Here is a 288,358-nt window from a genome sequence, read left to right as displayed (position 1 = left end):
GACTATCCAGGTAAGTCTTAAACGATGTCAGCGTGCCTGCCTCCACCACCCTACTTGGCAGCGCATTCCAGGCCCCCACCACCCTCTGTGTAAAAAACGTCCCTCTGATGTCTGAGTTACACTTCGCCCCTCTCAGCTTGAGCCCGTGACCCCTCGTGATCGTCACCTCCGACCTGGGAAAAAGCTTCCCACTGTTCACCCTATCTATACCCTTCATAATCTTGTATACCTCTATTAGATCTCCCCTCATTCTCCGTCTTTCCAAGGAGAACAACCCCAGTCTACCCAATCTCTCCTCATAGCTAAGACCCTCCATACCAGGCAACATCCTGGTAAACCTTCTCTGCACTCTCTCCAATGCCTCCACGTCCTTCTGGTAGTGCGGCGACCAGAACTGGACGCAGTACTCCAAATGTGGCCTAACCAGCGTTCTATACAGCTGCATCATCAGACTCCAGCTTTTATACTCTATACCCCGTCCTATAAAGGCAAGCATACCATATGCCTTCTTCACCACCTTCTCCACCTATAACAGCGCCTGATAGCTGATAAAACTCAGCTCCTTAGAGTGCGATATTTACAGTAACCGGACTGTGACAAATATTGAATAACGAGATTTTAATTGATCTGTCTGGAGGAATAATTAATTAGTTGATTTAGCAGAGAGAGCGGAATCATTTTCATCCCTTCATTTTAGATTACTTTGGAATATGACAGATTTGTATTTATATAGCACCTTTCGCAACCTCAGGACATTCCAACACACTTTACAGCCAATTAAACACACTAGAAAGGCAGTCAGTGTTGGAAAGTAGGAAATGCGTCAAGCAATGTGCGCACAGCAAGCTCCCACAGACAGCAATGTGATCATGACCAGAAAATCTGTTCTGATGTTGGTTAAAGGATAATCATTGGACAGGATACTGGGGTGAACTCCCCAACTCCTCTGTAAGATAGTGCCATGAGATCCTTTACAGCTGTTGACACTGGTGGGACTGGAGGATCTCACTGCTGGCCAACGGTGGGCCACCTCTGCTGCCAACAAAACATGGCGTGGAGGGTGTGCCATGTGGGGGTGGACCATGTTGGGGGAGCAGAAAATTCCACCCTTAATTTCTGGTCAACTTTCTTAATGTCTCCTTTGGCTAAATGCCAATATTATGCCGGATCATGGTTCCTGGGTGAAGTGCCTTGCCTTTCGCTGCATTGAAGGTGCTATATCATCGCAAGTTTTTGTTGCTGACCATTCTGCTGTCAGACATTCTTCAATGGTCAGGGTGGTGGTAGGGGAGGAGGCGGGGGAAGGGGGAAGGGAGATGCAGGCAATGCGAGCTGGGCACTGCCGTTCAGTCAAAGCAAGGGGCATAATCAGGGTCACTGGACAACGATTGGGTGAGAGGGAGCGGAGGTTATTTCTTCCCCGAGCGATCCGTGCGAAGTGGCACTGTCCTCACGGAGACATCTTGTTAAGTCAGCAGTTAAAGCTGACCAAGTGTACGTCTTTGCCTCTTCACTTCCACGGGCTGGTGTTGGAAAATGTAAAACAAGTCGAGTGTTTTCACGGTTCAAGTGGTCTAATCATTACTGCGAGGTCAGTCGGGAACCATGCTGCTTCACTCAATGTCTTTAACATGTGGCAAAGCAGGAAAACAGCTCAGTATTTAACTCCGTGACCCCTGGTGCCCTGGGACAGTTGATGGCAGGAGGGGGAGATGTTTGGAATGCCGGGCTGTTCCTGTGTGCACTTTTGTGCCTGGAATTCCACTTTTGCAAATTTGCTGTCCTCTAACTGAGACAATCAGGCCTCGCTGTTAGAAAGCTTCCAGTTACTGTGCACGCACATTCAAAGCAGATTCAGTCCTTCGCTCTTGATGATGTGCATTATAAGGACAAGCAAATATCCAGACACACACACACGCACGCATGCACTACACTTCCCACTGCCTCGGCAAAGCAGCCAGCATAATTAAGGGCCCCACGCACCCCGGACATTCTCTCTTTCACCTTCTTCGGTCGGGAAAAAGATACTAAAGTCAAACAATCAAGAACAGCTTCTTCCCTGTTGCTGTCAGACTTTTGAATGGACTTACCTTGCATTAAGTGGATCTTTCTCTATACTCTAGCTATGACTGTAACACTACATTCTGCACTCTCTCCTTTCCTTCTCTATGAACAGTATGCTTTGTCCATATAGCGCGCAAGAAACAATACTTTTCACTGTATGTTAATACATGTGACAATAATAAATCCAATCAAACAAACACACACACACACACACACACACACACGCATGCACGCACGCACACGCATGCACGCACACACACGCATCCAGACAGCCAGGCTCACATACATATCGACATGTTTGTGCATTGTTATTGTGAGCCAGAAATTATCATGGCAAATTTCCGACACCGAGCTGCATTAGAATACAGAGCACGATCGACACCGGAAAACTGGTTGAAAAGCTCAGGAATAAAATTGCAATTCTGGCCTCAGTCACTGTCTGTGTGGAGTCTGCACGTTCCCCCCGTGTCTGCGTGGGTTTCCTCCGGGTGCTCCGGTTTCCTCCCACAGTCCAAAGATGTGCAAGTTTGGTTGATTGGCCACGTTAAATTGACCTTAGTGTCATGGGGATTAGCAGGGTGAATGTGTGGGGTTACGGGAATAGGACCTGGTTGGGATTGCGATCAGTACTGACTCAATGGGCCAAATGGCCTCCTTCTGTACTGTAGGGATTCTTTGAAATTCTATGAAAAGATTGGACAGGGAATTAATGAATAGGAAATCTCTGTTTCGAGCCAATAAAAATATATCTAGGGTGGAATTTTCCCGTCCTGCCCACAACAGGCATCGTAGCCGGTGCATCATGCAAAGGTCTGTCAACCTCAGGTGGGATTTTTTTCCAGCTTTGGGGTGAGCGAGGCTGGAAAATCCTGCCCCGAGTGTTGGGAGTTGGTTTAGCTCAGTTGACTGGATGGCTGGTTGGTGATGCAGAGCGATGCCAACAGAGTGGGTTCAATTCCCGTACTGGCTGAGGTTATTCATGAAGGCCCTGCCTTCTCAACCTTGCCCCGCACTTGAGGTGTGGTGATCCTCAGGTTTAAATCACCACCAGTCACCTCTCCCCCGAGGGGCAAGTAGCCTATTTTCATCTGGGACTAAGGTGATTTTACCTTATATCTGATGCGGACCAGGGACATAAGAACAACATGAAAAATAGGAGCAGGAGCAGGCCTTTTGGCCCCTTGAGCCTGTTCTGTCTTTTAATAAGATCATGTTCTCCATAACCTTTGACTCTCCTATAGTCCAAGGTTCTGTCTACCTCAGTAAGAAGTCTCACAACACCAGGTTAAAGTCCAACAGGTTTATTTGGAATCACAAAATTTGGGAGCGCTGCCCCTTCATCAGGTGAGTGGAGAGGCACGTTTCACAAACAAGGCATATATAGACAAAGACACAATTGCAAGATAATGGTTGGAATGTGAGTCTTTACAGGTAATCAAGTCTTTACAGGTACAGACAATGCGAGTGGAGAGAGGGATAATCACAGGTTAAAGAGGTGTGAATTGTCCCAAGCCAGGACAGTTAGTAGGATTTTGCAAGCCCAGGCCAAATGGTGACATATAGTGTGACATGAACCCAAGATCCCAGTTGAGGCCTTCATCATGCGTATGGAACTTGGCTATCAGTTTCTGCTCAGCGACTCTGCGTTGCCAGGTGTGTTGAAGGCCACCTTGGAGAATGCCTGTCCTTTTTGATTTGATTTATTATTGTCACATGTATTAACATACAATGAAAAGTATTGTTTCTTGCGCACTATACAGACAAAGCGTACCATTCATAGAGAAGGAAAGGAGAGAGTGCAGAATGTAGTGTTACAGTCATAACTAGGGTGTAGAGAAAGATCAACTTAATGCAAGGTAGGTCCATTCAAAAGTCTGATGGCAGCAGGGAAGAAGCTGTTCTTGAGTCGGTTGGTACGTGACCTCAGACATTTGTATCTTTATCCCGATGGAAGAAGGTGGAAGAGAGAATGTTCGGGGTGCGTTGGGTCCTTAACTATGCTGGCTGCTTTGCTGAGGCAACAGGATATCTAGAGAGAGTCAATGAATGGAAGGCTGGTTTACATGATGGGTTGGGCTACATTCACAACCTACATTCCCGTCTACCTCAGACTTGATTATGTTCAAAACTCAACTCCCACACCTCTCAGAGCTGGAGAATTCCAAAGACTGCCTGAGAGACAAATTCCTCCTCGTCTCTGTCTTAATTCGGTGGTGAGCACTGATTCTGAAATTTTGCCTTTCTAGATTCCCCCACAAGAGGAAACAATCCCTCAGCACCTATCCTGTCAAGCCCCCTCATACTTTTATGTCTCCAGAGAACCAGGTCTCATTCTTCTAAACTCTGAGGAGTATAGACTCAACTTAAACATAGAAACATAGAAGATAGGAGCAGGAGGAGGCCATTTGGCCCTTCGAGCCTGTTCCGCCATTCATTACGATCATGGCTGATCATCCAACTTAATAGCCTAATCCTGCTTTCTCCCCATAACCTTTGATCCCATTCGCCCCAAGTGCCAAATCTAGCCATCTCTTGAATACATTCAATACATTCACATTGCACAACTTTTTCACAGAAGACAACTCGTTCATCCTGGAATCAACCTAGTGAACCTTTCTGTATTGCCTCCAATGCAAGTATATCCCTCCTAAGTACACAGTGCTTTGGAAGGAGGAATGGAGGCATAGACTATTTTCTAAATGGGAAAATGCTTCGGAAATCAGAAACACAATCATAGAATCATAGAAACCCTACAGTGCAGAAAGAGGCCATTTGGCTACACCGACCACAATCCCACCCAAGCCCTACCCCCATTTCCCTACATATTTACCCGCTAATCCCTCTAACCTACGCATCTCAGGACACTAAGGGGCAATTTTAGCATGGCCAATCAACCTAACCCGCACATCTTTGGACAGTGGGAGGAAACCGGAGCACCCGGAGGAAACCCACGCAGACACGAGGAGAATGTGCAAACTCCACACAGACAGTGACCCAAGCCGGGAATCGAACCCAGGTCCCTGGAGCTGTGAAGCAGCAATACCCACTGTGCTACCGTGCCGCCCAAAGGGACTTGGGAATCATTGTTCAAGATTCTCTTAAGGTTAATGTGCAGGTTCAGTCGGCAGTTAGGAAGTCAAATGCAATGTTAACATTCATGTCGAGAGGGCTAGAATACAAGAGCAGAGATGCACTTCTGAGGCTGTATAAGGCTCTAGTCAGGCCCCATTTGAAATATTGTGAGCAGTTCTGGGCCCCATATCTAAGGAAGGATGTGTTGGCTTTGGAAAGGGTCCAGGGGAGGTTCACAAATGAAGAGCTTGTTGTATGAGGAACGGTTGAGGACTCTGAGTCTGTACTCGTTGGAGTTTACAAGGATGAGGGGGGATCTTATTGAAACTTACAGGATACTGCAAGGCCTGGATAGAATGGACGTGGAGAGGATGTTTCCACTAGTAGGAAAAACTAGAACCAGAGGGCACAACCTCAGGCTAAAGGAACGATCCTTAAAACAGAGGTGAGAAGGAATTTCTTCAGCCAGAGAGTGGTGAAAATGTGGAACTCTTTGCCGCAGAAAGTTGTGGAGGCCAGGTCATTGAGTGTCTTTAAGACAGAGGTAGATAGGTTCTTGATTGATATGGGGATCAGGGGTAATGGGGAAAAGGCAGGAGAATGGGGATGAGAAAAAATATCAGCCATGATTGAATAATGGAGCAGACTTGATGGGCCGAGTGGCCTAATTCTGCTCCTATGTCTTATGGTCTTATGGTCTTTCGATGTGGGACGGGGTTCTCTCGCCTCCCCACAACATATTTCTCATGGCTGAGATGGCGCGCCATTGGCCGGTGGCAGGATCTTCTGGTGCAGCCGCCATCAATGGGATTTCCCATTTACTCCATCCCATCTTCCCGGGAAACCCGCGGCAGGTGTCTGCCATCAGCAGGACTGGAAGTTCTCACCGGCATGAACAGCCAGAAACATCCAGCCGTGGTCTCGCCAATTCCGTTTGTAACGGGACTTCTGTATTTTTATATTCCATTTGAAGGGCCGAATGGCCTCCTCCTGCTTCTAGTTTCTATGTTTCTACATCACAGAAAGTGATCGAGGCCAAAACATTGTGTGACTTCAAGAAGAAATTAGATCTAGCTCTTGGGACTAAAGGGATCGAGGGATATGGGGGGGGGGGGGGGGGGAAAGGGGGGGATCAGGATATTGAGTTGGATGATCAGCCATGATCAAAATGAATGGCGGAGCAGGCTCGAAGGGCTGAATGGTCTACTCCTGCTTCTAGTTTTTATGTTTATTCCCCTTTACAATAAAGACCAATGTTGTTTGCCTTCCTAATTACTTGCCTTATGGGATGAATGTTTAACAAGACCTTATCACATCACTCTGATGCTTTTTAATTGGTCTATTTAGCTTCAGTAAGCAGGAAAAGTATTGTGATTTGGAACGTACTGCACTTTGACATTCTGACATTGCACCCTGGGTTAATGTGTGTGTGCCACATGGTGTAATAATAAACACTCGCTGTGCCAGTCTTTTGGGGTAGGGCATGAACTGATACCCAGAGTGATGGAATGCTATACTTCAAAGGTGCTCTTAACATGAGGAGAGGAAGCAAGTGGAGCAAACTCCAGAGAAGTTTATTTATTTAATAGTGTCACAAAGTAGGCTTACCTTAACACAGCAATGAAGTTACTGTGAAACATCCCCTAGTCGCCACACTCCGGCGCCTGTTCGGGTTACACTGAGGGAGAATTTAGCACGGCCAATGCACCCTAACCAGCACGTCTTTCAGACTGTGGGAGGAAACCGGAGCACCCGGAGGAAACCCACGCAGACACGGGGAGGATGTGCAAACTCCACACAGACAGCGACCCGAGGCCGGAATTGAACCCGGATCCCTGGAGCTGTGAGGTAGCAGTGCTAACCACTGTGCCACCGTGCGAAGGAAACAAATGTCAAGTCATTTGTTGCAGAGAAACACACAGAGTGGTGAGAATGGGGATCTTGCTACTGCATGGAGTGGCGGGGCATTGGGGCAGCAAGATAAATACAGGGAGGAGAAAAGAATGGAAGGATATATTGAGATAAAGTCAGTGGGAGGAAGCTCATGTGCAGCATAAACACCAGCATGGATCGATTCTGTGCGCTACGATTCTACATAATTCTATGATATGTCTCCTTCATTGAACTGGTGCCAACTTTTGTTTGGTTCTGCTCCTTATATCCACATTAAAGGCACCATAACCAATGTCAGTTGTTGCCATTGTTGTCCACAGTAAAGCCCGACTCTGTGTCCACTCGATGTTCAAGTCCAGGAACACTCCAGCAGGGTCACTGGTTAGTTATGAGGAGGAGGGACTCTGGCTGCTAGAGTGTCTTGTTCCCCTCTGTGATAACCCCCAGAACTTGCTGATTGACCTCCCTGTAGGACTCATAGAATACGAACTCCCCGGTGATTCGTAATTACCTTACCAGGTGAAGCTCGTATACCGACCCTTGTATAAAGCAGGACCCTGAGTGGGTCCATTGTTGTACTGTTCCGGTTGGGACCTGTTTGTGTTCATCACAGGCTTGTGAGTTTGCTTTACTTTATTTTGTGCAATAAAGCGCTGTTCCTTTACAGCTGATTCCTGGATACCTTCCCAACCTCAGGGCACTGAGGTAATTCATAGCACCTCATCAGCTGACTCGGCACAGCCTAGGATTTGCATCTTTCTGTCGATGAACTAGTTCTGCAAGTTGAGCGACTGCCTCAATCAGACCTGATAGATCTTCGGAAACGCATCGTTTGAGCAACCTGAATGTTACATACATCTGTGAAACTTGAGGGGAGAAAATGAGCGTAAGTTACCTCAACTGATTCTCGTCTTCAGTCATCCTCGTCCACAAATCCACAAATGGGTGGCACGGTGGCACAGTGGTTAGCACTGCTGCCACACAGCGCCAGGGACCCGGGTCCAATTCCCGGCTTGGGTTACTGTCTGTGTGGAGTCTGCACGTTCTCCCCGTGTCTGTGTGGGTTTCCTCTGGGTGCTCCGATTTCCTCCCACAGTCTGAAAGACGTGCTGGTTAGGTGCATTGCCCATGCTAAATTCTCCCTCAGTGTACCTGAACAGGCACCGGAGTATGGCGACTAGGGGATTTTCACAGTAACTTCATTGCAGTGTTAATGTAAGCCTACTTGTGACACTAATAAATAAACTTTAACTTTAAACTTTATTCCCCCGATCCATTCCGACTAACACCCCCAACCAGACCTGACCATCTACCACCACCTGACCACCCTCCTGATCTGACCTGACCATGCCCCTGATCCAAGCCCACCTACCCACTTGCCACCCGACCCAGCTGCCACCCTACCCAAGTGTCATCCTACCCACCTGCCAGTATACCCACTGACCCACTTACATCACCCACCCTACCCACCCATTCACCCATTCAGTAACATTCATACTAGACATTATGGCTGGAATTTTACCGACCCGCCTGCCACGGGAATCGGAGCGGGCGAGGCGGCGGACCATGGAAAAGTCCGTTGACCTCGGGCGTGATTTTATGGTTTCGGGACGAGCGAGGATGGAACGTCCCGCCCTTAAACTCTCTTTACAGCAGCTAGTGTGATAACAAAGGGGCGCTGTCCAGTTTATCCCCAGATGGTACAGATAAATCTCTTGGGATGAAGGAGCATCTGTCTTTCTCACAAAGCTGGTCTCAGGAAACCCGGCCAGAAATGCGGAATAGTGCCAGGGCAGGTAAAAATGGGAACAGGATATGAATCTGACAAAGGTGGCCACTTCTAGCAAGATCCTTGATTTTGATTTGATTTATTATTGTCACATGTATTAATATACAGTGAAAAGTATTGTTTCTTGCACGCGATACAGACAGAGCATACCGTTCATAGAGAAGGAAAGGAGAGAGTGCAGAATGTAGTGTTACAGTCATAGCTAGCATGTAGAGAAAGATCAACTTAATGCAAGGTAAGTCCATTCAAAAGTCTGACAGCTGCAGGGAAGAAGCTGCTCTTGAGTTCGTTGGTACGTGACCTCAGACTTTTGTATCTTTTTCCTGATGAAAGAAGGTGGAAGAGAGAATGTCCGGGGTCCTTGATTATGCTGGCTGCTTTGCCGAGGCAGCGGGAAGTGTAGACAGAGTGGGATGGGAGGCTGGTTTGCGTGATGGACTGGGCTTCGTTCACAACCTTTTGTAGTTTCTTGCTCAGCTATAATCTCTTTATTTAGCTCCTGTGAGGAATCCTGGGATGTTTTACTATGTTGAAGCTGTTATAAAAATATAAGTTATTTTGATTTTGAACTGTAGTCACTGTTGTAAAGTAGGAAACACAGCAGCCAATCAGCACACAACAACCCACCCCCCACCCTCCCCCTCACAAATGGTAACGACCAGTTCTTTATTTAGGTGATTTTGCTTAAAGGTAAGACTGTTAACTCCCCTACTCTTCTTTGTGAAATGGTGCCATTGGATCTTTTATGTCCAATTGTGAAGGCTGATGTGGCCTCAGTTTAACATCTCATCCAGAAGACGGCACCACTGACAGTGCAGCCCTCCCTGGGTACTGCACTGGAGTGTCAGCCAAGATTTCTGGGCTCATATCTCAGGAACAGATGCTTCAACACACAACCTTTGAGGCAAAGGAAAGAATGACACCCCCTAAACCACAGCTGATAAAATTATAGAATCCCTACAGCACAGAAGGAGGTCATTTGGCCCATCGAGTATGTACTGACCACAATCCCACCCAGGCCCTATTCCCATAACCCCATTTGGTCTCATTCCACACATTCACTACCCTCTGGGTGAAGACATTTCTCCTCACCTCAGTTCTAAAAGGTTTACCCCTTATCCTCAAACTATGACCCCTAGTTCCCCCACCATTGGGAACATTCTTTCTGAATCTACCCTGTCTAACCCTGTTAGAATTTTAAAAGTTTCTATGAGATCCCCTCTTCTAAACTTCAGTGAATATAATCATAACCAACTCTGCTCATATGACAGACCTGCCATCCCAGGAATCAGCCTGGTAAACTTTCACTGTACTCCCTCTATAGCAAGGACATCCTTCCTCAGATAAGGATATCAAAACTGCACACAATACTCCAGATGTGGCCTCACCAACACCCTATACAATTGCAGTAAAACATCTCTACCCCTATACTCAAATCCTCTCACTATGAAGGCCAACATACCATTTGCCTTCTTTACTGCCGGCTGTACCTGCACGCTTACTTTCACAAATATTGGGAGTGTAGCAGTAAATCCTGACATTGCTTGTGTGGGCAAGCAAGAGAACACTATGAAGGTAGGCCTCTGTCCTAATGTTCAGCGCACCAGTGCAAGGCCAATATTAAAATTGGACAAACTGTCTCTTTGGAGGAAGTCTTGTGGAGCGGCGAGCAGTGGCCCTGCCTCTGGGTCAGAAGCCCTAGGTTCTCATGCCATCGCAAGACTTAGTAACCAAGGAAGGTTCATAACATGACCAAACAGGTTGCGGATCAACCTGCAAATCCTTCCAACACACGCCAATGGCGGACAGTAAGAATGGAAGAATGGAATTGGAGTCGCTCCCATAGTCCCAGATGACAACATGCGTGTGAAAGTGCCACAGTTGTTGCCACAGCAACTTGGCCTCCCTGTGTGCAACACATCACCATCCAAACTGTTGTTACAAAACAGCTGTTGCAGCAGTTTGGGGTTCACACTGCCGTGGTCAGAACATTGAATACAGGAGTTGGGACGTCTTGTTGAAGTACGAGACATTGGTAAGGCCACACTTGGAATACTGTGTGCAATTCTGGTCACCCTATTATAGAAAGGATATTATTAAACTAGAAAGGGTGCAGAAAAGATTTACTAGGATGCTACCGAGACTTGATGGTTTGAGTTATAAGGAGAGGCTGGATAGACTGGGACTTTTTTCTCTGGAGCGTAGGGGGCTGAGGGGTGATCTTATAGAGGTCTATAAAATAATGAAGGGCATAGATCAGCTAAATAGTCAATATCTTTTCCCAAAGGTAGGGGAGTCTAAAACTAGAGGGCATAGGTTTAAGGTGAGAGGGGAGAGACACAAAAGTGTCCAGAGGGGCAATTTTTTCACAGAGGGTGGTGAGTGTCTGGAACAAGCTGCCAGAGGTAGTAGTAGAGGCGGGTACAATTTTGTCTTTTAAAAAGCATTTTGATAGTTACATGGGTACGATGGGTATAGAGGGATATGGGCCAAAAACGGGCAATTGGGATTAGCTTAGGGGTTTTAAAAAAAAGGGCAGCATGGACAAGTTGGGCCGAAGGGTCTGTTTCCATGTTGTAAACCTCTATGACTCTATGACTCTACAAAGGCTTCTGTTCATTTGACATCAAAATGGAGTTATTGCATAAAATTCTCCGGTAGAAATACAGCCCATTTGTGTGGAACAAGAACACAAAACTTCTGACCCAAAGGACCCACTACCCACTGAGTCACAAGGGTGGCACGGTGGCACAATGGTTAGCACTGCTGCCTCACAGCACCAGGGATCTGGGTACAATTCCCGGCTTGTGTCACTGTCTGTGTGGAGTTTTCACATTCTCCCCGTGTCTGCGTGGATTTCCTTCGGGTGCTCCGGTTTCCTCCCACACTCCAAAGATGTGATTAGGTTGATTGGCCATGCTAAATTGCCCCTTTGTGTCCCTGGATGTGTAAGTCAGAGAGATTAAAGAGCTAAGTATGTGGGGTTGTGGGATAGGGCCTGGATGGGATTGTTGTCGGTGCAGACTCGATGGGCTGAATGGCCTCATTCTGCACTGTAGGGATTCTATGATTTCATCTTTTCCAAAGTGGCAGTCTGTCCGGTTTCAATACAGGCCTTTCACTGGTGAGCTAAACTTTGCCTTCATAGCATTCTCTTACTTGCCCACATATAGTAAAAGTTTCTTTAAATACATTAAAAACAAACGGGAGGCAAAAGTAGACATTGGGCCGCTCCAAAATGACGCTGGTAATCTAGTGATGGGAGACAAGGAAATAGCTGAGGAACTTAATAAGTACTTTGCGTCAGTCTTCACAGTAGAAGACATGAGTAATATCCCAACAATTCAGGAAAGTCAGGGGGCAGAGTTGAATATGGTTGCCATCACAAAGGAGAAAGTGCTAGAGAAACTAAAAGGTCTGAAAATTGATAAATCTCCGGGCCCAGATGGGCTACATCCTAGAGTTCTAAAGGAGATAGCTGAAGAAATAGTGGAGGCGTTAGTTATGATCTTTCAAAAGTCACTGGAGTCAGGGAAAGTCCCAGAGGATTGGAAAATCGCTGTTGTAACCCCACTGTTCAAGAAGGGAACAAGAAAAAAGATGGAAAATTATAGGCCAATTAGCCTAACCTCAGTTGTTGGCAAAATTCTAGAATCCATCGTTAAGGATGAGATTTCTAAATTCTTGGAAGTGCAGGGTCGGATTAAGACAAGTCAGCATGGATTTAGTAAGGGGAGGTCGTGCCTGACAAACCTGTTAGAGTTCTTTGAAGAGATAACAAATAGGTTAGACCAAGGAGAGCCAATGGATGTTATCTATCTTGACTTCCAAAAGGCCTTTGACAAGGTGCCTCACGGGAGACTGCTGAGTAAAATAAGGGCCCATGGTATTCGAGGCAAGGTACTAACATGGATTGACGATTGGCTGTCAGACAGAAGGCAGAGAGTTGGGATAAAAGGTTCTTTCTCAGAATGGCAACCGGTGACAAGTGGTGTCCCGCAGGGTTCAGTGTTGGGGCCACAGCTGTTCTCTTTATATATTAACGATCTAGATGACGGGACTGGGAGCATTCTGGCCAAGTTTGCCGATGATACAAAGATAGGTGGAGGGGCAGGTAGTATTGAGGAGGTGGGGAGGCTGCAGAAAGATTTAGACAGTTTAGGAGTGTGGTCCAAGAAGTGGCTGATGAAATTCAACGTGGGCAAGTGCGAGGTCGTACACTTTGGAAAAAAGAATAGAGGCATGGACTATTTTCTAAACGGTGACAAAATTCATAATGCTAAAGTGCAAAGGGACTTGGGAGTCCTAGTCCAGGATTCTCTAAAGGTAAACTTGCAGGTTGAGTCCGTAATTAAGAAAGCAAATGTAATGTTGTCATTTATCTCAAGAGGCTTGGAATACAAAAGCAGGGATGTACTTCTGAGGCTTTATAAAGCACTGGTTAGGCCCCATTTGGAGTACTGTGAGCAATTTTGGGCCCCACACCTCAGGAAGGACATACTGGCACTGGAGCGGGTCCAGCGAAGATTCACACGGATGATCCCAGGAATGGTAGGCCTGACATACGATGAACGTCTGAGGATCGTGGGATTATATTCATTGGAGTTTAGGAGGTTGAGGGGAGATCTGATAGAAACTTACAAGATAATGAACGGCTTAGATAGGATGGACGTAGGGAAGTTGTTTCCATTAACAGGGGAGACTAGGACGCGGGGGCACAGCCTTAGAATAAAAGGGAGTCACTTTAGAACAGAGATGAGGAGAAATTTCTTCAGCCAGAGAGTGGTGGGTCTGTGGAATTCATTGCCACAGAGGGCTGTGGAGGCCGAGACGTTGAGCGTCTTCAAGACAGAAATTGATAAATTCTTGATTTCTCGAGGAATTAAGGGCTATGGGGAGAGAGCGGGTAAATGGAGTTGAAATCAACCATGATTGAATGGTGGAGTGGACTCGATGGGCCGAATGGCCTTACTTCCGCTCCTATGTCTTATGGTCTTATGGTCTTATATATTCCAGTACAAGCACATCAGGATTTACTGTCACGGTCTAAAACATTTGGGAAATCAATGGAAATGCGAGATCCATCCCTATGGGACTATTCTGGAGAGTGCAGGAGGGCTAAACCACAGGGCTGCATGGTGGCACAGTGGTTAGCACTGCTGCCTCACAGCACCCAGAGTCCCAGGTTTGATGCTGGCCTTGGGTGACTGTCTGTGTGGAGTCTGCACGTTCTCCCCGTGTCTGCGTGGGTTGCCTCTGGGTGCTCCGGTTTCCTCCCACACTCGAAAGATGTGCGGTTTAGGTGGATTGGCCATGGTAAAATGCGCGGGGTTCCGGGGATTGGGTGCAGGCAAGGCCTGGGTTAGATGCCCTTTCGGAGAGTCAGTGTAGATTCGATGGGCCGGACGGCCTCTTTCTGCACTGCAGAGATTCTATGGTTCTAAACTTGACTCTAGGAAAGAATCAAATAAATATTAGAGAGAGAGGCAACTGTCTTTACCCCTGTTGTTCCCCTGCTCCACACAAGCCTCTCCTCACTAAGAGAATCTTATCTTTCAACATCTATTCTTTATATAGAAAAAATCAACACCTATTTTTCTCTCTCGTGTTTATCTAGCTACCATTAAATTTTAGAGAAATTATGATGATGAGAGAGTAGAGAAGAGTGATCCAAAGTATAAATGGATTGAATTATAATGATGAGGGGTGAATGTTGGCCCAGACACTGGGATCTCTCCCCTTCCTTTCTTAAAGTGCGATGAGATCATTTACACTGACTGTAAACTTTGAATGAGGGCCTCAGTTCAATGTTCCACCCAACAATGGAGCATCTCCAACAGTGTTCCACTGAAATTCAGCTAAAAATATATATACGAAGTGGCCCAGTATCCTAATATTTTGAATATTAATTCAACATAAACCAGTTTGAAAATAATAAAATAAACCAGGATAAAAATTAAAATGAGTGAAAAACTAGATTTTAAAAAAAGCAAGAACGTCTTTTTTCGGACTGAGATTAATGTTTGGAACAATCTTCCTGACCGGAATTCTGGACATGAAGGGCGGAATTCTCCCATCCCGCCTGCTACAGGAATCATAGCGGGCGGACCATGCAAAGGTTCGTTGACCTTGGGAGGAAATGTCTGGCCTTGGGGCGAGCGCGGCCAGAAAATCCCGCCAGCAATGCTGGAGAGATTCAAACCCACTTGGTGCAATGATGGAACCAAAAGAGAAAATACTGGAAAATCTCAGCAGATCTGGTAGCATCTGTAAAGAGAGAAAAGAGCTGACGTTTTGAGTCCAGATGACCTTTTGTCAAAGCTAAAAGGCATAGAAAGTGGGAGATAGTTATACTGCAGGGGTGAAAGATGAGTCATAGCCACAGAAACCAGGGGAAATGCTGCTAATGGCAGCCCATAGAGAGAATAGAAGGTGTGAATGGCCAAACGGCAGAGAAGCTGAAATCAGGGATAAAGGTGACTGCTCCCAACCCCCGTGCCTCAGTCGCCGGACCAGTTCATCAGCATGGGTGTGCTCCAAGTCTTTTGCGAATAAAAGCCTATTTGTTCTTCCATACAAACTAGTCTTTGCTTGATTGATAGTGCATCAATTTTATTCGCAAAAGACTTGGAGCACACCCATGCTGATGAACTGGTCCGGCGACTGAGGCATGAGGGTTGGGAGCAGTCACCTTTATACCTGGACCATGGGGGAAGAGTCTCAGGTAGGGCCGGCAGGGGCATGCCCAGGCATGTCACACACACACAGGCAATAAGCTTAACAGTGGTTTACCACAGAGGGTAAGTTGGGACACATGAAGATGTTGGGGGAGGGGGAGATGGGAGGGAGAGAGATAAAATGGAGAAAAAGTGGTTCAATTCAATGGTGCAATGATAGAAGTCAGCTACAACTCTCACCAACCTTTACAGATGCACCATAGAAACCATCCTTTCCAGTTGTATCCTGCTCTGACCAAGACCCCAAGGAACTACAAAAAGTCGTGAATGTGGCCCAAATCATCAGGCAAACCAGCCTCCCATCCATTGACTCTGTCTACACTTCCCACTGCCTCGGCAAAGCAGCCAGCATAGTTAAGGACCCCACGTACCCCGGACATTCTCTCTTCCAACTTCTTCCGTCGGGATAAAGATACAAAAGTCTGAGGTCACATACCAACCGACTCAAGAACAGCTTCTTCCCTGCTGCCATCAGACTTTTGAATGGACTTACCTTGCACTAAGTTGATCTTTCGCTACACCCTAGCTATGACTGTAACACTCTGCACTCTTTCGTTTCCTTCTCTATGAGCGGTATGCTTTGTCTGTTTAGCGCGCAAAAAACAATACTTTTCACTGTATACTAATACATGTGACAATCATAAATCAAATCAAAAGATTTGGGAAAAAAATATAAAGAATGATCATTAACCTGACATTATAGCAGTGACTAACAATTTAGAAGCTGTAAAATGCTTTGGGACTTCCCGAGGTTGTGAAAGGCGTTATAGAAATGCTATCTTCTTTCTCTTTTAACATATGGAATGGATTTGAGCAGAGAGGCGGAAAGTAAGTGATTGATTCCATTCATTTGGATGGGTGCAACATTCCGTGTTGACTTTTGACATTGACAGATTGACCATTCTGTTCGATAGTTATCCGCCAGAACTCCACCACCTCATCTCCACAGAGTAGGAACAGGCGAGGGTCCAACAATGGAAATCTCCATTGACCTCGGGTGGGAATTTCCGGTCTCGTCCGAGTGAGGCCGTAAAATCCCGCCCATTGTGTGCTCTCCTAAATGTGATTTAATGGGCCGAATGGTCTTTCTCATTCTTGACTCGTTGGTTCAGTATTAGTGTCCACTTGATGGATGCAACCTGTCTCTTGTTTGCAACATCTGCAATTGGTGTTTGTCAGTGTCTTAAGCAGATGGTTCCTGATCACAGATCTCAGGGTTGATTCGATCATTGACTGCTGCACCCAGAGACCGTTCAAACTACCGCTGATGCAGAGAGCAAAACAATCCACCCTGCAGGCTCAGTAAGTAAGTGTCTGGGCCCTGACTACGCTGAACACAATGTAAGCACAACTCAAGGGGTTCTTTACCCGAATCAGATTCTTGTGTCTTGATGGAGCCTCATTGTCCAAAGGCAGGCGATTGTCAGGAGCAAGGTTTTATGAGGTGTAAACTTTGCAAACTTAGTGGAGTAAATGGAGCTGTGTTTAACGTACAAAAAAAGGTTATACTTTCTCAGACTATAATCTCTCCTCCTTCATCCTTCTCCTTCTGCTCCAATCCTAAATCTCCTCCTTTCTGTTTGTTCCCTCCCTTGTCCTTTCCATTCTCCTCTTCCTTTTCCAGGCCCCTTCTCCTCCCTCTTTTTTTCCTTCCCAGTTTCTCCCTTTACTTCTCCTCTCTCCTTCTTCCCCTGTCACTTCTCCATCCTTTCTTCCCTCTCCCTCTCCCATTGCTTCCTGCCCTGAAGGGATACATCCCGATGGCCACTGGTCACCCGAATGTTTCTTGGCCTCCCCGGTGTCCACTCTTCACATATCAGAGCAGACAGTGAGTGTTGACGTCCAAACCTAACCTTGTCCCACATTAACTGACACACATCCTCTAACATGGGTTATTGGATGGTGATCAGGAGTGAGAACCCAGGCTGAAATTCCCCTTTAACTTAGGCATGATGCAAACTGTAATACCCATTCAGCATCCCTTACTCAGCACAGACCTAGATATAAGGATTATCATAGAATCCCTACAGTGCAGAAGGAGTCTGCACCGACAACAATCCCACCCAGGCCCTATCCCTGTAACCCCACATATTTACCCTGCTAATATCCCTGACAAGGGACAATTTTAGCATGGCCAATCCACCTAACCAGCCTAACTCGCATATCGTTGGACTGTAGGAGGAAACTGGAGCACCTGGAGGAAACCCACACAGACACGTGCAAACTCCGCACAGACAGTGACACAGGGCCGGAATTGAACCAAGATCCCTGGCGCTGTGAGGCGACAGTGCTAACCACTGTGCCGCCTTGTTTGTAACAAAATCAGTGATTCACCTCCACAGGGTGAGTGCAGCTCCATCAACACTCAAGAAGCTCAACACCATCCAGGATGAAGCAGTCCGCTTGATCAGCACCCCATTCACCACCTTAAACATTCACTTCATCCACTGCCAGTGGCATGCACTGGCTATAAGCATGCCCTGCAGCAACTCACCGAGGTTCCCTTGACAGCACCTTCCAAACCCACATTACCTACTGCCTAAAAGGACAAGAGCAGCCCTTAAAAGAAGCGCCTCTAAGATCACCTCCAAGCCACATGCCACCCTGAATTTGGAAAGATATCACAGTTCCTTCATCGTCATTAGGTCAAAATCCTAGAACTTCCTACACACCGGAACTGCGGGAGCACGTCACAGGGTCATAGAGGTTTACAGCATGGAAACAGGCCCTTCAGCCCAACTTGTCCAAGCTGCCCTTTTTTTTAACCACTAAACTAGTCCCAATTGCCAGCGTTTGGCCCATATCCCTCTATACCCATCCTACCCGTGTAACTGTCTAAATGCTTTTTAAAAGACAAAATTGTACCCCCCTCTACTACTACCTCTGGCAGCTTGTTCCAGACACTCACCACCCACTGTGTGAAAAAAATTATCCCTCTGGACCCTTTTGTATCTCTCCCCTCTCACCTTAAACCTATGCCCTTTAGTTTTAGACTCCCCTACCTTCGGGAAAAGGTGTTGACTATCTAGCTGATCTATGTCCCTCATTATTTTATAGACCTCTATAAGATCATCCTTAAGCTTCCTACACTCCAGGGAAAAAAGGTCCCAGTCTATCCAGCCTCTCCTTATAACTCAAACCATCAAGTCCTGGTAGCATCCTAGTAGATATTTTCTGCACTCTTTCTAGTTTAATAATATCCTTTCTATAAGACGGTGACCAGAACTGTACACAGTATTCCAAGTGTGGCCTTACCAATGTCTTGCACAACTTCAACAAGACGTCCCAACTCCTGTATTCAATGTTCTGACCAATTAAACCAAGCATGCTGAATGCCTTCTTCACCACTCTGTCCACCTGTGACTCCACTTTCAAGGAGCTATGAACCTCTACCCCATTACCGGGACTGTGATAATTCAAGAACGCGGCTCCTCACTGTCTTCTCAAGGGCAATTAGGGATGGGCAACAAATGTCAGGCTTATTGTCAACCACGTCCTGTGAATGAATACATGTTAAAAATGTATTTAATGAGGATTGTGTGGAGCCCCCTACAGGTGTCAGTGTTACGGAGCTGAGAAAGCAGCCAGGGTTTCCACTCCTCATCCTTATCCAGGGTCTCATTCTGGAGCATGATCAGGCGTTGGACAAAGTCAAGAGCAATGTTGGGTTGTGAGCCTCCTGTTTGTGCGGCAATTCTTTGACGCTGTCCAGCCCACACACTCGCACCAGGGGTAGCAGCACAACATAAATCAGAACCTCCCACATGTTTCCGTGACGATGCGGAATGATGACTGGGCCTCAAGGGCCGAGTGATAAGAGCTGTCTTCACACAAGCTCTTGTCAGGTAAAGCAAGCTAACTGAGCAGCCTTGATAGTTTACCCTGCACAGCGATGACAGAGAGATCGGATGAAGTTCTCTGAGGACTAATTATTCTCACAGCATCAGCCTGAGAATGAGATGCCACAGATGGTGAGGATGTGTGTGGGTGCGACAGAGAAGGGGTAAAACCAGTTTGTGCCTTTATTCAGGGAGTTTAACAAGCTGAGTTGTGGAGGGTTACTGTGTATGGAGGTAGCATTCACAAAGAAACCACTCAGAGAGGACGCTTCCATTGCTTGTCCAGCCACCCTACGCTCACTCTCCTACATTGGTGTCTGGTCCAGTGCTGCCTTGTTTTTAACATTCTCATCCTTGTTTTCAAAACTTTCCACAATCTCACCACTCCCTATCTGTGCGACTTCTTCCATCCCTACAATCTCTGGGGAATTTGCAATCCGCCAAATCTCTTGCACATCCCTAATTTCCATTGCCCTGCAATTGATGGCTGTTCCTTCATTTATCTTGATCGGGGCGGCATGGCGGCACAGTGGGTTAGCCCTGCTGCCTCACAGCACCAGGGACCCAGGTTCGATTCCCGGCTTGGGTCACTGTCTGTGTGGAGTTTGCACGTTCTCCCCGTGTCTGCGTGGGTTTCCTCCGGGTGCTCCGGTTTCCTCCCACAGTCCAAGGATGCGCGGGTTAGGTGGATTGGCCATACTAAATTGCCCCTTAGTGTCAAGGGGACTAGATAGGGTAAATGCATGGGGTTATGGGGATAGGGCCTGAGGGGGATTATTGTCGGTGTGGACTCAATGAGCCGAATGGCCTCCTTCTGCGCTGTAGGGATTCAATGATTTTAAACTGTGGATTTATCTCCCTAAACCGCTCTGCCTTGCTTTCTCCCTTTATGTACCTTCTTAAATACTAACTCTTTATTGCGCTTTTGATCACCTGTCTTAAAATTTCCTTAAGAGGTACAGTGTTGAATTGTGTTCCATTACTTTCCTGTGAAGAGTCTTGAGACATATTGACGACGTTACATTTGAGCATATGGCAGGACTGATCCCTTGGGAAGAAATATGGCCTCCGCCTGGTACAGTCCAAACCATTATTGCCAGGAGCCATTGCCTTGGGCTATAAGTAGGAATGAAGTCAGCGAGGTTGGTGACTGCCAATCTTCGGCGATTTTGGTGATAGAAGATTTTGGGTGAATCACCAATCACCACGACTCAAGAACAGCTTCTTCCTTGCTGCCATCACACATCTGAATGGACCTACCTTTTCTTAAGTTGCTCTTTCTCTACACCCTAGCTATGACTGTAACACTACATTCTGCACCCTCTCCTTTCCTTCTCTATGTACGGTATGCTTTGCCTGTATAGCGCGCAAGAAACAATATTTTTTACTGTATACTAATACATGGGACACTAATAAAATCAGAAATCAAAATCATTGGTTGAGTTTGGTGATTAAAGATCATATTTAAATCGCCATTGAACGAGTTTAGCAATTGAAGATGTTGGGGGAATCGCCATTGGAAGAGTTTAGAAACATAGAAACATAGAAAAACTACAGCACAAACAGGCCCTTCGACCCACAAGTTGTGCCGAACACATCCCTACCTCCTAGACCTACCTATAACCCTCCATCCTATTAAGCTCCATGTACTCATCCAGGAGTCTCTTAAAAGACCCTATTGAGTTCGCCTCCACCACCATTGACGGCAGCCGATTCCACTCGCCCACCACCCTCTGTGTGAAAAACCTACCCCTAACATCTCCCCTGTACCTACCCCCCAGCACCTTAAACCTGTGTCCTCTCGTAGCAGACATTTCCACCCTGGGAAAAAGCCTCTGAGAGTCCACCCGATCTATGCCTCTCAACATCTTATATACCTCGATTAGGTCTCCTCTCATCCTACGTCTCTCCAAGGAGAAAAGACCGAGCTCCCTCAGCCTATCCTCATAAGGCATGCCACTCAATCCAGGCAACATCCTTGTAAATCTCCTCTGCACCCTTTCAATCTTTTCCACATCCTTCCTATAGTGAGGTGACCAGAACTGAGCACAGTACTCCAAGTGGGGTCTGACCAGGGTCTTATATAGCTGCATCATTATCCCCAGACTCCTAAACTCAATCCCTCGATTGATAAAGGCCAGCACATCATACGCCTTCTTAACCACCTCCTCCACCTGCGGGGCCGATTTTAGAGTCCTATGGACCCGGACCCCAAGGTCCTTCTGATCCTCTACAGTACTAAGAGTCTTTCCCTTTATATTGTACTCCTTCATCCCATTTGACCTACCAAAATGGACCACGACCCATTTATCTGGGTTGAAGTCCATCTGCCACTTCTCCGCCCAGTCTTGCATCCTATCTATGTCCCTCTGTAACTTCTGACATCCCTCCAGACTATCCACAACCCCACCAACCTTCGTGTCATCGGCAAACTTACCAACCCATCCCTCCGCTTCCTCATCCAGGTCATTTATGAAAATGACAAACAGCAAGGGTCCCAGAACAGATCCCTGGGGCACACCACTGGTGACCGAACTCCATTTCGAAAAAGACCTATCTATACCCACTCTCTGCCTCCTTTGGGAAAGCCAGTTCTGGATCCACCGGCAGCAGCCCCTTGGATCCCATGCCCTTTCACTTTTTTTAGAAGCCTTGCATGGGGGACCTTATCAAATGCCTTGCTAAAATCCATATAAACCACATCTACCGCCTTCCCTTCGTCAATGTGTTGAGTCACTTTTTTGAAGAACTCCACCAGGCTCGTAAGGCACGATCTGCCCTTGACAAAGCCATGCTGAGTATTCTTGAGCATACTAAACCTCTCTAAATGCTCATATATCCTGTCCCTCAGGATCTTCTCCATCAGTTTACCATCAGTTTGATTGAAGATCTTGCGTGAATCGCCATTGAATGAGTTTGGTGAGTGAGGATAAATCGCCATAAATCTCTTAATTTTAGTGTTAATTCAGGGGGCAAGGGGAATTTAATATGATCATGTCTGACCATACTGCTCTGCATCATCTGCCCACAATTAGGTCCCAAGGAGACTTTTGGGGGGACATAGGTTTTGTAGATTGAGATCCTAATGGACCAACATAAAAAAGACCCCCAGCGGATATAAGGATTGATTTGTAAATGACAGATTACCTGAAGGTTTATGAGGGTTTTGATGAAGTAGTTTGGGAGCTATCACTCCCGCTGGTAAGGGGCTCCCTTGATAAAGGACACGGATTCCAAATAATTGGCAGAAAAACACAGAAGGAGTGTAGAATCATAGAATCCCCTCAGTGCAGAAAGAGACCATTCGGGGGGGGGATCAGCGTTGGCGATCGGGGGTGGGGGGGAAGATGGGGGCTGGCCAGGGGGCGTGGAAGGGGCGTTCGGGCCTGGCCAACGGTGTGAGGGTGTCAGGGTTGGCGATCAGGGGTGGGGGGGGAAGAGAGATTGGGGCTGGCCCAGGTGGGACGAGATCGGGGGTAGCACAGGTGTTCCGGTAGGCCAGCGATCAGCCAGTGGAGGGGTGGGGTGCTTCGGGAAGGCCAACGATCGGGGGTTTCTGGGGAAGGCTAGCAATGGGAGGACAGGGATTGGGAGGCTGGCGATAGGGGGGGGGGGGGGCGGGAGGTGCAGTGGTGGTGGGGGAGCAGGGAGGGGGGGTGCAGTGCGCATGCACCGATCTCTGCACTGTCACAGTGACACAGTCAGCACTATGCTGCTGGCCTCACCAGTGGGATGATGCCCTGCCCCCCACTTACCAGCGTGAATCTCTCTGCAGCACTCTGTGTCGGAGATTCACTCAGATAAGAATGTCCAAAAAAACAGTCAGGGAATTCTCCCATTTTCTCGCCCATTGGGCACTTAGTTTTGTTTTGGGAGAATCCCAGCTTCAATATTTAAAGTTCTGAGTTTGTTTATTATGGTCACAAGTAAGGCCTACATTAACATTGCAATGAAGTTACTGTGAAAATTCCCTAGTCGCCACACTCAGGCACCTGTTCGGGTACACTGAGGGAGAATTTAGCACGGCCAATCCACCTAATCAGCACATCTTTTGGACTGTGGGAGGAAACCGGAGGAAACCCACACAGACCGGGGTGGGGGAACGTGTAAATTCCACACAGATAGTGATCCAAGCCCAGAATCGAACCCGGGTCCCTGGCATTGTGAGGCAGCAGTGCTAACCACTGTGCCATCGTGCCACCCTTACGCCACCACAAATATTTGTGTTAGTTGTTGATCCTCTGGGTGTTTTAATTCGTGTCTTTTTGCAGTCCAAAGATGTGCAGGTTAGGTGGATTAACCATGCTAAATTGCCCCTTCGTGTCAGGGGGACTAGCTAGGGTAAATGTCTGGGGTTATGGGAATAGGGCCTGGGCGGGATGTGGTCAGTGCTGACTCGATGGTCTGAATGGCCTCCTTCCGCATTGTAGAGATACTATGATTCACTCTGAATTGTGAGCCTGAACTAGGGAGGTCCACTTCAAAGCATCAACCTGCCTTTCCCTCTCTAAATCTCTCCCTCCTCTCTTCTGATGCTGCTGACTGATAGGGCAGCACAGTTTCAGGCATCCCCCACTCCAAAGAGATTCATTCTTTACACGCAGGTCAAGGGAGAGAAAGATTGACCCTCCTTTGCCTGCATCCCTGATCTTTGACCCTTGACCTCTAACTCTGGCCCACTTTCTATTTAGACATTAAGATCCATTTATGGTGCCACTGGGTTGAGGGGGAGAGAGGTGGGGTGGGAAGTTGGTGAAGTTCTTTGCCATTGTACATCATGGCGCACAATGGGCAGTGTTGATCTTTTCTTTATAGTTTCCAGTTAGTAAAGCTCTCACTTTGAATCAACACCTTAGTCAAAGTGCTCATTTAAATTTTAAGTATGTAGCAGAACCAGATGCCGGAACACATTGGCTTTCCCGCTGTTGCTAGGGGACAGATGACAGGAAAAAAGATGTTGCTATGCTACTTGCTCATTTGCATCTCATTATAACATTCCGTGTGTCCGGGTCGATGTGATGCACCAAGTGTGTGGGAGAAGAGAGTGAGTATGCTTTTCAGTTCTGCTACTCAATCGATCTGACGCTCTCTGGAATTCTCTCGGCACAAGGGAAGGCTGGATAGTTTCCGGTTTTGCTATCTTTGACATTTCCTCTGCATCTCTTGATGGGCATGATGTGGAGATGCCGGCGTTGGACTGGGGTGAACACAGTAAGAGTTTTAACAACACCAGGTTAAAGTCCAACAGGTTTATTTGGTAGCAAATATCATTAGCTTTCGGAGCGCTGCTCCTTCGTCAGATGGAGTGGAAATCTGCTCTCAAACAGGGCACAGAGACACAAAATCAAGGTACAGAATACTGATTAGAATGCGAATCTCTACAACCAACCAGGTCTTAAAGATACAGACAATGTGGGTGGAGGGAGCATTAAGCACAGGTTAAAGAGATGTGGGATTCGCATTCTAATCAGTATTCTGTAACTTGATTTTGTGTCTCTGTGCCCTGTTTGAGAACAGATTTCCACTCCATCTGACGAAGGAGCAGCGCTCCGAAAGCTAATGGTATTTGCTACCAAATAAACCTGTTGGATTTTAATCTGGTGTTGTTAAAACTCTTACTCTCTTGGTGGGACCAGGTCACATCTCCACGGCCCTGGAGTGTGCTAATACCATCATTGTACACTCATTGCTAACCTAACGACCCCCGCACTGCTCTACCTCATTCATCGGATTGGTGATGGTCCCATACCCACAGACCTTCCTCATGGCGAACTGGCCACTGGGCATCCATACCTCCATTACAAGGAGACCTGCAGGCAAGCTTTGAAGGCCAGCTTGACTGGCATTTGGGGCTGTTGGTGGGAAATAGGGGGTACCTCCAATACAGCTCCACTGGTACCAATGGAAGCCCCCCACAAGGTTGAGCCCCCTGGTATCACGCCCCCACGCACCTCGGACATTCTCTTTCACCTTATTCTGTTGGGAAAAAGACACAGTAATCTGAGGTCCTGTACCAACCGACTCAAGAACAGCTTCTTTCCTGCTGCCATCAGACTTTTGAATTGACTACCATATATTATGGGCAGCATAGTGGCACAGTGGTTAGCACCGCTGCCTTACAGTGCCAAGGACCCGGGTTCGATTCCCAACTTGGGTCACTGTTTGTGTGGAGACTGCACATTCTCCCCGTGTCTGCGTGGGTTTCCTCCGGATGCTCCAATTTCCTCCCACAGTCCAAAGATGTGTGGGTTAAGTGGATTGGCCATGCTAAATTGCCCCTTAGTGTCAGGGGGACTAGCTAGGGTAAATGCATGGGGATATGGGGACAGGGCCTGGGTGGGATTGTGGTCGGTGCAGACTCGATGGGCCAAATGGCCTCCTTCCGCGCTGTAGGGATTCTATGATATTAAGCGGCACCCTAGCTATGACTATATGCTGCACCTTCCCCTTTCTTTCTCCCCTATATACTCTATGAATGGTATGCTTTGTCTGTATAGCACGCGAGAAACAATACTTTTCATTGTATCCTGGCACATTTGACAACAATAAATCAAATTAAACTCCAGGCTCAACTTGCAAAGAAGAAAATTCACATGTGAACGAAGAGGAAGAGACGTGAAGATAATGTGAGAGTGTGGCAGGCATATGGAACAGAGAACTCAAATTCAATCACAGCGCCCACCCCCACCTCAACCCCACTCCCACCCTCACCTCCACCCCCTCAGCACTCACTCTCACGACCACCAGTGGGCTTAATAAATAAACCAGGTGCGTGAAACCTGCCAGAAAGACCCTCTCGGGCATCGCTGGTGTTTTCTCAGGTCGAACTAGCAAGGAGAAAAACATGGCAGAGTTTAAACGGCAGGAAGTCAGCTGAATAAAACAGGCCAAAGTTTGGGGAGGAAAATAAAAAATCATTTTTTGAAAGGAACCTGGATTAGTCAGCTCAAGAACTCTTAAGTGGTAGAACACGTGTTAACAGACATCTTTATCAATACAGCAAATTGCACAGGCCTGAAGGTACCATTCAAAGCAGTTTTAGGTCATTTGAAGTAATTATTGCTTTCTGCAAAATAAAAGAAATCCACGGATAGCACCGGTCAATTTGCTAATTCTGAATAATCATCCTTCCCTAACACAACAATGCAAGTGTTCATTCTGCCATTGCCCAGGGGCCTTGCACAGAGACTTGATGGATTGCATTATTACTAACTCTCTATTCAGGGCCGACTTGTCAAAAGTACCAGCTATTGGTTTGACACACAGGGTGTGAGAGACAGCTTTTTCCTAAACATCGGGTACGAGCAGCTAGTACAGCAGCGAAACCACACAAAGTGGATGCAGAGACAGGAAGATGTGGTGGCTTGTGTACCAGAATCTTTGAACTGGGAGGAAACGTTGAGAATGGTGTTATTAAAAAGGCAGAAGGTGTCCAAGGCGGGCTTTATGAAGAGAGGACCAGAGTACAGAAGCAAGGGAGTCGGGACTAAACCTTTTATAAAACACTGTTTAGGCTTCATATGGAGCATGGAAATATAGAAACATAGGGCAGAATTTTATTGGCACGTCTGCCCAAGGTTCGTAAGATCCCGCCCGAGGCCAACGGAGGCTGCCGTTCTCTGAGCCTCGCCCGCCCCCGGAATCGGGGCAGGCGTGCCAGTAAAATTCCGGCCACAGAAACTAGAAGCAGGAGGCGGCCATTCGGCCCTTCGAGCCTGCTCCGCCATTCATCTTGATCATAGCTGATCATCGAATTCAATATCCTGATCCCCCCCCTTCCTCCCAAGAATCCAAGATGGCGCTGGAGCGAGGCAACTTCTTGCAAACTGTGCCCAGCATACATTCTAATTCTATCTTTTACTCTCGTTCTATCCTTCTAAAACTTCATTCTAACTCTCTTCTTCCCTGCTGCTTTTTAAATTTGATTTATTGTTGTCAAATGTGCCAGGATGCAATGAAAAGTATTGTTTCTCGCGTGCTATCCAGCCAAAGCATACCATTCATAGAGTATATAGGGGAGAAGGGAAAGAGAAGATGCAGCATATAGTCATAGCTAGGGTGCCGCTTAATATCATAGAATCCCTAGAATCCCTACAGCGCAGAAGGAGGCCATTTGGCCCATCGAGTCTGCACCGACCACAATCCCACCCAGGCCCTATCCCCATAACCTTCTTCCATGCCAGCCCTAGGACACCCAGGTGCCCTTTCTAATCCTACCTTCTTACACCCACCCCATTGCCCTGCAGTTTGCAGCACTTAAGGTGCAGCTCCAGGTACTTTTTAAAAGAGTTTAAAAAGTTCATTCTAACTCTCTTCTTTCCTGCTGCCCGGCCTCTCCCTCTCACTGCCCTCGCCTCGCGCTGCCACTCCACTCGCTCACCACCCTCCCGCCCTGATGTCACCCGTCAATCACTTTCACCGACTTTTGAATGGACCTACCTTGCATTAAGTTGATCTTTCTCTACACCCTAGCTATGACTGTGACATTACATTTTGCACTCTCTCCTTTCCTTCTCAATGAACGGTATGTTTTGTCTGTATAGCGCGTAAGAAACAATACTTTTCACGGTATGTTAATACATGTGACAATAATAAATCAAATCAAATCAAATCAAATCCCTTGATCCCTTTAGCCCCAAGAGCTATATCTAATTTCTTCTTGAAATCAGACAACGTTTTGGCCTCAACCACATTCTGTGGGATGAATTCCACACATTCACCACCCTCTGGGTGAAGAAATTTCTCCTCACTTCAGTTCTAAAAGGTTTACCTCTTATCCTCAAACTATGACCCCTAGTTCTGGATTTGTCTTGTGGAGTGCATTGAAGAATGAGAAAGGTGGAAAGGTGGAAAGGGGCTGAGGGAAGGAATTCCAGAGGTTAGGGCACAGGCAGCAGAAGGTTCAGCCGTGAATGGTGGAGCAGTGCAAATGGCCACAGGGCATTGCATCACCGTCAATGACTGAATTTTGAAATGCTGTCATTGTTATGTTGACAATGTCAATTTAAGCCCAGTAAGCTCCCATGAATTGTAATGAGATAAATGGCCAAATGATCTGTTTTTGTAGCATTGGTTGAGGGGTGAATGTTGGCAGCGACGCTATTCTGTTCTCCTTTCAATAGAATCATAGGAAAGTTACAGCACAGAAGGAGGCTATTCGGGCCATCTTGTCCATGCCAGCCCTAGGACACCCAGGTGCCCTTTCTAATCCTACCTTCTTGCACCCACCCCATTGCCCTGCAGTTTGCAGCACTTAAGGTACAGCTCCAGGTACCTTTTAAAAGAGTTTAGGGTCTCTGCCTCCACCGTCAAGTCGGGCAGCGAATTCCAGACACCCACCACCCTCTGCATAAAAAAGTTCTTCCTCATGTCCCCTCGACATCTGCTGCCACTCATTTTGAATCTATGTCCCCTGGTTCCTGAATTCTCCACTGTGGTGAACCATTGTTGGTTCCCACCAGGTAGTGCTGAGCCATGGTCTGGCCAGTACTATGAGTCTGTAGATATGTTTCTGTTGGGGTTAGGGTTGGGCTGTTCTACCTGTTAATATAGTCCTTATGGTACATCCCAGTCGGCTCTGCCTCCTGGGAGAGGTATAAAGGTCACTGCTCTGCCTGGTGACCCTTTAGTCTGGGATCGTATACTGTATATGGTAGCTCTGTTATTGTTGGCAATAAAAGCCTTTATTTCCCGAGTACATCCAGCCTCTCGTGTGTTATATCGCGCATCATCCACCAAGGCAAATAATTTTATCCTGTTCATTCTACCTCTTCCCCTCATAATTTTGACGACCTCTATCAAGTTATCCCTCAGCCTTTTTTGTTCCAAGGAAAATAAACCCAACCTATCTAATCTCATACATTCCCTTACATTCGTTTGATGGGACCTTGGTTTCACATCTCAACTCAAAGATAAAGCACCAAACATTTTCGCCCTGGAAGAACAAAGTCACTGCCTTTATTACTGTGGAATTGGCTTGGACACAAGTGGGTGTCATGAATCCTTTCGTTGTCCCTATTTCCCAGTGATTACTGAGACAGGGAAGTGTTACATACTTCAGTATGGTGTTCGTTCTAACATGAATGCCTCACATCGATCTTTGGAATGCTAATGTTGCTATCAGTTTCAATTGGAATGTTTATACATTTCTAGAGGAATATCAGACACAAAAGATTAGCTGTGGTTATTTTAATTATTAAGGTTGTTAAGGATTTACATTTCATTATGAATAAAATAGATGCCTGAACCTGAACCTTGATCTCAACCACCACTCCACCACCTTCCTATTTGTCTTAGATTTGGCAAGAGAGGGAGATTCCGAAGAGACACTAAGTGCTTCCAGAGCTTTGTCGCAGAGGTGTCAAATGGCTCAGTACCAGTTATACCAATTCTATGCCACATAGGCCATTTCTTTAACTCATTCTGGGGATATGGGTGTCAAGGCCAGCATTTATTGCCCATTCCTCAAGGAAGTGCAGGTGGGCCTTCTCCTTAAACCATTGCACTCCAAGTGGTGAAGGGACTCTGGCAGTGCTGTTGGGTAAGGAATTCCAAGATTTTACCCACCAATCATGAAGGATCAGACAGTGGGTGAGCTAGGTCTTAACATGGCTCATCAAGCACAGTGAGGACATGTCCCTGTCTACATCAATGGGGATGAAGTAGAAATGGTTGAGTGTTTCAAGTTTTTAGGTGTCCAGATCACCAACAACCTGTCCTGGTACCCCCTGCCAGCACTATATATGAGAAAGCCCACCAACGCCTCTACTTTCTCAGGAGATTAAGGAAATTTGGCACGTCTGATACAACTCTCACCAACTTTTCAGATGCACCATAGAAAGCACTTTTTCTGGTTGTATCACAGCTTGGTATGGCTCCTGCTCTGTCCAGGACCGCAAGAAATTACAAAGGGGTGTGAATGAAGCCCAATCCAGCACACAAACCAACCTTCCATCCACTGACTCTGTCTACACTTCCCGCTGCCTCGGCAAAGCAGCCAGCATAATTAATGACCCCACGCACCCAGACATTCTCTTTTCCACCTTCTTCCATCGGGAAAAAGTTACAAAAGTCTGAGGTCACGTACCAACTGACTCAAGAACAGCTTCTTCCCTTCTGCCATCAGACTTTTGAATAGACCTATCTCTCATTAAGTTGCTCTTTCTCTGCACCTTAGTTATGACTGTAACACTACATTCTGCACTTGCTCCTTTCCTTCTCTATGAACAGTATGCTTTGTCTGTATGGTGTGCAAGAAACAATACTTCTTACTGTATACTAATAAATCAAATCAAATCACAAGTCAGACAACATCTATATCACACAAGCCTTAGAAGTGTTTTCTCCCCAGCCCAACTTCACCTCCAACCTCACCCCCACCCCCCTTTGGTCTATTTGTGGAAATGTCATTCAAGTCTCATTGAAGTCTAGCTTCACTATGGCTTGTGCTCCACTTTTCCACTCTCATCATGGCCTGGTGGTAATGCAGCCATAACTGTGACATATAACTCTCCTTGCTTACTAGGAGTGGTCCAACTCCAACCATGGTTGTTCCGTGCCAACCATGTCTGTGGTCTGGCAGTGGTACCACTTCTATCTCCCATGGGCTCCTGTCTCCTTGACTAGGAAGACAAGCAATAGCGTGCCAACTCTTAGAGCAAAACAAACCATCTTAGACATTCTGCCTTCTTGCCATTCTTGAACTAAGAAGGTTGCTGCTTGGTTGACCTTCACCTACCTGTTTAGCCAAGAAACGATGATTGTGGTAAGGTTGGCAAGTCAGTAGCCACAGTCACAAAGCATCTGGAGATACCTTTACAGCCCATTAAAATTTTCAACACATGTTCCTCAGAACTTCCATTTCAGCAGAGCTGTGTTCATAGAATCATTTTTTAAAATTCATCCATGGGACATGGGCATCGCTGGCTGGTCAGCATTTATTGCCCATCCCTGCGACGCCCATGTCTCAGGAATGAATAAAATAAATGTAAGTTTGCCTTGATGAGGGTCTTCTGGTCTTTTTCTGTCATTTTCACATGGTTGCCTGTAAGTAGAGATGAATGATTGAGGCGGCCTGACCAGGGTTGTTCACATCTGGTACAATCCCTGAAAAGACCGATAACTTTTAAAAAGAAATGAATTCCCCAGCAACCAAATGGGGATGCAATAGCGTAGTGGTATTGTCACTGGGCTAGTAATCCAGAGACCCAGGGCAAGATCTGCAGACCCTGGTTCAAATCCCACTATGGCAGATGATGAAATTTGAACTCAATTAAAAAATCTGGAATTAAAAGTTTAATAATGGCCATGAAACCAATGACAATTATTGTAAAAACCCATCTCGGTCACCAATGTACTTTAGGGAAGGAAATCTGCTGTCCTGACCTGGTCTGGCCTACATGTGACTCCAGATCCACAGCGATGTAGTTGGCTCTGAAATGCATGGACAATAAATGTTGGCCCAGCCAGTGTCACTCACATCCCATAAATGAATTTTTAAAAATGACCAAAGGATTTTTACTGTAACACACAAATTAAAATTGACTACAACAAAACATTACCTTATAAGCAACCATTGCATATAACTAAAGAAAAGGTGCTTCCCCATGAACTAATTAACACAACTGTAATATACTTTATGATATTTTCACTTTATGTCACAATACCAGCAAATATGCAGCCCTAAAGGTTAAGTTCCAAATCCCTTCCGGCTTTTTGATTTGATTTGATTTATTATTGTCACATGTGAAAAGTATTGTTTCTTGCGCGCTGTACAGACTAAAGCATAACACTCATTGAGAAGGAAAGGAGAGAGAATGTAGTGTTACAGTCATAGCGAGGGTGTAGAGAAAGATCAACTTAGTGCGAGGTAAGTCCATTCAAAAGTCTGACGGCAGCAGTGAAGAAGCTGTTCTTGAGTCGGTTGGTACGTGACCTCAGACTCTTGTATCTTTTTCCCGACGGAAGAAGGTGGAAAAGAGTATGTCCGGGGTGCGTGGGGTCTGTCGGACTGCTACAGAGATCACAACTCAAAAGCAAAACTCCTCATTCCCATTCCCCCATTCTCCAGTTAATATAAGCCTACTTGTGACACAATAAAATAAAATTAAGGATGTCAGAAACAACAAATAAAGCCTCATACCCAGAACACCAAATAAATAGATGTCATAAACTTGTAAATTTAAGTTTATTTATTAGTTACAAGTAGGCTTACATTAACACTGAAATGAAGTTACTGTGAAAATCCCCTAATTGTTACACTCCGGCGCCTGTTTGGGTACACTGAGGGAGAATTTAGCATGGTCAATGCACCTAACCAGCACATCTTTCAGACTGTGGGAGGAAACCGGAGCACCCAGAGGAAACCCACGCGGACACGAGGAGAATGTGCAGACTCCGCACAGACAGTAACCCAAGCCAGGGATTGAACCCGGGTCGCTGGCGCTGTGAGGCAGCAGTGCTAACCACTGTGCCGTGGGGTAGATCCTCGCCGGTGCAGCAGTTGGTCTGGAGTGTGGCAACTAGGGGCTTTTCACAGTAGCCTCATTGCAGTGTTAATAATGTAAACCTACTTGTGACATTAATAAATAAAAACAAAACTTCAAATATCACAGCTCTCTCCTAAATGTGAATGCTAAGCTATCAAGATAAGGGTGGCACGGTGGCGCAGTGGTTAGCACTGCTGCCTCACAGCGCCAGGGACCGGGTTCGATTCCTGGCTTGGGTCACTGCCTGTGTGTCGGTTGCAAATTCTCCCCGTGTCTGCGTGGGTTTCCTCCGGGAGCTCCGGTTTCCTCCCACAGTCTAAAGATGTGTGGGTTAGGTTGATTGGCCATGCTAAATTGACCCTAGTGTCGGGGGGATTAGCAGGGAAAATGAGGGTTATGGGAATAGGGCCTGGGTGGGATTGTGGTCAGTACAGACCCGAAGGGCTGAATGGCCTCCTCCTGCACTGTAGGGATTCTATGAAATGCATGGTTACATTTACAAGGATGTAAAACAGGATGTGTTGGGGGGAGTGGGGATAAGAGAGAATGTTCTTTTTCTTGCCTGAGTCCTGGGGGCGGGGTGGGGGTGGGGGGGGGGGGGGGAGGCACAAAAATGGAGGTGTGCACAATATCTCTCAATTCCCTACTGACTCAGTCCTAATTTAATTGAATGGAGGAAGGGGCTTGATGGGCTCAATAGCCTCCTGTGTTTCTCTAAAAAGGAGGAAATATTAACGGTTCAATTTAGATAATGCCACACACACACACACACTCACATGCACACTGAGAAAATCTATAAGAAGGGCCTGTGAACAACTGGCCTCAGTTTTAGTCAGATGTAGGGTTGGGCAGTACTTCACAGCCTTACCCTCTCTGCTGATGTTGATTCCCCAGAGATGCGTTGGAAACGCTGAGGCTCAAAGGAATTGTACCACCACAGCCTTCAAATGTGATTGAGTTGGATTTTTGTTTTCCTTCCAGGCACAATCTGCCTCTCTGCAAACCTTTGAACACATGCCTATTCAGCAAGTAAATCTGTCGTGCCGGTCGACTTCCATGTTGCTTCCACTTTTAACCTCTGCGAAAAAGACCGACACTTTCGCCAACCCCTCGATGTAGGATTTCTCAGACAATCTCAACAGTCCTTTGTATTAAAAAGTTCAGCAATCTCACAAACAGTGATCGAAACCCAGGACGATAAAAATATTTCATAGGCTTGAGTCGAATGCATGAGTCTTCAGCGAAAGGGTGAACCAGTTGTTTCCGTCAGGGGAACAGTACGGTTAATTAAATCAAGAAAACAATCCAAATTGATCTTTTAGACACCCTCTGATCTTTTAAGTAAGCAAAACAAGCTTTCCCAACTTTCCTACATGTTTCCACAGGGTTTGACAGATGTGTGGATGCCTCAGGGGCAATTCCATTACGTGCTTTCTGTAAACTGAATGAATGGCAACATGGTCGAGGAGATCATGTTAAAAGGAAGAGAATTCGAATTAATAATTGAGAAGTCAGCCAAACTATTTTAGGTCTCAGCTGCGATACAAATTGCGACACCAACTATAGAACGACCATGTGTATACCCCAGGCCTTTGCCTCCCTCCACTGTACACCAACACTTTTTATTTTAAATTTTCTTCCTTTTGCTCACAGAGTCATAGAGGTTTACAGCATGGAAATAGGCCCTTCAGCCCAACTTGTCCATGCTGCCCTTTTTTTAAACTCCTAAGCTAGCCCCAGTTGCCCGCGTTTGGCCTATATCCCTCTATACCCATCTTACCCATGTAACTGTTTAAATGCTTTTTAGAAGACAAAATTATACCCGCCCCTACTACTACCTCTGGCAGCTTGTTCCAGATACTCATCATCCTCTGTGTGAAACAATTGCCCCCCCTGGATCCTTTTGTATCTCTCCCCTCTCACCTTAAACCTATGCCCTCTAGTTTTAGACTCCCGTACCTTTGGGAAAAGATATTGACTATCTAGCTGATCTGTGCCCCTCATTATTTTATATCCCTCTATAAGGTCACCCCTCAGCCTCCTACGGTCCACAGAAAAAAGTCCCAGTCTATCCAGCCTCTTCTTATAACTCAAACTCAATTCCCTCGACTATAGTCTCACCCCTCCCCATCTCTGGAACCTTCTCCAACCTTATGTCCATCCAAGAATTTTGTGTTCCTCCACTTCTGACCTCTTCTGCATCCCTGAATTCTTTAACCGCACCATCAGCAGCTGTGCCAATAGTTGAGTCCTGGCATTCCTTTCTCTAAACCTATCCACCTCTCTCCCTCACACTCTCACTATCTTTCTCTCCCCTCCTTCGCCACGCTCCTTAAAATCTAACTCTTTAACCAAGCTTTTGGTTGCCTGCATCAATAGGGTGGCAAGGTGCCTCACAGCGCCAGGGACCCAGGTTCAATTCCAACCTTGGGTGACTGTCTGTGTGGAGTTTGCACATTCTCCCCGTGGGTTTCCTCCAGGTGCTCCGGTTTCCTCCCACAGACTGAGAGACATGCTGGTTAGGTAAATTGGCCATGCAAAATTCTCCCTCAGTGTAGCCAGACAGACAACTGAGGGATTTTCACAGTAAACTACATTGCAGTGTTAACATAAGCCTACTTGTGACACCAATAAATAAACTTTAATATCTCTTTAGCTTGGTGTCAGTTTTTTTGCCAGGTTCTGTGAAGTTACTTGGGGCGATTCACTACACTAAAGGCACCATGTAAATGGAGTTGTTGCAGTTCCCTGTCCCTGGTTACTGGTTACTGACGCTTGAATGTAGGATACGGTTGAATGAGGGTTGGCTAACACTCCAGTGGTCGTTTTTCACATGCAAACCCAAAAAGCGAATGTTTAACCAGAGTGGGATTAATAATTGAGTTCACACAGAGCCAGATTCCCGGTTAACTTCTAGCTGCTTTTCATCTCCTTAGTGCAGGAGATCCAGCATCAACCATGCTCAGCCATCTCAGGCTGAATTCATGCAATTGGGTATGTCTTCATGTAGAACAATCTTAAAGGTAGCACGGTGGCACAGTGGTTAGCACTGCTAACCACCCGGGTCAAATTCCGGCCTCAGGTCACTGTCTGTGTGGAGTTTGTACGTTCTCCCTGTGTCCACGTGGGTTTCCTCCGGGTGCTCCAGTTTCCTCCCACAGTCCAAAGATGCGTGGGTTAGGTGGATTGGCCATGCTAAATTGCCCCTTAGTGTGCCAGGATGTGCCGGTTAGATGGATTGGCCATGGGAAATTGCCCCTTACTGTCCCAGGATGTGTGGGTTAGGTGGATTGGCCATGTGAAATTGCCCCTTAGTATCAGGGGGCTAGCTAAGGTAAATATGCAAGGTTATGGAGATAGGAATTGGGTGGAATCATTAGTACAGGCTAAATGGCCTCCTTCTGCACTGTAGGGAATCTATGATTCTATGAATACAATGGCGGAAGAGGCCATTCAGCCCTTTGTATCAATGCCGGCTTTTTATATTTGCACCCCTCCTCCCTACTGCTTAGCAAATTATTCTCTCTCCGGTATTTATCCTTTTCCCCTATTACTGAATCTGCTTCCAGCAGTCTTTCAGGCAATGTATTCCAGATTCCAACTTGCACTGACCGGCTGCCCAGTGTGTCGAACCACACTGTCAGCTTGAACGGACTCTTCCTGAACCCAGTTCCTAATGCATTCCCCGTGGATGCGAAACGCCGGTTTTGGTCGGATGTTCAAGAGGGACACGGTTCAGAAAAAAAAAATCAAAACCTACTTCAAAGGGCCCCTTTTGTCTTAGAACACAGGCATATTTTACATATCTATCTTCTCACATGAAAGAGACACTCTTGTGGAAGCTTGCAGCACCTGCGAATATTTAAAAATGCAAAGTCAAGCTCTGAAGAGTATTGATCATTATTAGCCAAACCTAACAGGAAGCAAGGCTTCAGGCATCCACTCTTTGAGGGCCGCAGCTGTGGGAAGCTTTAATACCAAAAAACAATGAACCACAAGTGGCTCTCTCTCTCTCTACGAACCTCTGACCTCACCCTTCTCACATCCTGTCACAGCAGCCTGGGTCAGAGCCTCGAACAAAGACTTTGACTGCTCCAGAATACTCGAGTTTACAGCTCAGTCCTTGCCGATTAATGACTTTGGAATTCTGAAATTTATTTTTGACGGTTTCCACGGTCTCTCGCAATAATGAAAGCTTCTCTGTTGGAACCTTTCAGCGTGACGCACCGGCAAAGAAGGTGGCTGAAGCGTGAGGCATGTTGCCAAATGTGGCTCGCACTCATCAGGACAAACACGAGAATTCCTCATTTCCAATGCACAATTGATACTACAGGAGGAAAGGTGGCAGGGTGGGGGCTGTGGGGGGGGGGGGGGGGGGCGGTGGAGGGGGTGGTGGCAGCGGAGGGCTGCTAATTGGTTAGCAGTGAGTTCATTTTTCGATAAAATTTGCTTGCCTGGACTGACGGCTCTTGTATCAGGTGTGGGTTCAGTTGGGAGCACTTTTGTCTCAGAAGGTTCTGGGTTCAAATGTCACTCCAGGACTTGAGCACAAAAGCCAAAGTTGACATCCCAGTGCAGAATCGAGGGAGTGTAGCTCAGTTGGAGATACCTCAGTTGGAGGACCTTCTGTCCTCAGGTGCATGTGGCACCCATGACATTACTTTGAAGAAGAGTGGGGGGGGGGAGTTATCTTCAGGGCCCTGACCAATATTTAGCCCTCAACCATAGAATCACTACAATGCAGAAGGAGGCCAGTCGGCCCATCGAGTCCGCACTGACTACAATCTCACCCAGGCCCTATCCTCGTAACCCCACATATTTACCCTGCTAATCCCAACGAATCATCTTTAAAAAAAGATTATCTCATCAGCAGCACATTGCTGCTTATGGGAGTTTGCTGTGCGCTAATTGGCTGCTGCATTTTCCACAGTACAGGAGTGACTACACTTCCAAAGTATTCCACTGGTGGTAAATCGCTTGTCCTGTGCTTGTGAAAAGTGCTCCAAAAATGCAAGTCTTACTCATGTCTTTGCTTTCACTAGTCAGCCCGTGTAGGATACAGGTGACAATATACCTGTTGGCACTTCTTAACTTTTGTTTTGTTTTTACGCAGTTTAGGGTTTGCCTCCTCCCCATACCCTTCTCATTTGTAAATGCTGAAGTGAAGGTGTTTTATTTGAAGTTTTCCTGTTGATTTTTCTGCTGAACCTCTACATAATCTCTTTCACTGATGTTTGCACAATATTTTACTGTTAATATTTGGGGATTCGGCCTTTGTATCGGACACGGTCTCTAAATGACGGCACGGTGGCAACTTTTGCAAGACGTGCCGGATCATCAACACGGATGCCATCATCACACGCGAGAACACCATCCACCAGGTACACGGTACATACTCATGCGACTCAGCCAATGTTGTCTACCTGATACGCTGCAGGAAAAGATGTCCCGAGGCATGGTACATTGGGGAGACCATGCAGACGCTACAACAATGGATGAATGAACACCGCTCGACAGTCACCAGGCAGGAGTGTTCCCTTCCTGCCGGGGAACATTTCTGCAGTCAAGGGCATTCAACCTCTGATCTTCGGGTAAGCGTTCTCCAAGGCGGCCTTCAAGACATACGACAAGCAGAGTCGCCGAGCAGAAACACATGGTTCCGCACACATGAGAACGGCCTCAACTGGGATCTTGGGTTCATGTCACACTATGCGTAACCCCCACCATTTGGCCTGGGTTTGCAAAATCCTACTAACTGTCCTGGCTTGAGACAATTCACACCTCTTTAACCTGTGATTATCCCTCTCTCCAGGCGCATTGTTTGTACCTGTAAAGACTTGATTACCTGTAAAGACTCTCATTCCAACCATTATCTTGCAACTGAGTCTGTATTTATATATGCCCTGTTTGTGAACCCAACTCTCCACTCACCTGATGCAGGAGCAGTGCTCTGAAAGTTCGTGATACCAAATAAATCTGTTGAACTTTAACCTGGTGTTGTGAGACTTCTTACTGTGTTCACCCCAGTCCAACGCCGGCACCTCCACAGCAAAATTATTAGTAGCTTCCTTTTTGAAATTTTCACTCCAAGTTCCAGATTTCCATTTCCCGCTATGTAAAAAAGTGTACAGTTCTAATTTTAAGGTCATCTCCTCATGTCCCCAAACCAGTGGAAACAGTCTCTCTCCCTCTCTTTCTACCCTTTCAACTTCTTTAATAACCTTAAACACCTCTATTAGCTTGCTCCTTTGTCTTCTCTGCTCATGTATTAAATATATATATAATATCTAAACTATTTCTTCCAGCAAATCTCTTGGCTGAGAGATAACATCTATCATCTGGAAGGAAGTTTAGTAAATTCTTCAGCCTTCATTGGCCGGGACATTGACTGTAAAAGTTGACAAGTTATGTTACAGCTGTCTAAAACTTTAGTTAGGCCGCATTTGGAATATTGCGTGCAGTTCTGGTCGGCACACTGCCAGAAGGATGTGGATGCTTTGGAGAGACTGCATAGAAGGCTCACCAGGATGCTGCCTGATCTGGAGGGTTTTAGGTATGAGGAGAGATTGGATAAACTTGGATTGTTTTCACTGAAAAGACGGAGGCTGAGGGGCAATCTACAAAATTATGAGAGGCATAGACAGAGTGGATAGTCAGAGGCTTTTTCCCCAGAGTAGGTCGACCTCAAGAGGGCACAGGTTTAAGGTGAGGTGGGCAAGTTTAGGGGAGACGTGCGGGGAAAGTTTTTCACACAGAGGGTGGTGGGTGCCTGGAATGCCCTGCCAGTGGAGGTGGTGGAAGCAGGCACGGTGGCACAGTGGTTAGCACTGCTGCCTCACAGTGCCGGGGACCCGGGGTTCAATTTCCGGCTTGGGTGACTATCTGTGCGGAGGCTGCACGTTCTCCCCGATGTCTGCATGGGTTTCCTCCGGGTGCTCTGGTTTCCTCCCACATTCCGAAAGACGTGCTGGTTAGGTGCATCGGCCATGCTAAATTCTCCCTCGGTGTACCCGAACAGGAGCCGGAGTGTGGCGACTCGGGGATTTTCACAGTAACTACATTGCAGTGTTAATGTAACTTGTGACTGATAAATAAACTTTACTTTAGCAATGTTTAAGGTGTATCTTGATAAACACATGAACGGGAGGCAAACAGTGGGATAGTAACCACTTATCGGCGCAAGCTTGGTGGGCCGAAGGGCCTGTTCCTGTGCTGTATTGTTCTTTGTTCAAACCCAAATATCTAAGAAAAACATTTCTTAAATGACCATTCATCACACGGCTGTTTGGGGGAACCAATTGGAACTGCTGCAGAAATATCTATTTAAAATGGCCACTCCAATCCAAAAGGTTACTTTTTTTGTGAGGCTGTTTCAATGTTATAATGAGGCTATATGCAATTGTCATGTTTAGACAAATCTGGTGTGCCATATGATCTTATGCCTCATTTCAAGGGTATTTAGGGCTACATTTTCCGCAGGAACAATAAAAGCCGTTTGTATTTTGAAAGAAGAGCTGGTTTTCGAGCGTTTGAGTCCCACTGGGAGCACCTTCTGCAGGTTCGAGGAACTCATCTGGAAACACACTGACTGACAGTATATGGCCCTTGAAAGGCGCGTGCTTACATCCCCGACCTCTTGCTCATCCATGGACGCTGTGAGGGGAAGCCATTCTCACCGGAGAGGTGCTCGCAACCTCTTGGTCTGCTTGGTTTGCTTCCCTGTTTCTGCTGTGTTTGTACAGCTGTCCAACTATCACTGATCCATCCAGAGAGCTGTACAATGGAGCAGATGTCTGTCATGGCTGAGCCAAGGCAGGATCTGATCAGTAAGTTGCACCACTGTGATACTGTGGTTGTTTTTCTTTCACTTCAGTTTGCTGCTGGAGCCTGTCGTATAACCCGAATATTCAGGATCGAGGCCAGATTGCCTGTGTAGCCACCAAAAGAACTAACAAGAGGGTAAGTATCCTGCAGCTCAGATAGAACGACTTCAATCGATGTTCAGCAAACCAAGGGCGGGTTTCTTTCCCTCAAAATATTTATCTGGGCATTGCAACTTTCACCCCTGGGCTCCAAGAAAGCTTGACACCAGTCTAAGCTGATGGGATGAAAGCTTACTTCTGTGAGCAGTTCCCACTTGGGCGGCACGGTCGCACAGTGGTTAGCACCGCTGCCTCACCCGAGTTCGATTCCCGACTTGGGTGACTGTCTGTGTGGAGCCTAATCTCGCCGGTGAAGCCGGCTGCTGAGCTCGTGGGGCACCATTACGCAGGTGCCCCGATTTCCCAGTGCACTGGGAGATCTCCTGCCGGCCCCCCCACACCCCCCACAGACATTGGGACCCACCACTGATTGCTCCCGGTGCTCGCCCCACCACCCCACCCCCCCTCCGCCACCCCCGGACATCGCCCCCCCCCCCCCCCCCCCCCACCACCGATTACCACCGCAGCAACAATCCCCGCACTCTCCCAATCACCTCCACTGCAGAGGCGTGATCCGGATTTTTCACCTCTCGTCCTATCTTACCAGCTCACCTTGCTGACTGGCCAGTAGAATGAGCCGGTAAAATCGTAGCCCGGGGATAGGAGCAGGAGGAGGCCATTCGACCCTCCGAACCCGCTCCGCCATTCATTATGATCATGGCTGACCCTTTATCTCAATGCCATACTTCCGGGCTCCCCCATACCTCTTGAAGCTTTCAGAGACTAGGGATGGGATTTTCCAGCCTTGCTCAGCCCCCAGGGCCGGAAAATCCCACCTGACGTCAACGGACCTTTGCATTGCCCGTGTCCCATCTGCCACCATTCCCATGGCGGATGGGATGGGAAAATACCACCCTAGAAATCTATCTATTCTATGGGTGGCACTGTGAGACAGCAGTGCGAACCACTGTGCCACAGCGCCAGGGACCCAGGTTCAATCCCACCCATGCGTCACTGTCAGTGCGGAGTCTGCACGTTCTCTCTGTGTCAGCGTGGGTTTCCTCTGGGTGCTCCGATTTCCTTCCACAGTCCAAAGTTGTGTAGGTTAGGAGGATTAGTGGGGTAAATACGTGGGGTTACGGGGATCATAGGATCCCTACAGTGCAGAAGGAGCCCATTCAGCCCATCAAGTCTGTACTGACCACAATCCCACCCAGGCCCTATTCCCGTAACCCCACTCATTTACCCTGCAAATCCCTTTGATGTTCCGGTCAATTTAACATGTCCAATCAACCTAACCCGCACATCTTTGGACTGTGGGAGGAAACCGGAGCACCCGGAGAAAACCCACGCAGACACAGGGAGAATGTGCAAACTCCACACAGACACTGACCCAAGGCTGGAATCGAACTTGGGTCCCTGGCGCTGTGAGGCAGCAATGCTAACCACTGTGCCACTATGCTGCCCTAGGACCTGGCTAATTTAATAAGATGGGTCGGTGCAAACTCAATGGGCCAAATGACCTCCTTCAGCACTGTAGGGATTCTATGATTCTAGGATTCTATGATTCAAAATGCGGTGGATATGGGAAATTTGTGTGGAGTTTACATGTTCGCCCCGTGTCTGTGTGGGTTTCCTCCAGGTGCACACAGGTTTCCTCCTACAGTCCAGAGATGTGTAGGTTAGGTTGATTGACCATGCTAAATTGCCCCTTAGTGTAGGTTGGGGTATTAGTGGGGTAAATATATGGGGCTATGGTGATAGAGTAGGGTGGGGGTGGGGGCGGGGTGGAGCCTGAGTGGGATATTCTGTTGGAGAGTAGGTGCAGGCGCAATGGGCCGAATGGCCTCCCTCTGCACTAAGGGATTCTATGATTTCCTTTTTAAATATATTCAGTGATTTGGGCATTCTGTGGCGGAGAATTCCACAGGTGCACCACCCTCCGAGTGAAGAGGTTTCTCCTGATCTGAGTCCTAAACGGCCTACCCTGTATCCTGACCCTTTGTTCTAGATGCTCCCCAGTCAGAGGACGCATCATCCAGAGTGGTCTGACTTGCAAGGGCACATTGTCGATACCAAGTGCCTGAGGTAGTGAGAAGCTCCAACTATCCATCAGCTCATTGGGCAGAGAATATCAGCAAACCTCTTTGAGCGGGCGTGCAAAGTGAGGTTGCATCACTTACTGCATCAGAGTGGGAGAGGTGTGCCTCCCCCAGCCCCAACCCCCTCGCCCCCCCCTCCTTGATCACCCAAGTATTCTTGACAATCACATCATTGCCTCAACAACCAAGCGTCTAGCCCTGAGACAGTATTTATGCAAAGAAATATGTTTGTCTCCTGCAAGAGTATCTTTAAGCTGAGATCTATTTATGTGCGGTATGTTGTGAGCAAACAGTTTGGGGTTTTAAAGAAAAGAAGAATTGGCAGGGTCGTAACGGAAAACAAACCGCCCCGGGGCTGAGTGAGCGAGGTACAGGTGTCAGCAATCACCCAGCCAAACTCAGGAACACAGAGGCCATTTTTCTTTGGGAGGTCTTTTTAAAAAATATTTGGCCAACCAGTCCCTCCTTCCGTCTTCCTCCTCCGTCCCTCCGACAACTATCCCCCCCCTCACCCCCCCACCATCTCCTACTTTATTCCTGACTGTGCATGCGTGTGTGTGGTCCTTCCACCCTCCCTGCGTAGAACTCACATCTGCTAACGTCAGCTGCCTTACATAACACGCCCGACTATTTTGTTTTCACAATCAATGGTCTGTGCCTAAGCTAAACGCTCGCTCACAGCTCACAGTCCGTGCCCGGGACAGCTGGAGCATCACAGTTGGAAAATCGAAAGTCTATCCGATCTGGGGCCACGCCAACTTGGGGGGGGTGGGGGGGGGAGGTCGGATCTCACTCACTTTCAAGTGTCGGGAGGCTGTTAAGGAGGTGTGTGGGTGGGAGCGGTTGTGGGGGGGGGCGGGGGAATCTTTCTGAGAAGGGAACAAACAATGCAGAGGAAAGGAAAAATGATGAAAGAGGAGATAATAAAGAAATGAGAAGTGGGGAGGGAAACTTTAAATCTTGTGTTCCCCGAAACCAGCCATTGTAAGGGTCAAAGCTTGGAGAGACCCAGTCATATTTGCACTGAGGCTTTTCCCCGCTCGATGATCCCGTTTGAATGGCATGATTCAGGACATTTGGAAGACCAAACGATCATAAGATATAGGAAGAAGTCTCACAACACCAGGTTAAAGTCCAATAGGTCCAACACTCACCTGATGAAGGGGCAGCGCTCCGAAAGCTCGTGATACCAAATAGACCTGTTGGATTTTAACCTGGTGTTGTGAGACTTCTTACTGTGCCCACCCCAGTCCAACGCCGGCATCTCCGCATCATAAGATATAGGAGCAGAATTAGGCCATTCGGCCCATTGAGTTTGCTCTGCCATTCGATCATGGTTGATAAGTTTCTCAATCCCATTCTCCCGTCTTTTCCCCGTAACCTTTGATCCCCTTACCAATCAAGAAACTATCTATCTATTATTAAACAGTGTTATTATTAAACAGGAAATGTGCATTTTGGGCCATTTCAGAGCACAGTTAAAATCGCCGTGGCAAGGTGGCACTGTGGTTAGCTCTGCTGCCTCACAGCAGCAGGGACCCGGGTTTGATTCCATCATTGGGTGACCATCTGTGTGGAGTTTGTACGTTTGCCCCATGCCTGCGAGGGTTTCCTCCGGGTGCTCTGGTTTCGTCACACACTCCAAAGATGTGTGGGTTAGGTGGATTGCCCCTTAGTGTCAGGGAGACTAGCAGGGTAAATACATGGGGTCACGGCGATAGGGCTTGGGTGGGACTGTGGTTGGTGTTGGCGCGATGGGTCGAATGGCCTATTTCTGCATTGTAGGGATTCTCTGAATCAATCAGCCACATCGAGGTGGGTCTGGAGTCACATAGAAACTAGATCAGGTAAGAATGATAATAAAAACAGAAAATGCTCAACTCAGCAGGTCTGGCAGCATCTGTGGAGAGAAACAGAGTGAATGTTTCAAGTCTAAATATCCCTTCTACAGAAAAATAGTAGAATAGTAGGGGTGGCACAGTGGCTAGCGCCGCTGCCTCACAGCTAAAGGAGCTCGGGTTCAATTCCCAGCCTTGGGTCACTGTCTGTGTGGAGTTTGCACATTCTCCCCCCGTGTCTGGTGGGTTTCCTCCGGGTGCTCCGGTTTCCTCCCACAGTCCAAAAATGTGCGAATTAGGTGGATTAGCCATGCTAAATTGCCACATAGTGTCAGGGGGACCAGCAGGGTAAATATGTGGGGTAACGGGGATAGGGCCTGGGTGGGATTGGGATCGGTGCAGACTTGATGGGCCGAATGGCCTCCTTCTGCACTGTAGGGATTCTATGATTGTATGATTTCTTTCCCTAAAGGGAATTAGTGAATCGGATGCATTTTTCACGATCTGGTCAACACTCGCTTTTTTATTGCAGATTTATTAAATTCCTCGCTGGTGGGATCTGAGTCCATTTTCTGTGGATTGTTAGCCCAGGCCTCTGGATTTTACTAATCCAGTAAAGAACCACAGTACTACCCTGGTCCTTGTAAATGTAAACCCTCTGAGTGCAAGTTGTTGTTGTTTAAGCGGATCAGAGAAAAGGGAGACACAAACTCATTGGTAATTAGAAACTGCGGAATGTCTATTGGCATCACTGTGTCAGCCAATGAGTTGGAGGCAGGAGAGGACTCCAAATAGACTCACAAGCAGACAGGTGCAGAATCTACTTCAAAGAGTCTCCAGGATCCGCAACAAACAGAAACTATAAATTTTGTGTGGTAAATCAATCTCAGTGATTTATGGGGTGAGATTCTCCGGCCTCCCAGCATGTGTTTCCCGTTGGCGGGAGCTGGCGCATTGTTTGCTAGTGGCGGGATTCTCTGATCCGGCCGCTGTCAATGGGAATTCCCATTGGTGTCACCCCATGCCGGCGGGAAACCCGTGAGCAGAGGTGCGCTGCCGGCGGGACAGGAGAACCCCGCCGGCATGAACGGCCGGAGAATTCTGGCCATGGTCTGCACACATGATTGACAGGGACATTATCCAATCATCTCCATTTTGACCAGGAACAGCAGCCATTAAGACAAGGGTTGAGGAAATAATTATTGAGAGGCACAGTCAGCAGAAAGGACTGGGATGTGACAGGAATTGAAAGCATCAGATCCGGCCTTAAAACAGAAAACGCTTGAAAAACAAAGGTGGGTCTGCCAGTCAGGCCAGAAAAGAAGCAGGCCGGCACCAAGGATGATCCCATATGTTCTAGAAGGTTCTCCACCTCTTATGTCAATCCACTACCCTGAATGCAGTAACATCAACTCCACAATCCAGCACAGTTAAGAGTTGGCTAGATGTAGATCACTTCACCCATGTGTCTCAAGCTCTGTGTCATCACTACAGTCATGATGTGGAGATGCTGGCTACCAAATTTGCTACCAAATAAACCTGTTGGATTTTAACCTGGTGTTGTGAGACTTCTTACCGTCATCACTACAGTCACATTGTGCAGTGATATCAATCACTGCCAAGATTCTCCACCTCACATTTTCAAAGGTCTCCGCACAACTAACCTTATTGAGCATGCGGTCAGTTCCCTCACCCCCACCCACTCACAATTACTCCCTCATACTGGATAGAGTTGGCAATCCTCCAGGATATTCCCCGAGAATTAAAGATTGATCTTCCGAACACTTCGGAATAAAACACCCGCCCCTGCGCCAAACTAACCCACATTTGTTTTTTCCTATTTCTGTCAACTTTTTTATCTATTAGTTGCACAGATATTGGAAATGGGGAATAAACGGCTATTTGATTGGGTAGGTCAGTTGGAGGTGGAGGTCATGTGATGAGATGTTCATCCAGGAATATGATGGTCTGAGTTATAAGGAAAAGGTGGATAGACTGGGGACTTTTTCCCTTGGAACGTAGGAGGCTTAGGGATGATCTTATAGAGGCTTATAAAATAATGAGGGGCATCGATAAGGTTCTGGTCACCCTATTATAGAAAGGATATTAATAAACTAGAAAAAGTGCAGAAAAGATTTACCAGGATGCTACTGGGACTTGATAGGTTGCGTTATAAGGAGAGGGTGAATAGACTGGGATATTTTTTTCCCCTGGAGCGTAAGAGGTTGAGGGGTGATCTTATAGAGGTCTATAAAATAATGAGGGGCATCGATCAGCTAGACAGTCAACATTTTTTCCCAAAGGTAGGGGAGTCTAAAACTAGAGGGCTCGGTTTAAGGTGAGAGGGGAGAGATACAAAAGGGTCCAGAGGGGCAATTCTTCCACACATGAGTGTCTGGAACGAGCTACCAGAGGTAGTAGTAGAGACGAGTGCAATTTTGTCTTTTGAAAAGCATTGAGACAGTTTCATGGGTAAGATGGGTATAGAGGGATATGGGCCAAACGTGGGCAATTGGGACTGGCTTAACGGTAAAATCTGGGCGGCATAGACAATAGGGCCAAAGGGCTTGTTTCCATGCTGTAAACCACTATGACTCTGTAAGACAAGACCTGGGCTAATACTCCAATGCAGTACTGAGAGAATGCTGCAGCATCACATTGAACACCTACAGTGCAGAAGAGGGCCATTCAGTCCATTGCGTCTGCACCGACTCTCCGAGAGAGCTGCCTCCACCCTATCCCCATAACCCAATGCATTTATCACAGCCAGTCTACCTAACTTACACATCTTTGGAGAGCGGGAGGAAACCGGAGGAAACCCACTCAGGCACGGGGAGAACGCACAAACTCCACACAGACAGTCACCCAAGGCTGGAATCGAACCCAGGACCCTGGCACTGTAAGGCAGCACTGCTAACCACTGTGCTACCATGCCGCCCTGCTTATCAGAGGCATTAGAGATGCCATCTTGGATGAGACACTAAATCGAATTCAGCCTTCTTCGGGTGGACATCAGGCATGGTGGTACAGTGGTTAGCACTGCTGCCTTACAGCGCCAGGGACCTGGGTTCGATTCCCGGCTTGGGTCACTGGCCGTATGGCGTTTGCACATTGCCCCCCCATGTCTGCGTGGGTTTCCTCCAGGTGCTCCGGTTTCCTCCCACAGTCCAAAGATGTGCAGGTTAGGTGCATTGGCCAAGGTAAATTGCTCTTTAGTGTCCTGGGATGTGTAGGTTAGAGGGATTAGCAGAGTAAATGTGTGCGGTTATGGGGATAGGGCGTGGGTGGGATTGTTGTCGGTGCAGACTCGATGGGCCGAATGGCCTCCTTCTGCACCGTAGGGATTCTATGGATTCTATCTCACGGCACTCTTTGAAGAAGTTCAGTAAATTTCTGCCCAAGTTAATATTTGTCCAGTAATCAAAAATGAGAAAATTAGTTATCTGCGCATTATCACATCGCAGTTTGTGGGAGCTTGCTGTGCACAAATTGGCTGCCTCGTTTCCTACAAGTCCTTTGCTGTGACCCTCCTATTGGTGGACATATACGTGGAAGGGCCCGTTCCCTATTGCCCATTGCTCTATGACGAAGTTCGGTCCCCTTTGGCTGGAGTTGGCTCTCAAAGTCACAGAGGATAACTCGGCTTCCTGCAGGGAGGTGAGCAGTTGTTTGACAGGAAGAGTGAGGAACATCAAAGCAGAGGAAAGACAAATGCAGAGGACACCGCCATGGGCAGCACTAGTCACACAAGACATACTGCTTCATTGAGGCAAAGAATTCCTTAACCACCCCCCCCGCCCCGCTCCCTCCAGTCCCCACCTTTCCAAACGAAGGAACTTAATTTGAAACATGTGAAGGAATTCAGGGCAACGTGAATCATAGTTTCCAGGTTTGTGACATTGGTCACTGTGTCAATTTGCAATGATGTGGAGATGCCGCTTTATAAACCTGTTGGACTTTAACCTGGTGTTGTTAAACTTCTTACTCAATTTGCAAGGTCAATGAGACTATTTAAGTCACCCCTTCCCACCCACCCACCCACCCCTCCCTCCTAACACACTTCCCCCACCCCCCTCCCCACCCACCCACCCACCCACCCATCCCTCCCTCCTAACACACTTCCCCCACCCCCCCTTCCCACCCACCAGTATCTTTTTATAATAACTCAAAGAGAGAAATGCTAACAATTTCTGCAGGAAGCGGGAATCAAAGCGGCCTTGTGACTGGAGACAGGGCTTTGAATGTTCCCACGGATGATAAATCCAGGCAGGCCTCGGCACTAGGCTATCTGTCCGATTGCTAAAGTAAAGACAGGTGGAGATGAATCCACTCAACTGAGCAACGAGAGCAGCTGAAACAGCAAACCTTCCCTGCCCTCTCTCTTTAGGCTGTTTGTAGAGGCATCGCTTCTCTCAGCGGTGGTGCTGGGCCCCCACTGGGGGCGGTGGGGGGTGGGGGGAGGAGAGGAAGGAGGGAGAGAGGGGGCCACTGGAACCTTTAAAGTGACAGCCACCCGAAATTCGCTGCTCTTGATCCACCAGGGGAAAAAAAAACCACCTTCGGATTTTGCAACTGAAGCGTCGGCCGTGACTGAGTCAGGAAGTTGGGAGTTCCAGGCCCCAGTTCAGGGACTTGAGTAAGTTATCCAGGACGACACTGACGAAGGTGCCTCCTTCAGGCTCCTTCCTGGGCGGCACGGTAGCACAGTGGTTGGCACGGCTGCTTCACAGCTCCAGGGACCCGGGTTCGATTCCGGCTTGGGTCACTGTCTGTGCGGAGTTTGCACATTCTCCCCGTATCTGCGTGGGTTTCCTCCGGGTGCTCCGGTTTCCTCCCACAGTCTAAAGATGTGCGGGTTAGGTTGATTGGCCATGCTAAAATTGCCCCTTAGTGTCCCGGGATGCATAGATTAGAGGGATTAGTGGGTAAATGTGAGGGTTAGAGGGATTAGCAGGTAAATACGTAGGGATACGGGGATAGGGCCTGGGTGGGATTGTTGTCAGTGCAGACTCGATGGGCCGAATGGCCTCTTTCTGCACTGTAGGGTTTCTATGGTTTCTATGGATGTGAAACCAGGGCCCCGTATGTTACGGTAGGCGGGTGCGAAGGATTCCGTGGCACTGCTTGGCAGAAAGGCGAAGGAGATCTTCCCAATGTCCAATACTGATCCCGTGATCAACATCACTCAAAAACAGATAATCCGCTGATTCTCACATGGCTGTTTGTGGGATCTTGCTGTGCGCAAATTGGCTGCTCCGTCTCCTACATTACAACAGTGACTACACTTCAAGAAGCACTTCATTGGCTGCAGAGCGCTTTGAAACATTCTGAATGACTCTGACCTTTCTGTCCTCGACCTGCTGCAGTGTTCCAATGAAGTTCAGAGAGCGGCACGGTGGCCTCTCATTCTTCTAAACTCTAATGAGTCCAGGCCCAACCTACTCAACCTCTCCTCATTTTCTGGGCGGCACGGTGGCACGGTGGTGAGCACTGCTGCCTCACAGCGCCAGGGACCCAGGTTTGATTCCCGGCTTGGGTCACTGTCTGTGCGAAGTCTGCACGTTCTCCCCGTGTCTGCATGGGTTTCCTCTGAGTGCTCCGGTTTTCTCCAAAAGACGTCCTGGCTAGGTGCATTGGCCATGCTAAATTCTCCCTTGGTGTACCCGAACAGGCGCCGGAGTGTGGCGACTAGGGGATTTTCACAGTAACTTCATTACTGTGTTAATGTAAGCCTACTTGTGACACTTATAAATAAACTTAACTTAAGTTTAACCCAAGCTCCAGGAACCTCACCATTCAACTCCATTCAACTCCATTCAACTGCTTCACAGCTCCAGGAACCTGGGTTCGATTCCCGGCTTGGGTCACTGTCTGTGTGGAGTTCGCACATTCTCCTCGTGTCTGCATGGGTTTCCTCCAGGTGCTCCGGTTTCCTCCCACAGTCCAAAGATGTGCGGGTTAGGTCGATTGGCCATGCTAAAAATTGCCCTTAGTGTCCTGAGATGCGTAGGTTAGAGGGATTAGTGGGTAAAATATGTCGGGATATGGGGGTAGGGCCTGGGTAGGATTGTGGTCGGTGCAGACTCGATGGGCCGAATGGCCTCTTTCTGTACTGTAGGGTTTCTATGATTTCTATGATGATTTGATTGCAACTGAGGCACTATCAGTCTTCTAGACTCAACAGCGAGTTCCACACTGAAAAAATATGACAAGATTCCGCCCTACAATTAAAAGTGTCATCCTCAGATTGAAAATCAACTCAGTTTCTCTCCAGATCAAAAACCTCTCTGAGGGAACAAAATGAGTGGGTGGGGTTAACACCATCACTCTGGCAGGGCAGAGCCTGACAGAGCAGGCTCCATACAAATTGGGGTGTCATCATTAAAGGACAGCCTCCTCCCCCACCCCCGCACACCTCATGTTCCCACCACGGAGGAAATGGGGACTTCCCCACCACCACCACCAGCGACCCCTCCCCACCCCCATTGCACACCCCCCCTGCATCCCATGCCTGCCAGCTCCCTTCTCACTTCTCCCTCTCATCCACCTTCCACCACACGTAACTGGAAACCTTCCCCCTCTCCATGAGGCTCCTATGAGGGTCACCCCCTGGCATTGGCCCCTGGCACTGCCCCTTGGCACAGGTCAACACTTTCCGCTGCCTTGGAAAAGCAGCCAGCATAATTAAGGACCCCATGCACCCCGGACATTCTCTCTTCCACCTTCTTCCTTCAGGAAAAAGATACAAAAGTCTGAGATCATGTACCAACCAACTCAAGAAAAGCTTCTTCCCTGCTGCTGTCAGACTTTTGAATGGACCTACCTTGCATTAAATTGACCTTTCTCTACACCCTATCAGTAACTGTAACACTATATTCTGCACCCTCGCCTTTCCTTCACCCCTATAAACTCTATGAATAGTATGCTTTACCCCTATAGCGCAAGGAACAATACATTTCACTGTATACTAATATATGTGACAATAATAAATCAAATCAAGTCAAATCAAAGATTGGGCACTGCCAATTTGGCACTGCCAGCTCACCTGGCAGCATCAACCTGTGCTGGGATAGAGCCAGGACACTGCCTGGGCATGTCCCTCTCTCCGGGGGGCTTTCTTACCTTTGCGACTCCGGCCGGGTGGGGTGTCGTCAGGTCCCGTCGGTGGGGTTTGAACGTTCAGTGAGGGGGTTGTCATGTGGTGGGGCAGCTGGGTAATTAATTTACAATACATGGAAATCCATTCAAATGAGGTTCCCGCGATACACGGGTGTGACTCTCATGACGTGGCTGTCGAGGGATGAGGAAAGTCGGGAAATGCAACCTCTCCGGAGAGAAGCTCGTTTCCCTACATACTACGGATTCTCCACCCTTGTCAACAATCCTGCGGACTGCTAAAGTGGTCTGAAAATCATCCTCGGAGACTGCCTCCATTTTGTTTCCTCTCTCTGTGCTGGCTTGGTCTTTTGTCTCCAATTCTTTCCAACTTTCTTTGCTTTTGAATGCTGGTTTTCAGATCTGGCCATTCACGCCTCCTCTACTGACATTGACACATAAGAAAAATGGTGGTCTGGTTGCACAGTGCGGGATTATGGGTATAGGGCGGAGGAAGGGCCTGGTTGGGATAGTCTTTCGGAGAGTTGGTGCAGACCCGATGGACTGAATGGCCTCGTTCTGCTCTCGAGGGATTCTATGGATCTTTTGTTTCTTGTTCCATTAACATTCTCTTTGGTCTTGCACCCTGAAACCTTTTGTCACTTAATCCCTCCTGCCATCCCCCCTCTCACAGATCTCCCCTTTTGTTCTTTTTCCCAGTTCTGATAAAAAGTCACTGATACGTTGAGTTGATACCTGAAGGCACCTTGGCTGGGGTGCACATCCGAGGTTTGAAAAGAAGGGATATGAACTGGTATTGGGCTGGATCATAGAATCCCTACAGTGCGGAAGGAGACCATTCGGCCCATCGAGTCTGCACCGACTACAATCTCACCCAGGTCCTATTCCTGTAACCCCACATATTTACCCTGCTAATCCCCCGATACTAGGGTCAATTTAGCATGGCCAATCAACCTAGCCCGCACATCTTTGGACTGTGGGAGGAAACGGGAACACTTGGAGGAAACCCACGCAGACACGGGGAGAATGTGCAAACTCCACACAGACAGTGACCCAAACCGGGAATTGAATCCGGCTCCCTGGCGTTGTGAGGCAGCAGTGCTAACCACTATGCCACCGTGCCGCCCCTGGAGTATTGGCTTTAAGTGGGCTGGAGGGGAAATCCTTCAGATGAAGCTGTGGCCTTTAATGAACATAGCCCCTTCTCAGGGGCACAGAGCCTTGGGTTCTGATGCCACGCCAATGCCAACCCCAGCATTGGCAGAGCTGTTAGCCTCCACAAACAACTGTTCCGGCATCGATGAAGGCCATCAAGACAGCAAAATCACTCCTAATTTGCCTTTTACTCTGAATAATGTTCACTTGTTGCCTGTTTCCCTGGAACAGGGGCTGATCTGCCTCCCGCCCCAACCCTTGGAAAGCTCCCTGGCAGCAGGGAATGCATTGAGTACCTGTCCTTACATTTCCCTCCCCCTTCCATACCCCAACATCGCACCCACCCTGCCCCCCATCCCAAAGTCTGTTACCCTGGCGCCAGGAAAAGTCAAGCTCACAAACCCTGTTTCTCTTTCCAGATGACCTGCAGACTGTTGGCAATTTCCAGTGTTTCTATCTGAAACTTCAAGAAGTTATGAAAGGTGGATGGCACGGTGGCACAGTGGTTAGCACTGCTGCCTCACGGTGCCAGGGACCTGGGTTTGATTCCTGATTGGGCTCACGATCTGTGGGAATCTGCATGTTCTCCCCTGTTCTGCGTGGGTTTCCTCCGGGTGCTCTGGTTTCATCCCACTGTCCAAAAGATGTGCAGGTTAGGTGCATTGGCCATGCTAAATTCTCCCTCAGTGTACCTGAGATGCCAGAGTGTGGCGACTACGGGATTTTTACAGTAACTTCATTGCAGTGTGAATATAAGCCAACTTGTGACACTAATAAATAAACTTTAAAAGGTGTGATATAAATGCCAGCTTATTTTTCTTCCTAAGAATTAGAAAGTTTACCCATTCCCAATGTCTTTCCTTCACAGTGTAGCTCATTCTGGAGCACAGAAAGATGTCACTCATTGACAAGGTGCCTGGATGAGGTTAGTGAGACTAAACGGTGAATATAGGGACAACCCAAGTATTACCCTTAGGACCTTCCAGTGAGCAGTGCTCAGTATTATATCATACAGTACCCAGGAAGCAATTGTGCTATGATACTACCTCTTCTCTGGATTCACAGCTGGAATACTGTGAACAGTTTTGGTCCATTTATCTAAGGAAAGATATACTGGCATTGGAGGCAGTCAAGAAAAGGTTCACTAGGTCCATCTTAAAGTTTATTTATTGCTGTCACAAGTAGGCTCACATTAACACTGCAATGAAGTTACTGTGAAAATCCCCTAGTCGCCACACTCCGACGCTTGTTCAGGTACGCTGAGGGAGAATTTAGCATGGCCAATACATCTAACCAACATGTCTTTTGGACTGTGGGAGGAAACCAGAGAACCCGGAGGAAACCTATGCAGACACAGGGAGAATGTGCAGCTTCCCCACAGAGAATGACCCAAGCCGGGATCGAACCCCAGTCCCTGGCGCTGTGAGGCAGCAGTGCTAACTACTGTGCCACAGTGTCGCCCAGAAAATGAGGAGAGGTTGAGTACGTTGGGCCTGTACTCATATAGTTTAGAAGAATGAGGGGCGACCTTATTGAGACATATCGAATTCTCGGGGAGGGCGGGGGGGGTTGAGAGGTTGTTTCCCTTTGTGGGAGAGTCTAGGACCAGAGGATAGAATCTCAGAGTAAGGGGTCGTTCATTTAAGACAGAGATAAGGAGGAATTTCTTCTCTCAGAGGGTAGCGAATCTGGGGAATTCTTTACTGTAGAGGGCTCTAGAGGCTGGGCCGTTAAGTATGTTCAAGATTGAGATGGACAGATTTTTAATCAATGAGGGAATCGGGGGTGGTGAGGATAAGATGGGTAAGTGGAGCTGAGGATTATCTCATCAGATCAATCATGATCCCATTGATTGGCAGTGCAGACTCGATGGGCCGAACGGCCTACTGCTGCACCTATGTCTTATGGTCTGATTCCCAGAATGGACCTCAATGACATTCAATGGTGTAACCGTCACTGAATCCCCCACTGTCAACATCCTCGGGGTTACCGTTGACCAGAAACTCAACTGGACTCACCACATAAACACAGTGGTTACAAGAGCAGGTCAGAGGCTGGGAATACTGCGGCGAGTAACTCACCACCTGACTCCCCAAAATCTATCCACCATCTACAAGGCACAAGTCAGGAGTGTGATGGAATATTCCCCACTTGCCTGGATGGCTGCAGCTCCAACAACACTCAAGAGGCTCAACACCATCCAGGACAAAGTAACCCACTTGATTGGCACCACATCCACCAACATCCACTCCCTCCACCACCGACGCTCAGTAGCAGCAGTGTGTACTATCTACAAGATGCATTGCAGCAATTCACCAAAGATCCTTGGACAGCACCTTCCAAACCCATGACCACTTCCATCTAGAAAGACAAGGGCAGCAGATACCACCACCTGCAACTTCCCCTCCAAGTCACTCACCATCCTGACTTGGAAATATATCACCGTTCCTTCACAGTCGCTGGGTCAAAATCCTGGAATTCCCTCCCTAACGAGATTGTGGGTCAACCCACAGAACATGGACTGCAGCAATTCAAGAAGGCAGCTCACCACCAGCTTCTTAAGGGCAACTAGGGATGGGCAATAAATGCTGTCCCAGCCAGCGACGCCCATGTCCCATGAATGAATTTTTTTAAAATTGGCACAGACAGTCGGGCCTTCCTTGGAGCTCAAGAAACCCAAAGATTTCCTGCCCCCCCCCCCCCCCGCCCCCTCAGCACCACCCCCTCCCCCTCCCCCCCTCTGCCATGTAGACCTGACTCACCACATTCAAGCATCTCCTGCCACATCTGGGAAGCATCTTAGATTCGCACAGTTACTCTAAACATAGTATGTAGCCGTTTTTAATGCGAACATCCTTTCCAGCTTTCAAAACAAAGAACCTTCTACCACACAACGTCAGTGAGATGTCCATTTCCTGTTCAACAAACGGTGATAATTATCAAGTCGAGTTTCTATCTCTGCTGCAGTTTCTGAGTGAGTTTTGTCAAATTCGCCCCGACCCACCAACGCTTTTTCATTTGCTGATCCACACGCAATTTTACTCCATGTCTGAAGCACAGAACCAAAGGCGGGAAATGTAACCATCGTGGCAAATCGAGGAACACAGGATCACAGGGTGTTTGCTCAGTTACTGTAACCCACAGCTCAGAGGCCGGATCTGAGGGAAGGATTGGCCATTCCCACCACTATTTCCCTCGTTGGGAATGTATTCACTTTGGCATCGCACTTTCACCAAATAGAGTTTCACGTTTGGCTCGCAACTCATCACGTCTCTCGGAACGACTGAACGGATCAGCACGGCAGCCATTGTACTCTTCGCCAGATCGCAACAGGTATACAACAACAACTTGCATTTGCACAGCATCCTGAGTGGGGTAGGAAGCCCCGAGGCACCTCACGGTAGTGGTATCGCACAAGATTATAGAATCCCTACAGTGCGGAAGGAGGCCATTCAGCCCATCAAGCCTGCACTGACAACAATCCCTCCCAGGCCCTATCCCGTGCATTTACCCTGCCAGTCACCCTGACACTAAGGGGCAATTTAGCATGGCCAATCCACCTGACCCGCACATTTTTGGGAGGTAACCGGAGCACCTGGAGGAAACCCACGCAGGCATGGGGAGAACGTGCAGACTCTGCACAAGCAGTGACCTGAGGCCAGAGTTGAACCTGGTTCCCTGGTGCTACATGGCAGCTGTGCTAACCGCTGCACCACTGTGCCGCCCAGATCAATCATAATCTCTGCCGCACAAAGAGATATTGGCCTGGATTTTCTGAGGAACAGCAATCATCGTCAGGTTGCCATCCCGCTCGCGCTTTTCCATGCCACGATGCTGCTCTGCATTTCTTGTAGGGGTTTCTGAATCCAGCTTTAGCAGAAATGCTGAGTGCAGCGACCCTCTGGGAACTCCATCTGTCACACAGTACCGCCAGGAGTAAGACATGACATACCCCCCTTTTACAGCACGAGCTGCCATTAGGTAAGGTTAAAGGTCCAGTGTGGATATTAACGATTGGGTGAGTGGGTGAATGCCAAGGGTGGTAGGATGGGTAAGGTGGGTAGGGTGAGTAGGGTGGTAGATGGGTGATGTGGCAGGTTGGTGGATGAATTGGCAGATGCGGAGGCGATGGCCTAGTGGTATTATCGCTAGACTATTAATCCAGAAACTCAGTTAATGTCCTGGGAACCTGGATTCAAATCCCACCGCGGCAGATGGTGGAATTTGAGTTCAATAAAAAAAATCTGGAATTAAGAATCTACTGATGACCATGAAACCATTGTCGATTGTCGGAAAAACCCATCTGGTTCACTAATGTCCTTTAGGGAAGAAAATCTGTCATCCTTACCCAGTCTGGCCTACATGTGACTCCAGAGCCAAAGCAATGTGGTTGACTCTCAACTGCCCTCGGGCAACTTGGGATGGGCAATAAATGCTGGCCATGTGTCCCACAAATTAATAAAAAAATGGTGGGTGAGGTGGCAAGTGGGTAGGTTGGAAGCTGGGTAAGATGGCAAATCCACATGTTTCCCAACCGGAAACCATAGATGAACAGGGATATCCACTGCTTGCTGAAGTCCAGGTCTGAGGCATTCCAGACAGGCGACCCTGACCTATACAAGAAAGCCAGATATGATCTAAGGAGATCCATCAAAGATGCCAAAAGACAGTACCGGACCAAGCTAGAGTCCCAGGCTAGCCACACCACCCCCGCCAACTATGGCAAGGTCTGCAAGACATAACAGGCTACAAGATGAAGGCATGTAAAACTGCCGGCTCCAACGCACCCCTCCCTGATGAGCTCAATGCATTCTACGCCCGTTTTGAGCAAGAGGTCAGCGAGAGCACGCCCTCCACCCTGGAAGCCCTGGATGAACCTGTGTCTGGGGTCACCATTGCAGATGTCAGAGCAGGTTTCTCGAAGGTCAACCCACGGAAAGCGACTGGCCCGAATGGGGTATCCGGACAAGCACTCAGATCCTGCACGGATCAGCTGGCGGGGGTATTCACAGACATCTTCAACCTCTCTTTACAACAATCTGAGCTCCCTATCTGCTTCAAGAAGATGACTGTCATCCCGGTACCTAAGAAAAAGCAAGCAACGTGCCTTAATGACTATCAACCGGTGGCTCTGATATCCATCATTATGAAGTGCTTCGAATTGCTAGTCACGGCACAAATCAGTTCCAGCCTCCCGGACTGCCTGGATCCACTACAAATCACCTACCGCTGCAACAGGCCCACAATAAATGCCATCTCCCTGGCCCTGCACTCAACCCTGGAACACCTAGATAACAAGGACACCTATGTCAGACTCCGATTTATTGACTACAGCTCAGCCTTCATTATTCCTACAAAACTCATCTCCAAACTCCATGGCCTGGGCCTCGGCATCTCCCTCTGCGACTGGATCCTGACCTTCTTAACCCACCGACCGCAGTCAGTAAGGATAGGCAACAACACCTCCTCCATGATCACCCTCAACACCGGTGCCCCACAAGGCTGTGTCCTCAGCACCCTAATATACCCCTTATACACCTATGACTGTGTGGCCAAATTCCTCTCCAACTCGATTTTCAAGTTTGCTGACGACACCACCGTAGTGGGTCGGATCTCAAACAATGACGAGACAGAGTGCAGGAATGAGATAGAATCTGGGTGAACTGGTGTGGCAACAATAATCTCTCCCTCAATGTCAACAAAACGAAGGAGATTGTCATCGACTTCAGGAAGCATAAAGGAGAACATGCCTCTGTCTACATCAATGGGGATGAAGTAGAAAGGGTCGAGAGCTTCAAGTTTTTAGGTGTCCAGATCACCAACAACCTGCCCTGGTCCCCCCCATGCTGACATTATAGTTAAGAAAGCCCACCAACGCCTCTACTTTCTCAGAAGACTAAGGAAATTTGGCATGTCAGCTACGACTCTCACAACTTTGACAGATACACCATAGAAAGCATTCTTTCTGGTTGTATCACAACTTGGTATGCCTCCTGCTCTGCCCAAGGCCGCAAGGAACTACAAAAAGTGGTCAATGTAGCCCACGCAATGTATGCAAATGTAGCATCACGCAAACCAGCCTCCCATCCATTGACTCTGTCTACACTTCCCGCTGCCTCAGCAAAGCAGCCGGCATAATTCAGGACCCCACGCACCCCGGACATTCTCTTTTCCATCTTCTTCCATCGGGAAAAAGATACAAAAGTCTGAGGTCATGTACCAACCGACTCAAGAACAGCTTCTTTCCTGCTGCCATCAGACTTTTGAGTGGTCCTACTTTGCATTAAGTTGATCTTTCTCCACACCCTAGTTATGACTGTGACACTACATTCTGCACTCTCTCATTTCCTTCTCTATGAAAGGTGTGCTTTTTCAGTATAGCGCGCAAGAAACAATACTTTTCACTGTATACTAATACATGTGACAATAATAATGAATCTAATCAAAGTGGGTAGGGTGGCAAGTTAGGGATGTGGTTAAGTGGATGAGTGGGTAGGTGAGTCATGGATAGTTGAGTCAGGAAGATGGTCAGGGTAGGAGCCAGGAGGCCAAGAACTAGTCATGTCTGAGGTTAGTCAGGTGATCAGGGGCTGGTTGAGGGGTCAGGAGGCAGTCGGGCGATTGAGTGGGGGACCGGGGGTCAGTGTGAATGATGGGGGGGGGGAGGCGGGGGTGGTGCGGTCAGCTGTGTAGTTAACCAGAAGTTAGATGAGGTTTTAACCTGTCTAACATTTTCTGGGTCACTATCCAGGTAAGTACCATGGATGTCCAAAGTGTCCGACTCTCACTCAGAGTTAGAGGATAGCGTCGTGAAGAACAGGGGAATTGCCTATCGGAAGTTGATACTTCCCAGGGAAGTTCCATGGAGGTTGGAGTGCCAGGACTTGCGTGCACTCCCGATGTGCATTTTGTGTTACATGTCTTAACGAGGAAAGCAAGGCAGAGAGGAGGAGAGGTCTGAGGAAGGAATTCCTGAACTTGGGACCTTGAAAATTGAAGGCATGACCATTACTGGTGAGGAAGCTCTCTGTTGTAATTAAGAAATGTGGAAATGTGGAAACCAATTTTTCACAAAACAAAGGTTTTCAATCATCAATGAGATAATGACAATAAGGTAAGGAACACTTGCACTTATATAGCACCTTTCACAGCTCCATGACTTTAACAAAGTACTTTATTCATGCTGAAGCATTTTTGAAGTGTAGTCACTGTTGTGACTGCGGAAAATGTGGCAGCAAATTTGCCCACAGAAATCCCCACAAACCACAATGTGATAATGATCAGATTATATGGGTTTGAGTGATGTTAGTTGAGGGATAAATATTGGCTAGGATACTAAGGATGGTGTCCTGGTTTCTTTTAGAATGATAGAATCCCTACAGTGCAGAAGGAGGCCTTTTGGCCCATCGAGCCTGCACCGACTCTCTGACAGGGCATGCCGCCCAGGCCCTATCTCCGTAACCGCACGTATTTACCCTACTAATCCCCTTAATCTACACATTTTGGGGGCAATTTAGCACGGCCAATCCACCTAATCTGCACAGTTTTGGATGGTGGAGGAAACCGGAGCACCCAGAGGAAACCCACGCAGACAGCTTCTTCCCTGCTGCCGTCAGATGTTTGACTGGACTTACCTTGCATTAAGTTGATCTTTCTCTACACCCAAGCTATGACTGTAACACTACATTCTGCACTCTCTCATTTCCTTCTCTATGAACGGTCTGCTTTGTCTGTATAGCGCGCAAGAAACAATACTTTTCACTGTATGCTAATATATGTAACAATAATAAATCAAATCAAAAATCCAGCAGCTAGCAAACAATGCGCCAGCTTCCCCCAGCGGCTGGAGAATCGCGCCCAGAGTGTATGGCCGGGTATCCTGCAAGGTCGACCTTTAATAAATATATAGATTTAATTCTGTTTAATGGGGAGGCACCTATTTGAACGCTCAATATTCTCCTTGGCCATTCCTTCCCTTTGAAAGGAGGATCAGTTCAGAAATCACCGGGGTCTGGGGCAGTTGATCACCTTTCTGCTGGTGAGTGTGTTAAATGAATTCAGATGCGCTAAATTAATTCTTCACACCCGTCTTCAAGTGAGGACCATGGACAGGTTCCAGCTCCAGTTAAACAGGCCGAGGAATCTAAAACAAATGTCGAGGTCAGCAAAACATGTGCTGCCAGGAACCTCAAAGCTTCCGTGCTGGGATTATTCATTGTAGGTTCTTTTTCTAGCTCCGAGTCTCCACCTGTACATCACGTTCTGCTTCAGCTCCTTTGTCTGGCTCCCGACATACCAAGGCTTTGATTTAAAATTCTCTGGATGCTTCCCTCCATCCCTATCTGCGCGGCCTGCTCCAGCCCTTTGGGATCTCTTGGCTTTCTCCAATGCCAGCTGTGGACCGAGTGGTCATGTGATGACGTGGGGGGGGGGGGGCGGTCACGTTTCAGGAGCGCTGGAGTTCTCCCCGGAGCGCGGGGCAGGGCAGCAGCATTGAGTCGCTGCTCAGCTGGTGAATAAAGTATTGTTGGTTACCAGTCCTTGGTGTCAGTGTTTGGGGACCCAGAACGTCTCAACCAGTCTCTTGTGCTCCTTCTATTATTAAAGAATCCCTACAGTACAGAAGGAGGCCATTCAGCCCATTGAGTCTGCACCAACTCTCTGACAGAGCATCTTACCCAGGCCCTCTCCCCACCCTATGCCTGTAGCCTCACATAGTTAATCCATAGTGGTAGCACAGTGGTGAGCACTGCTGCTTCACAGCGCCAGGAACCTGGGTTCGATTCCTGGCTTGGGTCACTGTCTGTGTGGAATTTGCACGTTCTCCCCGTGTCTACATGGGTTTCCTCCGGGTGCTCCGGTTTCCTCCCACATTCTGAAAGATGTGCTGGTTAGGGTGCATTGACCTGAACAGGCGCTGGAGTGTGGCGACGAGGGGAATTTCACAGTAACTTCATTGCAGTGTTAATGTAAGCCTTACTTGTGACTAATAAATAAACGTTAACTTTATCTAACCTACACATCTTTGGACACTAAGCGTCAATTGAGCATGGCCAATCCACCTAACCTGCACATCTTTGGACTGTGGGAGGAAACCGGAGAACCTGGAGGAACCCACCCAGACATGGGGAGAATGTGCAAACTCCACACAGTCACCCAAGGCCAGAATTGAACCCAGGTCCCTGTCGCTGTGAGGCAGCAGTGCTAACCACTGTGCCACCTTCCCCCTTCCCCGAACACTCCCCCATCATTGCCTATAATCTCATCAGCTATTTGGCCACAGACTCTGCAATTCCCTCCCCAAAACTTTCTCAACTGTGTACAGTTCTGGTCACCCAATTATAGAAAGGATATTATTAAACTAGAAAGAGCGCAGAAAAGATTTACTCGGATGCTACCGGACTTGATTGTCTGAGTTATAAAGAGAGGATGGATAGACTGGGACTTTTTTCCCTGGAATGTAGGAGGTTGAGGGGTGATCTTATAGATGTCTATAAAATAATGAGGGGCATAGATCAGCTAGATAGTCAATATCTTTTCCCAAAGGTAGGGGAGTCTAAACTAGAGGGCATAGGTTTAAGATGAGAGGGGAGAGATACAAAAGTGTTCAGAGGGGCAATTTTTTCACACAGAGGGTGGTGAGTGTCTGGAACGAGCTGCCAGAGGCAGTAGTAGAGGCGGGTACAACTTTGTCTTTTATAAATCATTTAGATAGTTACATGGGTAAGATGGGTATAGAGGGATATGGGCCAAATGCGGGCAATTGGGACTAGCTTAGGGGTTTAAAAAAGGGACGGCATAGACAAGTTGGGCCGAAGGGCCTGTTTCCATGCTGTAAACCTCTATGACTCCATGACTCCATGACCTCCTACTTAACTTGTGGGTGAATTAATTGATGTTGTTATCTGACTGTACCTGCTGTTGGCTCATGTCAATTTTTGTCTGATTTTGACCCTGATTGATTTATTATTGTTGCATGTATTGGGATACAGTGAAAAGTATTGTTTCTTGCGCACTATACAGACAAAACATACCGTTCATAGAGAAGGAAAGGAGAGGGTGCAGGATGTGGTGTTACGGTCATAGCTAGGGTGAAGAGAAAGATCAACTTAATACAAGGTAGGCCCATTCAAAAGCCTGGTGGCGGCAGGGAAGAAGCTGTTCTTGAGAAGGTTGGTATATGACTTCAGACTTTTAAAGTAAAGTTTTAAAGTTTATCTATTAGTCACAAGTAGGCTTACATTAACACTGCAATGTGACAATCCCCTAGTCGCCACACTCTGGCGCCTGTTCGGGTATACTGAGGGAGAATTTAGCATGGCCAATGCACCTAACCATATCCTAACTATATCTTTTTTCCCAACGGAAGAAGATACCAAGCTGTGATATAACCAGAAAGAATGCTTTCTGTGGTGCATCTGTAAAGGTTTGTGAGAGTTGTAGTGGACACGCCAAATTTCCTTAGCCTCCTTAGGAAGTAGAAGCGTTGGTGAGCTTTCTTAACGATACCATCGACATGGAGGGACCAAGACAAGTTTTTGGTGATCTGGACACCTAAAAACTTGAAGCTCCCACCCATTTCCACTTCATCACCATTGATGTAGACAGGGGCATGTTGCCCACTAAGCTTCCTGAATTTGATGACTATCTCCTTCATTTTGCTGACATTGAGGGAGAGATTATTTCATTGTACCAGTTCACCAGATTCTCTATCTCATTCCTGTACTCCGTCACGTCATTGTTTGAGATCCAACCCACTACAATGGTGTCATCAGCAAACTTGAAAATCGAGTTGGAGGGGAATTTGGCCGCATATTCATAGGTGTATAAGGAATATATTAAGTGGCAGAGAACACAGCCTTATGGGGCACCAGTGTTGAGAATGATTGTGGAGGAGGTGTTGCTGCCTATCCTTCCTGATTGTGGTCTGTGGGTTAGGAAGTTCAGGATCCAGCTGCAGAGGAAGGAGCCGAGGCCCAGGCCACAGAGTTTGGAGATGAATTTTGTAGGAATAATGGTGTTGAAGGCTGAGCTGTAGTAAATAAATAGGAGTCAGACATAAGTGTCCTTGTTATCTAGGTGTTCCAAGGTTGAGAGTAGGGCCAGGGAGATGGCATCTGCTGTGGACCTGTTGCGGCGATAGACAAACTGTCTTGGATCCAGTCAATCAGGGAGGCTGGAATTGATTCGTGCCACGACTAACCTTTCGAAGCACTTCATAATGATGGATATCAGAGCCTCCGGACGATAGTCATTAAGGCACGCTGCTTGGCCTTTCTTTGGTACTGGGATGATGATTGCCTTCTTGAAGCAGATCAGGACCTCAGATTGTTGTAAAGAGAGGTTGAAGATTTCTGCGAATACCCCTGTCAGCTGGTCCGCGTAGGCTCTGAGTGCTTGTCCAGGTACCCCATCCGTACCAGTCGCTTTCCATGGGTTGACTTTCGAGAAGGTTGATCTGACATCTGATGGTGACCTCAAATGCCGGTTGGGCCGAGGCTTTCGGGGTAGAGGATGTGCACTCGCTGACCTATTGCTCAAAATGGGCATAGAATGCATTGAGCTCATTAGGGAGGGGGGCATTGGTGCCGGTGATTCTACATGCCTTCATCTTGTAGCCTCTTACGTCTTGCAGGCTTTACCATAGTCGGTGGGGGTTGGTGTGGCTAACCTGTGACTCTAGCTTGGTCCGGTATTATCTTTTGGCATCTTTGATGGATCTCTGTAGATCATATCTGGCTTTCTTGTACAGGTCAGGGTCGCCTGACTTGAACGCCTCAGACCTGGACTTTGGCAAGCAATGGATTTCCCCGTTCATCCATGGTTTCCGGTTGGGAAACACACAGATTTACTTCTTGGCCTAGGGAATTCTTACTGCATCCAAGGTGCTTTATAAATGCAGTTTGTTATTGTGTCCACCAAGATTCCAGCCTCGGGTGACTGTGTGGAGTTTGCACATTCTCCCTGTGTCTGCATGTGTTTCCTCCGGGTGCTCCGGATTCCTCCCACACTCCAAAGATGTGCGGGCTAGGTGGATTGGCCATGCTAAATTGACCCTAATGTCAGGGGGATGAGCAGGGTAAATATGTGGGGTTACGGGAATAGGCCCTGGGTGGGATTGTGGTCGGGTGCGGACTCGAAGGGCCGAATGGCCTCCTTCTGCACTGTAGGGATTCTATTCTATGACTCCTAATATTGTTGTAGTCTACAAGTGGCTTATTAAAGTATTTCAGGTACGTCAAAGGATTTAAGTTACTTTAGAAATGGACTTCACATTTTAAGGCACATTGCTTATTCACTTCAACATTGAAATTATATTTGAAATACAATCTCTGTTGTTTCGTGGGCAAGCGTGGCAACCAATCTGTGCAAAGCAAGATCCCACAGTCAGCAATGGAATATTGAGCAGTTTGTGCATCTTGGTGACGTGGTGGAGGGATGAATGTTGGCTAGAGCACTAGGAGAACCCTGTTCTTTTTCTAATCCACATGTACATGGAAACAAGTTTGCCTTGTCTGCTGTGAGAGGAGCTTGTCAGAATCCGCTTCGTCCCTTAATGGCCAAAAAAAAATCCGATGCTAAATTTCTTACAACCATCATGTCTCTGCATCGTGTTGCTCAGGGAGGCTTAAGCCCTGGAGAATTCAATTGTGAGCTTTGAATGGGTTTTTTATTTCATCTCAGTTACCTTGGCTGAGTTGAATATGTCATTCAAAGTACAGTACTTCTGATGGGCCTGAACTCCCTCAGTCCTGTGCTCAGCTCCTCCCCATGTCTGCAACCGAAGATGAGGGGTTTGTCGTATGAAGAGAGATTAAACAGCTTAGGCCGATACTCCCTGGAATTTGGAAGAATGAGGGGAGATCAAATTGAGGTAGACAAGATAATAAAAGGTATGGATAAAGTAGACGCGGAGCAGATGCTTCCTCTTGTGGGGCATTCTAGGACGAGAGGTCACAGTCTTAGGATAAGGGGTAGCAAATTGAAAACAGAGTTGAGGAGAAACTACTTCTCCCAAAGAGTTGTGAATCTGTGGAATTCGCTACCCCAAAGTGTAGTGGATGCTGGTACAGTGAGTAACTTAAAGGAGGAGTTAGACAGATTTTTAATTGGTAATGGGTTGAAGGGTTATGGGGAGAAGGCAGGAAAATGGGGATGAGGAGCATATCAGCCATGATCGAATGGCGGAGCGGACTCGATGGGCCAAATGGCCTAATTCTGCTCCTGTATCTTATGAACTTATGAACCTTCTCTAATCCTACAGTCCCCCAAGATCTGCATGGCCTCCTGCAAAGCTTGGATTTTCCATTATTGCCACCGTTATTCAGCTGCTTGCAGGGTAAGCTCTGGAATTCCTTCACAAATCCACTTAACCTTAAACACACTTTAAAACTTACCTCTGACCTAATGGCAAGCATCTTGTTGTATATTTTACGTCTCGGATCTAAGCAGGGATGACATAGTTTCTATGTGTGTAGTAGGTTTCATTCACAGTGCCTTAGAGTGTCTGCTCCATGCCCCAGCTCCAACTTCTAGCTCTTTCTACAGCTTTGATTACTTTGCTCTGAGTCCACACCCAGGCATAACTAATCGAGTATAGTGAACAAAGATCAGTCAACAGATACACATACTCAATTACTGAAAGGTTGATGACTACTCTTCTTATGTGGTTCAATGTCAAATTCTGTTAATATTGCTCCCGTGAAACACTCTGGAGATTTGACTTTGCATGGTGGCACAGTGATTTACACTGCTGCCTGACATCACCAGGGACCTAGGTTCAATTCCAGCCTTGGGTCACTGTCTGTGTGGAGTTTGCACATCCTCTCCGTGTCTGCCTGGGTTTCCATTGGGTGAACTAGTTCCCTCCCATAGTCCAGAGATATGTTGGTTAGGTGGATTGGCCATGCTAAATTGTCCTTTAGTGTCCAAAGATGTGCAGGCTAGGTGGATTGGCCATGCTAAATTACTCCTTAGTGTCCAAAGACGTGCAGGTTAAGTGGATTGGCCATGCTAAATTGCTCTTTAGTGTCCAAAGATGTGCAGGTTAGGTGGATTGACCATGCTAAATTGCCCCTTAGTGTCCAAAGACGTGCAGAATAGGTGGATTGGCCATGCTAATTTGCTCTTTAGTGTCCAAAGATGTGCAGGTTAGGTGGATTGGCCATGCTAAATTGCCCCTTAGTGTCCAAAGACGTGCAGGTTAAGTGGATTGGCCATGCTAAATTGCTCTTTAGTGTCCAAAGATGTGCAGGTTAGGTGGATTGGCCATGCTAAATTGCCGCTTAGTGTCCAAAGATGTGCAGGTTAGATGGATTGGCCTTGCAAAATTGTCTCTTAGTGTCAGGGAGACTAGTGTTGTAAATATGCGTGGTTACAGGGATAGGGCCTGGGTGGGATAGTGGTTGGTGGAGGCCCGATGGGCCGAATGGCCTCCTTCTGCACTGCAGGGATTCTATGATACTATGAAATGCAAGTTGCTGTTCTTTTTAAATGTCAGCGTTGATTATGAGCCCTACTTGGAGTGGAGTTTGAAGTTCACAGCCTACTCAGTTAATATGAGGCTCACAGGTACGCATCAAAATAGCCGTTGTATAGCCGGTGTCAGATTATGGATGGAGGACTCATGATTTGAGCCAATCTTCTTCATCAACCAGACCTCCTGGAAATTAAAACAAATCTGTAGGCTTTGCACAAAGGGCACCATCACCGCCTGAAAGAAAAGATGAGTTAACCTGAGCCTTTCCACACAGAGCCTGAAGAACGGACTGTCTGAAATGATTACAAGCTGCGTTTCCACGGTTGCCATGGCAAGTATCTCTGGATGCTGCCCGTGTCTTCAGCCACAAGACGGATAACTCCTTTGGGAGCGTCAGGCATCTTGTGTGTAATTGCTGTTTCGATGTATGGAGGTAGGGAAGGTTTGCCACTCGTGTGGGAGAGCTTCCTCAGAATCTGGTTTGCCCCTCGACTGTCCAGAAAAGACACTCGGCACCAGATTCCGCAAAGCCGCCATGTTTCTGTTTGTTGTTCTGTTCTGGGACACTTAAGCCTGGTACAAGTCACTTGTGAGCTTTAACTGGATTTTTTTTTCATCTCACTCCCCTTCATTTCTTGAAGTTGTTGTTTCATGATATTGGCAGCTCTCCAGCCTTCCACTCACTCACTCTTCATGTGTGAACTTAAACAGTGCATGTTGACAGGGTTATCTAACATTGAGTTATCATATCTGCATTTAACTGTACATCCCTACCCCCCACCGCACACCCCCGTTCCCCCCCACCCACATCCACCTTGCCCAGCTACCCCTCCCTCCAATCTCGATCAACCCTGGGGCAAGCCCTGACCAGCACGATGGTTAGCACTGCTGCCTCACAGCGCCAGGGACCCAGGTTCAATTCCTTGGGTCACTGTCTGTGTGGAGTTTGCACCTTCTCCCCATGTCTGCGTGGGTTTCCTCTGGGTGTCCCAGTTTCCTCCCACAGACCAAAGTTGTGCAGATTAGGTGGATTGGCCATGCTAAATTGCCCCTTAGTGTCCCAAAATGTGCAGGTTATGTGGATTGGCCATGCTAAATTGTCCCTTAGTGTCAGGGGGATTAGCAGGGTAAATACATGGGGTTATGGGGATAGGGCCTCGGTGTGATTGGGTCGGTGCAGACTCAATGGGCTGAATGGCCTCCTTCTGCACTGCAGGGATTCTATGATGATATTCCAAACAACCTAACATCTCAAAACAGACTAAATGATGAATCTTAAATTAAATTATTGCTGCTGCTTGTAGCTACTCCTTCCAGGAGATCTGCTGTCATAGTACGCCATGCTTGTCTGTCTTGTACAATCCTCATACACCCAGTGTAACCTGTCTGCAACTTCTCTGTGATGTTTGTCATCCAAGTAGGCCTAGCTGAGCCCTACTTCAGCTGCTCAACACTTTGTCCTTTAGACGAGATCTCTGTAGCTTTTCAGCTCTGGTCAAAGAGTCGAAATACTGAAACTCTTTTCTGGAGGTCACTTTAAGGGTTCTTGTTGCTTTTGCTATTTAAAGCACCTATTCATAGAATCCCTACAGTCCAGAAGCAGGCCATTCAGCCCATCGGGTCTGCACCGAATCTTCAGCAGAGCATCCCACACCGCATATTTATCTCGCTCATCCCCCTAACCTACACATCTTTGGATACTAAGGGGCAAGTTAGCATGGCCAATCCACCTAACCCACACACCTTTGGACTGTGGGAGGAAACCGGAGTACCTGGAGCAAACACACGGAGACACGGGGAGAACGTGCCAACTCCACACAGATGGTCATCCAAGGCTGGGATCGAACCTGGGTCCCTGGCGCTGTGAGGCAGCAGTGCTACCTACTGTGCCCCCATGCTGCCTTAACCATTGTGCCACCAATTCATTTGTCTTACGGTCTGTATGTGGAGTTCTTAGTGTACACCTTAGCATCTACATTTCAAAGACCTGTATCTTCTTCCGCAGATCTTTCCAAGGTAGACAGGCGAGTAAGTAGATTGTTGCATCTTAAGAGTTTTTTTCCTTCTCACAAGCTTGCGTTTTCTTGCTGTTAATACATGCTTCACCGTAACAAAATTACAAGTCAATTATCGACAGATTTAAACTCTTCCTGAACAAGATTAGAATGTTCTGCCTTCCATTTGAGAGTGTTGAGACTATTGGAACATCAGCGTGACAGCTTGTGTGTGTGTGAGAGAGAGAGAGAGAGAGAGAGCGAGAGAGGAACTCAAACAGAGAGACATTCCATCCTATGCACGATACTGTAAATCAACTTCACTGGCAGTCCGGTCCCAGTTTAGCGATGCAGGCACCTCAAGCATCAGCACAATGAGGAAACAAAAACCCCTGGTGACTCACTTCACTCACTGAGGCTTCACATTTAGTCGGGCGTAGGCCACAAGAAGAATGGCTTCAGAGGGGCTTGGTATTTCTGCGGTGCTTTAATGTTGGCAGCGATACCTACCACGAAAATAAATTTTACTAGCAACAAATTTATATAGATCAAATAGAAACCCTCGGAAGAATGATGAAGACAGATGTTCACAGTCCGGTGTCCCAGAATGGCATGTAACAGATACATTGCATTAGCAACCTGGATAAAACACAAAAGGTCTCCGAGTTATGTCGAAAGACTCGCTGACACCAACAATGTCTTTCATGAGTGCGAAGTGCAGCTGGCAAGGGAATTACTGGGGGAAAAAACTTTGGGATTCCTGGTGCTCTTTGATCTTTGACTTTTTTCCAAGGACTTGATCTCTTTTGCTAATTAAAGAGATTGGAAGGATACTGTTTTTAGTCGTCAGCTGGATTTAGCCTTCGTGTTGAGAGCCTGGTTTGACCTTCCCGAATCTGAAACGCAATTTCACCCCAATTTTAATTCCCAAATCGCCGCCCAATTAGTACGTTTGGGCCAACTCGTTCCTGAAGGCTAAACTTCACACGAACAGCCGACCTTATCGCAACAAGCCTCAATATTTAATCGATTTAAGCCAGTAAGTCAAGCCAGCGAGAATGAAGGGCCACAGTTGAGGGCAATCAGTTGGATGCACAAATTGTAGAGTCTGTGGATGATTCAAATTTCATCTGTGGTTGATCTTATACAATGTGAGAACTGTGTTAACACAACTACTTCCCCACACATGGGGGTTCTATCTGCAATCCAGCAGCCACAGCTAACACCATTGAGGCGATGGCCTCGTGGTATTATTGCCAGGCTATTAATCCAGAAATTCAGCTAATGTTCTGGGGACCCGGGTTCATAGAGCATAGAATTCTACAGTGCAGCAGGAGGCCATTGGGCCCATCGAGCCTGCACCGACCCACAATCCCACCCAGGCCCTATCCCCATAACCCCATGCATTTACCTGGCTAGTCCCCCTGACACTAAGGGGCAATTTAACATGGCCAATCCATCTAACTCGCACATCTTTGGACTGTGGGGGGAAACCGGTGCACCCAGAGGATAACCACGCAGACACGGGGAGAATGTGCAAACTCCACACAAACAGCGACCCAAGCCAGGAATCGAATCCAGGTCTCTGGCGCTGTGAGGTAGCAGTGCTAACCACTGTGCCACTATGCCGCCCATTCAAACCCTGCCACGGCAGGTGGTGGAATTTGAATTCACTTTTTAAAAAATCTGGAATTAAAAATCTACTGACGACCATGAAACCATTTTCAATTGTCGTAAAAACCCATCTGGTTCACTAATGTCCTTTAGGGAAGAAAATCTGCTGTCCTTACCTGGTCTGGCCTACATGTGACTCCAGAGCCACAGCAATGTGGTTGATTCTCAACTGCCCTTGGGCAACTAGGGATGGGTAATAAATGCTGGCCAGACAGCGACCCTCTCAGAAGGTCATTGTTCTGCGGAATTCTCATCCCAGATAGCAGTGGGTGCTGGGTCATTGAATTTGTTCAAGGCTGAGTTAGGCAGATTTCTGGCAAGCAATGGAGTCAAGGCTTATGGAGGGGGAAACAGACTGGAAAGTAGAGTTGAGACCACAGTCAGATCAGCCGTGACCTTAGAGTCATCAAACAATACAGTACGGAAACAGGCCCTTTGGCTCAACTAGTCCATGCCGACCATGGTGCCCTCCTAGCTTGTCTGAGTTGCCCGCATTTGGCCCATATTCTTCTAATCCTTTCCCATCCAAATGCAATAAATCAAATCAAATTAATGTAGCATGGCCAATCCACCTAACCTGCACATCTTGGGACACTAAGGGACAATTGAGCACGGCCAATCCACCTAACCTGAACATCCTTGGACTATGGGAGGAAACCAGAGCAGAACCATAGAAACCCTGAGGTGCAGAAGGAGGCCATCTGACCCATCGAGTCTGCACTTAGACCATAAGACCATAAGACGTAGGAGCAAAATTAGGCCACTCGGCCCATCGAGTTTGACTCTCTGAAAGAGCATCCCACCCAAGCCTTTCCCTTCACCCTATCCCCATAACCCTGCGCATTTACCATGGTTAATCCCCCTAACCTACACATCTTGTGACACTAAGGGGCAATTTAGCATGGCCAATCCACCTAACCCGCACATCTTTGGACTTTGGGAGGAAACCGGAGCACCCGGAGGAAACCCACACAGACACGGGGAGAAGGTGCAAACTGCAGACAGACAGTGACTCAAGGCCAGAATCAAAGCCAGGTCCTTGGTGCAGTGAGGCAGCAGGGTGACCTCATGTTACAGGAGGGTTGTTACTTCATTGCAGTTTGCGAAAATTTGCTGAATGGAAATGCAGTTCTGACATTACAAGGGTGACGACACTTTAAATACTTTATTGGTTGTTAAATGCTTTGAGAGGTCCAGTGGTCATGAAAAGTGGTATATAAATGCAAACCTTTCTACACATCAACAAAGTCGCTGTACAATGTCTCTCACATTCCTCAAGTGTCTAAGCAACTGAGCACACCTCTTACACGTCTGCTTAGTTTATCTTATTTATTTTTTGTTACCCTCACCTTACGTTTGACAGGTAGATTTGGGGGTGTTTCTGGAACTGCTGAGAGAGTGTGAAATGTACTTTTTCTGGTGTTAATTATCTGTCATTTTGGCACTTTTCATTTTTTCATCTGTCGCATGTTGTGTAGTATTTCCAGGTGGAATGACGTATCCAGGTGGTATCCAGGTGGAATGGCGCATCTGCCTTTTGTAGCAACCAGCGCATATAACTCTTTGTTTTATTCCCGATACTATCTGAACAGGCTTTATAATCTGGAATTCAATTGCTAAACCTTTCTGTCTTGCCCCCTGTATCTCTTCCTGGAAACTCGATTAGTCTAAGATTTTGTACTTTGACTTGCTTAGGCTTCAGTGAAGCATCTTGGGAAAAATTGCCTTTTTTCCATATTAAAAGTGCAAAAAAATAAATCCGACAAGTTACTGATTCTATTTTCTCTACTTCTCTGTACTGGTGAACAATGAATCATAGAATCCTACAGTGCTGAAGGAGGCCATTCGGCCCATCGAGTCTGCACCGACCACAATTCCATCCAGGCCCTATCCCCACAACCCCATGCATCAACTCTAGCTAGTCCCCCCTGACACCAAGGGGCGATTTAGCATGGCCAATCCATCCAACCCACACCACCTTTGGACTGTGGGAGGAAACCGGAGCAGCCGGAGGAAACCCACGCAGGCACAGGAAGAACGTGCAGCCTTCGCGCAGATAGTGACTCGAGGCCAGGAATCGAACCCAGGTCCCTGGCGCTCTGAGGCAGCAGTGCTAACATTGGTTAATACCAACCCTTCATATTTATGTGTGTTGAGGGTGAGTATATTTCGCTAATCTCTTTATGAGTGTCTGATAGCTCCTCTCATAGATCTAGTTGTTGTTGGAGTGTTTTTGCAAATTGTCTTCAGTCCCGGGAGACTGGAATTTCATAGTTGCCCATTTGATTTGAGCCTTATCGTGCCTCTCGAGAACATCATTGCCATTTGAGAAGATCCAAAGGAAAATTAGTTTCATCAGCCTCAACATCAACTCTCAGATCGAGTGATGTCTGGGATTGATACCCAGCACAGCGACTGCGGTTATGTAGGTAAGTTTGGCAGGGATTTTCCTCAAGCTCTTTGTGCTAGTGGGTTCCATGGGTGATGACGGCACTTTTCTACCCACTCCTTGCCCATTGTTCATGTGCGAACCTTGAATTACTTGAGTGTACAGTCATTTGACCTGACAAGTTTTTGCCGACTCCACACAAGTCCCTTTTCTATCCCCTTTTCTCTCCTGTAGTCGTCTAATTTCCTTATGAAAGCAGCCAAGGATATTATTAGTTTAGAAAGAGTGCAGCAAAGGTTTACTAGGATGCTGCCAGGACTTGATGGTTTGAGTTATAAGGAGAGGCTGGATAGACTGCGACTTTTTTCCCTGGAGCGTAGGAGGCTGAGGGGTGACCTTATAGAGGTCTATAAAATAATGAGGGGCATAGACAAGGTAGATAGTCAATATCTTTTCCCAAAGGTAGGGGAGTGTAAAACTAAAAGGTTTAAGGTGAGAGGGAAGAGATACAAAAGGGTCCAGAGGGGCAATTTGTTCACTCAGAGGATGGTGAATGTCTGGAACAAGCTGTCAGAGGCAGTTGTAGATGTTGGTACAATTTTGTCTTTTAAAAAGCATTTAGACAGTTACATGGGCTAGATGGGTATAGAGGGATATGGGCTAAATGCGGGCAATTGGAATTAGCTTACTAGTAAAAACTGGGCAGCATGGACAAGTTGGGCTGAAGGGCCTGTTTCCGTGCTGTAAACTTTTATGACTAAGTTATTTGCCTCAACCATTTTCTGTGTTAGTGAGATTCACTTTTTAAGCACTCTATGAATAGAGAAACAGCGAGGGTTGAATCCTCCACGCCACATGGGCTGAGTTTGGGGGGAGGGGTGGGCTGCACCACATATTAGCCTCACTGGACACCATGCTGGTTCTCTGGCTCCATCCCATCTCTGAGCCATTTTTATGGAGGTGGAACCAAGCAAGGTGACCTGCCTAGAAGCAGCAGATTTATATTCATTCACCAGATGTGGGTGTCGCTGGCTAGATCACCATTTATTTCCCACCCCTAGCTTTCCTTGAGAAGGTGGTGGTGAGCTGCCTTCTTGAACCGCTGCAGTCCCTGAGGTGTAGGTACACTCACAGTGCTGTTGGAGAGGGAGTTCCATGATCTTGACCCAATGACAGTGAAGAATCAGGACGGTGAGTGACTTGGAGGGGATTCTCCAGATGCTGGTGTTCCCATATGTCTGCTGACCCTTGTAATTCCAGGTGGGAGTGGTCGTGGGTTTGGAAGGTACTGTCTAAGGAGCCTTGGTGAGTTCCTGCAGTGCATCTTGAGGATGGTACACATTGCTGCCACTGTGCGTCAATGGTGGAGGGAGTAGATAATTGTGGATGGGATGCCAATCAAATGCTTCGTCTTTAGCTTCTTGGAGTTGCATCCATCCAGGCAAGTGGAGAGTATTCCATCACACTCCTGATTTGTGCCTTGTGGATGGTGGACAGGCTTTGGGAAGTCAGGAGGTGAGTTACTGCAGAATTCCTCTCCTTGTAGCCACAGTATTTATATATCTAGTCCAGTTCAGTTTCTGGTCAATGGTAACCCCTTGTATGTTGACAGTAGGGGATTCAGCGATGGTAATGCCATTGAATTTCATGGGGAGATGGTTATATTCTCTCTTGCTGAGGATTATCATTGCCTGGCACTTGTGCGGCGCCCAGTGTTACTTGCCACTTGTTAGCAGAAGTCTGGATATTGTCCAAGTCTTGCTGGGTTTGAACAAGGACTGGTTCAGTAGCTAGCCTGTCAAGCTCATTAAGAGCATCATTCAGGACAACTAAAGGAGACCACCAGGAATTTAGTTTATTTATTATTGTCACAAGTAAGCTTACATTAACACTGCAATGAAGTTACTGTGAAAATCCCCTAGTCGCCACACTCTGACACCTGTTCGGGTACACTGAGGGAGAATTTAGCACGGCCAATGCACCCTAACCAGCACGTCTTTCAGACTGTGGGAGGAAACCGGAGCACCCGGAGGAAACCCACGCAGACACGTGGAGAACGTGCGAACTCCACACAGACAGTGACCCAACCCGGGAATCAAACACACGTCCCTGGCGCTGTGAGACAGCAGTGCTAACCACTGTGCCATCCTGAACATGGCGGGGGGGGGCACTGCGAATATTGTCCAGAAATAGAGGACTGTTCGACAAAACAAACTCACGCATAGAGAAAATGCATCTGTAAGGATTAAGGAAAGGGAAATCTTGCCATTAAGAGGCCTGCCTGAGCCAGATTCAGAGGCTCATTGTGAGTCCAGCCTGGGACCCAAAGCATCCAATGTAATCAGGGCTAACTCTACTGGGTGTATGGTGGAGTAATGGTTGTGTTACTGGACTGATAACCCTGACAACCAGATTAATGATCCAGGAGATTATGGGCGGGATTTTCCAGCTGCGCTCGCTCCAAGGCCAGAAATTCCTGCCCAAGGTCAATGGATCTTTGCATGGTCTGTGTCCGGCCCATTATAATTCCCGTGGCGGATGGGATGGGAAAATTCCAATTGAAAGAAACAAAGGGAGCATATTTTTTTAAAGTTTAAGTTTATTTATTAGTGTCACAAGTAGGCTTACATTAACACCGCAATAAAATTACGGTGAAAATCCCCTAGGTCGCCACACTCTGGCGCCAGTTTGGCTACATTCAGGGAGAATATAGCACGGCCAATCCACCTAACCAGCACACCTTTGGCCTGTGGGAGGACACCGGAGCACCCGGAGGAAACCCACGCAGACACAGGGAGAACGTGCAGACTCCGCACAGACAGTGACCCAAGCCGGGAATCGAACCCAGGTCCCTGGCGTTTGAGGCAGCAATGCTAACCACTGCGCCACCATGCCGCCCCCTGGTAGTGAGCAAACAGCATTTTAAAAGTTAAAACTTGGAGATACTGTAAACAAGTGAAGGCATGCCACAGTTTTAAGGTCCTGCAATAGTTTGAGGACTTCACAACGAGATGCACTTTCCCCTGTGGCTCAGTCTAAAGCACAGTTACATCAGAGTACAAGGTTGTGGGTGCAAGTTACCCTCCAGAGCACAAAACTGACACTCCGGTGCTGAGGGTTCTGACTTTTCGATGAGGTGTTATATTGAGGCCTTGTCCACGTTCTCTAAGCTGTTTGGAAAAGATCTTATGTTGCCATTTTGTAGATGAACAGAGGAATTTTCCCCACTTTTATTCTCCAGTCACCTACAAGGTCCCCAAGGAGGGGAAAGCAACATCTACGAAACTCAAAGTCGTTGATGAGGTGAAGCTTGCCATTGGCAAGTCGCTTGTATACAGTTGAGAATGAGACAGTTGTGAATTCTGGATGCTGGGGTATTTGATTTGGAGGGGGGAACATAATTCCAGTGAGTAGGTCTATAAATGAGCAGTCGCCATTTCCCTGCTGCCATCAGACTTTTGAATGGACCTACCTCACACTAAGTTGACCTTTCTCTACACTATGACTACATTCTGCACTCTCTCCTTTCCTTCTCTATGAACGGTATGCTTTGTCTGTATAGTGCGCAAGAAACAATACTTTTCACTGTATACTAATACATGTGACAATAATAAATCAAATCAAATCAAAAAAGATGCAAACCATTAGTTCCCAACATAGAGCAGAGGGAAACCTGACCCGCCTTTAACGCACCCTCAAGGTTGGGGTTGGTGGGGGGTTGGGGGGGGGGGGGGTGGGTAACAAAGTTCCAAACTAAATTCCCAGTGGTGGGAAAGTGACTTTTTTCATCGCGCCAGCTTTAGTGCCTTGCCCCCGCCAGGATCCTCACCACCGGCAGGAGTGGAAAATCCCACCCTGTGTCTCATTGGTCATTCCGTGGGACTCACAGAAATAGAAACGAAGGAAAGAATTTGCCCTCACGTGGGGCAATTCCTGACTGCTGGACATCCCAAAGAGCTTTGCAGCCAATGAAATACTTTCGAAAGCGTCGACACCGTTGCGCTTTAGGAAACGCAGCGGCCAATCTGCAGACGGCAAATGGGTTTTGGACAGATCAGCAGCGACAAACTGAAGCTTTGAACAGGTCGAAGGTAAAGAATTCACGCAGCGGCTGCTGCATTGTCATGTCTTTGACATTCATTCTTCCCATTCCTGTGCTTTGCCCAAAGATCTTTTTTTATTGCCCCTTTAACTGCGTGGGCGGCTGACAGGCGACAGGAGTAAATCTGCAGCCGTCCCCTCAGTGGGGACCACGGAGCGGGTCCCCTCCAGTTGTCCTTGTAGCGCTCGCCTGTCAGCAGGTGCAGACTCTGCTAAACAAATCCAGTCGGCAGAGGCTGTGTGCAGCCCTTGTCCCTTCAATGTGAGCAGCTTCGGAAAGCCCTAATGCGCGAGGATAATTCTCCGAGTGACACATGTTCAATTTTTAATTTCCATCGCTTGAGCCTGGGCACCAGGGAACAGTGTAATTTGTAAACCCACCCTGCACTTCCCCACCTCACCCACCCATCCCCCACCACATGCCCCCTCCCTTTCTCCCTCCCTCCCTCCCTCCCACCCCCAAGTCAAGCCCCAGCTTCTTAAAAAGACAACTGTTGCCATTTGCTCTCTTCAGAGCTACCTCGCTTTCCTCTCGTCGCTGGACTAACATAGCACCGAGTTCCCTCCGCCGGCCCTCAGGCTTTGGTCGAGTTTGTGTTTCTCGGTTCACTCCTGGTCTCAGGACAAAGCGACTCTGAGATTTTGATTGAGGTAAGGCTGTTTCTTCTTCTCTCAATGCCATCTGGGACCTCACAATTTTCCATCTCAACTCCATCAAGAATGACCTTGAGTTTGAGAACTTGTTAAAGAAAAGGGGTGGCACGGTGGCACAGTGGTTAGCACTGCTACCTCACAGCGCCAGGGGCCCGGGTTCAATTCCTGGCTTGGGTCACTGTCAGTGTGGAGTTTGCACGTTCTCCCCGTGTCCGCATGGGGTTGCTCTGGTTTCCTCCCACAGTCCAAAGGTGTGCAGGTTAGGTGGATTGGCCATGCTAAATTGTCCATTAGTGTCGGGGGGTTAGCAGGGTAAATACGTGGCGTTGCAAGAATAGGGCCTATGTGGGATTGTTGTCGGCGCAGGCTCGATGGGTGAATGGCCTCTTTCTGCACTGCAGGGATTCTATGATACTATTCTAAAAGAAAATGTATATATATATTTGAAGTTTGATAATTCTGAGGTCGGATTATGTTTTGGTTCTTTTACACGATTACTGGTGGCCCCTTTTCTCCTCAGTTCAGGACTCCACCTCCACCCCCCTACCCAGTTCAGGACCTTAGCACAGATACTAGGCTGGCCCCAAGGCAAAGGGTTACATAGTTGGAAGTTGCAAAGGAGATGTCTGGCCAAGGCTGCCTGTTGAAATACAATTCAAAGACGCCAAAGGTTCTACCCAAAGAAAGGCAATGGAGTCCCTTCAATGTCCCGGCCAACAATCTCTCCTTAAACTGTCACCACTGAAAAATACGCTTCCACCCACTTAGGAGTGGCATGTTGGCACAGTTGTTAGCACTGCTGCCTCACAGCGCCAGATACCCGGGTTCAATTCCAGCCTCGGATGGCTGTCTGTGTGGAGTCTGCACGTTCTCCCCATGTCTCCCCGTCCTCCTGTTTCCTCCCACATTCCAAAGGTGTGCGGGTCAGGTTTATTGGCCATGCTCAATTGCCCCTTAGTGTCAGGGGGACTAGCTAGGGTAAATACGTGGGAATACGGGGCTAGGGAATGGGTGGGATGGTTGTCAGTGCAGGCTCGATTGGACGAATGGCCTCTTTTTGCACTGTAGGTATTCTATGGATTCTGTGATTCTCAATGTCTTGACGTGTTCAGAAGAATGATCGGATTTCACCAAGTAATTCATTAATTGCATTGGGCTGAAGGTGCAACAAGAAACTCAATAAATGCGTGTCCTTTTTTCTCTATAATCAAGGACAATGATTTTTAGTGTTCAGGGACAAAAACGAATGGAATCACAAAATCGATACCTCAACATTCCATCAAAAGTGCTCAAATCCCAAGTTGATTTAGGCGTTGATTTATTCAGTCACTTTAACCCGATATCCCTGATTATTGACAATAACAGTCACTCTGTATATTAAAGGTAAGGCACCGGTTGTCTACTTTCCACTTTCAATTGAGTGTCTTAAAGAGAGAGGTAGATAGGTTCTTGATTAATAAGGGGATCCGGGGTTGTGGGGAAAAGGCAGGGGAATGAGGATGAGAAAAATATCAGCCATGATTGAATGGCGGAGCAGACTCGATGGGCCGAGTGGCCTAATTCTGCTCCTATGTCTTATGGTCTTATGGACTTCCAGTCTTCACCGATGAACGTGATTGTTGAAGGTCCGTTGAAAATCCCATGTTAAATAAAAACAAGTTTTGTCTTTTGCAATCACAAAGTGTTTAAAGACTCGCAGAGGCTGGATTTAGAGCACACCAGCAACTGCAAAGGAGATGTAAAGCCTCAGTGACGAAAGACTTGAATAAAGTATCATTTAACAGCAGCGCAGAGATTGCCTTTTCCTTTTCCTGTTACTGCCCGGAGACCAGCTTTATTTCTGGGTATGTAAATATAACTTTGCACATTCCCAGTGCGAAGCGACGAGTTAAAATAGGGCTGCAAAATAACTAACCAGGTTAATCTGAGTTGGGGGATCAGTAATCCTTGGCCGCCTTTTGGATTCTGACAAGGGATGTGTACCCTGAACTGTTTGCTTGTTATAGTGCCGTCCCCTCTTTAAATTATCCACCTGTAAGGTGACCCGTACGCATGACAGGAGGGCGTGGAGGTTAGGGGAACAGTCACTCACCTCACCTCATCCAGCAGTGGCTTCTACTCTACTCTTTCCAACATCTGGTCTTTGGTTAACATTAGTGGGTAATTGGCACAAAACAACAACAACTTGTATTTATATAGCACCTTTAATATAATTAAATGTGCCCAAGGTACCTCATAAATCTGTCTGTGCGGAGTTTGCACGTTCTCCCCGTGTCTGCGTGGGTTTCCTCCGGGTGCTCCGGCTTCCCTCCCACAGTCCAAAGATGTGCGGGTTAGGTTGATTGGCCATGCTAAATTGCCCCGTATTGTCAGGGGGATCAGCAGGGTAAATACGTGGGGTTATGGGAATAGGGCCTAGGTGGGACCGTTGTCAGTGCAGGACCGATGGGCCGAATGGCCTCTTTCTACACCGTGAGGGAAGGCAAGAGCCTAGTGGTATCATTGCCAGACTGTTAATCCAGAAACTCAGCTTATGTTCTAGGGACCCGGGTTCGAATCCCGGCACAGCAGATAGTGGCATTTGAAATTCAATTTTAAAAATCCGGAATGAAGAATCTACTGATGACCATGAAACCATTGTCGATTGTCGGAAAAATTCATCTGGTTCACTAATGTCCTTTAGGGAAGGAAATCAGCTGTCCTTACCCAGTCTGGCCTACATGTGACTCCAGATCCACAGCAATGTGGTTGACTCTCTGCTGCCCTTGGGCAACTAGGGATGGGCAATAAATACTGGCCAGCCAGCAACGCCCATGTCCCACAAATGAATAAATAAAGCAAACACTTTATAAAACAAAGTTTGACATTAAGCCACATAAGGAGATATTAATGTTAAAAGCTTGGTTAAAGAGCTGGTTGTGTGTATTACAGTTGACTCATGGGGGGGAAGTTTTCCCATCCCACCCGCCATGGGAAATGTAGCGGGAGGGACGCGGACCATGCAAAGATCCGTTGACCTCGGGTGGGATTTTCTGATTTTGGGGCGAGCATGATTGGAAAATCCCACCCAGGGAGTTGGAGATGCTGTAGCATTTTAAACTTTTTGCATACATATTGTGGCCTGGATAGTGATGGGAGAGGCTCTAGCATTCTTTCCACTACATGGCTCAACCAGGAAATTCCTCATTCTTACTATCTGCCATTGGTCTACTGGAGAGGGTTGATTGAAACATGGAAGATCCTTTGATTTGATTGGATACATTATTATTGTCACATTAGTATACAGTGAAGAGTATTGTTTCTTGCGCGCTATACAGTCAAAGCCCGTTCATAGAGAAGGAACAAAGAGAGTGCAGAATGTAGTGTTACAGTCATAGAATCCTAAAGTGCAGAAGGAGGCCATTTGGCCCATCGAGTCTGCACCGACCATAATCCCACCCAGGTCCTATCCCCATAACCCCATGCATTTACCCTAGCTAGTCCCCCTAAGGGACACTAAGGGGCAATGTAGCATGACCAATCCACCGAACCTGCATATCTTTGGACTGTGGGAAGAAACCCATGCAGATACGGGAGTAATGTGCAAACTCCACACAGGCAGTGACCCAAGCCGGGAATCGAACCCAGGTCCCTGGCGCTGTGAGGCAGTTGTGCTAACTACTATGCCACTGTGCCGCCCATTCCAAATGAGTTTGAGTGTAGAGAAAGATCAACTTAATGTGAGGAAGATACATTCAAAAGTCTGATGGCAGCAGGGAAGAAGCTGTTCTTGAGTCAGTTGGTACGTGATCTCAGATTTTTGTATCTTTCTCCCAATGGAAGAAGGTGGAAGAGAGAATGTCCTGGGTGCGCGAGGTCCTTGATTATGCTGGCTGCTTTGCTGAGGCAGCGGGAAGTGTAGACAGAGTCAATGGATGAGAGGCTGGTTTGTGTGATGGATTGGGCTTCATTCATGATCGTTTGTAGTTTCTTGCGGTCTTGCAGAGCAGGAGCCATACCAAGCTGTGATACAACCAGAAAGAACGTTTTCTATGGTGCATCTGTAAAAGGGTCTTGACAGGGTGGAGGTGGAGAGGATGTTTCCTCTTCTGGGAGAATCTCGAGCAGAGGGAGGTCACTGTTTAAAAATGAGGGGGCGCCCATTCAAAATGAAGATGAGGCGAAATTTTTATCACTCAGAGGGTCGTGCATCTTTGAAACTGACTTCTTCAAAGGGCAGTGGAAGGAAAGTCTTTGAATATTTCTAAGGCAGAGGTGGATCGATTCTTGGGAAGCAAGGGGGTGAAAGGTTATCAACATATTTACCTCTAAATCACAAGTTTCTGGATTCAAGTCCTTCTCTCGGGCCTGAGTGCAGATTTGAGTTTGATATCAGTTCAGCCATGAATTTATTGGCAGAGCAGGCTCGAGGGGCTGAATGGCCTACTCGAGCTCCTTGTTCGTATGACTGTGTTAATTTGGTATTAAAGAAAGAAAGTTATATTTTCCAAGGGAAGAAATGATAGAGTCTTAAGTTCCACTGCTGTTAATTGTCAGCCATCTATGTAAAGAGCATTTTGAACTGTTGCATTACATTTGTTATTCATGAAAGATGGATACTTGGGTATGGTGCCAGAAGCCAACCAATGATGTGGGATTGCACTGAACGAGGATGTTGATGGTGGCTTCAGGAACAAATGGAAAATGGTGGGTGGATGATGGGACATATTCCATAGAATCTCTACAGTGCAGAAGGAGGCCATTTGGCCCATCAAGTCTGCATAGACCTTCCGAAAGAACACTCTACCTTTGTCTACATCCCTGTCCTATCTCTGTAACCCCGTGCATTGATAATGGCCAATCCAACTAATGTACACATCTTTGGACATTAAAGGGCAATTTAGCATTGCCAATTCACATAACATACGCACCTTTGGACACTAAGGGGCAATTTAGCATGGCCAATCCACCTAACCTACGCATCTTGAGACACTAAGGGGCAATTTACCATGGCCAATCCACCTAACCTACACATCTTTGGAGGAAACCGGAACACCTGGAGGAAACCCACGCAGACATGGGGAGAACGTGCAAACTCCACACAGACAGTCACCCAAGGCTGGAATTGAACCCAAGTCCCTGGCGCTGTGAGGCAGCAGTGCTAACCATTGTACTGGCCAGGGTTTGCCCCAGGGTTGATCGGGGTTGGGTGAGGGGGGAGGGGGGTGAGGGTGGGGACGGTGGGGGGGTAGGGATGTACAGTTAAAGATAAATGCAGATATGATAACTCAATGTTAGATAACACTGTCAACACGCGCTGTTTAAGTTCACACATGAAGAGTGAGCGAATGGAAGGCTGGAGAGCTGCCAATATCATGAATCAACAACTTCAAGAGATGAAGGGGAGTGAGATGAAAAAAAAATCCAGTTAAAGCTCACAAGTGACTGGTACCAGGCTTAAGTGTCCCAGAGCAGAACAACAAACAGAAACATGGCGGCTTTGCGGAATCTGGTGCCGGGTGTTTTTTCTCAACTGTTGAGAGGCAAACCAGATTCGGAGGAGATTCTCCCACAGGAGAGGCAAACCTTCCCCACCTCCGTACACCATGCCTGAATATGCAAACTCCACACAGACAGTCATCCAAGGATGGAATCAAACCAGGTTCCTGGCGCTGTGAGGCAGCAGTGCTAACCTCTGTGCCACCATAATTATTAAACCAGTAAATGCTTTTCTCTACCAGAGAGATAAATGTTTTTGACAGTGAGGGGAGCAATTCATTTTGCCCTGACAGCATGTAGAACCCATGCCTGTTGTGTTTTATGCCTCGGAGATATAACGATTCGAGTCCCTTGATGACCCTTTGTCAAAGCTCTGACAAAGCTTTGACAAAGGTTCATCAGGACTCAAAATGTCAGCTCTTTTCTCTCCTTACAGATGCTGCCAGACCTGCTGAGATTTTCCAGCATTTTCTCTTTTGGTTTCAGATTCCAGCATCCACAGTAATTTGCTTTTATCCTGAATACTATACCAGTGTTGCCAGTTTCCCAATGCACAGGGTCCACAAAGCTTGGTTTAACCATGGTAATTGTGGGTCAGTTGGTTGCACATTTACCTCTAAATCACAAGTTTCTGGGTTCAAGTCCAGAGACTGAGTGCAAAGAGCAAGGGTGAAACTTCAGTGCGGTACTGAGGGAGTGCTTTCCTGTCAGAGATGCTGTCTCTCAGGTGGGATATTAAACTGAGATCCCATCTGCTTGCTTGGGTGGGTGCATAAGGTCGCAATGGCACTATTATGAAAGGGGAGTGGAGGTATCCCTGGTGTCCTGATCAAAAGGTATCCCACAGTCGACATAAAAAAAAACAGATGATCAAATCATTATCACATTGCTGTCTGTGGGGTCTGTGCACAAATGTTCTGCAGAGTTTCCTACATTACAACAATGATTAAACTTGGCGGAATGACAGAACTTTACGGTACTATTGCAATGGGTGTGGGGAGGGGGGGGAGGTGTCATTAGATGCGGTGAACCAATTAAGACTCCTCTAACTCCGGAGGGAACGAAACAGGGTGAGTCGCAAAATTTGATCCCAAAAGTATTTCACTGGTTGTAAAGTGCTTGGAGGTGTCCGATGTTTGTGAAAAGCACTGTATAAATGCAAATCTTTCTTTCAATTTTTCTAGCCAAATATCTTGGCAGACATTCAACTCAGTGCCCAGGAAGGTTAATAACCATAAGGAGCAGTTAGCAGGCCAGACTCAGCCTCCATCACAAGAAAGATGCCAGAAATTGGACAACTGACACCACGTTACAGTTCTTCACTGTGTGAATTCCTGATCAGTGACTAACACTTTATTCCACATTGGTTACTCACTCAGTAGGAATTTACTGGGAAATCGGGCGGTGGAGTGGTTTCATCCTTTCAACTCGAGAAGCTTTTCTTTAAATCAAGGCCAGATGCACACATTTCCCCACCTACTTCCTCCCTCCTCTCAATCACTCCTTTACACCCTTTTCTTCTGTCCCCTTCACTCCCCAATACTTTTTGCCCCTTCTTCCCTTCGTCAGGGGCAGTGGAGACCACCCAATATTCCTCACTGACACATCCAAACTCTAACAGACCCATTGGACAGAAGAAGGGATTGAGTGGTCCTAGGCCATAGGCCATGGTGCAGGCACGTCTTGAATGATCGGGGGACAGGGCATCTGGATACAATTGGAGGAGGAACTTGGGACAAGGGAAAAAAAAGGAAATCTTATGTTTATAAAAACGTCGTGTATCCTTTATCCGGAGATCCGAAAATCCAACACATTTCAAAAACTGCACCTTTTTTGAACTTCATCAAGAATTAGTGCACGAAATTCCTGACCAGAGAGATCGTGACCTGCGCCAACACGAGACTCGCTGACCGCACCCAACCTTTAACGTAGGAATTCCCTGACCCGTGCCAACGCAACTCAAGCCAATACAAAACTCGCTGACCACACCCAACCTTTAGCATGGGAACTCTGTGACCCGTGCTGACAGCTTCCAACCTTTAGCGCGGGACCTGTGGCACGTTGGCACAGTGGTTAGCACTGCTGCCTCACAGCGCCAGGGCCCCAGGTTCAATTTTGGCCTCAGGTACTGTCTGTGTGGAGTTTGTACGTTCTCCTCGTGTCTGCATGGATTTCCTCCGGGTGCTCAGGTTTCCTCCCACAGTCTGAAAAATGTGCGGGTTGGCTTGGTTGGTCAACCTAAATTGTCCCTTAGTGTCATGGGGATTAGCAGGGTGGGGTTATTGGGACCGGACATGGGTGGGATTGCTGTCAGTGCAGCTTCGATGGGCCAAATGGCCTCCTTCCACGCTGTAGGGATCCTATGATTCTATGAACCCCCGAGCCGTGCAACGCAACCCCAGTCAACACAGAACCTGCTGACCACACCCAATCTTTCGTGTGGAATGCCTAGTTGGTTGTCTGCATATCCTGACCCCTCACTCATTAGCAAAGTCAAAGATGGCACCATGGCTGGGTACTTATTACAGGTACCCTGTACTTATTATTCAGTGATACATCTTACTTTTCTAGCTATTTTATTTACTTCAGAATATAGTTAGCCTCATCTTTGACTGTTGTAATGTAAGGAGACCTAGTCCTTTATACAATATCTGAATCCTGAGACGATCTGAAATCCAAAATGCGATCGATCGCACAGATTTTGGATAACGGACACTCTACCTGCATAGTGTCTTTCACAACCTCAGCACCTCCCAATGCACTTTGCAACCAAATCAGTGCTTCTGAAGAGTGATCACCTTTGTAATTTAAGAAAAACAGCCCGAGTGTACACAACACACTCCCTCAATGTCGCGAGCAATTTAATAAAGGCCAGGTAACCAGTTTTAATGATATCATTTGAGAGATAGTAAGAAGTCTCACCACACCAGGTTAATGTCCAACAGGTTTATTTGGAATCACGAGCTTTCGGAGCGCTGCCCCTTCATCAGGTGAGTGGCATTCACTCACCTGATGAAGGGGCAGCGCTCCGAAAGCTCGTGATTCCAAATAAACCTGCTGGACTTTAACCTGGTGTTGTGAGACCTCTTACTGTGCCCACCCCAATCCAACGCTGGCATCTCCACATCATGGTTGAGAGATAAATATTGGCCGCGACATTGGGACGAACTTTGGGAAGAAGGTGGTAGAGGCAGGTACAAAGGTGTGCGGATTAGGTGGATTGACCATGCTCAATTGTCCCTTAGTGTCGGGGGGCTCACTAAGGTAAATGCATGGGGTTATGGGGATAGGGCCTGGGTGGGATTGTGGTTGGTGCAGACTCGATGGGCCAAATGGCCTCCTTCTGCACGGTAGGGATTCTATGATTCTATGAACTGCCCTGCTCATTTTAAAAATGGGACCTTTAACATCCAGCTGGGAGGACAGATGGGGCCTCAGTTTACCATTCCACCTGAAAGATAGCACCTCTGACAATGCAGCACCCTCTCAGTTCTGCACTGGAGAGTTAGCCTGAGCAGTAATGGTAACATTCAAATGAGAATTGGATAAACCTTTGATGGGAAGATTTTTGCAGGGCTATGGGGAAAGAGCATTGAAGTGAGATCGATTGGATGACTATCCCAAAACTGCAGTACAAGTATATTGGACCACATTGCCTACTTCTGTGTAATATTGTTCTATGATTTCCATGAAGAATGAGGGGTGACCTTAAGGAGGTGTATAAAATCATGAGGGGCATTGATAGGATGAACGCACATAGTCTTTTTTTTCCAAGGGAAGGGAAATTGAAAACTAAAGGGTATTGGTTTAAGGTGAGAGGGGAAAGATTTCAAAGCGACCTGAGGGGCAACTCCTTTGCGCAGAGGGTGCTACATATGTGGAATGAGCTGCCAGAGGAAGTGGCTGAGGCAGGTACAATAGCAACATTTAAAAAGCATTTGGATAAGTACATGGATGGGAAAGGATTAGAGGGATTTGGGCCAAATGCGAGTAATTGGGACTTGCTGGGAGGGCACCATGATTAACATGGACCGGTTGGGCTGAAGGGCCTGTGTCCATGCTATATTGTTCTATGATTCTATGACTCTAGGATCAGGTTGTGGTACAAGGGTGATGAGATCAGAGAGGTGGGGATGTAATTGTCCACATCTTAACTGCCCACACCTCCACCCTATCCTGTACCGAGGAATAGGGTAACATAGGAACATAGGAATTAGGAGCAGGAGGAGACAATTCAGCCCTTTGAGCCTGTTCTGCCATTCAATAGGATCATGATTGATCTCTCCCTGGTCTCAAATCCACCTCCCTGTCTGTTCCCATATCCCTTTATCCCGTTTTTAAAATCAGAAATATAACTATCTCCCATTGAAACGATTCAACAATTCAGACTCCACCGCACTATGGGGCAACGAGTTCCACAAATTCACCGCCCTCTGCGAGAAGTAGTTCCTCCTCATCTCAGTTTTAAATCTACCGCCTCTCAACCTATACCCTGTGACCTCTTGTTCGAGATTGCCCCACAAGGGGAAACAGTTGGGGCGGAATTTTACTGGCACGTCCGCCCGAGGTTCATATGACCCCGCCCAAGGCCAACTGCGAATGCCGTTCTCCTAACCTCAGAACTGGGGCGGACGTGCCAGTAAAATTCCAGCCTTGGTCTGCATTTACTTTATCAATCCCTTTTAGTGTCTTATATACCTCGATCAGATCCCCTCTCATCTTTCTAAACTCCAGTGAGCGTAAGCCCAAACTGTTTAATCTCTGTACGTGCCAGGTAGTCAGAATTAAAATGGAGGCCCACGATCCAGTGTTAAGTCAACGGCTTTTGGAGAGGAAGGCAAGGAAAGGTTTCTCAAAGAAAAGAAAGCCATTGGGTTGGAAGATCTGTAACTTTGACAAAACTTTGGAGAGAGAAAAAAAAAGAGGTGAATTCCCTTGGGAGTTCTCCTGATCTCTCGCCACAGATTAAGCGGCAGATCGGTCAAGGCCTGACAGAAGTGAAGCAAACTGCTCCTTGCACCGTTCCTCCAGCTTACTGTCGATTTTAGGTGGGTCGGGAAATTCCCACGGAAATTCTAGCCCAACCTTTTTGTTTCTTTTCGAAAAAGAGAGCTGAGGATAAAAGCACATTTCTCAAAGCAAGAGACCTCCCCCAACCCCCAGCTCGACACCTGTCTCTCTCTCTCATCCTCTCTCTCTCTCTCTTTCTCCCCCTCCCCCAGACTGTTCGGTTTACAAAATACCCACATCCCTTTTTCTGCCTTTGAAGTTTGAGTATAAATCACTCAAAGTTGTTTTAAGACACAATTGAGAAATGCACGAGCCAAGGGAATATTTTAATTTATGGACAGGCCTTTGAACATATCTATGAAAGAAAAGTTAGTTTGGTGGCAAAATTGTGCCCACTTCTGGGCAACTCACTCCATAAAGAAAGTGAATGGAATGTTGGCATTTATAGCTAAAGGAATAGAATATAAAGATAAGGAAGTATTGTTGCAACTATACAAGGCATTGGTGAGGCCGCATCTGGAGTATTGTACACAGTTTTAGTCCCCTTATTTGAGGAAAGATGCAGTGGCATTGGAGGCAGTTCAGAGGAGGTTCACTAGATTGATTCCAGAGATGAGGGGTTTGTCGTATGAAGAGAGATTGAACAGTTTAGGCCGATACTCTCTGGAATTTAGAAGAATGAGGGGAGATCAAATTGAGGTATACAAGATGATAAAAGGTCTGGATAAAGTAGACGTGGAGCGGATGCTTCCTCTTGTGGGGCATTCTAGGACAAGAGGTCATAGTCTCAGGATAAGGGGCAGCAAATTTAAAACAGAGTTGAGGAGAAACTACTTTTCCCAAAGGGTTGTGAATCTGTGGAATTCACTACCCCAAAGTGCGGTGGATGCTGGGACAGTGAGTAAATTTAAGGGGGAGTTAGACAGATTTTTAATTGGTAATGGGTTGAAAGATTATGGGGGAAAGGCAGAAAAATGGAGATGAGGAGCATATCAGCCATGATCAAATGGCGGAGTGGACGTGATGGGCTGAATGGCCTAATTGTGCTTCAATATCTTATGAACTTAAGAACTCCAGGAAGGATTTGGAGAGGTGCGGGTGGGCTGCACAGTGGTTAGCACTGCTGCCTCACAGCGCCAGGGACCTGAGTTCGATTCTCAGCTTGGGTCACTGTCTGTGTGGCGTCTGCACGTTCTCCCCGTGGCTGTGTGAGTTTCCTCCGGGTGCTCCAGGTTCCTCCCACAGTCCGAAAGACGTGCTGGTTAGGGTGCATCGGCCATGCTAAATTCTCCCTCAGAGTGTGGTGATTCGGGGATTTTCACAGTAACTTCACTGCAGTGTTAATATAAGCCTACTTGTGACACTAATAAATAAGAGACTTACTCGAACGGTTCCAAGGTTGAGGGGTTACAGTTATGCAGATAGACTGGGAAAACGGGTTCATTTCCTTCGAACAGAGAAGGTTAAGAGGAGATTTGATCATATTCAAAATTATGAGGATTCTAGTGAGATAGGCAGATTTTTAATCAGTAAGGGAATCAAGGGTTATGGAGAAAAGGCGGGAAAGTGGATTTGAGGATCAGTCATGATCTCATTGAATAGCAGAGCAGGCTCAATGGGCCGAATGGCCTACATCTGCTCCTTTGTCTCATGGTCTTTTAAATAGGGTAAATAAAAGTGTATCTAACAGCTTGGGCAGCACGGTTAGCACTGTTGCCTCACAGTGCCAGGGACCTGGGTTCGATTCCCTGTTTGGGTCACTATCTGTGTGGAGTTTGCATGTTCCCCCTGTGTCTGTGTGGGTTTCCTCCGGGTGAATCATAGGATCATAGAAACCCTACAGTGCAGGAAGAGGCCATTCGGCCCATCGAGTCTGCACCAACGACAATCCCACCCAGGCCCTACCCCCATATCCCTACATACTTTACCTGCTAATCCCTCGAACTTACACATCTCAGGACACTAAGGGGCAATTGTGGCATGGCCAATCAACCTAACCTGCACATCTTTGGACTGTGGGAGGAAACTGGAGCACCCGGAGGAAACCCACGCAGACACGAGGACAATGTGCAAACTCCACACAGACAGTGACCCGAGCCGGGAATTGAACCTAGGTCCCTGGAGCTGTGAAGCAGCAGTGCTAACCACTGTGCTACCGTGTCGCCCACAGGTGCTCCAGTTTCCTCCCATAATCCAAAGATGTGCGGGTTAGGTGCATTGGCCATGCTAAATTGCCCCTCAGTGTCAGGGGGACCAGTTGTGGTAAATGGGGTTGCAGGGGGTGGGACCTGGATGGGGATTATGATCAGTGCAGACTCGATGGGCCAAGTGGCCTCCTTCTGCATTGTAGGGATTCTATAATTGCTAAGCCAACAGCATAGATTTAAGGGGCGGAATTTTCCCATCCCGCCCGCCACGGGAATCGGAGCGGGCGGGACACGAGCCATGCAAAGGTCCATTGACCTTGGGCAGGAATTTCTGACTTTGGGCGGAGAGCGGCCGGAAAATCCCACCCAAGGTGTTTGGCAGTGCAGGAGACACAAGGTAGAGCTTTTTGATGTAGTAAGTGGTTCGAGTTGGGAACACACTGACCGATAGGGTGGTGGATACAGATTGCATTGTAACTTTCAAATGGGATTGGAGAAATGACTGAAGGAGAATTGTAGAGCAGGTGATTGGGATAACTGGGTTGGTCTTTGAAATAGCTAGCACACTCTCATTGGGCCAAATGGCCTCCTGCTATGCTGTAACATCAGAAATTATTTGGGGAAAAAAATCATCTGTAGCTTTGGAGGGACTGGAGCTGCCAGATTGCCTTCTCTACTGGTTTCCAGGCAACAGTGATTTGATTCTGGTTAGGATTCACACATACTGAGGACTCTTCTGATTGGCTGAGTTCCTCAGCATTGAGCTTCAGCGAGAATGTGACTCGAAATCGAAGTGAGGTGAAACGACACATGGAATAAATTCTCAAATGACTCTGTGGCCTCAGCCCTCCCTATCTCTGTTACCTCCTGCTCCAAGATTTCTGCACTCCTCCAAACCTGGCCTCTGACGTGGTCAACACCCCTCCAATGGCAGCCATCCCTTCAGCTGACTAACCTGCGCGCTTTCGAATTTGCTGCCTCAATCTCTCCATCCCTCTCCCTCTCCGCTCCATCCAGACAATGCTTAAAGCCTATCTCTATATTTGAGCTCTATGCGCCTAAGCCTAGGCAATATTAGCAAGCAATTTGGCCATGGCAGGCATCACACTGATCCTGTTCTCATCAGTCAAACATGTCGATTTTGGGAAATCACTCGGTTTTGGGAGTGTGGGAAAGGGGGGGGGGGGGGGGGGGGGTGGTGCCTCACACTCATTCACTCACTCTTGCGTGCACACTCGCACTCACTTTCGCACTCATTCTCACACTCACTCATTCTCACATTCATTCTCACACTCGTATTCTCACACTCACTCACATTCATTCACTCATCCTCACACTCATTCTCACATTCATTCTCACACATTCATTCACTCATTCTCACACTCATCCTCACACTCATTCTCACACTCATTCTCACACCCATTTTCACACTCATTCCCTCAATCCCTCACTCATGCACTCCCCCTGGATGTTTAGAGACTTTATTACTGAGGAGGAGTTCAGAACAGCTGTGAAGGTGGCAGGGAGTGAGTGTTTCCTCTCCACCCCAGCTGACACTCCAGATACCCTGGTTCTCACTGTTGCTGCAACTGTTGCATCTCAAGGCCCCACCCGCCCAGCCCCCTCCACCATCTCAACCCCCTCATTTAGTGCAGCAGCGCCCGTGTGGGAGGTGAGAGCGCAGCTAAGGGTGGGTCACATTACCCAGAATGCACCCTGGCTGTTAAAATGGCCATGTGGTCTGAGGCCCTTGCTTCAATAACCGAATAACTGCCCATGCTGCTGAACCTTGTCCCTGAGCGCAGTTCACACATTTACATGTGAGCACATTGAGGATGAGGTGGTCACTTGAGCAAGGTGCTCTCCAAACCTGGAACCCTCCCCCCCCCCACCACCACCTCTCTAGAAGCATGTGCCCCAATAATTAGCACTGTGCGCAACCCACTCCCCCAGATCCTGCATCAGCCAACATAACTCTTAGCAAATTCTTGGTCATTGTCAATATTGTGTGAGCTTGTTGTGTGCAATTTGGCCACTACTTTTCCGACATTACAACAGTGATCATATTTCACATGTACTCAATTGTCTGTAAAGTGCTTTGAGAAAGAACAGAATAAAACCGTACAGTGCAGAAGGAGGCCATTTGGCCCATCGAGCCTGCACCGACAACAATCCCACCCAGGCTTTATCCCTGTACCCCCACATATTTACCCTGCTAAAGGGTAAGTTAGCATGGCCATCCACCTAAGCAGCACATCTCTGGAGTGTGGGAGGAAACCAGAGCACCCGGAGGAAACCCACACAGACACGGGGAGAATGTGCAAACTCCACACAGACAGTGACCCGAGGCTGGAATCGTACCCAGTTCCCTGACACTGTGAAGCAGCAGTGCTAACCATTGTGCCACTGTGCCACCCTCTGTCTTCTCTTGTGGTTGTGAATGGTGCCATATAAATGCACATTTTCTTCTGGTCATTATGGATGGAAAGATGGCACAGTAGTTAGCATGGCTGCCTCACAGCACCAGGGACCCGGGTTCGATTCCGGCCTTGTGTGACTGACTGTGTGGAGTTTGCACATTATCCCCGTGTCTGTGGGGGTTTTGTCCGGGTGCTCCAGTTCCCTCCCATGCTCCAAAGATGTGCTGGTTAGGTGGATTGGCCATGCTAAATTGCCTCTGAGTGTCAGGGGGCTGACAGGATAAATACATCTGATTAAGGGGATAATGCCTAGGTGGGATTGTTGTTGGTGCGTGTTCGATGGGCTGAATGGCCTCCTTCTGCACTGTAGGGGTTCTATACATTTCTCTCTCTTTCTCTTCAACTTGTGAAGACATTACTTCGTGTTAATGTGTGATCGGTACTGTTGCTATCGCGGTTCCAATGGACCCACCATGGACCCAACTCATCCGGTTCACTAATGTATTTTAGGGAAGGAAATCTGCCATCCATACTTGGTCTGGCCTACATGTGACACAGTAAGAAGTTTAACAACACCAGATTAAAGTCCAACAGGTTTATTTGGTAGCAAAAGCCACACAAGCTTTCGGAGCTCCAAGCCCCTTCTTCAGGTGAGAACCACTCACCTGAAGAAGGGGCTTGGAGCTCCGAAAGCTTGTGTGGCTTTTGCTACCAAATAAACCTGTTGGACTTTAATCTGGTGTTGTTAAACTTCTTACTGTGTTTACCTCAGTCCAACGCCGGCATCTCCACATCATGATTACATGTGACTCCAGAGCACTGCAATGTGGTTGACTCTCAACTGCCCTCGGGCAACTAGGGATGGGCAATAAATGCTGGCCAGCCAGCGACGCCCATGTCCCAGGAACAAATGCTGGTCATTACATTTACCAAGTGAACATTCTGAGCACCCATGAAATGACAAACTCAAAATTGGCATTAGGAAGAGGCCTGAATTTTATTGTCATCCTCCTGAATGTGTTGCCTCCAAGCACCTTGACTAACACTTTCATTATGGTGCTAATCGCAGTCAGTTAGCACTTAGTCACACAGGCCAGTGAGATTTCAAAACCTTTTGTGAAACTTTGCAATGATGAACTAGCCCACAGAACGTGCCCCAGCATTTAGTGGATAGTTTGTACCATCCCTAGATTCACATATTCCCTTCCTCGATGAAAGGTGCACAATCAGAGGTTAGTAATCAGTGGTTAGCACTGCTGCCTCATGGATCCAGGGACCCGGGTTTGATTCTCGGCTTGGGTCACTGTCTGTGCGGAGTCTGCACGTTCTCTGCGTGGGTTTCCTCCGGGTGCTCCGATTTCCCCCCACAGTCCGAAAGACGTGGTGGTTAGGCGCGTCGGCCGTGCTAAATTCTCCCTCAGTGTTACCCGAACAGGCACCGGAGTGTGACGACTCGGGGATTTTCACAGTAACGTCATTTCAGTGTTAATGTAAGCCTACTTGTGACACTAATAAATAAACTTTAATTAATTGGAATGAACCAAATGTAAAAGTGTCAGCATTTGTGCTTTTTTAAAAACATTTTAACTTTATTTCATTTTTTTTCAACAAGACCAGTTTTGACACAAATGAAAATTCATCTGATTTCTGGGACAAAATGAAAGCAGCTGTTGGGGTCTGAGCGGACTTACATGTGTTCACCCATATTTTATGGCTGACTTTTTTTCACTGTTCTTTGTGAAAATCTAACCAGCAGACTGATATAAATAATACCTAAAGCGTGACATGGAAAACTTTTTTTCTAAATGAAATCAAAAGGTTCTGACTGCCAAAACCTTTAACCCTTGAATAGCTCCATGCGTTGCTTAGAAACCAATAAACAACAACAACTTGCATTTACGTGGCGCCCTCACACACAATGGAACATCCCAAGGTTGCTTCCTGAGGGGCATCATTAAAAAACTATGACACTGGGACAAATAAGGACAGGTAATCAAAGGCTTGGTCAAAGAGGTAGGTGGGCGGCACGGTAGCACAGTGGTTAGCACGGCTGCTTCACAGCTCCAGGGACCTGGGTTCGAATCCCGGCTCGGTTCGCTGTCTGTGTGGAGTTTGCACATTCTCCCTGTGCCTGCGTGGGTTTCCTCCGGGTGCTCTGGTTTCCTCCCACAGTCCAAGGTTGTGCGGGCGAGGTTGATTGGCCATTCTAAATTGCCCCTAAGTGTCCCGGGATGCATATGTTAGAGGAATCCCTACATATTGTAGGGATATGTGGACAGGGCCTGGGTGGGATTGTGGTTGGTGCAGACTCGATGGGCCGAATGGCCTCTTTCTGCACTGTAGGATTCTATGATTCTAATAAATAAATTTTAAACTTATTTCCCTCACACACAATGAAACATCCCAAGGCACTTCCAGAGAAGCATCATTAAAAAAACTAAGACAAATAAGGATAGGTAATCAAAGGCTTGGTCAAAGAGGTAGGTTCTAAAGAGAGGAGAGGAGGTGTAGGGAGGGTTTTCCAGAGCTTGGAGCTTAGATCAGTGGTTCATTCGTGCGATGGGACGGTTTACTGCAATTGTATAGGGCACTGATGAGGCCACACCTGGAGTATTTTGTGCAGTTTTGGTGTCCTTATCTGAGGAAGGATGTCCTTGCTATTGAGGGAGTACAGCGAAGGTTTACCAGGCTGATTCCTGGGATGGCAGGTCTGTCATATGAGGAGAGACGAAGTCGGTTAGGATTGTTTTCATTGGTATTAGAAGAGTGAGAGGGGATCTCATAGAATTCTAACAGGGTTAGACAGGGGTCAATTCAGAAAGAATGTTCCCGATGGTGGGGGAGTCCAGATCTAGGGGTCATAGTTTGAGGATCAGGGGTAAACCTTTTAGGACTGAGGTGAGAAGAAATTTCTTCACACAGAGAGTGGTGAGTGTGTCCGTGTGGAGTTTGCACGTTCTCCCCGTGTCTGCGTGGGTTTCCTCCGGGTGCTCCGGTTTCCTCCCACAGTCCAAAGATGTGCGGGTTAGGTGGATTGGCCATGCTAAATTGCCCCTTCACATCAGGGGATGTAGCAGGATAAATACATAGGGTTGTGGGGAAAGGCCTGGGTGGGATTGTTGTTGGTGCAGGCTCAATGGGCAGAATGGCCTCATTCTGCACTGTACGGATTCTACAAAAAACCTGGTTGTAAAACACTGTCCTGTGTTTCAGATTTGTACTATCCCATGTCTGACTTGCCTGATCTGACTCCTAAACAACTTAGCTCTAATTTTAAGTTTGTTAGGTCCCTTTAGTCTGTAATCCACAAACACGCCCCCCCACCCTGCCCCCTCCCTAAACCTGAGAAAACAGTTTCCACCTACCTTATTAAATCCTTGAAGCATCTGAAACACCTCAGTGAGATCATCCCTAATCTTCTCTACTCAAACGACACAAGCTCAGTCCATGCAACCTGTTGTCATCTTTGAACCATGAGCCCAGTACCTTTCTGCCGAAAGTGCACTGCCGATTTTCTGAGGCCAATATCCTTACTGAGGTGCAGTGTGTAGTGAACCATCGTTGGTTCCCACCAGGTAGTACTGAGCCAGGGTCTGGCCAGTACTATGAGTCTGTATATATGTTACTGTTGGGGTTAGGGTTGGGCTGTTCTACATGTTACTGGTGGGGTTAGGGTTGGGCTGTTCTACATGTTACTGGTGGGGTTAGGGTTGGGCTGTTCTACATGTTACTGGTGGGGTTAGGGTTGGGCTGTTCTACCTGTAATATAGTTATTATGGTACATCCCAGTCGGGCTCCGCCTCCTGGGAGAGGTATAAAGGTCACTGCTCTGTCTGGGACCCTTCAGTCTGGGATTGTGTATTATATATGGTAGCTCTATTGTAGTAGTCAATAAAAGCCTTTATTTCCTCGAGCATCTCTAGCCTCGTGAGTTATATCGCGCATCACAGTGTGTAGAATCAAACACTGTACCTCAGAAGATGCCTCAGCAGAGCTTTATATAAGACCATAAAACATTGGAGCAGAATTAGGCTACTCGGCCCATCGAATCTCCTTCGCCATTCAATCATGGCTGATCTTTTTCTCATCCCCATTCTCCTGCCTTTTTCCCATAACCCCTGACCCCCTTATTAATCAAGAACCTATCTATCTCTGTCTTAAAGACACTCAATGACCCGGCCTCCACAGCCTTCTGCGGCAAGAGTTCCACAGATTCACCACTCTCTGGCTGAAGAAATTCCTCCTCATCTCTGTTTTAAAGGATCGTCCCTTTAGTTTGAGGTTGTGCCCTCTGGTTCTAGTTTTTCCTACCAGTGGAAACACCCTTGCCACATCCACCCCAACCAGGCCTCGCAGTATCCTGTAAGTTTCAATAAGATCCTCCCTCATCCTTCTAAACTCCAATGAGTACAGACCCAAAGCCCTCAACCGTTCCTCATACGACAAGCTCTTCATTCCAGGGATCATTCTTGTGAACCTCCTCTGGACCCTTTCCAAGGCCAGCACATCCTTCCTTAGATTATGGGGCCAAAAACTGCTCACAATACTCCAAATGGGGTCTGACCACAACCGTATACAGCCTCAGAAGTACATCCCTGCTCTTGTATTCTAGCCCTCTCAACATGAATGCTAACATTGCATTTGCCTTCCTAACTGCTGACTGAACCTGCACGTTAACCTTAAGAGAATCTTGAACAATGACTCCCAAGTCCCTTTGTGTTTCCAATTTCCTAAGCATTTTCCCATTTAGAAAACTGTGTCAATATTTTTATTTCTTGGACATTGCTAGCATACAAAGCCGCCATTAAGAATCAACTCCAAAGCTCCCTCTAAATTGTATTTGTTGTGCAGAGTCTGTCGGTTTCAAAGTTCAGTACCTCCAATCTTTGTAACATTGCCACATGCGTAGTCTTTTCAAAGTCAGTTTGGGATCGGCCTGTGCAGTTGCTGCATAAGTTTAAGGTTTATTTATTAGTGTCACAAGTAAACTTGCGTTAACACTGCAATGAAGTTACTGTGAAAATCCCCTAGTCGCCACACTCCGGCACCTGTTCGGGTACACAGAGGAAGAATTTAGCAAAGTCAATGCACCTAACCAGCACATCCTTGGACTGTGGGAGGAAACTAGAGTACCCGGAGTTCTGATATTCCCGACATTGACCTCTCTACCCATCCCTCTTCCTTTAAGATGCTCTTTAACACTTTCACCAAGCTTTTGGTTACCTGTCCTTAATATCTAATACAGTAAGAAGTCTCACAACACCAGGTTAAAGTCCAATAGGTTTATTTGGTAGCAAATACCATAAGCTTTCGGAGTGCTGCTCCTTCGTCAGATGGAGTGGAAATGTGCTCTCAAACAGTGCACAGCGACACAAAATCAAGTTACAGAATACTAATTAGAATGCGAATCCCTACAGCCAGCCAGGTCTTAAAGGCACAGACAATGTGGGTGGAGGGAGCATTAAACACAGGTTAAAGAGATGTGTATTGTCTCCAGACAGAACAGCTAGTGAGATTCTGCAAGTCCAGGGGGCAAGCTGTGGGGGTTACTGATAATGTGACATAAATCCAACATCCCGGTTGAGGCCGTCCTCATGTGTGCGGAACTTGGCTATCAGTTTCTGCTCAGCGACTCTGCGCTGTCGTGTGTCGTGAAGGCCGCCTTGGAGAACGCTTACCTGAAGATCCAAGGCTGAATGCCCGTGACTGCTGAAGTGCTCCCCCACAGGAAGAGAACAGTCTTGCCTGGTGATTGTCGAGCGGTGTTCATTCATCCGTTGTCGTAGCGTCTGCATGGTTTCCCCAATGTACCATGCCTCGGGACATCCTTTCCTGCAGCGTATCAGGTAGACAATGTTGGCTGAGTTGCAAGAGTAGGTACCGTGTACCTGGTAGATGGTGTTCTCACGTGAGATGATGGCATCCGTGTCGATGATCCGGCACGTCTTGCAGACAGAGAGATCCACAGTGCAACCGAAGAGGAAAGAGTCGAATTGGACTCCTCCGGAAGGCCGCTGCCCTCGACTTGACATGTATGCCCAAGCCATCAGGAGGTGCGTCAACACCAAATTCATCAGCCGCACTCACAAGACAGCACCGAACATGACCCAAGCACAATGCAATGCCATCTGCGCTCTCAAGACCAACCGCAACATTGTCATCAAACCAGCAGACAAAGGAGGGGCTATCGTCATACTGAACAGAACGGATTACTGCAAAGAAGTGTACCGACAACTGAACAACGAGGAACACTACAGACAGTTACCCACAGATCCGACCAAAGAACACACCCGTCAACTCAACACTCTGATCAAAACCTTTGATCCGGACCTTCAAAACACCCTCCGTGCTCTCATCCCACATACTCCACGCGTTGGAGATCTCTACTGCCTCCCAAAGATACACAAGGCAAACACACCCGGCCATCCCATCGTTTCAGGCAATGGAACCCTGTGCGAGAACCTCTCTGGCTATGTCGAGGGCATCTTGAAACCCATTGTACAAAGAACCCCCAGCTTTTGTCGTGACACTATGGACTTCCTACAGAAACTCAGCGCACATGGAGCAGTTGAACCAGGAGCACTCCTCGTCACAATGGATGTCTCGGCACTCTACACCAGCATCCCCCACGATGATGGCATTGCTGCAACGGCCTCAGTACTCAATGCCGTCAACTGCCAGTTTCCAGATGCAATTTTACAACTCATCCGCTTCATCCTGGACCACAATGTCTTCACCTTCAACAACCAGTTCTTCATCTAGACACACGGAACAGCCATGGGGACCAAATTCGCACCTCAATATGCCAACATCTTCATGCACAGGTTCGAACAAGACTTCTTCACCGCACAGGACCATCAACCGATGCTATACACTAGATACATCGATGACATTTTCTTCCTTTGGAGTCATGGTGAACAATCACTGAAACAACTATATGATGACATCAACAAGTTCCATCCCACCATCAGACTCACCATGGACTACTTTCCGGAATCGTTTGCATTCTTGGACACACGCATCTCCATTAAGGACGGTCACCTCAGCACCTCACTGTACCGCAAGCCCACGGATAACCTCATGATGCTCCACTTCTCCAGCTTCCACCCGAAACACGTTAAAGAAGCCATCCCCTATGGACAAGCCCTCCGAATACACAGGATCTGCTCGGATGAGGAGGATCGCAACAGACACCTCCAGACGCTGAAAGATGTCCTCATAAGAACAGGATATGGCGCTCGACTCATCGATCAACAGTTCCGACGCACCACAGCGAAAAACTGCACCGACCTCCTCAGAAGACAAACACGGGACACGGTGGACAGAGTACCCTTCGTCGTCCAGTACTTCCCCAGAGCGGAGAAGCTACGGCATCTCCTCCGGAGCCTTCAACATGTCATTGATGAAGATGAACATCTCGCCAAGGCCATCCCCACACCCCCACTTCTTGCCTTCAAACAAAAAGCAACCTCAAACAGACCATTGTCCACAGCAAACTACCCAGCCTTCAGGAGAACAGTGACCACGACACCACACAACCCTGCCACAGCAACCTCTGCAAGACGTGCCGGATCATCGACACGGATGCCATCATCTCACGTGAGAACACCATCTACCAGGTACACGGTACATACTCTTGCAACTCGGCCAACGTTGTCTACCTGATACGCTGCAGGCAAGGATGTCCCGAGGCATGGTACATTGGGGAAACCATGCAGACGCTACGACAACGGATGAATGAACACCGCTCGACAATCACCAGGCAAGACTGTTCTCTTCCTGTGGGGGAGCACTTCAGCAGCCACGGGCATTCAGCCTTGGATCTTCAGGTAAGCGTTCTCCAAGGCGGCCTTCACGACACACGACAGCGCAGAGTCGCTGAGCAGAAACTGATAGCCAAGTTCCGCACACATGAGGACGGCCTCAACCGGGATGTTGGATTTATGTCACATTATCAGTAACCCCCACAGCTTGCCCCCTGGACTTGCAGAATCTCACTAGCTGTTCTGTCTGGAGACAATACACATCTCTTTAACCTGTGTTTAATGCTCCCTCCACCCACATTGTCTGTATCTTTAAGACCTGGCTGGCTGTAGGGATTCGCATTCTAATTAGTATTCTGTAATTTGATTTTGTGTCGCTGTGCACTGTTTGAGAGCACATTTCCACTCCATCTGACGAAGGAGCAGCACTCCGAAAGCTTATGGTATTTGCTACCAAATAAACCTGTTGGACTTTAACCTGGTGTTGTGAGACTTCTTACTGTGTTCACCCCAGTCCAACGCCGGCATCTCCACATCTTAATATCTAGTACCAGCACGTCTTTCGGACTGTGGGAGGAAACCAGAGCACATGGAGGAAGCCCATACAGACACAGGGGAGAACATGCAGACTCCACACAGACAGTGACCCAAGCTGGGAATCGAACCCGGGTCCCTGGGTCTGTGAGGCAGCAGTGCTAACCGCTGTGCCACCATGCCACCAACATTGTGCATAGTCACGCAAGTATGCAGCTTAAAGGGAACATTGATCACCAGACTTCCGACCACACTCCTGTGCATTATATGAGGTGCTTTGAAAACTCCCAATGTGCAAGGGGATGATTACGCATGGATTATATTAGTGGACCTCTTGAAGAGAAATAAAAATGACTTTCGAAACAAAAGTAGCAGCCCACAATCTAAGATATAAATTTGCTGTAGTATTCAGCTGTGTTGAATGTTAGATGTGATTCCGTGATTGGACAGCACCTGCTGACCAACCCCAAATGTGCTAAGAATTACACCAACAATCATTTCAATGTTATCAGTCGAGCTCAGAATGTGACTCACTTACGTTTGCTGGAAGCTACCTTTATTCGTACACAGGAACCTGTCCTTTGCAGGTGAAAGGAATGAGTTCAGGCACTGCACCATTTGGAATTAAGGAAAAGACTGAAGAACAATTGTATCTTGGTGCATTCTCCATGACAACACCTCAACCAATCAAAGGCAACTTGCCAGCCAATCAGCACCCTTTTCTCACGCAGTATAAATTGTTGCTCCCTTTGAAATTTGGCATTCTTGCAGCTGTCCTGATGAGTGCAAGAGGAAAAGCTTTGGTCAAATGTTTCTTTTTCAGCAACACTCTAATTTTATATATTTTCAATCCTTTTAAATGGGGACATCTGAAGTGTGAGAGATATACACTGCAACAACAGTAACTTGCTTCAATATACCACTTGAATACGTAAAGCACCCCAAATCACTTCACAAGACCATGTATCAAACATGTTTTGGCACCAAGCCACATAATGGGATATTAGGACAGGTAACGAAATCCTTGGTGAAAGTGTTAAAGAATATCTTAAAGGAAGAAGGACTGGTAGAGAGATCAATGTGGGGAATATCCGAGCTCCGGATACTCCAGATTCCTCCCACAGTCCGAAAGGTGTGCTGGTTAGGTGGATTGGCCACGCTAAATTCTCCCTCAGTGTAGCCGAACAGGCGCCGGAGTGTGGCGACTAGGGGATTTTCACAATAACTTTATTGCAGTGTTAATGTAAGCCTACTTGTGACACTAATAAATAAACTTAAATAAACTTAAACTTAAATCTGCCATCCTTACCCGCTCTGGCCTACATGTGACGCCAGAGCCACAGCAATGTGGTTGATTCTTAACTGCCCTCTGAAATGGCCAAGCAAGCCACTCAGTTGTGTCAGCGTTGCAAGAAGGCAGCTCACCACCACCTTCTCAAGGGTAACTAGGGTAATAAATGCAGGCCTGCCAGCGATGCCCATCTCCCACGAAAGAATAAAATAAAAATGGCCAAAAATGTTGGGGGGAAAGTCAGGATGTGCTCGAAGCTAGATTTGGAGGATGCTACTGGGACTTGATGGTTTGAGTTATAAGGAGAGGCTGGATAGACTGGGACTTTTTTCCCTGGAGCGTAGGAGATTTAGGGGTGATCTTATAGAGGTCTATAAAATAATGAGGGACATAGATCAGCGAGATAATCAACATCTTTTCCCAAAGGTAGGGTAGTCTAAGACTAGAGGGCATGGGTTTAAGATGAGAGGGGAGAGATACAAAAGGGTCCAGAGGGGCAATATTTTCACACAGAGGGTGGTGAGTGCCTGGAACAAGCTGCCAGAGGTAGTAGTAGAGTCGGGTGCAATTTTGTCTTTTAAAGAACATTTAGACAGTTACATGGGTACGATGGGTATAGAGGGATATGGGCCAAGTGTGGGCAATTGGGACTAGGTTAAAAAAAGGGCGGCATTGGCAAGTTGGGCCAAAGGGCCTGTTGCCGTGCTGTAAACCTCTATGACTCTAGGAGTGCAGAGATCTCTGAGGGTTACAGATCTGGAGAACATTTGAGAGGCAGGGAGGGGGCAAGAACATGGAGAGAATCTATAAATTGAGACATTGTCAAACGGAGAGCCAGCAAGGCCAGCGAGCGAACACACATATATATAATTATTATCCTGGGCAAAATAGCACTGCCTTGCAATGAGAGGCAAGTGTGTTAAGAAGCTCTGCCTGCCACCGGATCCTACTGTAAGCAGGTAAGTCGGTGTCAAATTCGGAAGCAATCAAACCTAGAGAAAACTCTCACACGTCATATAGAAGGGCACAGAGCAAAGTCGACTGGTGCACTGAAAGCTACGTAAAACATTCAGCACTTTGGGGGTTAATAGGTCTGTGGAAATCGTGTTTAATATTTAATTTCAAAAATATTATGAGGAATTTACTGCCGCTGCTATCACCAGGCGTGAGATTTTACAAGCACGCAGGATAACTCAGCTTTGTTGACACAGAAAGCTGTACTTATTTTTTGAAGGCGCCTCAGAAGCTAGCTGCCTTCGTTAACCACTTAACCCAAAATAACTAAACTTAATTAACCAGTATCGGCGACAGAAGCAATGAGGTTGCTAGATTGTTGGTAAGTTTTTAAAACTACTGGTTACCATTCAGTGATTTGAGTTGATTTATTATTGTCACATGTATTAATATACAGTGAAAAGTATTGTTTCTTGCGCGCTATACAGACAAAGCATACCGTCCATAGAGAAGAAAGCGAGAGGCTGCGGAATGTAGTGTTACAGTCATAGCTAGGGCATAGAGAAAGATCAACTTAATGCAAGGTAAGTCCATTCAAAAGTTTGATGGCAGCAGGGAAGAAGCTGTTCTTGAGTCAGTTGGTGCGTGACCTCAGACTTTGTATCTTTTTCCCGACGGAAGAAGGTGGAAGAAAGAATGTCTGGGGTGGGTGGGGTCCTTGAATATACTGGCTGTTTTGCCGAGGCAGCGGGAAGTGTAGACAGAGCCACTGGATAAGAGGCTAGTTTGCGTGGTGGACAGGGTTTCATTCACAACCCTTTGTAGTTTCTTGCAATCCATAGTGGTTTTTCCATGGATTGGCCATTGAGAAGGCTGTTTTGACATCTGCAATGGTGACCTTAGGTACAGGTGGGTGAATGAAACAGCTGTGATGGAAATATGTTAAAGAAATTACAGAGATCCTGACACAGCCCCCAGCCCCCACCAGCGAGAACACAACCAGGTTGGGGAAACCCCCCCAGACCAACCCTCTTCAGTTGGCAAATTTTTCCCCCACAACACTCACTGCAGTTGTCTTAGGTGAGCCACCGAGAGGAACAGGTACCTTAGGCGCCATAGCAATGGACCAAAGAGCAAAGAAAATTACAGCACAGGAACAGGCCCTTCGGCCCTCCAAGCCTGCACCGACCATGTTGCCCGACTTAACTAAAACCCCCTAAGAGGGACGGCGCAATGTGTGGCGAGATCTTGCGGGGGGGGGGGGGCACAGAATCTGTATGTTGTAAACAGTTAAAGTTTAAGTTTATTTATTAGTGTCACAAGTAGGCTTACATTAACACTACAATGAAGTTACTATGAAAATCCCCTAGTTGCCACACTCCAGCGCCTGTTCGAGTACACTGAGGGAGAATTTAGCATGGCCAATCTACCTAACCAACACGTCTTTCGGACTGTGGGAGGAAACCGGAGCACCTGGAGGAAACCCACGCGGACATGGCGAGAACGTGAAAACTCCACGCAGCCAGTGACCCAAACTGGGAATCGAACCGGGGTCCCTGGCGCTGTGAGGCAGCAATGCTAAACACTGTGCCAACAGTGTGCATGAAAAACAAGAGTGTGGACAAGCCTGCAGAAGTAGAACTGTTCAATGTGAAGCATAATGCGGGAGAAACAACTAGGTGTTTTAGTGCAGCTTGCCATCCCTACAATTATCCTTTATTGTCTAATAAAGTCTTTAAAGATCCACAGTCAGATTTGGCAGCTGGGTCGAGCAATAACTCAGTAGTCATTACAGAACAATTTGTTTGCTATCTGTTGTTTCCTTCTTGCCTCTAGGCTGCTGTCCGTGGCGAGAGGTTGGGCCTCTTTCTGTATCCCTTTGACAAACAAGCCCATAATTGCCGCTTGTGAAGCTCTTGAAAGAGAGGCGATAGCTGAGATCGGCGCGCACACTGCAAGCCTCTGATTCAGGCTTGTCCAGAGTAACTGATCCCTTTGTAGGCTGCGCAGGCCCGATCGTGAGAGAGAGAGAGAAACCATAATTGGAGGGTTGCGATTGTGTAGAAAGTTAAAAGGTTTTGCTTGTTGAGGTTACATTAATCACAACCCGCTCTGATCTGGCAGAGGCAGACTTGTGGGAAATGATCTTTGGTTAAATCCCTGCAGCTTGCTTGCGCTGAGTAACTGGGCTGTCATTCATTGCAATCAGCCAACCTACTCACCACACTCTCTTAACAGCTCTTCATACATTCAGGGTCAGCCTGTAGCTTGTACCTCACTGGCACATGGGTTAAGGCCTAGATTTACATCGAGTCGCGTTGACCTGGGCGGCACGGTGTCACAATGGTTAGCACTGCCGCCTCACAGCGCCAGGGGCCCGGGTTCGATTCCAGCCTCGGGTCACTGTCCGTGTGGAGTTTGTACGTTCTCCCTGTGTCTGCGTGGGTTTCCTCCGGGTGCTCCGATTTCCTCCCAAAGTCCAAAGATGTGTGGGTTAGGTGGATTGGCCATGGTTAATATGCATGGTTGGAGAGATAGGGTGGGAGATAGGGCCGAGGCAAGATGCTCTGTCAGAGTTGGTGCAGACTTGATGGACCAAATGGCATCTTCTGCACTGTAGGGATTCTGTGACTCTCAAGCCATAGAATCATAGAATCCCTGCAGTGCAGAAGGAGGCCATTCAGCCCATATTGTGCACCAACCACAATCCCACCCAGGCTCTATTCCCATAACCCCATATATTTACCCTGATAATCCCCCTGACACTAGGGTCAATTTAGCATGGCTAATCCATCCAACCCACACATCCTTGGAGTGCAGGAGCAAACCGGAGCACCCAGAGCACCAGATGTGAGGCTCACTGGCCTGTAGTTCCCAGGCTTTTCCCTGCAGCCCTTTTTAAACAAAGGCACAACATTTGCCACCCGGACACAGGGAGAATGTGCAAACTCCACACAGACAGTGACCTGAGGCCGGAATCGAACCCGGGTCCCTGGCACTGTGAGGCAGCAGTGCTAACCACTGAGCCACCATGCAGACACTGAGCCCTTTGTAAATAGCTGACAGATCCCATTTCCAGGATTCCCGACTCCATTCCTGGGTTAATTCCTGACAAAAGCCTGTATCTGATACCCTTTATGTCATAGAGTCATAGAGATTTACAGCATGGAAACAGGCCCTTCAGCCCAACTTGTCCATGCCGCCCTTTTGTTTTTAAAACCTCTAAGCTAATCCCAATTGCCCGCATTTGGCCCATATCCCTCCATACCCAGAGTGCCCATGTAACTATCTAAATGCTTTTTAAAAGATAAAATTGTACCCACCTCTTTTACTACCTCTGGCAGCTTGTTCCAGACACTCACCACCCTCTGTGTGAAACAATTGCCCCTCTGGACACTTTTGTATCTCTCCCCTCTCACCTTAAACCTATGCCCTCTAGTTTTAGGCTCCCCTACCTTTGGGAAAAGATATTGCCTATCTACCTTGTCTATGCCCCTCATTATTTTATAGACCTCTATAAGGTCACCCTTCAGCCTCCTACGCGCCAGAGAAAAAAGTCCCAGTCTATTCAGCCTCTCCTTATAACTCAATCCATCAAGTCCCGGTAGCATCCTAGTAAATCTTTTCTGCACTCTTTCTAGTTTAATAATATCCTTTCTATAATAGGGTGACCAGAATTGCACACAGTATTCCAAGTGTGGCCTTACCAAATGTCTTGTACAACTTCAACAAGACGTCCCAACTCCTGTATTCAATGTTCTAACCAATGAAACCAAGCATGTTGAATGCCTTCTTCACCACTCTGTCCACCTGTGACTCCACTTTCAAGGAGCTATGAACATGTACCCCGAGATCTCTTTGTTCTGTAACTCTCCCCAACGCCCTACCGTTAACTGAATAAGTCCTGCCCTGGTTCAATCTACCAAAATGCATCACCTCGCATTTGTCTAAATTAAACTCCATCTGCCATTCGCCAGCCCACTGGCCCAATTGATCAAGATTCCGTTGCAATTGGAGATAACTTTCTTCACTGTCCACTATGCCACCAATCTTGGCGTCATCTGCAAACTTACTAACCATGCCCCCTATATTCTCATCCAAATCATTAATATAAATGACAAATAACAGTGGGCCCAGCACCATCGGGTGGATGGAGCTATTACAAGGGGGCATAACTATAGGGTTCGTGGTGGGAGATACAGGACGGATATCAGAGGTAGGTTCTTTACGCAGAGAGTGGTTGGGGTGTGGAATGGACTGCCTGCAGTGATAGTGGAGTCAGACACTTTAGAAACATTTAAGCGGTTATTGGATAGGCACATGGAGCACACCAGGATGATAGGGAGTGGGATAGCTTGATCTTGGTTTCAGATAAAGCTCGGCACAACATCGTGGGCCGAAGGGCCTGTTCTGTGCTGTACTGTTCTATGTTCTATGTTCTATGATCCCTGAGGCACACCACTGGTCACAGGCCTCCAGTTTGAAAAACAACTCTCTACAACCACCCTCTGGCTTCTGTCAAGAAGCCAATTTTGTATCCATTTAGATACCTCGTCCTGGATCCCATGAGATTTAACTTTATGCAACAACCTACCATGCGGTACCTTGTCAAAGGCCTTGCTAAAGTCCATGTAGACAACATCAGCTGCATTGTCCTCATCTACCTTCTTGGTTACCCCTTCAAAAAACTCAATTAAATTTGTGAGACATTATTTTCCACTCACAAAGTCATGTTGATTGTCCCTAATCAGTCCTTGCATCTCTAAATACCTGTAGATCCTGTCTCTCAAAATACCTTCCAACAATTTACCCACCACAGATGTGAGGCTCACTGGCCTGTAGTTCCCAGGCTTTTCCCTGCAGCCCTTTTTAAACAAAGGCACAACATTTGCCACTCTCCAATCTTCAGGCACCTCACCCGTGACTATCGATGATTCAGATATCTCAGCTAGGGGACCCGCAATTTCCTCCCTAGCCTCCCACAATGTCCTGGGATATACTTCATCAGGTCCCGGGGATTTATCTACCTTGGTGCGCTTTAAGACTTCCAGCACCTCCTTCCCTGTAATATGTGCACTCCTCAAGACATCACTATTTATTTCCCCAAGTTCCCTAACATCCATGCTTTTCTCAACAGTATATACTGATGAGAAATATTCATTTAGGATCTCACCCATCTCTTGTGGATCCGCACATCGATGTCCTTGTTGATCCTTAAGAGGCCCTACTCTCTCCCTTGTTACTCTTTTGCCCTTTATGTATTTGTAGAAGCTCTTTGGATTCTCCTTTGCCTTATCTGCCAAAACAATGTGGCCAGTGCCATTGCGAGGTTAGGTATGTCAAGCTCCTCTTATAAAGTGGGCTAGAAAGAGGTAATGTACACGGCACCTTAGAGAAATCATAAGCCCTAGTTTGCATCAGGGAACCTTTAAAAAGGTATGCTCAAAAGTGATAAGAGCAAAGAACAAGGAACAAAGAAAATTACAGCACAGGAGCCCCTTCGGCCCACCAAGCCTGCACTGACCATTCTGCCCGTGTGAACTAAAACCCCCTACTCTTCCGGAGACCATTTCTCTCTATTCCCATCTTATTCATGTATTTGTCAAGACGCCCCTTAAAACTCACTATCGTATCTGCTTCCATTACCCCCCCTGGTAGCGGGTTCCAGGCACCCACCACCCTCTGCGTAAAAATCTTACCTCGTGCATCTCCTTTAAAACTTGCACCTTAAACCTATGCCCCCTAGTAATTGACTCTTCCACCCTGGGAAAAAGCTTCTGACTATCTCACTCTGTCCATGCCCTTCAGAATCTTGTATAACCTACACTGATGTTTAGGTTAGGTGGATAGGCCTAGGGAAATGCGCGGTTAGGGGGATAGGGTGGAGGGGTGGGTTTTGGGCAGGGTAAGGTTCTCTTTCGGAGAGTTGGTGCAAAATCGATGGGCTGAATGACCTCCTTCCGCACATTCTATGATTCAGTAGATTCAATGGATTCTCCACTGAGAGAACAGCCCTGCAAAGCTCCCCGAGATGCAACGTGAAGCATCCTTCCTCCAGGTCGGGCCAGCGCTGCCAGTCTGAACGTTTTGTTTGCCCACCTCAGTCCAGCCCGTCAATGGCCCACAGAGGAGGTGGGGGGGGTGGCGGTTGGGGGGGGGGGGGTGAGACCAAGAAAGTGGCCCCTCCCACTCCAGCGAGCCACCCCTCCCCCTCCCCACCATCACAGAATAAGTTTAAACGTTAGCCTTTAGTCAGCTGCAAAGGGGGAAATAAACCCTTCCACTCGCAAGCTGCCGTGTGTTTAAGTTGCGAATGTTTTCCACACGCAGGCTCCCTGACACAAAGATGTTCTGATGATGGATAGATTCTGTCGAGTTACAGGCGAGGTAATAATGTATCTATTGAGAGCTGGTGGCAGAATGGAGCCATTCATGAGAGCTAAAGTGGGAGGAGACCCAATGAAATATTTCCCATAAACTGGTCTCAGTGGATATTTAAAAATGAGGCCCTTTAACAGGTGGCAAGGAATACATCTCCGTCTCAGGGAAAGAGTGTGTGTGAATGTACATGTATACATGTATTCGTGTGTGTGTTAATGTTTATTTGTGTGTGCGTTACAGGTTAGCGTTTTTAAAGATTTGTTCACGTGGGTATCGCTGGCTGCCCCCGCGTTTATTGCCCATGCCCGAGGGCATTTAAGAATCAGACTCTGATCTGGAGTCACATGTAGGCCACACCAAGTAGAGACATAGAAACATAGAAGCTGGAAGCAGGAGTAGGCCTTCGAGCCTGCTCCACCATTCATTTTGATCATGGCTGATCATCAAATTCAATATCCTGATCCCCCCTCTTCCCTCCATATCCCTTGATCCCTTTAGCCCCAAGAGCTATATCTAATTTCTTCTTGAAATCAGGCAATGTTTTGGCCTCAACTATTTTCTGTGGTAGTGAATTCCACATATTCACCACCCTCTGGGTGAAGAAATTTCTCCTCATCTCAGTTCTGAAAGGTTTACCCCGATCCTCAAACTAAGTCCCCCTAGTTCTGCACTCCCCCACCATTGGGAACATTCTTTCTGAATCTACCCTGCCTAACCCTGTTAGAGTTTTATAAGTTTCTATGAGATAAGGATGGCAGATTTTCTTCGCTAAAAGGCATTAGTGAACCAGATGGGTTTTTACAACAATCCATAAGACCATAAGATATAGGAGCAGAATTAGGCCATTCGGCCCATCGAGTCTGCTCCGCCATTCAATCATGGCTGATAAGTTTCTCAACCCCATCCTCCCGCCTTTTCCCCGTAACCTTTGATCCCCTTACCAATCAAGAATCTAAATATCTTTGTCTTAAATACCCTCAATGACCTGGCCTCCACAGCCTTCTGTGGCAGTGAACTCCACAGATTCACCACCCTCTGGCTGCAGAAATTCCTCCTCATCTCGTTTCTAAAGGGTCACCCCTTTACTCTGAGGCTGTGCACTCGGATCCGAGTCTCTCCTACTAATGGAAACTAATCAACAACGGTTTCATGGTCATCTTTAGATTTTTAATCCCAGATTTTTAAATTGAATTCAAATTTCACCATCTGCATGGTGGGGTTCGAACCCGCATCCCCAGAGTGTCTCTGGATTACTAGTCCAGTGACAATACGTTACGGCACTGCCTCTCCACGGAGGGTCTGGAGGAGCCATGGGGCTGGGTACAGGGTATGGGGCGGCAATGGGTTGGCACCTGAAAACCAAACCTTTAAGATGCCTGCCTGCACATCGGAATTTCAGTCATGGTTGGCAAGGAAGATTGCCAGGTAGAGGGGCTGCCTGGGCAAAAGGTTTGCCAAGAGGCTCCATAACTGTGTTCAACATTTTTTTAAAAGGAATAAAGCAGTGTAGTAAGTGCAAGGATTGGTAACCACCAGTTAGTGCAACAAAGAGTCATGGTTTATTTACACACACATTACAGTTATTTACAGTATTGTCCTGATGTTCCACTTCAAATCTAAAATCCATTCTGCCTACAAAATCCCACGCTCTGCACCAAGATCCCCACGCTCTTTCCCCATTGGGCAATCAGATCACATGATCCTCCTGATGTATATCCATTAAAGGGATCCTGTGAGTGTGAGGTTCTGCGTGTATGTGGTTTCATATTTGTGCATTTCTGTGCATGTCTGCATGATTCTGTGTGTTTTTGTGTGTGTGATTCAGTGTGCAAATGAGTCTACGTGTGTGCAGCTGTGTGTGCATGCATGTGTGATTCTGTGCGTGTGTATGTGTGTTTCTGTGTGTGCATGTGTGTGTGTTTGCATGTGCTTGTGCGTATGCTTGTGCGTGTGTGTATGCATGTGTGTGTTTGTGTGTATGTGCATGTGTGTGTATGTGTGTGTACTTGTGTGTGTGTGCTTGTGTGTGTGTGTTTGTGCGTGTGTGTGTGTATTTGTGCATGTGCGTGTTCATGTGTGCGCATGCTTGTGTGTGTTTATTCATGCACATGTGTGTGTGCACGTGTGTGTGTGTGTGTACATGTGTGTGCTAGTGCATGTATGTGTGTGTGCGTGTGCATGTGCATGTGTGCATGTGCGTGTGTGTGTGCGTGTTCTTGAACCGTTGCAGTCCATGTGGTGTACGAGTGATCAATGAATCAATCTAGCCTCTGATTCCTTTCACTGTCAGGTATTCCACCAACACTTACTGATGAATGAACATGAGGGCAGACTATTGGAGGCCTGTGTTAGAAGCAGAAATGGATCTAGCCCTGCGGAGAAGCGTACGATTGGAAGAGATAAAGCTAGGGAGACAATAAAATAGAAAATCATCAAATAGGAATAATTGTTGATTTCACTCCGTGTTGGAAATAGCGATAATAATTGTAATAATTCTTCTTGTGATGCCCCCTCCCGATCCCACCTCCCGTCCGCTCATGTCCAGTTGCTCGCTGCTGAGTAAGAGGCTAAAACACGCGGCCATTTTCACTTCCAACAATAATAACCAGAACTAAGCTCGGCACAGCCTCACGGGATCAAGCTATTCTCGCTGTGGGATTTAAACATCAGGCGTCAGGCTAGAATTTCTAAAATTCAGAGAGTTTGATTGGTTAATCTTCTTGGGCTTTCTGAGAGCAAGTTAAGGCTCTATAAAGGGATCTATTGGTGAGGCCCAGTTTCACATGAGGACAGCACGCAGTCCCCAAATAATATTAGTTATTTATAGCATTTGCCAGCGGTATGTTATGACTAACCTATTTTTGGGTTTCTTTATTCATAAAGTAATTTTAACTTTTTATGAGCCAGTGACTCATGTCTCATTAAGCTTTATTTCTTTAACCTGAATCTAGCTGCTGTGTTTCTATCTGGGGAAAGGGGGATGCCTATAACTCCGCAAAGACATTTAATTTCTAAGGAGATTCCTGTTAGGACATCAGATCAGAAACTCCAAGGGACTTTAAGAAGCCAGACAAGACCCCAACTATATTTCTATTTTGGCATTAGTGTGAAAATAAGATGTTTCAATCCAGGTGTGATTCTAATGACAAACCAGGGTGCTTTTATCAAAACAAACTTTATTTAGCAACACAATTTATTTATAACGAATGAATTAGCTTAACTTTTAACAATTGAACAATACTTAAACATTCTTAACTGCTAACCTATCACTATGAGTTCCAATCAAGCAATCTTTCTCTTATAGATTTCAACCCCTCTTTATAGTTAGTTAGCAAAACACAGGCATACTTGCTTGTCACTTAGGTTAACATGCCTGGAGCTTTCAGAGCGCCTGTGGAAAGAGACACAGAGAGACCCTGTTTTCATCTGGCAGCCCAGGCAGCAACTGCTTGTATTTTAAAATGAAACTAAAATCTGTTCTTTCCTGCAAGCTTAGTTCCTCCTATTAATCATGTGACACTGTCCCTGTCAATCAAGCTAATCAAAACTCAACTTTAAAACCCCAGATGGAACCTAAGTAAACATAAATGCATTAACTCTACTCAAACAAACACCCATGTCTAAAATGAGTACTTATCTTGCTCTCCCAGTAAAGGTTTTCCCAAGACAAACCAGCACCCTGAAAACAGGCTGAATTCTAAACATACCCCATATAGGAAACATGATATAAATGTATTTCTTAAAGGCACAGTCTCATCACATCCCAATGATTAAAAAGAAATTCCCTCTTTTAAGTTATTCTACCTTCTATTCCTCCTCACCGATAACAATAACAACTTGGTGCCTTTAATGCACTAAAAAGCCTTAAGGCACTTCACATCAGAGTTAGAGAACCAAGCCACAAAAGTAGATATTAGAGCATAGGGAAGATAGGATTTGGAACTAGATCGCTGTTCCTGCACTGTCACTGGGTCACATCCTGAAACTCCTGAATGGGACTCTGGGTGTAACTACACCACATGGACTGCAGCAGTTCAAGAAGGTGGCACACCACCACCTTCTCAACTAGGGAGAGACAGTAAAGAAAGGAGAGGAGGTGAAGGAGAGAATTAGTAGAAAATTTCCCAAAATGATATGGGTTTTTTACGGACAGAGTAACGAACTATAAGAACAAACTGTTTCAGGTGAGTTGGAAACATAGAAACATAGAAGGAAGGAGCAGGAGGAGGCCATTCGGCCCTTCAAGCCTGCTCTGCCATTCATTACGGCCATGGCTGATCGTCCAAATCAATAACCTAATCCTGCTTTTTCCCCATAACCTTTGATCCCATTCACCCCAAGTGCTATATCCAGCCACCTCTCGAATACATTCAAATGTTTTGGCATCAACTACTTCCTGTGCTAATGAATTCCACAGGCTCACCACTCTTTGGGTGAAGAAATGTCTCCTCACCTCCGTCCTTAATGGTCTACCCTGAATCCTCAGACTGTGATCCCTGGTTCTGGACTCCCCTGCCATTGGGAACATCCTTCTTGTATCTACCCTGTCTAGTTCTATTAGAATTTTATAAGTCTCTATGAGATCCCCCCCTCATTCGTCTGAACTCCAGTAAAAACCAAAGGATACAGATTTAATCTAATTAGTGAAAGAACCACAGATGAGATGAGGATAATTTTTCTTTTACGCAATGAGTTATGATGATCTGGAATGTCCTGTCTGTAAAGGTGGTAGAAGCAGATTCCATAGTAGTCTTCTAAATTAAATGAGAGATTCACTTGAAACGTTCCAAGATCTTTGAGATCCTTCAACTACAACCCCTTGTGCAGTCCCAATCCAAGTTGCTTCACGGCCATGCCTTCAGGTGCCAAGGCTGCAAGCTCTGAAATCCCTTCCCTGAAACGTTTTGCCTTTCTTTGCTCTGTTAAGAGGCTCCTTAAAACCTACTTCTTTAACCAGGTTTTTCGGTCATCTGTGCCTAATATCGTCTTAGATGGTTCCACGTCAAGTTTTGCTTTACAATACCCCCCTGGATCACTTTGGGACGGGTTTATTATGTTAAAAATGCTGTGTAAAGTACATGTTATTGTTCCTGTAGTCACAGTTGTGTGATAGGAATCATGACAATCATTTCGTACAAAACCGAGTCCCACAAACTGTCAAGATGCAACGACCAGGACCGGAATGTTCCAGCCTCACCTCGGGAACGAAGCAGAAAGGGTTGAGAGCTTCATGTTTTTAGGTGTCCAGATCACCAACAACCTGCCCTGGTCCCCCAATGCTGACACTATAGTTAAGAAAGCCCCACCAACGGCTCTCCTTTCTCAGGAGACTAAGGAAGTTTGGTATGTCAGCTACGACTCTCACCAACCTTTACAAATGCACCATAGAAAGCATTCTTCCTGGTTGTATCACAGCTTGGTATGGCTCCTGCTCTGCCCAAGACCGCAAGGAACTACAAAAGCCCAATCCATCTCGCAAACCAGCCTCCCATCCATTAACTCTGTCTACACTTCCCGCTGCCTCAGCAAAGCAGCCAGCATAATTAAGGACCCCACGCACCCCGGACATTCTCTCTTCCACCTTCTTCCTTCGGGAAAAAGATACAAAAGTTTGAGGTCACGTACCAACCGACTCAAGAACAGCTTCTTCCCTGCTGCTGTCAGACTTTTGAATGGACCTACCCTGCATTAAGTTGATCTTTCTCTACACTCTAGCTATGACTGTAACACTACATTCTACACTCTCTCGTTTCCCTCTCTATGAACGGTATGCTTTGTCTGTATAGCGCACAAGAAACAATACTTTTCATTATATGCTAATACATGTGACAATAATAAATCAAATCAAATAAAAATCAAATCACCACGGTGTGTCTCCTCGGTGACGGTTGCGGAGAACTATTTAAATCTCTATTCAGTCAGATGGGACCATAATATCTCACAAGGCATAGGGGGCCGTGGAATCCTGGCCCAGGTAATCTATTTTTAACGCTGGTCCTGGGAGAAGACTCTGCCCTTCAGTCCAGCTGAGACAGAGCAGATGGTTTAACATCTGGAATGGCACGGTGGCACAGTGGTTAGCACTGCCACCTCACAGCACCATTCCCGGCTTGGGTCACTGTCTGTGTGGAGTTTGCATGTTCTCCCTGTGTCTGCATGAGTTTCCTCCGGGTGCTCCGGTTTCCTCCCACAGTCCGAAAGATGTATAGGTTAGGTTGATTTGGCCATGCTAAATTGTCCCTTAGCATCAGGGGGATTAGCAGGATAGATGTGTGGCATTGCCATGGGATCTGGGTGGGATTGTTGTCGGTAAAGGCACTTTGGGCCGAATGGCCTCCTTCTGCACTACAGAGATTCTATTCATTCTCTATGGTCTCACCCCAAAGACAGCACCTGCACCAGTTGAGCACTCCGTGGGAGTGTCAGCCTAGATAGAATCCCTGCATTGCAGAAAAAGGCCATTTGGCCCATCAAGTCTGCACCGACTCGCTGAAAGAACATCCCACCCAGACCCTCTCCTCTGCCCTAGTCACCTACCACCACACATTTGCCATGGCCAATCCACTTAACCTGCGCATCTTTGGACTGTGGTAGGAAACCGGAGCACCTGGAGGAAACCCACACAGACACGGGGAGAATGTGCAAACTCCACAATGGCTGTCACCCAAGGCTGGAATCGAACCCGGGTCCCTGGTGCTGTGCCGCCCTTAGATTATACACTGAAGTCTTTGCATCAGGACTTGAGCTCACTGAGGTGAGGGTGCATTTCATGAGCACCCCTCAAACTCATGAACACGAGCTGATTTTCCATCCTCTTCTCCGTATCCTAGATGCATTGAAGCTAATAGGCTACATCTCCAGCAGAAGTTACTTCACTCAGTGCAGATCAGGAACAAACCCTCTGAGAGCTTCCTGGCTTACTTCCACCTCGGAAAGACAGCAATAACAAATAGGCCATTGGGGAAAAATATTGATTCAATCCAGTCTGAACCCTTCAAACCCAAGGTTGGAAAGATCTTCTTCAGATTCCAATTGTCTGATTTCATCCTCAATCCATCAAATCCAGAATGTTGACTAAATCCAAATGGGTGAAGTTTCGGTCCAGAAGAGACTTTGCAAATACTTTTTTAAAATTCCTAATCTGATGTACAGGAGAGCGACACGCAGGACTGAACAGTGTCAAGCCTTCACATTGGTATTTATTAGTCACGGGCGACTGTGCTACAACTTGCCTGCATTATCAAATGGGAGTTCCAGCTGTGTCCAACTCAAACCACATGTTAGCCACTCCAAAACTAGTTCAAAAAGAACTCTACAGGTACTCACAGGGCAACTCTGTTGTAGCCCTTCAGTTAGGTTATAGATATTGGTGTACAGGAAAAGACCAGTTTGCCCATTAATGTCTGCCCACATGGCCCGCCCCCCAATCCCCACAACATGGCGGAAAGTGTACCTCAACCCTACTGTACATATAATTCCAACAGTCATTCAATCCTCTGGGTCTGAAAGCAAACTGAAAAAAACTGGAAAAAAAGGATTACTCCGTGAAGGCTTTGTCTCTTCCAATATTGTCCCAAATTTTGATTTGATTTGATTTATTATTGTCACGTGTATTAGTACACAGTGAAAAGTAATGTTTCTTGCGCGATATACAGACAAAGCATACCATTCATAGAGAAGGAAAGGAGAGAGTGCAGAATGTACCGTTACAGTCATAGCTAGGGTGTAGAGAAAGATCAACTTAATGCGAGGTAGATCCGTTCAAAGGTCTGACAGCAGCAGGGAAGAAGCTGTTCTTGAGTCGGTTGGTACGTGACTTCAGATTGTTGTATCTTTTTCCCGACGGAAGAAGGTGGAAGAGAGAATATCCGGGGTGTGTGGAGTCCTTGATTATGCTGGCTGCTTTGCCGAGGCAGCGGGAAGTGGAGACAGAGTCAGTGGATGGGAGGCTGGTTTGTGTGATGGATTGGGCTTCATTCATGACCTTTTGTAGTTCTTTGTGGTCTTGGACAGAGCAGGAGCCATACCAAGCTGTGATACATCCAGAAAGAATGCTTTCTATGGTGCATCTGTAAAAGTTGGTGAGAGTCGTAGCTGACATATCAAATTGGAAACCACCATATCAGAAGTCTTTAATCCCTAAGTTGAGTCAACTTCAATGTCTCCCCCTCAAAAATTATTGACTTCTTGGTGGGTTTCTTGCCAAGGAATACAGAAACAGGAGAAAATCGCTTTGGAGGGTTGTGGTACAGAGGATAGCGTCCCTGCCTCTGAGCCAGAAGCTCCAGGTTTGAGTCCCACTATATGGCCAAGGAAGGTACGTTCATAACGCAGTCAAGTTTATTATTTATTAGTCACAAGTAAGGCTTACATTAACACTGCAATGAAGTTACTGTGAAATTCACCTAGTCGCCACACTCCGGTGCCTGTTCAGGTCAATGCACCTAACCAGCACGTCTTTCAGAATGTGGGAGGAAACCGGAGCACCCAGAGGGAACCCACGCAGACACGGGGAGAACGTGCAGACTCCACACAGACAGTGACCCAAGCCGGGAATTGAACCCGGGTCTCTGGCGCTGTGAGGCAGCAGTGCTAACCACTGTGCCACCGTGCCGTCAAACAAGTGCGTCAACCTGCAAATCCTTCCAAACACGCCAATGGCTGGCGGTAAGAGTGGGAGTGAGTCCTGATCAGCCACGCTTGATGTGGTATGGCGCCCCCTCAAGCTATAAACTTCTGGCAACCGACCAGCGACCTGTACCAGGAATAACAAAACAGACAAAGGTTTACCTTAATAACCGTTAGGTGTGGGAAGAGAATTGAATTGGAGAAGATCATTTAACCCCTCCAACCTGTGCTGCTGTTCAGTTAGATCACACCTGATCCATCTCCTAACTCCCTCGACCACCTTGAATCAACAATCCCATGTCTGACAAAAGGCCAAGTATATCAGGTTTGAAATGTGAAATTGTTCTAGCCTCAGTGCTTCTTTGCAGGAACCTTCCGGCTGTTCACACCGTATTGAATTCTCTAATTCCGTTGCGGTGAACGAAGATCTGGCTAATCGCCAAATCCTCCATCCTCGCCTGCAGCAGCGGCAGGGCAGGAGTGGCCGGAACATTCCAGCTCTTGTCTAACTCTAATTTTAAGGTTCTGTTCTGGACTTCTCTACAAGAGGAAATATTTCCTCTCTCACTACCCCTTGGCAAAGTAGCCAGCATAATCAAGGGTCGAGAGCTTCATGTTTTTAGGTGTCCAGATCACCAACAACCTGTCCTGGTCCCCCCATGCTGACACTATAGTTAAGAAAGCCCACCAATGCCTCTACTTTCTCAGAAAACTAAGGAAATTTGGCATGTCAGCTACAACTCTCACCAACTTTTGCAGATGCACCATTGAAAGCATTCTTTCTGGTTGTATCACAGCTCAGTATGGTTCCTGCTCTGCCCAAGACCGCAAGAAACTACAAAAAGTCGTGAATGTAACCGAATCCATCACGCAAACCAACCTCCCATCCATTGACTCTGTCTACCCTTCCCGCTGCCTCAGAGAAGCAGCCAGCATAATTAAGGACCCCACACACCCCGGGCATTCTCTCTTCCGCCTTCTTCCGTCGGGGAAAAGATACAAAAGTCTGAGGTCACGTACCAACCGACTCAAGAACGGGTGGCACGGTGGCACAGTGGTTAGCACTGCTGCCTCACAGCGCCAGGGACCTGGGTTCAATTCTGGCCTTGGGTCACTGTCTGTGTGGAGTTTGCACGTTCTCCCCATGTCTGCGTGGGTTTCCTCCGGGTGCTCCAGTTTCCTCCCATGCTCCAAAGATGTGCGGGTTAGGTTGATTGGCCATGCTAAATTGCCCCTTAGTGTCAGGGGGACTAGCAGGGTAAATACATGGGGTTATGGGGATAGGGCTTGGGTGGGATTGTTATCGGTGTAAGCTCGATGGGCTAAATGACCTCCTTCTGCACTGGAGGGATTCTATGATTCTAACAGCTTCTATCCAAATGCCATCAGACTTTTGAATGGATCTACCTCACATTAAATTGACCTTTCTCTACACCCTAGCTATGACTGTAACACTACATTTTGCACCTTGTCCTTTCCTTCTCTATGAACGGTATGCTTTGTCTGTATAGTGCGCAAGAAACAATACTTTTCACTGTATACTAATACATGCGACAATAATAAATCAAATCAAATCAAATCAACTCAGAGTCAAGTCATTGTGGCGATAAGGTAAGAAACATTTCTTCATCCTGAAGTGTGGAACACTCTCCCACAAGAAAAAATTATCCAAGCTCATTTGATAACTTTAAATCTGAGATCAATGAGAACTTTTGCCAGCAAGCAAAAGCAGCTGAATGCCATTCATCTCTTTGAGAGGCAGGACAGACATGAGGGACCGAATGGCCTAATCCCGTTCTCACATCAAGTTCTTTGATGTGCAAAATCTGTAGCGATGCTTGTCTTTATTCGGGGTGTAGTCTCTGTCGCTCTGGTTCTTAATAACATTCCCAGTGACCCCTGCCCAACCGCCCACCCGCCCCACCACCCCCAACCGTCCCCAACCCCGGTGTTTGATCAGGTATAAAGAAACAGTCGAGAGGGAGGGCTTAAACACTAGGAAAAACATCTTTATAGAAGAGGATTAAACTCTGAAGCAGTTGTCATTTTTGTGTGTGTGTAAACCAATCCTTGTCTTTTCAAGCCCAGCGACTGCCAAAGGAAAGTCTTCTACCTGAGTCCAGGTGCAGGTCACGAAGGTCGGCCTGCTCACCCAGGTAAAGCCTTGAAGAGAGGGGCTTTATTTTAACTTTGTTGAATCTAAGTCGGCTTTTGGGGGCTTCAGTTACATCTGGAGAGCAAATGTAAAGGTTGTTTGTTATGTTTTGAGAATCGGAGATTTGCTGCAGTTATAAAACTGCTGACTGACAGTTTGACATCTCCACTGCATTTTTAAACCAGCTCCTTCAAAAAGAAACACATCGCTTGTTCAAAAACAAAAAATTTCTTCCCAGAACTTATTGAAAAAAGAAATCTAATTTCTCCAATGCAGGAATCATTGTTGCGTCATATTTTTTGTTGACAGTCAAAGGCATTTTGCTGAGATACATGCAATGTGGCACAGTGGTTAGCACTGCTGCCTCACAGCGCCAGGGACCTGGGTTCGATTCCGGTCTCGGGTTACTGTCTGTGTGGAGTTTGCACGTTCTCCCCGTGTCTGCGTGGGTTTCCTCCGGGTGCTCCAGTTCCTTCCCACAGTCCAAAGATGTACGGGTTAGGTTGATTGGCCATGCTAAAATTGACCATAGTGTCAGGGGGATTAGCAGGTTAAATGTGTGGAGTTACGGGAATAGGGCCTGGATGGGATTGTTGTCGATACAGACTCAATGGGCCGAATGGCCACCTTCTGTACTGTAGGGATTCTCTGATTCCATGATGATTCACTGAGACTCAAAGAATCATAGAATCCTACCGTGCAGAAGGAGGCCATTTGGCCCATCAAGTCTGCACCGACTCTCCGACAGAGCATCTTAACCCGGCCCTTTCCCCGCAACCCCATGTCTTTACCCTACTAATCCCCTAACCAACACATCTTGGGATACTAAGAGGCAATTTAGCTTGGCCAGTCCACCTGACCTGCACGTCTTTGAAGTGCGAGAGAAAACAGGAGCACCCGGAGGAAACTCAAAGAGGAGAACATCTTGAAAAATTGCAAACCCAATCAAAATTAAGAGAGTCAGGGCTTAATTTTCATTATGAGATAGATTGCAAATCCACTGAGATGAAGAGAAGTGCAATCAGCTCTTTTTTCATTTGACTTTCATTAGAGGCTAGGAATACTGTGCGGGTAACACACCTCCTGACTCCCCAAAGCCTGTCCACCATCTACAAGGCACAAGTCAGGAGTGTGATGGAATACTCCCCACTTGTCTGGATGGGTGCGGCTCCAACAACACTCAAGAAGCTCGACACCATCCAGGACAAAGCAACCCGCTTGATTGGCACCACATCTATAAACATTCAATCCCTTCACTACCTACGCTCAGTAGCAGCAGTGTGTACTATCTACAAGATGCACTGCAGCAACTCACCAAAGATCCTTAGACAGCACCTTCCAAACCCACAACCATTTCCATCCAGAAGGACAAGGGCAGCAGATACATGGGAACACCACCACCTGCAAGTTCCCCTCCAAACCGCTCACCATCCTGACTTGGAAATATATTGCTGTTCCTTCACTGTCGCTGGGTCAAAATCCTGGAATTCCCTCCCTAACAGCATTGTGGGTCAACCCACAGCATGGACTGCAGCGATTCAAGAAGGCAGCTCACCACCACCTTCTCAAGGGCAACTCCAGTGCACACCCCTCAGGCTAAATGGATGATCCTTTAAAACAGAAATGAGGAGGAATTTCTTCAGCCAGAGAGTGATGAATCTATGGAACTCTTTGCCACAGAAGGCTGTGGAGGCCGGGTCATTAAGTGTCTTTAAGACAGAGATAGATAGGTTCTTGATTAATAAGGGGATCAGGGGTTATGGGGAAAAGGCAGGAGAATGGGGATGAGAAAAAAATCAGCCATGATTGAATGGCGGAGCAGACTCGATGGGCCGAGTGGCCTAATTCTGCTCCTATGTCTTATGGTCTTATGGTCTAACTAGGGATGGGCACTAAATGCTGTCCCACAAGTGAATAACAAAAGAAAAATTGACTCGGTAAAGGATTTCCTTTTCCAAGGAAGCAGTGAGTTTACCTATAGCTGTATTCGAATATGTACTAAACAATTTGCAGTGCTGCTGCCCTAGATTCTTGGCTGTGTCTGCGTTTCAGCAAAATTTGGCTTCGCCACGGTCCTGGAGCAGCTCACTCACTGGATCTCTGTAGAGAGTTACAATCTAAAACCAGTGTTTTGTTCTCGGGTCTCTCTTGGTAGTGTCGTAACCCTGCACTGAATAAAGGTGCCTGAGTCGGTGCCTGTGATTCACCCCTCAGTTAATTCCTTTTTCCATCTCTGCCTTCCTGCAGAGAATTCCCTGGTTCCCACTTGGCAAATTTCGATCCTGAAATGATGGTCACTTGCCAAGTGGAAAGCAAGAATTTCACACTGGAAAGCGGAGATGTAAATATAAGCTTTATTAAATAGTTGCAATTTAATAGGAATATTTTCACTTGCTACATAAAAGCTGGGATAACTGGCTCTGCTTGCCAATAATATTTTGCCCTGGCTCTGTAGTACCCAGGAGTGAGGTTAGTGAGTGTAAGTCCCATTCCCAGAGATTTAAGCACATCATAAATTCATGGAGTGGGATTTTTCAGTCCTTCCTGCAGCGGGATCTTCCAGTCCCGCTAAAGGCACCCCCTCCCCGTGGCAAGTTCCCCGACCGTATGGCCGGCAAGCAACACAAATGGCCACTGATGGCACGGTGGCACAATGGTTAACACTGCTGCCTCACAGCACCAGGGACCCGGATTCAATTCCCGGCTTGTATCACTGTTTGTGTGGAGTCTGCACGTTCTCCCCGTGTCTGCGTGGGTTTTCTCTAGGTGCTCTGGTTTCCTCCCACAGTCCAAGGTGCATAGGCCATGCTAAATTCTCCCTCAGTGTACCCGAACAGGCGCCGCAGTGTGGCGACTAGGGAATTTTCATGGTAATTTCATTGCAGTGTTAACGTAAGCCTACCTGTGACACTAATACAACAAATGAACGGAACTTTGGCAGGATCGGGAGATCGCACCAGCAGCCAATGACAAGCCTCCTCTACTGCTGGAAAACACATCGTGGGGGCGGGGGGTTGAAAAATCCCGGCCATAAAGTCATAGAGTGAGGCCGTTCAGGCCAATGAGTCCATACTGGCTCTCTGTAGAGTAATCCAGTCAGTCACATACCCTCTTGCTTTATCTCCATAATCCTGCAAGTTTATTCCCTCTCAAGGGCCCATCCAATTTCCTGTTGAAATCATTCATTCTCTACAACTCCAGAACCCTCACAGGCAGCAAGTTCCAGCTTCCAGTTAAACAGAACTCACTGGGTAAAAGGTATCTTCCTCACAACACCCCTGGATCTTTTACCTAACACTTTATCTCTATCCCCTATTCTCAGTGTGATCAGTATTTAGGTGTCCAGGTCACCAAAAACCTGTCCTGGAACCCCCCCCCATGCCGACACTATAGTTAAGAAAGCCCACCAATGCCTCTACTTTCTCAGAAGACTAAGGAAATTTGGCATGTCAGCTACAACTCTCACCAACTTTTCAGATGCACCATAGAAGGCATTCTTTCTGGTAGTATCACAGCTTGGTATGGCTCCTGCTCTGCCCAAGGCCACAAGGAACTACAAAGGGTCATGAACGAAGCCCAGTCCATCACGCAAACCAGGCTCCCATCCATTAACTCTGTCTACACTTCTCGCTGCGTCAGCAAAGCAGCCAGCATAATCAAGGACCTCACACACTCTGGACTACTCTCTTCCACCTTCTCCCGTCAGGAAAAAAATACAAAAGTCTGAGGACTCAAGAACAGCTCCTTCCCCGCTGCCATCAGACTTTTGAATGGACCTACCTCGCATTAAGTTGATCTTTCTTTACACCCTAGCTATGACTGGAACACTACATTCTGCACTCTCTCCTTTCCTTCTTTATGAACGGTATGCTTTGTCTGTACAGAGCACAAGAAACAATACTTTTCACTTTATACTAATAGATGTGACAATAATAAATCAAATCATATCAAATCAAATCCTGTCAAGTCCCCTCAGGATCTTGTATGTTGCAATCAAGTCGCCTCTTACTCTTCGAACTTGTCAATCGGAACAATCAAGAACTGGGGACACAGTTTAAAAATAAGGAGTCTCCCCTTTAGAACAGAGACAAAGAGAATCTTTTCTCTCTCGGAGAATCACAATGTATTTATCTTGCACAGCAGTGAAGGCTGGGTCACTGAAGGCTGAGTTAGACAGATTTTTCACTGACAGGGGATTGGAGGGTAATGGGGTATGGAGAGGAAAGTGGTTTAATGGAGAGGCCATGATTTAATTGAGTGACAGAGTGCAGGCTCGAGGGGCCAAATGGCCTACTCCTGCTCCTAATTCTTGTGTTCTTATGTCCTTCGAGCCAAGAACCACCTGCCTCACATGTGATTGAGCCTGGAGGTCACCTGGAGGTCACACTTTGGGCTTATCGTCTGAACATTCTGTGAGATTTATATCCCTTAAAGGTTGCTTGTGTCTAATCCATTAAAGTTAAGGCAACGGTGTCACAATATTCCAGTGACAAAATTGTACTAAGAATTGCACAACTTCCACTAAAAGGGTAAAAAGGGCATTGTGAAAGTCATTGAATTTGTTTGAAAATCAACAATTGATGCATTAAAACTGTGAGACAGAGAAGTGAAACATTTCCAGGCTGGTCCAGGTAGACTCAGTGGTACATGGAAATGAAAAACTCTTGCAAAGCACCTTTGTCTCTGTTATGTATTGTAAAACAATGTATCTCTGTGTGCTTAGTCACATGACATGCTGTGACATCACTGGGGGCATTCACATTGTTCTATCCCTCCTCCATTTTAGATTCTGATGGGGCCTATTTGAATAAACTGATCCGTTTGTTAAGTAATCCACAGTGTGGCTACCTATTCTTATGCTCTTTGCTGTAGTAGAGGCCAATTCATAGAATCCCTACAGCCCATTTGGCCCATTGAGTCTGCACCAACCACAATCCCACCCAGGCCCTATCCCCATAGCCCCACCTATTTACCCTAGCTAGTCCCCCTGACACTAAGGGTCAATTCAGCATGGCCAATCAACCTAACCTACACATCTTTAGAGTGTGGGATGAAACCAGAGCACTCGGAGGGAACCCACGCCCACATGGGGAGAATGTGCAAACTCCACACAGACAGTCACCCGAGGCTGGAATTGAACACAGGCCCCTGGCGCTGTGAGACAGCACAGCTAACCACTGAACCACCGTGCTGCCCCAAAACATATCAGTCTTTCAAACTCCTGGCCTTGGAGAGCAGCTGGAAGCCAAATGTAAAAACTATTAGGCCTCATGAAGAGCATTGAGGCCTGTATATGAGCTAGTCTTCCGGATCATTGATCTTAGCAAGTCCACACAGGCTTACATCTGGCTGCAGACTGTACAAGCCCTCACAACTGAAAGGGCCTTTCTCTGTTAGGACACCGAAAGTCCTGCCAGAAGCACACCTCCCAGAACTTGACACTACAGGAAGTTTAGTTCTCAAATTGCACCTGCAGACTCATTGACCTACAGAAATAAATACCAGGAGATGGCTTATGCTTCTTGGTGTTGAAAATATATGCTATAGGCTCTAATTGTGTATTCTGCCCTATAGGTAGCTATATACTCTGTACATTTTTGTATCGTGATAGATGGAGCTAAGCATTTTGATTTGATTTGCTTTGATTTGATTTATTATTATCACATGTTTTGAGATACAGTGAAAAGTATTGGCTGGAATGATCCGGCTGTTAACGCAGGATAACATCAATGGGAATTCCCACTGACAGCAGCGGGACTGGAGAATCCCACCACTAGCAAACAACGCGCCACCTCCCGCCGGCGGGAAACACGTGGCTGGGAGGCCGGAGAATCTCGCCCACAGTTCCTTGCGCACTATGCAGACAGAGCATACCGTTCATAGAGTACATAGGGGAGAAGGAAAGGAGAGGATGCAGAATATAGTGTTACAATCGGGAGTAGGGGAAGATGAGCTTAATGCATGGCAGGTCCATTCAAAAGTCTGATGGCAGCAGGGAAGAAGCAGTTCTTGAGTCAGTTGGTATGTGATCTCAGACTTCCAGAACTGACGGACGAGATCGAATATTCCGGGCTCCAAGACTGGAAATTGTTGCCCAAGCTCAGACCAGCTTTAAATGATCCAGTAAAATTCCTGTCTTGCGGCGGGCAAGATAGGAGAATTTCGGTCCTAAGCTCTGCGTTCTGCCACATCCAGTTGTGCACAGTGGTGAATAATTACAGAGCTAACAGCAGGATGAAGTTTCATAAACGTCCCCATGCTGTTTTTTCTTAAATAAAGAGTGCTATCGTGCATAAATCTCTCTAAATGTTTGTCACTGATGCGCGATTGATTCACACGGGAGGCTAGAACGTACCTGGGAATAAAGGCTTTTATTCACTCCAAATAGGAGCACACTACTCAACAATATTATCCCAGACTAAAGACCACTAGGAAGTAGCAGTGACCTTTATGCTCCTGTAAGAAGGCGGAGTCCTGGACGGAGCCGAACGGAGTGTACCACATAAACAGTAATAACACCCAACAACCCTAACCCCAACAGCAACGAGAGTAACATATATACAAGTACCCATAGTGGTCACCATCTATGGTTCACCACAGTCACTAATGCTGTGAAGTTATAGCTGAAATGAATAGATTATTGGGATACATTTACAGGGCAACTGACTAGAGTAGAATAGAATCCCTACTGTGCAGAAGGAGGCCATTCGGCCCATCGAGCCTGCACCAACAACAATCCCACCCAGACCCTATCCCTGTAACCCCATATATTTATCCTGCTAATCCCCCTGACACTAATGCACAATTTATCATAGTCAATCAACCTAACTCACACATCTTTGGACTGGCAATAAAGAGGCAATAAACTAAGATGAGAGGGTCTGTCTGAATTTTCAGTTGGATGTGCATACTAACATACTAATTAGGAGCAGGAGTAGGCCACTCGGCCCATCGAGCCTGCTCCCCCATTCAATAAGACCATGGTTGATCTGATTGTAACCTCAACCCCACATTTCTGCCTACCCCCAATAGACTTTCATCCTCCTCCTCCTCTTGTTAATCAAGACTCACTGCCTTAAAAATATCCCAAGACTTTGCTCCCACTGTCTTTTGAGGAAGAGAATTCCAGAGACTCAAAACCCTCGGAGGGAAAAAAATTTCTTCCCTGTCTTAGATGGAGCGACCCCTTATCTTTGAACTTAAAAAAACTCCAAAGCATTGCTTCAAAAAAAGGACAGGAGACTTTGCTTCCAGTGTCTGAGCTGATATGATTGACTGTGTTCTTGTTCAGGGCCTTGGCTGGACCTCAGGCAGAATACTGTGTCTGATTTAGTCGCATTGTAGGGAGGGATTGAGACTTTGGAAAGAGTGCCTTTAGATTAATTATATAGTTACCAAGATAGGCTCAGAGAGAGCTGGAACTCTGCATTTTAGAGAAGTGCAGATTTAGAGGGTGATTTGATTGAGGTTTCTACGATGATGAGGGGAACAGATTGTGCTCGCATCGATCTCTGTCCTGGGGAAAGGGTTGAAGATCATGCCACCTATGGTCATGCTATGCTGTGCAACTGCCCAACTACGCAGCAACCCAAAAGCTCCTGCCCAGGCCAGACTCAACCCTTCAGATCACTGCACACGCATGACCAAGCAAGATAATTTAAAGGGATATCGATTTAAAGACATCTCCCATGCATTAGAATGAGGAATGTCATTCCCCAGGTGTTCTTCCCAAATATCCTACCAATATACAAGTTGCATTTTGGTAGATTGAACCAGGTAGGATTTACTCAGTTAATGGTAGGGTGTTGGGGAGAGTTATAGAACAAAGAGATTTAGGGGTACTCGTTCATAGCTCCTTGAAAGTGGAGTCACAGGTGGACAGAGTGGTGAAGAAGGCATTCGGCATGCTTATCCAGCATTTAATCCAGGCTTGCACTCCAGCACAGCGCAAAGGTGGTGCTGCATTGTCAGAGGTGCTCTCTTTCAGATAAGCCTAAACGAATGCCCTGTCCACCTGTTCGGTTGCATGTAAAAGACCCCAAAACATTTCTTCAGAAGATGAGCTCCCCCCTCCCTCCATCCCAGTTTAACTAGGTTAATGTTATCTGATCTATTGTAGGAAGTCATACTGCGCAAAATAACGACTGCGTTTGCCAACACAATGGTGACTAGACTTCAAAGTCAATTTGTTAGCTGTGATGTTGGTAGAGGGATAAATATTGGCCTGGACACACAGGGATATAGGAATAGGAGTCGGCCACTAAGCCCCTTGGACCATGTTGTGCCATTCAGTGGGATTATGGCTGATCTGCATCTTAACTTCACCTGTCTCTCTTGGCTCCACATCCCTCAAACCCTTTGGAAAACAATCTCTGATTGAATATGAATAATTGTGCTAACATCTACTGCTTTTTGAGGGAGAGAGTACCACTTTTATTCACCTTTTGTGCATAGAAATGTTTCCTGATTCTTTTTTGAATGGCCTATAACTCCAAGTTTAAGATTGTGCCGCCCTTGTTGTAGACTACCCCACCAACAGAAAGGTTATTTTCTATCTACTCCATCAATCCCTTTCAAAATCCCCCCAAAAAACCTCAATTAAATCACACCTTAACCTTCAAATTAATTTGTTAGACATGACGTGCGATTTTCCCAAAAAGAAACTAAGTGCCCAACGGGCGGGAAAACGGGACATTTCCCACCCGCTTTTTGAGTGTACTCAGTGGGATGGATTTCCAGCCGTCTGCGCTTCACAGAGTCTGCTGGGGGTTTCACGCCAGTAAGAGCGTGGGCACAGTGGCACAGTGGTTAGCACTGCTGTCTCACAGCGACAGGGGCCCAGGTTTGAATCCCAGCTTGGGTCACTGTCTGTGCGGAGTTTGCACATTCTCCTCGTGTCTGCGTGGGTTTCCTCCGGGTGCTCCGGTTTCCTCTCGCAGTCCGAAAGTTGCACTGTTAGGTGAATTAGCCTTGCTAAATTCTCCCTCCGTGTACCCGAACAGACATCGGAGTGTGGCGACCAGGGGATTTTCACAGTAACTTCAGTGCAGTGTTAATATAAGCCAACTTGTGACACTAATAAATAAACTTTATATTCCGTGGAATACAAGTCCAGTTTGTGCTATTTCTCTTCATGATCTACCTCTTCGAGGCCTAGTCATTCTGGGGAATCTATGCTGCAGTCTTTCCAAGGCTAATATTTCCAAATAGAAAACTTAGAAAATAGGGGCAGGAGGAGGCCATTCGGCCCTTCGAGCTTGCACCACCATCCAATATGATCATGGTTGATCATGAACTTTCAGTATCCCACTCCCGCTTTCTCTCCATACCCCTTGATCCCTTTACCCAGAAAGGCCACATCCAGCTCCCTCTTGAATATATCTAATGAATTGGCTCCACCAGCTTTCCATGGTAGAAAGTTCCACAGATTCGCAACTCCCTGAGTGGAGAAGTTCTTCCTCATCTCAGTCCTGAATGGCTTACCCCTTATTCTTAGACTGTGAACCGTAGTTCTGCACTTCCCCAACATCGGGAACATTCTTCCTGCATCCAGCCTGTCCAGTCCCATCAGGATTTTATATGTTTCTGTGCAATCCCCTCTCATTCTTCTAAATTCCAGTGAGTACAAGCCCAGTCCATCCAGTCTCTCTTCATATGTCAGCCCTGCCTGTTCAGTCCTGCCTGTTCAGTATTCCAGGTGTATTCTAACTAGTGTCTTGTATAATTTTAGCAAGACTTTCCTATTTTTATATTCGATTCCTGTTAAAATAAAGGCCAACATTCTACTTGCCTTCCCAATTACCTGCTGAATTTGCGTGCTAGCTTTTTGTGATTTATGCATGAGGACCCCAAATCCTCTGTGCTATCTTTACTGCAGTCTTTCTCCATTTAAATAACATTCAGCTCCTTTATTCTTCCTACCAAAGTGCATAACTTCACATTTTCCTACATTATATTCCATCTGCCAAATTTTTGCCCACTCACCCAACCTGTCTATATCCTACCATTCCGCCTGCCACAGGAATTGTAGCAGGTGGGAGCGGACCATGCAAAGGTCCATTGACCTCAGGTGGGAGTTTCCGGTCTTGGAGCAAGCAAGGCCAGAAAATCCCACCCTTTCTGTCATCTTCTAGTGGGCGGCACGGTAGCACAGTGGTTAGCACAGCTGCTTCACAGCTCCAGGGACCTGGGTTCGATTCCCGGCTTGGGTCACTGTCTGTGTGGAGTTTGCACATTCTCCTCGTGTCTGCGTGGGTTTCCTCCGGGTGCTCCGGTTTCCTCCCACAGTCCAAAGATGTGTGGGTTAGGTTGATTGGCCATGCTAAAAATTGCCCCTAGTGTCCTGAGATGCATAGATTAGAGGGATTAGTGGGTAAACGAGTAGGGCTATGGGGGTAGGGTCTGGGTGGGATTGTGGTCGGTGCAGACTCGATGGGCCGAATGGCCTCTTTCTGTACTGTAGGGTTTCTATGATTCATCGCCTGTCTTCCCACCTATTTTTGTGTTATTCCCAAACTTGGAAATAGTACATTCATCCCCTCATCCAAGTCATTAATATATACTGTAAATAACTGTGGTCCCAGCACTGATCCCTGTGTCACTCCGCTAATTACAGGTTGTCACCATGAAAATGCCCTTCTTATCCCAGCTCTCTGGCTGGACTTTTACCAGAATGCTCACCCTGGAATTGGGGCGGGCGAGGCTCGCTGAATGGCATTCTCTGATGGCCTCTCACGAGCCTTGGGCGGGTGAGGCGGTAAAATTTCAGGATCTGTCTTCTATCAGTTCACTAATCCTCTCTCCATTCTAAAGGACAAAAAGTACTCGGCAGAAAGGGGATAATGTTGCCCCATCACCACTCTCTTTCATCGAACATTTCCAACATTCTCTATTTTTACCCCTGAGAATGGATCCAAAAAGCCGAAGTCAGCTACTTATCTGTGAATGATATAATCCACTCCTGACTCTATGTCTTGACAGATGACAATAAGTAAACAGTTTATAAAAAGAAAGTGTTATCTTGCGCTAAGCTCTCCCCCTCGCCTCATTAGCTTGTGACATTTTTCACTCCTCCCTGTGGTGTTATCTGTGAGATAGCTACTTTTTATTGTATACCTGCATGAACTTCAAGTGAAATAGGCTGCTTATCTCTGCAATATAGATAAGCAGGTATACTGTACCTGAGATAACATTGCATCTCTGAATGTCTTACTTATTACGGAACTCCAAACAATAGACTTACTGTTATCTTAATGGCAGTGAAACTCTGTGACACTCACTTCTTATTTGCTGGGCAGAGTACAGAGCTTAATCAAGATTTAATCTTGACTGATCTCAAATTTTCAACCTAATCCTTTTGCATACAGCCAGAATGATGATTCAATATTTATCACATGATGCCTCTCCTGTAAAGCTGCTGCGAGCGGAGTTAACCCCACAGATGCCACTGGAAACAATCGTGTTATTAACCAGCTTTCAGTTCTGCTTCCCCCCAACACCTTGGGGGTCACCATTAACCTGAAACTTGTTGGACCAGACCAGTCACATAAATGCCATGGCTACAAGACTAGCTCAGAGGTTGGGTATACTACAGCAAGTGACTCACCTCCTGACCCCGCAAAGCCCGTCCACCATCAGCAAGGCACAAGTCAGGAGTGCGATGGGATACTTTCCACTTGCCCGGATGGGTGCGGCTCCAAAAGCACTCAAGAAGCTCAACACTATCCTGTGCAAAGCAGCCTCGCTTTAGGGTGTCACGGTGGCACAGTGGTTAGCACTGCTGCCTCACAGCGCCAGGGACCTGGGTTCGATTCCCAGCTTGGGTCAGTCAGTGCAGAGTTTGCACGTTCTTCCCATGTCTGCGTGGATTTCGTCCGGGTTCTCCGGTTTCCCCCCACAGTCCAAAAAGACATGCTGGTTAGATGCATTAGCCGTGCTAAATTCTCCCTCAATGTACCCGAACAGACGCCAGAGTGTGGCAACTAGGCGATTTTCACAGTAACTTCATTGCAGTGTTAATGTAAGCCTACTTGTGACTAATAAATAAACTTTACTTTACTTGCTTGATTGGCAGCCCTTGAACGTTCACTCTCGCAATCATTGGCACACCCACCATGTGACACTGAGTGAGAAGACAACAACAGCAACTTGCATTTATATAGCACCTTCACAGAAGGCGGTTCTTTATATGGAGCGACCCCAAAAAGAGCATTCCTGAAATGCCTCGCAGAGGCAGTGTCTAGTGTTATTGTCACTGGACTAGTAATCCAGAGAGCCAGGGGACCCGGGTTCAAATCCCACCACGGCAGATGGTGAAATTTGAATTCAATAAAACTCTAGAATTAGAAGTCTGATGATGACCATGAACACAGTAAGAAGTCTCACAACACCAGGTTAACCTGGTGTTGTGAGACTTCTTACTGTGTTCACCCCAGTCCAACGCCGGCATCTCCACATCATGATGACCATGAACCCATTGTCGATTGTCAGAAAAGCCCATCTGGTTCACTAATGTCCTTCAGGGAAGGAAATCTGCCGTCCTTACCTGGTCTGGCCTACATGTGACTCCAGAGCCACAGTAATGTAGTTGACTCTTAAACGTATTCAGGGATGGGCAGTAAATGCTGGCCCAGCCAGCGACACCCACATCCCATGAACAAAAAAAAATCATCGCTGATGGCTAGAAGGTATTTCTGAAAGAAACCATCTTGTACAAGGTGGGGTGCTTTATCCGGTAGCTTTAGATCATTCACACCATCTCTCATTAAACCCTCCACTTCACATCATCTCACCTGCCTTCAGTCTCTTTCTAAACTTCTCTACCTCACGCTCCCTCTCCTCCTTTGAGAAACTTCTTAAAACATACTCAAGGGATCATTAGTTCAGTTAGCTAGATAGAGCATGGTACCAAATGACGCCAATGGCACGGGTTCAATCCAGGTACGAGCTGTGCTGGTCCTGGAGGGTTGCCTCTCTGGCTACACAACCACTTGTCTTCAAACTAACAGAGAGAGAGAGATGCCTTTGGCCTCTTGTAGACTATGGCTTACCTAAAATTCTTTGGCTAAGCTTTTAGTCTGTCCTACTGACCAGTTCTTTATCTCGGCATTCTTTTTTTTGTCTGATAATGCTCCTATCATGTCTCTTGTGAGACTTTACTACTTTAATCAATGTGGGCAGCACAGTGGCAAAGTGGTTAGCACTGCCACCTCACAGCGCCAGGGACCCGGGTTCAATTCCAACCTTGGGTCACTGTCTGTGTGCTTTCGAATGTCTGCTCCATCCCCTAGCTCCAACTTCCAGCTCTTTCTGCAGCTTTGTTTACTTTGCTCTGAGTACGCACCCAGACTTAACTAATCGAGTATAGTGAGCATAGATCAGTCAACAGATACACAGAATTACTGAACAACTGAACCATTGATGACTACTCTTCTTCCGGAGTTCAATGTCAAATTCTGTTGATATTGCTCCCGTGAAACACTCTAGAGGTTTGACTTTGCACGGTGGCACAGCGGTTAGCACTGCTGCCTCACAGCGTCAGGGACCCAGGTTCGATTCCAGCCTTGGGTGACTGTATGTGTGGAGTTTGCACATTCTCCCCCTGTCTGCATGGGTTCCCTCCGGGTGCTCCAGTTTCCTCCCACAGTCCAGAGATGAGTGGGTTAGGTGGATTGGCCATGCTAAATTGCCCTATAGCATCCCAGGATGGGATTAGGGGGATTAGTGGGGTAAATAAGTGGGGTTATGGTGGGCTTCGTTCCGACTCCCGCTTGCGCCCATCAACCATAATATTACATGCGTTCTCGATAATGTCGCGACGCATTGCCTGACATCTTCTCACACAATTTCATCTGAGTTCGGGTCAGGCATGCGCATTGTGCAAAATTCTGGCCCTGCATTTCCACAGTACCGTTTAGAACATCAGCACATCCCCAAGCACTTTACACTCACTGAGGCATTTTTGAAGTGTAGTCACTGTTGTTTTGTAGGAAACACAACAGCCAATTTGCTCACAGCAACCTTCCACCAATAGCATTGTGATAATATTCAGATAGCCTGTTTTTAGTTGTGTTGGCCAGGCAGAACTCACAGGATCATAGAGAACTTACAGTGAAGAAGGAGGCCATTCATCCCATCGAATCTGTACTGACTCTGACAGAGCATCTTACCCACGCCCTATCCTCGTAACCCCACATATTTATCCCACTAATCTACTCATCTTGGGACACTAAGGGGCAATTTAGCACAGACAATCAACCTAACCCGCACATCTTTGGAGTGTGGGAGGAAACCGGAGCACCCAGAGGAAACCCACGCAAAATCATGCCTTGGGATCTTTTACATGCCCCGACAGGACATTGATTCCAAAAGATAGCACTCCTGAGCGTGCGGCACACCCTCAGTACTCCACTGGGAGTGTCAGCCGAGATTTTGCCCTCAAGTCTTATGTAATGGGACTTGAGCTTAACAACCTTCTGACTCTGAGGGGTGAGTGCGAGTCACTGGTGCCAACTCGAGAGGTGACACTAAAGCAGGCCACTGTGAAGAACAGGGGAACTAATGAGTAGAAGAAGAAGTCAGTGGGCTCCTGATTTCCTGATGGAAGGGGGGGTTTCCTGGCCTGCTGTGTGCCCTTATTAAATCAACTCTATATTATAAATGGACAGAAGTGTTTTAAATGTTTCAACACGCCTTGCCAACAGTTCCTCAACACACACACAAACACATACACAACATCCAATAACTAGTAAAATGAGTCGACAAAAATGACTCTTTGTCTCCAATAAGGTGCCAACAGATCATGGAAACCGGACTAATTAACAGCTTCTGTGAGAAGCAGACATTGGCTCTTTGGGGCTTCTGGCTTCGGAAGTGGTTCAACAGATGTTGACAATTGTCAAAATGAATCAGTTGTCTGAGAAGTGTGGAGAAGACGAACGAGCAAGAACATTCTTCTTCCATGAGTCATTCACAAAATGTAGGCAAATCGTTGAGGAAAAGTGGCCTCACCAAGATGTTATAAAAGAGCCAATTGGATTTTGACTCAATTTCCCACGTTCGCTCCATTTACTCTCCAGGACGGAAGGGCGGGGTCTTGCGTTTATAGCACACCGTTCAGCAGCTCAGGGCATCCCCCAGTAAAGAGCAGACCCCATTGAAACGTAAAGCTGCAACTCAGAGTCCTACAAACGAGACGCATTTTTATTTAATTATTTCATGAGATGTGGGCGTCCCTGGCGGGGCCAGCATTTTGTCATCCCTAATTGCCCCTTGAGAAGTTGGCGGTGAGCCGCCATCTTGAACCGCTTCAGTCCATGTGGTGTAGGTACACCCATAGTGCTGTTAGGGAAGGAGTTCCAAGATTTGGACCCAGCGACAGTGAAGGAACGGCCGATATAGTTCGAAGTCAGAATGATGTGTGGCTTGGAGGGGGGATTCCAGTGGTGCTGTTCGTATGTAGGTTTGAAAGGTGCTGTCAAAGGAAACTTGGCAGCTTGCTGCAGTAGATGGTACAGACTGCAGGCGGCTGAGCTCCAGTGGTGGAGGGGCTAAATGTTTAAGGGAGTGGATGGGGTGCCAATCAATTGATTCTTAGTAATGTGAATAGGCGGCTTTGTCCTCATGAGGATGGTGAAGAAGTGAAGAAGCTTGGATAGGAAGGGGAATAAGTGCCACCCATTGACACATTCCGGCTGCCTCAGAAAAGCAGCCAGCATAGTTAAGGATCACACATACCCTGGATATTCTCTTTTCCACCTTCTTCCATCGGGAAAAAGGTACAAAAGTCTGAGGTCACGTACCAACCAACTCAAAAACAGCTGCTTCCCTGCTGCTGTCATCAGACTTTTGAATGGACGTACCTTGCATTAAGTTGATCTTTCTCTACACCCTAGCTGTGACTGTAACACTACATTCTGCACTCTCTCCTTTCCTTCTCTACGTATGGTATGCTTTGTCTGTATAGGGCGTAAGAAACAATACTTTTCATCATATACCAATACATGTGACAATAATAAATCAAAATGGTACAACCACCACTGGTGGGGTGATAGGGTTGGTTGGGGTAGGTGTACAAGAGGCCGGTGTGAGAGGAATGGAAAGCTGGTAGGTTCTGGGAGTGATGGAGAAGGGTAAATGAGATAGGAAGGAGTGAGACAATGGAAGGCTTTAGTTTTAACAGAAATATTTTATTGCTATTCACATTACTAAGAATCAATTGCTGAGCAATGTGGTTATTAACGGTCATGTTTTACTACTTTCAAACATGGGACTCTTTCTTTTGAAAGTATTTTCCCTCATTCCTAGGTTCTACTCACGGAGGGCAATTTTGAGCCAGCACTCTCCGCCTGGGAGAATAGCGGCGCACACCCAAGATCCAGAGAGTGTGATTCACGCCAGTGAGTTTCCGAGTTCCGATCTTACCGGCCCCTCGCCAGCAGTGTGGTGTGAAACACGTCGCTGGACCACAGCAATGTGGTTGACTCTCAACTACCCTTGGGCAACTAGGGATGGGCAATAAATGCTGGCCAGCCAGCGACGCCCATGTCCCACGAATGAATTGAAAAATAGAAAGTACATTTTAGTACATTGGCCTGTCATTAGCAAGCACTCTCTCCGTGACTTCCCCCATTGCCGGGTATTCAGTGGGTGTTGGCATGATGTGGCGTTGGTGCCACTTACAAAAGTGTAAACCTTTTGTAGGGGTCTCCCCAGGGATGTAAAGGTAAGTATAACCCTCGGGAGAGAGGGACACAGCCAGTCAGTGGCCTGGTAATGGCCCCTGGCACTGTTCCTTTGCTCAGGTTGGCACCATGCCATTCTGGCAGTGCCAACTCAGCAGTGCCATCCTGTGCCAAACGGCAGGCCCCAGTGGAAGTCTTATTGGTGGGGGAGTGTGATTCACTCAGATGCGCTGGTGTCTTGGCAGACGGAGGAGCAGGGAATGCCATGGGTGAGGAGTGGGTGCTGAAGGTGGGTGCCGACTCAGACTGTGTTGGGGGTCGGGGGGTGGGGCTGAAGGTGGGAAGGTGCCGGTGATTTGGGGGGGTGGGGGTGGGAGGAGAAGGGGCTGATGCTCGGTGGGGGCGGAACGGTTGGTGGGTGGGGAGGCCAGGGAGAAGAAATTGATAATCGTGGCAGGGATAGAGAAGTGCCAACTCTGATCAGGGGTGGAGAAGGGGAGTCCCTGAGACCTCCGTGGTGGGCTGTGGGGTGGGAGGTTTCCTGAGATTCTGATCGGGGCATCCTGTAAAGATGGCACCTCGATCGCTGAGCAGCGGGGTTTTGCCGGCATATTGAGCCACCTAGCCCCCTTGTTTTTTTTTGGCAGGGTGTCATAAGATCTGGAGAGAAAACCAACCAGTTTCTCTGGAGAGCAACACACCAGTTTTCTCACCAGAAGCAACACTTTGCCATTTTTTGGTGAGATTTCACCCACAGTCTCTCTCTTAAGGCATTGAAGTTCACCTGCACAGGCCTAGGCCCAACCCTGGATTCCATCCAGTGATCCAAAAACTGGAGTGTGGGCATTATGGCTGGAATTTTACAGTCCCGCCCACCATGGGAATCGGAGCGGGTGAGGGGCGGACCATGGAAAGCTCCGTTGACCTCGGTCGGGATTTTACGGTTTCGGGACGAGCGAGGCCATAAAATCCCACCGAGAGAGTGGGCTCGATTGTAGGGACCACAGAGCGACTGGTACCCAAAAATAAAATGAAAGGAAGCTGAAGTACAAACCAAAAGAAAAGCAGAAGCCCCTTGACTGGAGCCAGGTAATCCCTGTCAGAAAGGGCCTCGGGTCAGATGTGTTGCTGTTCCTGTTGACTACACTTCAGTTTGGATTATTGACAGCAGTAAGTGCGGCCACAACTCGAATAAAGACATTGCCTGGGAATGTCAAATTCACAAAGGCCCCTTGGAACTAGGTCAACTGTCCTGAAGGTATGAGAAATCAACAGTGGCAGCTGGAATGAGATTACAGCATCTTCTTGTCTCTGTCTTTCACAGGTTTGTTTCGTAGCTGTCCCTGAGTTCATCAAAGTCTCTGATTCCAACTTTGCCCTTCATAAAGGCACTGAAAAGGGATGATTCTCTTTCATATAGTATAAACAAACACACCTTGCGGTATGTCTAATCCATCCACCAGTACAAATAGTCTCCCCACAGGGCATTAACCTATCCATTTTGGGTGCGAGATTCCATCTTTTCAACACATTTTCATTTCTTCCTCTTTTATGAATGTCTTCATACCAAGCTCGAGGAGAGACTCTTCCTGTGGGCTTGGAGCAGTCAGTTCACACCAGAGTCAGTTCACACCAGAGTCAGTTCACACCAAGTCAGTGTCTTTCGTAAAGGAGGCCATTCGATCCATCGAGTCTGCACCAACTCTCCAACAGACCATCCCACGCAGGCAATATCCCAGTAGAACCACATATTTACCCACTAATCCCCCTAACCTACACATTTTGGGTCACTAAGGGACAATTTAGCTTGGCCAATCCATTAGTGTCTCAATTAGGCTTAGTGAGAAGTCTCACAACATCAGCTTAAAGTCCAACAGTTTATTTGGAATCACAAGCTTTCAGAGCGCTGCCCCTTCATCAGGTGAGTGATTTTTTTTCTTTTATTAGTGTCACAAGTAGGCTTACATTAACACTGCGATGAAGTCAGGGGATTTTCACAGTAACGTCATTGCAGTGTTAATGTAAACCTACTTTTGACACTAAAAAAAAAAACAAAATTCTTGGGACACTAAGGGGCAATTTAGCATGGCCAAGCCACCTAACCTGCACATCTTTGGACTGTGGGAGGAAACCGGAGCACCCGGAAAAAACCCACGCAGACACTGGGAGAACGTGCAGACTCCACACAGACAGTGACCTAAGCCGGGAATCGAACCCAGGTCCCTAGCACTGTAATACAGCAGTGCTAACCACTGTGCCACCATGCCGCCCAAGAGAGTCAGGCAGAAAATTTGGTGGGGTTTGGTGTGGAGATGTGGTGATGGTGGGGGGGATGCCAGTGGTAATTGTTACTACCTCTGCCTCTGGAGACTTGTCTTCAACCAGTTTGCTATGTTTCCGAGTGAATAGTTTCAGCCAACATGTTAAAGACACAGAACTGACCTCACAGGATCAAAGTGCGGACACAATACCCATGTACAAACAAAGCAACTTCATCTCCATGTAATCAGTACAAGCTACGGGCAGTTAAGCAGTGGACAGAAAAGCTTCAGGTCGGATTAAGACAAGCTGGTTAATAGCCTTGGGTTCTAAGGATATTAATGTTCCTAACCAGTTGTTCATCTATTTTGAATAAGTTAGCTGGTTAGCCTGCTGTTGATGGAGACCTGAGACTTCATTAGAAGACCAGGAATGTTGAAAATGACTGCAGAGGAGGAGGTGATGGCCTAGTGATATAATCGCTTGACTATTAATCCAGAAATTCAGCAAATGTTCTGGAGAGCCGGGTTCGAATCCCACCACGGCAGATGGTGGAATTTGAATTCAATAAAAGATATCTGGAATTAAGAACCTACTGATGACCATGAAATCATCGTCGAATGTCGGAAAAATCCATCTGGTTCACTAATGTCCTTTAGGGAAGGAAATCTGCTGTCCTGACCCGGTCAGGCCTACATGTGACTCCAGAGCCACAGCAATGTGGTTGACTCTCAACTGCCCTCCAAGTGCTACTAGGGATGGGCAATAAATGCTGGCCAGCCAGTGACACTCATGTCCCACAACGGTGGCACAGTGGCTAGCACTGCTGCCTCACAGCGCCGGGGACCCGGATTCAATTTCCGGCTTGGGTCACTGTCCGTGTGCAGTTTGCACGTTCTCCCTGTGTCTGCATGAGTTTCCTCCGGGTGCTCCAGTTTCCTTCCACAGTCCAAAGACGTGTTGGTTAGGTGGATTGACCAAGCTAAATTCTCCCTCAGTGTACCCAAACAGGCGCTGGAGCGTGGCGACTAGGGGATTTTCACAGTACCTTCATTGCAGTATTAATGTAAGCCTACTTATGACTAATAAATAAACTTTAACTTTAAAAAAGGATGGTCTAGCAATACCCTGACTCATTCTGCACCCTCTCCTTTCCTTCTCCCCTATATACTCTATGAACAGTATGTTTTCTCTGTATCGTGCGCAAGAAACAATACTTTTCATGTATCCCAATACATGTGACAATAATAAATCAAATCAATAGAATCCCTACAGTGCAGAAGGAGCCATTCGGCCTATCAAGTTTGCACCGACCACAACCTTACCCAAGCCCTATTCCCATAACCCCACATATTTACCCTGCTAATCCCCCTGACACTAAGGGACAATTTAGCATGGCCAATCAACCTAACCCACACATCTTTGGAGTGTGGGAGGAAACCGGAGCATCCGGAGGAAACCCACGCGGACATGGGGAGAATGTGCAAACTCCACACAGACATTGACCCGAGCCGGGAATTGAACCCGGGTCCCTGGTGCTGTGAGGCAGCAGTGCTAACCACTGTGCCACCGTGCCGCCCCTTATTTTTTACCGAAAAGTAAACACAGGCGTGACCAATCGATATTTTGTGTATATCGAAAAGGCAAAAGGATCTTGGACAAGTTGTCCCTGACTGAAAGTCAAGATTTCACTAATCAGGCAGGTGTTAACCAGGCCACTCTCAGATACACATCACCCAATGGTCTCTCACTGACAGTCTCCGTGAAGGTGCTGCAGTAAGCTTCTCCTTTTGATTGTGAATTATTGATCAACACACAGTTGTTGGAACTCAATGATTTTTTAAAAATGTTTAGTTTATTTATTAGTGTCACAAGTAGGCTTACATTAACACTGCAATGAAGTTACTGTGAAAATCCCCTAGTTGCCACACTCCGGCCCCTGTTCGGGTACACTGAGGGAGAATTTAGCATGGCCAATGCACCTAACTTTCGAACTGTGGGAGGAAACCGGAGCACCCGGAGGAAACCCACACAGACACGGGGAGAATGTGCAAACTCCCCACAGTCACCCAAGCCGGGAATCAAACTCTGGACCCTAGTGCTGTGAGGTAGCAGCATTAATCACTGTGCCACTGTGTTGCGCCAAGGAGAACAGCATTGGCGATTGGCTGACTGTAACCTTGTAGAACTCCGTGACCCTTTATTTATTCCTTCACGGGATTTGGGCGTCACTGGCTAGGCCAGAAGTTAGTGCCCATCCCTAATTGCCCTTAAGCAGGTGGTGTTACGCACTCTTGAACTGCAACAGTACACCTACCGTAGGTACACCCACAATGCTGTTAGGAAGGGAGTGCCAGGATTTTGACTCAGTGACAATGAAGGAAAGGCAATACATTTCCAAGTCAGGACAGTGAGTGGCTTGGAGGGGAACTTCCAGGTGGTAGTCTTCCCATGCAGCTGCTAGCTCTGTCTTTCTAGATGGCAGAGGATGTGGGCATGGAAGATGCTGTTGAAGGAGTCTTGGTGAGTTCCTGCAGTGCATCATGTAGATGGTACACACTGCTACTGTGCATCAGTGGGGGAGAGAGTGAACGTTGAAGGTGGATGGTGTGCCAATCAAACGAGCTGCTTTATCCTGAATGGTGTCAAGCTTCTTGAATGCTGTTGGAGGCCCCCCCACCCTCACCTCACCCCCCCCCACCCACCCCCACCCACACCCCCTCCCTTTGTCGCCTTCTCACATAAACACTTCTTTTACTTGATGGAGTGAAAATGTAAACTATCGCAGTGACTGATTTCTCCTGCAATGTGCAGCAATGGTCTTGTTATGTAAAGCGTCAGGTTACACAATGGGTTAGTATAGCAAAGAGCTACGTTAGAATGTGAAAGATGTGTGGAATGCTCGGCCCTGCGGACACCTGCACGGACCATGGAGACTGGGATGAGGTGAGAAGATTAAATAGACAAGGGCCAGGGATTAGTGATAGTTATTTTTTAAGATTATTGAAGGTGAGAATGGGAGCTTCAGAAAAACAGGGGAGAATATATCTCATGTCCCTGGGCCTACCACCAAGAAGGTGTCCCAATGTGCTGCCCAGTGAGATTGGAATGACTGTTCAGCTCTTAACAATTGGGTTTCCTCCGGGTGCACCGGTTTCCTCCCACAGTCCAAAGACGCGCTGGTTAGGTAAAGTAAAGTATAGTTATTAGTCATAAGTAGGTTTACATTCACACTGCAATGAAGTTACTGTGAAAATCCCCGAGTCGCCACACTCCAGCAGCTGTTCAGGTACCCTGAGGGAGAATTTAGCATAGCCAGTTCACCTAACCTGCACATCTTTTGTTCTGTGAGAGGAAACCGGAGCACCCGGAGGAAACACATGCAGACACGGGGAGAATGAGCAAACTCCACACAGACAGTGACCCAAGCCGGGAATTGAACCCGGGTCCCTGGCACTGTGAGGCAGCAGTGCTAACCACTGTGCCACCGTGCCGCCCCAATTGGATTGGCCATGCTAAATTGCCCCTTAGTGTCAGGGGGACTAGCTAGGGTAAATGCATGGGGTTATGGGGATAGGGTCTGGGTGGGATTGTGGTCGGTTCAGACTCGATGGGCCAAATAGCCTCCTTCAGCACTGTAGATTTTATGATTCTGTGAATTGTAATATGTTGAGGGAGTCTTTTTATTTGAATAGAAAAGCTTAGATCAAGGACCAAGGCCCAACGTGCAAATCTCCACCAAGATCAACACTGCGCTGAAGCATCGGTCAAGAGCAGAATCAGTCAAGAGGGCGGCACGGTGGCATAGTGGTTAGCACTGCTGCTTCACAGCTCCAGGGACCTGGGTTCGATTCCCGGCTTGAGTCACTGTCTGTGCGGAGTTTGCACATTCTCCTCGTGTCTGCGTGGGTTTCCTCCGGGTGCTCCAGTTTCCTCCCGCAGTCCAAAGGTGTGCGGGTTAGGTTGATTGGCCATGCTAAAATTGCCCCTTCCTGTCCTGAGATGCATAGGTTAGAGGGATTAGCGGGTAAATGTGTAGGCATATGGGGTTAGGGCCTGGGTGGGATTGTGGTCGGTGCAGACTCGATGGGCCAAATGGCCTCTTTCTGCACTGTAGGGTTTCTATGATTCTATGATTTAAACCCCAGCTTTGTGACCCAGAGAATGATAGTGCTCTGACCAACAGAGCCAGGAAGACACTCAACCCCTCCCTTTAAGCATTTTCTTCAACTTTCTAGATCTCCCTGAGCAATTCAGTCTAAACAAAATCAGAAACGACTTAAGAAAATCCACAGCCACCCTGGCTTGCGAGTGTTGATCCACCAGCCTGTTGTTGCCACCTCTGCTCCATCGCCATTTCCAGCTGGTGTGCCTTGTCCATAAGGCACCAAGAAGGAACGCAGTCGGCCAGAGCAGTGACAGATTGGCAGATCAACAAAACCGTGAATCTCCTGTGCCACACCTGGGCAATGACCATAGAATCATACAATCGCTACAGTGCAGAAGGAGGCCACTTGGCCCATTCAGCCTGCACTGACAACAATCCCACCCAGGCCTTACCCCTGTAATGCCACATACTTACCCTGCTAATCCCCCTGACACTAAGAGGTAATTTAGCACGGCCAATCAACTGGACAATTGTGTTCCGGGCTCACTAATCACATGGTAATGATCATTTCAATAAATTTAAATAATATATTCAGCCTCTTGCTGGAAATGGACGAGAGGCTGACCGCGCCGGAAATCGGTGCCGGTAAGATCGCGAGAGCCGAGAAATCGGGCGCGATCCTGAATTCTCGACTCTCGCGCGAGTTTACCGTCCATCGACGGGCGAGGCGAGCCGGTAAAATCGTGGCCCAAATGCGCAAAAGAAAGGGAGAAAAATGTGGGTGTTGCTGTCTAGGCGAGCATTTTTATCACCCAACCATAATTCCCCTCCTGAAGGTGGTGATGCTCCACCATGTTCAACAGTAGCAGTCCCTCTGGTGTAGGTACACCCATGGTGCTGATAGGGATAGAACATAGAAAATTACATTTGGTTCCCACATACAAATCCTTGATATATTTTGTGAACAGCAGGGGCCCAAGTACTGACCCTTGCGGTATCCCACGAGCCACAGTTTGTCAACATAAGAATAGAACATCGAACATTACAGCGCAGTACAGGCCCTTCGGCCCTCGATGTTGCGCCGACCAGTGAAACCAATCTAAAGCCCCTCTAACCTACACCATTCCAATATCATCCATATGTTTATCCAGTGACCATTTAAATGCCCTTAATGTTGGCGAGTCCACTATTGCTGCAGGCAGGGCATTCCACGCCCTTACCACTCTCTGAGTGAAGAACCTACCTCTGACATCTGTCCTATATCTATCACCCCTCAATTTAAAGGTCTACAATTTTGCCCCAGTGGCAATGAAGAGATAGTGATATAGTTCCAAGTCAGGATGGTATGTGGATTGGAGGGGAACTTGTAGGTGGTGATGTTCCCTTGCCTCTGCTGCTGTTGTCCTTCTAGGTGGTGGAGGTCATAGGAAGGTGCTGTTAAAGGAGCCTTGGTGAGTTGCTGCAGTGCATCTTATAAATGGTACACGCCGCTGCCACTGTGCATTAGCGGTGGAGGGAATGAATATTTGAGGAGGTGGATGGGGTACCAATCAAGCAGGCTGCTTTATCTTGGATGATTGGTTGCAACTCTTGAGTATTGTTGAAGCTGTACTCATCTAGGAAAGTGGAGAGTATTCCATCACATCCCTGACTTGTGCTTTGTAAATGGTGTATAGGCTCTGGGGAGACAGGAAGTAAGCTACTCGTCACAGAACTCCCAGCCTCTGACTTGCTCTGTAGCGACAGTATTTATATGGCTGGTCCAGTTCAGTTTCTGGTCGGTGGTAACCCCCAGGATGTTGATAGTGGGGGGATTCAGTGATGGTAATGCCATTAGGAAGATAGTTGGGTTCACTCTTGTTGGAGATGGTCATCACTTGGCACTTGTTTGGCACAAATGTTACTTACCACTCATCAACCCAAGCCTGAATGTTGTTCCGGTCTCGCCGCATATGGACACAGGCTGCTGCAGTATGGGAGGAGTTGGGAATGGTGCTGAATGTTGTGCAATCATCAGCGGACATCCTCACTTCTGACCTTATAATGGAAGGAAGGTCATTGATGATGCAGTTGAAGGCAGCATGGTGGCACAGTGGTTAGCACTACTGAGTCACAGTGCCAAGGATCCGGGTTCCATTCCTGACTTGGGCTACTGTTTGTGCGGAGTCTGCACGTTCTCCCCGTGTCTGCGTGGGTTTCCTCCGGGTGCTCCAGTTTCCTCCCACACTCCAAAAGGCGTGCTGGTTAGGTGCATTGGCCATGCTAAATTCTCCCTCAGTGTACCCTAACAGGCACTGGGATGTGGTGACTAGGGGATTTTCACAGTAACTTCATTGCAGTGTTAATGTAAGCCGACTTGTGACTATAATAAATAAACTTAAACATTAAGATGGTTGGGCTTCGGACACTGTCCTGAGGAAATCCAGCAATAATGTCCAGGGTTTGATTGAGATGATTGACCTCCAATAACTAAAATGGTCGGTACGGTGACACAATGGTTAGCACTGCTGCCTCACATCGCCAGGGATCCAAGTTCAATTCCATCCTGTCTGTGTGGAGTTTGCACATTCTCACCGTGTCTGCATGGGTTTCCTCCGGGTGCTCCCATTTCCTCCCACAGTCCAAAGATGTGAGGGTTAGATTGATTGGCCATGCTGAATTGCCCCTTAGTGTCCCAAGATGTGTAGGTTAGGGGGATTAGCGGTGTAAATAGGTGGGGTGACGGGATAGGGGCTGGGTGGGATTGTTGTTGGTGGAGGCCCGATGGGCCAAATAGCCTCCTTCTGCACTGTAGGGATTCTATGATTCTGGCCATCTTCCTTTGTGATAACACTCACTCCAATCAGTTGAGACTTTTCCCTCTGATTCCCATTGACTCCGGTTTTGAGGGGGCTCCTTGATGCTGAGGGCTAAGCAACTTATAAAGCTGCCTAAGAGTAAAATGTGATGAAATTGTTACTGATGCTTCTCTTTCTCCCTCTCTGTTTCCCTTTCAGGTGATGAGGAGCATGACTGGACCCTGGCGCTACTCATTGCAGTAAGTTTGTTTTGACTCCCCCAGAGTTCTGCCTCACTCTGGATTCCATGAGGAAGCTTTCAGGAATAAAGTTGCTGCAGAGGGTAGGGGATGGGGGGGAAGTGATGTTAAGATGTCAAAGCAGAAACGCACACTGACACACACTCCCTCCATGCATACAGACATACTACCATGCACTCACATTCCCTCGATAAAACGAATCCACTCACTCGAGTACAGCAGCAGAATGGTTTTATTACTGGATTCACAATCAGAGACTCAGATTAATGATCAGAGAAGTGAATTCACAATCCCAACACAGCAGCTGGGAAATATAAATTCAGCAAATTCAATAAAATTGGAATAAAAAGCTAGTATTAGTAATAGTGACTGTATAACAACTGGGATTGTCATTAAATCCCATCTAGTGTCACTTAGGAAGGAAACCTGCCATCTTTACCGGGTCTGGCCTACATGTGATTCCAGTCTTACAGCAATTAGGTTGATTCTTAGCGGTCCTCTGAAATGGCCTTAGCAGTCACTCAGTGAGGTGACTGACATTGACATCATTTGACTGAGTGTGGCATCAAGAGTCTATGGGAATCAGGGGAAAACTCTCCATTGGTTGGCGTCAAACCTATCACAAAGGAAGATGGTTGTGGTTCTGGGAGTTCAATTGTCTCAGCTCCAAAACATCACTGCAGGAGTTCCTCAGGGGAGTGTCCGAGGCCCAACCATCTTCAGCTGCTTCATCAATGACCTTCCCTCCATTATAAGGTCAGAAATAGGGATGTTCACTAATGATGGAACAATGTTTTCACAGTAGCTTCATTGCAGTGTTAATGTAAGCCTTCTTGTGACAGGCATAAATAAACTTTTTTAAAAAATTTAAACCTAAACTTAAAACTTAAACTTAAAACAACTTAAAATGTTCAGCACCATTCACGACTTCTCAAGTACTGAAGCAGTCCATGTCCAAATGCAGCAAAACCTGGACAATGTCCAGGCTTGAAAAGTGGCAAGTAACATTTGTTCCACACAAGTGCCAGGCAATGGCCATTTCCAACTAGAGAGGAATCTAACCATCACTCCTTGACATGAATTACCGTCGCTGAATCCCCCAATATCAACATCCTGGGGTTACCATTGATCAGAGACTGAACTGGGCTAGCCATATAAATACTGTGTCTACAGTAGCAGGTATCCACAAGGCACAGGTCAGGAGTGTGATGGAATGCTCTCCACTTTCCTGGTTGAGTGCAGCTCTAACAACACTCCTGAAGCTTGACACCATCCAAGACAAAGCAGCCCGCTTACTTGGCACCACATGCACAAACACTCATTCCCTCCACCACTGACACACATTGCAGTGTGTACCATCTACGGTGGCACAGTGGTTAGCACTGCTGCCTCTCAGCACCAGGGACCTGGGTTCGATTCCCGGCTCGGGTCACTGTCTGTGTGGTGTTTGCACGTTCTCCCTGTGTCTGCGTGGGTTTCCTCTGGGTGCTCCAGTTTCCTCCCACAGTCCAAAGATGGGCAGATTAGGTGCATTGGCCATGGTAAATTGCCCCTTAGTGTCCCAAGTGTAGGTTAGGAGGATTAGCAGGGTAAATATGTGGTATTACAGGGGATAGGGCCTGGGTAAGATACTTTGTCGGAGAGTTGATGTAGACTCAATGGGCCGTATGGCCTCTTCCTGAATTGTAGGGATTGTATTACTCTATGATCTACTTGATGCACTGAAGGAACTCACCAAGGTTTCTTCAATAGCAAAATCCAAACCCATAACCACTACCATCTCGAAGGATAAGGTCGCAGACACATGGGAACATATCACTTGCAGGTTCTCCTCCAAGCCACTCACCATCTTGACTTGGAACTATATCACTGTTCCTGTACTATTGCTGGGTCAAACTCTTGGAACTCCCTCTCTAACAGCGCTGTGCGTGTACCTACACCACATGGTTTGCAGCGATTTCAAGAAGGCAGCTCACCACCACCTTCTCAAGGGCAATAGGGATGGGCAACAAATTCTGGCCTTGCCAGTGACGCCCACATCCCATGAATGAATTTCAAAAAGTTTTAACAAAAAAACCACGATGACAGTGTGACAGAAGTCGGAAGGTAACCAAGATCCCTGAAATTTGTATTTCGGCATGCAACATCCTCGATGTGGAAATAAATAAAACAGAAAAACTTGCATTCATACCATGGGTGGAATTTTCCGATTTGGGATTCCACGCCAAAACCGGAAAGTCCCGCCCGAGGTCAATGCATGCTCTCACAATGCTACGATTCTCATGGCGGGCAGGACAGAAGAGTTGTCCCCCACGTCTTTAAAGATCGCAGAGCATCCCAAAGCGCTTGACAGCCATTAAAGTGCTTTTGACATAGAATCCTACAGTGCAGAAGGAGGCCATTTGGCCCACCAAGTCTGCACCAACCACAATCCCACCCATGCCCTATCCCCATAACCCCATGCATTTACCCTAGCTAATACTGCTGACACAAGGGGCAATTTAGCATGGCCAATCCACCTAACCTGCACATCTTTGGATTGTGGGAGGAAACCGGAGCACCCAGAGGAAACCCACGCAGACACGGGGAGATTGTGCAGACTCCACACAGACAGTGACCCAAGCCAGGAATCGAACTCAAGTCCCTGGCACTGTGAGGCCACAGTGCTAACCACTGTGCCACCGTGCTGCCCTAGTAGTCATTGTTGTTAAATAGGAAACAAATTGTGCACAGCAAGCTCCCATGAGTAACCAGATCTCCTGCTTTTCTCTCAGTTGAGAGATAAAAAATTTCCAGGACACCAGGAAAACTCTGGGGCTTTTCTTTGAATTGTGTTAGGTGGAATCATAGCAAACAGGGCCACTGTTTAATATCACATCCAAAGGATGGCACCTCCAACAATGCGGCACTCCTTCAGTATTGCACTGGGAGCATCATCCTCCATCTTTGTGCTCAGGCTTCAGGGGGAAGTTTGGGTGCCACAGCCTTCCACCTCCAGTGCTGTCAAATAAGCCACAACTGATACCGAATGTTAGAGGTTCAAACTTCCCAGGAAATTCCTAAGAAGGTCAGCACGTCAGGACATCCACTGGATCTAAACACACATCTTGTGTCATGTGCCCAATCTCCAACAATCCGGGGACTGGGAGACCTTCCCTCCATTGACTCTGTGACACCATTCCACCATCTCTAAACCGACTCTGGGTCACCTCATAACCTTCGGCTCCAAGGAGAACAGACCCAATTTAGTTTGTTTTCATTTGAACGTCGGGGGCTGAGGGGTGACCTGATAGAGGTTTAGAAAATCATGCGAGGCATGGATAGAATGGATGCTTGGAGTCTTTTCCAAGGGTAGAAATGTCAATTACTAGAGGACATAGGTTTATGGCAAAAGGGGCAAAGTTTAAAGGAGATGTGAGAAGTAAGTTTTTTGCACAGAGGGTGGCAAGTGCCTGGAATTTGCTGTCAGAGGGGGTGGTAGAAGCAGATACAATAGTAACGTCTAAGAGACATCTTGACAGATACATGAGGCAGGGAAGAGAGGGATATGGACCGCGTAGAGGAAAAAGGCTTGGAGGGTTGAAGGGCCTGTTCCTGTGCTGTACTGTTCTTTGTTCTTTGTTTTCCAAACTCTCTCCTCATAACTGAAGTCCCTCATTCCTTGTAACATCCTGGCAAACCTCCTCTCCATCCTTTCTAAAACATCTACATTTTCCTACATCCTTCCTACCTGCCACCCTCCCGCCTGATTAAATACCCTCCAAACTCACCTCAGAGTTTGCAATCAGCACACATTAAGCAGATTTACTCAACAAGACAAGACAAAATGCGAATGAGAAACACAACTGTGCAAATGTCTTATACATGTAGATAAAGCAGAAGATGAATAAAAGATGGATAAAGATGAAAACGCAATAGGAGGTCAGATAATTTAAAGTTCATTTATTAATGTCACAAGTCGGCTCACATTAACATGGCAATGAAGTTACTGTGAAAATCCTCTCGTCGCCACACTCCGGCGCCTGTTTGGGTACACTGAGGGAGAATTTAGCATGGCCAATGCACCTAACCAGCATGTCTTTCAAAATGTGAGAGGAAACCAGAAGTTTATTTATTTGTGTCACAAGGAAGCCTACCATAAACACTGCAATGAGGTTACTGTGAAAATCCCATAGTCGCCACACGCCGGCGCCTGTTCAGGTACACTGAGGGAGAATTTAGCATGGCCAATGCACCTAACCAGCATCTCCTTCGGACTGTGGGAGGAAACCTGAGTACTTGGAGGAAACTACATAGACATGGAGAGAACATGCAGACTCCGCACAGACAGTGACCCAAGCCAGGAATCGAACCCGGGTCCCTGGCATTGTTAGGCAGGCAGCAGCGCTAACCATCGTGCTACCATACCGCCCTGGAGGATCCATTGCGATTCGAAAAGAACTATGCACAATCTTCCCTGCACCTGTTTATTTTAACAATCACTTCCTTATTAAATTTTGAAGAAGGCCGATTTCCTGTGAAGTACTTCCATATGGCTGCATCCAGAGATTTCATTATACCGCGGAGAGTATGTAACATAGCATTATCAATGATTCCTGCTCCTTCAGTTTTCCTTGTGTTTCTAGGTGCCTGGAAACAACTGTTTCAAACAACTTTCCACTCCCTGTCTGTTTTTTACTGTCTAAAGATGTTAGTCTCCCCTTTCAGTTTTATAGTCAATTGCTGGGTTTACTGGACTTTGCTGTCAAAACCATCTCAGCCCCTCTAAAGCAAACCTTCTCCAACCCCCAACTGTATTTGCTATATCAGTTCAAACATGTGGGGTTTGGCCCCTGTTTCAATCTGAGAATCATAGAATCCCGACAGAAGGAGGCCATTCAGCCCACAGAATCTGCACCAACTATCCACCCCCACCCAGGCCCTTTACCCATAACCCCACATAGTTACGCCACTAATCCCTCCTAAACTACTCATCTTGGGAAACTAAGGGGCAATTTAGCACAGCCAATCCATCCAACCTGCACACCTTTGGATTGTGGGAGGAAACAGGAGCACCCGGAGGAAACCCACGCAGACATGGGGAGAATGTCCAATTTTGTCTTTTAAAAAGCATTTAGACAGTTACATGGGTAAGATGGGTATGGAGGAATATGGGCCAAACGCGGGCAATTGGGACTAGCTTAGTGGTTCAAAAATAAGGGCGGCATGGACAAGTTGGGCCGAAGGGCCTATTTCCATGCTGTAAACCTCTTTGATTTGATTTATTATTGTCACATGTATTAACATACAGTGAAAAGTATTGTTTCTTGCACGCTATACAGACAAAGCATATCGTTCATAGAGAAGGAAACGAGAGAGTGTAGTATGTAGTGTTACAATCATAGCTAGGGTGTCGAGAAAGATCAACTTATTTCAAGGTAAGTCCATTCAAAAGTCTGACAGCTGCAGGGAAGAAGCTGTTCTTGAGTCAGTTGGTATGTGAACTCAGACTTTTGTATCTTTTTCCCGATGGAAGAAGGTGGAAGAGAGAATGTCCGGGGTTCGTGGGGTCCTTAATTATGTTGGCTGCTTTGCTGAGGCAGCGGGAAGTGTAGACAGAGTCAATGGATGGGAGACTGGTTTGCATGATGGATTGGGCTACATTCACGACCTTTTGTAGTTTCTTGCGGTCTTGGGCAGAGCAGGAGCCATACCAAGCTGTGATACAACCAGAAAGAATGCTTTCTATGGTGCATCTGTAAAAGTTGTTGAGAGTCATAGCTGACATGCCAAATTTCCTTAGTCTTCTGAGAAAGTAGAGGCATTGGTCGGCTTTCTTAGCTATAGTGTCAGCATGGGGGGACCAGGACAGAGTGATCTGAACACCTAAAAACTTGAAGCTCTCGACCCTTTCTACTTCATCCCCATTGATGTAGACAGGGGCATGTTCTCCTTTACGCTTCCTGAAGTCGATGACAATCTTCTTTGTTTTGTTAACATTGAGGGAGAGATTATTGTTGCCGCACCAGTTCACCAGATTCTCTATCTCATTCCTGTACTCTGTCTTGTCATTGTTTGAGATCTGTCCCACTACGGTGGTGTCGTCAGCAAACTTGAAAATCGAATTGGAGGGGAATTTGGCCACACAGTCATAGGTGTATAAGGAGTATAGTAAGGGGCTGAGAACACAGCCTTGTAGGGCACCGGTGTTGAGGATGAACTTGGAGGTGTTGTTGTTGTCTATTTTTACTGATTGTGGTCTGTGAGTTCGGAAGTTCAGGATCCAGTCACAGAGGGAGGTGCCGAGGCCCAGGCCACGAAGTTTGGAGATGAGTTTCATGGGAATAATAGTGTTGAAGGCTGAGCTGTCATCAATAAATAGGAGTCTGACATCGGTGTCCTTGTAATCTAGATGTTCCAGGGTTGAGTGCAAGGCCAAGGAGATGGCATCTACTGTGGACCTGTTGCGGCGGAAGGCAAACTGTAGTGGATCCAGGCAGTCCGGGAGGCAGGAATTGATTCGTGCCATGACTAGCCTTTCAAAGCACTTCATAATGATGGATGTCAGAGCCACCGGACAATAGTCATTGAGGCACGCTGCTTGGGTTTTCTTAGGTACCGGGATGATGGTCGTCTTCTTGAAGCAGATAGGGACCTCAGATTGTTGTAAAGAGAGGTTGAAGATGTCTGCAAATACTCCCGCTTGTTCGGGTACCCCATCCGGGCCAGTCGTTTTCCATGGGTTGACCTTCGAGAAAACTGCTCTGAGATCTGCAATGGTGACCCCAGATACAGGTTCATCCAAGGCTTCCAGGGTGGAGGGCATGCTCTCGCTGACCTCTTGCTCAAAACGGGCATCAAATGCATTGAGCTCATCAGGGAGGGCTGCGTTGGAGCTGGCAATTTTACATGCCTTCATCTTGTAGCCTGTTATGTCTTGTAGACCTTGCCATAGTTGGTGGGGGTCGGTGTGGCTAGCCTGAGACTCTAGCTTGGTCTGGTACTTCTTTTGACATCTTTGATGGATCTCCTTAGATCGTACCTGGCTTTCTTGTATAGGTCAGTGTCGCCTGACTTGAGTGCCTCAGACCTGGACTTCAGCAAGCAGTGGATATCCCTGTTCATCCATGGTTTCCGGTTGGGGAACACACAGATTTGCTTCTTTGGCACACGATCTTCTACACACTTAGTAATGAAGTCAGTTACTGCAGTGGCGTACTCGTTCAGGCTGGTCGCAGAGTTTTAAAATACTGACCAGTCCACTGACTCCAAGCAGCCCCATAGGAAACATCCGATTCCTCAGACCAACATTGCACGACTCTCTTTGATGGATTCTCCCGCTTCAGTTTTTGCTTGTAAGCCGGGAGCACGAGCACAGCCTTGTGGTCTGATTTGCCAAAGTGTGGGCGGGCGATAGAGCGATAGGCATGTTTGATATTTGTGTAGCAGTGGTCTAGGATGTTTGGGCCTCTGGTGGAACAGGAGACGTGTTGGTGGTAACTTGGTAGTACGCTCTTGAGCTTGGCCTGATTGAAGTTCCTGGCCACAATGAACAAGGCCTCGGGATGTTTCATCTCAAGCCCATTTGTGGTGGTGTATATTTCATCCAGTGCGATCCTCACGTCCGGATGGGGTGGGATATAAACTGCCATCATCTATGATTCTCTATGACTCTATAACATGCAAACTCCATACAGTCAGTCACCCAAGGCCAGAATTGAACCTGGGTCCTTGGTACTGTGAGGCAGCAGTGCTAACCACTGTGCCACTGTGATGCCCACAATCTTGTTGAGGTTGGCCCCATTGATCCATGGATTTTCATGGGCCTTCCCTCCTGTAGGGTCCAGAGACTCGGCCCATTCCCAACAATGCTCAGCACCTCTGTGGGACTGAGCCTGTGGTGGTTCTGTCTGGTGTGGTCCTTTATAGAGAGTAACGGATATAACTCACAATCATACCTCCTGGTGCTTCAGGCAGCTGCATAGACCAAGCTGAACATTTCTATTCCCTTTTCTTACTCATCAACTTTTCTAATACAAGGATCTAATTTATTAGTCACAAGGAAGGCTTACATTCACACTGCTATGAAGTTACTGTGAAAATCCCCTAGTCGCCACACTCTGGTGCCTGTTCGGGTACACTGAGGAAGGATTTAGCATGGCCAGTGCACCCTAACCAGCACGTCGTTCGGACTGTGGGGTGAAACCCATGGGCAGAAAGTGCAGACTCCGCACAGCGACCCAAGCCGGGAACCGAACCCGGGTCCCTGGCGCTGTGAGGCAGCAGTGCTAACCACTGTGCCACCCATTTCTCTGCATCCCAACTTGGCCCTGAGTTTCCGGCCTTGTCTCCTGAGCCTGGCTTCTTCAAAGATGCAGGGTGCATAGTCCCATGGAGGGCTTCATCGCACGCTGTAGAGTCGAGGGGAAGATAAGACATGCACACACCATTCTAACCGCCCTAGCTGCTATCAGATTCCGAATATATCCCAATACCACTGGCACCCCTGTGGGCAGTGAGTGAAGCGTGGAGAACCAGGGCTTTGGTGCTACATCTAAGACCCAGCCCACAATGGAACCTTCCCAAAGTGACTCCTTACATTCCCAACAAGGGAGGCTGATCTGCTAGAATTGTAGAATAATAGCACCATGGAGAGGCCATACAGCCCATTGTGCCCGTGACAGTTCTTCAAAAGATTCATGCTCTTAGTCCCACTATCCTATCCTTGGCCCTGAAAAATGTTCCCCTTCAAGTTTTTATCCAATTCCTTTTTGGAAGTTATTATTGAATCTGCTTCCACCACCCTCTCAGACAGACCATTCCAGATCTTAACAATTCACTGAGTAAAAAACATGATTTTATAGGTTGTTGGCATTGCTGGCTATGCCAGTATTTATTGCCCATCCCTAATTGCCTTTTAGAAGGTGATGGTGAGCTGCCATCTTGAACCGTTGCAATCCACGTGGTGTAGGTACATCCACAGTGCTGTTCAGGAAGAACGCAGTGACACTGAAGGAATGGCAATACATTTCCAAGTCTGGATAGTGAGTGGCTCGGAGGGGAACTTCCAGGTGGTGGCGTTCCCATGCGTCTGCTTCCCTTGTCCTTCTAGATGGTAATGGAGTTGGGTTTGGAAGGTACTGTCTCAGATGTCTTGGAGACTTCCTGAATTGCATCTTGTAGATGGTACACACGGCTGCCCCTGTGCATCAGTGGTTGAGGAAGTGAATGTTTGTGGATGGGGTGCCGGTCGAGTGGCTGCTTTGTCCCGGATGGTTTTGAGGTTCTTGAGTGTTGTTTGAGCTATACTCATCCAGGCAAGTGGAGAGCATTCCATCACACTCCTGACTTGTGCCTTGTAGATAGTGGACAGGCTCTGGGGAGTCAGGAGGTGAGTTACTCACTGCAGGATTCCTTGGCCCTGACCTGCTCTTGTAGCCACAGTATTCATATGGCTCATTTTGCATTTGGTTTTCTCCCAATTGCTTTTACCATGTACTCCGGTTCCCAACCATTCTACCATTGGAAACAACTCCTGTTATTCCATCAAAACTCCCATGATTTTGAACTCCTTCATTAAATCTCTTAATTTTTTTTTCTCCAAGGAGGACAATCCAAGTTTCACTTGTCCAACCACGTACCCGAAGCTTCACAGCCCTGGTGCCATTCCAGCAAATCCCTATTAAATTGTAATCAGTGAGTTATTTTTTTTATTCATTCATGGGATATGGGCATCGCTGGCTGGCCAGCATTTATTGCCCATCCCTGGTACCAGGATGGCCTAGTGGTTAAGGCGTTGGACTTAAGATGCAATAGATATATGCTCAACTGGGTTCAAACCCCACTCCTGGTAAATTGATGTTCTTGGGCGGCACGGTAGCACAGTGGTTAGCACTGCTGCTTCACAGCTCCAGGGACCTGGGTTCGATTCCCGACTTGGGTCACTGTCTGTGTGGAGTTTGCACATTCTCCTCGTGTCTGCATGGGTTTCCTCCGGGTCTCCGGTTTCCTCCCACAGTCCAAAGATGTGCGGGTTAGGTTGATTGGCTATGCTAAAAATTGCCCCGAGTGTCCTGCGATGTGTAGGTTAGAGGGATTAGTGGGAAATATGTAGGGATATGGGGGTAGGGCCTGGGTGGGATTGTGGTCGGTGCAGACTCGATGGGCCGAATGGCCTCTTTCTGTACTGTAGGGTTTCTATGATTTCTAAGTTGCCCTTGGAGGGCAGTTGAGAGCCAACCACATCACTGTGGCTCTGGAGTCACATGTAGGCCAGACCAGGAAAGGGTGGCAGATTTCTTTCCCTAAAGGAACCAGATGGGTTTTTTCAACAATCGACAATGGTTTCATGGTCATCATTAGATTCTTAATTCCAGAAATTTTTTTCATTGAATGTAAATTCCACCTTCTGACATAGCAGGTTTCGAACCCGGAACATTAGTTGAGTTTCTGGATTTTTTTTTGAAAGTTTATTTATTAGTGTCACAAGTAGGCTTACATTAACAACGCAATGAAGTTACTGTGAAAATCCCCTAGTCGCCACACTCCGGCGCCTGTTCGGGTACACTGAGGGAGAATTCAGCACAGCCAATGCACCATAACCCGCACATCTTTCAGGCTGTGGGAGGAAACCGGAGCACCCGGAGGAAACCCTCGCAGACACGGGGAGAACGTGCACAGACAGTGACCCAAGCCGGGAATCGAACCTGGACCCCTGGCGTTGTGAGGCAGCAGTGCTAACCACTGTGCCAACATGCCGCGATAATACCACTCGGACATCGCCTCCCCAGGGCAGCAGCTGAGATCTCCTGACATCCTGATCACAAGTTATCTCTCAACTAACACTATCAAAGCATACCGACCGGCCACTTCCTTGCTGTGGCTCAGTGGGTAATACTGGTGTTGTCACATCTCACTCAAACAACGTGAGCTCTATGATCCAAGCTGACACTTTGATGATGGACTTTTGGAGGACTGTTTTTTTTGGATGAGAAGTTAAACTGAGGGCCCCACCAGCCGTCTCAGAAAGATCCCACGGCACTGTTTTGAAGATGAACCAGGGAGATTTCCCCATTGTCCTGACCAATATTCTAATATTTACACTTTAACCATCATCATCAAAACAGGTTATCTGGTCAGTGTTGCATGGCTGCTTGTGGGATCTTGCTGTGCACACATTGGCTGTTGCGCTTCCTACATTACAACAGGGACCACACTTCACAAGTGCTTCACTGGTTCCACTGTCCTTTGGGATGTCCTCAGGTCATGAATGGTGCTAGAGATATGTATGTTTTTCCTTTTTGCTTATTGATTGTGGGATCTTCCTGTGCACCGTCACATCTGCCCACAAAACGGTAACGGCGGGCAAAAGAAGTAATTCATTTCTTCTGAAGCCGTTTGAGAAGTCAGAAGGTAAGGAAAGGCTCTTTATCAATGACCAGTCCTTTTCCGCTAATAGAGATGGCAGCACCTTCCATTTGTATCTGACACCTTTTATGTGACTGGAGGTCTCGGGGAGGGGGACTTTACCTGAGAAGAAGGTGAAAAGGGAGCAGGAAGTGACCCAAATCATGGTCAAAAATAGGGCAGTCATTCCGACAGAGGGAATGAAAGAGAGTGGCGGCGTGATCATTATCACGGCCAACCAAAGGGTTAAACAATTGGAAGTGACCACTTTTCGGAGGCCAGTGACATTTCTGCATTGCTCTAGAACATCTGTGCTTTACGGCCTTCAGCAGATGGCTGTCGAGAGGTTTAAAGAGACAGAATCTCTTTTGTTTGGCCTACAGTGGCTGTTTGTTCCAAACTCATAAAAACAAATCTCTGTGACAGTCCCTCCCCTTAACATAATCAAACCTTTTATTTAATGCTTTTTTAAAAAAAAGGTAATTGAATATCTAAAAGACTTCAATTTAATTTAAAGAGTAATGTCCATAAATCTACACATTTTTTATTTGCGGTTAAGGGCCCAATTTTTCTCAGTGGTTGGTTTCATTATGATAAGGGGAAGATGTGAGTAGTCAGGCGAGCAGGAGAAAACCGTGCCCTTTAATTCATAATCCCAACTCTAAGGGGGAAGTTTTACCCTAATTACTGATTTCAAGACGGCACGTTCAGCAACAGGGATTTGTTCTTCCATGAGATGCCACGGGGGAATTAGCTCAGATGGTAGAGCGCTCGCTTTGCATGTGAGGTATAGTGGGATCGATCCCCATATTGATTTGGGTGGCACGGTGGCACAGTGGTTAGCACTGCTGCCTCACTGCGCCAGGGACCTGGGTCCTGGAACCTGGGTTGGATTCCCGGCTTGGGTCACTGTCTGCGCGAAGTCTGCACGTCCTCCCCCCTGTGTCTGCGTGGGTTTCCTCCGGGTGCTCCAGTGTCCTCCCACAGTCCGAAAGATGTGCTGGTTAGGTGCGTTGACCCGAACAGGCGCCGGAGTGTGGCGACTAGGGGAATTTCACAGTAACTTCATTGCAGTATTCGCCTTACTTGTGACTAATAAATAAATAGAATAAAAATGCAGCCTCAGGCTCTTTGCTAAGGAGTAAGCCAATATGTCGCTTTCCAATATGTGGAGCTGGTCATATAGTCTACGATTAACATGACACACATCAGGTGCATTTCTCAATCCAACTGTGCAGGAACCAGTACCTCCCCTCCACCCCCACCCCATGCTTATTAAATAAACTGTTTTCTCTTTTGTGGCCAGTTAATGACTCGTGATACAAGGGCCCACCCCCCAGGGCTTTAGGTAGCAAATTGTAAATGGTGCACAATCCTTTCCACTGCAGCCCCTATAACCCCTATGCACACTGTGTAATCCACTCCTATAGGGGAACGAAGGAATCTGAGCAAATACTTCCACAGGCAACATCTGAATTTTTACACCACACTTGCTGCAGTCTGCTTCACTTGCAACATATCTTAACACCACAACTGTTCGCTTTTATTCTACAAAGCATTTTCTTTTGTCAGGATAAGCAAGTGACATTTGGATTAATCCATATTGAACGGAGCAAAGAAAGAAGTCACTTTCACTTTTGCAAAGTCTCACGGAATCAAGGGCGGACAGTTGAAGTTAAGGCACAGATCAAATGTGGAATCACTGAATAGTTACAACTGCCACTGCGTCAGCAACACAGTGGCACAGTGGTTAGCGCTGCTGCCTCGCAGCGCCAGGGACCCAGATTCAATTCCGGCCTTGGTGACTGAATCATAGAATCATAGATACTCTACAGTGCAGAAAGAGGCCATTCGGCTCATTGAGTCTGCACCGACAACAATCCCACCCCAAGCCCTATCCCCACAACCCCAGACATTTATCCCGCTAATCCCTCTAACCTACGCATCCCGGGACACTAAAGGGCAATTTAGCAAGACCAATCAACCTAACCTGCACATCTTTGGACTGTAGGAGGAAACCGGAGCACCCAGAGGAAACCCACGCAGACACGGGGAGAACGTGGAGACTTCACACAGACAGCGATAAAGCCAGGAATTGATCCCAGGTCCCTGGAGCTGTGAGGCAGCAGTGCTAACCCACTGTGCCACTGTGCCACCCCACTGTCTGTGTGGAGTTTGCACGTTCTCTCCATGTCTGCGTAGGTTTCATATGGGTGCTCCAGTTTCCTCCCACAGTCTGAAAGATGTGCAAGTTAGGTTAATTGGCCATAAATTGCCCCTATGTGTGGATTAGCAATGAAAATATGTGGGGTTCCAGGGGTGGGACCTGAGTGCGACACACTGTCGGAGGGTCAGTGCAGACCCAATGACCTCCTTCTACACTGTAGCGGATTCTATGAGCATTCTTCATCTCCATATTAAGAATATTTGGGTTGGCTCTTGAAAATTCTGTCAGCCAACTCGTTTTTTCCCCTTCACTGCATCTCGTTGAATCTTCTGTCCAAAACAGCACTGGGCACTCTTTAGCTGATGTCTGGAGGAGTGATCGCGGGTGATAGGAATATGGCAACAGGCGTAAGCTATTCAGACCCTTAAGCCTGTCTGCCATTCATTGACAATGTGGTTGATCAGCAGCCTAGCTCCATACATCTGCCTTTGCCCCACATCTCCGAATACCTTTGGATGACAACGGTCTATCGATTTCAGTTTTAGAACTTAAAATTGATCCAACATCAATTGGAAACTTCTACCACCCTTCATTCCTGAAAGGTTAGATCATATCTAGGGCATTGTGAACAGTTCAGGGCACCACCACCTTAGAAAGGTATAGTGCGGTGGGCGCGCAATATAAATTTACCTGAATGATTATAGAATCCCTCAGAAAGAGGCCATTCGACCCATTAAGCCTGCACTGACAACAATCTCACCCAGGCCCTAGCCCCGTAACCCCACCTTTCAACTCTGCTAATCCCCTGACACTAAGGGACAATTTAGCATGGCCAATCCACCTAACCTGCACATCTTTGGACTGTGGAAGGAAACTGGAGCACCCGGAGGAAACCCACACAGACACAGAGAGAACATGCAAACTCTACACATAGATTCATAGAGGTTTACAGCATGGAAACAGGCTCTTTGGCCCAACTTGTCCATGCTGCCCCTTTTTTTAACCCCTAACCTAGTCCAAACTCCCTGCATTTGGCCCATATCTCTCTATACCCATCTTACCCATGTAACTGTCTAAACGCTTTTTAAAAGCCAAAATTGTACCTGCCTCTACTACTACCTCTGGCAGCTTGTTCCAGACACTCACCACCCTCTGTGTGAAACAATTGCCCCTCTGGACACTTTTGTATCTCTCCCCTCTCACCTTAAACCTATGCCCTCTAGTTTAGACTCCCCTACCTTTGGGAAAAGATATTGACTATCTAGCTGATCTATGCCCCTCATTATTTTATAGACCTCTATAAGATCACCCCTCAGCCTTCTACACTCCAGAGAAAAAAGTCCCAGTCTATCCAGCCTCTCTTTATAATTCAAACCATCAAGTCCCGGTAGCATCCTAGTGAATCTTTTCTGAACTCTTTCTAGTTTAATAATATCCTTTCTATAATAGGGTGACCAGAACTGTACACAGTATTCCAAGTGTGGCCTTATCAATGTCTTGTACAACTTCAAAATACGTCCCAACACCTGTATCTAATGTTCTGATCAATGAAACCAAGCATGCCGAATGCCTTCTTCACCACTCTGTCCACCTGTGACTCCACTTTCAAGGAGCTATGAACCTGTACCCCTAGATCTCTTTGTTCTATAACTCTCCCCAACAGCCTACCATTAACTGAGTAAGTCCTGCTCTGTTTTGATCTACCAAAATGTATCACATCGCGTTTATCTAAATTAAACTCCATCTGCCATTCGTCAGCCCACTGGCCCAATTGATCAAGATCCTGTTGCAATCCTAAATAATCTTCTTCACTGTCCACTATGCCACCAATCTTGGTGTCATCTGCAAACTTACTAACCATGCCTATTAAATCCAAATCATTAGTATAAATGACAAATAACAGTGGACCCAGCACCGATCCTGGAGGCACACCGCTGGTCACAGACCTCCAGTTTGAAAAACAACCCTCTGCAACAATCCTCTGTCTTCTGTCATCAAGCCAATTTTGTATCCATTTGTCACACAGTCACCCAAGACCAGAATCAAACTCGGGTCCCTGGCGCTGTGAGGCAGCAGTGCTAACTACTGTGCCACCATGCCGCCCAGGACTCAGGGATCAAATTATGAGGAGAGATTACAAAACTAGGGTTGTAATCCCTGGGAAGTTACAAAGTTAAGAGGTGACTTGATCAAAGTTTTCAAACTATTTAGGGAACAATTAGGATAGATTCATGGTCAGATGGAGTATTGTGTACAGTTCTGGGTGCCACACTATAGGGAGGATGTGAACTCATTGGAGAGAGTGCAGAAGAGGTTTACAAGATTGGTTCCAGCGATGAGAAACTTGAGTTGTGAGGAGAGATTGGAGAGGTTGGGACTGTTCTCCTTGGAGAGAAGAAGGCAAAGAAGAGATTTGATAAGACCATAAGACCATAAGACATAGGAGCGGAAGTAAGGCCATTCGGCCCATCGAGTCCACTCCACCATTCAATCATGGTTGATTTCAACTCCATTTACCCGCTCTCTCCCCATAGCCCTTAATTCCTCGAGAAATCAAGAATTTATCAATTTCTGTCTTGAAGACGCTCAACGTCTCGGCCTCCACAGCCCTCTGTGGCAATGAATTCCACAGACCCACCACTCTCTGGCTGAAGAAATTTCTCCTCATCTCTGTTCTAAAGTGACTCCCTTTTATTCTAAGGCTGTGCCCCCGCGTCCTAGTCTCCCCTGTTAATGGAAACAACTTCCCTACGTCCATCCTATCTAAGCCGTTCATTATCTTGTAAGTTTCTATCAGATCTCCCCTCAACCTCCTAAACTCCAATGAATATAATCCCACGATCCTCAGACGTTCATCGTATGTCAGGCCTACCATTCCTGGGATCATCCGTGTGAATCTCCGCTGGACCCGCTCCAGTGCCAGTATGTCCTTCCTGAGGTGTGGGGCCCAAAATTGCTCACAGTACTCCAAATGGGGCCTAACCAGTGCTTTGTAAAGCCTCAGAAGTACATCCCTGCTTTTGTTCAAAATCATGAGGGGGCTGGACAGGGTAGATAGGGAGAAACTGTTCCCACTCGTAAAGGGATCAAGAACGAGAGGGCACAGATTTAAAGTGATTTGCAAAAGAAGCATCTGTGATGTGAGAAAAATCGTTTTCACACAACGAGTGTTTTGGGTCTGGAATGCGCTGCCTGAAATTGAGACGGAGGGAGGTTCAATTGAGGCATTCAAGAAGGCATTAGATGATTACTTGAATAGAAACAATGTGCAGGGGTAGGGGGAAAAGGCAGGGAATGGCACTAAGCCATGATGCATGGTACAGACACGGTGGGCCAAATAGCCTCCTTCTGCAGTGTAACAATTCTCTGATTCTGAGCTAGAGTGACACCATTTCTACTGGCTAGGGACTCTAAAGGAAATAGACTAAAAATTAGAGCCAGCCCTTTCTTTACCTTCAATGGTTCATTACACCCTGCCACATTGGGAAGTGCCTTAGGGCATTTTACAATGTTAAAGGTGCTATATAAATGCAATCGACTGTTGATGCAAATGGTGGACATATTCTGCAGCTGTGCAATAGTTTCAAAATTGGAAGTGCAGTGAGGCAGGATATTTTCTATTGGTTTTGTGTGTGTGTGTGTGTGTGTTGGGGTTGAATCCAAATTGGCAGACAATGTAACCCAAATAAACAGTGCAGGCAATGGTTAGCACTGCTGCCTCACAGTGCCAGAGACCCAGGTTCAATTCCGGCCTCGGGTCACTGTCTGTGCGGAGTCTGCACGTTCTCCCCACGTCTGCGTGGGATTTAAAGCATATTTTATTAGTGTCACAAGTAGGCTTACATTAACACTGCAGAAACACTGTGAAAATCCCCTAGTCGTCACACTCTGGCACCTGTTCGGGTACACTGAGGGAGGGTTTCCTCCGGGTGCTCCGGTTTCCTCCCACATTCCAAAGATGTGCAGGTTAGGTTGTCATTTTCACAGTAACATCATTGCAGTGTTAATGTAAGCCTACTTGTGACACTAATAAATAATCCTTAAACTTTTTAAAAACACTAGCTGAAAATGGACTAGAAGAAAACCACAAGATATGATAAGTCATAGACCATAGAATACAAATATGATGAATATATATGATAAATACAAAATATCATTATTTCCCCAGGGTGACCAGCAGGGTAAATATGTGGGCTCAGGGGGATAGGGCCTGGGTGGGATTGTTGTCAGTGCAGGCTCGATGGGCCAAATGGCCTCCTTCTGCACTGTAGGGATTGTGATTTCCACAGGATTTGCATATGCCAGGGTCTGAGTAACACTAGAGAGCATGAAAAAAAACAGGCCAGACAATCCAATGATTTCAACAGAATTGGAATCGCTTTATTATTTATTTCATGGTGATATGGTTTGTAAGTATCTAAAAGGGTTGCATCCCTCCTTTAAAAAAAGGTCTCTCATTGAAAATAGAGACATGCAAAGTTTGCTCCAAGGCCCGCCTCTCAAAGCCTGGCAAACTTTTACACCTCGGAGGCTCCCAGTGCCTTTGAAGACACAATTGCTGCGATGATCGCCTCTCACCCAACAACCATCCTTGTCTGATCCTAGTCCCGATAAGGCGTTCGCGGGGGTTGTGTGCGCTTGTAAAATACTCGAAGGTGGTGTTGATTGCACCCAATGGGCTCTTATGAAAAGCTGTTGAAGGGTGAGAGTTGTGGCTGCGAGGCGGAGTCTGTGCAAGGAGGAAAAGAAAGGTCTCAGCTCCCTGAGCCAGAGCCTCAAGTGTTGGAGCCATCCCCAGTCCCCGCCCCACTTCACATCGGAGCCAGACTCCCACTCAAAGCACTTAAAGGGGCGTCCCAACAAAACCCTTGCAAAGTTAAGCAAAAAAACATTCTTGACCGTCGCAAAAACATTAAACCCAACATTACATTATTATAAAATATTTGGGGAAATAATGACATTTTGTATTTATCATATATTTTTGTTTTTGATTTGATTTATTCCTTCTGCACTGTAGGATTCTATGATTCTATTATTCAGAGAATCCTAGTATCACTTGCATTAAGTTGATCTTTCTCTACACCCTAGCTATGACTGTAACACTACATTCTGCACTCTCTCCTTTCCTTCTCTATGAATGGTATGCTTTGTCTGTATAGCACGCAAGAAACAATACTTTTCATTTTATGTTAATACATGTGACAATAATAAATCAAATCAAATCAAAGAATCCTACAGTGCAGAAGGAGGCCATGTGGCATCAACCACAATCCCACCCAGGCCCTATCCCCATGACCCCATGCATTTTCCCTTGCTAGTCACCCTGATGCTAAGGGGCAATTTAGCATGGCTAATCCACCTAACCCGTGCATCTTTGGAGTCACATGTATTAGTATAGAGTGAAAAGCATTGTTCTTGCACACTGTACAGACAAAGTATACCATTTATAGAGAAGGAAAGGAGAGGGTGCAGCATGTAGTGTGACAGTCATAGTTAGGGTGCAGAGAAAGATCAACTTAGTGCGAGGTAGGTCCATTCAAAAGTCTGATGGCAGCAGGGATCATGTTTTGTGGTTTTCATCAAGTCCATTTTTAGCTAGTTTTCTTGCTTTTAAAAACTATGAATGTTTAAGCAGACATGGGGAGAACATGCAGACTACACACAAACAGTGACCCAAGGCCGGCAAAGGAACCCAGGTCCCTGGCGCCGTGGGGTAGCAGTGCTGACCACTGTGCCATCATGCTGCCCATTGTATGTCTACAAAAAAACTTCACATTTTAAACTAATCTCTAATAATTTATCTATTCTAGGATAAAAAAAGGTCACATTTTTATTATTAGAGATTGTCGAAAAGCTTAATTGTCATTGTGTCCCTAGCCTTGGACACCTCTTTGTCTACAGATCATAAAATCCCCACAGTGCCTAAGGAGGCCATTCAGCCCATTGAGTCTACACCGACTCTCCAAGAGAGCATCCCACCCAGGCACTATCCCCATAGCCCGACATATTTATCCCACTATTCCGCTAACCTATACACCCTGGGTGGCATGGTGGCACAGTAGTTATCACTGCTGCCTCACAGTGCCAGGGACCTGGGTTCGATTCCTGGTTTGGGTCACTGTCTGTGTGGAGTCTGCACATTCTCCCCATGTCTGTGTGGGTTTCCTCTGGGTGCTCCGGTTTCCTCCCACAGTACGAAAGATGCGCTGATTAGGTGCATTGGCCATGCTAAATTTCCCTCAATGTACCCAAACGGGTGCCAGAGTATGGCGAGTAGGGGATTTTCACAGTAACTTCATTGCAGTGTTAATGTAAAACTACTTGTGACACTAATAAATAAACTAAATTTAAACTGGCACACTAATGGACACTTTAGCTTGGCCAATCCACCTAACCTGCACATCTTTGGACTGTTGCACATCTTTGGACTGTATTATGAACGAGTAAAGTTAAGGTTAAAAAGTTTATTTATCAGTCGCAAGTAGGCTTATATCAACACTGCAATGAAGCTACTGTAAAAACCCCTAGTCACCATACACCGGCGCCTATTTGGGTACACAGAGGGAGAATTTAGCATGGTCAATGCACTGTAACCAGCACATCTTTCGGACCATGGGAGGAAACCGGAGCACCCGGAGGAAACCCACGCAGACACAGGGAGAACGTGCAAACTCTGCACAGACAGTGACCCAAGCCGGGGATCGAACATGGGTCACCGGGCGCTGTGAGGCAGCAGTGCTAACCACTGTGCCGCCCCAAAGTGCAGGGACCATTACACTTTTCAAGCAATCTTAAACTTGGAGTGATTAAGCCGAGAGAAGCATTGCTTTTCTTTTCTGTCCTCCCACAGTTTGAAATGTCCTGGCCCTCCCCTTTAACGGTGGGGTTCCCTGCCCTCTGTGATTTGCTGGGCAGGGTGTCTGTCAGGCAGGCCCTGCAGGTTGGGGGTTGTCCCGGGCCCTTTGAGCGACAGGTTGGGGCTGACATTCTTGAACTTTTCTTCTTCACAGAACGGGCGCCGTTCACTTTGCCAAGCGGTCGACAGACTCAAGCTGCGCTGGATGGCTTGGTATGGGGAAAGGAAACCGCCACCCTTTGGTTAAAAAACTCTTCTCGTCTTTTTTCACCATGCTCATTTACTCCTTGTGTCTGAATTCAGGTAAAACTACGAAAAGAAAACTTTGTTTTCTCTCTCTTGTCGCGCGAATTAAAACAAAAGTTAGAGGACTTTACTGGGAAACGACTTGCAGCTCATTGGCAAAACTTGTTTTTTTTAAAAAGTCCCCTAAAATCTGCAGGCTTCTCAAAAGTAACAAAACCTGCAGAAGTTTCAAAGAGTTGGGAAGTTGTGGATTTCTAGTTGGGGTTTGGAAAAATCTTTTAAAACATGCTTAATTTGTGGAAGCTCTTTTTGTTTTAGGAGCTTGGAGTTAGTAGATGTTAAATGTGTTTGTAGAAATCTTTTTTAAAAAAAGGTTTGTTGAAATCTTTCGCGAGGAGTTTGAAGTTTGTAGAAATCTTTTTAAAAATGAATTTGTAGTTAGTAGAAATCTTTGAAAAAGGAGTTTGAAGTTTGCAGAATTAAAGTTTGTAGGAATATTTATAAAGGGTTTAAAGTTTGTAGGAGTAATTAAAAGGGTTTAAAGTTTGTAGGAGTATTTAAGAGGGTTTAAAGTTTGTAGGAGTATTTGAAAGGGGGAGTTTAAAGTTTGTAGAAATCTTACTTTTAAAAACAAAATGTTTCTGAAACTTTGCCACCTCCAGTTAAGATGTTTCTTTTTGCTAACTCCTCTTTGCTGCTCGCAGTACATTGCCAGCAGTGTAGGATCCAGAGATGTAACGCCGAGTTTGTGGCTGCCACTTCTCCGGGGATTGGATTGCAGGAGGAAGCGGAGGGAGGAGGAGGCGGAGGTGCTGGCGGAGGGAACGGCGGAGATTTCTGCATCGCTCTGCGAGCTTACTCGCAATGCACCAAGAAGACGGCCAAGTACTGCCGGGGTAACCTGGTCTACCACTCGGCCGTGCTGGGCATCAATGACCTGATGCTGCAGCATAACTGCTCCAAGACGGGACCCACGTCCCCGGTCAAGCCGGCGGCCACGGAGCGGAGCCCGGCCTCCGAGCTCTGCAGCTTCCGCAGCAAGGCCAACTCGCTGCGGGAGGAGGGCGGGCAGCCGCCCGAGTTTGCACACTGTGGCTTGTTTGGCGACCCGCATCTCAGGACGTTTCGGGACGAGTTTCAGACCTGCAAGGTAGAAGGAGCCTGGCCGCTGATCGACAATGACTACCTGTCTGTCCAGGTCACCAATGTGCCAGTGGTGGAAGGCTCCAGCGCTACAGCCACCAGCAAGGTAACTGTGTGTGTGTGTAAATGTGTCTACAAAAAATAGTCGTGTGTGTGCAAAAACATACAGTCACTAGCAAGGTAACAGTGTGTGTGTGTGTAACTGTGTCTACAAAAAGAATATGCAGTAAGGTGTGTGTATGTAAATGTGTCTGCAAAAAACATACAGCTACCAGCAAGATAACTGTGTGTGTGTGTAAATGTGTCTACAAAAAAAAGTCACCAGTGTGTGTGTGCAAAAACATAGTCACCAGTAAGGTACTGTGTGTGTGTGTGTGTGTGTGTGTATGTAAATGTGTCTGCAAAAAACATACAACGACCAGCAAGGTAACTGTGTAAATGTGTATCTGCAAAAACAATCAAACTTTTTTCCACCACTAACACCTTCCCTCCTTCTCCCACCAAAAAAAACACATTTCTTTTCCTTTCCCACTTTGCTTTGTTACCAAAGGATTGGATTAAGACTGCCCTCTACTGAATAAGTTTGGGATCATGTATCCCAAGGACACATGGGTTAATTGGCAAAAGAACAGCTTCTTCCCTGCTGCCGTCAGACTTTACCATGTATTAAGTTGATCTTTCTCTACACCCTAGCTGTGACTGTAACACTACATTCTGCACCCTCTCCTTTCCTTCTCCCCTATGTATTCTAGGAACGGTATGCTTTGTCTGTACAGCGCACAATACTTTTCACTATATCCCAATACATGTGACAATAATACATCAAGTTAGAAATAGCCCCCATGATTGGGGATGGGTGGAGGGCAAAATGATTTGTGTCTTTTTTACATGGCAAACTTGTAGTCATCTGAAAATGATGGGATCCAGATCATAAGCAACTTTTCAAAGGGACTGAATCTTGAGGGGATTGCGGAACTGAGGTGGGCTTAGGAGTTGGAGCTAATAGAACAGCTTTTACAAAAGGGCTATCACAGCACGCAAAGGGGCGAATAGCCTCCTGTGGTGTGTGGTTCTGCTGGGGCGGGGGAGAGAAAATCTCAACAATTGTATCGCTGAGAAGAATAGAATTGGGAAGAGGTTAGATTTTTTCACTTTTCCCCTCTTGTCAATTTTAGCATCTAGCTTTTGAATATTAACCCTGTTGTGTTAAATAATTCTTGTCAAAAAAGTCACCCTCTTTCAACCATAATTGCAACTTGTTTAAGATGCTGCATTTCAAGTTACCTTCAGTTTTAATCCTTTTTTTTGTGGGAAAATTAATCCAGAATGGTTTTTGAGCATTGTGTATTTGAGAAGTCCTGAGAAATTAATTTAGATTTAATTTGCCCAACTTTTTAAACAGCTATTTATTGCTGAGAATTTGCCTAAAGCACGGTGGCACAGTGGTTAGCACTGCTGTCTCACTGCGCCAGGGACCCGTGTTAAAATCCAGCCTCGGGTCACTGTCTGTCTGTGTGGACATAGAACATAGAACAGTACAGCACAGAACAGGCCCTTCGGCCCACGATGTTGTGCCGAGCTTTATCTGAAACCAAGATCAAGCTATCCCACTCCCTATCATCCTGGTGTGCTCCATGTGCCTATCCAATAACCGCTTAAATGTTTCTAAAGTGTCTGACTCCACTATCACTGCAGGCAGTCCATTCCACACCCCAACCACTCTCTGCGTAAAGAACCTACCTCTGATATCCGTCCTGTATCTCCCACCACGAACCCTATAGTTATGCCCCCTTGTAATAGCTCCATCCACCCGAGGAAATAGTCTTTGAACGTTCACTCTATCTATCCCCTTCATCATTTTATACACCTCTATTAAGTCTCCCCTCAGCCTCCTCCGCTCCAGAGAGAACAGCCCTAGCTCCCTCAACCTTTCCTCATATGACCTACCCTCCAAACCAGGCAGCATCCTGGTAAATCTCCTCTGCACTCTTTCCAGCGCTTCCACATCCTTCTTATAGTGAGGTGACCAGAACTGCACACAATATTCCAAATGTGGTCTCACCAAGGTCCTGTACAGTTGCAGCATAACCCCACGGCTCTTAAACTCCAACCCCCTGTTAATAAAAGCTAACACACTATAGGCCTTCTTCACAGCTCTATCCACTTGACTGGCAACCTTTAGAGATCTGTGGATATGGACCCCAAGATCTCTCTGTTCCTCCACAGTCTTCAGAACCCTACCTTTGACCCTGTAATCCACATTTAAATTAGTCCTACCAAAATGAATCACCTCACATTTATCAGGGTTAAACTCCATTTGCCATTTTTCAGCCCAGCTTTGCATCCTATCTATGTCTCTTTGCAGCCGACAACAGCCCTCCACCTCATCCACTACTCCACCAATCTTGGTGTCATCAGCAAATTTACTGATCCACCCTTCAGCCCCCTCCTCTAAGTCATTAATAAAAATCACAAAGAGCAGAGGACCAAGCACTGATCCCTGCGGCACACCGCTAGCAACCTGCCTCCAATCCGAAAATTTTCCATCGACCACCACCCTCTGTCTTCGGTCAGACAGCCAGTTACCTATCCAATCGGCCAACTTTCCCTCTATCCCACACCTCCTCACTTTCATCATAAGCCGACCATGGGGGACCTTATCAAACGCCTTACTAAAATCCATGTATATGACATCAACTGCCCTACCTTCATCAACACACTTAGTTACCTCCTCAAAAAATTCTATCAAATTTGTGAGGCACGACTTGCCCTTCACGAATCCGTGCTGACTATCTCGGATTAATCCGCATCTTTCTAAATGGTCGTAAATCCCATCCCTAAGGACCCTTTCCATCAATTTACCAACCACCGAAGTAAGACTAACCGGTCTATAATTACCAGGGTCATTTCTATTCCCTTTCTTAAACAGAGGAACAACATTCGCCATTCTCCAGTCCTCTGGCACCATCCCCGTGGACAGCGAGGACCCAAAGATCAACGCCAAAGGCTCTGCAATCTCATCCCTTGCCTCCCACAGAATCCTAGGATACATTTCATCAGGCCCAGGGGACTTATCGACCTTCAGTTTATTCAAAACTGCCAAGACATCCTCCCTCCGAACATCTATTTCCTCCAGCCTATTAGCCTGTAACACCTTCTCTTCCTCAAAAACATGGCCCCTCTCCTTGGTGAACACTGAAGAAAAGTATTCATTCATCACCTCGCCTATCTCTACTGACTCCATACACAAGTTCCCACTACTGTCCTTGACCGGCCCTAACCTCACCCTGGTCATTCTTTTATTCCTCACATAAGATTAAAAAGCCTTGGGGTTTTCCTTGATCCGACCCGCCAAGGACTTCTCATGTCCCCTCCTAGCTCTCCTAAGCCCCTTTTTCAGCTCATTCCTTGCTAACTTGTAACCCTCAATCGAGCCATCTGAACCTTGTTTCCTCATCCCTACATAAGCTTCCCTCTTCCTTTTCACAAGACATTCCACCTCTTTTGTGAACCATGGTTCCCTCACTCGGCCATTTCCTCCCTGCCTGACAGGAACATACCTATCAAGGACATCCAGTATTTGTTCCTTGAAAAAGTTCCACTTTTCATTAGTTCCTTTCTCTGACAGTTTCTGTTCCCAACTTATGCCCCCTAATTCTTGCCTAATCGCATCATAATTACCCCTCCCCCAATTGTAAACCTTGCCCTGCCGTACGGCCCTATCCCTCTCCATTGCAATAACAAAAGACACCGAATTGTGGTCACTATCTCCAAATTGCTCTCCCACAACCAAATCTAACACTTGGCCCGGTTCATTTCCCAGTACCAAATCCAATGTGGCCTCACCTCTAGTCGGCCCATCCACATATTGTGTCAGGAAACCCTCCCGCACACACTGCACAAAAACTGCCCCATCCAAACTATTTGACCTACAAAGGTTCCAATCAATATTTGGAAAGTTAAAGTCCCCCATGCCAACTACCCTGTGACCCCCACACATATCCATAATCTGCTTAGCAATTTCTTCCTCCACATCTCTATTACTATTTGGGGGCCTATAGTAAACTCCTAGCAACGTGACCGCTCCTTTCCTATTTCTAACTTCAGCCCATATTACCTCAGTGTGCAGATCCCCCACGAAGTGCCTTTCCGCAGCCGTTAAACTATCCTTGATTAACAATGCCACTCCTCCACCTCTTTTACCAGCTTCCCTACACTTAGTGAAACATCTATACCCCGGAACGTCCAACAACCATTCCTGTCCTTGTTCTACCCACGTCTCCGTAATGGCCACAACATCGTAGTCCCAAGTACCAATCCACGCCCCAAGTTCATCTACCTTGTTCCGGATGCTCCTTGCACGTTCTCCCCGTGTCTGCGTGGGTTTCCTCCAGGTGTTCCAGTTTCCTCCCACACTCCAAAGATGTGTGCGTTAGGTTGATTGGCCATGCTAAATTGACTCTAGTGTCAGGAAGACTAGCTTGGGGAAATGTGTGGGATTATGGGAATAGGGCCTGGGTGAGATTGTGGTCGGTACAGGCTTGATGGGCTGAATGGCCTCCTTCCGTACTGTAGGGATTCTAAGACACTGGGTCTTAAATATGTTTTCACTTTGTATCTGAACAAATGACTCTTGCAGTGAGCTTGATTCTCTTTGGCTGTCCTAGCCCCACCACCTGTTATCATTCAAAAATGTAACAAAACAGCTAACGGAACTGTAATCATGAAGCTTTAATTGAAACTGTGACCTTGTACTGAAGCTAAACTGCAAAGGGTTGTGATGGGCTTTTAAAGAAAACACATTATTCAAAACAGCAAATGACTACAGTTCCTATGCCATTTAACCCACTGGTATGGACACAGTTTGTTCTACACGCTATGTAACTTTTAAATTACGTCAGGAGACTTGCTTCCAGCAAAGCTTGGTTTCCACGGGAGGCAGCGGCAAATCCAACTAGTCCCTATCTAAATTCGAGGACTAAAGAGAAGCCAAGGAAGTAACAGTTCCAATTTGAGATTCTGCCTGAGAATTGGAAATGTGAAACGTTCTTTTCCCGCAGCAATTTAGCCATAAACAATTCTTAAAAGTAGTTACAAATGCAATCTTAAAACTATTCTGCGCTGACTATTTAAAAACAGTTCAAAGATGCTTGTAAGGTTTAGCATCGATGTGTTTGGGTTTTTACACCAGCGAGTGTGACATGTTTTTATGCTCTAAATGGTTTCTCTTTTATATTAACATCTTGCAACTTTTTTAAAAAGACTACATTTTCATTAAGTTACGCAGGTGAGGCCATACCTGGAGTATTGTGGTCAGTTTTGGTCTCCTTATCTGAGGCAGGATGTCCTTGCTATTGAGGAAGTACAGCAAAGATTTAGCAGGCTGATTCCTGGGATGGCAGGTCTGCCATGAGGAGAGACTAAATTGGTTAGGATTATATTCTTTGAAGTTTAGAAGAGTTAGAGGGGATCTCGTATAAAATTCTAACAGGGTTAGACGGGGTAGATTCAGAAAGAGTGCTCCCGATGGTGGGGGTGTCCAGAACTAGGAGTCATAGTTTGAGGATAAGGGGTAAACTTTTTTAGAACTGAGGTGAGGAGAAATTTCTTCACTCAGAGGGTAGTGAATGCCTGGAATTCACTGCCACAGAAACTAGTTGAAGCCAAAACTTCTGAAGACATTCGATGTAGCATTTGGGGCTAAAAGGATCAAGGGATATGGGGGGAAGGGGGGGATCAGGATATTGAATTTGATGATCAGCCATCATCAAAATGAATGGCAGAACAGGCTCGAAGGGCTGAATGGCCTCCTCCTGCTTCGAGATTCTATGTTTCCATTATGGTGGCACTGTTCCATCTTGTTTCTTTTTGTATCAGGTCCATTTGCTACAATGGACCTGCTACAAAAGGTCAGTTTTGGTCTCCTTATCTGAGGCAGGATGTCCTTGCTACTGAGGGAGTACAGCAAAGGTTTACCAGGCTGATTCCTGCAATGGCAGGTCTGTCATATGAGGAGAGACTAAATCGGTTAGGATTGTAGTCTCCTATAATTCTATATAGTTTCTAGGGATCTGTGTTCCCCTTCAGACTGACTGAAGACTATCATGTTGGATAGTCCTTGGAGCACAAGAGTCCTGAGATAGGGAGCTGCTCGAGATGAACCTTGACAAAAGCTTTCCCATTCTCTTAAATCATAGAATCCCTACAGTGCAGAAAGCAGCCATTCGGCCTATGGAGCCTGCACCAACAACAATGCCACCCAGGCCCTGTTACCGAAACCCCATGTATTTACTCTGCAAGTCTCCCTGACGCTAAGGGACAATTTAGCACGCCCAATCCACCTAACCAGCATATCTTTGGAGTGTGGGAGGAAGTCAGAGCACCCGGAGGAAACCCACGCAGACGCAGGGAGAACGTGCAGACTCCACACCGGCAGGCACCAATGCCAGAATTGAACCTGGGTCCCTGGCGCTGTGAGGCAGCAGTGCTAACCACTGTGCCACCGTGCCACCCATTTCTTTTCCCACCACATATTTTGAAAAATGCTGGAACGTTGAATTTAAATTTCCTTGGGGGATATTATTTGCAAGCGGCTTTGTCATGTGGGGAAGAGAAGTCACTGAAAGAGTAACTTTTAGCAACAGCCTGACTAATAAAGTTTTAACAATGGGGCTATTTTATATAAAATTAATGTTTGGGAAGCGCTTTATATTGTATTATATTATATATTATATTAAATGCCTGATTTGAATAAAATCAATTTGTTTATAGAAGGGATCTGTAAATGTGACTGTAATTTTTAAAAATCTCATAACTACAAGTTTAAATGGGCCACAAAAAGTAAATGATTTGTGCTATTGTGAAATGTTGCTTTTGAAACAGTGTTGCATTCCACCCAGGTAGCTTGATCCACCTTTAGTGGTGCTTGCTACGATTGTGGTTTTTGATGTGCTATCTATCTAATTATCAATCTCGTAAAACAGTGAAGGTTCACACAACCTTAGTCAGAGAGATAGCTGCTAAGGAACTTCTTAAAGGAGAGGAGCGAGGTGGAGTGGCTTGAGGAGGAGGTTTCAGCACCTGGGGTCCATTTAATAAGCAAAGTAACCTTCCCTTTAATTATTGGATAACACGTATAATTTTAGTGGGACCGTTTGACTCCAGGGCAAGAGTGCTACCATTTGAACCAGTCTGGCATAATACAGAGGTATCTGAAATTAAAGGGGAGGTTTCTGGAGGGTAACTTCTCTGCTTTTCACTGTGGTTGACAATGTGTTTTATTCATTTGTGGGACATGGGCATCACTGGCTGGCCAGTATTTATTGCCCATCCCTAGTTGCCCAAAGGGCAGTTGTGGGCATTATCTAGGCCAGACCAGGTAAGGACGGCAGATTTCCTTGGGGTAAAAGAGTGAGTGGTTGGGGGGGGGGGGAGGGGGGAGACATCAAACAGAATGGAAAGAGACCATTTGGTCCATCCAGTTAGCATGAAACCTGTTACCATTCGGTGGACCCAACTCATCAGCTGAATTCCAGCTGCAACCCCATTATTCTTGGCCCCAAACTACCACAAAAGAAGCAGAAAACTGACACTTAGTTGAGGGTACATAGGTGATGGGCAGATACAGACCGTACAAACAATACCAACAGCAACTTCAAATAGCAACCTTTTTAATGTGGAAAAATATCTCAAACAACTTTTTTAACGTGGAAAATCTTGGTTGGGGGCCAGGCTCCAGGAAGGAGCTTGAGTCACTGCAGTCTCGATGGTCCAAATGGCCTCCTCCTGTACAGTAGGGATTCTATGGTTCCATGGTCAACTGTAGTTTAAGGAAGGACTTCCAAAAGTTGGTACGTGCAGTTTGATTTTTGATTTGATTTATTATTGTCACATGTACTGGGATACAGTGAAAAGCATTGTTTCTCGCGGACTTTACAGACAAAGCTTACCGTTCATAGAGAAGGAAAGGAGAGAGTGCAGAGTGTAGCATTACAGTCAGCTAGGGTGTAGAGAAAAATCAACTTAATGCAAGATAGGTCCATTCAAAAGTCTGGCAGCAGCAGGGAAGAAGCTGCTGTTGAGTCGGTTGGTACGTGACCGCAGACTTTTATATCTTTTTCCTGACGGAAGAGGGTAGCAGAGAGTATGTCCGGGGTGCCAACAGTGGGTCAAATTAACCAATGTCATTCATGGCTTGAGTTGAATTGGATCGGAGAGATTGGAATGCAGTTGGAGGAGACTGACTCTGGAAGGTGGCAACTCTGTGTACAACCTGGAGTTTAGCATTGGAGCATTAGTTTCAAGAACAGTGGGACCAATGGTGGTGTTTTTGAGTAGTGGAGATGACAGTATTTTTGAGGAGTGTGTTGGATTTAATTGACAATTTGTCCACAAAACTATATCATTGATTGTAGCAGATATCTGATCAGCTTGGTTGCAATTAATCCTAGTTACCTTGGCATCCATATGCACTGAAACCAAAGGATTTTTTACATTCTAGTATGGAATACGGTACACACATCATATTCTGTGTGTATGTAGCAGAGTTTGCATGTATTGTGGGGAGCGAGCTTTACTAAATAGCTTTGGCTGACCTTGAGAACTGATTCCAGACAGTGGGTGTGGTAATGTGTACCCGTATGGTTGTACCACTGTAGCGGTCCCAGATGAATATCGGGCAGTATTAGCTGAGCGCTTGGACATGTAGCTTAAGAGGGGGTAGTGCTGACCCGGCAGCCAGCGAGCTAGCATGGCCAGACTTCAAGGCCTTCCTCCTCCTGGGTCAGCGTTGGACTGGGCTGTTTCGGGCTCGGGAATAGATTGGGGAGGTCGTACATTTTCTAAAAATGAACCTCTCCGCGATACCCTTTGGCGATAGGTTTCATGGAAATAAATGAGGTCAAAGATTTGGGAGAGCGATGAACTTCTCTTTTTTAAGCTTGGAAACAGAAGTTACTGGAAAACACCAAGCACTTGAGTGTATCCAGGGAGAGTGGTTCAAACAGTATGGATTCCTGCCTTCAGTCCTGTTGACCAGCCTGAACGCTGATTCTCTGCTGCCTGCCTGTGCGCGTGCGTTGCTTTTAGTCACCTTCCCTCGTATCAAATATCTGGACTTTCTAAAGGGGATGGAATTGCTGACCCTGTTCTCAATGGACGCCACAGTCACATGCAGGTCAATCCTGGTATCCAGATCACCAACAAACTGTTCTGGAACACCCCCCCTGCCCCGCCACACACCAACACTATAGTTAAGAAAGCCCACCAACGCCTCTACTTTCTCAGAGGACTAAAGAAATTTGGCATGTCAGCTACGACTCTCACCAACTTTTACAGATACACCGTAGAAAGCATTATTTCTGGTTGTATCACAGCTTGGTATGGCTCCTGCTCTGACCAAGACCGCAAGAAACTGCAAAGGGTCATGAATGTAGCCCAATCCATCACGTAAGCCAGCCTCCCATCCATTGACTCTGTTGACACTTCCCGCTGCCTCAGCAAAGCAGCCAGCATAATCAAGGACTCCACGCACCCTGGACATTTTCTCTTCCACCTTCTTCTGTTGGGAAAATGATACAAAAGTCTGAGATCGCGTACGAACCGACTCAAGAATAGCTTCTTCCCTGCTGCTGCCAGACTTTTGAATGGACTTACCTTGCATTAAGTTGATTTTTTTCTACACCCTAGCTATGACTGTAACACTACATTCTGCGCACTCTCCTTTCCTTCTCTATGAATGGTGTGTTTTGTCTGTATAGCGCGCAATAAATAATATTTTTCACTGTATACCCAATACGTGACAATAATAAATCAACTCAAAAAATTCTCTGTTTTCAGCAGGCACAGTATTGTATTTTCTCTCGAGTTATTGGCTCCTCTGTGAGACAAATTAACTTTTTTCCAAGGCCTCTCTCAACTCTAACCACCTCCGGCTGCACAACCTCCAATAAATTTAGGTTGTTGGGTGTGTCTTGGAGCTGGATGGAAGCAGATGGATCTTTTTGGGAGTAGACTGGGGAGATTGTGGTCTGTAACCACTTCCCAGGTATCAAGTTCCAAAGGCTGGGGATTGGGGTAGAGAGGAGATTAGCAGAAAGCAGACAATTGACTGGGACTCTAACCACTTGGTTGCCGACTGATACTAGAAGATCTAAGGGTGCCAATGTACGAACAGCAGGTTGTATTTCCAAGTGGGCGCAATTTGGGAATAGAGTGCATCCCAGATGTGATAAATACAAAATACCAAGGATGCTGGAATCTGCAACAAAAACAGAAAATGCTGGAAAATCTCAGCAGGTCTGACAGCGCCTGTGGGGAGAGAGAATAGAGCCAACATTTCGAGTCTAGATGACCCTCTGACTCCGCTCTGACACAAGGTGATCTAGACTCGAAACTTTGGCTCTATTCTCTCCCCTCAGATGCTGTCAGATCTGCTGAGATTTTCCAGCATTTTCTGTTTTCATCCCAGATGTGTATTGATTTGATTTATTATTGTCACATGTGTTGGTACACAGAGAAAAGTATTGTTTCTTGTGCACTATACAGACAGAGCATCCCATTCACAGAGTACAGAGAAGGAAAGGCGAGGGTGCAGAATGTAGTGTTACAGTCACAGCTAGGGTGAAGAGAAAGATCAACTTAATATAAGGTAGGTCCATTCAAAAGCCTGATGGCAGCAGGGAAGAAGCTGTTCTTGAGTTGGTTGGTACGTGACCATATTTGGTCACGTACCAACCTTGATACTTTTGTATCTTTTTCCTGATGGAAGAAGGTGGAAGAGAGTATGTTTGGGGTGTGTAGGGTCCTTGTTTATGCTGGCTGCTTTTCTGAGTCAGTGGGAAGTGTAGACGGAGTCAATGGATGGGAGGCTGGTTTGAGTGATGGATTGGGCTACGTTCACAATCCCTTGTAGTTTTTTGCGTCTTGGTCAGAGCAGGAGCCATACCAACAAACCAAGATTTCACGGGCCGGTGGTATTGTCGATCTACCCAAATCCCTGTCTATACACTGCTTCTAATTCCACTGACTCCCAGTGAATGGATCACACTGCGAGCTGTTCCTCTTCATTTACACTTCCCTGCTTTCACATTGTTCCGGATGCTTGGCAAGTGGCAGTGATACCCAGATGTGCGGACCTTGATTACACAGCAGCTGGAACACGAAGCAATCTTGCAAACATTGGCTAAGACCAGTAAATCCCTTCTTTGAAGAAGAGTAAGGACCTGCATTTAGATAGCATCTTCCATAATCTCGTGAGGTTCCAAAGCGCTTTCCTCCCCAAGAAGCAATTTATTGCGATATCGTCACTGTCGTACTATAGGCAACATGGCAGCCAGTTTGCACATAGCAAGCTCCCACAAACAGCATTGAGACTGTGACCAGCTGATTTGCATTTTTGGTGATAAATATTGGCCAGGACTTCCCTTCTTTTCCAAGAGCGCCGGGGATATTTTCCGCCACCTGAGATGGTGGCGGGACCTCTGTTTAATATCTCATCTGCAAGAAGCTTCCTCTGACAGTGCGGCACCTGCTCAGTGTGGGTCTTACCCTCTAACTCTTGAGGGGAGTTTGCAACTGTAACTGAGATCCTTTCTTGTAGATCTTTCACAATGAAGAATTAGTGCTTTCAGTACAAAGAGCTGTCCATTTACAGTGAGGTAAATATAGGGAGCAGGCCAATCAGGTTTGTTCTTTGTCGATCTCTTCAACCCTGGATCCCAGCATTCCAAGGGTGGCAAGTCTCCTCGTGGGAAGATTTTGTGGAGAGCATCCACTAGAATGAGAGTTCTTCCAAGAATGTGTCTAACCTACAATAGAAAATGTACCTGGCTGCATTTCTAAGTGGACTGAAAATAAATTGGGCCTAAAGTCACCTGTTTGGAGTAACCAGTGAAAAGGACTTGAGGGGCAGGATTTTACTGTCTCACTCGAGCGAGACCGGAAATTCCCACTCGAGGTCAACGGACATTTCCGTTATCCACCCCTCACCCGCTCCGATCCCGTGACCGTAGAACTCTGGCGGAGGAGTCTGCAAAGGGATATAGATCAGTTTAAGTGGCCAAAAATTTGCCGGATGGAGTATACCGTGGGGAAAATGAGAACCTGTTTGCTTTGGCAGGAAGAATAGAATAGGAGCATGTTATTCAAACGGAGAGAGAGCTTGTCATACAGAAGAACTGGAGTGTTCTGGTACATAAATCTCAAAAGTTAGTGTGCAGCAAGGATTAGGAAGGCATACCGAATGTTGTTTATTGCAAGGGGAATGGAATATAAAAGTGGGGAAGTTCTGCTGTAGCTGTACAGGGCACTGGCGAGACCTACATCTGGAGTGCTACGTACAGTTTTGGTTACCTTGAAGGATATAATTGCATTAGAGGCATTGCAGGGAAGGTTCATTGGACAGGTTGGGCCTGTATCCATTGGAGTTTTAGAAGAATAACACGTGATTATATTGGAATGTATGGGTGTGGTTAGGGGGGGGGGGGTTTAGACAGGGTGGATGCTAAAAGGATATTCTTTCCTCTTGTGGGAGAGACCAGAATGAGAGGGGGGGGGGGGGGGGGGGGGGCACCATTCAGAATGAAGGTGGAGATGAGGAGATTTTTTTTTTATCTTGAAGGTTGTTAGTCTGGAGACTTCTTCCTCGAGGCACAGTGGCAACAGGGCCATTAAATACTTTTAATACTGAGTTAGGCAAAATTTGTTTGGGTACACTGAGGGAGAATTTAGCATGGCCAGTGCACCTAACCAGCAAGTCTTCTGAGGGCTGAGTCAGCACGGCTTTGTCAAGGGGAGGTCATGTCTGACAAATCTGAGAGAGTTCTTTGAGGGGGTAACAAGGAAGTTAGATAAAGGGGAACCAGTGAACCAGATTTCCAAAAGGCCTTTGACAAGGTGCCGCATAAGAGTCTGTTAAATAAGTTAAGTGCCCATGGTGTTAAGGATAAGATCCTGGCATGGATAGAGGATTGGCTGACTGACAAAAGGCAGAGAGTGGGGATAAAGGGGTCTTTCTCAGAATGGCAGCCGGTGACTAGTGGTGTGCCTCAGGGGTCAGTGCTGGGAACACAACTTTTCACAGAATACAATATTGATTTGGAGGAAGGAACTGAAGGCACTGTTGCTAAGTTTGCAGATGAAACAAAGATGAGTAGAGGGACAGGTAGTATTGAGGAAGCAGGGGGGCTGCAGAAGGACTTGGACAGGTTAGGAGAGTGGGCAAAGAGGTGGCAGATGGAATACAATGTGGAAAAGTGTGAGGTTATGCACTTTGGAAGGAGGAATGGAGGCACAGACTATTTCCTAAATGGGAAAATGCTTCGGAAATCAGAAACACAAAGGGACTTGGGAGTCATCGTTCAAGATTTTTTAAAGATTAACGTGCAGGTTCAGTCGACAGTTAGGAAGGCAAATGCAATGTTAGCATTCATGTCGAGAGGGCTAGAATACAAGAGCAGGGATGGACTTCTGAGGCTGTATAAGGCTCTGATCAGGCCCCATTTGGAGTATTGTGAGCGGTTTTGGGCCCCATATCTAAGGAAGGATGTGCTGGCCTTGGAAAGGGTCCAGAGGAGGTTCACAAGAATGATCCCTGGAATGAAGAGCTTGTCGTATGAGCAATAGTTGAGGACTCTGGGTCTGTACTCGTTGGAGTTTAGTAGAATGATGGGGGGGGGGGGGGGGATCTTATTGAAACTTACAGGATACTGCGAGGCCTGGATAGAGTGGATGTGGAGAGGATGTTTCAGCTTCAGTTTCAACTATTAGGAAAAACTAGAACCAAAGGGCACAACCTCAGGCTAAAGGGACGATCCTTTAAAACAGATGAGGAGGAATTTCTTCAGCCAGAGAGTGGTGAATCTGAGGAACTCTTTGCCGCAGAAGGCTGTGGAGGCCGGGTCATTGAGTGTCTTTAAGACAGAGATAGATAGGTTCTTGATTAATAAGGGGATCAGGGCTTATGGGGAAAAGGCAGGAGAATGGGGATGAGAAAAAAAATCAGCCATGTTTGAATGGCGGAGCAGACTCGATGGGCCAAGTGGCCTAATTCTGCTCCTATTTTTTTTATCTTTTGGACTGGGAGGAAAGCAGAGCACTCGGAGAAAACCCATGCAAACTCCACACACACAGTGACTCAAGCTGGGAATCGAACTAGGATCCCTGGAGCTGTGAGGTAGCAGTGCTAACCACTGTGCCACCATGTCGCCTGTTTCCTCCCACACTCCAAAGATGTGCAGGTTAGGTGGATTGTCCATGCTAAATTGCTCCTTAGTGTTCCAAGATGTGTAGATTAGGGGTAAATACATGGCTTATCGGGATGGGGGGGGGGGGGGGGGCGGGCGGGCCTGGGTAAGATACTCTGTCAGAGAGTTGGTGCAGACCCGATGGGCCAAATGGCCTCCTTCTGCACTGTAGGGATTCTATGAGGAAAGAGACATTGAAGCCACAATCTGGGCAGCCGTGATCGTTTCAAATGACTGAGGGGCCGAATGGCCTAGCCCTGCTCCTGGTTTGTACTTTCTTAGGGACAGTATCTACTAATTCTTTTTTTCTTGGCATACCTTTTTGCAGTTGTCATGGTTGAGTTAACTTTCTGTGGTTGCACATTGGGCAATGTGCTCAGTCTGTCTATGTGTAGCATAAAAAATTCCTTTATAGAAACTTACTTGAATCCAAAAGAGAGTTGAGTCAACATCTGTAGTATGGAAGCAGGCAGGTACTGCCCTGTCTCAGAACTGAAGAACTAGTTTATCCGAAACAATCGCTGCAACAGAATCCCTCTAACAAAGGGGAAACGCAAACACATGGATACTGAAGCAGGAGATTTAGATGATGCAAGAGATAACTCCGAGACAATAAACAGAGGCTTAAAGACGCAATAGGCTTTCAAAATAATGAGGCACTCCCTTTTGGAAAAGGTGAGAAAAAGTAGGGGGAGCAATCAACAAGAGGTGTTGGAATTAAATCTAAAATGGAGGCAGGGGGCTAATGTCTGAAGTTGCCAAAGCAACTCCGTAATCTCTGGTCTCCCTAATGAGCGAGCGAGAGGTGGGGGGGATGGAATTTCGGCAGGCTGTTGAAACCTTTCTCCTCTTACACTGCATGCGAACAGAAGCAGCATTTTTTACGGCCATGTCAAGGCAGAAACTGGATATTTGCCAAATTCCCCCCCCATTGGGACGAGGGACCCTGTGGTACTAAATTGGTAACACAAATGAGCTTCCAATTAGTGGTGAATAAGTAGTTTTGTGCTCTGGATTCTAATCCACTGGGAGTTGGCCCCACGCTCATTCCACTAAGAACTAATCTCTGTCTCGGTGCACTCAATCCAAGCTGTATTCACGTAGAGGGTCCCAGAAGCAAAATGGCAATGCATTCAAACTTCAGTCCTTTCCAGGCAAGGCTTGGACGCAGATGTTTCTGCTTCTTAATGGACCTTTTCAAGTGTGTTTTTAAAAATAATATATTTTCTGTGCCCGTATGTTGCTTTTAGCCTCATTCCCTCGTATCAAATATCTGGACTTTCTACAAGGGATGGAATTGCTGACCACGTTCTCAATGGACACCACAGTCTACTGCAGATCAATCCAGTTAGAACTATAACACTGGAAAGTTGTACGAGGGGGGAGGGCGGGGGTGGGGGGGAGGGGGGGGGGGGAGGGTGGATAAATATGTTTACGTTTCTTGAGAGTTTAAATTGAGAGACGTAAACAAACTACGGGATGTTTTTAAAAAAAGAATGAAAACAACTTTTAAAGTTTTAATTCATACAGTTTAGTGTCTTTGTTGTGTGCAGTATAATTTGCTTTTAAATCAAAATATTATGGGTGGTGTAAAATTTAAATTAAAAGTAAATGCAAACTGATTTAATGGATTGTCAGATGTAGAACCATTTTAAGGTTTCTGTTGCTGTGGCTCCTCTGTACTACCTTCCCTGGTTGAATAGCCCAGTGCTTTATCTATGCTCAACAGATGATGAATGGTCGGGTTCATAGAATCATTGAATAGAATCCCTATAGTGCATTGGGAGGCCATTCGGCCTATTGAGTCTGCACCGACCACAATCCCACCCAGGCCCTATTCCTGTAACCCACATATTTACCCTGCTAATCCCCTGACTCTAGGGTCAATTTAGCATGGCCATTGCACCTAACTCGCACATCTTTGGACTGCGGGAGGAAACAGGAGCACCCGGAGGACACCACACAGACACGGGGAGAACGTGCAGACTCTGCACAGACAGCGACCCGAGGCTGGAATTGAACCCGGGTCCCTGGTGCTGTGGGGCAGCAGCGCTGACCACTGTGCCACCGTGCTGCCCAAGTGACAATGTGTTGGAGGGTGACAGACCTGTGGAACCAATGCTAGGGAATTGGTGATGGTTAAAGTACTGGTCATGATGTTGATTATAAGTAATTGGAATCTAATGGCAAGATTGGCTTGCTTTATGCAATTTTTTGACATCAAATTTGAAGCTTTAATTCTCCATCTCTTGTGGTTTTCAGGAATTTAAGAATCGTGATTTATAAAGGGAGAAAAGTGCATTCCAGTGTTTCATAAACCACAGGCTATGAAGGAAAATAAATTGAAGGTTTTCCAAGTGTTTCTGGGAGGTGGTGGCTTTTTTATTCATTCATGGGTGCCAGCATTTATTGTCCATCCCTAGTTGCTCTTGGAAGGCAGTTGAGAGTCAACCATATTGCTGTGACTCTGGAATCACATATAGGCCAGACTGGGTAAGGACGGCAGATTTCGTTCCCTGAAGGACATTAGTGAATGGGTTTTTTCACCAATCGACAATGGTTTCATGGTCATCAGTCGATTCTTAGTTCCAGGTATGTTTTATTGAATTCAAATTCCACCATCTGCCGTGGTGGGATTCGAACCCGGGTCCCCAGAACATTAGCTGAGTTTCTGGATTAATAGTCGAGCGATAATACCACTAGGCCATTGCCTCCCCCTTGCAAATGAAGGTACAGAAAATGGCCATTTCCAGCTTGTCTAACTCTGTACAGCATACGAGGATAAAACCAGGGGCATAGATTCAAGATGAGGGGTAAAAGGCTAAGAGAGGAGTTGAGGAGAAACTTCTTCACTTGGAGGGTGGTGGGAGTCTGGTAGAGGGTTAAGTCAGAAACACACATCACATTTAAGAAGTATTTAGATATTCACTTGCACTGCCGTAACCTCCAGGGCTATGGGGTCAGTGCTGGATGAGTGTAGTCAGAGCTTTGTTCTTTGACATGGACATGATGGGCCGAATGGCGGCCTCCGGTGCTGTGAACGTCTATGAATCTATAATGACAGGTATATTTCTGAGTGGAACAGGGATAGCATTGCAGCCCAGCTGGTGTTGGTGTTTATCCTGATCTTGGGTAAATAATTCACCACGCTTATCCATCCTGCTCCCAAGCCCCTTTATCCTTTCTCCTTACCTCACCTAACCCAACCTGGGTTTTGCTTCGACCACGAAGCCCAGATGTGAATTCCACAGCCTCCCATCTTGGAAGCGGTTTCCCCAGCGCACTTTTCTAAATCCTGCAGTGCTTCTCTATGGCCTCCAGATCTAACAACTGGGAAAGGTTTGCCCCCATCTACCCAGTCCTCACCCTTTCCAATGCTTCTGCTATCATACACTGTCTGTCTCAACTTTAACCTGGGGTCAGGACTTTAACCTGGTGTTGTTAAACTTCTTACTGTGTTTACCCCAGTCCAACGCCGGCATCTTACTGTGTTTACCCCAGTCCAACGCCGGCATCTCCACATCATGTCTCAACTTCTAACAGAGTGGATGCGGAATTCCGAAGCTCGTTAGCTTGCTTCATGACAACTGTTGATTAGGTTAACGTTCTGCAACATGTATTCATAGGATCCTTACACTGCAGAAGGAGGCCATTCTGCCCATCAAGCCTGCACCGACAACAATCCCACCCAGACCCTATCCCCGTAACCCCACGTATTTACCCTGCTAGTCCCCTTGACACTAAGGGGCAATTTATCATGGCCAATCAACCTGATCCGCACATCTCTCGCAGAACAGGAGCGACTCGGTGGCCCAGTGCTTAGCACTGCTGCCTCTCAATGCCAGAGACCCAGATTCAATTCCTGGTTTGGGTCACTGGGTGGAATTTGCACATTCTCCCCGTGTCTGTGTGGGTTTCCTTCAGGTGCTCCGGTTTTCTCCCACAGTCCAAAGATGTGCGGGTTAGGTGGGTTGGCCATGCTAAATTGCCCCTTAGTTTCAGGGGGACTAGCTAGGGTAAATGCATGGGGTTATGGGGATAGGGCCTGGGTGGGATTGTGGTCGGTGCAGACTCGATGGGCCGAATGGCCTCCTCCTGCACTGTAGGGATTCTATGATCTGTGATCTTTGGATCACTAGAGATCATAAGTGCAGGAATTTTATTTTTATTAGTGAAATAATATAGATGATTGTAAAGGAATTGTGTTCTGGCAGTCAAGATGCTGCAGGGTACCAGTGTATGGTATAGGGCTGGTATCGATAGTGTCCTGTTGTCCTGGCCCACTGCCGGAGTAGCTTGGTACTTGGGCAAATCGCCACAGCCCTCTTCAGGTCCCAGAGTGAGATGGGAGTGCGGTGTGTTGGAAGTACGGTCAGTGATCCAATGGGATCGGTTAGGGCCCAGCTAAACATTTTCCCTCGATGGGAATTCCTAAAAGCAGCAGAGAAATGACTGTCAGCCACAGCTCAGACGGTAAACGTACGTCAGATGCAAGAATGGATGAATCCATCCGGTGTGTTTGTCTTGGGATTTGACTGGTTGAAAATCTACGTAACAGTTGGGTGGCCAGGGACTATTTAGCGCTAGTTGTGTTTTTTCTCCCATCTACAGTGCCACAGTGTCCCCACGGTGGTGGGGTATTTGTTGCCCCCTATCTAAAGCTACAATGTAAAGGAGATTCCACGGTGCTCCTTGTGGTATGGGGCCTTTTCTCAGCATGGGAACCACCCCAGCTCCAGCCAGTGCTGCTGGTAGGGTTGCCTGTCCTTCTGGGCAATGTTGGGACTTCTGACCTGGACGTACTCTCTGTAACCCTCTATAAAGGAGGTCTGTACCAGCCAGCACCAACCATTCCTACGCTTCCTGAGGCACTTTGGGGGGAGGGGAGTTATTCTGTGCCCCCTTTAGGTGCTTCTGCAGAGGCTTCCTTGTTTGGGACTGAGTGGACGCTGCACTTCAGCCAACACTAGCCATTATTCAGTGTCAATGAGGCATTGCTGGATCAGGAATTCTGCACCGTGGGATTTAATAGGAAGTGATTTGACTGCATGGAGATTCTGTGTTTGGATCAGATAGGCAGCTACCTGGAGTTAATTCAAGCTGACTCTCTCTTTCTCTCTCCTTTTTCGCTCTCGCTCTCTTTTTTGCATTCGCTCTCTTTTTCGCTCGCTCTCTCTCCAACAAGTGTTTTTTTCACACTCTCCCATGGAAGATGGTTTGTTGGACACTGGAATAGTCTTAATTTCATAATTTTGCAGAAAGATTTCTGAATCATTAAATCTCCCCCCAATTCCAGCCTGGTCCAGTTGCTAATTTTTAGCTGGTTGGGCTGAACTCCAGCAATAACAAGCGTTAGACAGGCCGAGGGCTTGAGAGGCACACTGGGGCTTTTCACAGACTTTTCAAATTCGTTACCTGTGGAAAGTTTAGTGCCTGTGTGTGAACACGTTTACTGTTCCGAGGTAGCCCCGTGTGCCAGTCAATCAAAAGTTAGAACCATAGAATCGTTTCAGTGGGGAAAGAGGCCATTGCGCCCATAGACTCTCTGAAAGAACATCCCACCCAGGCCTTCCCCTCCGCCCTATCCCCGTTATCCTGCGCATTTACCATGGCCAATCCACCTAAGCTGCACCTCTGTGGGGGAAACCGGAGCACCTGGAGGAAACCCACACAGACATGGGGAGAACGTGCAAGCTCCACGCAGACAGTGACCCAAGGCCGGAATTGAACCCGGTTCCCTGGCACTGGCAGCAGTGCTAACCACTGTGCCCCTTTAGAAACTGCAGCATCCCACGTGATCCCGTGGCACCTGTCACCCTCTAGTACCTGCTCTCCAGTTATAATGGTGGCGAGCTATTTGGACAGGAGTGGCATCGTAATCAAGTCGATTCCCTATTTGAAATCCAGAAGGAATTACTGGATATTGGTGAAGAGGTATGCCCCCCCCCCCCCCCACTCACTCTCTTGCCCGTCCCCTGTACAATCAACTCATTATTGGCTGTGGAGTTTTGCTGTGGTCAGAATGGTTGCTAGTTGGGTAACGTGATGCATTGTTTGGGTGCTTTGAAGCAGTTTCCATGGTAGCTAGAAGTAAACACACTTTTCAAACATTGAAGCTCCTGGAATGGTGTCTGCATTGAGTAACATTGATGTGGAGATGCCGGCGTTGGACTGGGGTAAACACAGTAAGAAGTTTAACAACACCAGGTTAAAGTCCAACAGGTTTATTTGGTAGCAAAAGCCACACAAGCTTTCGAGGCTCTGAGCCCCTTCTTCAGGTGAGTGGGAATTCTGTTCACAAACAGAACTTATAAGACACAGACTCAATTTACATGAATAATGGTTGGAATGCGAATACTTACAACTAATCCAGTCTTTAAGAAACAAAACAATGGGAGTGGGGAGAGCATCAAGACAGGCTAAAAAGATGTGTATTGTCTCCAGACAAGACAGCCAGTGAAACTCTGCAGGTCCATGCAACTGTGGGAGTTACAAATAGTGTGACATAAATTCTGATTCTAGGATCGCATGATAAAGACTCAGGAGGAAAAAAGCAGAAATATTTATGTGAAATAGTGTGACATAAACCCAATATCCCGGTTGAGGCCGTCCTTGTGTGTGCGGAACCTGGCTATCAGTTTCTGCTCCGCGACTCTGCGCTGTCGTGTGTCGCGAAGGCCGCCTTGGAGAACGCTTACCCGAATATCAGAGGCCGAATGCCCGTGACCGCTGAAGTGCTCCCCAACAGGAAGAGAACAGTCTTGCCTGGTGATTGTCGAGCGGTGTTCATTCATCCGTTGTCGCAGCGTCTGCATAGTTTCCCCAATGTACCATGCCTCGGGACATCCTTTCTTGCAGCGTATCAGGTAGACAACGTTGGCCGAGTTGCAAGAGTATGTACCGTGTACCTGGTGGATGGTGTTCTCACGTGAGATGATGGCATCTGTGTCGATGATCCGGCACGTCTTGCAGAGGTTGCTGTGGCAGGGTTGTGTGGTGTCTTGGTCACTGTTCTCCTGAAGGCTGGGTAGTTTGCTGCGGACAATGGTCTGTTTGAGGTTGTGCGGTTGTTTGAAGGCAAGAAGTGGGGGTGTGGGGATGGCCTTGGCGAGATGTTCGTCTTCATCAATGACATGTTGAAGGCTCCGGAGGAGATGCCGTAGCTTCTCCGCTCCGGGGAAGTACTGGACAACGAAGGGTACTCTGTCCACTGTGTCCCGTGTTTGTCTTCTGAGGAGGTCGGTGCGGTTTTTCGCTGTGGCGCGTTGGAACTGTTGATCAATGAGTCTAGCGCCATATCCTGTTCTTATGAGGGCATCTTTCAGCGTCTGGAGGTGTCTGTTGCGATCCTCCTCATCCGAGCAGATCCTGTGTATACGGAGGGCTTGTCCGTAGGGGATGGCTTCTTTAACGTGTTTAGGGTGGAAGCTGGAGAAGTGGAGCATCGTGAGGTTATCCGTGGGCTTGCGGTACAGTGAGGTGCTGAGGTGACCGTCCTTAATGGAGATGCGCGTGTCCAAGAATGCAACCGATTCCGGAGAGTAGTCTATGGTGAGCCTGATGGTGGGATGGAACTTGTTGATGTCATCATAGAGTTGTTTCAGTGATTGTTCACCATGAGTCCAAAGGAAGAAAATGTCATCGATGTATCTAGTGTATAGCACCGGTTGAAGGTCCCGTGCGGTGAAGAAGTCTTGTTCGAACCTGTGCATGAAGATGTTGGCATATTGATGTTGGCATATCATCTGGAAACCACGATGATCCCCCACGATGATGGCATTGCTGCAACGGCCTCAGTGCTCAGCGCCAACAACTGCCAGTTTCCAGATGCAATTTTACATCTCATCCGCTTCATCCTGGACCACAATATCTTCACCTTCAACAACCAGTTCTTCATCCAGACACACGGAACAGCCATGGGGACCAAATTTGCACCTCAATATGCCAACATCTTCATGCACAGGTTCGAACAAGACTTCTTCACCGCACGGGACCTTCAACCGGTGCTATACACTAGATACATCGATGACATTTTCTTCCTTTGGACTCATGGTGAACAATCACTGAAACAACTCTATGATGACATCAACAAGTTCCATCCCACCATCAGGCTCACCATAGACTACTCTCCGGAATCGGTTGCATTCTTGGACACGCGCATCTCCATTAAGGACGGTCACCTCAGCACCTCACTGTACCGCAAGCCCACGGATAACCTCACGATGCTCCACTTCTCCAGCTTCCACCCTAAACACGTTAAAGAAGCCATCCCCTACGGACAAGCCCTCCGTATACACAGGATCTGCTCGGATGAGGAGGATCGCAACAGACACCTCCAGACGCTGAAAGATGCCCTCATAAGAACAGGATATGGCGCTAGACTCATTGATCAACAGTTCCAACGCGCCACAGCGAAAAACCGCACCGACCTCCTCAGAAGACAAACACGGGACACAGTGGACAGAGTACCCTTCGTTGTCCAGTACTTCCCCGGAGCGGAGAAGCTACGGCATCTCCTCCGGAGCCTTCAACATGTCATTGATGAAGACGAACATCTCGCCAAGGCCATCCCCACACCCCCACTTCTTGCCTTCAAACAACCGCACAACCTCAAACAGACCATTGTCCGCAGCAAACTACCCAGCCTTCAGGAGAACAGTGACCAAGACACCACACAACCCTGCCACAGCAACCTCTGCAAGACGTGCCGGATCATCGACACAGATGCCATCATCTCACGTGAGAACACCATCCACCAGGTACACGGTACATACTCTTGCAACTCGGCCAACGTTGTCTACCTGATACGCTGCAAGAAAGGATGTCCCGAGGCATGGTACATTGGGGAAACTATGCAGACGCTGCGACAACGGATGAATGAACACCGCTCGACAATCACCAGGCAAGACTGTTCTCTTCCTGTTGGGGAGCACTTCAGCGGTCACGGGCATTCGGCCTCTGATATTCGGGTAAGCGTTCTCCAAGGCGGCCTTCGCGACACACGACAGCGCAGAGTCGCGGAGCAGAAACTGATAGCCAGGTTCCGCACACACAAGGACGGCCTCAACCGGGATATTGGGTTTATGTCACACTATTTTACATAAATATTTCTGCTTTTTTCCTCCTGAGTCTTTATCATGCGATCCTAGAATCAGAATTTATGTCACACTATTTGTAACTCCCACAGTTGCGTGGACCTGCAGAGTTTCACTGGCTGTCTTGTCTGGAGACAATACACATCTTTTTAGCCTGTCTTGATGCTCTCCCCACTCCCATTGTTTTGTTTCTTAAAGACTGGATTAGTTGTAAGTATTCGCATTCCAACCATTATTCATGTAAATTGAGTCTGTGTCTTATAAGTTCTGTTTGTGAACAGAATTCCCACTCACCTGAAGAAGGGGCTCAGAGCCTCGAAAGCTTGTGTGGCTTTTGCTACCAAATAAACCTGTTGGACTTTAACCTGGTGTTGTTAAACTTCTTATTGAGTAACATTGCCAGGGATAGTACGTCGATTGGGTGCACTGTTGATTCACCTCTTGGAAGTCAATCCCACTCCGCTGGGACCCCACCGTCCCAGCCAATGAAGTCATTTTGAAGTGTAATTGTAGGAAACATGGCAGTCAGGTGCACAGCAGCTCCACACGCAGTGCAGTGACAATGGGTGGATGATCTGTTTTAGCCGTGTTGATTGAGGGATAAATATCGGTTAGAACACCAGGGAGAATGACCTTGCTCGTTTCACTCGAGTCACAGAGGTTTACAACATGGAAACAGGCCCTTCAGCCCAACTTGTCCATGCCGCCCAGTTTTTAATCACTAAGCTAGTCTCAATTGTCCGGGTTTGGCCCACATCCCTCTATACCCATCTCACCCATGCAACTATCTAACGCTTTTTAAAAGACAAAATGGTACCCACCTCTACTACTGCCTCTGGCAACTTGTTCCAGACACTCACCACCCTCTGTGTGAAAAAATTGCCCCTCTGGACACTTTTGTATCTCTCCCCTCTCACCCTAAACCTATGCCCGCTAGCTTTAGACTCCCCTACTTTTGGGAAAAGATGTTGACTATCCAGCTGATCTATGCCCCTCATTATTTTACAGACCTCTATAAGATCATCCCTTAGCCCCCTACGCTCCAGGGAAAAAAGTCCCAGTCTATCCAGCCTCTCCTTATAACTCAATCCATCAAGTCCCGGTAGCATTCCAGTGAATCTTTTCTGCACTCTTACCATCTAGATGCCATCTTTCTGATTGTAGTTAAACAAGCGTCCTGTCCACACACTCGGGTGGGCATAAAAAGACCCAGTGGCCCTATTTTAAAAGACAAGGAAGAATTTCTCTTGGTCTCCTGGCTGTTATTTATCCCTCGATCAACATCCATATAAGAACATAAACATATTCTTATTAAAAGCCAGTTTTTTGGTTGTTATCTCATTGTTCTTTGCATAAGCTGTCACATTTCCCTGTGTTATGACGAGGGATGTTTGGAATGGCCTCCCAGCCTGAAGTTATGAATAAAAGCTCCAATCCAGCTTTACTTCTAGCTCCTTGATTTGTCCAAATATTGCACAAAATACACTCGTAAAGCCAGAAAGATCACCTGGTCCACATACAATCGTTTGAGCTTACTGATCACAAGGCAATGTTATCAATTATCCTGGTCATCCAGGATATTGGGCAGCACAGTGGTTAGCACTTCTGCCTCACAGCTCCAGGGACCCAGGTTCAGTTCCGGCTTGGGTCACTGTGTGGAGTCTGCACATTCTCCCCGTGTTTGCGTGGGTTTCCTCCGGGTGCTCCGGTTTCCGCCCACAGTCGGAAAGACGTGCTGGTTAGGTGGATTTGCCGTGCTAAATTCTCCCTCAGTGTACCCGAATAGCGCCGGAGTGACAAGGGGATTTTCACTAACTTCATTGCAGTGTTAATGTAAACCTACTTGTGACACTAAGAAACATAAACTTAATTCAGCGTGGCCAATCAAACCCATGCAGACATGAGGAGAATGTGCAGACTCCACACACATATTTACCCAAGCCCAGAATTGAACCTGGGCCCCTGGCGCTATGAAGCAGTAATACCAACCATGATAAATTATAAGATGGTCGCCATTAAATCCAGTAAGGGATTGCGAGAGGGGCTTTTGTCCCCAGAGTGCTGAGAATGCAGAGCTTGCTTCCACAGGAAGTAGCATGGTTGCGTTTAAGGCGAAGCATGATCAGGGGTGCCACAGTGTTTAGCACTGCTGCCTCACAGCACCAGGGACCCGGGTTCGATTCCCAGCTTGGGTCACTGTGTGCGTGGAGTCTGCACGTTCTCCCAATGTTGGCGTGGGTTTCCTCCCACAGTCCACAGATGTGCGGGTTAGGTTGATTGGCGATGCTAAATTCTCCTTAATGTCAGGGGGGGTTAGTAGGGTAAATGGGTGGGGTTGCGGGAACAGGGTCTGGTTGGGATTGTGGTCAGTGCAGACTCGATGGACGAATGGCGGCCTCCTGCACTGTAGGGATTCAGTTCAATGAGCTCGTGAGAGGGATATGAGGAGAATCACGTGGAACATAAATGCTAGGCTGTGCCAAGTGGGCTGAATGGCCTGGTCTCCACTGTAAATGTGAAACAAGTCTGTGAAATCTGTTCTCGCAAGCAGGTTAATAAAAACATTGAGTTGCTCGTGGCGCCCGAGGCCCCATGGCACACTCTGAAATCAACAACAATGATTAAGAATTAGTCAATCCTTCGGAGGAATACATTTGGAAACTTGAGTTGCCAGCACGTTGTGTTGCTAAAACCGCTTTCTGCAGCAGTGTTTTTGTTTGTCGGGTGATGTTGTCATTCAGGAATTAAATGGCGATATTTAATCCTGCGCATTAATTAATCACCCTGGGGCTACATCAGGAGGCTTTGATTAAATGCCATTGTGCTCCGAATTTATATTGAAGTCACTTAATCCACGGGCAATCTCGGGAGTGGGCAAATTTCATCATCTTGAGTTATTCTCGCCTGTCGTTCAATACAGGGTCCTGTTCTTCCTCCAACCCCACAGAGTGGCACAGGGGTTAGCACTGCTGTCTCACAGTGTCAGTGACCTGGGTTCGATTCCCAGCCTGGATCACTGCCTGTGCGGAGTTTGCACGTTCTCCCCGTGTCCGCGTGGGTTTCTTCCGGGTACTCCGGTTTCCACCCACAGTCCGAAAGACGTGCTGATTGGGTGCCGAATTCTCCCTCCGTGTGCCCGAACGGGCACCAGAGTGTGACAACTGGGGGATTTTCACAGGAACCTCGTTGCAGTGTTAATGTAAGCCTATTTGTGATGCTGAACTTTAACCAGGACTCCCCCTCCCAAATGTGGCCACGTCCGGAACCCTCCAGGAGTCTCTCATTGCGAGTTAGGGAAATCAGGGGTTTAACACCATTCCAGTTGGGTTTTTGAAAAAGCAATTAGTAATCACTGTGATTTCTTTTATAAAAGGGAACCTTAGTTCAAATGGGCATCAAGTTATCAGTTAACTGGGGATCCCCCAATAGGAGTTCAATCCGATGGGTGCTTTCACTGTTGGATTAACATTGTAAAATGTTAGCGATTTGTTTAGTGCTGTTACTCTCCTTAATTCCTGGGGTTGCCACTTGTTCCCAGGTCTGAAACCAGACCACATTGATGTTTGTGTTGCATATCGGGCAGCGGAAATATAGTCATAAACCCAAAATCAGTCTTTGGATTGCATAGCATATACTGCACAAAAACAGGCCATTCGGCCCAGCCAGTCCAATGCTGGCTCTTTGCTTCTACTCAAGCCTCCTCGCCTCTTTCCTTATCTAACCCACTATTCCTTTCTCTCCTATGAATAGAATAGATGCATCTATTCTACTCATAGAATCCCTACAGTGCAGGAGGACCCTAGTGTTAGCGGATTAGCAGGGTAAATATGTGGGGTTACGGGAATAGGCCCTGGATGGGATTGTGGTGGACGCAGGCTTGATGGGCCGAATGGCCTCCTTTTGCACTGCAGGGATTCTATGAACACTGCAATGAAGTTGCTGTGAAAATCCCCTAGTCACCACACCTCGGCACCTGTCCGGGGGTACACTGAGGGAGAATTTAGCCTGGCCAATGCACCTAACCAGCACGTCTTTCCAACTGTGGGAGTAAACCGGAGCGCCCGGAGGAAACCCACGCGGACACGGGGAGAACTCCACACAAACAGTGACCCAAGGTCAGAATGGAACCTGGGTCCCCGGTGCTTTGAGGCAGCAGTGCTAACCACTGTGCCACCGTGCCGCCTCATTTGTGTAACACTTGATGCTATCGTTTTGTAAACTAGTTGGTAAGGAAAAGAATAGGTTTGGGAGAGGTGATTGAGGAAATGGGCTCCTGAAGGTGAAGATGCAGATTGATGGGCGGAGAGAGTTTCGGCTGAGGGGTCCAATCGAGTGGGCCCAAAATGGCTGAAAGGTCTGTCACTGAAGCTGAGTGGAAGTCAGGAAAGTGCCGGAGTGTTGAGGGTTGGAGAGTGTGGCAGGGCCTGGGGGACGAGAGAAGGCCGCGGCGATCGAGGGAGATGAGGCCAGGTTTACTTGTGTGTGATTACTTTCAAAATGCGGCCTGTTTGAAAGTGGTAAATCAATGTAGGTCATCAGAGATTGGTTTACTGGGTAAGTGGGGAAGATTTGCAAGTATGCTGGCTGATTGATGCTGTAATAACTCAATGTTGTGTGGCTGAATGGCTTTCCCCTGGGTTAAACCGGCCCTCAACACATGGCTCCCAGACCCACCTACATGCAGTAGTGACGGCAGAGTGGTGATATCACTGGACTGGTAATCCCGAGGGCCCAGGCTAATGCTCAGAGTGCATGGGTTCCAATCCCACCAAGGCAGCTGATGGAATTAAAGTTCAATGAATGAATCTGGAATTGAAAGCCAGACTCGGTAATGGTAACCATGACAACTACCATCAATTGTTGTAAAAACCCATCTGGTTCACTAATGTCCTTTAGGGAAGGAAATCTGCTGTCCTTACCCGGTCTGACCTACATGTGACTCCAGAACCACAGCAATGTGGTTGGCTCTCAACTGCCCTTGGGCAATAAATGCTGGCCAGCCAGTGACGCCCATGTCCCATGAATGAATAAAAAGAGCAGAACTGTTGCCAGTAACTGAGGTGGTTAATATGATTTCAATAATTTTATGATTTGAGGATGATTATAGAACCAGTTTGCTGGATTTTGAGAGGTTTGGCCAATTAAACCTCCGGGAACTCCCTTGGGAAGGGCTGCCTTCTGGGTGACACTGCAGTTGTTGGTCAGAATGGGCTCCTGTGGTAAGACTGGCACTCTCTCACATGATGGGTGTTGCTGCCCACTGAAACCTCTCAATCTAACGGACCATCTTTGTTTTCAGTTGGTGAGTAAGTTAGCGACGATAGAGAGTTGGGTCATTAATTCTTGTATTAATATTTTAACATTGTTACTTTAAAAGCCCCAAAACATTCTCCAGTCTCTTGCACATTGGAATTATCTTGTTTTGCTGCTTTTTTTTCACACAAGGTTTTGCCCCCAATAGCAATCCAGGCTGGTATTCTCTGTCTCCCCCCACCCCACCCCGTCCTTCCCCTCCCCACCCATAGCGTGTTTCCCCGTAGCGGGAGGCAGCCAGCCCACTGATCTTCCAGTCCTGCCGCAGTCGATAGGATTTCCCATTGACTCCCCCCCACCCCCCCACCCCCCCACAGGCTCTGAAGCCAGGCTTCCTTTTCAGGCTGAACTCATTCGTTCTCATTGCCTTCCCAAAGGGGAGCTACTCCTCCGAGGTGCACTTACTTCCTGAGTGATGGGTTCGAGCCCCGCTCCAGGACTCCAGCCGAGTACTGGATTGAGAGAGGTCAGGGCAGGTTATTGGCTTAACAAAGGGGTGCACCATTTGTAATAAATATTTTAGACTGCCACAGATGCTGAATGGCCCACGTACCTCCACACCGTTCTGCTCCTATTTCTCAAAAAAATAACTGGCCACCCTTCAGTGGTGATGTGTCACTGGGTGTCCCCTTATTGCATCCACATCCACATTTCCAAATCCCACAACTGGCTGCCATGTATTAAAGCAAATTACTGCGGATGCTGGAATCTGGAACCAAAAGAGACAATGCTGGAGAATCTCAACAGGTCCGGCAGCATCCGTAAGGAGAGAAAAGAGCTGATGTTTCGAGTCCAGCTTTGACAAAGGGTCGTCTGGACTCGAAACGTCAGCTCTTTTCTCTCCTTACGGATGCTGCCGGACCTGCTGAGATTTTCCAGCATTTTCTCATTTGTTCTCTCTTTGGGGTGGGGATCTGGCAGCCTGGCCTCGTTCTCTGGAATTCTCTCCCAGAACTTTCCATCTCCGCCTCTCTCCAAAACCCTGACTTTGACCAGGTTCAACCCGCTCTTGTTGACTTTCTCTTGGCTCCCTTGAAAGTGGAGTCACAGGTGGACAGAGTGGTGAAAAAGGCATTCCGCATGCTTGGTTTCATTAGTCAGAACATTGAATACAGGAGTTGGAAAGTCTTGTTGAAGTTGTGAGGGACATTGGTGGGGCCACACTTGGAGTGCTGTGTGCAATTCTGGTCAGCCTATTGTAGAAGGGATATTATCAAACTAGAAAGAGTGCAGGAAATATTTACTAGGATGCTACCGGGACTTGATGGTTTGAGTTGTGGGGAGAGGCTGGATAGACTGGGACTTTTTTCTCTGGAGCGTAGGAGGCTGAGGGCTGATCTTATAGAGATCTATAAAATAATGAGGGGCACAGATCAGCTAGATAGTCAGTATCTTTTCCCAAAAGTAGGGGAGTCTAAAACTAGAGGGCATAGGTTTAAGGTGAGAGTGGAGAGATACAAAAGGGTCCAGAGGGGCAATTTTTTCACAGAGGGTGGTGAGTGTCTGGAACAAGCTGCCAGAGGTAGTAGTAGAGGCGGGTACAATTTTGTCTGTTAAAAAGCATTTAGATAGTTACAGGGTACGATGGGTATAGAGGGATATGGGCCAAATGCGGGCAATTGGGATTAGCTTAGGGTTTTTTTTAAAAAAAGGGCAGCATGGACAAGTTGAGTCGAAGGGCCTGTTTCCATGCTGTAAACCTGTATGACACTATGACTCTGTTTTGTCCAATGATGCCACTGTAAAGCACTTCGGAATCTTCTCATGATAGAATATTGCAGTATACAAGGAGGCCAATCGGCCCATATTCTATCCAACTAGTCCTCCTCTCCAGTCTGAAAAGGGCCAAGGAAGTGATTTATGATGCACTTTAGAAAGTTTAAGGCAACCTTTATCAATGCTAACTTTTAGTATTTCTTTTCTTTTTTGTACAGATTACTATCATATTTAAGAGCTATCAGGGATGCACAGAGCAGAAGGTTTATCAAGCAACAACAGACGACCTCCCATCAGCCTTTGTGGATGGTACGAAAAGTGGCAGCGAGAGGGAAGGCGAGAAGAGCTTGCGAATACTTGAGAAAGTTGGCAGCCGCCAGGTTGAGATCCAAGCCCGCTACATTGGCACCACCATCATCGTGCGCCAGGTGGGCAAGTACCTGACCTTTGCCATCAGGGTCCCCGAAGAGACTTTGAACTACGCGGACGAGAGCGTGTGCCTGCAGCTCTGCCTCCACGGCTGCCCCAGGAGCGAGCTCATCAAGGAGCACACCCTGTCCAGGCGGCTGGCCAGCCCCCGGCTGCAGGGGCCCCGGCAGACGTACACGGTGGAGAGCGCCACGGCCAAGTGTCGGGAGATCCTCCAGGTGGAGGACGTCTACTTCCACTCCTGCGTCTTTGACCTCCTGACGACGGGGGACCCGGCCTTCTCCATGGCTGCCCATGGGGCCCTGGAGGACCTGAAAGCACTGCACCTCAATGTTCTCAAATTGCACACCTCCTCCAGGACTGAGGGGGGCAGAAATGGAGCTCCAGCCCATCGCCAAATAGCCCCCATTTACTTGGCATGTCTCGTTTTAGTACTAACCCTCATGTAGTGAATGTGTATACCCTCAGATTGCAAATTGTCTATATAATAATATATTGAAGTGTATATATGTGAAAATGATGTGTAAAGTGCCTGTACATATAGTTGTATTGTATGTTGAGAGCATTTTGTTAGTAACTAGAGTTTTTGTGTACTCCTGTTTTTAAAAACCCTTTTCTCGGAGCTGTGATCAGATGGGCATCTCATCTTTTGCCTATTAAACAAATCCCTCCTGCTAAAGGCTTAAAAGGATTGTCCTGTGCTTAATTTGTATGGCTGCATGTGTTGAGGATGCTATTGGAGGAGATTCTTCTATTTCTCCCCGTGTCGTGTCTCCATGTTCCCTTACCCGTGGACTCCAGCCCTTCAGTATCTCCAGTCAGGAGCCCAGTTGTCTTTGAGATTTAGATTTGCCAGATCTAGGCCGGAATTGTACCGCCCCACCACGGGAACCGGAGTGGGTGAGGGGGTGAACCATGGAAAGGTCTGTTGACCTCGGGCAGGATTTTATGGTTTCAGGATGAGTGAGGCAGTAAGGTCCCGCCCGGAGTGTCCGCAGTGGCTCATGGCTAAAGACCCTGGGTGGGACCTTCCAACCGCACTCGCCCCCAAAGCCAGAAAATCCCACCCGAGGTCAACGGATCTTTGCATAGTCCACCCCTCGCCTGTGACAATTCCTGTGGCGGGCGGGACGGGAACATTTTGCCCCTCGCGTCAGAAGGCTGTGGGTTCAAGTCCTATTCGAGAACTTGAGAGCACCAAAATCCAGGCTGAGCCCACCTTGGGGAACTGAGGGAGTGCTGCACTGTCAGAGTTGTCGCCAAGCGGATGTTATCTTATAGTGAGGTTCTATCTGTCCAATTGGGTGGATGTAAAAGATCCTGTGGCACTATCTCGAAAGATGGGATAGGACATTATCCCTGGTAAAGTAAAAGTTTATTTATTAGTGTCACAAGTAGGCTTACATTAACACTGCAATGAAGTTACTGTGAAAATCCCCTAGTCGCCACACTCCGGCGCCTGTTCGGGTGTTAATGTAAGCCTACGTGTGACACTAATAAATGAATATATAAATAAATGGTTGTAAAACAATTTTGTGACACCCCAAAGACATTATACATCAATACAGAATCACTACAGGGCAGAAGGAGGCCATTCGGTCTGACAGAGCATCTAACCCAGGTCTTATCCCCTTAACCACACACATTTAGCACGGCCAATCCACCTAACCACATCTTTCAAAGAACAGTACAGCACAGGAAACAGGCCCTTCGGCCCTCCAAGCCTGTGCCGTTCCTTGGTCCAACTAGACCAATCGTTTGTATCCCTCCATTCCCAGGCTGCTCATGTGACTATCCAGGTAAGTCTTAAACGATGTCAGCGTGCCTGCCTCCACCACCCTACTTGGCAGCGCATTCCAGGCCCCCACCACCCTCTGTGTAAAAAACGTCCCTCTGATATCTGAGTTATACTTCGCCCCTCTCAGCTTGAGCCCGTGACCCCTTGTGATCGTCACCTCCGACCTGGGAAAAAGCTTCCCACTGTTCACCCTATCTATACCCTTCATAATCTTGTATACCTCCATTAGATCTCCCCTCATTCTCCGTCTTTCCCAGGAGAACAACCCCAGTCTACCCAATCTCTCCTCATAGCTAAGACCCTCCATACCAGGCAACATCCTGGTAAACCTCTGCACTCTCTCCAATGCCTCCACGTCCTTCTGGTAGTGCGGCGACCAGAACTGGACGCAGTACTCCAAATGTGACCTAACCAGCGTTCTATACAGCTGCATCATCAGACTCCAGCTTTTATACTCTATACCCTGTCCTATAAAGGCAAGCATACCATATGCCTTCTTCACCACCACCTCCACCTGTGTTGCCACCTTCAAGGATTTGTGGACTTGCACACCTAGGTCCCTCTGTGTTTCTATACTCCTGATGACTCTGCCATTTATTGTATAACTCCTCCCGACATTATTTCTTCCAAAATGCATCACTTCGCATTTATCCGGATTAAACTCCATCTGCCACCTCTCCGCCCAATTTTCCAGCCTATCTATATCCTGCTGTATTGCCCGACAATGCTCTTCGCTATCCGCAATTCCAGCCATCTTCGTGTCATCCGCAAACTTGCTGATTACACCAGTTACACCTTCTTCCAAATCATTTATATATATCACAAATAGCAGAGGTCCCAGTACAGAGCCCTGCGGAACACCACTGGTCACCGACCTCCAGCCGGAAAAAGACGCTTCGACCACTACCCTCTGTCTCCTATGGCCAAGCCAGTTCTCCACCCATCTAGCCACTTCTCCTTGTATCCCATGAGCCTTAACCTTCTTAACCAACCTGCTATGTGGGACTTTGTCAAATGCCACATGCAGGTTCTCATCCTTGCAAGATTTGGATACGGGCATGGAGGATCCCAAAGTTTGGAAGGTGAAAGCAAAGATCTTATATCGATAGGGGGACTTTCACAACCACCCGATCTCTCAAACATGCTTGGGAACAAAACTAATGCTTGTTTTAAATATAGTCACTCCTGTAATGTAGGAAACGCAGCAGGCCATTTCCACACAGCAAGATTCCACAAACAGCAAAATAATGTTTTCTTGTGATGTGCAAAGAGGGATAAATAGCATGTTGCCTCAGAGCGTCAGGGACCCGGGTTCGATTCCCGGCTTGGGTCACTGTCTGTGTGGAGTCTGCACGTTCTCCCCATATCTGCATGGGTTTCCTCCAGGTGCTCCGGTTTCCTCCCACAGTCCAAAAGGTTAGGTGCATTGGCCATGATAAATTCTCCCTCCGCATACCCGAACAGGTGCCGGAGTGTGGCGACTCGGGGATTTTCACAGTAATTTCATTGCAGTGTTAATGTAAGCCTACTTGTGACACTAATAAATAAACTTTACATGTGGTGCAAGTACAGAACATATGAATAAACGTTAATTAATTGAGGAACTAAGTCTAATCCGTCAGTACAAATTGCACTTTAAAGGAGTGGCTCAGATTTACCTTTGATTTTTCTACCTCCCGATTGCTGTTGACTCTGATGTCTTCAACATCGTGTACCATTCCCTCACCTGGGGCATTAGCGTTGGCCAGAATCGCCACACTCATGTTGGAGCATAGCACTTAGTTTAAAGCTATAAATAATCGACCTGAAGTATTAAAAATATTGTCAGGTGAAAAAGGCCCTTCAGCCCAGTGAGTAATTCTATCACCCCTTGGCTCCGTGGAGAAGCTGCTGGTGTTCTCAAGTGAGCAGAGGAAATTGAGATTAGACAAGAGTTGCCCAAAGTCACTCGGGGCCTCGAATGAGGCGCTAGAGAGAAAACGTCCCAGTAGCTGAGGGGCCGAGAGTCGGAGCACACCCGATCCTAGGTGACTGCCAAAGGAACCATGAGGAAAAGCAACTTCTTATGCAGCTAGTCCCTCCAGTGCAGAAGAAGGCCATTTGGCCCATCGTATCTGTACTGACGACAATGCCACCCAGATCCCATTCCCGTAACCCCACATATTTACCCTGCTAATCCCTCTGACACTAGGGTCAATTTATCATGGCCAATCAACCTAATCCGCACATCTTTAGAGTGTGGGAGAAAACCGGAGCATCCGGAGGAAACCCACGCAGACACGGGGAGAATGTGCAGACTCCACACAGACAATGACTCAAGGCTGGAATTGAACCCGGGTCCCTGGCGCTGTGAGGCAGCAGCGCTAACCACTCTGCCACCATGCCAACCGTAAATGCCAGTTGCAAGAATGCAAAAAATAAAACCTGGTTAAAAGAGTCATGGAGGCCTCCATCACGGAAACAGGCCCTTCGGCCCAACTTGTCCATGCCGCCAGGTTTTTACCACTAAGAGGGGTTAGGTTCTGGAACTCACTGCCCCAAGGGTGTAGTAGCAGCAGATTCAATCATGGCTTTCAAAGGGGAATTGGATAAGAAAGTGGAATCAGCCTCACGGGGCCAGGAGACTGGCTGTTCGACAAAAATGTGCAGGTTAGGTGGATTGGCCATGCTAAATTGCCCCTTAGTGTCAGGGGGACGAGCAGGGTAAATGCATGGGGTTGTGTGGGGATAGGGCGTGGGTGGGATTGTGGTCGGTGCGGACTCGATGGGCCGAATGGCCTCCTTCCGCACTGTAGGGATTCTATGACAGGAGAGTAGTCAAATCTGCCGCAACTACACTCCTGCACAAATACACAAAGGATATGATTTTCCGGGATGTGTGAAATGGACAGGGATGAGCTGAGATTTTGCGGCAAGTCAATGTGCTGAATGGCCTCTCCATGGTAACTATCCGGTGATTCTACATGCATTCTTTTGGTTTGGAGATTATTCCAGATAAAGCACGTACGTATGAAAGCTCACACTGGGAGCAGGAGTAGGCTCATTGCCTTCCACCACCGGGAAACACGTGGCTGGGAGGCTGGAGAATCTCACCCTCCGGTTCTGTAATGGTGACCATAAAACTACCATCAATTGTCGGAAAAACGCATCTGACTCACTAATGTTCTTTAGGGAAGGAAATCTGCCATCCTTACCTGGTCTGGCCTCCATGTGACTCCAGAGCCACAGCAATGTGGTCGACTCTCAACTGCCCTCTGAAATGAGTGAAACACCCCATTCAAGGGATGGGCAATTAATGTTGGCCCAAACCTGTGGACTCCAGCCCTTCAGTATCTCCAGCCAGGGGCCCGGTTGTCTTTGAGATTTCGATTTACCGGACGTAGGCTGGAATTTTACCGCTCTGCCTGCCACGGGTATCGGAGCGGGCGAGGGGTGGACAATGGAAAGGTCCGTCGGGCGGGATTTTACAGTTTCGGGATGAGTGAGGCTGTAAAATCCTGCCTGTGGTGTCTGCAGTGGCTCATGGCTAGAGACCCTGGGCGGGACTTTCCAGCTGCGCTCGCCCCAAAGCTGGGAAGTCCTACCTGAGGTCAACAGACCGTTGCATGGTCCTCCCCTCGCCTGCTATAATTCCTGTGGCGGGCGGGACGAGAACATTCTGCCCCTTGAGTCAACTTTTTAAAAGTTGCAGACTGCAGCCGTTATAGAAGCTCTACAGTGCAGAAGGAGGCCACTCGGCCCATTGAGTCTGCACCGACTCTCTGGCAGAGTCTTCCCCACCCCATTCCCCGTAACCCCACACATTTTACCATTGTTAATCCATCTAATCTACACATCTTGGGACACCTAAGGCGAATTCAGCATGGATAATCCACCCAACCTGCACATCTTTGGATTGTGGGAGGAAACCGAACCACCTGGAGGAAAGACACAGACACGGGGAGAACGTGCAGACTCCACACGGACAGCGACCCAAGCCAGGAATCGAACCTGGGTCCCCGGCGCTGTGAGGCAGCAGCGCTAACCACCGTGCTGCCCTCAAGAAGGTGGCCCAAACCTCTGATATCACCTGAGCAACTAACGACTAAATGTTGGCCTGCTGATGCCCATATCCCACGAATGATTTGTTTAGTTTGTAAAAAACTGAACAGCACAGCCCGCACCCCACCTTACCAAGCCACTGCTGTACCTCCAGTATCCTGCAGGTGGTGACATTGAGTCACCAGCCGCTCAATGGCACCACCTGCAGACACCAACAGGTACTGCAGTGCAACATATCAGTTGAGCAAACAGCAAGACAAGATCCTCCCCCCAAAAAAATTCTAATTGTCGGATTCGCATCAAACTGGAGTAAATCCCGATGGTTTTTTCAGTGGGAATTTCAAAATGAATCTCCCACACTCTGCATCACTGAGTGCTCCAGTGTGAATCACGCTAAAAATCAGTAGGTCTGTTCCTGCCTGGAGGACGGCAGCATAGCGCTGAGTGCGCCATTGTGCATGCGCTGAACTGTTAGTGCTGAGATCGGCACAGGCACAGTGGCCCCACAGGGGTTTCCTCCGGCTGCTCCGGTTTCCTCCCACAGTCCAAAGATGTGTAGGTTAGGTGGATTGGCCGTGTTAAATTGCCCCTTAGTGCCCAATGATGTGTAGGTTAGAGGAATCAGTAGGATAAGTATGTGGGGTTACGGGGATAGGGCCCTGGGTGGGATTGTTCTCTGAGAGGCAATGCAGACTCGATGGGCTAAATGGCCTCCTTCTGTACTGGAGGGATTCTATTAAATAAAAACTGATTATGGCACAGTGGGTTAGCACTGCTGCCTCACAGCGCCAGCGACCCGGATTCGATTCCCGGCTTGGGTCACTGTCTGTGTGAAGTTTGCACGTTCTCCCCCGTGTCTGCCTGGGTTTCCTCCGGGTGCTCCGGTTTCCTCCCACAGTCCAAAGACGTGCGGGTTAGGTGGATTGGCCGTGCTAAATTGCCCCTTAGTGTCAGGGGGACCAGCTAGGGTGATTGTATGGGGTTGTGGGGAAGGGGCCCTGGGTGGGATTGTGGTCAGTGCAGACTCGATGGGCCGAATGGCCTCCTTCTGCACTGTAGGGATCCTATGAAACAGTGGGTCTAAATAAGGATTAGGAATCGGCACAGGCTTGATGGGCCTGGGCCTGTGCTCTCTTCTTCCCTGTTCTTAGTTCTTCTTTGACTTATCGCATTGCTGTTTATGGGATCTTGCTGTGCACAAATTGGCTGCTGCATTTCCTACATTACAACAACTTCAAGACAGTACCTGACTGGTTATAAAGTGATTTGGGGTAGGTAGCAGGGTTCGAGTGGGCGAAGAGTTAACCTAATAGGGAGCGAGTTCCACATGAGAATCCACTCACTTTTTATTAGCAAAGGAGCTCACTTGATTCATTCGAGAGGTCAAACCCTGATCACGTGACTCGGGAAGGAGGCAGAGGAAGGGAGAGATCTAAACTGAAAGGCCAGCAAATAAACAAAGCAACTTGTTCCGTACCAACTGCTGGAGAGGGTGAGAAACTATAAAGAAATCTTGTCAGAATTTGCCACGTAGGTGTCCCTCTATAGTGCATCAGGATTGATAACCTTGTCAATGTACAGCCTGATAACTGTTTCAGAATTACCCTTGTAACCTTGTCCTGATAATCCCTCTCCAACAATCATTGTTGAAGCCTGGTTATTATGACAGGCTATCAGAGTGTGTAGCCTTGCGACACCCCTGATAATTCAAAGCTGCCAAGTGTCACTTGGTTGGAAGTGACAATTGCCCATTTTGATTTAGAAATGCTATCTGCTTCTAATGTGTCTGTCATTTTCTTTGGAGGGAAAAGAAATGAACGCTGTCACATTGCCTCAGCGACACCTTCCAGCACCAATCAGTGGGCAGTGATCATCAGCAAAAAGCTACCCCCAAGCCGTTTTCATCAACATTAGCCGTGGACCCAGCGAGTGCGGAGTCTGCACGTTCTCCCCGTGTCTGCGTGGGTTTCCTCCGGGTGCTCCAGTTTCCTCCCACACTCCAAAGATGTGCGGGTTAAGTGGATTAGCCATGTTAAATTGCCTCTTAGTGTCCCAAGATGTGTAGGTTAGGTGGATTGGCCATGGTAAATTGCCCCTTAGTGTCCAAAGTTGTGTAGGTTGGGTGGATTGGCCATGCTAAATGCGTGGGGTTACAGGGTAAACCTGGGTAAGAGTTGGTGCAGACTCAATGGGCCGAATGGCCTCCTTCTGCACCGCAGGGATTCTATGGGTGGAATTTTACAGCCTCACTCGAGTAAGACTGGAAATTCCGGCCGAGGTCAATGGGAATTTCCGTTGTCCGACCCTTGCCCTCTCCGATTCCGTGGCGGGCGTGGCGGTAGAATTCCGGCGCATGGTTTTAAAAGGACTTGCACTTTTATAGCGCCATTCAGGACATCCCAAGGCACTTGACAGCCAATGAAATACTTTTTGAAATGTTGGGTGGAATTTTCCAGCCACTCTCGCTGGTGGGATCTTCCGGGAGATCCCACTGCTGGGGGAGGCAGGGGGTGAAAATCCTGCCCATAGGCCGGTACTTTACCACCTCATTTGGGCGAGGCTCGTAAAATCCCGCCTGAGGCCAACAGAGAATTCCATTCTGCGAACCGTGCCCGCCCCGATTCCAGTGCCAGGAAAATTCTAGCCACAGTCTCCATTGTAATGTAGCAAACGCTGCTGACAAATTGCATACAGTAAACACTCACTAACAGCAACAGGCAGCTGATCGAGTTTAGGTGTTGTTTGAGGAACTAATATTGGCCAAGTCAGCAGAAAAACTCTCCCATTCCTCATTGCTTAGGGCCACCGGGCCTTGCATGCCCACCTGCAGACAGGACCTCAGCTTAACATTTCATCGCAAGACAGCCATTCAAACAGTGCATCACTCCCTCGGTGCCACAGTGGAGGGTCAGCCTGGATAATGTGCTCATGTCTCTGCAGTGGGAGTTGAACCAGCATGCTTCTGACACAGAGACCCACGAGTGTTACCTACCGTCAGCATCTTTCTCCACTGGCAACAGATCTTTTATTCCACATGCTAAACCAAGGCCCCGGGTCCCTGTTCAGCTGGGCTCAGGGAGGCGGTGGCCGAGTGGTATTATCGCTAGTCTAATAATCCAGAAACTCAGCTAATGTTCTGGGGACCCGGGTTTCAATCCCAGCATGGTAGATGGTGGAGTTCGAATTCAATAAAAATCTGGAATAAAATGGTGATCTTGAAACCATTGGTCTATTGTCGAAAAAACTCATCTGGTTCACTAATATCCTTTAGGGAAGGAAATCTGCCATCCTTACCCAGTCTGGCCTACATGTGACTCCAGAGCCACAGCAATGTGGTTGACTCTCAACTGCCCTCTGAAATGGCCACTCAGTTCAAGGGCAACTAGGGATGGGCAATAAATGCTGGCCAGCCAGCGACGCCCATGTCCCATGAATGAATGATATAAAATAAACAAAAACAGCATGGTGCTGTTTGCAGAGACTTCTCCCACAACCTGGCCAATGAACAAACATTGCTGAACTGGTTATCCATCTCATTCACAAAAGCAAAATACTGCAATGGTTAGAAATCTGAAATAATAACAAAAAACAGTAACTTCGGCCCAACCGATCCATGTCGACCATGGTGCCCTCCCAGCTGGTTCCAATTGCCCGCCTTTGGCCCAAATCCCTCTAATCCTTTCCAATCCAAGCACTTATCCAAATGTTTTTTAAATGTTGCTCTTGAACCCGCCTCAACCGCTTTCTCTGGCAACTCATTCCACACATGCAGCACCCACTGCGTGAAGAAGTTGCCCTTCAATTCCCTTTTAAATCTTTCCCTTCTCACCTTAAACCTACACCCTCTAGTTTTCAATTCCCCTTCCCTGGGAAAAAGATTATGGGTGTTCATCCTATCAACAACTAGCTAAAGATGTATTGAGCCAATTAGTCAATAACCTACAGGTTCATAGCCAATTAAAAAGCCATGCAGTAGTCCATTGAGCACAAAGAACAAAGATGTGGAGATGCCGGTGTTGGACTGGGGTGGGCACAGTAAGAAGTCTCACAACACCAGGTTAAAGTCCAACAGGTTTATTTGGAATTACGAGCTTTCGGAGCGCTGCCCCTTCATCAGGTGAACTTCCTTCACTCACCTGATGAAGGAGTAGTGCTCCGAAAGCTCGTGAACCCAAATAAACCTATTGGACTTTAACCTGGTGTTGTGAGCCTTCTTACAAAGAACAAAAGGCATTTCTAGAATGTGTAACTACCCAACAACAAAACACTTAGAATCATCGAATGCTTACAGCACAGAGTGAGGCCATTCAGCGCAATATGTCTGTGCCAGCTCTCTACAAGAGCAACTCAGCCAATCCCACTCCCCCATCTCTTTCCTGCCAATTTCTTTCTCTACAGATAATTGTCCAATCTCCTCCTGAAAGCCATGATTGAATCTGCTTCCACCACACTCTCAGGCAGTGTGGTCCGGATCTTAACCACTCGCTGTGTGAAAAAGTAATCTAAAATATGCCACCTAAACTATAGAACAACAAAGAAAGAAAGAAAATTACAGCACAGGAACAGGTCCTTCGGCCCTCCAAGCCTGCACTGACCATGCTGCCCGACTGAACTAAAACCCCCTACGCTTCCAGGGACCATATCCCTCTATTCCCATCCTATTCATGTACTTGTCCAGACGCCCCTTAAAAGTCACTATCATATCTGCTTCCACTACCTCCCCCGGCAGTGAGTTCCAGGCACCACCTCTGTTTAAAAATCTGCCTCGTACATCTCCTTTAAACCTTAGCCCTCGCACCTTAAACCTGTGCCCCCTCGTAATTGACTCTTCCACCTTGGGAAAAAGCATCTGACTATCCACTCTGTCCATGCCCCCCATAATATTGTAGACTTCTATCAGGTCGCCCCTCAACCTCCGTCGTTCCAGTGAGAACAAACCAAGTTCCTCCAACTTCTCCTCATAGCTAATGCCCTCCATAGCAGGCAACATCCTGGTAAATCTTTTCTGTACCCTCTCCAAAGCCTCCACATCCTTCTGGTAGTGTGACGACCAGAATTGAACACTATATTCCAAGTGCAGCCTAACTAAGATTCTATAAAGCTGCAACATGACTTGCCAATTTTTAAACTCAATGCCCCGGCCAATGAAGGCAAGCATGCCGTATGCCTTCTTGACTACCTTCTCCACCTGCATCGCCACTCTCAGTGACCTGGGTACCTGTACACCCAGATCCTTCTGCCTATGAATGCTCTTAAGGGTTCTGCCATTTACTGTATATTTCCTATTTGTATTAGACCTTCCAAAATGCATTCCCTCACATTTGTCCAGATTAAACTCCATCTGCCATCTCTCCGCCCAAGTCTCCAACCGACCTGTATCCTGCTGTATCCTCTGATGGTCCTCATCGCTATCCACAAATCCACCAACATTTGTGTTGTCCGCCACTGAGGAATGCCACTTGTCACAGCCCTCCATTCAGAAATGTACCCTTCCAGTGCTACCCTCTGTCTTCTATGACTGAACCAGTTCTGTATCCACATTGCCAGCTCACCTCTGATTCCATTCAACTTCACCTTCTGCACCAGTCTGCCATGAGGGACCTTGTCAAAGGCCTTACTGAAGTCCATGTAGGCAACACCCACTGCCCTACCCTCATCAATCATCTTTGTCACTTCTTCAAAAAATTCGGTCAAGTTAGTGAAGCACAACCTCCTCTTTACAAAACCATATTGCCTCTCGCTAATATGTCCACTTATTTCCAAGTGGGAGTAAGTCCTGTCTCGAAGAATCCTCTCCAATAATTTTCCTACCACTGACGTAAGGCTCACCGGCCTGTAATTACCTGGATTATTCTTGCTACCTTTCTTAAACAAAGGGACAACATTGGCTATTCTCCAATCCTCTGGGACCTCCCCTGTAGTCAGTGAGGATACTAAAGATTTTTCTCAAGTCCCCAGCAATTTCCTCCCTTGCCTCTCTCAGTATTCTGGGGTATATCCCATCAGGCCCTGGGGACTTGTCTACCTTAATGTTTCTCAAGAATCCTATTACCTCCTCCTTTTTGATGTCAACATGACTCAAACTATCTACACACCCTTTCCCAGACTCATCATCCATAAAGTCCTTCTCTTTGGTGAATACTGACGCAAAGTACTCATTTAATACCTCGCCCATTTCCTCTGGCTCCACGCATAGATTCTCTCCCCTGTCCTTGAGTGGGCCAACACTCTCCCTGTCTACCCTCTTGCTCTTTATATATGTAGAAAAAGCCTTGGGATTTTCCTTAATCCTGCTGGCCAATGACTTTTCATGACCCTTCTTTTCATAGCCCTCCTTACTCCTTGCTTCAGTTTCTTTCTACTTTCCTTGTATTCCACACTTGTTTCGTGTGTTCCCAGCCTCTTAGCCTTGACAAATGCTTCCTTTTTCTCTTTGACTAGGCTCACAATATCTCTTGTTATCCAAGGTTCCAAAAACTTGCCATATTTATCCTTCATCCTTACAGGAATGTGCCGGTCCTGAATCCCTATCAACTTACATCTCCCACATGCCAGATGTTGATTTGCCCTCAAACATCTGCCCCCAATCTACATTCTTCAGTTCCTGCCTAATATTGTTGTAATTAGCCTTCCCCCAATTTAGCACCTTAACTTGAGGACTTCACTTATCTTTATTCATCAGTACCTTAAAGCTTACTGAATTGTGGTCACTGTTCCCGAACTGCTCCCCGACTGAAACGCAACCACCCAGCCAGGGTCATTCCCCAATACCAGGTCCAGTGCGGCCCCTTCCCCAATTGGACTATCTACATACTGTTTCAAGGAGCCCTCCTGGATGCCTCTTACCACAAACTCTGCCCCATCCACGCCCCTAGCACTAAGTGAATCCCAGTCAATATAGGGGAAGGTTAAAATCTCCCACCACAACAACCCTGTTACTTTTACATCTTACCAAAATCTGCCTACATATCTGTTCCTCTATCTCCCGCTGGCTGTTGGGAGGCCTATAGTAAACCCCCAACATTGTGACTACACCCTTCCTATGCCTGAGCTCTACCCATACTGCCTCGCTGTATGAGCCCTCCAAGGTGTCCTCCTGCAGTACAGCTGTGATATTCTCCTTAACCAGTCGTGCAACTCCCCACCCCTTTTACATCCCCCTCTATCCCGTCTATGAGAAGTAAGTAGGATGTGTGTCTGCTCCAAATAGAATCTGTTGCCCAGTCTGTAGCAACGTGCTTACCCTTCAAGTTATTGTGCAGAATAAATATATTTACTTTATTTGCATCACAGTCTTACAGATAAACATTATGATGAAAAATAAATTAAGGATAAAAATAATTACAGGCAGTAAACAAAGACACCACAGGCCTGTGGGGTAATGGAAACAGCACCTTGAGCTAGTTTTTGAACTTTTGCATTACAGCGCTTTGCATTCTGGGTACAGGTGAAGAAGTGGGGAATTGAAAACCCACAGTGGTAACTGATTCTGTCTGACGCTGCGCGACCGGGAGCCACCATCTTGAGGGTTCTCCTCACATCTTGGCGTTTTCCACTTGGAGGGGGCTGTTAGACAGGGTCTGACCACCTCCTGTCACACCTGCCCTGAAAAGTATTTTGTGGCCCCTCCGACAAAAGGTGTACTTTGGCCTATTTACAGTTCCTCCATTCCGCTTTGTCTTTCTTTTTGGAAAGCATGGCATCGGCAAGAGCTGCAGAACGGTGTGAGGGATATTATTGAGAAAACAAATGATGGAGAACTTGTAAGCGTTTAGCAAGAGGCAATAACTCTCAACCGTCACTGATACTAACAGACATGGTGTACTTGACATCCAGCAGGGTAAATGCTCCGTGTCCTGAACAGGATGGTCTCATTTTGACCCCAGACCTTTGCTCTGTTGGCTCAGTGGCATTCAGGTGCTATGGTTGACCTCAGAAGCTTCGGTTAGAACAAAGAACAAAGAACAACGAACAAAGAACAAAGAATAAAGGCTGAGTTGGATAGACTTTTGACTGACATGAGAGTTAGGGGTTAGGGGGGGGGCACACAAGAAAGTGGAGTTGAGACCACAACCAGATCATCCTCGATCTTCTCGAAGGCGAAACAAGCTCGAAGGGCTGAATGGCCTACTCTTGCTCCAAAGTCCTGTGTTCCTTTGTGCAGTAAGAGTTTTAACAACACCAGGTTAAAGTCCAACAGGTTTATTTGGTAACAAATGCCATTAGCTTTCGGAGCGCTGCTCCTACGTCAGATGGAGTGGAAATCTGCTCTCAAACAGGGCACAGAGACACAAAATCAAGTTACAGAATACTAATTAGAATGCGAATCTCTGCAGCCAACCAGGTCTTAAAGATACAGACAATGTGAGTGGAGGGAGCATGTGTCTCTGTGCCCTGTTTGAGAGCAGATTTCCACTCCATCTGACGAAGGAGCAGCGCTCTGAAAGCTAATGGCATTTGCTACCAAATAAACCTGTTGGGCTTTAACCTGGTGTTGTTAAAACTCTTACTGTGTTTACCCCAGTCCAACGCCGGCATCTCCACATCATTCCTTTGTTCCTATCAGAGAGTAATTCTAGAGTAGAGAGAGGAATTACCTGTCAGACTACTTGTATCCTGTCCAGGAATGAAATATGAACAGTGGAAGGAACTTCCCAGATATACAGATTTTCAAGTGCTCAAGTCTTGAATCAACTCTGACTATTTTTGAGAATTAGGAACAGTTAAATTACAGTGATTCACACATTGTGCTTGATAGATGTGACCTTATTGTTTGTCGTTCCAGCAGACAGCCTAGAAGGAGAATGCTCTTCAGTTGTGGCAAAACTGTTGCTAGGCAACAATCAACGATTAGATTCAAAATAGGGAGAACAGAATGTCAATGAGGTAATAACAAGTCACAATTCATTTTGAATTCAAAAGTATTCTTTTTTTCATTCCTTCGTGAGATATGGTTATCGCGGGCTGGCCAGCATTTGTTATGTGGAGATGCCGGCGTTGGACTGGGGTAAACACAGTAAGAGTTTTAACAACACAAGGATAAAGTTCAACAGGTTTATTTGGTAGCAAATACCATTAGCTTTCGGAGCGCTGCTCCTTCGTCAGATGGAGTGGAAATCTGCTCTCAAACAGGACAAACAAACAGTTCCGCACACATGAGCAGATTTCCACTTCAACTGACGAAGGAGCAGCGCTCCGAAAGCTAATTGTATTTGTTACCAAATAAACCTGTTGGACTTTAACCTGGTGTTGTTAAAACTCTTACAGCCTTTATTACCCATTTTTAGTTGCCCTTGTTCAGAGGCCAGCTCAGAGTCAAACCACATTGCTGTGGTTCTGGGGTCACATGTAGGCCAGACTGGGTAAGGACAGCAGATTTCCTTCCCTGAAGAACATTCGTGAATTAGATGGGTTTTTCTGACAATCGACACTGGTCTCTTGGTGATCAGTAGATTCTTAATTCTAGATATTTTTAATTGAATTCAAATTCCACCATCTGCCGTGGCGGGATTCGAACCCGGGTCCCCAGAACACTAGCTGAATTTCTGGATTAATAGTCTAATGATAATACCACTAGGCTATCAATGATTTAAGTTTAAATTTATTCATTAGTGTCCCAAGTAGGCTTACACTAACACGGCAATGAAGTTACTGTGAAAATCTCCTAGATGCCACACTCCGGCACCTGTTCGGGTACACTGAGGGAGAATAGCATGGCCAATGCACCTAACCAGCACGTCTTTCGGACCGTGGGAGGAAACCGGAGCACCCAGATCACACAGATACGAGAAGAATTTAGAGTATTGTGTACAGTTTTGGTCACCTAGTTACAGGATGTAAATAAGGTTGAAAGAGTGCAGAGACGGTTTACAAGGATGTTGCCGGGACTTGAGAAGCTGAGTTACAGAGAGAGATTGAATAGGTCGGGACTTTATTCCCTGGAGCGTAGAAGAATGAGGGGAGATTTGATAGAGGTGTATAAGATTTTGACGGGTATAGATAGAGTGAATGCAAGCAGGCTTTTTCCACTGAAGCGAGGGGAGAAAAAAACCAGAGGGCATGGGTTAAGGGTGAAAGGAGAAAAGTTTAAAGGGAATATTAGGGGGGTCTTCTTCACGCAGAGAGTGGTAGGAGTGTGGAATGAGCTGCCAGATAAAGTGGTAAATGCAGGGTCACTTTTAACATTTAAGAAAAACTTGGACGGGTTCATGGATGAGAGGGGTGTGGAGGTATATGGTCCAAGTGCAGGTCAGTGGGACTAGGCAAAAAATGGTTCAGCACAGACAAGAAGGGCCAAAAGGCTTGTTTCTGAGCTGTAATTTTCTATGGAGAACATGCAAACTCCACACTGGCAGTGACCCAAGCCGGGAATCGAACCCGGGTCCCTGGCACTGTGAGGTAGCAGTGCTAACCACTGTGCCACCTACTTGGGTGATGTATGCCAATCTATAATACAATTACATCATAATTTGGATGAAAATTTTAAAGATTTTTCTCTCTAGTATTGGGTCACACAAATCCATGTATAAGCATTGTCTCTACTTTGCCCAGGGTCATTGTCCTGTCTTGCACCCTCCTCTCCATATTTTCACTGTGCTGTCTTCTATATTAACTTAAAGAGTCATAGAGTCATACAGGTTTACAGCATGGAAACAGGCCCTTCGTGCAACATGTCCATGCCGCCCCTTTTTTTAACCCCTAAGTTAGTCCCAATTGCCCGCATTTGGCCCCTATCCCTCTATAGCCATCTTACCCATGTCACTGTCTAAATGCTTTTTAAAAGACAAAATTGAACCTGCCTCTACTACTACCTCTGGCAGCTTGTTCCAGACACTCACCATCCTCTGTGTGAAAAAATTGCCCCTCTGGACACTTTTGTATCTCTCCCCTCTCACCTTAAACCTATGCCCTCTAATTTTAGACTCCGCTACCTTTGGGAAAAGATATTGACTATCTAGTTGATCTATGCCCCTCATTATTTTATAGACCTCTATAAGATCAGCCCTAAGCCTCCTACACTCCAGAGAAAAAAGTCCCAGTCTATCCAGCCTCTCCTTATAACTCAAATCATCAAGTCCCGGTAGCATCCTGGTAAATCTCTTCTACACTTTTTCTAGTTTAATAATATTCTTTCTATAATAGAGACCAGAACTGTACACAGTATTCCAAGTACCAATGTCCTTACCAATGTCTTGTACAATTTCAAAAAGATGTCCCAACTCCTGTATTCAATGTTCTGACCAATGAAACCAAGCATACCAAATGCCTTCTTCATCACTCTGTCCACCTGTGACTCCACTCTCAAGGAGCTATGAACCTGTACCTCGAGATCTCTTTGTTCTATAACTCGCTCCAACGCCCTACCATTAACTGAGTAAGTCCTGGTTCGATCGACCAAAATGCATCACCTCACACTTATCTAAATTAAACTCCATCTGCCATTCAGCAGCCCACTGGCCTAATTGATCAAGATCCTGGTGCAATCCTAGATAACCTTCTTCACTGTCCACTATGCCACCAATCTTGGTGTCATCTGCAAACTTACTAACCATGCCTACTAAATTCTCATCCAAATCATTAATATAAATGACAAATAACAGTGGGCCCAGCACTGATCCCTGAGGCACACCGCTGGTCACAGGCCTCCAGTTTGAAAAACAACCCTCTACAACCACCCTCTGTCTTCTGTCAAGAAGCCAATTTTGTATCCATTTGGCTACCTCACCCTGGATCCCGTGAGATTTAACCTTATGCAACAACCTACCATGTGGTACCTTGTCAAAGGCCTTGCTAAAGTCCATGTAGACAACATCAACTGCACTGCCCTCATCTACCTTCTTGGTTACCGCTTCAAAAAACTCAATCAAATTTGTGAGACGTGATTTTCCACTCTCAAAGCCATGCTGACTGTCCCTAATCAGACCTTGCATCTCTAAATGCCTGTAGATCCTGTCTCTCAAAATACCTTCTAACAACTTGCCCACTACAGATGTGAGGCTCACCCGGCCTGTAGTTCCCAGGCTTTTCCCTGCAGCCCTTCTTAAACAAAGGCACAACATTTGCCACCCTTCAATCTTCAGGCACCTCACCTGTGACTATCGATGATTCAAATACCTCTGCTTGAGGTTCTGTCCCAGAACTTCAATACTGTGTTCTTCAATTGCCTTGCTTCCCTCTGAAACTGCCAGCCTTTAAGACAATAGCTACAAAAGCTTTATTTATGTAATGCCTTTAACATGGTAAACGTCCCATCGGACACTGAACCACATGGGAGATATTAGGACACCCAAAGCTCGATCAAAGACATAGGTTCAAAGAGCACGTTGAAGGAGGAGGTATAAAAATAGGGCAGTGTAGGAAGAGAATTCCAGAACTTAGCACCTGGAAGACATGGCCCCTGTCATGTTCAATGGTTTGATTGATCTATGTTTGATTATGTTAGTCTGTTGATTGATCCATGTTCATTGTGCTTGATTGATTAAGTCTGGATATAGCCTCTGAGTGCTAAATGGAAGCTTGCAAAAAGACCTGAGAAGCCAGAGCTGTGAACAAGTGTGGAGACGTTTTCCCTTTCAAGAAGCCCATTCCAAGTTATAAGGAGAGACCAAGGTAATGCTTTGGGGACCAGGGTTCGAATCCTGCTACAGCAGATGGTGAAATTTGAATTCAATAAAAATCTGGAATTAAAAGTCTAATGATGATCACAAAACCATTGCCGATTGTTGTAAAAACCCATCTGGTTCACTAATGTCCTTTAGGGAAGGAAATCTGTCATCCTTACCCGGTCTGGCCTACATGTGACTCCAGAGTCACAGCAATGTGGTTGACTCTTAACTGCCCTCAGGGATGGGCAGTAAATGCTGCTCCAGCCAGCGACGCCCATGTCCCATGAATAAAAAAAAGAACTTAATATGTTAAAGAAAACCCCACCTCCCCTCTGGTTATTTTGCCAATCTTAAATCAGTGTCCTCTATTTACCAGCCAGCCTGCCGGTGGAACATGTTCCTCTCTGTTTACTGTTTAGCAGTTTCTCCCTCAGTTGGATAGAAGAGAACCAATGGAACGATCTCAAAGAAGAACAGGGGGAGTTCTCCCTTGTTCCTTGGCCAATATTCATCCCTCAACCAACATCACAGAAACAGATGATCGCACTGCTGTTTGTGGGAGTTTGCTGCGTGTAAATTGGCTGCTGCATTTCCTGCAAAGGACTTTTTAAAAAAGCAATTCATTGACTACATCCCGCAATCCAGAAAGGCGCTATATAAATGCAAGCCTTTCATTCCTTTTCTCGTACCGTCGAATCCCCACTGGGGGAATTCTGGCTGTTTTTCTACCTTTCTAACATAAGGAACTTATAGCTAGTCATATTGGAAGAGAAACGATTTGCAGGGTTTCAGGGAAAAGGTGAGGAAGTAGGGCCAGGTCCTCTTATAGAGAGCTGGCACATATAAGATGGACTGAATGGCTGCCTTTTTGAAGTAACCACCTTATGATTAGACTCCGCCCCTGCTAATAAAGTGTCTATAAATGTTGAATTGACAGCAGGAGTCAAAGCAAAGATCACTGTGAGATGCAGCATCAAGTAGCAAGTTCACTAATCAAGGGGACTAAGAATGCAACATCAGGGCAACACGGTGGCACAGTAGTTAGCACTGCTGCCTCACACCGCCTAGCACTGCTGCCTCACAGCGCCAGGGATCTGGGTTCGATTCCTGGGTTGAGTCACTGTCTGTGTGGAGTTTACACGTTCTCCCCGTGTCTGTGTGGGTTTTCTCCCGGTGCTCCGGTTTCCTCCCACAGTCCAAAAGACATGCTGGTTCGGGTGCATTGGCCATGCTAAATTCTCCCTCTGTGTATCCGAACAGGCGCCGGAGTGTGGCGACTAGGGGATTCTCACAGTAACTTCATTGCAGTGTAAGCCTACTTGTGACACTAATAATAGATAAACTGAACTTTAGATTGTAATGTAGGATGAGGCATGAACGACAGAAAGGGGAAACTCCAGTAGGAGAGATTTTGATGGCAATCAGACTTCTTTTCTCTTCTTGGTAAAATATCTTTGCCAAAAGTATCTTGTCCCGAGGCCCTTCACCACCCAGGTCAAGGGCAGCAGAAACATGGGATCGCCACCACCTGCAAGTTCCCCTCCGAGCCACTCACCATCCTGACTTGGAAATATATCGCCGTTCCTCCGCAGTCGCTGGGCCAAAATCCTGGAATTCCTTCTGTAATGGCATTGTGGGTCAACCCAAAGAACATGGACTGCAGCGATTCAAGAAGGCAGCTCACCACCACCTTCTCAAGGGCAGCTAGGGATGGGCAATAAATGCTGTCCCAGCCAGCGAGGCCCATGTCCCACGACTGAATTTTAAAAAAGGTCCAGTATGCAGGAAGCTGATGGTCAAAATGGCGGAGAATCTGGGCCAAGGGCTATTCACAGAGGCGATAATTGGGCAATTATCAACATAGTTGTAATGGAAAAAATCACTGGGCAATTAAAAGCCGTGGAGGAAGAAGTGTCTCATGGGGAGCAGTGTTCAGAGGAGAGTTTCCCCCAGGGTCCAGGCCCATATTTATCCTCCAAACAACTTCATTAAAAATAAAATGAATGAACAGGTCATTATCTCATTGCTGCTTGTGCTCGAACTCATGGCAAACTGTCAGGTTGGTGTTTGCCTCAGTAAATATCACCTCCATTTTAAGGCATAAATGGAATGTTTATTAAATGTTCCTGGGATGGAACATTTAAGTTATAAAGAGAGGTTGGATGGGCTTGGGTTGTTTTCATTGGTAAGAAGTCTCACAACACCAGGTTAAAGTCCAACAGGTTTATTTGGTCGCACGAGCTTTCGGAGCGCCTCTCCTTCATCAGGTGAGTGAGGAGCTGTGTTCACAAACAGGGGACATATAGACACAAACTCAATTTGCAAGATAATGGTTGGAATGCGAGTCTTTATAGGTAATCAAGTCTTAAAGGTACAGACAATGTGAGTGGAGAGAGGGTTAAGCACAGGTTAAAGAGATGTGTATTGTCTCCAGCCAGGATAGTTAGTGAGATTTTGCAAGCCCAGGCAAGTCGTGGGGGTTACAGATAGTGTGACATGAACCCAAGATCCCGGTTGAGGCCGTCCTCATGTGTGCAGAACTTGGCTATCAGTTTCTGTCTGTACCTTTAAGACTTGATTACCTGTAAAGACTCACATTCCAACCATTATCTTGTAAATTGAGTTTGTGTCTATATATGCCCTGTTTGTGAACAGAACTCCCACTCACCTGATGAAGGAGCGAGACTCCGAAAGCTCGTGCAACCAAATAAACCTGTTGGACTTTAACCTGGTATTGTGAGACGTCTTACTGTGCCCACCTCAGTCCAACGCCGGCATCTCCATATCATTTGTTTTCATTGGAGCAGAGAAGACTGAGGGGTGACCTGATCGAGGTGTTCAAGATTATGAGGGGCATGGACAGGGTGGATAGGGAGCAGCTGTCCCCCTTAGTTGAAGGGTCAGTTATGAGGGGACACAAGTTAAAAGTGAGAGGTGTGAGGTTTAGAGGGAATTTGGGGAAAAACATTTTATTCCAGACGGTCTGGAATGCGCTGCCTGGGAGGGTGGTGGAGGCGGGATGCCTCACATCCTTTAAAAAGTACCTGGATGAGCACTTGGCACGCCATAACATTCAAGGCTGTGGGCCAAGTGCTGGCAAGAGGGATTAGGTTGGCAGGTCAGGGCATTTCACGCATCAGTGCAGACTCGATGGGCCGAAGGGCCTCTTCTGCACTGTAGTATTCTGTGATTCTGAGAAAACAAGATTTCTTGTCTACCGAGGTATGCCGCTCATTACATTTTATACAATTTCATACAACCCGCTTTAAGATAAGGCATACTGTGGTGGTACTTAGTGAATCGTTACACAGTGAGATCGGACGACAAGTCACTCTTAGGGTTATCAATCCTCCAGGAATCTTTTCTAGAGCCCCCAAGAATGGGCGACTCTAGTGAAAAGTCAGAGGAAACATTAGTTTAAAACAAGACAGAGGGTAGCAGTGGAAGTGTGCGCTTCTGAATGGAGGGCTGTGACAAGTGGCCTTCCTTAGGGATCAGTGCTGGGACCTTTGCTGTTTGTAATATATATAAATGATTTGGAGGAAAATGTAACTGGATTGATTAGTAAGTTTGTGGATGACACAAAGGTTGGTGGATTTGCAGATAGCGATGAGGACCATCAGAGGATACAGCAGGATATAGATCAGTTGGAGACTTGGGCGGAGAGGTGGCAAATGGAGTTTAATCCGGACAAATGTGAGGTAATGCATTTTGGAAGGTCCAATACAAATACGAAATATACAGTAAATGGCAGAACCCTTGGGTATTGATAGACAAAGCGATCTGGGCGTACAGGTACACAGGTCACTGAAAATGGCATACAGCATACTTGCCTTCATCGATTGGGGCATTGAGTTTAAAAATTGGCAAGTCATGTTGCAGCTTTATAGAACCTTAGTTAGGCCGCACTTGGAATATAGTGTTCAATTCTGGTCGCCACACTACCAGAAGGATGTGGAGACTTTGAAGAGGGTACAGAAAAGATTTACCAGGATGTTGCCTGGTATGGAGGGCATTAGCTATGGGGAGAGGTTGGAGAAACTTGGTTTGTTCTCACTGGAACAACGAAGGTTGAGGGGCAACCTGATAGAAGTCTACAAGATTATGAGGGGCAGGGACAGAGTGGATAGTCAGAAGCTTTTTCCCAGGTGTAAGAGTCAATTACTAGGGGGCACAGGTTTAAGGTGTGAGGGGCAAGGTTTAAAGGAGATGTATGAGGCAGTTTTTTTACACAGAGAGTAGTGGGTGCCTGGAACTCGTTGCCGGGGGAGTTAGTGGAAGCAGATACGATAGTGAATTTTAAGGGGCATCTTGACAAATACATGAATAGGATAAGAATAGAGGGATGTGGTCCCTGGAAGGGTAGAGGTTTTTAGTGAAGTCGGGTAGCACGGTCGGTGCAGGCTTGGAGGGCCGAAGGGCCTGTTCCTGCATTGTAATTTTCTTTGTTCTTTGTTTAAAGTTTATTTATTTGTGTCACAAGTAGGCTTACATTAACACTGCAATTAAGTTACTGTGAAAATCCCCTAGCCGCCACACTCCAGCACCTGTTCGGGTATAGTGAGGGAAAATTTACCATAGCCAATGCACCTAACCCGCATACTTTTCAGTCTGTCAGAGGAAACCGGAGCACCTGGAGGAAATCCACGCAGAAACGGGGAGAACATGCAGACTCCACACAGTGAACCATGCTGGGAATCGAACCTGGGTCCCTGGCACTGTGAGGCAGCAGTGCTAACCATTGTGCTACCATGCCACTTTTTAAAAAAGGCTTAAAAAATTTCCTTTTAACACTTCTTTATCAAGCAAACAAATAGTCCCCTTCAAGTTGTATAAATAATCCATTGCAGGGCTAAATGCAAATCAGTTTTGGAGCTCTTCCTAGCATTCATAAGGAAGCTGTCTGGCAAAAAAGGTGTCTGGCCATCTGTTCAGCCTTTTTTGCCAGACAGCTTCCTTATGAATGTCTTCGCTGATACAGTTATCAGATGGCCTCATTATGAATGCTCCACGGAGCTCTAAGGCTGACCAAGGCTCTGCTTGCTCAACGTAATGGGAACTGCCAGGTTTGTTTGATTGCTTGTAATAAGTTAATCTTCCTTTTAAAGTGATTTTTCAATGCCCGTTTGTTTAGTTGGACAAGATGGAGAAGCGTTATGAGGATTAATGGTTTCTTCAATGAGACTTTCACTGACTGCTTGATTGACAGTTTTATGAGAGTGTAAGAAAGCAGTTTTTTTCAAAGGGGTTTATGGATGACTGATTTTTTAAAATTTCATGTGCATTTCAGAGACTTCCAGTCTTATTCTATGGCTCATTAATCGTGTACCTCGTGAATATGGGCGGCACGGTGGCACAGTGGTTAGCACTGCTGCTTCACAGCACCAGGGACCTGGGTTCGATTCCTGGCTTGGGTCACTGTCTGTGTGGAGTTTGCACATTCTCCTCGTGTCTGTGTGGGTTTCCTCTGGGTGCTCCGGTTTCCCCCCATACTCCAAAGATATGCAAGTTAAGTGGATTGGCCATGCTAAATTGACCCTTAGTGTCAGGGGGACTAGCTAGGGTAAATGGGTTATGGTGATAGGACTTGGATGGGATTGTGGTCTGCACTGTAGGGATTCTATGATTATATAATCCAGGGGCAAGGAGATATGAGGAAGCGTGGAGAATGGAAAGGAGCATGGGCGTATGAGGGAGCACGAAGGGACATGGGGTGCAATTTAGAGGCTCTAACAACCATTCGAAGACTGAGCTGGTGTTCTAGTGAATGGAGATAGGCCCCATAACCTGCAGGCCTCAACAAATTCCCACCCCAGTTCCCAGCTTGGGGGTTTGTCTCGGGAGGCAGTGGCCAGGATTCCAGCCCATACCCGACTCCCGGAGGCCAAAATACCAGGGGCGGCACGGTAGCACAGTGGTTAGCACTGCTGCTTCACAGCTCCAGGGTCCCGGGTTCGATTCCCAGCTCGGGTCACTGTCTGTGTGGAGTTTGCACATTCTCCTCGTGTCTGCGTGGGTTTCCTCCGGGTGCTCCGGTTTCCTCCCACAGTCCAAAGATGTGCGGGTTAGGTTGATTGGCCAGGTTAAAAATTGCCCCGTAGAGTCCTGAGATGTGTAGGTTAGAGGGATTAGCGGGTAAAATATGTGGGGGTAGGGCCTGGGTGGGATTGTGGTCGGTGCAGACTCGATGGGCCGAATGGCCTCCTTCTGCACTGTGGGGATTCTATGATTCTATGATCATTTGGAAGTTGGGACCACGGGCATCGGGAATTGGCCCGTCTTCTGGTTCCTAAACTGAAGCTGAAGATCCAGCTCTGTGTCTCTGGATGATATTGCTGAGGGGAAACACATGGAAGGGACATGGGAGGGTGGTGGGGGGGGAGGGAAGATAACTCCATCAGCACTGTACAGGAGGAGAAGGGGCTACTTAGAATCTCAACTTGCATAGGGCCAAGGAACAGATGTTGGGTCAAAGGACAAAGAACAGTACAGCACAGGAACAGGCCCTTCGGCCCAGCAAGCCTGCACCGATCACTATCTAGACCCAATGGCAAGAGGGAACCTGGGTAGAAGCTCAGTGGGATAGGGAAAACAGGGAAGTGGCAGAGGTAACTGAGCACGTGGTCCCATTCGTATTGACAAAGTTCAGAGGCTCCTCTCTTTATTAGAACCATAGAATCCCTACGGTGCGGAAGGAGGCCATTCGGCCCATCAAGTCTGCACTGACCACAATCCCACCCAGGCCCCATCCTCTTAACCCCGCACATTTACCCTGACCATTTGAGATGAGAGGTGCGAAGGGCGGAGGTTTTTGAGGAGATGAGTGGCTGTGGAGAAAAGAATCTGGTGTTTATCCTTACATTCTAGGAGCTTTTGGGAATAGGGAGAAGTCTTGTTGGAGGTGGGACAGACTCCAGGATATTGCTCGATGTGGGCCAGGCAAAAAAAACACACAGAATCACGGAATTGTTCCAGCACAGAATGAGGCCATTCAGCCCATTGTGCTTGCACCGACCCTCTGAATCAGCAATGCACCAAGTGTCATTCCCCTGCCTTCTTCCCGTAATCCTTCACATTCTTCCTTTTCAGATTAATAACCCAGTTTCCTCTTGCAAGCCTGGATGAATCTGCTTCCACTATACCCTCAGGCAGAGTATTCCAGACCTTATCCACTCGCTCCAAGCTGGGTTGAACGATTCGAGCATTGTGCACCAAATCTACATCCCTTAGATGTGAGGGAGCAAAGCCTGAGGCTGCATCAGGGGGTAAAAGAAGACCCTCCCACTACCAAAACTCACACACACATACAATCCCAACATGGTACTGATGAGGAATTCCCTCCATTAAACCTGTAAGTGGTATTGTGTTAATAGAGGGCTTTTAGTGAGGCTATGCATTCTGGGATAACCCTACCTCCATTGCCTTTCTGTTACTTTCTCAGCCTCTCAAGTCAAAGTAAGTACGAGGGAACACCTCCAGACTATGAGAAGTACAGAGAAAAACATAGGATATATGGGCAGCACGGTGGGGCAGTGGTTAGCACTGCTGCCTCACAGCGCCAAGGATCCAGGTTCAATTCCGGGCTCGGGTTACTGTATGTGCGGAGTTTGCACGTTCTCCCCATGTCTGCGTGGGTTTCCTCCTGAAGAAGGGGCTTGCAGCTCCGAAAGCTTGTGTGGCTTTTGCTGCCAAGTAAACCTGTTGGACTTTAACCTGGTGTTGTTAAACTTCTTACTGGGTTTCCTCCCACAGTCCAAAGATGTGTGGGTTAGGTTGATTGGCCTTGCTAAATTTACCCTTAGTGTCGGGGATTAAGGTAAATGCGTGGGCTTAGGGGAATAGGGGCTGGGTGGGATTGTAGCCGGTATAGACTCGATGGGCGGAATGTCCTTCTTCTGTACTGTAGGAATTCTATGGATAATCTGATTTAACTGTTGGGTGAAGGATAAATATTGGCCAGTGGAGACCCTTTGCTCTTCTTTGAATAGTGTTGGGTAAGATGCTATTTCGGAGAGTTGGTACAGACTCGATGGGCCGAATGGCCTCCTTGTAGCCATGGCGGCCAATGGGTGCCACAGTGGCAGAGTGGTTAGCACTGCTGCCTCACAGCCGCCAGGAACCTGGGTTCGATTGCCACACTATACATGTCGATTCTACACGTTCTTCACCCCGTGTCTGCGTGGGTTTCCTCCGGATGCTCGTTTCCTCCCACAGTCCAAAAGACGTGCTGCTTAGAATCATACAATCCCTACAGTGCAGAAGGAAGCCATCCGGTCCATCGAGTCTGCACCGACCACAATCCCATCCAGGCCCTATCCCCGTCATGCCTCATATTTACCCAGCTAATTCCCCTGACACTAAGTGGCAATTTAGCATGGCCAATCAACCTAATCCGCACATTTTTGGATTGTGAGAGGAAACCAGAGCACCCGGAGGAAACCCACAGAGAGACAGGGAGAACGTACAAACTCCACACAGACAGTGACCCGAGCCGGGAATCGAAGCTGGGTCCCTGGCGCCGTGAGGCTGCAGTGCTAACCACTGTGCCATCGTGCCGCCCAAGGTGCATTGGCCAAGCTAAATTCTCCCTCAGTGTACCCGAACAGGCGCCGGAGAGTGGCGACTAGGGGATTTTCACAGTAACTTCATTGCAGTGTTAATGTAAGCCTACTTAGAGTCATAGAGTCATAGAGGTTTACAGCATGGAAACAGGCCCTTCGGCCCAACTTGTCCATGCCACCTTTTTTTAAAAACCCCTAAGCTAATCCCAATTGCCCGCATTTGGCCCATATCCCTCTATACCCATCGTACCCATGTAACTATCTAAATGCTTTTTAAAAGATAAAATTGTACCCGCCTCTACTACTACCTCTGGCAGCTTGTTCTAGACACTCACCACCCTCTGTGTGAAAAAATTGCCCCTCTGGACACTTTTGTATCTCTCCCCTCTCACCTTAAACCTATGCCCTCTAGTTTTAGACTCCCCGACCTTTGGGAAAAGATATTGACGATCTACCTTGTCTATGCCCCTCATTATTTTATATCCCTCTATAAGGTCACTCCTCAGCCTCCTACGCTCCAGAGAAAAAAGTCCCAGTCTATCCAGCCTCTCCTTATAACTCAATCCATCAAGTCCCGGTAGCATCCTAGTAATCCTACCTTTGTGACACTAATAAATAGTTTAAACTTGAATAGGGCTGTGGGATAGTGCTGGGTAAGATGCTATTGCGAACAGTTGGTGCAGACTCAATGGGCCGAGTGGCCTCCTGTCGGGATTCTATGATTCTGATATATCAACGTCGCTCTGGTCATGTGCGCCGGACACAGATTGAACCATGAACCATGTTTCAAAGGGGACCCCTTGACTTGAGAATCTCACCTGCAAAGTGGTCTGAGTAGATTGCCAAAGACACTCACACTCCGCTGCCTTTGTTATTTAAATTCCTTTAATGTATGATACAGTATTTGTTGTCAGCCTGAGTGAATAGAGCATTGTTTTGCTTATGTTTTTTTTTCAGAATCTCATCTGTCATGAATATGTAACACAGAAATAATAACACATTATACAAATAATTCAAATATATTTATATATAAAAAAAGTACTGTATCATTGTCAAGGACAGCCAAGAAGTACCAATGAAATAAAGCTCTTCAGCAACTCAACCATTACAATAAATATATAAATTATAAAGAGAAGTCAAAGTATGTACAGAGATAACCACCCAGGTTAAAATATCCAGCTAATTACAAATTGAATGATGCGGTCTCGAATTCCTTGAACAACGCGGCAAGGGAAAACTCTCCCACAAATCATCAATCGGCAGGAATTGTCAGAAATTGTAAATCATAAACAACATAAAATAAGCGGAATTTTCCAGTGTAGTCTTCAGCGCTTTTCGGAGAACACCCAGTAGAGTAAGCGAGGGGGGGGGGGTGCGGGAGTGGGGGGAGGGGTGTGGACGGTGTCAGCAGCCACGTCAAGCCCTGGCCCACCCAACCCACTGAGGACTCTGAAAAATATCCACGGAAATTAGCTCAAATAAAAGCAGGCTGGTGGGGATTGGAGGCCGCAGCGAATCTGTCGCCGTGCTTTTGACATCCAAACTCCAATCCGGCCCAGGCTGATGAGGACGAAACGCGTTGTTTGGCGGGCTGGAAGGGATGGCAGAGCGGATCCGATGGGCTGAATGGCCTAATTCGGCTCCTCTATCTTATAGGTCTGATGGAATCTTATTTCAGATGTTCTGGTGGACTCGACGCAGCTCTCACAGCCAAGGGAAATGGCGGAGGGCAGAGGGTTGGGGAGGGCAGAGGGTTGGGGAGGGCAGAGAGTTGGGGAGGGCTGGTGGGAGGGGGGGAGGCGGGGTAGGCCCAGAATCCATATTTAGCACTAAAATTGGCCATCTCACTCAGAGAGGCCACATGGATGGATGACATGGCGACTGGGGGCAGAATCAATGTGCTATTTTGGCCTGGTATGTGAGTGTGACGCTCTCTCATTAGACTGTGGCACACTGTCGGTCAAGGCAGAAGGGAGGGGAGGGGGACGTTGTGCATAAACCAATGATGTGCCTGACCCAGGAGCGCTTGGTGCTTCTGTGCCCATCGCTAACATACCGAGGTTATTTGGCACCTGGAGCATTGAAATTGGCATTGTGGGTAACCCGCCCGTTATCAAAGCTGTCCGAATTCCATCTTGGTGATGTTGGATTGGACAATCCGCAAAGGTAGGATTTTGAAAACCTTTCCAGCCCTCCCTAATGCTCGTTTGGACGAGCTCATCTCCCCCTAGCTTGTAGTCTTGGAGCCTCTTGTACCCTGCTGCCCGAGCAGTGAGTCCTCAGTGGACCCTCCCAGGGGATCAATTAAGCCATAACAAGCACACAAAAAGAAACTCAGGAATTGAGTGTGCACACAAGATGCAATAAATCACAGAGTTAAAAAGCAAACCTCAGGGTTTAGCCACCAATTGCTTTTGCTTAGTCTTTACAGGTGGGCATGGATCACTGATAAATCGCCAATGGCGTTCCTCGAGGGAATTTCCTTGGAAATGGACTCTCCTTCAGTCAGTAGGTCTGAGCGAGGTGGAGAACTCCAATCTCACGCCCAATGCAAACACTTTAATGGCAGCACTACTAAATTTCACACAATAACCACTAACTTTTAATTCGAGGAACACACGGTGCAGACACTCCGCTCCATCACCTTTCGCTGCTTCAGGTGACCAGGGAACCAACGGGTACTTGGGAGAACAGAAGTGTGCCCTCGGGGTTAAGACTGCCAGTGTGAGTGAGATACTCACAGGCTCCCAAGACCATCCCTCCATCCCTCACATTCACACACCTATTCAAACCATCAGGTCAAACACAGTGGACCAAAGAGACTTCCAAACATTTAAGATGTTATCAAAGGGAAGGGAGGATCACGGGGGGACCAGCATGCCAAGGGGAGAACAATTTCACAGCTAAGTATAAAAGTGCTTTGTGCATTCCAGCTACAGGAATCCCTGTCCAACCAACTCTACTGGTTAAGCAAAGCCTCGATTCAGACACCAGAGAAAACCAGGAAGCTAAATACTCACTGAATTACAAAGCTTTGAAAGGTGGGAGGAAATATGCCTGCAGCTCTCTCCTGCTGTTTAGTAACAAGTTTGGAATAAGTGCCGTGGAATCAATGTCTAATTGGCACAAAGCTCAGAGTGTGAATGTTCGCAAAGAATGGCACTCAGAGGGCTTCTGCTGCACTGATGTTACTCTTTAAGAGTTTTAACAACACCAGGTTACTCTTGACAGTTGACTCTTGATGTTACTCTTGCCAGACCTCTATCTCTACCTTGCATTCCCCCCTGAAAACACAGCATCACCCTTTGGCTCCACTGCTCCATGTTGATGTTTATACTTCACACGAGTATTTTTCCTCGTCTCATATACTCACCCAGTTTCCATGTCCCCCTCTCCTTTAACAACCTAACATGTCGGCAGCCCCAATTCGAGGTACTGGTGGAGAAAATGTACCAACACAACCTTGCATTCATTTCGTTTTTCATGTTGTCATAGAGGTTTACAGCATGGAAACAGGCCCTTCGGCCCAACTTGTCCATGCCGCCCAGGTTTTACCATTAAGCTAGTTCCAATTGCCTGCGTTTGGCCCATATCCCTCTATACCCATCGTACCCATGTAACTGTCTAAATGCTTTTTAAAATACAAAATTGTACCCGCCTCTACTACTGCCTCTGGCAGCTTGTTCCAGACACGCACCACCCTCTGAGTGAAAGAATTGCCCCTCTGGATCTCTCCAATTGTATCTCTCCACTTTCACCTTAAACCTAATACTCCCAACTCACTAAATTCCCATTTTCCAGTGTTTATACGGCCTCTGAGACACTGAGTGCAGTCCAGTGACTCTGTGTAGAAAGGTTTCCTCAGTCTTAAATCTCTGACAATTAATCCATTCTGATGATGTGCAGCTTAGGTTGATTGATAATTCCAGTAAACCGAGAGGGTAAAATCTGGCGAGGAGGGGTCTTTAATTAGATTTAAATTTATTAAAATGTATGCAAATCAGCTTCACGCCACTGGCAAGGTGTGGTGAGAATCATGATATTCGGATTTCGTTGGATCTGCTACCCCCGCCGCAATCCCGCAGACAGAGTGCGAGCTCAACATCTCACCCAACATTTCGAGCCCTCGTGACTTTTCTTCAGAGCTGTTTTCTCTCTCCACAGATGCTGCCAGACCTGCTGAATCTTTCCAGCATTTTCTGTTTTTATTTCAGATTTCTAGCATCTGCAGTATTTTGCTTTTATCTCAGCGTCCAAATGAAGCTGTGCTCAGCATCCCACTAATTGTGCAGAACGCCAAGACCACACAACTGATTGCAAAGAACCCCCCTCCCCAACCCTCACTTCCTCCTCCCCAACCCTCACTTCCTCCTCCACAATGTTCCACCCTGTCTTGTACTAATTTCGGCACAGGGCAGGATCAGGGGTGCATGTGATGCCCCATGTAGCGGAAGAGCACACCAACACTCAGTGTCTGGCTTGACACGGGAAGAGAATGGGCCCGGGGAGAGAGGAGGAAACCAGAAGCACTCAGCTCCAGTGGAAGTTGCTGCAAGATGGCAAGAAAACACACAGAAATATCTGTGAAACATAGAAATATAGAAACTAGAAGCAGGAGGAGACCATTCGGCCCTTCGAGCCTGCTCCGCCATTCATTTTGACCACGGCCGATCATCAAATTCAATATCCTGATCCCACCATCCTTCCATATCCCTTGATCCCTTTAGCCCCATGAAATTTCTCCTCAGTTCTAAAAGGTTTACCCCTTATCCTCAAACTATGACTCCTAGTTCTGGACTCAGCCACCTTTGTGAACATTCCTTCTGAATCTACACTGTCTAACCCTGTTAGAAATTTTATAAGTTTCTATGAGATCCCCTCTCACTCTTCTAAACTCCAGTGAATATAATCCTAACCGACTTAGTCTCTCCTCATATGACAGACCTGCCATCCCAGGAATCAGCCTGGTAAACCTTCGCTGCGCTCCCTCTATAGCAAGGACATCCTTCCTCGGGTAAGGACACCAAAACTGCACACAATACTCCAGGTGTGGCCTCACCAACACCCTATACAATTGCAGTAAAACATCTCTATCCCTATACTCAAATCCTCTCACTATGAAGGCCAAAGTACCATTTGCCTTCTTTAGTGCCTGCTGTACCTGTGCATGTAAGTTCCAAATGAATATGGTTTATAAAATGCAAATGGCTCGTTAGACTTTGAGTGTTATTGAGGGAAACAGGGTGATTAGAGTGAGTCTTGGCACGGTGGCACAGTGCTTAGCACTGCTGCCTCACAGCGCCAGGGACTCGGGTTCGATTCCCAGCTTGGGAGACTGTCTGTGTGGAGTTTGTACATTCTCCCCGTGTCTGCGTGGGTTTCCTCCGGGTGCTCCAGTTTCCTCCCACAGTCCAAAGATGTGCAAGTTAGGTGGATTGGCCACGCTAAATTCTCCCTTAGTGTCCATTAGATGGATTGGTCATGGGAAATGTGTGGGGTTATGGGGATAGCGCGGGGGAGAGGGCCTGGGTAAGTTGTTCTGCCGGAGGTCAGTGCAGACTCGAATGGCCTCCTTCTGCTCTGTAGGGAGTCTATGATTCAAATATGACACCAAAATGGCAAAGTGGCTGGTTCAGTCTCAGGCAGTTGCTAAGAAGGATGAAGTTGGTGGCTATGGAAATGGAGTTTGCGATGCGAGCAAAGAATGATGTCTTCCCAATGTTTAGACGGGAGAAATTTCTGCCCATCCAGTACCTGCGCACCAAACACGCAGACTGCCAGCTTAGAAACAGCAGAAGAGGGGAGATAGCTGGCAGTGAGATAGAGCTGGGCATTGCCAGCGTGAGTGTGAAAACCAAAACTGGGGCAGCATGGTGGCACAGTGGTTAGCACTGCTGCCTCACAGCGCTAGGGACCCGGATTCGATTCTGGCCTCGGGTCGCTGTCTGTGTGGAGTTTGCACGTTGTCCCCATGTCTGCGTGAGTTTCCTCCGGGTGCTCCGGTTTCCTCCCACAGTCCAAAGATGCGCAGGTTAGGTGGATTGGCCGTGCTAAATTGTCCCTTAGTGTCCAAAGATGTGCAGGTTAGGGGGATTGACCATGATAAATTGCTCCTTAGGGTCCCAAGATGTGTAGGTTAGGGGGATTGACCATGATAAATTGCTCCTTAGGGTCCAAAGATGTGTAGGTTAGGGGGATTGACCATGATAAATTGCTCCTTAGGGTCCAAAGATGTGTAGGTTAGGGGGATTGACCATGATAAATTGCTCCTTAGGGTCCAAAGATGTGTAGGTTAGGTGGATTGGCCATGACAAATTGCCCCGATGTGTGGGTGAGGGGAAGTAGCAGGGTAAATACATGGGGCTACGGGGATAGTGCCTGGGTGGGTTGCTGCTCTGTTGGAGAGTCGGTGCAGACTCGATGGGCCAAACCGTCTCCTTCTGCACTGTAGACAGCCTATCACATACATAGCTGAAGACAGGAAAGAGAAAGAGACACGTCGAGAGAATGCACACGGGTGCATCACAAAGAGAAAGAAGGAAGGGGAGACACGGCAATAAAACAGAGAGCAGGCACACAGCAAGAGATGCAGCGAATAAAGAGCAAACAAAAGCCAAAAACGTACAGAGAGTGAGCGAGCAAAGGGAAATCAGTGACGCACAGCAAGAAGACTGAAAATCCACAGCAAGTGAGGCTGATCTCACTTCCCCGAGCAAAGAAAGGACATTCTAGGGACTTAGCAAAGGAATTGGAGACAATTAGCTTTGATTGTCAGTATATCACGGAGCAATGTATCGTTATCCTCAGACAGCGCCACCAGCTGCCTCCAACCTTCCCAGCGACACCAATCATCGAGTACGTGTATTAGCTTCATAATCCATTGTTTTCAACAGTAACATGCTCCTGGGAAATGTCTTCACTGGGATAATCAAATTCTCTTCCCAGGTTCTTTAATCCATCAACACCAGCCACGCGGCAAGGTTAACACATTCAGCTAAACACTCAGGCATTTCCCCGGAAACGTCGATACCCAACGCTCTTGGGCTTGTCCTCCGCACAGGCTCGTGGTCAGGATGGCGGAGACCTCGTCGTTTCCAAACGGAGACGTGACTTGATTCAGTTGTTTCCATCTCCCTCGGGAAACGACAGCACCTTAATACCACGAACCTGTCATCACAAGTCGTTTATCCAAAGCCGGGAGACCAGGGACGGAATTCAGCGTGCCCCGCTGCCAGTGAGAAAGGAGAATCTGGCGCTCAGCCAAATCTCCGTCCACAGCAGCTCCAACCGGAGAAACCCAGCCGCGGGCGAGGTCGGAGAATTCCCGCCCATGTCATCAGTTCTTGAGGCAGCAACCCATGCTTGTGTGGGCGGCCCGGTGGCACAGTGGTTAGCACTGCTGCCTCACAGCGCCAGGAACCCGGGTTCAATTCCCGGCTTGGGTCACTGTCTGTGTGGAGTTTGCACATTCTCCCCGTGTCTGCGTGGGTTTCCTCCGGGTGCTCCGGTTTCCGCCCACAGTCCAAAGATGTGAGGGTTAGGTGGATTGGCCGTGCTATATTACCCCTTAGTGTCAGGGGAACTAGCTAGGGTAAATGCTTGTGGTTATGGGGATAGGGCCTGGGTGGGAATGTGGTCAGTGCAGACTCGATGGGCCGAATGGCCTCCTTCCGAACTGTAGGATTCTATGTACCTGGCCACTAGTTTCACAATATCGGGCTGGGTTTGCGTTTAGGTCGCTTGGCTGTGGCTCGGTGAGGTAGCATTCTCGCTTCTGGCATCCTCCCAGGAGGTTGGCTTCAGTACATAGAATCCCTACAGTGCAGAAGCAGGCCATTCAGCCCATCCAGCCCATACCGACTCTACATACTCCAGGCTGAAACTCTAGTTGCAAACCGAGGTTCTGTTTTTCAAATGAGTTGTTAAACCTCGCCCCTCTCTGCTCGATGTCTGACACTCTTTCAAAGAAAAGCCCTAATGTCCTGGTCCTCCAGCTAACACCAGAGCATTCCCATTTTGCTGTTTATGGGATCTTGCTTTGCTCACATTGGCTACTTCATTGACTGTATACAACAGACAGTAAAATCAGTAACAACTTGGCAACAGTATCAGTCACAGTCCAAAAGACATGCTGGTTCAGTACAATGACCATGCTAAATTCTCCCTCAGTGTACACGAACAGGTGCCGGAGTGTGGCGGCTAGGGGATTTTCACAGTAACTTCATTGCAGTGTTAATGTAAACCTACCTGTGACATTAATAACTAAACTTTAAAAGAAATGGTGGGTACGGGTCTTCTTCTATTCCTTAAAATGGAACTCCAATTCAGACCAGCACCATTCCCACATTTAACTAGTTTTACAAAGAACAAAGAAAAGTACAGCACAGGAACAGGCCCTTCGGCCCTCCAAGCCTGCGCCGATCATGGTGCCTGCCTAAACTAAAACCGTATGCACTCACAGAGTCCGTATCCTTCCATTCCCATCCTATTCATCTAGATGCCCCTTAAATGCCACTATTATACCTGCTCCCACCACCTCCCTGGGCAGCGCGTTCCAGACATTCATTAGCCTCTGTGTAAAAAAAACTTGCCTCGCACACCTCCTTCTTTATAAATTGCAAACTGTTTTGCTGCAACGGGCTCTATATAAATGCAATCTCTTTCTTCCAGTCGACCAGACGGCAATGGACACACAGTGACAGACAGAACAATCATTTCGTGCTGATGAATTGCTCTGCGCACAACCACTAAAGCTTCTTAATTCCATCCTCAATACTATCAGTCCCAGTATCATTCACCCCTGTGCGTTGCTGAAGAGGCAGCCCATTGATAAAGGCCCGAAGACTCACTGAGCTGAGGACCACGTTGGAACTGATGAAATGTAATTCACAAAAGGTCATTTCGCCCGACACACAGAGAGAGAGAAATCTTTCATCCCATTAGACTGGGCTGCAATCAAACACAGGCCCCAGAGGTAAAAGGGCAATTTATCAATCTTACTTTGTCACTCTGTCCCAAATAAAATGGATTCTTGTCCTCTGAGGAACCAGAATAACATCACATTAATTCCTAGCAACTCAGAGAAATTAAATGCTACCTACAAAGTCCCTCCTCTGATTAGTGGCTTCCACTGGGGACCCATTCTCTCCTCGCTCTGTTGCTGTCAATGATCCCACTGAGATGTGATTAAGGTCAATAGTGACAGATAAAAAGAATACAAGCTCCATCTAGTTTGCCTCCTACCATCCTGGTGGACGGATGATGCAATGATAATGGAGTTGTTGACTGATCATTATCATCAATCTCTGTCGACGGGTGGGATTTTCCAACCCTGCCTGTCGACTGCATTGTCCAGTCCCGCTGAAAGTCAATGGACGTTTGGGTGGCCTGCCACATCCCCGCGGTGGATCCCGCCTCATCCCACCGGAGGATCCCGCCACGGTGGGGCTGGAAAACCCCGGCCTACAATGGTGGGAAGCTCACCACTAGGGTCAGGTGCTGAGTGTAAATCGCTCATTACTCTTACCTTGGGTAAGGTCTGAGGTAAGAGCCAATCACTGCCCTTGCAGGGTGTTACCTGGTGCAGGTGAGGAATTCACCTACGGCAGGTAACTCACCAGATATGTGGTTCAGGAAGGAACTCACCAGATATGTGGTTCAGGAAGGAACTCACCAGATATGTGGTTCAGGAAGGAACTCACCAGATATGTGGTTCAGGCAGTAACAGAGAGCAGGAGAAACAGTTCGAGGTCTATGGATGCAGTTATGGCCTGGAAATGGGAATGGCATCTGGCTGGCTTGAACATAGAACATAGAACATAGAACATTACAGCACAGAACAGGCCCTTCGGCCCACGATGTTGTGCCGACCTTCATCTGAAACCAAGATCAAGCTATCCCACTCCCTACCATCCTGGTGTGCTCCATGTGCCTATCCAATAACCGCTTAAATGTTCCTAAAGTGTCTGACTCCACTATCACTGCAGGCAGTCCATTCCACACCCCAACCACTCTCTGCGTGAAGAACCTACCTCTGATATCCTTCCTATATCTCCCACCATGAACCCTATAGTTATGCCCCCTTGTAATAGCTCCATCCACCCGAGGAAATAGTCTTTGAACGTTCACTCGATCTATCCCCTTCATCATTTTATAAACCTCTATTAAGTCTCCCCTCAATCTCCTCCGCTCCAGAGAGAACAGCCCCAGCTCCCTCAACCTTTCCTCATAAGACCGACACTCCAAACCAGGCAGCATCCTGGTAAATCTCCTCTGCACTCTTTCCAGCGCTTCCACATCCTTCTTATAGTGAGGTGACCAGAACTGCACGCAATATTCCAAATGTGGTCTCACCAAGGTCCTGTACAGTTGCAGCATAACCCCACGGCTCTTAAACTCCAACCCCCTGTTAATAAAAGCTAACACACTATATGCCTTCTTCACGGCTTGGTAAGCTTAATGTGTGAGGTTAGTTAATAGATCTCGTAATCCAATTCAGATAAATAATAACAAAATGGCACGGTGGCACAGTGGTTGGCACTGCTGCCTCACAGCGCCAGAGACCCGGGTTCAATTCTGGCTTTGGGTCACTGTCTGTGTGGAGTTTGCATGCTCTCCCCATGTCTGCGTGGGTTTCCTCCACGCGCTCTGGTTTCCTCCCACAGTCCGGAAGATGTGCATTGGCCATGCTAAATTCTCCCTCAGTGTCCCCGAACAGGCGCCGGAGTGTGGCGACTAGGGGATTTTCACAGTAACTTCATTGCAGTGTTAATGTAAGCCTACTTGTGACACTAATAAAGAAACTTTAAACTTTAAATGGGTGGCAGCATGGTGGCACAGTGGTTAGCACTGCGGCCTCACTGCTCCAGGGACCCAGGTTCAATTCCGGCCTTAGGTGACTGTCTGTGTGGAGTCTGCACATCCTCTGTGTGGGTTTCCTCCGGGTGCTCCGGTTTCCTCTCACAGTTCAAAAGATGTGCAGGTTAGGTGGATTGGCCATGCTAAATTGCCCCTTAGTGTCCCAAGATTTGTAGGTTAGATGGATTCGCCATGGGAAATGTGTGGCGTTACAAGGCTAGGATGAAGGAGAGGGCCTGGGTTAGATACTCTGTCAGAGAGTCAGTGCAGACTCGATGGGCCGAATGGCCTCTTTTGCACTGTAGGGATTCTTTGAGATCCAAAGAAGAAATGAGGAAAACTCCCCGGTAGTGGAGAGCTTTGTGAAGTAAAGGTCTAAAGTCACCTGTCCCTCACAAACTTGTTACACTTACCATTCGCCAAGTCCAATTATTGATGTAGTGTATACCAACACGTTAACACGACCAGTCCTTACCAATTATTCACACATTCTCAAAACAAACAGTAAAATGGCATTTTAAGCTACAAGTTGGATAAAATGCCTGTCTCAGCTGACAATTCTGGCCAAGAAGTTCAGGAATATACCCTGGTTTCAAAGTTCATAATTTAATGTACGACTCTGGTGTTGTACTGTCAAGTGCCGCACTGTTAGATGCTCTTCTTAAGAAAGGATGTGAAAAAAGGACCTCATCTGTTTTTTCCAAGAGATTTAGAAGATGCCGTTCTATTTAAAGAAGAGCGAGGCTATTGTCTGCAATGGTTGTGATATTGGACTCGTAACCACTGGCTCAAATCCCATTATGTTAAAGAGTGGAATTGAACTTAACTAGTTTGGTAATATGTGGGTTATCCCCAGAACACTGTGGTCATGTTTACTGTACAGACTCAAATACATCACTGATATCCTTCAGCGAAGGCAACCTGCCGCTGCTACCCGGCCTGGGCCTGGTCTGGGCCTACACATGTCCCTGTCTCACACTGTGGGGTAAAGGCATTTGTCTTCACTGCCTGCTCGGTAATCTGGCAGAGTAGATCGTAGGGCGACGCAGTGGCACGGGGGTTAGCCTCACAGCGCCAGGGACCCGGGTTCGATTCCCAGCTCGGGTCGCTGTCTGTGTGGAGTTTGCATGTTCTCCCCGTGTCTGCATGGGTTTCCTCCGGGTGCTCCGGTTTCCTCCCACAGTCCAAAGATGTGCGGATTAGGTTGATTGGCTATGCTCAATTGCCCCTTGGTGTCAGGGGGAGTAGCAGGATAAATACGTGGGGTTACGGGGATAGGGTCTGGTTGGGATTGTTGTTGGTGCAGGCTTGGTGACCACGAGCAACTTCCCGCACGTGTCATAACCATCCCCTACTTCCGCATCCGCATGGCGTCCCAGCTGAGTGACTTGATCAGACTTGGAGCCCCATTTTACACTGTTAATTGGACAGTCTTCCCACCTGGCAGCCACCGTCCAATGCTTGATTCGCTGAACTGAGACAGTCGGGGGGGGGGGGGGGGGGGGTAGGGGGGGAGGTTGGAGCAAGCGGACCACTCACTGCCCATTCTGTCTTCCTCACCCTGCCAAAAGCCATCAAATCTGCCCCACAGAATGAGACTGAAACAGCCATGGAGAAGGCCATTCACCTCATCTTCCATGGGATGGTACCTTGACAGAACTATTCAATTAGACTCATCCCCCCCGCCCTCCCACCTGCCCCCCACCCACCCTGCTCCTTCCCCATATCCATGGAAAACTATTCCCTTAAAGCATTTATCCAATTCCCTTTTGAACATTATCAGTGAATCAGCTTCCATCGCCCTTTCAGGCAGTGAATTTCAAATCAAAAAATTATCTTTTGTGTTCCCTGGCTCTTTCTGCAAGGACCTTGAATCTTTCTCCTCAGATTTCCAACCCTCCTACCCATCGGAAACCATTTTTCCTACCAACTCCAAAAAAAAACACGATTTTGAAGATCTTTATCAATAATCTCCTCCATGGCTTCTAAAGGAGAATAACTCCATCATCTGAAATAAATCTGACGTTTCAAGTCTGGATGACTCTCTGTCAGATCATCCAGACTCGAAATATTGGCTCTGTTCTCTCTCCGGAGATGCTATCAGACTTGCTGAGATTTTCCAGCATTTTCTGTTTTCGATTCAGATTCCAGCATCTGCAGTATTTTGCTTTTATATCGGTAACAAATCAACTGGACAATTAGTTCATTGATGTCTGGCGGTGGCCTATGTAGCATCAAGAACTGCACTTCAAGAATAATTCCTTACAATAAGTACTTTAAACGGATAAAACATTTCGGGTGGGATTTTCCAGCCTCCCATGGCGTATTTTCCAGCAGCAGCAGAGGTGGTCTGCCATTGGCCGGCAGTGGCATGTTCCAGTCCTAACGGTGCCTATGGGATTTTGCGTGCTCTGGAGCATCCGTCACCAGGAACACTGTTGCAGGTGGGGGGGGGGGGTCGCCATCGGCGGGACTGGAAGATGCCATCGCTGGAAGGGGCGGGTAAGTTTGGCCGAAATATAAGTATTGTCACAAAATGTCAGAGGTTTGAGCTACAGGGCATGATAGATGGTGGAGTGAAATACTGTCAAGAAACTGTCAATGAATAAGGTTCACCATGGTAGGCTTCTGCAGAAAATGCAGATGTATGGGATTGGGGGTGATCTAGGAAATTGGATCAGGAATTGGCTAGCGGATAGGAAACAGAGGGTGGTGGTTGATAGTAAATATTCATCATGGAGTGCGGTTACAAGTGGTGTACCTCAGGGATCTGTTTTGGGGCCACTGCTGTTTGTAATATTTATTAATGATCTGGATGAGGGTATAGTTGGGTGGATTAGCAAATTTGCTGATGACACCAAAGTCGGTGGTGTGGTAGACAGTGAGGAAGGGTGTCGTAGTTTGCAGGAAGACTTAGACAGGTTGCAAAGTTGGGCCGAGAGGTGGCGGATGGAGTTTAATGCGGAGAAGTGTGAGGTAATTCACTTTGGTAGGAATAACAGATGTGTTGAGTATAGGGCTAACGGGAGGACTTTGAATAGTGTGGAGGAGCAGAGGGATCTAGGTGTATGTGTGCATAGATCCCTGAAAGTTGGGAATCAAGTAGATAAGGTTGTTAAGAAGGCATATGGTGTCTTGGCGTTTATTGGTAGGGGGATTGAATTTAGGAGTCGTAGCGTTATGTTGCAACTGTACACAACTCTGGTGCGGCCGCACTTGGAGTACTGTGTGCAGTTCTGGTCCCCACATTACAGGAAGGATGTGGAGGCTTTGGAGAGGGTGCAGAGGAGGTTTACCAGGATGTTGCCTGGTATGGAGGGGAGATCCTATGAGGAGAGGCTGAGGGATTTGGGATTGTTTTCGCTGGAAAGGCGGCGGCTAAGAGGGGATCTTATTGAAACATATAAGATGATTAGAGGTTTAGATAGGGTGGATAGTGATAGCCTTTTTCCTCTGATGGAGAAATCCAGCACGAGGGGGCATGGCTTTAAATTGAGGGGGGGTAGTTATAGAACCGATGTCAGGGGTAGGTTCTTTACCCAGAGGGTGGTGAGGGATTGGAATGCCCTGCCAGCATCAGTAGTAAATGCGCCTAGTTTGGGGGCGTTTAAGAGATCCGTAGATAGGTTCATGGACGAAAAGAAATTGGTTTAGGTTGGAGGGTCACAGTTTTTTTTTAACTGGTCGGTGCAACATCGTGGGCCGAAGGGCCTGTTCTGCGCTGTAATGTTCTATGTTCTATGTTCTATGTTCTAAGTAAAATTACCAATCCATCACCAAGCCATTCGGACAACCGGCACTGAGCTAGTTCAGTCAGGCAACACGGGGTGAGGGGATGGTGAAAGGGGACACTGTTGGCCTGTCCCTTACAAGGAGAAAGCAAAATCATTCCAACTTCCTCCTCTGGTCTACTGTCAGTGACTCATAGAATAGAATCCTACAATGCAGAAAGAGGCCATTCGGCCCATCGAGTCTGCACCGACCACAATCCCACCCAGTCCCTACGCCCATAACCCAATGTATTTACTCTGGCTAGGGTCAATTCAGCATGGCCAATCCGAACCCACACATCTTTGGACTGTGGGAAGAAACCAAAGCACCCGGAGGAAACCCACGCAGACACGGGGAGAACGTGCAAACTCCACACAGACAGTGACCCAAGCCGGGAATTGAACCCGGGTCCCTGGCGCTGTGAGGCAGCAGTACTAACCACTGCGCCACCGTGCCGCCCATGTCAAAGCAGCATCCATCACTGCCTCCCATGTCCCTGTGCTGCCCTGCATCTCAGTGAGCGTCTCTCTGGTCTCAGGTTGTGAAGTTGAGTCTCACTGCAGAGAGCTGAGCCCAGTGCAATACACAGGAAGTGCTGCATTGTTGAAGGTGCTGTTTTTCCCACGAGGTGGTAAACCTTCCCCCCCACCTTTGTCTAATCTTCGCGGACACACATAAAAGATCCCAGGGTAAGATGTTTCAAGAAGAGCAGAGGAGATTCCCCCAATCACCATACCAAATGACTGCTGCATGTCCAATATTACAGGCAACGAGTGACTTTCCCTTCCAAAAAAGAGCTTTGGGAATCTCCTGAAATGGGGAAGGTTACGGTATAAATCCATCTCTCATTGCTTCCCTGCATGAAATTATCAATAAGTTTCAAACTGAAGGTGGCTTAATGGTTCTACTAATCATTGGATGGTGAGAGACTGGGAATGGCGGATTGGGGGGGGGGGGATGCGGGGGGAGATACAGATCTCCAGACTCACTTAATGGGAAACCCTTGTGTGGGGGTTGAGGGTGGGTAAGGGGGAGGGTGGGGGAGAGGGGGTGGGGGAAGGGTGGGGGGAGGTGGCTGGTGGATGAGTGTGCATTGTTTTCCCTCATCACTGCTGGACCGAAGCGCCCCCCCCCGCCCCCCGCCCCCCCCCGTGGAGATGAGAACAGGACAGAGGTGAAAGTTTGAGTGTTATAACCACGACTTTGTCCGACAGGCAAACCTACCACAATGACTCCTGTTTTCACCCTATCAGCCGGAGGGGATGAGGCGTTGCCCCCTACGCACCAAACCATCCTGAACATTTTGGTCACACCATTCGACGTATAAATTACTTAACGCTCAGAGATAGGGACCCGTCCCCCCCCCCCCTTGCATCCCCCTCCATCTCCCACCCCCCTCCGCCAATTATCAGCAACAATGCGCTGTCACTCCGGGGATTATTTACAATGGTTTTCTTTCCTCGCAAAGCTTCACCGCGAGGGATTTCAATCCCTCTGACCTTGTTTGAACCTACTCCGAGCTTCCCCCTTGAGTTAAATCATCCAAAAAAAAGGCAAAATGTATCAATCCGGAGAAGTGCGGCAAGAGCAGGTCCTCCAATGGTTAATGAAAGCCCATATTCACCAAGAAAAAGGAAACAACATTCAATTTCTCTCTCTCTCTCTCTTCAAAAGCAATCTTCTCAGAAGTATAAGGAGCAATATATCTATACACCATTATGTATAATTATATTTTCAGTCACATTTTGCATGCAGTACCATTGTGCCTCCTAAGCAAGAAATGAGGCACAAAGTACATCTTAGTCTTTGTTTTCTTAAAACTAACTCCTGTAAGGTTTCTACTGAAATTTGCTCTCTGTATAAATTTTCCCAGTGTATAATACTATTCTAAGACCACTGAAGCGTTGCTTTTTTTTTAAATTTTTAAACAGTTTTAGCTCTTATTTTCCCATGTTTTCACTATCAAGGTAAGTAAAGAAAGCTAAACTCATATATTATATACACAGGCCCCCATAATAAATAAAAAAAATCTGTTTGGTCCTTTTCATCCCTGAATATCGAGGATTGAGAGATAAAGACTCAATGTGTTCTGTGTAACCATGTCAACCATATGGATTCAAAAACACACACGCACACACACGCACGCAGACACGCACGCACACACACACACACACACGCACACACACACACGCACACAAAAAAAACCCCAGCCATGGCAACCATCGCCTAGGAGACCCTAGCTGGGTGCTCGATGACACAGAACTGCGCCAAAGCAGCTTCCTCTGTTAAGACAGCCATCCTTCCTACATCGTTACATGTGCTATCGTCAGATCCCAAGTCTCCTTAAATAGCTGCAATGAAATTTCACATTTTCAGGGTTCTCGGAATGCTTCCCCTCCAAGTTTTGTTTTTTCGTTGTCTCCTGCTCAGCACTGAGATCTGAGGATCAGCCGTCTCAAAAGGTTACCTTTGCCCATAATCCATACCGTCACTGCCCTGGTGAGAGAGGAAAGCAGCATCAGGGTTGGACCCGAACATTGTCGACAGAGACTGCATAAACAAAGCACTCTGGGCTCCCTGCGGCCAGAGTTCAGGGCACGCACGGTGGCACGATGGTTAGCGCTGCTGCCTCACAGCGCCAGGAACCCGGGTTCGATCCCCGGCTTGGGTGACTGTCTGTGTGGAGTCTGCACCTTCTCCCCATGTCTGCATTGGATTTCCTCCCACATTCGGAAAGACGTGCTGGTTAGGGTGCATTGGCCGTGCTAAATTCTCCCTCAGTGTCCCCGAACAAGCTCCAGAGTGTGGTGACTAGGGGATTTTCACAGTAACTTCATTGCAGTGTTAAAAAAACGTTTATTTATTGGTGTCACAAGTAGATTTACATTAACACTGCAATGAAGTTACTGTGAAAATCCCCTAGTCACCACACTCTGGCACCTATTCAGGTACACTGAGGGAGAATTTAGCGTAGCCAATTCACCCTAACCAGCACGTCTTTCTGTGGGAGGAAACCTGAGCACCCGGAGGAAACCCATGCAGGCGCAGGGAGAATGTGCAGACTCCACACAGACAGTGACCCAAGCTGGGAATCGAACACAGGACCCTGGCGCTGTGAAGCAGCAGTGCTAACCACTGTGCCACCGTGTCGCCCTGTGTAAGCCTACTTGTGACATTAACAAATAAACTTTAAAAACACTCTCTTCTTTCTCTTAAAGTTAATTTAAGATTAAGAAAGAGTAAATGCGTATGGTGTAAGTATTGATTACATGGTCTCACATGTTGGCATTGGGGTAGTCGCATGTTTGGACAGTCTGATGAAGGGCCCCAGGGGGTTTGGTTGGATCAGGAGGTCTAACCCTAGGGGGTCATTATTATTCAACACGTGAGAGTGGGATCTCGCCCTCACCCACTGCTGCATCTGGGCACTTTGAGTGGGGTTCAGGATGAGGATTGGAGACCCTGACTCAATTTGCTGGGGCCCACCCAAGGACACCGCAGCCAACTGCAGATCCTGAACCGCTGCCCAGGCTGGGACCATCGCATTGGGTAGTATTGGAACCCTTCCCAGAATCCATAGAATCCCTACAGTGCAGAATGAGGCCATTCAACCCATCAAGTCTGCACCAACCACAATCCCACCCAGGTCCTATCCCCGTAACCCCATGCATTTATCCCAGCCAGTTCCCCTGACACTAAGGGGTAATTTAGCATGGCCAATCCACCCAAACCCGCATATCTTTGGGCTGTGGGAGGAAACCCACGCAGACATGGGAAGAACGTGCAGACTCCACACAGACAGTGATCCAAGCCGGGAATCGAACTCAGGTCCCTGGTGCTGTAAGGCAGCAGTGCTAATCACTGTGCCACCGTGGCCTTCCAGGGTTTGCCTGGAATATGGCCACCGCTCATTGTTGTAAATAATGTCAGATCAGCTTTAATACCAGCCACGCACCCCTTCATTATCCATCCTGAATCTGCTAAAGTCCGATGTGTGGAATTAGAGAGGACAACATTCTGCAGGGATCATTAAAACTGTCAGTCACACTGATGCTAATTATTAGGCAAGGGTGTTCCCCAGAGGGGCCCTCAAGACTTGCACCATCTCAAGATGTCTACCCCAATGGTGGTTCCGTGGCCATTCAGTGCGGAGCTAGCATTCCCAGAGCCCAGTGAACATTATCATAGAATCCCTACAGTGCAGAAGGAGGCCACTTGGCCCATCAAGCCTGCACCAACCACAATCCCACCGAGGCCCTATTCCCATAACCTCACTCATTTACCCTGCTAACCTCCCTGAATAACACCCCGAAAATGAGATGAGATGCCAAATATGAGTCATTGAAATATTGAACCAATACACAGGAAGACAGTAGGCCATTCAGCCCATCGAACCTGCTGCACAAACTAAGTAGGCCGACATGAATGTTAACTCCATTTGTCTTGCTTAGTTCTGTAACTCGAAATGACTCTGCATCAATCTCAGTTTTGACCTCCTTTTTCCAGCCTCAACTGGTTATCTTTGGAAAGGGAGAGAAGAAAGATTTGGATTTCTCACTACCTCTTGAGTGAGAATAGGACATACGAACAAAGGAATTAGAAATAGGGCTAGGCCATTCAGCCCTTCAAGCCTCCTCCGCCAATCAATAAGATCATGGCTGGTTTGGTTGTGGTCTCAACCTCAATTTTCTGTCTTCCCCCCCATAATCCTTGACTCCCTGAGAAATCTCTCTAACTCAGCCTGGAATAAATTCAGTGATCCAGCCTCCACTGCTCTCTGGGGAAATGAATTCCATAGAATTGGCGCTATCTAGGAGGGCGGTAGAAGCGGGTTGCCTCACATCCTTTAAAAATAGGGTCGGCACGGTGGCACAGTGGTTAGCACTGCTGCCTCACAGCGCCAGCGACCTGGGTTCAATTCCCGGCTTGGGTCACTGTCTGTGTGGAGTCTGCACCTTCTCCCCGTGTCTGCGTGGGTTTCCTCTGGGTGCTGCGGTTTCCTCCCACACTCCAAAGATGTGCGGGTTAGGTGGATTGGCCATGCTAAATTGCCCCTTAGTGTTAGGGGACTAACTAGGGTAAATGCATGGAGTTATGGGGATAGGGCCTGGGTGGGATTGTGGTCGGTGCAGGCTCGATGGGCCAAATAGCCTCCTTCTGCACTGTAGGGATTTTATGTTTCTAAAGTACCTGGATGAGCACTTGGCACGTCATAACATTCAGGGCTATGGGCCAAATGCTGGTAAATGGGATTAGGTGGAAGGTCAGGTGTTTCTCGCGTGTCGGTGCAGAATCGATGGGCCGAAGGACCTCTTCTACACTGTATGATTCTACCATCAATGAACCCTCTGAGAGAAAAAAATTCTCCTCATCTTAACATTAAAAGGGAGGTCTCTCACTCTTAAACTGTGCCTCCTAGTTCTTGTCTCCCCCATGAGTGAGAACACCAGGGTAAATTTTCCGATCCCGCCTGCCGCGGGCGGGACGGATGATTTAACGGACCGTTAAAAGATCTGTAGATCTCTGGCAGGAATTTCCATTCCCCAGGTGGGCGGGACTGGAAAATCCCACCCTCCCTCCCTGGCATGCACCCTATTGAGACTCCTCAGGAATCTTCTACATATCAATAAGATTACCTCTCAATCTTCTGAACCCCAATGACCATAGGGCCAACCTGTTCAACCTTTCTTCATCGGATAAGACCCTTCATCCCTTGGAATGAGCAGAGTTGAACCTTCTCTGAACTGCCTCCAACGCTGTTATATATTTGTTCAAACGGGGATTGTACGCAGTACATCCAGAATAGAACCATAGAATCAAGGTGGTCTCACCAATGTCCTGAGCAGCTGAATTGCTCCAGACAAATTCCTGCACACAACCTCTGCCAAATGGTCCTTCTACTATTCTGGCTTTGCGGTAGAGGGGTCAGAGGTCAGACTTTTCATGCCAAAGGTAAAAGACAAGAACAGTTGATGCCTTACCTAGAAAATCAGAAATTCTTGCCCTGAATCACAGTCAGTCAGTATGGGCGACTGGTATCCTTTGGCCGTTTTAACTGGACTTTTAACCTCTTCATGCCAATCTGAAAACCATTCATGGCCTGGATGGCAGCCTGGGCACTAGTGGGGTTATCAAAGCTCACAAAACCTTCAAAAAAATATAAAAAGATAGAAGCAGTTTTCAAGACATGTCAATGTGAGCTAAAGGTGAGGCAGGGTGAGATCAGGATGAGGTAAGGGTGAGGTATAGAGTGAGGTCATAGGGTGGGGTAAAGGTGAGATGGGGTGAGGTAAATGGTGAGGTAAAGAGTGAGGTCAGGCTGAGGTCGGGGTGGGGTAAGGGGTGAGATAAGAGGTGAAGTAGGGGTGAGGTAAGGATGAGGTAAGGGTGAGGTCGGGGTGAGGTCGGAGTGAGGTAAGGATGAAGTAACCCACTACATGAGGTGTATAATTTATTTTGTCCCTCCCAGTTTTACCCTCAGTACAACTGGAACTGGAAGTTGATTGCTTTCTCACTAAAGGCCGCACTGACACCTCCCTGTCTCAGTTACAAAGCCAGAAGAAGGCCGAGGTCACACATTCCTCAATGGGTTCATAGGCCATGCAGGTGCAATGGTGAATCTCAAAGCTGCACCAAGGGGGGACAGGAGGGTTCTTACTATTGCCTGAGGTAAAAAGTGGGGTAAAAAGTGAAAGAATATCAGGCAGGGGTTATAAACATATTAAACAGGATCTGGAGTAGGCCATTCAGTCCACTCCGGATCAACATCCAGTGTCTTTGTTGCAAATTGGGTCAGGTGAGGGCCATTTTGGGTTTGATTGTGATGTCCTGTCTAGTTCTGCACCTTCCAAACTTGTGACTTCCACCAGCTAGAAGGACAAGGTCGGCGGGTGCATGGGAACACCACAACCTCCATGTTGGTCTCCAAGTCACGCACCACCCTGACTTCGATGTGCAGCATCGCTCCTTCATGACCTGCTGGGTTAAAATCCTGAAACTCCGCTCCTCATAACAGTGTGGGAGCAACTTCATCGCACAGACTGCAGTGGTTCAAGAGAACGGCTCACCACCAACTTATCAAGGACAAGCAGCATGGATCAGAACTCTTTCCTGCCACTGATGGTCCAAACCTGGATGAAAAAAGTCAAACAACCTTGTTGATGCTCATTGTTGAGCACTCGGGGAAGCAACAGGAAGTCTGTCGAGACTCGCTAATGCACACACAAAGAGGAGGAAGGAGGTCAGACGGGAAATAAACAGGAGTAAAACCGCTAACCAATTATTCTCCTCCGCCTCCTACTCTGTCAAATTGGTTTGGCCTTAAAGACGGACCTTTTGAGATGATACCCCACTCCCAGGGCTGAATGATAAAATGAGGCTGGTAATGCCGCCCAGTTTTGAGGGAGTGCTGCAATGTCACGATGCCAACCTTTCTATTGGGGCACAACGCCCTGTCTGTCTGAGGTCAGAGAACCCAATGGTTCAAAGATGTACGGGTTAGGTTGATTGGCCATGGTAAATTGATCCTAATGTCAGGGATATTAGCAGGGTAAATGTGTGGGATTACGGGAATAAGGCCTGGGTGGGATTGTGGTTGGTGATTGTGGAAGGTGATTTTGGAGGGCCGAAGGGCCTGTTTCCTGTGCTGTACTGTTCTTTGTTCTTGGTACAGACTTGATGGGCCAAATGGCCTCCTTCTGCACTCTAGGGATTCTATGAATTACTCGAGGGAGAGGCAGGAGCTTTCCTGATACAAAGGTCAATGTTCCTCCCTCGGTCAAGAGATCAGAAACAGCATAGTGGTTAGCACTGCTGCCTCACAGCGCCAAAGACTTGGGTTCGATTCCCAGCTTGGGTTACTGTCTGTGTGGAGTTTGCACGTTCTCCCCCCGTGTCTGCATGGGTTTCATCCGGGTACTCCGGTTTCCTCCCACAGTCCGAAAGATGTGCTGATTAGGTGCATTGGTCATTCTAAATTCTCCCTTAGTGTACCCAAACAGGCGCCAGAGTGTGGCGACTAGGGGGTTTTCACAGTAACTTCATTGCAGTGTTAATGTAAGCCTACTTGTGACACTGATAAATAAACTTAAAAGAAAAGAGAAAACCTGGCCATTGCGGGATCTTGCTGTGCACAAAATGGCAGCCATATTGGCCTATGGGAGAGTCGTCTTCACTTTAAAATGATTGATTAAGTGTGAAGTGCTCTGTGAGGTGTGACGGGGCACCACGCAAACATAAATCCATCTTTTAGTTAGCTCGAGGCTGGCAGTGAGCATTTTGCCAAGCTCATGGTTACGTACTTTATGTGGCACAGGGCATCAAAGTTTTTAAAGTTTTTATTTATTAGTGTCACAAGTAGGCTTACATTAACACTGCAATGAAGTTACTGTGAAAATTCCCTAGTTGCCACACTCTGGCACCTGTTCGGATACACTGAGGGAGAATTTAGAACGGCCAATGCACCTAATTAGCATGTCTTCTGGAATGTGGGAGGAAACCAGAGCACCCGGAGGAAACCCACGCAGACATGGGGAGAATGTGCAAACTCCGCACAGACAGTGACCCAAGCCAGGAATTGAGCTGTGAGGCAACAGAGTTAACCACTGTGCCCGAGAGGGCAAGAAGGGAAACATATCTTAAACGGGAGAGAGGGAAATTGAACGTATCATCTTCAGTGTAGAAAGAGAAGCCTCAGATGGACTCATGACACAGCAATGGAGGCCATTCAGTCTCTCTTTCCTGTGCTAGCTCTTCCCTGTTCTGTCTCCATTGTCCTGTAAGTTGTTCCCCTACAAGTTTTTTTTTCAATTCTGTCCTGAATCTGCTTTCAGGCAACGAAATCCAGGAAGATCTGTCCTTAGTTCAGTTACCGTTGCCAATCTCCTCAGACGCCTGTGCCCTTGAATTCCGGCATCTTCTGTCATTTTTTACCCAATCAAAACTGTTCCTGATATTGAACACCTCTGCTAAACCATTCCCAAAGCATCTCCTCTGGATGGGGAACAAAGGTTATAGTAAGTGTGTGGCCGGGGGGGGAGAGGGGAAGAGTTTATTTTATTTTTTTACACAGAAACAAGTTTTGTGAAAGTCTTCACTTGTTACAGTTTTTCCCCATTCTTTCATCCTGAACATTACGTGGAGATGCCGGCGTTGGACTGGGGTAGGCACAGTAAGAAGTCTCACAACACCAGGTTAAAGTCCAACAGGTTTATTTGATAGCACTGAACATTGTGCTGGGAAACTGACCGGAATCTTTAATCTAAAGTATTGTTTTGCTGGGGTTTTATTGAACGTGTATTCTTTAGTTGCTGCCTTCACTTGCTACTTATCTTAGTTAGGATTAAGTGAGTGTCCTTTTTTATTGGCTTCCCCTTTTTATTTTTGGATATCGAGGCCCCCTGTTCAGACCTTGGCTGCCAGGCCGAAAGGAGGGGAGGGAGGATGTTTGCAACTGCGTCAGCCAGAACTGAACTCGCTCACCCAGCCGCCACTCTGGTACATCCTTAACTCCTTAAACATCGGCTGGCCAACAGGAACAGGAAATCACTTTCCAGATTGAAAACCCCAAAGCTCTGATCAGTGTCCCAGGAGTTGAATTGTGTTTTATCCTGTTAGCTGTTCAAATGTGTAACGTGGGGGAACTCAGTCTGACGCCGGGGCCAGAATTCTCCGAGCTCGCACCTCCCCCTGTCACCACTGCCGGTGGGAATCTGGCGCTCGGCCAAATCGCCACTCACGGCAGGCAGCAGGAACGGAGAATCCCAGCCGCGGGCGAGGTCGGAGAATCCCAGCCTCAAGGTCTGCACTGGGCTCAGTTTTTTCACTCTGCCACTGGATGGCAGTATTGGCCACGGTGGTGAAATATCCAAGCAGTAAAGCAGAGGCATCTGACTGTGTGAGAGAGGTTGGAGCAGAGACACATGCTGTGTGATGTGAGCAGGAGAGAGAGAGAGGGATGGATCGAGCAGTAATCATACAGAAACGCAGGCTAGTTACAGCACACACAGGAGGCCACCAGTGCCATTTGGCAACGCCAAACTCAGATCTTAAATCGTCACTTGCAGCTCACAGATAAAATTAAAATACCCGTTGGCTGATTAGGGAGCAATTTTCTAATCTCAGTTAACTCGCTCGCCTTCGAGTCAGAATGCTGTTGATCCAAATCCCACTCTTGGGGAATTAACACTGAAGGGCACCATGGTGGCACAGTGGTTAGCACCGCTGCCTCACAGCGCCAGGGTTCGATTCCCGGCTTGGGTCACTGTCTGTGCGGAGTTTGCACGTTCTCCCCGTGTCTGCGTGGGTTTCCTCCGGGTGCTCCGGTTTCCTCCCACAGTCCAAAGATGTGCTGGTTAGGGTGGATTGGCCATGCTAAATTGCCCCTGAGTGTCAGGAGGACTAGCTAGGGTAAATACATGAGGTTATGGGGATAGGGCCTGGGTGAGATTGTGGTTGGTGCAGACTCGATGGGCCGAATGGCTTCCTTCTGCACTGTAGGATTCTATGAAGGGCCGCACGGTGGCACAGTGGTTAGCACTGCTGCCTCACAGCGCCAGGGAGGTGGGTTCAATTCCGGCCTCGGGTCACTGTCTGTGTGGAGTTTGCACATTCCCCCCGTGTCTGCATGGGTTTCCTCCGGGTGCTCCGGTTTCCTCTCACAGTCCAGAGACATGCGGTTTAGGTGGATTGACCATGCTAAATTGCCCCTTGGTGTCCCAAGATATGTAGTTTAGGGGGATTTGTGGGTTAAATACGTGGTGTTACGGGAAAGGGCCTGGGGTGAGATGCTCTGTTGGAGAGTTGGTGCAGACTCGATGGGCTGAATGGCCTCCTTCTGCACTGTAGGGATTCTATGATTCAGGATGACATTACAGTGCGGCGCTGTGGGGATGCTGTACTGTCAGAGATGCTGTGTTTGAAATCAGACACTAAACTGTGACCCTGCCTGCCCCCTGTTTTCTTAATTAGTTCGTGGGACATGGGCGTCGCTGGCTGGCCAGCATTTATTGCCCAGCCCTAGTTGCCCCGGGGGCGGTTGAGAGTCAACCACATTGCTGTGGCTCTGGAGTCACATGTAGGCCAGACCGGGTAAGGACGGCAGATTTCCTTCCCTGAAGGACATTCGTGAACCAGATGGGTTTTTCCGACAATCGACAATGATTTCATGGTCATCAGTAGATTCTTAATTCCAGATTTTTAAAAATTGAATTCAAATTCCACCAACTGCTGTGGCGGGATTCGAACCCGGGTCCCCAGAACATGAGCTGTGTTTCTGGATTAATAGTCTTGCGATAATATCACTAGGCCATTGCCTCCCCAAATCCCCCTTGGGTGGGGGCTTTCCATTCCTGAATCGGCATCACTGAAAAAAGAAACAGGTGATCTGGTCATTAGCCCATTGCTGTTGGTGGGATCTTGCTGTGCACAAGTTGGTTACCAAGTTTGCTGCATAACAACAGTGACTAGACTTCAAAGCAGGAAGTGCTTCTTTGGATGTAAAGGGCTCTGGGATGTCCAAACATTGAGAAAGGTGCTATACAAAAGCATGGTCAAGTTTGCCTGGATTCAGGCCGATGCCAACATGGTTCCCTGGAGTGAAGGGAGTTGGCGATGAAACCGACCACAGGTAGACAAACGGTTGGAAACATCACTGAGAGATGTCAATGCCAGCCCAATGAAGCTGTCTCGAATTGGCCTTACTCTGGGATGGGGCCTGAAACACCAGTTGGTAAAGGATTTATCCTATTGCCAACTGAGGAGGAAAGCGTCCTGTTTGCCAATATCACCCTTACTTCTCCCAACTTGCTAAAATATTTGATCCCATTCCTTAGTGAATGAAGAATGTGGGACAGGTCTGTTACAATGTGCATGCAATCAGTTAAGTTGGCAACACAAGTTCGATACATTCCTGGAGGTCCCGCCTCTGCCTCAGCCCCTGCATTCCTGCTATTGATTTACCCTCCAAATGCACTGAGGGGCCATTCAGAAACCACCCCCCTTCCTTCCCTCTCTCCTTCCATTTCTCCCTCTCTTTCTCTCTCTCTCTCCCTCCCTTATGGTCCTTGTGAGATGCTGTGGGACTGTGGAAGCCTTCACGACCGAGGTTGACCAATCGGTAGCTTGGAAAATGGAGTTGAAGTGGCAGATTAGAAATGATCTGATTGAATGATGGATGAGAGACCTACCTCCCTCATTCCCTCCCTCCCTCCATTTCTCCCTCATTCCCTCCCTCCCTCCATTTCTCCCTTATTCCCTCCCTCCCTCCATTTCTCCCTCTCTCTCCCTCACTCCCTTTCTCCCCCTTCTCTCTCTCTCTCCCTCCCTACCTCCCTCATTCCCTCCCTCCCTCCATTTCTCCCTCTCTCTCCCTCCCTCCCTTTCTCTCCCTTCTCTCTCTCTCTACCTCCCTCATTCCCTCCCTCCCTCCATTTCTCCCTCTCTCTCCCTCTCTCCCTTTCTCTCCCTTCTCTCTCTCTCTCCCTCTCTACCTCCCTCATTTCTCCCTTTCGCCACCTCTCTTTCTCTCCCTCCCTCCCTACTTTCTTCATTCCCTCCCTCTCTCATCCCTGTTCCATCATTCAATCAGATCATTTCTAATCTGCCACTTAACTCCATTTTCCAAGCTACCGATTGGTCAACCTCAGTCGTGAAGGCTTCCACCGTCCCACAGCATCTCATAAGGACCATAAGACATAGGAGCAGAATTAGGCCATTCGGCCCATCGAGTATCAATGCCATTCATTCATGGCTGATATGATTCTCATTCCCATTCTCCTGCCTTCTCCCCATAACTCTTAATCCCCTTATTGATCAAGAACCTATCTATCTCTGTCTTAAAGACACTCAATGACCTGGCCTCCACAGCCCTCTGTGGCAATGATTCACAGATCCACAGATTCACCACCCTCTGGCTGAAGAAATTCCTCCTCATCTCTTTTTAAAGAAGCGTCCCTTCACTCTGAGGCTGTGCCCTCGAGTTCTAGTCTGTCCCACTCGTGGAAACATCCTGTCCACGTCCATTCTATCTAGGCCTCTCAGTATTCTAAGTTTCAATTAGATCCTCCCTCATCTTTCTAAACTCCATCGAGTATAGACCCAGACTCCTCAACCGCTCCTCATATGACAAACCTTACATTCCTGGGATCATTCTTGTGAACCTCTTCTGGACCCCCTCCAAAGCCAGCGCATCCTTCCTTAGGTATGGGACCCAAAACTGCTCATAATATTCCAAATATCCCCAGCCTCTTGGGGGGGAGAATGCCAGATGTGCGTGTGTGAACTTGCATTCTCCTGACCTCAATCCGAGCCTTAACATATAAAACCGGTGATCTTAGGCACACAGGAATTTCACTGCATCCGGTATAAAGTTGTTGATCGCGATGTTGACACCACACAAGAACCCAACGCGTTGACCGAGGGCCGGTTAGACTCACCAAAGCATTTACTCTGATTGGTCGCTCGGTCCATGAAGACCTTTGAGGAGATGACGGAGCCAAAGGGAAGAAACATTTGCATGAGCTCGCTGTCTCCGAACTCCTGGGGCAGGTGATAAATGAAAAGATTGCAGCCTTCCGGTCCTGGGAAAGGAAAAGGTAAAAACCGTATCAGCAGAGGGAAGCGTAGGCAGGAGCTGGAGAGACTGCAGAGAGGAAAACGACAAGACTGATCCCAGTGATAGGGGAATGAGCGCAGCAGAAATTCAAACATTGCGATTAAAGCGGGACCCTCGCTGAAATTTATAAACTGCTAAATAATGCAGACAATAAATCCAATCTAATCTCTGTCCAAGGGAGAAGGGTCAGTTCAGAATGAAAAGTGCATCCAATATAAACATTAAGAATTGTCATTAAATTCCTAATGGTCATGATAAGTTGACCCCAGTGTCAGGGGGACTAGCAGGATAAATATGTGGGGTTATGCCAGGAATAGGGCCTGAGTGGGATTGTTGTCGGTGCAGACTCGATGGGCCGAATGGCTTCCTTCTGCACTGTAGGGATTCTATGGAAAGCTTCAACGAGGGGAGTTAGGAAATTGGAGGGATCAGTTCAGTTGGAACGTTATGTTCCTGGACCAGGCCTCCAAGTTTTTGGTAAGATCCAGTTAGGGACCAATAACGTTTTCACATACAAAAACAGAAAATGTTGGAAAATCTCAGCAGGTCTGACAGCATCTGTGGAGAGAGAATAGAGCCAACGTTTCGAGTCTGGATGACCCTTCGTCAGAGCTCAAGCAAAAGGTCATTTTGACTCAAAACGTTGGCCGGGATTTTACGATCTCGCTCGGGCGAGGCTTATAAAATCCCGCCTTGAGGCCAACGGAGAATTCTGTTCTGCGAGCCGCGCTCGCCCCGATTCTGGGGCGGACAAGCCCGTAAAATTCCAGCCATTGGTTCTATTATCTCTCCACAGATGCTGTCAGACCTGCTGAGATTTTCCAGCATTTTCTGTTTTTGTTTCAGATTCCAGCATCCGCAGTATTTTGCTTTCACCAATAATGTTTTGCTTAAAGGAGGCAAAGTTTGAGATTCGAGATACTTTGCTGAGACAATAAATATTCTGTGTGGTTTTGAAAGACGGTAAATTTTACTATACAAGGTCAGGGAAGTAAAACAATTTCCAATAACTATCTTACACCCCGACATTCAGGGTTAAGACCATAAGACCATAAGACATAGGAGCGGAAGTAAGGCCATTCGGCCCATCGAGTCCACTCCACCATTCAATCATGGTTGATTTCAACTCCATTTACCCGCTCTCTCCCCATAGCCCTTAATTCCTCGAGAAATCAAGAATTTATCAATTTCTGTCTTGAAGACGCTCAACGTCTCGGCCTCCACAGCCCTCTGTGGCAATGAATTCCACAGACCCACCACTCTCTGGCTGAAGAAATTTCTCCTCATCTCTGTTCTAAAGTGACTCCCTTTTATTCTAAGGCTGTGCCCCCGCGTCCTAGTCTCCCCTGTTAATGGAAACAACTTCCCTACGTCCATCCTATCTAAGCCGTTCATTATCTTGTAAGTTTCTATCAGATCTCCCCTCAACCTCCTAAACTCCAATGAATATAATCCCACGATCCTCAGACGTTCATCGTATGTCAGGCCTACCATTCCTGGGATCATCCGTGTGAATCTCCGCTGGACCCGCTCCAGTGCCAGTATGTCCTTCCTGAGGTGTGGGGCCCAAAATTGCTCACAGTACTCCAAATGGGGCCTAACCAGTGCTTTATAAAGCCTCAGAAGTACATCCCTGCTTTTGTATTCCAAGCCTCTTGAGATAAATGACAACATTACATTTGCTTTCTTAATTACGGACTCAACCTGCAAGTTTACCTTTAGAGAATCCTGGACTAGGACTCCCAAGTCCCTTTGCACTTTAGCATTATGAATTTTGTCACCGTTTAGAAAATAGTCCATGCCTCTATTCTTTTTTCCAAAGTGTACGACCTCGCACTTGCCCACGTTGAATTTCATCAGCCACTTCTTGGACCACTCTCCTAAACTGTCTAAATCTTTCTGCAGCCTCCCCACCTCCTCAATACTACCTGCCCCTCCACCTATCTTTGTATCATCGGCAAACTTGGCCAGAATGCTCCCAGTCCCGTCATCTAGATCGTTAATATATAAAGAGAACAGCTGTGGCCCCAACACTGAACCCTGCGGGACACCACTTGTCACCGGTTGCCATTCTGAGAAAGAACCTTTTATCCCAACTCTCTGCCTTCTGTCTGACAGCCAATCGTCAATCCATGTTAGTACCTTGCCTCGAATACCATGGGCCCTTATTTTACTCAGCAGTCTCCCGTGAGGCACCTTGTCAAAGGCCTTTTGGAAGTCAAGATAGATAACATCCATTGGCTCTCCTTGGTCTAACCTATTTGTTATCTCTTCAAAGAACTCTAACAGGTTTGTCAGGCACGACCTCCCCTTACTAAATCCATGCTGACTTGTCTTAATCCGACCCTGCACTTCCAAGAATTTAGAAATCTCATCCTTAACGATGGATTCTAGAATTTTGCCAACAACTGAGGTTAGGCTAATTGGCCTATAATTTTCCATCTTTTTTCTTGTTCCCTTCTTGAACAGTGGGGTTACAACAGCGATTTTCCAATCCTCTGGGACTTTCCCTGACTCCAGTGACTTTTGAAAGATCATAACTAACGCCTCCACTATTTCTTCAGCTATCTCCTTTAGAACTCTAGGATGTAGCCCATCTGGGCCCGGAGATTTATCAATTTTCAGACCTTTTAGTTTCTCTAGCACTTTCTCCTTTGTGATGGCAACCATATTCAACTCTGCCCCCTGACTTTCCTGAATTGTTGGGATATTACTCATGTCTTCTACTGTGAAGACTGACGCAAAGGGGGGTTAATATGAGGTACGTGTGGATTAATTGTGATCAAACACACTACACTGCACAATCAATGGTAAATGTGACCAAGACAGATTCCATGGATTTTTCAACCCCCCACCCAGACATCAGTAAACTCTGTGGGCGGGATTTTACCGCACGCCCGCCCGAGGCTCGTAGAATCGCGCCTGAGGCCAATGGGGAATGCCGCTCTGCGAGCCTCGCCCACCCTGATTTCAGGGCGGACATGCCCTGGGGGTCAGCCAATCACACTGAAACTCTGTCTCTCTCTCTCATGAAGGGTTCCAGTTGTCACCTTCAAAGATTTCAGCTGGAGTTTTACCGCCCCGCCTGCCACAGGAATCAGAGCAGACAAGGGACGGACCTTGGAAAGGTCCATGACTTCGGGCAGGATTTTCAGGATGAGCGAGGCCATAAAATCCTGCCCTTGGTCTTGGAATTCTTTATAAAGGCACTAGAACTCAAAGCAGCTTCAACATCTGTCCACCAGAGTTTCAATCTCGTAGCTCTTTCAAACCTTGGAGATTCTCAAGTCTACTCACCAACACCAACTCGCAAACACAACCGCAGCTTTTTGGCCACACCGAATAGAATATTACTGCTCCAATCTTTGCCCCAACAACCTGCAGATTGGAATCACCAACCTTCTTAAGATTGTCAGGGCTTTTCCCTTCTTTGAGGCCAGGGCTCCTCCAGAGTCCTTCTCTACTTAAAATTTGTTAATCACAGTCCTCTTTTTGTTAGAGCCTCTTTCTCTGCTTCCCTTTATAACTGGGATCTCTCCCTGTCCCATCTTACTGTCTCCTGTCTTGGACTTCCATCAGTTATGGTGCTCTGCTCAAAGATCACATAGAGTCACAGAGGTTTACAAAATGGAAACAGGCCCTTCGGCCCAACCTGTCCATGCCGCCCAGTCTTTACCACTTAGCTAGTCCCAATTGCCCTTGTTTGGCCCATATTCCTATCTACCCATCTTACCCATGTAACTGTCTAAATGATTTTTAAATGACAAAATTGTATCTGCCTCTACTACTGCCTCTGGCAGCTCATTCCAGACACTCACCACCCTCTGAGTGAAAACATTGTCCCTCTGGATCCTTTTGTATCTCTCCCCTCTCACCTTAAACCTATGCTCTCTAGTTTTAGACTCCCCTACCTTTGGGAAAAGGTGTTGACTATCTATCTTATCTATGCCCCGCATTATTTTATAGACTTCTACACTATCCCCCCAAGCCTCCTACGCTCCAGGGAAAAAGTCCCAGTCTATCCAGCCTCTCCTTATAACTCAAACATGACTCCAATTTTATGCCATTTTCTTTTCTCTTTGCACAGGTGCACTGGGCCTACCTGAAGAACTATCAAATGTCAAGAGTATGCATGTACGCCCACTCTTGGCCCACGCATGAATGGAACCACTGAGGCTCATCGAGACTTGGAGACACCCAACCTCTGCTCCATGAGAAGATAAGGTGGAGCTCACAACACCTTACTTACACCCTTGGAGGAAAAAAATGCTTCACCACAGAGAAGGTTTCCATACAATTTCTTTCCATGTTCTTTGCAAGACCTACTTAACATCATAAACTTCTAACAGATAGCTTTTACTATACAGACAGCCTGTTCACTTTGCTTCACATTTATATATATGCTAATGTAAGAGTACAAAGACGTAACCTCAACACAAAACTAGCACACAGGATTCAAACAATATGGAATTATCATAATTCAGAACCTGCTTTTTCTTTCACAACCTTTCTTTAAACTGTGGACAAATTATCAACAATTATTGGGGTTTTCCCCTAATCTTCTCATGGTCAACCAAGAGGAGTGAAGATACATCAATGTTTTCATTCGACGCATCTTGACCAGCTTGTATTTCTATTTCGTACCATGTGTTTTCAGCCTTGTTGGTGTAACTGCAAACCTATAAACCATAGAAACCCGACAGTGCAGAAGGAGGCCATTCGGCCCATCGAGTCTCCACCAACAACAATCCCACCCGGGCCCTATCACCATAACCCCATGTATCTTCCCTGCTAATCCCCCTGACACTAGGGGGCAATTTAGCATGGCCAATCCACCTAGCCTATACATCTTGCTGGTTAGGTGCATTGGCCATGCTAAATTCTCTCTCAGTATGCCTGAGAGTGTGGCGCCGGAGTATGGCGACTAGGGAATTTTCACAGTAACTTCATTGCAGTGTTAATGTAAGTCTACCTGTGACTAATAAATAAACTTGACTTTACTTTATTAAAAAGACAATTGCTGTAATTCAGCAACCACCATGTTACTGTCTACGCTGGCCAAATCATTACCCAACATCAAATCTACACTTTCAATAAACTGGGAATACTTCCCACAGTAACAATTCAGTTCACTGAGTCACTTCATAAACTGACTTTACACAAGGAAGCATGTTTAGAAGCCCTATGAATACCCCCTTTTAATACTTATTCCTTCATCAAACCATCTGGAGCACAATTATCTAATACATAATTGAGCCACGTTATGAGCTCAACTGATCATCGTAAAAATGAGTTGTTGGTGTAGTAATTAGCACACTCAGGATTGCTTAGCAAGTGCTGCCCAATCATGGAATCACATCTAACACAAATGAGCCACGTTACGAGTTCAACTGATTCTCATAATAAACCGTTGTTAGTGTAGCTGTTAGCACACTCAGGATTGTTTAACAAGTGCTGTCCAATTGTGAAATTGCATCTACCAGGAGATGTTTTGCTTTGAGGTGTTGCAAACATGGGCTGGTTGAGTATGGTTTTACTACACAAAGGCTTGATTCTAAATGCGAGTTGCTGTTGTAGTCATTGATAATCCTTCATGAAGAAGTACCCAAGCCATAGCTGAACCGTCCGGAGGCATCTCCAATGGTTTTGAGCTGTTGATGAGGTAGGTAAGGTGTGAGGGTGTCGTTGCTATGGAGATGTGTTGGTTTAACTCACCTTCTCTCTGTTGTGTTATAACCGGAGGTGGCTGTGGAAATGCTTGGCTGATCTGAGCAATCGCTGTCGGATACATAGCTTTTCATTAAAAAAAGAAAAGAGATTGGTGAATAACACCGACAAACATCCTTTGCCAAATTATCACTAACCCATCCATGTTAATCCCTGTCCATTACTGCCTCACCTTTAAATGGCATTATCCCTCTATATAATCCCTCTGGCGGCACAGTGGTACAGTGGTTAGCACTGCTGCCTCACAGTGCTCACACGGGTTTCCTCCGGGTGCTCCGGTGTCCTCCCACAGTCCAAAGACGCGCAGGTTAGGTGTATTGGCCATGCTAAATTGCCCCTTAGTGTCCCAGGATACGTAGGTTAGAGGTATTAGTGGGGTAAATATGTGGGGTTACGGGATAGGGCCTGGGTGGGATTGTTGTTAGTGCAGACTCAATGGGCCGAATGGCCTCCATCTGCACTGTTGGGATTCTATGATTTCTATATTTTGTTTCTGCGTCAGATTCCTCTTGCCTGACCTGCTTACAGGCAAGCTTGAGCAGTCTAGAAAGTGAATCTTCATCACCACAACCATTCTTCCTCCCTGTTGTCAGCTCCGTATTCCTGACAAACTGACGGCAACAGATTTTAAACTACCATAAGGAACAAATGAATTGAAATGACAAAATACTTTTTGCGACAGGAGTTCCGATTTAAAGGTTGAATATTCTCTCACTGATTGGGCGGCACGGTGGCACAGTGGTTAGCACCACTGCCTCACAGCTCCAGGGACCCAGGTTTCCTCCCACACTCCAAAGATGTGTGGGTTAGGTGGATTGGCCATGCTAAATTGCCCCTTAGTGTCAGGGGGACTAGCAGGGTAAATACATGCGGTTATGGGGATAGGGTCTGGGTGGGATTGTGGTCGGTGCAAAGTCGATGGGCCTAATAACGTCCTTCTGCACTGTATGATTCTATGATTCTATGATTGAATAGAAGCACGGTGGCACAGTGGTTAGCACTGCTGCTTCACAGCGCCAGGGACCTGGGTTCGATTCCCGGCTTGGGTCACTGTCTGTGTGCAGTTTGCACGTTCTCCCCGCGTCTGCGTGGGTTTCCTGCGGGTGCTGCAGTTTCCTCCCACAGTCTGAAAGACGTGCTGGTTAGGGTGCATTGGCCATGCTAAATTCTCCCTCAGTGTACCCGAACAGGCTCCGGAGTGTGGTGACTAGGGGGTTTTCACAGTAACTTCATTGCAGTGTTAATGTAAACCTACTTGTGACACTAATAAATAAACTTAAACTGGAAGTAAGTGTGTTAAAGCAAAGTTCTCAATTCTCTCAGGCTAAAAATTGCTCCAAATGGGTAGTGAGCTTTATCCACGTAATAGGAGGGATGTGATAGCACTGGAAATGGTGCAGAGGAGATTCACCAGGATGTTGCCTGGGCTGGAGAGTTTAGTTATGAAGAGAGTCTGGATAGATTAGGGTTGCTTTTCTTGGAGCAGGGACTGGGGGGGACATGATTGCGATGTATAAAATTATGAGGGGCATAGATAGAGTAGACAGGAAGAAACGTTTCCCCTTGTGGGAGGGAATCAATGAATCAAAGTTAAAGTTTATTTATTACTCACAAGGAAGGCTGACATTAACACTGCAATGAAGTGAATGTGAAATTCCCCTAGTCGCCACACTCCGGCGCCTGTTCGGGTCAATGCACCCTAACCAGCACGTCTTTCAGACTGTGGGAGGAAACCAGAGCACCTGGAGGAAACACACGCAGACACGGGGAGAATGTGCAGACTCCACACAGACAGTGACCCAAGCCGGGAATCAAACCTGGATCCTTGGTGCTGTAAAACATCAGTGCTAACCACTGTGCCACCGTGCCACCCGGGGGAGGAGGTTTAAAGGGGATGTGAGGAAAACCTTTTCATCCAGAGAGTGGTGGGAGTCTGGAACTCACTGCCTGGAAGGGGGGTGTAAGCAAAGAGTCTCATAACATTGGAGAAGTATTTAGATGTGCATTTGCGGTGCCAAGACATACAAGGTTATGGGCCAAGTACTGAGAATTGGGATCAGAATAGTTAGGTGGTTTGTCTTTGACCAGCGTAAACATGAAGGGCCGAATGGCCTTCCTCTGTGCTGTATATCTCTATGAAGTTGACTATTAAAAAAATATACAAGCAAAATACAAATGGAATCACCTGTGTACTGCTGAACTCCAGTGAAAGCCTGCTGCAAGGCATCGGCTGCAGAAGGGCTTTGTGCTGGAAATGAAACGGGAGAGATTGGGAGAAGGTGGGAGGCAGGAGGGATGGAGAGAAGGATGGAAATGGGAAAGATGGCAAGAAGGTGAGAGATGGAAGGTGTGAAGCAAAGGTGGGAGATGGGAGAGATGAGGCGGTAGTGAGAGACAGAAAATGGAGAGATAGTGAGAGACAGGAGATGGAGAGATAGTGAGAGACAGAAAATGGAGAGATGGTGAGAGGCAGGAAAGACAGAAATGATTAGATTAGAGAGAGAGAGATGGAGAGAAGATGAGAAGTGGGAGAGATGGAGAGATGGGCGGGGTTAACAATAGAAAAGAGGTAGCAAATTGTGAAATAGAGAAAAAGAGAAAGCGAGTGAAAATGAAAAGAATAAAAGCCAGGAAAAAATAATGGTGAAAAGGGGGAATCAGAGCAAGCCCGAGGAAGAACAGGAGTGAAAAGGGGTAATAAGAGAGAAAGTGAAAAAGGAGGAGTGTGCGATAAAAGGGAGAATGTGAAAAAGAGCAAAGAACAGAAAATGCAAAAAACGGAAAGCATAAAAGATGGATAGAGAGAGTGTGAGTAATGAAAGCAAAGAACCAGAATACAGGAATTTCAAACCCAGAAAACACAGAACGGGAAAGAAACATTGTCCAGGAAAGAGGTTGGGGGAATAAGGAAGAGGAAACAAGTAAGTTACAGCAAAGGAAGACAATAGAGGAGAAATGAATAGGAGCGAGGAAGGGCAATGAGTGAGAAAACAGAGGACAAAAGGGGTGGGAAAGAAATGAAAATAAAGGAGGGAGCGAATGAAGATTGAGGAGGCAGGAAGATGAAGAGATAGATTAGTGTATGCCCCTGATTGTCATCAAGTCATTTATCTTCCGCAAACAGTGTTTAGACAACGTCTCATTCAATATAAAATTCGCAGACAGTCACATTTTTCATTGACACATCTTATATTACTGTGCATTTTTAAGGCAGGCTACACAGCTGTTAGCTATTTTACAATGCTAGGGTTCTCTGCAGAGAAGCTACTTCACTGCACAAAGCTCACATGATATATCATAGAAACATAGAAACTAGAGGCAGGAGGAGGCCATTTGGCCCTTCAAACCTGCTCCACCATTCATTTTGACCATGGCTGATCATCAAATTCAATATCCTGACCCCCCCCCCCCCCCCACCACTTCCTCCCAATATCCCTTTAGCCCCATCAGAGGGCAAATAGTTATATTGAGGCCGTGGGCTGCACATACCTGGGTACGGGTGAATGCCGTTAGTGTAGACAGCCTCGACAGCAGAGTGTCCGTTATGCTGGGCGGAAAGTCCGGTGTAACCATTGACCCCAATGGGAGAGACAATACTGGGCACGGCCGGAGCAGCGATCCCGGGAGGAGAAGATAAGCCTGAAGGTATAAACAGCAGCGATTATCCTGAGATGTTTCATCATCCCGGCTTTCCTTCAATCTCAGTGTCTCCCAATTCCGCCTGGGACAGGGTTGCCAACTCACATTGGACACATTCCTGGAGGATTCACATGATCTCCCACACCTCCAATCATCCTCCAACCACCTCACACGTACCAACCGACTCACACATACCAACCGACTCACACATACCAACCGACTCACACGTACCAACCGACTCACACGTACCAACCAACTCACACGTACCAACCGACTCACACGTACCAACCGACTCACACGTACCAACCAACTCACACGTACCAACCGACTCACACGTACCAACCGACTCCACGTACCAACCACCTCACACGTACCAACCGACTCACACGTACCAACCGACTCACACACATCAACCGACTCACACGTATCAACCAATTCACACGTACCAACCGACTCACACACATCAACCAACTCACACGTATCAACCAATTCACACGTACCAACCGACTCACACATACCAACCGACTCACACACATCAACCGACTCCACGTACCAACCACCTCACACGTACCAACCGACTCACACACATCAACCGACTCCACGTACCAACCACCTCACACGTACCAACCGACTCACACATACCAACCACCTCACACGTACCAACCGACTCACACATACCAACCACCTCACACGTACCAACCGACTCACACATACCAACCGACTCACACACATCAACCGACTCACACGTATCAACCGACTCACACACATCAACCAACTCACACGTACCAACCGACTCACACATACCAACCGACTCACACGTACCAACCGACTCACACGTACCAACCGACTCACACACATCAACCGACTCACACACATCAACCGACTCCACGTATCAACCAACTCACACGTACCAACCAGCTCACACGTACCAACCGACTCACGTACCAACCAACTCACACGTACCAACCGACTCAAGAACAGCTTCTTCCCTGCTGCCATCAGACTACTGAATGGACCTGTGAGGAGAGAAAAGAGCTGACGTTTCAAGCCCCCCCTTTCTTACCTTTTCTCCCCCTTTGCTACCCTTTTTCCTCCTTTTTCTCCATTTTACCTCTCTCCCACCATGTCCCCCCTTCTCCCACATCTTCATCTGTCACAGTTTACCCTCTGATTTCAGCTTCTCTGCCGTTTGGCCATTCTCACCTTCTATTCTCTCTATGGGCTGCCATTAGCAACCTTTCCCCTTGTTTTTGTGGCTATGCCTCATCTTTCATTCCCTCCCCCTGCAGTATAAATATCTCCCACTTTCTGTGCTTTTAAGCTTTGACAAAGGATCGTCCAGACTCAAAATGTCAGCTCTTTTCTCTCTTCACAGATGCTGCTGAGATTTTCCAGCATTTTCTCTTTTGGTTTCAGATTCCAACTTTGCTTTTATTTTGAATGGACCTACCATATATTAAGTTGATCTTTCTCTACACCATAGCAATGACTGTAACACTATATTCTGCAGCTTCTCCTTTCCTTCTCCCCTATGAACTCTATGAACGGTATGCTTTGACTGTATAGCGCGCAAGAAACAACACTTTTCACTGTATACTAATACATGTGACAATAATAAATCAAATCAAATCAAAACTTAAGGCCACACTTGGAATATTGTGTACAGTGCTGGTCACCCTATTATGGAAAGGATATTATTAAACTAGAAAGAGTGCAGGAAAGATTTATTAGGATGCGACCGGGACTTGATGGTTTGAGTTATAAGGAGAGGCTGGATAGACTGGGACTTTTTTCTCTGGAGCGTAGGAAGCTGAGGGGTGATCCTATAGAGGTCTATAAAATAACGAGGGGCATAGATCAGCTCGATAGTCAATATCATTTCCCAAAGCTAGGGGAGTCTAAAACTAGAGGGCATAGGTTTAAGGTGAGGGGGGAGAGATACCAAAGTGTCCAGAGGGGCAATTTTTTCACACAGAGGGTGGTGAGTGTCTGGAACGAGCTGCCAGAGGTAGTAGTAGAGGCGGGTATAATTTTGTTTTTTAGAAAGCATTTAGACAGTTACATGGGTGAGATGGGTATAGAGGGATATAGGCCAAGCGCGGGCAACTGGGATTAGCTCCTGGCTTTAAAAAAAAAGGGCGGCATGGACAAGTTGGCTAAAGGGCCTGTTTCCATGCTGTAAACCTCTCTGACTAAAACCCCATCAGCAGGTAAAGCATTGAAAGAAAATCTTAAGACAATGCAGAATTCCTTTTTTTTAATTACCCCTGTGGTTTTTTTCCCCCTTGGTTTATGGTGTTGAATTCTCCATTCACGGAGACTCCAGGGGAAGTCTCTGGAGAGTTGGCAATGTGAAGGCCACAACTGGCGAGGGGAAGGGCAACAGTAAGATGGGGGAATCGCCAAGAGCTCGAATTCCACCCCATCGTGCCGACATGGGCACATCACGATATTCCTCCAGCATCGCTGGGTCAGTATCTTGGATTTGACCAATCAACCCTATTACAAACAAATTAGGAGCAGGAGTAGGCCATTCGGCCCCGAGAGGCTGGATCTGATTGGAAATCTTTCTCAGACTGGAACTGCCCCCCCCACTCCCCACCTTCGCACCGCCTCCTCACCATGGTGAGTTTTCCAACGGCAGTGACGGGCTTGCTATTGGCTGTCAGTGGGATCTTCCAGTCCCCCTGAGGTTTTGGTGCATTGTATGGTTCTCCCGCTCTGCCACCCATCGTGGGGGGGGGGGGTGGGGGGGGGGGGGGGTCTCCTTCGGTGGGGACCAGAAGATCCTGCTCGCGGGAAGGGCCGGAAAATCCTTTCCTTAGTCAAGAACCTATCTACTTCCACCATGAAAACATTGATTGACACTGCCTCCACCCACTCTCTGGGGAAGAGAGTTCCACAGAGGGGGAAGGGGGAGAAGGGGGAGAGGGAAGGGGGAGAAGGGGGAGGGGGAGGTTGAGGGTGATGGGGGGGAAGGGTTTGGGGTGGGTCAAAAGCTGGTTGCCCTTGACCCTCTTTCCTGACCGATCTTCCTGTCCTTTCCCTGTGAGGGGAGGGGTTTGGGGGTCAGGGGTCCTTTGGCTGGGTGAACAAGCCCAAGATATGTCTGTGCCCACAGCTACGTCCCTGAGGGATCCTATGTATGCTTAGCGATGCTTGCTTCATCAATGCAAAGACTTCATTTTAAGATATTTCTGTCTATGCAATTACATTTAAATGCTAAGCTTCTCAAGCTAACTTGGCTATATTTTAAACTCAGCAGGCATGCTGGGATTAGCTCGAAAAATTGATTGCATTCTTTGAAATTACAACGCAAGCAGAAACAGGCCTTTTCATAAACCAGAACAAAGTTTGCAAAAACAGCATCTGCATGTTGCTTTGGTAATCAGAGACAGCATGTGCCAAACAATTTCATAACACAGATAAGAATTAACATATATTGTAGTCACAGATCTATCTTATTAGGTCAGTCCACAGTCTGTTTTTGAGACCTGTTTAGTATGTTTTGAGTTTTGTGACCAGTACAGGATTGGTTTTTGCCAGTATCTCTCTCTCTCTCCAGTTTATTTTTGCTTTCTGTAATGTGTTTAGTTTAAGACCAGTTCAATAAAAGAAATTCAACTTCGTATCAGTGCCGTCTCCGTCTATTCAGAGGAATGAATGGACCCGACAGTCCCCAAGTAGGGTACAGAGGCCTCACCTGATGTAGGTGTGAGTGGCGCGGCTGCCAATCCGTTCAGGTTGATCGCTGCCATGTGGTGCATCTGTGCAGTTGGAAAGGCAGCGGTGGGGTTCAGGTACCCGGTGTGTGTGGTGGCTGCCATAATGGCTGCTTGTTGCTGCATCAGCTGCGGAAACAAAAATGACAAACACATTTTGACTTTGACCTTTCCTCTAAGATGTCATTGTACCGGCATTAATCCTGCTATTCATTGAAACATACGGCATAGAAGGAAACCATTCAGCCCATCGTGTCTGTGCTAGCTCTTTGAAAAGGAGCTGTCGGGTTCATGCCCTCACCCTACCTCCTCCTCCTTACCTCTGCCATTGTTTATACTTTTTTAAGCTCACTGTAGGCGGCACGGTGGCACAGTGATTAGTACTGCTGTCTCACAACGATGGGACCTGGGTTCGATTCCCGGCCTGGGTCACTGTCTGTGTGGAGTCTGCATGTTCTCCCCGTGTCTGGGTGGGTTTCCTCCGGGTGCTCCAGTTTCCTCCCACAGTCTGAAAGATGTGCTGGTTAGGGTGCATTGACTTGAACTGGTGCCAGAGTGTGACGACTGGGGGAATTTCACAGTAACTTCATTGCAGTGTTAATGTAAGCCTTACTTGTGACTAATAAATAAACTTTAACTTTATCCAGCTCATTTTTTTGAATTAGGAAAACCAAAAAGTACCAAATTACGCCAGTCTTTTGCTCTCAAGATGAGGAAAGGTCAATGCGGGAGAATTGGAAAATTTGCCCATCCAAGTGTTCAGATGCAGAACATTCAGACACAGACGCTGGAAACCTCCGCCCTCATCCACAGCCGGAATTCTCCAATCTCACACGCCCCATCACCCCTGCCAGCGGGAACGGAGAATTTGGCGCTCAGCCAAGTCTCCATTCACTGCAGCGGGACTGGAGAATCACAGCCGCGGGCGAGGTTGGAGAATTCCGGCCAGAATAAAATTTCTGCCACTCTGCCACAAATGGAGTTTTAAGAATAACCAGAAAATGCTTTTTTCAAAAAAGTTTATTTATTAGTGTCACAAGTTACTGTGAAAATCCCCTAGTCGCCACACTCCGACACCTGTTCGGGTACACTGAGGGAGAATTTAGCATGGCCAATCCATCTAATCTGCACGTCTTTCGGACTGTGGGAGGAAACCGGAGCACCTGGAGGAAACCCATGCAGACACGGGGAGAATGTGCAAACTCCACACTGACAGTGACCCAAGCTGGGAATCGAACCCGGGTTCCTGGCGCTGTGAGGCAGCAGTGCTAACCACTGTGCCACCGTGCCACCCAATTAATCCACACCTCCCCCAGATCCATCATTTCCTTTTATTTGGCCTATTAACATCTGCTTTCACCTTCATCCCTTTTATGTCATTCAATCTCTCCTGCCATCCCCCGATCACAAATCTTCCCTTTCGTTCTTCCCCCTTTCTCCACTTTCCCCGATCATTCTTTTGAAATATTGGATGGCATTTCTGCTCCCGCCCGTAGTGTGTTCAATTCAGAGACAAGATTCCGAGGGGCAATATTGGAAGTTGACAATCCCAGAGGGAATAAGATAGTTTGAAGAGTAGTGATCAACTTTGGTGGCCATTTTGTGCACAGTAAGATCCCAAGCACAGCAATAGCCGGCAGGATGGCTCAGTGGGGGATCTTTTGGAATATTGACCTATACCTCTGGCCGGGGTTTTAGTTAAGTTTATTAGTAGTGCCACAAGCAGGAATCCTATGGCAGAGGAAGCTTGCTGTTGGCCGACTGTCGGGATCTTCCAGTGTCCCCCAGTGTCAACGACGCTTTGCTTTGATTGCTGGCTGCACCGACAGGGAACCCCGCCCAGGGGAGGGGTTGCCATCGGCAGGACCAGAAATTCACACTGGCGGGACAGGCTGGAAAATTCAGTCCATTAGTTCTCTTCCTCTCTCCACAGATGCTGCCAGATGTGCAGAGTACAGTACCACATCGTAGGAGGCTTTGTGTTTTCAGGCCATCATTAGACAGAGGAGAACTTCAAAACTGCAGCCTGGGCAGGTCCTGGGCAGCACGGCAGCACAGTGATTAGCGCTGCTGCCTCACAGCGCCAGGGGCCAGGATTCGATTCCTGGCTTGGGTCACTGTCTATAAGGAGTCTGCACATTCTCCCCGTGTCTGGGTTTCCACTGGGTGTTCCAGTTTCCTCCCACAGTCTGAAAGACATGCTGGCTGGGTGCATTGGCCGTGTAAATTCTCCCTCAGTGTACCCGAACAGGCGCCAGAGTGTGGCGACTAGGGGATTTTCACAGGAACTTCATTGCGGTGTTAATGTAAGCCTGCTTGTGACACTACCAATAAACTTAACTAAAACCCGAGTCCCAGAGGTATAAGTCAATATTCCAAAAGATCCCCCACTGAGCCATCCCGCCGGTTATTGCCCTGCTTGGGATCTTACTGTGCACAAAATGGCTGCCAAAGTTGATCACTACTCTTCAAACTAACTCATTCACTCTGGGGTTGTCAACTTCCAATATTGCCCCTTGGAATCTTGTCTCGGAATTGAAAATTAATCTCCAGGACACTGCTGCAAGGACACTCCAGGAAAAATGTCTCCAGGCAACTCTTGGATGGATGAACTAACCGGATGGGGGGGTGGAGATGGTGGTGTAGTAGGAATGTTCTGGACCAATATTCCTGCGGCCCAGGCTGAGGTTTGGGGAAATGGGCTTGAATTCCACCCCCACAAACTCAGCGCAATTTAAACTTCAATTATTAAAATCTGGAATCTTCCGTACTCTCTCCAATGCGTCCACAGCCTGCCTGGCGTGTGGCATTCTCAACCGTCAAGAGTTGTTGGGCAACTTGTGTGAAACAAGCAGAACCAGGAAGGAATGGGAAAAGTGTTTAATTTTTATACATTGTTTAATTTTGCTTCCTTTCAAATATATTGGGAGAAGGATTTTTTTAAAAGCTGTTTAACTGGGCCGGGCATTTACAAAACCCCCCAGGAAACCGCTGGCGGCATGGTGGCACAGCGGTTAGCATAGCTGCCTCACAGCACCAGGGACCCGAGTTCAATTCCTGGCTCGGGTCACTGTCTGTGTGGAGTTTGCACGTTCTCCCTGTATCAGGTTTCCTCCGGGTGCTCCAGTTTCCTCCCACAGTCCAAAGATGTGCGGGTTCGATTGATTGGCCATGCTAAATTGACCCTAGTTTCGGGTGGATTTGCAGGGTAAATATGTGGGGTTACGGAGATAGGGTGGGATTGTTATTGGTGCAGGCTCCATGGGCCAAATGTCTGTACTGTAGGGATTCTATGATTCTACGAAAATATCCAACACGCAGTTTGGCAACCCGAATTCTACATGAAGTGCCCTGAAATCTTTGCGGGAGCTATAAATACAAGTACATAGAACATAGAACATAGAACAGTACAGCACAGAACAGGCCCTTCGGCCCACGATGTTGTGCCGAGCTTTATCTGAAACCAAGATCAAGCTATCCCACTCCCTATCATCCTGGTGTGCTCCATGTGCCTATCCAATAACCGCTTAAATGTTCCTAAAGTGTCTGACTCCACTATCACTGCAGGCAGTCCATTCCACACCCCAACCACTCTCTGCGTAATAGAACAAGTCTTCCAATTTTTCTTGCAGTTAATGATGTTAATGTTTTTAGGGGCTATAACTGGAGCCACTGTTTGATTTGTAACAGACCTTGTCAAGGATTTATGTTACATACTCATTAACTTCTCGCTGTTTTTTTTGTTCTAAATGATTGACTGAGTTTCACACGCACGGGTTTGGGGTTTAACCATCGGCAATCTTTGTTTTTTTTGTCTGCTGATGTCATTCACTGAAAATTATTAGCCAATGACATAAGTGATAAACAACAGAGATTTCCTCTCGCTGTGGCAACTTGTTAGCCAATGAGTTGTTGTCTCACATGAGTTGTGCATAATTTTCAAATTCCTCCCATACACTTTTTCTCCTGTGTTATAAATTGTGACCTTTTGAAATCTGACATTCTTGCATTTGTCCTGATGAGTGCAAGCTGAAAAGCTTCGACAACATGTCTCTCTATTCAGAAAAATAACAACAGCAAGTTGGCAGTGAAAAAAAGAAGAAACTACAAAAGATGCGAATGAACCGACAGTGAGGACAGAAGCAAAATAGTAAATATTCTAAATGACTATTTCCGCTCTGTGTGTGTTGTGTGGTGTGCCTGTGATGCGTGTGTGTGCATGTGCGTGTGGTGTGTGTGTGTAGTGTGCGTCTGTTTGTGTGTGTGTGCGTGTATGTAGTGTGTGTGTGTAGTGTGTGTTTGTAGTGTGTGTGTGCTCGTGTGTGTGTGTGTGTGTGTGTGTGTGCATGTAGTGTGTGTGCATCTGTAGTGTGTGTGGTGTGTATGTAGTGCGCATGTGTGTTTGCGTGGTGTGTTTTGTGTGTGTGCATGCGTGTTTGTGAGGTGTTTGTGTGTGTGTGCATGTGTGTATGCGTGCGTGTATGCATGTGGTGTGTGTATGCGTGTATGCTTGTGTGTGGTGTATGCAGTGTGTGTGTGTGTGTGTGTGTGTGTGTGTGTGTGTGTGCGTTACAAACATGAAGATTAGCCTTCCAACAATAGCCTTGTTAGCAGCTGTCAAAGTGCACTCAAAAAGGGAAGATCTTTCCTCACCGGATTGCGCTCTCTGAATGTTTTGGGGAAAATGGCACCTCAGGTGGATTACGGGAGGCTTTCTACTGGGACAAAACCTTGATTTCCAAAGGTTCTTGGGCAAAGTTTCAAATGAAAGTTTATTAATTAAGCCAAAAGCTGGTTGTCAGCCCTGACATAGTTCGTTGGACAAATAGCAGAGTGTGATTTTCAACAGCAAACAGTGGCACAGTGGTTGGCACTGCTGCCTCACCGCGCCAGGGACCCGGGTTCAATTCCCGGCTTGGGTCACTGTGCGGAGTCTGCACGTTCTCCCCGTGTCTGCGTGGGTTTCCTCCGGGTTCTCCGGTTTCCTCCCACAGTCCGAAAGACGTGCTGGTTAGGTGCATTGGCCATGCTAAATTCTCCCTCCGTGTACCCGAACAGGCGCCAGAGTGTGGCAACTAGGGGATTTTCACAGTAACTTCACTGCAGTGTTAATGTAAGCCTACTCGTGACACTAACAAATAAACCTGAAACTTAACTACTTGCATTCAGGTCGTAACTGGGTGGGATTCTCTGGCCGCGCTCGCCTCAAAACCAGAGAATCCCGCCCCAATGGACCTTTGCGTGGTCTGCACCACCCCCCCCCCCCCCCCCCCCCCCCGTGGCCGGCAGGACGGGAAAATTCTGGCCACTTGTCTTGACCACAATGAAACAGTCTCAAGGAGCTTCACAATAAATGCTGCAAGCAAAGCTTTTGAGGAGTTACATCAGAATGGAAGGCGAGGATCGTAGAGTACTGAGTTTTATCTTGGCTCTTTCGGAGAGTTGTGCCATTAGTCCCACTCCCCTGACCTGTCCCCATCTTCTGTCTACGAAAGGTCCCTCCAGCGAGGCGGTGCCACGGGTAGCTTTACTTGTTTCACGTTGAGTCGCTTTGTGAAAGGCTGGATTCTAAACTGCGACCCTGTGCAAATTAGACCGAATGTCTAACCCCGGCCTGGCACACATGCAGCACCCGGCATGCGCCCCCGCACACTGCACAGAAATGACACCCATGCAGCTGCCGCGCTGATTGTCAGGGCTGTAAATTAAGCAGCTGGAGCAGTTCAGGCAACACAAAGTGGGCAATCCTGCCCAGAGTCCAACATGAATATAACTTTCCTGCTGCGTAACTCGCGGTCCCTTGTCGCTCAGCTGTGTTCATTTTGGCTTTTCACAAAGGATTTTGTTTTGCTGTTCTTTTCGAACCTTCACTCCGATTATATACAACACTATATTTGTCAAGGATTGTTAGGTAGTTGCTCACTGGAGTGTGCCTTGTCTTTGATTAATGGCTTCTTGGCAATTGTGGAAGGTCCTTTTTTTTTATATAACTGTCCTCATCATTTTTAAATCTCTTGATTTTAATGGCTCTGTGCACTCAAACTGCGTCTCACATTGAGTTTCTTCCACGTAGGAATTAACTTTTATACCGGTGCCAATATGAACTCTGGATTGCAGATACTTACCCTAAATTAATTTCCTTATACTTCCCCTATCAAAAGCCGAAATCCTTTTAAAGTTAAAGTTTATTTATCAGTCAGTGGTTACAAGTAAGGCTTACATTAACGCTGCAATGAAGTTACTGTGAAATTACCCTAGTCGCCACGCTCCGGCGTCTGTTCGGGTCAATGCACCCTAACCAGCACGGCTTTCAGACTGTGGGAGGAAACCCATGCAGACACGGGGAGAACGTGCAGACTCTGCGCAGACAGTGACCCAAGCCGGGACTTGAACCCGGGTCCCTGGTGCTGTGAGGCAGCAGTGCTAACCACTGTGCCACCGTGCCGCCCACCCTTTTTTTCTTCTTCAAGTGTTTCTATCATCATCATTATTGAATTAATAACCACTTTCGACAACGCGTGTAGGACAGCACAAAACTAAGTTTCCAACAGCATTGTGTGTCCCAACTTGGACAACCCAGGAATAGACTGACAGCGATCCCTTGTAAAGCCCCGCTGCAAAACTAAGCGGCAACAACAACTACTATCGAGGAAGAGGATAGAGAATTTGTGGGCAAATGTCGTCACATCGTGAAAATTACTGGAGAACATCAAAGAAATGGACTGCTTTCTGGGTGAATTCAAATCATTCGACAGACTTTTATCACCCCCCCCCCCCCCCGCCACTCCCCCCATCCACTGGTTTGTAGGTGGGGGGGGGGGGGGGGCAGGAGAGGGTGGGCGGAGGGGTAGATGACCTTCCCACGGGGTTTCTGCCCAGCCTGAGCTCTCTGCAATTTTAAGTTTATTTATTAGTGTCACAAGTAGGCTTACATTAACACCGCAATGAAGTCACTGCGGAAATCCCCCTGGTCGCCACACTCCGGTGCCTGTTCGGGTGCACTGAGGGAGAATTTAGCATGGCCAATGCACCTAACCAGCACGTCTTTCGGACTGCGGGAGGAAACCCACGCAGACACGGGAAGAACGCGCAGATTCCGCACAGGCAGTGAATCAAGCTGGGAATCAAACCCGGGTCCCTGGCGCTGTGGGGCAGCAGTGCTAACCACTGTGCCATCGTGCTACCCAGACAGGTGATGCCTAGGCCGGCACCCCACCCTTACCTCAATTGAGGCCCTTAAGTGGCCAATTATTGACCACTTAAAGATGGTTTTCAGACTGTTGAGAGGAGTTCAGGAGAAGCTTGCCAACTGAACCACCACAGAACCCGCCAGCCAAGCTGGGCTTCTGGAAGTCCCACCGCGGGGGCCCGGGAGCGGGGGGAAGAATATCCTGGCCAAAGTATCTTTTCTTCCAGTTTACCACCCAGCTCCGCTGAAGATGACGACTCTTGTTCTTGAATATCTCCATGGACACGGGCAGCATTCATACAAGAGCTGGAAACTCCCTGCTCCACACAATGCAGAACCACGCCCCGGAAAAATATCTGCCCACTAAACACCGCAAATGTCCGCCTGAGGTTTAGTTTGGATGTTCGTGTCAATCTTGCTCAGTTAGAGCGCTTTTGCCTCAGAGGATCATGGGTTAGGGTCCCACCCCAGGCACCTGAGCACAAAATCTAGGCTGAAACTCTGAGGTGGTACTGAAGGAGCGCTGCACTGTCGGAGGTGTCGATGTTTGGATGGGTGTTGGAGTGAGGGTCTGTCTCCCATCTCAAGTGGATGCTAAAGATCCTGAGGCATTATTTTCAAAAGAGAACAAAGAACAAAGAAGAGCACAACCCTTCGGCCCTCCAAGCCTGTGCCGATCATGATGCCCTAACTAAACTAAAACAAAACCTTCTGCCTTTACTCGGTCCATATCCGTCCATTCCCTCCCTATTCATGCACCCATCCAGATGCCTCTCAAATGTTGCCAATTTGCCTGCTTCCACCACCTTCTCTGGCAGTGCGTTCCAGGCACCCACCACTCTCTGCGTGAAAAACTTCTCCCGCACATCTCCCTTAAACTTTCCCCCTCTCACCTTAAACCTCTGTCCCCTTGTAATTGACACTTCCACCCTGGGAAAAAGCCTCTGACTATCCACCTGCCTTCGCCTCTGAATTTTGTAGACCTCTATCAGGTCTCTCCTCAGCCTCTGTCTTTCCAGTGAAAACAATCCTAGTTTATTCAACCTCTCCTCATAGCCGACACCCTCGAGACCAGACAACATCCTGGTGAACCTTCTTTGCACTCTCTCCAAAGCTTCCACATCCTTCTGGTAGTGTGGCGATCAGAACGGCACGCAATACTCAAAATACGGGCCGAACCATTCTGAAGAAGAGCTTGGGACTTCTTCTGTGCCACCAGTAAAATATTCCTTTCTCAGCCTCCATCACATAAAGAGACGTTGTGGCCACGATCACCTTGCTAATTGTGGGATCTTACTGTGCGCAACATGGCTGCTGAGTTTCCCACATTCCAACTCTTCTCTCCGGTTCACATCAGATGTGAAGCATTTTCATAAGTTCATAAGATATAGGAGCAGAATTAGGCCATTCGGCCCATCGAGTCTTCTCCGCCATTCGATCATGGCTGATATGCTCCTCATCCCCATTTTCCTGCCTTCTCCCCATAACCTTTCAACCCATTACCAATTAAAAATCTGTCTAACTCCTCCTTAAATTTACTCAATGTCCCAGCATCCGCTGCACTTTGGGGTAGCGAATTCCACAGATTCACAAGTTTAAGTTTATTTAGTGGTGTCACAAGTATGCTTACATTAACACTGCAGTGAAGTTACTGTGAAAGTCCCCTTTCGGAGAAGTAGTTTCTCCTCAACTCTGTTTTAAATTTGCTGCCCCTTATCCTAAGACTATGACCTCTCGTCCTAGAATGTCCCACAAGAGGAAGCATCCGCTCCACGTCCACTTTATCCATACCTTCTATCATCTTGTGTACCTCAATTTGATCTCCCCTCATTCTTCTAAATTCCAGAGAGTGTAGAGTATTTTGGGACATCTGCTGTTACGGCTAAATGCTTTCGAAATGTAAATCTTTCTTTTAGTGTTTTTTCTCTTTGAAGAAGTTTCCGATTTTGATATGCGGACCAAGGCAGGGGAAGCATCCCCCCCCCGCCCTCCCCACCCCCCCCGCCCCCACCCCCCCACTCTCCCCCGCCCCCACCCACCCACCTCCCCCCAAGAGCTCTGATCAACGTCTCAACAAATAGAAACCACAGTAAGAAATGAAAAACAGATTGATCCCACAACAGAAAACAAAAAGCACAACAAATAGGAATCGAGAACAAGCGGTTCCGCCGAGAAACCTTGAAGATTGATCAAACAAACAATAATGAAACAAGACATCGACAAATAGAAGATGCCCGTGCCAGCCAATCAAAGGATTAGCCCACAGCTCATCAGAATACAAATACTCTTCAATTAACCAACATTCCAAACAGTTACAAATTCATCGTCAAGACTCCAGAGAATTCTCACCCCACAAAGACATTGCCTTATGTCACTTATCAGAGAGTATTTACAACATACAAACAGGCCATTCGGTCCAATAGGTCGATGCTGGTGTTGATGCACCACACAAGCTCCTTCCCATTCTCTTCAACCAACCCCATCAACATATTATACAGTGCAGAAAAGGCCCTTCGGCCCATCAAGTGTGCACTGACACATGAGAAACACCTGATCTCCCACCTAATCCCATCTGCCAGCACTTGGCCCATACCCCTGAATGTTATGAAGTGCCAAGTGCTCATCCAGATACTTTTTAAAGGATGTGAGGCATCCCGCCTCCACCACCCTCCCAGGCAGCGCATTCCAGACCGTCACCACCCTCTGGGTAAAAAAGTTTTTCTTCACATCCCTCCTAAACCTCCTGCCCCCCACCTTAAACCTATGTCCCCTCGTGACTGACCCTTCAACTAAGGGGAACAGCTGCTCCTTACCTACGCTGTCCGTGTTCCTCATAATCTTGTACACCTCGATCAGATCACCCCTCAGTCTTCTCTGCTCCAACAAAAACAACCCAAGCCTCTCCAATATCGCTCCATAACTAAAATGTTTCATCCCAGGCAACATCTTGGTGAATCTCCTCTGCATCCCCTCCAGTGCGATCACATCCTTCCGATAATGTGGCGACCAGAACTGCACACAGTACTCCAGCTGTGGCCTCACCAGAGTCCAATCCAACTGCAACATGACTTCCCTGCTTTTGTAATCTGCCTCAATTGATAAAGGAATGTGTCCCATATGCCTTTTTCACCACCCTACTGACATGCCCTTCCATTTTCAGAGATCTGTAGACAAACACACCAAGGTCCCTGTGTTCCACAAAACTTCCTAATGTCCTACCATTCATTGAATACTTTCTTGTCAAATTACTCCTTCCAAAGTCTATCATCTCACACTTTCCGGGGTTGAATTCCATCTGCCACTTATCTGCCCATTTGACCATTCCATCTATCCTTCTATTCCTTTCATTTTCAGGTCTTTATCTAGCTTCTCCTGGAATGTATCTTAAGTTAAACAAAATGTTTATCTTTATTCCATGGTCAGGTATGTACCACGGAGACACAGAAACCACGCGCAAAGTTTAACTTTTAAAAATTCATTGATGGGATGTGGGCGTCTCTGGCCAAGCCAGCATTTATTGCCCATCCCTAATTCTTCAACTGCTGCAGTACATGAGGTGTAGGTACACCCACAGTGCTGTTAGGAAGGGTGTTCCAGGATTTTGGGAACTCAATGATCCCATTAAGCTGCAAAAATCAAGGACCCCACATATCCTGGAAATACTCTCTTCCACCTTGTTCCGTCGGGAAAAAGATACAAAAGTCTGAGGTCGCGTACCAACCGACTCAAGAACAGCTTCTTCCCTGCTGCCGTCAGACATTTGAATGGACCTACCTTATATTAAATTGTTCTTTCTCTACACCCTAGCTATGACTGTAACACTACATTCTGCACCCTTTCCTTTCCTTCTCTATGAACGATATGCTTTGAAAGTTAAAGTTTATTTATTAGTTACAAGTAGGCTTACATTAACACTGCAATGAAGTTACTGTGAAAATCCCCTGGTCGCCATACTCTGGTGCCTGTTCAGGTACACTGAGGGAGAATTTAACATGGCCAATGAACCTAACCAGCACGTCTTTCAGACTGTGGGAGGAAACCGGAGCACTGCAAGGAAACTCACGCAGACACGGGGAGGATATGCAAACTCCAATCAGACAGTGACCAAAGCCAGGAATCGAACCCAGGTCCCTGGTGCTGTGAGGCAGCAGTGCTAACCACTGTGCCACCCGTGTATAGCGCACAAGAAACAGTACTTTTCACTGTATCCCAATACATTGTGACAACAATAAATCAAATCAAAAGATATCTCAATTTGCTGATGCTAAAGCCTCTCAGTTTAGTGAGTTCAGATTCACCCAGCAATGTGACAACAGTATGAAGAATAGTCCTTTCAAACCTCCATCTCCACAAGCTTCAAACACATCAGTGAATAACAAATATAGGGGAAAACCTTGCATTGAAATAGCACCTTTTCTGACCTCAGGATGTCCTGACGTGCCACACAACCAACTGATTATGTCAGAGGTACAACCACCATGGCGAAATTGGGCAAATGTAGGACAAAGCAAGATCCCACAAGCAGCGATGAGATAAGCAAGCAGATTAACTGTCTGGAAGATGGATGGTGTTGGAATGTTAACCAGAGAACTGTGAGATCTCCCTGTTCTTTTTCCAAAAACAACACATTGAAGGGATCTTTATCTTCCACCTTGACAGGGCATCTACTCAATATCCCATCCGTAAGGCAGTAGATCTAACTGCAGAGGGTTTTGCTGCGTTGCTGCATTGACATCAGCCTAGATTTTGTGCTCCAGCCCTTTGATATTTTTGGTCTTTTTTTAATATATGTGTATGTTAGGGATGAGTGTTTGGATGTATCTGAGGGTTAGCCAACTCATGGACCACTACATCTGCACACGCTCAAACATGATACTAACAAGAGGATTTTCAGAGAAATCTAATTCCTTTTGCACGATTCTTTCTCTTTTATCACTTTCCTGCCCTCAGCCCAACATGTCTGAGCCAGCTCTTGGCAAGAGCAACAGAATAAGATTCACTGCTTGGCTCCAAGTGCAAACCTTTCTTTGTTATAACCCTGAATCTGCCTCTATTCAAAATATTTACTTGGCTCTTTAAAGGCAATGCAGACTCAGATGCATTATTCTTTCCTAATTCTATTCCTTTTTTCCCTCGTGTGTTTATCCCCGTAAATGTGTCCATATTAGACACGATGTTTATCTTCACTCAATGGTTAGGCATGTACCAGAGAGACACACAGACCTTGGATGGGCAACCTAGGCTAGTGAGTGGGCCGGTGAGTGGCCCTCTTTTATCTCAGCAGGCCGCTGGTTGCCCACCAAAGGATAAAGAAAATTACAGCACAGGAACAGGCCCAGTTCCTCCAAGCCTGCACCAACCACATATGAACTAAAACCCCGTACCCTTCCAGGGACCATATCCCTCTATTCCCATTCTATTCATGTATTTGTCAAGATGCCCCTTAAAAGTCACCATCGTATCTGCTTCCACTACCTCCCCCGGCAGCAAGATCCAGGCGCCCACCGTCCTCTGTGTAAAAACCTTGCCTCATACACCTCCTTCAAACCTTGCCCCTCGCACCCTAAACCTATGCCCCTGAGTAATTGACTCTTCCACCCTGGGGAAAAGCTGATGCATCAACTCATTAACTCAATGATCCGCACAGGGGTACAGTGGCACAGTTGTTAGCACTGCTGCCTCGCAATGCCAGGGACCCGGGTTCAATTCCGGCCTCGGGTGACTACCTGTGGAGTATGCACATTCTCCCCGTGTCTGTGTGGGTTTCCTCCGGGTGCACGGTTTCCTCCCACACTCAAAGATGTGCGGGTTAGGCTGATTGGCCATGCTAAATTGACCCTAGTGTCAGGGGAACTAGAGTAAATATGTGTGGTTACGGGGATAGGGCCTGGATGGGATTGTGGTCGGTGCAGGCTCAATGGGCCAAAAGGCCTTCTTCTGGACTGTAGGGATTCTGAGATTCTATCCTGTTAATTTGCAAATATCTCAAGTTGTTGATGCAAATGAATCTCAGTTTTCTGATCTAACTTTCAGAATTTCCTGATTGAAGCATTCTTTGTGGAGTAATTTCTCCAAATCTCTGGACCGGGAGTCCAGGATAAGGGGACAAAGTCTAAAAATTGGAGCCAGGCCTTTAGAGGAGTGCAACTCAAACCACTTTTATGCACAAAGTGGGGGAGGGAGACAATAAGACATAGGAGCAGAATTAGGCCACTCGGCCCATCGAGTCTGCTCCGCCATTCAATCATGGCTGATATTTTTCTCATCCCCATTCTCCTGCTTTTTCCCCATAACCCCTGATCCCCTTATCAATCAAGAGGGGAGGGGAGGGGAGGGGTTGAAGTTTGGAACTCTCTTCTGTAAACAACAATTGATGCTACAACAACACCTCATATTTGTATAGCACCTTTACCATAATAGTGAGTGGCACGGTGGTGCATTCGTTTGCACTGCTGCCTCACAGCACCGGGGACCCGGGTTCAATTCTGGCCTTGAGTGACTGTGTGAAGTTTGTATGTTCTTCCCATGTCTGTGTGGGTTTCCTCCGGGTGCTCCGGTTTCCTCCCACAGTCCAAAGATGTGCAGGTTAGGTGGATTGGCCATGCTAAATTGGTCCTTAGTGTCCCAAGATGTGTGGGTTTAAACGGATTAGCCATGGCAAGTGTGTAGGTTTGCGAGGATAGGACAGGGGAGAGGACCTGGGTAAGATACTCTGTCAGAGAGTCGGTGCAGACCTGATGGGCCGAATAGCCTCCTTCTGCACTGCTGGGATTCTATGAAAACACTTCAAGGTGCATCACAAAGCATGACACTGAACCACAGAAGGAGATATGAAAGCTTGGCCAAAGCGGCAGGTCTTTGGTTATGTGAGTTTGTTTATTGTTGATGCTCACTGTGCTTGACTGGTTAAGCCTGGGTGTGGACTCAGAGAAAAGTAAACAACCTGTAGAGGTTCCTGGGAGTAAAGAGCTAGAAACATGGAGCAGGCATTTGAAAGCACTGTGAATAAAACCTGTTACACGCAGAGAAACTGGTGTCATCTCTACATAGCTCTGGAGTATATAAAGTGTACAGCATCAATCAATGTCAGTTCTGAAATTTTCAATTGACCCCTCAGTCTCTGCAGCTATTTTGGGAGAGAGTGTTCCAGATTTCCACCACCCTTTTGTATGAAAAAGCACTTGCTGACATCACCCCTGAATGACCTATCTCTGACTTTAAGATTATGAAATCTAATGGACTCCTCCCCCCTTCACTACCAACACTGCACACCCCTCACCCAAGCTCTTCACCAGAGGAAATGTTGCCTTAATAATCTCAAAACGCATCGATTAGGTCATCCTGACTTGGAAATATATCGCCGTTCCTTCACAGTCGCTGAGTCAAAATCCTGGAATTCCCTCCCTAACTGAACTGTGGGTCAACCCACAGCACGTGGACTGCAGCGATTCAAGAAGGCAGCTCACCACCACCTTCTCAAGGTCAACTAGGAATGGGCAATAAATACTGGCCTAGCCAGCGACGCCCATGTTCCATAAATGAATGAAAAAAAATGTTAATCTTAGGGTGGCACGCGGCACAGTGGTTGGCACTGCTGCCTCACAACACCAGAGTTCCAGGTTCAATTCCAGCCTCGGGTCACCGTCTGTGTGGAGTTTGCACATTTTCCCTGTGTCTGCGTGGGTTTCCTCCGGGTGCTCCGGTTTCCTCCCACAGTCCAAAGATGTGCGGGTTAGGTGGATTGGCCATGCTAAATTGACCCTAGTGTCAGGGGGATTAGCAGAGTAAATGCATGGGTTTGTGAGAATAGGGCCTGGGTGGGATTGTGGTCAGTACAGACTTGATGGGCCGAATGGCCTCCTTCTGTACTGTAGAGATTCTATGATTCTAGTATTTTAATTATAGAATTATTTGCGCAGATGTGGCATTACAAGGATTCTTGAATTGCATCGAACAGGAGATTAGTGTTCGAGGTTACTACCCTGGGATGCTATTGCACTCCTGTGACAGCTTCCTTTCAAACTATTACTTGGACAGATTTTAACCCCAAACTCTGCTGAAATCGCAGAGAGAGAAATTTGATGTCACTGCATTAAGCATTTTGACAATACCATGCCCAATAATAATTTGCAGTACACAAGCTCGGGAACAAAGTCTTTGGTGGGGCATTTTTTCCATCGCAAGAAGCCAGTGGACACAATGGTTAGGGCATCTCTCTTTCCCTGATAACTGTGTTTAACCAGAGTAACAACTTCTGTCTTGTCTCAACGACACGTTATGAGAGGATTAAAAACACTCAAAAATATTGCCCCAAATTAGTAGCCTTGTCTTCAGTAAACAATTACTTATGGTTTAGTAAGACTGTCACATAAGCGAAAGAGCCTGAGAGCAAGAGAGAGAGAGGGAGAGGGAGAGAGAGAGGGAGAGAGAGAAAGAGAAAGAGAGAGAGTGAGAGCAAAAGAGAGAGAGAGAGGGAGAGAGAGAGTGAGAGAGAGGGTGGGAGAGGGAGAGAGAGAGAGAGGGGGCGGAGGGAGGGAGAGGGAGAGAGACAGATAGAGAAAGAGGGGGAAAGGGAGAGAGGGTGAGAGAGGGAGAGAGAGAGAGAGAGAGGGGGGGAGGGGGAGAGAGGGAGAGAGACAGAGAGAGAAAGAGGGGGAGAGAGAGAGAGAGAGAGGGAGAGGCAGAGAGAGTGAGAGCGAGAGCGAGAGACAGAGAGACAGAGAGAGAGGGGGGAAGAGAGAGAGGGGGGAAGAGAGGGAGAGAGAGAGAGAGAGAGAAAGTCGTCTGGTTTGTGCTTGACAAAACCATCATCTGCATTGTATCATCCATTAAAACAAGACGCGGTGAAGCTATCTATAAACTCATTTATCATTTGCATAATTTTATCATCTTGATGAATGAGGGACATCCGTTGTCTATTTACCAAGATAAATTAGTGTGGAAATGGAACCTGATGGATCCGTGCTGATATGCATTTTAATTGCTTATAGGGTGATTGTTCCCTGGCTTGTCTCGATGATGTCAGCACCACTCTGTGGATCATTATGAAGTATGGATGTTTGTCATTTTTAATATGCATAAATAATGTTTGTTATAAAGCTGACAACAGGCAGCTCTCTATTGTTAAAAAGGGACAGGCCAATTAACCCTTTCTGCGCTGGGTACGAGTCCCCCAGCAGCCTGAAATCCTGCTTATGGTTTCATGTATTTGTCTGAACCCTCGTCGCTCACTATTCAGCAGAGACATTCTAGCCTGACTAAAGCGTTAAAGCCTTTGCCAGAGTGGGAGAGAGAGACATTCAGGACAAAGGAGTCTGCTGCTTATACATTAGTGTCCCGGCGAGGTGCTAACGCTAACATTTACATCTCCATGGCATGAATTCACAGTTTGAAATATATTTTTCTGTCCTCACATCCCTCCCCCCCCCACCCCCACCGTCCGGTTCCCCTTCAGAGCCGCTCTCTTTGCTTTCCTAAGAGGTCGCTATCTCAGGCCACACCTACTCTCAGTCTCCAAACCACAATTCGCATCCCATCTCCAATAATCTGCTGAAAAGCAAAAACAGAAAATGCTGGAAAATCTCAGCAGATCTGACAGCATCTGCGGGGAGAGAAAAGAGCCAACATTTTCAGCGGCATGTTGGCACAGTGGTTAGCACTGCTGCCTCACAGCGCCAGGGGCCCGGGTTCGATTCCCGGCTTGGGTCACTGTCTGTGTGGAGTTTGCACGTTCTCCCCGTGTCTGCGTGGGTTTTCTCCGGGTGCTCCCATTTCCTCCCACACTCCAAAGATGTGTGGGTTAGGTGCATTGGCCATGCTAAATTGCACCTGGTGGCAGGGGGACTAGCTTGGGGACTAAATGCATGGGGTTATGGAGATAACCTGGGTGGGATTGTGGTCAGTACAGACTCGATGGGCCGAATAGCCTCCTTCTGTGCTGTAGGGATATGATTTTCGAGTCTGGATGACCCCTCATCAACTCGGACGAGGGGGCATCCATGGTGGCACAATGTCTGCGTGGGTTTCCTCCGGGTGCTCCCATTTCCTCCCACAGTCTGAAATGCTGGTTAGGTGCATTGGCCGTGCGAAACTTTCCCTCAGTGTACCCGAACAGGCATTGGAGTGTGGAGGCTCGAGGATTTTCACAGTAACTTCATTGCAGTGTTAATGTAAGCCTACTTGTGACACCAGTAAATAAACTTTAAACTTAAACTTGAAACGTTGGCTCTATTCTCTCTCTCCACAGATGCTGTCAGACCTGCTGAGATTTTCCAGCATTTTCTGTTTTGGTTTCAGATTCCAGCATCCGCAGTGTGTTAGCTGCTGAAAAGCCTTTCCTTTGGCCAAATCTTCAGTCTTGACAAATCACTTTCCCTTTTCTCAGTTTTGTCTTGCTGCGCTGACTCCGACCATTCCTTAAAGTGGGCAGAATTACTGTTTTTTAAAAATCTGTCCTTGGGATGTGGGCAGCACCAGCGAGTCGTTACTACTGGTCCTTCCTTAGTTGCTGTGAGGGCATTGGGAGTCAAACACGTAACCCTGGGCTGAGGCACCCGACTGGGCAAAAGCTTCTTTATCCCACTGGTGAACCAGTTGGATTTTTTACAACATCATCGCAAACATCGTGGACACTTCCCGCTGCCTCGGCAAAGCAGCCAGCATAATTAAGGACCCCACGCACCCCGGACATTCTCTCTTCCACCTTCTTCCGTCGGGAAAAAGATACAAAACTCTGAGGTCATGTACCAACCAACTCAAGAACAGCTTCTTCCCTACTACCATCAGACTTTTGGATGGACTTGCCTTGCATTAAGTTGATCTTTCTCTACACCCTAGCTATGACTGTTTCACTATGTTCTGTACTCTCTCCTTTCCTTCTCTATGAACGGTATGCTTTGTCTGTACGGCGCGCAAGAAATAATACATTTCACTGTATGTTAATACATGTGACAATAATAAATCAAATCAAATCGAATCAAATCAAAAATGTTCCAATTTCATAACTGTGCCTTGATGGGTTTGACGATGTTAACCTCTGCGTTACTAGCCCAGCATCACAACCACGAGACTGCTCCCCACCATAAATCCACATGCTTTTTCATAGCACATATCCATTTCATGGTTTAGCTCAGTTGGCTGGAGGGCTGGTTAGTGATGCAGAGCAAAGCCAACAGCATGGATTCAAATCCCGTACCGGATGAGGTTATTCATGAAGGTGCCGCCTTCCCAACCTTACCCTTGGCCTGAGGTGTAGCGATCCTCAGGTTAAATCACCACCAGTCAGCTCTCCCCTTTGAGGGGAGTCCAATTCCAGCCTCAGGTGACTGTCAGTGTGGAGTTTGCACGTTCTGCCTGGGTTTCCTCCGGGTGCTCCAATTTCCTCCCACACTCCAAAGATGCGTAGGTTAGATTAATTGGCCATGCTAAATTGCCCCTTAGTGTCCCAAGGTGTATAGTCAGTCCAGGATAGGCAACAACATCTCCTCCACGATCATCCTCAACATCGGTGCCCCACAAGGCTGTCTTCTCAGCCCCCTACTATACTCCTTATACACCTATGACTGTGCAGCCAAATTCCCCACCAACTCGATTTTCAAGTTTGCTGACGACACCACCGTAGTGGGTCGGATCTCAAACAATGACGAGACAGAGTACAGGAATGAGATAGAGAATCTGGTGAGCTGGTGTGATGACAATAATCTCTCGCTCAATGTCAACAAAACGAAGGAGATTGTCATCGACTTCAGGAAGCGTAAAGGAGAACATGCCCCTGTCTACATCAATGGGGACAAAGTAGAAATGGCAGAGAGCTTCAAGGTTTTAGGTGTCCAGATCACCAACAACCTGTCCTGGTCCCTCCAATGCCTCTACTTTCTCAGGAGACTCAGGAAAATTGGCATGTCCACTACAACTCTCACCAACTTCTACAGATGCACCATAGAAAGCATTCTTTCTGATTGTATCACAGCTTGGTATGGCTCCTGCTCTGTCCAAGACAGCAAGAAGCTACAAAGGGTCGTGGATGAAGCCCAGTCCATCACTCAAATCTGCCTCCCATCCATTGACTCTGTCTACACTTCCCGTTGCCTCGGAAAAGCAGCCAACATACTTAAGGACCCCACGCACCCCGGACATTCTCTCTTCCACCTTCTTCCGACGGGAAAAAGATACAAAAGTCTGAGATCACGTATCAACTGACTCAAAAACAGTTTCTTCCCTGCCGCCATCAGACTTTTGAATGGACCTACCTTGCATAAAGTTGATCTTTCTCCACACCCTATTATGACTGTAACACTACATTCTGCACTCTCTCCTTTCCTTCCCGATGAACGGTATGCTTTGTCTGTGTAGCGCGCAAGAAACAATACATTTCACTGTATCCCAATACATGTGACAATAATAAATCAAATTAAAAATCAGGTGAGATGGATTAGCCATGGTAAATGTGTGGGGTTACGGGGATAGGGTGGGGGAGAGGACCTGGGTAAGATGCTCTGTCAGAGAGTCAGTGCAGACTCGATGGGCTGAATGGTCCCTCTTTCTGCACTGTAGGGGAATTAGTGGGGCAAAGATGTGAGGTTACAGGTTTAGGGTCTGGGTGGGATGATCTGTTGGAGAGTTGGTGCAGACTCAATGGGCCGAATGGCCTTCTACAAAAAGGAATTCCAATGCTCTTCTTCCAACAACATCTTTGGGATCTTTCACATCCACCTCAGAGTGCAGACAGTTCACTGTCCCACCCGAAAGGCAACACGGGAGTATCGGTTTAGAATCTGTTTTCATGTCTCTGGGATATGGCATTTGGACCCACATCCTTCTGACTCAGAGGTGAGCACGCTACCAACTAAGTCACAGGTAACAGCAGAGTGCCATTATAGCCCGTGCACTTACCAAGTGAGCCATCTGTAAAGTCACCTTTCAGCAATGGACAACACACACACATCTACGCTCTGAAGATTCCCTTCGCTAGGCTGCAGTGTTTGTTTGTTTTTCGACTCTATCCAACAGAAGGGTGTCAACTGGTTGACATTGAATTAACAGTTCTGACAAGGTAATCTGTTAGGAAAGGGACACACTGAAGTCTGCTTGTT

The 288,358-nt window shown here is 47.2% G+C and overlaps 2 protein-coding genes across 3 annotated transcripts in view; one reads left to right on the top strand and one right to left on the bottom strand.

Moving 5' to 3' along the window:
- The first annotated feature begins 77,568 nt into the window (after positions 1-77,568).
- On the top strand, positions 77,569-200,668 carry LOC144479679 (repulsive guidance molecule A-like). Of its 2 annotated transcripts, XM_078198694.1 has the most exons (7): positions 77,569-77,641; positions 78,166-78,302; positions 120,995-121,067; positions 147,112-147,152; positions 167,715-167,863; positions 168,511-169,055; positions 199,535-200,668. In XM_078198694.1, exons 4-7 carry the CDS (start codon positions 147,115-147,117, stop codon positions 200,192-200,194), a joined length of 1,392 nt encoding a protein of 463 aa, XP_078054820.1. In that variant the 5' UTR covers positions 77,569-77,641; positions 78,166-78,302; positions 120,995-121,067; positions 147,112-147,114; the 3' UTR covers positions 200,195-200,668. The 2 variants fall into 2 exon arrangements, with proteins under 2 accessions (XP_078054820.1, XP_078054819.1); XM_078198693.1 differs by lacking the exon at positions 120,995-121,067.
- Positions 200,669-242,997: 42,329 nt separating this feature from the next.
- LOC144479678 (CUGBP Elav-like family member 4) overlaps positions 242,998-288,358 on the bottom strand; it is a 524,426-nt gene continuing 479,065 nt past the window's right edge. Inside the window, exons 7-13 of the mRNA XM_078198692.1 lie at positions 268,060-268,207; positions 264,207-264,356; positions 262,903-262,965; positions 260,706-260,783; positions 254,812-254,955; positions 247,360-247,525; positions 242,998-243,874 (exon numbers count right to left, since the gene is read on the bottom strand). Of these exons, the coding sequence (XP_078054818.1) occupies positions 247,398-247,525; positions 254,812-254,955; positions 260,706-260,783; positions 262,903-262,965; positions 264,207-264,356; positions 268,060-268,207 (711 nt within the window). The 3' untranslated portion in view covers positions 242,998-243,874; positions 247,360-247,397. The remainder of the gene's footprint in view (positions 243,875-247,359; positions 247,526-254,811; positions 254,956-260,705; positions 260,784-262,902; positions 262,966-264,206; positions 264,357-268,059; positions 268,208-288,358) is intronic.

The sequence above is a fragment of the Mustelus asterias genome, chromosome 26 (genome assembly GCF_964213995.1).
Source record: "Mustelus asterias chromosome 26, sMusAst1.hap1.1, whole genome shotgun sequence".
Classification (NCBI taxonomy): domain Eukaryota; kingdom Metazoa; phylum Chordata; class Chondrichthyes; order Carcharhiniformes; family Triakidae; genus Mustelus; species Mustelus asterias.
Note: the sequence above shows the minus strand (reverse complement) of the source record. Positions and strands in the feature narration are given on the sequence as shown.

Coding starts and splice junctions, on each gene's coding strand:
- LOC144479679 (XM_078198693.1), top strand. CDS start 147,115: ATGAGGAGCATGACTGGACCCTGGCGCTACTCATTGCA. Junction 147,153..167,714: donor CCCTGGCGCTACTCATTGCA/GTAAGTTTGTTT, acceptor TCTTCTTCACAG/AACGGGCGCCGTTCACTTTG. Junction 167,864..168,510: donor CTCCTTGTGTCTGAATTCAG/GTAAAACTACGA, acceptor TGCTGCTCGCAG/TACATTGCCAGCAGTGTAGG.